This window comes from Barbus barbus, assembly GCF_936440315.1.
Source record: "Barbus barbus genome assembly, chromosome: 10".
In the NCBI taxonomy this organism is placed as follows: domain Eukaryota; kingdom Metazoa; phylum Chordata; class Actinopteri; order Cypriniformes; family Cyprinidae; genus Barbus; species Barbus barbus.
In genome coordinates, this window is record NC_136738.1 from 9,192,263 (window position 1) to 9,413,934 (window position 221,672).

Here is a 221,672-nt window from a genome sequence, read left to right on the forward strand (position 1 = left end):
TTGCAGCCATTTGCTAAAATCATTTAAGTTCATTTTTTTCCTCATTGATGTACACACAGCACCCCATATTGACAGAAAAACACAGAATTGTTGACATTTTTGCAGATTTATTAAAAAAGAAAAACTGAAATATCACATGGTCCTAAGTATTCAGACCCTTTGCTGTGACACTCATATATTTAACTCAGGTGCTGTCCATTTCTTCGGATCATCCTTGAGATGGTTCTACACCTTCATTTGAGTCCAGCTGTGTTTGATTATACTGACTGGACTTGATTAGGAAAGCCACACACCTGTCTATATAAGACCTTACAGCTCACAGTGCATGTCAGAGCAATTGAGAATCATGAGGTCTAAGGAACTGCCTGAAGAGCTCAGAGACAGAATTGTGGCAAGGCACAGATCTGGTCATGGTTACAAAAACATTTCTGCTGCACTTAAGGTTCCTAAGAGCACAGTGGCATCCATAATCCTTAAATGGATGACGTTTGGGACGACCAGAACCCTTCCTGGAGCTGGCCGTCTGGCCAAACCGAGCTATCGGGGGAGAAGAGCCTTGGTGAGAGAGGTAAAGAAGAACCCAAAGATCACTGTGGCTGAGCTCCAGAGATGCAGTCGGGAGATGAGAGAAAGTTGTAGAAAATCAACCATCACTGCAGCCCTCCACCAGTTGGGGGTTTATTGCAGAGTGGCCCGACGGAGGCCTCTCCTCAGTGCAAGACACATGAAAGCCCGCATGGAGTTTGCTAAAAAACACCTGAAGATTCTCTGGTCTGATGAAACCAAGATAGAACTTTTTGGCCTTAATTCTAAGTGGTATGTGTGGAGAAAACCAGGCACTGCTCATCACCTGTCCAATACAGTCCCAACAGTGAAGCATGGTGGTGGCAGCATCATGCTGTGGGGGTGTTTTTCAGCTGCAGGGACAGGACGACTGATTGCAATCGAAGGAAAGATGAATGCGGCCAAGTACAGGGATATCCTGGACGAAAACCTTCTCCAGAGTGCTCAGGACCTCAGACTGGGCCGAAGGTTTACCTTCCAACAAGACAATGACCCTAAGCACACAGCTAAAATAACGAAGGAGTGGCTTCACAACAACTCCGTGACTGTTCTTGAATGGCCCAGCCAGAGACCTGACTTAACCCCAATTGAGCATCTCTGGAGAGACCTAAAAATGGCTGTCCACCAACGTTTACCATCCAACCTGACAGAACTGGAGAGGATCTGCAAGGAGGAATGGCAGAGGATCCCCAAATACAGGTGTGAAAAACTTGTTGCATCTTTCCCAAAAAGACTCGTGGCTGTATTAGATCAAAAGGGTGCTTCTACTAAATACTGAGCAAAGGGTCTGAATACTTAGGACCATGTGATTATTTCAGTTTTTCTTTTTCAATAAATCTGCAAAAATGTCAACAATTCTGTGTTTTTCTGTCAATATGGGGTGCTGTGTGTACATTGAGGAAAAAAAACAAAAGATTTTAGCAAATGGCTGCAATATAACAGAGTGAAAAATTTAAGGGGGTCTGAATACTTTCCGTACCCTCTGTATATTATATATTAAATTATAGTAATATAAATATGTACATTTAAGGTTTTTTTAAAGACGTTTGTTATGCACATCAAGGCTGCATTTTTATTTAATCAAACATACAGAAAGAACATTAATCTTGTAAAATATTACAATTTAAAATAGTTGTTTTTTTCTTTTTTATATATACTGTAAAATATAATTTATTCATGTGATGCAAAGTTAAATTTTCTTCATCCATTACTCCAGTCTTCAGTGTCACGAATATTTTCAAAATATATACTGTATTTGTATTTATATATACATAATAAATATACACCGTACACACAGCACTACTATATATACATTATATATATATAATATATAGGCCTATTAAACATGAAGTAATACACACACAAACAATCTTTGGTTTAACATTGATCCTCCCTTCTCCTATCGCCCCGTTTGATGTAATACTTTTTATTTTGATAACTACGTATCAACAAAATAACACTATATACCACAGGACTGTCATTTAAGGATTTGTCATAAAGTTAGCTAATAAAGTTACTTCATGTTTGATAGTCGCTGCATTTCCGCCTAGGCTTTAAGCGGACAGAAGAGGACATTAGCAAAACGCCCCGTTCGGGGGGGGGGGATGTCCAATATGAAAAACCAGAGTTTACACAACAGTAAACACAACAATACAATAAAACCTCTGCATGTTTTGTACATATTTACTTAATCATCCAACCATTCTTTTGGCGTTCTAAATTAGGAACACAACAATTGTTTTATTGTATGAAGTTACCCTAACATTACCATTTCATAAGAAAAAAAATCCACAAATATGCTAAAATACTTAATGATTTTGAGCATTTCATACAAAAATCATCCGTCAAATGAAATAATTTTGGTAATATAAAATACAAGACAAATCTTGGTTTTGATATGTTCCAACACATACAAAATGTTATAAGTTTTACTTGTTTTTATTTCCCCAATAGCATATTGCTATCATAACAAAAATGAAAACATTTCAAATACAATCTTGTATTTACAATGAACAAACTGATTAATTAGGAGTAATATAAACACTTTATGACTGTAATAATGCAGTATAATATAACTGAACTTACAGTGTTAAATGTTGTAATAGTGCAAATACTTTAAAATATATATATATTTTAAAAAAACAGCAAGGAGGGACGGTACACACATCTATATGTCCTTAATGACAGCAGAGATAATGCAGCGCAAATACAGCGGTCAGTTTAAAATGCCCTTCAAAGACTTCCATGACAGCAGAAATTTCAGCATTGACATACCTAAGCAATACCTAGTGTGAAGTTATTCTGAATAACTTTCAAAATAAACAAATAGTTTGGAATGATGCTTCTGTTTTCTTTGAGATGAAATGAACTAAAATTCATAAACTTGTTTCAAAACTCTTTGTTTATCCAGATTCTTCTGCTTTTCCGTTGCGTCTGCGTGTCTCGAGGCTGGATTCTTGGTCGGTTCTTGAGGTCATGGCAGTGCCCACTTTCATGCCCTCTGGGCTTGAGCTGTTATTGCTCATGGTTTGTGCGATTTCTTCTTTTGGCCTCTTCCAAGAGGGGCGAGTAGCAATCCAGAGAACAAGACCACCAAATGCAACAATGAGCAACCCAAGAACATTTACCAACACAGCTTCCGGTGGAGAGTCTTTATAAGCAGGGCTCTTACTGTAAGACATTAGAAACAACATTAAGAATCTCCTCTACTAAGTGCAAATCTGCTTTGACTTTCAAAGCGCACATGACAGAAACTGATTACATGTCCAGGACTCTGTGCATTTGTATGGTTTGTGTTGTCTGAAGCTGTACTTACAGACTAAATATGAGTTTCTCTGTGATGCCCATGAGAGCTGCGGCTATTCCACTGGTGAAGATGAACAGGCCACTGTAGACGTGTACAGGCATAAGAGCAGCACGCACATACACTGGAGTTGCAGGAATCAGATAGACGGCAATGCCCATAACTATCTAATAAATAATGAGAGAGAACAACACATCACACCTGAAGGGCTCTAACATAAATGTAACAAATTTTAATAATAAAAAAAAAGTATATATATATATATATATATATATGTTTTTAAAGAAGTTTCTTATGCTCAAAGTTAATTGATTAATAATACAGAAAAAAAATGTAATATTATGAAATATTATTGCAATTTAAAATAATGGTTTACTATTTTAATATACTTTAAAACAAAATTTATTCCTAGCTGATTCAGCATCATTACTCCAGTCACATGATCTTTCAGAAATCATTATAATATGCTGATTTACCAGTATATTCAATTTTGGAAACAATTTTTGCTGCTTTATATTTTGTTTGGAACTTGAGATACTTTTTTCAGGATTCTTTGATGAATAAATGAAAAAAAAAGAACAGCATTTATTTAAAAAAACAAAAAAAAAACGTTTGTAATAATATACATACCGTTCAAATAATTCAAAGTCAGTATTTTTTTTCTTTTGTAAAGAAATTATTATAATTTTTTTCAGCAAGGATGTGTTAAATTAATAAAAATGTGATGGTAAATACTTATATTATTAGATAAGATTTATATTTTGAATAAATGTGGTGGATTTTACAGTATATATAAAAAAAAAAAAAAAAAACATTTTAAATTGTAATAATATTTTCACAAGATTACGGTTCTTTCTGTATTTTTGATTAAATAATAATGCAGCATTGATGAGCATAACAAACGCCTTTAATAAACCTTACCGATCCCAAACGTTTGAACAGCAGTTTATATGCATACATGCAATATGGATGGATATATTTAAAAACTGAAATCTCAAAGACACTGTAACAAAAACAGCATGTATTACCTTTTGCTAGTCAGAAAGAGAGTGGAAAATGGTCTAGACTTATTGTGATGCAAGTGTGCTGAATATGGCAAAAGAGTAGGATAATGGCTCCCTTTGGAGGAAGTGGCAGATGTAGTGTGTCTGTGCAGGGGCGGATCTAGAAAATTATTTTTAGGGTGGCATGGGATCTATGAGGGGTGGCAACACCAAAGCAAGCCACAGTTTTTGGGGATGTATTGTCTGACATGCACAGTTGTGTTCACAAATACTTCCCATTAAGTAATCATCTATACCGTTTAAAATTAAAAATACATAACATTTCAATATCCATCATCATGGCACCAAGTCAATACACAATATAAAAAACTTCAACAGGTTATAAATGTTTCTGAGCTCGTTTCATAAAAAAATACATGCGTTCTGTTAATATTACATAGGCTACGTAGATGGTATAAATCAAGTTTTAGCGCAAGTTTAAGAACAAGTTTAAGAATAACACTTTTGAATTTCCTAACATTAGAAAGAAATACAATAATATTAAACACTGAAACTGGATCAGGTTTGAAAACAATGTTTGATTTGCTGTTATTGCCAGAGGTGGGAATATCCGTAATCACCCAGAAAACACTATCAATAGTCGTGCAACACCCCAGCAACTGCATAGCAAGAGCCTAGCAACCACCCAGAATATCCTAGCAACCAACTCTTGGTCTGAGCTGTCAACGCGACAGATCTCGTCACAGCTGCTGCTGATGTGTCCTACAATGAGAATAGAGGCCAATCCTCGAGGCACATATATTCGGCCACAGGTGTCACACATAAACTGAATAGATATTGTCAGGTTTGGGAGGTTTAACATCTAACTGACCAAACTATCTGTGTTTCTTAAACAAGACTTTAAGACAAGCCAGCATAGAAAAGTTTGAAAGACAAATTTATCTAGTTATTACAGGTATTCTTAAATGCTTACACACAATTCAAATCCACAGATGCCCTTCCTGCCCAGGAAACACTCATGAGATCAATAACACTTAACAAAAAACTCTTATTAGGATTCAGGAATTATTTTTGCAGCTCAATGTCTATTACAGTATGCAACAAATTAAATTACAGATATTAAAAAAAAATTATAATTCAGCAATGAACTTTTGGGAACAGATCGTTTTCATTTTACTACTGTAACGTAATCTCGCAGTGGATGAAAAACACTAGAAAAGTTCAAATACCAAAGAATTGTATATGAACTTAGTATGCACCACAATAGAGTACAGTAAAAAATAAAGTAAATTCAGCATCCTCTGCACATTTGCTCAAATTTCATTACAGTATACAGTACTAGCCTATAGCAGTTTCTTGGTCTCCTGACACAAGACTATCTCTAGGCAGTCATTTCTCAGTTCTGCAAACATGTAGTACACATAAAAAATGGTTACAAATAAAATTTGACAGTCACACATTTGAACAGTTTAGAATAGTGAATTTTCCATCATCTAATGTTCTGGTACTGTACTGTAATTATACTGAATGTGTAAGTAGGGTATAAAACCCATGTATATTATTCATTCAGTTCTTTCCTCTCTGTTGTTAGGATGCAGAGATTCTGATTGGTGTCATCAGTTTTGCTACCTAATGTTTAACTTACTCATTGTTAAATGTTTTGAGAAATGTGTCTTTGTTTTGAGAACAGATGGTTTGGGAAAATAAACTAAAATCAGTTATATTATGTTTACAATCAAGAAAACTGCAATACAAGATTCTTGCCTAACTCTGCTATTAGTTTTCGTGATTGGCTTCTTCTTATTGATTTCATGTTATGGTTTCATCCGATATGGCAGAAAGGCCTATATCCATGATTAAAGTGGAGCGAGCGGTTGGAGAATCGGATCACCAAACAATTACGGGATGAATCTCAGACATATCCGGAAGGGATTAGATTTCTCAGAGGACTTCTGAATAAACCGAGAAACAGTATCTGATTCACGAACAAATGTAAAAACTATTTGTTAGTTACTTTATTGAAAAGTAACACATGAAACACTGCTTGCATTTATATTTTATTCTGTGATAATTCTGAGGTGGCAGTTGCCAACCCGTGCCACCCCGGTAGATCCACCTGTGTCTCTGAAAGCTTACCTGTGCTGGGTAGAGTATGACAGCAGCCAGGCCAATCCAGCTGTGCAGACTGTACATATTGGGAATGTTCTTTGCATTGTGGAAATCAAACACAGCCACCACAGAAATGACAGCCAAGATGAAGGCCAGAAGATTCAGCCCTGCGTGGATAAGCTTCATCATCTGCTTGCTGCACCTCCAGGTCCATGGCAGCCTGTACACTACAATTGCTGAAGAAAAAAATATTAAATAAAATAAAAAACACATGGGCTTCACAATCTAGATTAATTATTTAATAATAATTAAATAAAACCTGAGACCGATGGCCAAAATAAATACACGTGTTGGTTAAAAACCAACGGGTGGTAAAAGATCTTTTTAAATGTATTAAAATCAAAGGCTATAATTATTGTTATGTCACTGCTGTCTAGGTAGGCAGCTCAGCAGGTTTGATACACAGCCACCATCTTTAACTCAAACGGTGTCCGAAAAGTCTGAGTTTCGGTAAGTTAGTCCCGTGAGCTGTTAGTGATTAAAGACTCAGGAATGCGAAACGTCTGGTTGCTGAATGAAATGTGAACATTCAAGATCCTCACCGATTCCCTGAAGAAAAATAAACCCGATCACCATTAACAGCGGGTGCCAGTTAAACTCAGCGGATCCTCCGTCCCAGCCGAGCCCCTCTCTGTAACGCAAAACCCAAGTTAATGCGAACGCGATCGACACAATCCCGAGCGCCAACGCCAGAATGAAGAAAATGAGAAACTGCTTGTAGTTCTCCATCCTCGCAGTCTGCTGTAAACTCCTCTGACAACAGCAGAACAACTACACAAGACACGTCGGAAGGGGGCTGGGTCACTTTTGCACTTTCTCACCCAAACAAGAGGCGCTGTCTTAAACCCTAGTATTCAGCCTATCTGGGCAGCTGGGAGTAAAAATGCACCCAAAAATGCAATCTAGGTAGGAGGCACTCTAGATTTTGACCTTAGGTATAGATGATGGCCAGCAATACTGTCCAGGTTTTGAACTTCGTTATAAATTTATGATGTCCACAAATTCTGTCTAGATAGGCAGCTCACTAACCTCAAGTATGATCGATACCCAAAATGCTATGTGAAGCTTATAATGCTTAGTAACACTTAATATTTTGTGGACACAGTCCCCCGGTTTCGCAGACAAGGCTTAAACCTAGTCCTAGACTAAAATGTAAGTCTGAGCTATTTCAACTGAAATAAACTTGCACTGACTGATCTTAAAATATATCAGTGCCTTTGTTTTGTCTCAAGATGTACCCCAGTAATGTTTTTTTCTAAGCATGTTTATAAAAGTTACTTAAATGTCCTAATTAAACTATGGCCTAATCCTGGCTTAGTCTAAGCCCTGTTTGTGAAACCGGGCCAGTGTTTTTTAAGTTTACACTTATGATGCCCCATAATGCTGTCTAGGTAGGCAGCTCACTAGGTTTTGGGACAGAGACTTCTTTCTTTTCCTTTTTTTTATTCCAACACAATTTTGTAACCAACCACATTAAACTTATGCAACATCACTAGTTTCACAACTATGACAAGAGAGTATTTGTCACAAACTAGTCTTTATTAGTAAAGTTATGAGTAAATAAAATAAAATGACTAAATAGAAAATTCTTTCAAGTTAAATTCCATCAACATATGTGTTTGTCCAGGCTCGTTATTTTTCAATCCAAATGACAGTGTGAAAGATCCATCTATTTACAAACAAATATCTCAAAAATTCACATTGAAAAATCGAATGATATGTTTTGTTTTGTTTTTGAGAAACGCACTATAGTTCATTGGCAATCATCACATACAGGAATATGAAATGTGCTCATGGTTCATCTGAAGCTCGTCTCTTCATTTTATAAACATGGCAGCAGAATGAGTTATTTTTCTCCTGGACAGTGTGAATAATCGTGTCTCTATCAAAGTAAATCTCGTGACTGTAGGTCTGGAAAACAAAGCACAGTTGGTGTTGGGTTATGACAGATAGAGAGAATGATATCTAAAAACAGAGGCATTCGTTTAAATGTCATACCACATCCCATGGCTCTTTTAGAGGAACTCTCTTCATTAAAACCCCCGTCTTATTGTCATGTAGCTGTAGATGGGCCTGTCCTTCATCTTCAGCGTGAGTGATGTCTACCACAGCCAACAGATCAAGTTCATCTTCATACTTCACCATTCTGAATGTCTAGATAAGACCGTCAAGTTACTACATGTAAACGTCACAGTATAAAACATAACAGACTCAATCAGCCACCTCTGTGTTTGATTCTATGCATTATTCCACTACATTATTTAAAAATTAAAGAGTTTGCCACATAAGAACAGTGATAGTTCAGGTAAAAATTAACATTTTGTCATCATTTACTCACCATCATGTTCCTATATTGTATGCATGCAGGTAACGTTGGACATACTACATATCAAGCTTCATATAAAGAGCTGGGAGATAATATAGCGAGGCAGTTGAAATTTGCTAAATAGTATTTCACTTTATGTAAGTGCACTGTATGCATAAGAATAAAGTTGAATATAATATACACCCAACTTTATATATAAAGCTGCCTAATAGTTTAGATTTCTGCAACTATATAACCAAAAAAATTATCAAAACCTTCTAACCTGTGGAACAAAAGACATGTTCATATAGTGAAAGCATAGGATACACTGATCAAGAAGGATTAAAGGTGCCATAGAATGCATTGATACGATATTTTAAATTGTTCTCTGATATCTACAAAAATTCTCCAGAAAGGGTTTTACATGTCCATCTACAACCCTAGGATTTGTGCCTAGAATGAAATGGTATGTTATTACCTTATTTGGAAGGGTCATGAATAATAACGTTGAGCTCTGCTCTGATTGGCTGTTTCACAGTGTGGCTCAATGTTAAGCTCTGATTGGCTGTTTCACAGTGTGGCTCAATGTTAAGCTCTGATTGGCTGTTTCACAGTGCTGCTCATTTCAGTAGCTCACACAGCAGGAAGGAAAAACAGGGAAATTATATATTTCAATACTTTCTCTCGCAGTTATATCATTAGGTAATTATACTATATATAAAATGCGGGCATCAGGGAGCCACTATTAATATGCGGGTTCATTGAAACTGCAAGATCGCTTTTTACTTTCACTTTCGAGATTTGCGATCGCACATGCTCTGTGTAAACTACAGCGGCACTACTTACCACACATTTTACAAGATCAAATGCTAGTCAGTGGTGCTCGGGATCTGTAAATCATTCGCCATCATCCTCAGTCATCTCTCCTTACTCTGTTTATATGGTAAGTGAAATCTTATACTGTAATGTAACAAGCAACCCCTAACAAGAAGCTAACCATGTCCCTTAAATGGCTCGCGTTATTTCATTAGAACGCGTTATTTGTTTTCCATGCCTTTCTGAATACAGACACCAACCCATCCCTGCACATCACATCCCCTGCACAGAGTGGAACATAACATTTATTTCCATGATCTGCCATTTTCGCTGTTGTTTCCTCATAACACCTCATCAGAACTTCTGATGATTCGGCTGTGCAGGTTCGGCTGGCGGCTGGCCTAGAACATGGGCGGGTATATGCAAATGTTAGGGGCGTAACTATTAGTGATCCCGACTGTAACGTCACAGTCGGTGTTATGTTCGGATTCGCCTATTTTTCAGTGGTCTTTTGCTTGCAAGAGATTTACATAAGGAGGAGGAAACAATGGTGTTTGAGGCTCACGGTAGGGCTGCACTATATATTGCATGCGATTGTCATGCGTATCTCATCAGTAAAGCCGGTTCTGTGATTAATAATAAATCTTCATCACGTGCATTCAGTAATACACAGCGGCATTTAATACACAGAGGGTAGTTCTCTGACAAGCTACGCATTTCGCGCTCATAATCGCAGATGAATCGCCTGTGATAATGAACGTGATATTGAGTAAGTAGCTTGTCTGAGATGTGGGGTAAAAGGCCCCTCATGCCACCTCATACATTTATAAGATTTTAAACAAAATAAACAACTTGAATGATTTATTTTCACACAAAATCTGTTTCTCCATTAATGTTCAATACAACATATATTTTTTTCTGCAATTATACATTTTAGGCGCAGCGAATAGCACATTTTTTCTTAAGGTGGGCCTTTAGCCTATCAGTTTGGAACGATATTAGGGTGAGTAAATGTTTTCATTTTTGGGTGAACTATTCCTTTGAGTGCCACAAAAAACTCATTAAGTTCTTTAGAATTCCAAATATGCTCTGGTGCTTTAAAAAAAGATCAGCAGTTCCTGATAAGAATAGGGATCTTGTTTGCACCAACTTTCTAACAAAGAACTATTGAAGAACCGTGATTTGCTGTACCTCCTGCGCAGGGTCATCGTCTAACAACTGGAATCTCCTTTTCACTGCCCGGCCAGAAGACGTCACAATCACCTGAGGGGCCTGTAGGAAAGAAGAACAACTGCTTACAAACCACCCTCCTATGCAATAATGTTCTTGTAGTAATACATCTCAGCTGGTATTTCTGCTGAGTTTAAAAATGAAAAAGTTGTAGTATTGATATTTCTATAATATCCCATTGTTATTACAGCTGATAATGAACCCATAGACAACGTTTACTCTATTGTCACGAGCAGCGGTGATGGAGAAGTCCGTGAATATCTCATACTTCCAGTCACATCCTGTTTCAGCCATAATCTTCAGAACACTGTAAAAGAGAAAATTGAAAAATTGGTCGTTTATCTACATGGTTTCTATGGTACATAACTAAAAACAATACTGGTCATGGTTTCTCATGCACTTATTTATCCTTGTTCAAGGACATTGTTTATAATAAGTCTCCAGTTATATAAAACTATTCAATGTGCCGCTTTGTCTTTAGCCATATATAATAAGTATTATGCTCACTTTATTGTGCTGGGCCCAGCATGTACAATTCGACCCGAATCATCTGGGTGAAAAAAAATCCAGTCTGCTTCCAGAGAGTCACATTTCATGTCCTGGACGCCGTTCTTAGCCTGATGTACAGATGACAGATTACTTGATTAGACATACTTGCATATCCAACTTCATATATAGAGCTGGGTGATAATATAGTCACATTTTGCAATAAAAAAATAAAAATAAAATAAAAAAATCGGGCAGCTGATATTTGCTATATAGTATATATCTCTTTATGTGAGTGTACTGTATGTACACATATAAAGTTGAATATAATTCACACCCAAGTTTATATACAGAGCTGCGTGATAATGGTTTTCTGCAATGATATAACCAAGAAAAACTTTAATTAAATGCCACTTATGTCAATTATTGAAGATAAGTATAGCACCAATGGTTATTTTAGTACCAAAGTCTCAAAACATTCATCGATTTACTGTGTAATAATTTTATAAGCAACATAAGAGATAAACCTAATATCATTTGTCTAGCCTCGCCTCGAGAGTTTAATATTATATCTACCACAATAGATAAGAATTTTAACTAAAATGCAACAGGCAGGTAACAGACACAAATTAATTCTCACTGCATGTCAACACTCTAAATATATTGCAGCTTGGCTTTTTTTGTAGGACTGATTTTCCAAAGAATATCTGCAGGAATGAGAGTATTCACCAGTGCCCCGTCTGTTATAGAGCAGATATGATGGGTTCCAATGTGTCTCTTGTGGTTGGGGGTGTAGATGTAGTGCCAGGGATGACCTCCGATCTGAACCCCGTTCTCAAAGTATGACATCTCAAACAATACGGGAGGACACTCTGTAGAGAGAAGTATTGACAACTGACATGAAAACATTACGTTTTTTTCTGTAACTGTCACACCATCTACACAACACCGAAACATAAATTCAGAAGCACTCTACAAAATCTTCTCATACTTGAAGGTAATGTGTAATTGTTTTTTATTTTTTTCTTAACTTACTCATAAAGAGTCAATTACAAGTAAGCCATTCTTCAACTGATTCCCTTTAGAAAGTGTAAATATTAGGAAGCACATCATGCACATATATTTTGACATTGTTCAAAGATGAATAGTTTTTGGGAAGTTAATTTGTCTTACACAAGTGTGTATGGATAAAATGTATTGCAAATTGTATGTGTTTTTCTTCGTAATCTTCTCTATTGCTCTTAACAAGAGTAACAAAATAGAAAGTGGAAACAATATAGCACTGTTGCACTAACCATTGTCAGTTTTTCACCATCAATTACACATTTCATCTCTACACCTGCCTGCAGCTTTCTTCAGCAAGGGTTCATAGTACACACTGAGGTGACTAATGAAAAAAGTAGGGAAATAATTGGATATTCAAGCAGAATTTAGAAGTCACTGGAATAGCCAAAAATAGTAACCTGTAACTTGACCTACAATTATATTCCATAGATAAAGGTCACCTAAAGTGATGTTTTTACAGGCTCGGTTTTGTACAAAGATTTTAAGATGTATCATATAGTGTTTGTAATCATGAACTACAGGAAAACTAAGGTAGGAAAATGAGTTTTTAGGCTCATGTTATGACCTTGGACTGCCGCTTACGCTGAAGTCACAGTGCATTGTTCTTGATCAAAATTGACCCGATTAACATTAAAAATAACAAATTTCACCATAAAATCATGTAGCTTAAGTGATGTGTTTCGTGTTTCACAGTCACCATATGAAAAAATAAAATGCACAAAAACACATCACTTCCACGAGTTATTGCCCAAACTTCAAAGGTCTGTTAAACTAATAAAATTAGAGGCATTTGTTAGCTTTAATATTACTTTTTCAATTCAATTATTCAATCCAATTACACTTTATTGTTGGAATTCTTTCAAAAATTTCTTGGATCTCACAGCGTGTGTCTCATATCAATTCACATCGATAATTACTAAACAAACAATACTATAGACGCACCTTAATACAAAAAACAACCGTATATACATAAACACACGGCTACAGTGCATTTGAATAGTGAGTCCTTTCTATTCTTTTCCTTCCTAGGTCTATTTGAACCCCAATTCTGATTTATTAATTTTACAGACTGATATACCAAAGATTTATATAACATAGCCTACTCTAATCCAACTCTAAGCCTTCTGTTAGATGGCAAAAATTAATATTCCTCATACAAAATGTGCGAAGGGTCAGACATATTTTTTCCTGACAGGGTCGGCAATTTTTTCGTATACATCTTGAAAACTTGGCTCAAGTTTATCGTGTAAACTACCTATATATATATATATGTTATTTACATATTTGTTTGGGACAGAGGGGGGGACACGGTTGCATCACAGAGTATGCTGGCCATATCATGCATCAACGCACATGGAACACAGTGTTCGGAGGAGAACGCTGGAAAATATTACAGAATGACGATACTCGTCTGTATTGCAGTAAACGCCGCGGTTCTGGTTCGCGGGACAAACGCTGCCAGTATGCGCTGCTCACTTTAGTTGCAACTCACGCTTGCGGTATGAAACGGACGTTACAAACAGATTGTGATTTTAAATGTCACATTTTTAAACATTTGGGTGAATCTCACAAACCTGTCAAGAATATTTCACTTTAAATTCTAAAGAAAGAGATACGAAATTATATTTTGCATTAACAGAAATCACCCATTTAAGGTTTGATACTTGATATGTTCAGCTTTATTTTACAAAGAGTGGAGGTTACTACAGTTTTAGTGTTTTCTTTCTTTTTTAACTGTGTATAAGATACCAGACACCCACCATGAATGTGAATGTTGACCGGAATACCATATGGAGCTTCTCCCACAATTCCTTTCAGCTCCTGCTGCTGTCCCAAAGCCAACTCCTCATTTCTAAACTGAAGTGAAAAGAACACATATGATATAATTACCGAACAACATACCAATAAATCAAATAATCATAAAAAACAATAACGCTTCCATTACCTTATTAACAATGTACTCCAAACTGTAAAGTTTGACGTGTTTTGAGCTGTGTGATACGGCTAACACTCCCTGTGACAGCAGCACATCCACAGCAGTCTTACCAAACACCTGAACATAACACAGGCCACTTAGACGGATTCATTCAACTAACAATGCTCAACCTTTCAATAAAAAAACAGATGTATTTGAATGTGGTAATACAGATATTACTTTTTTATTTATCTCCAGCATTCCTACAAGCTCCAGTGGAAAGACTTGGAAAACGGCCACACGCATGAGGATGTTATTATCAACACCAGCCTGAGAGAGAAAGAGAGAGAGATTTGTTTTTCTTATTATTTTCAAGCATCTTTATTTAACAAAAAAGTGACTCACATAAAATCAATTTTTCACAAATTTTAAAACCTTTTATAAAAAGAGTGAAAAATGGAGTTCATTTTCAATAACAGAACTAGGGCCGGGACTCGATTAAAAAAAAAATCTAATTAATTAGAGGCTTTGTAATTAATTAATCGAAATTAATCACATATAAATATTTGACCTGAGAACAGTGAGAAGTAAGTTTTTTCATATGGATTTTTAAATTTCCCATCCACAGGGCCAACCAAAGCGGTCTCATCAGCTTCTTTGTCCATGTTCACTGTGGTTTGTTTTTGTCTGAACGCTAGTTGGTGCTCCAGTATAATCGGTCCGCCGAAACTCATCCAGTGAGAAACGTTCTGCGGTATTCTTTCAAAAATATTTAAAGAGTCCATAGCTTTGTAAAAACGAAAATCAATTAAAAGCCTTGATTTGATCATCAGTGAGAGAGACCCAACTGCATATTTACATTTAGTCATTTTGCAGATGCTTTTATCCGAAGCATATGGTGCAAGTAGAATGCAGATATTAAAGCTGCAAGCAGCGATGAAAGGGCCCTCACACCCGGGCTCACCATCACCTGGTGGCTTTAGTAAAACAGCAAATGGTGATCAATATGCATTTAAAGTGGTAAATATATAAGGAATATGTCAAATTCATTTATATGTGCCAAACTTCCTGCTCCCAGCTGGTGGTGCTATGACTATAACTGGATATTGGCATGTAGATGTCTTCAGGAAAGCATTTTTATCAAACATATGAAGTTTGGTGCAGATTGAGCATAGTATGTTTGAGTTAGTATAAAGCATGACGTATCCTATTGCCAACAGGTGGCGCTATAATTATAACTGAATATTGGCCTTTAGATGTCTTTAGGCCAGTACTTTTACTAAACATATGAAGTTTGGTGCAGATTGGACATTGCATGTTTAAGTTAGTGTAAAACAAGATATTTCCTGTTGAGGCCAGTGAGAGTGTGTCCCAGTACTGGGGTTGCAAGAGTTAGTGCACTCTCAGGGCTGGGTTGCGGCTGGAAGGGCATCTGGCGTAAAACGTGCCAAATCAGTTGTGCGGATCACTCCGCTGTGGCGACCCCTGATAAAGGGAGCACGCCGAAGGAAGAGAGAGAGATGTGTTCAGGCCAGGACTCTTATCAAACGTGAAGTTTGGGGCAGATTGGATATTGTATGTCTGAGTTATAGCAACTTCCTTTTTCATGGTGAAACATCGAAATTTGTCAGGCCGCCACAGATGTATTGGAATGAGAATTTAAAAAATTTATTTAACATCGCAAAGGCCTTTAGATTACACTGACCAACGTTGGTGTTTATCTGAATAAATCTCTAGGAGGAGTTTGTTAAATTACAACCACTGAAAATGGCAAAAATGACACAAATTTTGCCATAAGCCCCAGGCCCCAGTAAACTCTGACCTGTCGTTCCAGAGTCGTCTGTTTGCTCTGGACGGATTTGACATAAAATGTCTCCTGTGAGGAGTCCCAACCTAAAGATCTGTTAACAAACTCATATTAGTATGACAAAAACTCATCCCAGCATACAATTTGTCAAAAGTCAGTTCAGATACGTTGATGAGATTACTGCTTTTGTCGAAAATATAACATGACACAAAATGCTGCTTGTTATCATTAAAGTTATTACCACTACTTCATTTTGTTACTACAGTTAAATCTAGACAGACAGACAGATAGACAGATAGATAACCTGAATTTGAAATGCGAGGAGAGGTAGACCCGCTCTAGTGTTTTTCCTGTGTCAGCTGAGAGTCGATATAACCAGTTATGAGCTGTCAGGACCAGCAGACATGATTTCTGGTCTGAAGCATTTGGCAGAACTTTGTCCTGCAAAAATATCAGATACATATGAAGTTAAAAGGGAAATTTATTTTCCATATGCAAATGTGAATGATGTGCAGCAGCTGATCAAACTCACTAGAGGACACTGGCATAATAAAGCATCTTCAATCTTCTCCGTTTTGGGAGCTTTGGGAAGCTCATACAGCTGCTCTGGCTCAGGCAAAAGGCTGTGATTTTTAAGAAATGTGAACCACATTAATAGATGTCATACTGTAGCATCACCCAAAATGATCATTAACACTTTACAATAAGGTGTAATTTGATAACGTTATTTAATGTATTAACTAACATGAACAAACAATGAACAGTATACTTTTCCAGAATTTAATAACCTTTGTTAATGTTCAGTTCACAGCGCATTAACTGATGTTAAAAGACAACTTTTGAACTTAAAATATTTATTAGTAAATGCAAACATTGACCAAGATTAATAAATGCTGTAGAAGTATTGCACATATTTAGTTCATGTTAACTAATGAAATCTTATTGTAAAGTGTTACCAATTTCTAAAAATATCTACCAGTCTTAATGTAATATCAGATTATATAGTTTACCTGCTGTAACAACACCTGTAATTATCAAAGTATATCCGTCCACTTTCATAGGCGATGAGGGACTTGGAAGTCTTGCTCCAAACCTTTGTGAATTCTGCACCATCCTATAAAGTCATGACATAAATGTGACTCTGGACCACAAAACCAGTCATAAGTAGCACGGGTATATTTGTAGCAATAGCCAACAGCATGGGTCAAAATGATTGATTATTGATTAAAATTATTATTGCAATACTTACTTGGAGAATGATGTTTCTCAGGATTTTAAGATTTGCTCCCAATAATCTGCCAGTGTCATTGGCGCAGGATCCACTCGATCTTGAAGCCAGGAGATCACAGCTGTTTTTACTGGTGCGCGTGCACGCACATGGAGACGGGAGCGCGCACATAGGGGAAGAAACTTCTCGCGCCATTCACATAAAACATACAGACTAACACAAAACTAAGCGGAATAATCTTCGGAAATAACACCCAAGTAAGTGCTGGGTGAAGTCAACTCTATGCAGACTGTGCAATCATTTTAGCGTCGCTCAAGTTCATATTAACGTTAGTGTTATCCAAACCACAACAGTTAACATTAACGAATATACTGGATATAACATCTGCGTTATGACTTACATAAGTAAAATATAAGCAGATACATTAATTCATCTGGCTCTTATTATAATTAAACGTGTGTTTAATTATAATAAGAGTAAAACTGCAAATATTTGCTATTAAGCTAACTGCTAACATTTCCATTGTTTACATAAAACATCATATCAAGCATTTTCAAAACGTGTTAAAACCATAAAATATATTCGCATGATAATCTTACAATTGTCTCCCTCTAGTAGTAATTTTTATGCTTGCTTTGATATACTTTGCTGCTCACATGTTTACAAAAACTTCCGGGTGTGCGTCATCTGAAGGCGCGCGGTCGCTGTTTCCGGCTGGGATATGTAGTTCAATACATAGACATAGATATATCTATGGTTCAGTACCTCACAGTAGTATGTAGTGTTGTGTTAACTGTTTTTGTAATGATCATAATGACTAACTGACGTTCTCAGATGAGTGTGGAGAGATGAGGGGCTTCTTGAGGCTGATTGTCTGTGCTGTGAGCTGCATTCCCCGCAGGCTGTGCAGTGGAGGAGGAAGATCACCTGTGCAGTGGAGGAAGAATCCTCTCCAACCCTGATCACATCTTCCAGCATAACATGTGGTACAGATCATTGATTCGTTGGAAAACGTGAAATATATTGTATAATTATATATTATATTGCAGGCTATTTTAAGCGGACAGGGGGAAAAAATAGAAACGAAAAGTTGATTAGCAAGAAATTATATACAGTCAAACCAAAATTTATTCAGACACCTTCAACATTTCTCACATTATCACAGTTTATTTGCTATAGTTTAGAAAATGAAAATAAAATATGACAAGAATTATGTCAGAACAAATTCATCTTGATAATATCAGATAACTTTGATAGAAAGGTATGCAATGAATTCGGTTGAATAGCTGTCAGCTGTTAAATTTAAATACACAATTAGATAATACCAATTTAGGTCAACCAATTACCAAGCAATGCTTAATTTTGTTCAGTCTGTTGAGTAAAAAGGTCACATTAGCAGTTAAAGAAAACACACTTAAGCAAAACATGGTCAGGTCAAAGTGTCTGAATATTTTTTAGTCCCAAATTTGCATTCATTTTACTGGTAATACTCTGTATGAAGAATTTTTGGGTATAATATTTCACAGTTAACTTTATTTTGCTATCCTCACTTACATAAATGAACTATAGTGTCCTGCACCCACTAATAAAAAATAAATATATTAAAATTAATAATAATATCTTGTGTCTGAATATTTTTTTATTTGTCTGTATAAATCTACAATACATACAATTTACTGTAAAATAATGATGTTGAAAAATGTGCATTATTATAAGAAACATTATTAGGTTATTTAAAGTTGTTTGTCAACTACAATAAAATAAAAATAGATTTAAGCTCATGTCAATTGCTTGGTAAAAATAAACAAGCCTTTTGCCGTAGACAATTAAAATTTATATGCATGGCAAATAAAATGTTTTATTAATAGATTTATTAATGCATGTTGCTTTTTACAATAGACATTGTTCCAACAGCTTTACAGAAATAAAAAAAACAAACAACAACAAAAAATCTTTTAGATTTTTATTGCATTTTACAAAATGTCCAAAATGTTTTTTTGAAATTGGGATTGTAAAGAAAGAAGAAGAAGAAAAAAGACGAAATCAGCTCTCAGACAGGAAACAACTCCCATTGTTCACTTAAAGGAGCCGGCTCATAGAGACGCATCACTAACAGTGAGTAAAAATAAAATAAAATAAACCTGTGCTGTGCTCCAGGGATCATGTGCAGTGGACAGAGGAGGAGACTGAGAAAGCCCGGCAAAAAGCAGAGGAGAACTCTAAAGAGACGATTCCTGTAGAAGAGCAATGTAAGGATTCAAAACCCTACTCTCAGTTATGTGTCAAAACATGCCACCTTTGCCAGCTTTTTTTCTAGTTTTGATGCCTTGTTGTTTTCTCTCCCATCAGCTAAATATGACAGAGAAGGCCATAAGTATTGGGACCGATTTTATGAGATGCACCAGAGGAAGTTCTTCAAAAACCTTGATTGAATTCCCAGAGCTTCTCCCTCCAGACGCAGCAGGGATGTGCAGCCCGGAACAGGAGCAGGGCAGTGGGGTGGACTCATGCTCAGAGCAGCAGCCCTGCGCTTCCAGTACATTAACCAGTCTGAACGCATTCCCTGGACAGCATGCTGCTTTCAGGATTCTAGAGGTATTACAGCCTCCATTCAGTCACTCACAAACAATTTATTTATTGCCACAATCATTTGTGCTGTGTTAAATAATTTAGGTTTGGGATTCTATTTTGCACTGATTTTTTTTGCAGGTGGGCTGTGGTGGATGTACCAGTGTGTTTCCCATCATCAGCACCATCAGGTAAGAGCGTCGTCTTCATAGTGTTGTTTCCTCAGAAGACAAATCTCATTTTTATTACTAAAAGAAGGCATGTAGAAGTTTGTCTATCAATTACCCTAGCAAATGACTAAAAGCAGCATAAAGTACACTGTTCAAATTGTGTGGGGTCAGTACAATTTGAGAAAAATGTTTTGAAAGAAATCCCTGCTTGCCAAGGGATCAAAAATACAGTAAAAACAGTAATATTGTCTTCTATTTGAATGTACTTTCAGCAACATTACTCCAGTCGTCAGTGTTACATGATCCAAATAGAAACTTCTTTAAATGCAAGGATGCTTTAAATTGATCAAACGTGATAGTACAGACATTTATAATGTTACACAATATTTCTATTTCAGATAGAAGCTGTTCCTCTGAACTTTCTATTCATCAAAGGAACCTGAAAAAATTATACTCTTTTCAACATAATAATAATAATAAAGATTTTTGAGCAGCAAATCAGAATATTAGAATGATTTCATGTGACAGGAATAATGATGCTAAAAATTCAGCTTTGAAATCACAGGACTAAATTACATTTTAAAATATATTCAAATAGAAAACAGTTATTTTAAATAGTAAAAATATTTCAGAATTTTACTGTTTTTGTTGTACATTGCATCAAATCAATGCAGTCTTGCTGAGCAGAAGAGGCTTACTGTTCAAAAACTTTTGACTGGTGGTGTATTGGGTAAATATTTGTATAATAAACAGGATATTGTACAGTCAGTAATGTTCAGGTCATTATCATTCGCAAAACAGACTGTAACAGAATGATCAGGACACAAAGCGGAGGCTGATTGTATATTACCCCATACATATTAAATTCTGAGATAAGGAAATGAAAATCAGAAAGTTGTAATAGAAACTCCTATTGGGAGTAACAAGTAAGCAGGTGTATTTGTGTATTTCTAGGGGCAGTAAGGCGTTTCTATACTGCTGTGACTTCTCATCTCGAGCTATTGAGCTCATCCAGGTAAATGACAGTCACGTGTCTCTGCTCCTCAGTGCATAATTATACCTGCCACCTTTGCATCAAACAGAGCCCACACACATCCCAGATTTACATTAGTGAAAGCCTTTGAGAATGGATAAAGATTGGGAGGGCAACATATCCTCTTCATTCATATTAATGACGGCTGATCAGTCGTGTGGGAGTTTGGCTCTGTCTCCTGGTGCTTGATGCTTTTTGGTATGCAGAGACCTTCATCAAATGCCAACAGCAGAACATATTGAATAGTGGGGGAAGTGACATCCACAGCATGCCAATGGCAGCATTTCTATTCCATCAATATACAGTATGCTTGATTTTGAGAAAAAATTAATTCTGCTTTAAAAACTGTACTCATGTACTAATATTTTAACATTTAGTGAAGAAGTCCAAGTCAAAAGAGCCCACCCAGGGTCTCTGTGATATCCAGGACCATATGATTTGCATGCCTCCTTTAATATAGACTACCATTCCAAAGTTTAGGCATTTTAGATAAGAAATAAAAAATTAATTGAGCAAGGACAGCTTCAATTTGTCAAATTTATCAAAGTAAAGTGAAGACTTAGAATTTAAAAAATTAAATCATTTTCTCTTTAATTTCACAGTATCTCAAAAATAATAAGCAGTACAACTTTTTTCAATATTAATAATAATAATACAAATAGTGTCTTGGAGTTTTTTAAAATATGTTCAAAAGAAAACAGTTGTAATAATATTTCACAATATTACAGTTGTACTGTATTTTTAATCAGTTATATGAAGCCATGTAAGCTTAAAAGACCTGAGATGACTGAGTGGCCTGTTATAGTTTTGATTATGTTGCTGATGTGCTAAATCAAGAGTAATTTATGGAAATTAAATTGAATCTAAATTTTTTTTGTTTTTTTTGGGTAAAACAAGCATTTCATTTATTTAACACCATTTCTCGTTGCTAAAAATATCTAGTTGAATGAATATTTAACATAGAAATATAACATATTTTTCTTAAATATATACACAATACATAACAAATATACACAGTACACACACATATATTATGTAAACAAAAACTTTTATTTTGGATGCGATTTGACAGCACTAATATATATATATATATATATATATATATATATATATAATTTGAAGTACTGTTGTATATTTTATGCTAGTACTGAATTTAATTCATACTAGTTTTAATTTGAATAACATTTTTTCCATAGGCTTAATTTTGATTTGTTTATTTATTTATTCATACATTCATTCATTTATTTATTTTTATTCTGGGCTGAAATATGACATGGGCATTTCATTGTGGGTTTCGCCCTAAACGTAATTTTATTTAGTGTATTCAAAATGTAACTAAAGCAACTCGCATGTCATTATCATTCCCAAGTGTCCTCTGCTTTCATATTAAAATGAATGGAACTCCTAACATTTGTTAATTGTATTCGCATGATAAAATGTCCACAGTATAATTCCATGAAGGCAAAATCTAACATGCTTCACTAAAACTAGTCATATGAGGACAGTTGTGCATGTTTTCCCCTTGCAGGAGCATCTAGACTATGACCCTGCAGTGTGTCATGCATTTGTGCAGGACATTTGTGACACAACGTCCCCGTTTCCCTTCCCCCCTGAGAGTCTGGACATTATTCTAGTGGTCTTTGTGCTCTCTGCCATCCACCCAGCACGGTAATAAAGGTCATATACTCTCACACACACATTAATTATGTTAACACTGTAACACACTTGCCCTGTCTGTTTATTTGACCAGTATCCGCAGCGTCCATTACTGCTGTCTCGCTTCCAGCTTAACTTTATGTTATGTCCTTCACTCAAATCTACCTATTGCAACATGTATTTAATAGCTTTAAATGAATGAATATGCTTTTATTTGATCATTCAAACCACTTATTTTTTTAATATTATTATTTTTTATATTTACATCAATCCAGTCCAAAAATGTTGAACATGATGAAGTTCATATAACACAAAGTTAATTCTTGGACTCATTTCTCTCAGACTCAGTGGCTGAAGTATGGCCAGCATTGTAGCTCCAGAAGTTATCTAAGATATCCTCAAACATAAACATGATCTTAATGGCTCTTTAGCAGTGTTATGGAAAATTGTGTGTTTGAGATGGTCAGTTTACATACGTTACCACCGCTCTGGAGTATTTATGATATTGTTTTTCCAGGTGAAACAAGTACAAACATGAACCCTTTGAATAAGCTCAAATTGCCTGCACTTGTACTCATAGTTAACAATGTCTCTAGCCTCTCTTCTGTTTGTTGAACTAATGTTTCCACTGACGTTTCCTCATCAGATTCACAGATAAATCATAGAGTTTTATACATCAAATGTTCAGTATTGAATCTGGAGGCCTTGTTTAAGTTATTTGTACAGTGTACTTTTTTACAGGTTCAGTCCCCCGATAGTAACCATGGGCTGAAGTGCCTTCAACAAGATTTCATGGGGAACATGTCTGGCATTATTGAAAAAATCTGGACACAGTACACATAATTGCCAGGGAACTGCCAGGTTTTTCGCATGAACATCTGCATCAGTGTTAAAACTAAAAACTAGAACCATTAAAAAGGTGGTAATTGAATAAAATAAACTTTAACTGAAATTAAATAACATATAAAAATGACCTTAAAAAAGTACCGTCATTTAGTTGATGTATTAAAATAACTAAAGCTAAAACTGAAATAAAATTAATAAAAATATAAAAAAAATGATAAAAACACAACAAAATGATTAAAACTGTGACTAAAACTAAAATCAAATAAAATATACGAATTAAAACTAATTCAAAAATGTATAATTGTATCTCAGTTGTGTTAAATATCATAAAAATGTGTCCATACAAATTATATGAATAAATTGTTGTTATATTCAAACTCATCTGACATCACATGATAGCTTTATAACCTCTCTGTTATTAATAAAAGATTAACCTGCTTAAAACACTTCTAACCCTTCTGGTTTCCTCCGGCATAGCTCAAGGTGTGGTGAAGGGTTAGGCTGGATTCCTGAAGCAGGGTGGAATCATGCTGTTCAAAGACTACGGCAGATACGATCTGTCACAACTAAGATTTAAAAAAGGTGATTGTCTCTGGATTCTTTAAGCTCTGGGGCAGTCTTTTCATTTAGTTTGTATGTCAGCTGTGAAAACCTAGATACAGAGATCCTTCTTTGTGTATTCTATTTAAAATGCACCTTCAACAAATGACATTGTATAAAGGTGTACAGTACATACACACTCAGAATTGCTACATTAGCATTTTGACTTGTCTCATGTACCTCTTCAGCTACAGCATGGTGTTTAATTAAGTCGTGACGTATTGTCAAGTATGGTGACCCATACTCGAAATTGGTGCTCTGCGTTTAACCCATCCAAGTGCACACACACAGCAGTGAGTAGTGAACAAATGCACACACACACACACACACACACACCGTGAACACACACCCGGAGCAGTGGGCAGCCATGCTGCAGCGCCCGGGGAGCAGTTGGGGGTTCGGTGCCTTGCTCAAGGGCACCTCAGTCGTGGTATTGAGGGTGGAGAGAGCGCTGGACATTCCCTCCCCCCACCTACAATTCCTGCCGGCCGGGGACTCGAACTCGCAACCTTTCGATTACGAGTCCGACTCTCTAACCATTAGGCCACGACTTCCCACGACTTCCCAAATGATACCCAGTGTGAATTAACTCACACTGGGTATCATTTAGCATTATAATTAATATTTTTTACAAAGTTCATTATTACAGGGATTCAGTTTTAACTGATGTCCAAATCATCAATACCATCAATATACAGTATGACACATTATTTTTGTTTTCTTTCCGCAAATATTAACTGAAGCCTCTCATTACAGAAAACTATATATATATATATATATATTATTTTTATTATTCGAATCCTTTAGTCCATTCCTATACCTAATATTCTATTCTTTTAATACTGAAACTAGATTGATCGATTCATATCGATTGTATAACCATGCATGACCACTTTCTGCAGGTCAGTGTTTGTCTGAAAACTTCTATACGCGCCAGGATGGAACCTGTGTGTATTTCTTCACAAAAGATAGAACCTTTTCAGACGATTTTTAGATATTGTTAAACTCCTTGCATATTATTTTTGGATTCCATCCAGTTTTTGGCTTGTATATACACCTATTCATGCTGAATGTCCCGATATCTATACAGATGAGGTTCATCATTTGTTTTCTAATGCTGGTTTGGAGGAGCTTCAGAATCTGGAAGACAGAAGACTGCCGGTAAACAGAGGAAAGAAGGTGGTAATGCACAGAGCAAAGCAAATACAGGAAGCCTTATCTGATTTCAGCAGCAGAATGAGATCTGAAAGAACTGGGCCAAGGGCCTTGAACACAAAGACCTATCCAAATTTCAAAGGACATTTCCTTTGTGATAGACTTCAAGTATAGCAAATGATGGCGATATAACATTACAAAAACATCAATAAAGCAATCAATTTTTATGTTTCTTTTAACTTCCCATGTGCCACTATTTGCCTTTGTTAGATTTCAATAAACTGTAATGAATGCATTGTCTTGTAGGACATTATTAGTTAATCAAGTGAATTAACATTACTGGAGTCTTGAAAGTTAACAGTAGTTCTTCTAAAGGTCACTTTAATTAAATACATAATAATTCATCACTAAACGATGTTTGATTTTTTTTTCATAAGATTATTTTGTGTACTGCTGTACTATTTTTGTATTTATTAAAACACTATATGCAAAGTATCCCTTCTCATGGAAATGCCAGTTCACTCCTTGAAACTTGACAGTGTCTAGTGTCTTTGTTCTTCAAACATGTATTTGCTCTGGCTTTTATTGAATGGTTTGTAATATGGCATATTTATGTTTTTATTTGTAATGTTTTACATGTTTGCAATGGCAAATTGATTTTCAAAGAAATAAATTTGTTTAAAAAATTAATTTGACATTTATTTCACAAACATACTTCAGAGTCATAATAATTATTAGATGTGTATCTTATATTCACAATATGCAGTGTTGGGAAGCTTTGCAAATGTAATAGGTTACAGATTACAAGTTACCCTATTTAAAATGTAATAAGTAGTGTAACTATTACAATTACTTTATTAAAGTAATGTACCTGATTACTTTTCTAAATTTCTAATGATGTTTTTTTTCAACTGTTAATCATTTTGAAACATTTAAAGCAGGGTTAACCTTACAAGTAGTGCTCAACAGTGATTACTGTCAGACTTTCAAAATCCTTCATCACTTGAATTAATATTACAAACATTTAATTTTAGAGGCCAGCCAAAATCAGACTTTAGCACCTCTTTTTACTTTGAGATCGTTTTGAAGTAAAATACAAATTTACAAATCATAAGATATAATTTCGATACTGTTTTGGAAATCAAATCTTTGCATAGCTACGACAGGAAAACCCGGCATCTAACAATACTTTAGAAAAAAACTGTTAAAGGTGGGGTTAAAACAGTTAAACGCTTTAGAAAACTGAGTCAGGGCCGAGTACCAAAACAAACTTGTAGCCAATCAGCAGTAAGGGGCGTGTCTACTCATGATATGGCGGAGAGAGCGTTCAGTGAACAGCCGAGCCGAGCGACAGAAAGATAGAGATGGCGGATAAAAAACAAAAGAGGAAAACATCTCAGGAGCGATAAGGCAAGAAGTAGGACCCGTGTAAATATCGGATCAGACTTCCAGCACTGATGAGAACTCAAGGAGCAGAAGGCCTGCGATCGGATGCCGAGGTTGCTTTGTTTCTTCCGGATAAGTGAGTAACACCGTGTCTACACCGGAGGCAGCGAGCCACAACAGCTAAAGTCTGCCTACACTGGACGCGATAAAGCGACTGTTGAAAATCATTTGAAATTTGTGTCAGCACGTAATAAATATAATGCAGCAGCAGTTTTCTGTCTGAGATTTGTCTCGCTGCGCAGCATCCAGTGTAGACAGCATCACTGATTATAATGACTTCTACAGCCTATTTTGACGCCGCTCGCGTCCAGTGTAGACAAGGTGTAACATTGGTTTTGCTTTGTTTCACAGAACTAATCGTTGCCTGGTTGCGTTGGCGACGTATGTGTGGGGTGGAGCTATCAAAATAGGGGCGTGTTTGTTTTGGTGATTTCAAATATCAACATTGGCTTCCAGAAATTGCTTACCCCACCTTTAAGCTTAAAAAAACTAAAATAAAGCATACAAACAGAAAATGTGATACCTGGCGACTTGATATCACATTTAAAGATTAAGTTACATTGGGAACTTTGGTGTCTCATAGTGCAGTCAATGCAATTTGGGAAAGATATGAATTAAATCTGTGTGAAAATATTCAGATGTAACCCCCTTTGTAATATGTAACATTTTCATAAGTAACTGTAATGTAATTACACATTTTTTTCTGTAACAGATTACAGTTACGTTTGTTTTGGGTGACACTTTTAAGGTGTCCTTGTTACACGTTACATGTACTTCCTTTTATAATAACAATAAATTATGCATAATTACATGCAAGTAACCCTAAATCAAACCCTAATTCTAACCCTAACCATATGGTACGTACATGTAGTTAATTAATATTACTCAGTACATGTATAATTACACTGTAACAAGGACACCTTAAAATAAAGTGTAACCTTATTATTTTGTAATTAAATTCCGTAACTAGTTACTCCCCAACACGGAGTATATGTTATTGTCTGCAGGGTTGGGGAAAGTTTTAAAAGTAATGCAATACAATATTGCATTACCCCCTAAAAAGTAACTAATTATGTTACATAGTTACTTTTTATGGAAAGTAATGTGTTACGTTACTTTTGAGTTACTTCTTAAATCTGGGCAGGGCTTGTTTATTTGTTTTTAATATAAAAAAGTTTATAGCCCTTTCACAACAAAAGTGAAATGAATACGCCTCAGTCTGAAGGAAATGCAAATTCACGTCTGTACAGTAGAGGGCGCAGCTCAAATTAAATTGCATGAAGAATATGACCATTTTGAAGAAAGTTTAATACTATTCAGCAATTACAAAAATGAAACACAAATGTCATTTTTTGCTTCTGATTGAATTGGATCATCGAAGGTCAGTAGCAAAGACATTGGTTAATAAAATGGGATTAAATACATAAATTATATTTGTCTTATTTCACATATATAGGCTAACATTCTGAGTTTGCATTTGACTCTTTTTATTCATTTTGAGGAATACTGAATCTGTTTTTTGTGCAGGTGAGATTAGTAAATACATGTTCACATTTGTAACCCTGGAGCACAAAACCAGTCATAAGTAGCTTGAGTGTATTTGTAGCAAAAGCCAACAATACATTGTATGGGTCAAAATTATTGATTTTTCTTTTATGCCAAAAATCATTAGGATATTAAGTAAAGATCATGTTCCATGAAGATATTTTGTCAATATCCTACCGTAAATATATAAATATTTAATTTTTCATTAGTAATATGCATTGCTAAGAACTTCATTTGGACAACTTTAAAGGTGTTTTTCTCAGTATTTAGATTTTTTTTGCACCCTCAGATTCCAGATTTTAAAGTAGCTGTATCTCAGCCAAATATTGTCCTATCCTAACAAACCACACATCAACGGGAAGCTTATTTATTTATTCAGCTTTCAGATGATGTATAAATCTCAATTTCAAAAAATTGACCATTATGACTGTGGTCCATGGTCACATTTAGTCTACAACTCCAACATCATGTTCACACAACTCACACAATGGGCTCTGCACTCACTTCCGATCTCTCTCAACATGGCAACACGAGAACTGTCAGTCAAGACATGGAAAACAAAGGAACTAGCGTTACTTAGTATTTGAAAAGGAACTCAGATATTTCCTTCTAAATTAAAAGTAATGCATTAATTTACTAATTATTTTAAAAAAGTTATCTGATTAAGTAACTTGCGTTACTTGTAATGTGTTACCCCAACACTGATTGTATAAATTACATAGCTTAACAAGATTGTATGGGATTTAATTTTTTACCTTGATACTGATCCAAATCTGTCTGTCGATTTATAGCCATACAGTGGTGGCCAGAATTATTAGAACACTAGTATTTTCACCAGCTAAAAATGGTTTTAAGTCAGTTATTTCTTTTGCTGTAGTGTGTCAGTAGGAAATATCAGTTTACATTTCCAAACATTCAGTTTGCCATCAATTGTAATAATCAAGTGAGATTTTTTTAAGTTTGGTAGGTTTTTTTAAGCATCTTGGAGACGTTGCCACAGTTCTTCTGGATTTAGTCTTTCTCAGTTTCTTCATGTCATTCCAGACAGACTGGATGATGATCAGATCAGATCTCTGTGTGGGGCACTGGCTGTTGTCAGACAAAAACCTCACTTGATTATTACAATTAATGGCTAAATTAATGTTACGAAATGTAAACTGATATTTCCTACTGACACACTACAGCAAACGATAGAAATAACTGACTTAAAACCATTTTTTTACCTGGTGAAAATACTAGTGTTATAATAATTTTAGCCAACACTGTATGTTCACCATATAGGCATAACCAACCGACTGGGACAGTAATGTCTGAGTGGCTCCCGATGTCTCTCCCACCATCTCATTTTCATGGGATGAGTGTCAAGTATCGCGATAGATAGTGTTTTAAGAGAGCAGCTTCATGTCTTCATTTCATCTGTATCCTCCTCAGTAGCAGTAGCAGGCGCTTCTAGACGCACTGCAGAGGGCGATGAAGGTTTGTGTGTCTGTCCCAAGTGTTGACAGCCCCTCCTCTCCCGATGAAAAAAAACATCATTCACTTAACCTCCCACATTTTGTCTGATGTCGTTTGCGTGGACAGCTGATTGATGTTTTGTTCTATGCTTCTCTAAAGTGGCTGGATGAGTGAGCAAAGTAGCAGTGGAAGTTTGGAGGGGGCGCCATCTTAGCTCCAGCAGCAGCAGCAGCAGCGGCGCCGTATTCTCAAACACCGCGCGCCGCTCGCACCAGCCAAAGAAGGTGAAGTGTGCTTCTTTTATTCCCTTAAGTTTCTAGTTTTGGATAGTGGAAGAGTTTTAGTGGAAGGTCCCTCCAGTTGAGTTAAAATGACTCGACCGACTTGGGTTGCGAGTTACAGTATGAGGTTAGCAGTCGGTCGGGTTAGCTTTTTAGCTATACTAGCTAATCTGCTAGCTTTGTATTGGCTGACAAGCATGTTAGCATTTTAGCATGGTAGCGTGTTGGTTTTCCTGGCTAGTTAGCCGCCTAGCTTGCGCTGTCAAAACTAATGGTAAAAGTAGCGTCTAACTGGCTAATGTGCTAGCATTTTAGCTTCGCAGCTGGTTAGCATGGAAACCTCATTCCGTTGGAGACTATCGTTATAGCATTTTAGCCTTTGGCTAATTAGCATCATAAGCTCATACTGTACTACAGTGCAACTGCTCAGTATGTATCTTATTCAGTAATAAGAAATAAAGAAAGCGTCAACTGGTTATTTACTGTTTGAAAACATGCATTGGCTTCTTGATATCGCATTTTACGATTAACGCTGGAAACTGGTTATTTTGACGTAAGATTTGAGGTTTTAGTGAGCAGGAGTGGGACTTGGACACTCTGGTTCATGGTGGCAAACAGGGTCGCTCAAGGAGCAAAATGGATTTTTGTTTTTCGTCGCGCGTTTTATTAACTTTTCTTGTGAACCCACTTGTTAATTGTTGTTGGACGTTGGATTTTATTGCAGTGCGCGTTTCCATGCACGTGTGTATTAAAGCACACTGAATCTATCAAACACACATACAGTCACACCGAGGTGTTATTCTCAGTTTGGGCTTGGTCTTGCTGTAATGGGTGTAAATTTGGCATTGTGCCCGTGTTAAGGTGTCGTCCACTTCCACACATATGGCATTTAGGATATTATTGGAGTTGTTGGCCAGTTGTCAACTTGTGTCAGTCCGCACAACTGACCTTTCATCCTGTCACCGAGCATTACATCCTAATACTAATGTGTGTGTCTGTCAACATGCCTAAAAAGGAGATAATTTTGCTGGACTCTTTCCGTGCTTTTGCTTCTGCATTTGTTGTTTTCATTGCAAAGAGATTAAGGATAAGTGATATCCCCCCAGGGAGATGTTTAGGTGAGAACCTCTAAAGAGCTGTTTAACTGCAAGAATAGAGATTGCAAACAAGCACTGTGCTGTAGCACTGAGAACATGCAGAGTTGATTTTTGAATTATTAGAGTAAATATAATTACATATAATATATATATCATTATTTTTATTGATTTATATTTATTTAATTGTATCTATAATAAGGCAAATAAGAACATAAATAATTATGAATGAATAATACATTTTTCACATACACACAGCATAGTGAAAGTTATGGCATAAAACCCAAAGTGGGTGCTTTTGATTGACAGCGTAAGTATGTGTCAGAAACAGGTGGACACTGTGCCTGTGAGGAGCAGAGAGCTAAAATGACATCCCTGCATTGTAAGGGTTCACCCGGGTGCATGTGCAGGGGCCTGAGAGCAGGAGACCCATGCAGAATGTCAAAAAAAAAAAGATGCCTCTTCACCAGAGAGTGTATAAAGGACAATGAGCAAGAGGGAGAATGGAGTATTAAATATCCTAGTCCTGTCCTTTACACAGTGTTTGAATTATGATTTCTTTATTTTCAGTCTTAGATGTGGAAATGTAATTTATCAAGCCTGGGTGATGCTATTAAGCCGCATCTGTTTACTCAAGCTGTATCTCCCAGATGTGTTGTTTTTGAAGTATAAATGGATTATTTAGCACTCTTGAAACACATCCACTGAGTCTGAGGCTGCTCAAAATAGCCTCACCTTCTCTCGTTGGCCTCCATTACGAACTCTAATGATAAAGCTCCCCTGTAGTCCTGTCTGTGTCCTGGCCTGATAACACCACTGATCTTTGCACTGCCATTTTGTGTCAGTGGGAATGTGCTGGGCATCCATGTTGGCTCTTGGTCCTCCAGAGAGAGAGGGATAAGCCTGGTTAAAAGGCTGCAGCCAGACACTACGCTGCCAGCGAGAGTTTCATACAGCAGTGTCTGGTACAGAGAGCTGCTCGCTTCTTTTATGATGTTGTTTCAGTTCCGATCACAGCATAACATTACACAATGTGTTTTACAGTAACATGCAATTCACAGCTGAAAAGCTGATCTGATAGTGGGAAAGTCACTTTTGTTTAGGGCTGCCACTAACGACTATTTTCATTTAGATTAATCTATCGACTAATTTTTCGATTAATCTAAACGATTAATTTCCCACACACAAAAAATCTACAATTTTACTTAAGAATATTTTTTTAAACCAAATGAAATCCTTTTTTAAAGCAAAAGTAAAGTGCAACATAGTGCAAGAAGCAAGTGTCCATCTCATAGTCCAAATCACTGAAATCAAACTTCAGTATTATAGTGTGAGAATGACAACATATCCGTGTTCTAGTCTACTAATAATACAATTATAATAATTAAAAAAAACACTTTTTAAAAGAGTATTTACCAGAAATATTATTTACCAGAATTTATTTAGGTGAAAAAATGTAAATGTGCAGTATTTCTAAAAAAAGTCATTTTTTTTAATATAAAATCAAGTAATTGGAGATGCTTTTTATTATTAAAATTTAATGGAACCATTAAAATGGAAGCCAGAAAATAATGGAAAACAGAATTTGGTACAGATAAAACGGTAAAACTCAATTAATTCGACTTTTTGATTAATAAAATTTAAAAAACTGAATTTGGAAATAAAACGGATTTTATAGGGCCCTATAATTATTATTATTATTTTTTTTTTGTGGTAATAAAAATAGATTTAAGTGAACAATAGCTTTTAAAATGACTTAAAATACATATATAATAGCAATGATGCAATAATAATTAGTACAAATAAAGTATCAAAAGCAAGAAATCATATGGTTTTATTGAACAAAACTGTTAAAATACATAATGTATTATAAACAATAGAGCTAATGTAGATTACGCATTACAACAAAGGCCTGCAGGGGACACCGACAGCCTGATGATTATTTTTACACATTACTGTGTAATATTGACCAAGCACCATTTAATTCAAACGTACACTTAATCTTTAATATTTCTTTAGGGCAGAAATGCTATAGCCGCTGTAATTAAATTAATAGGTGGACATCAAACCGTGTAAACTCAGAGTGAGGGTTTGAGCTTTTATTTTGAAATTCGCGATGTATTCTCCTGTGTTTGTGTAGATTTATAAATTATTTACCCATAGACTGTAAAAAAAGATGGACGACGCGTCTCCGCTTCCTTCCATTATAGAAAAGTGAAGCGAATGCATCTCAGTATGGCCGCTGCCATTGTCAGTAAATGATGTCATTTGGAGCCAGAGTCTGCGCCGTAGAGTCGTGAGGTCGCGGAACCAAACTCCCGCCCAAACTCCTGCAGACCCAATCAACCATAACGACACGCCCCATTTTTATAGCATCAAATTACTAGCTAAAATCAAACTTGCCACAAAAACGAACAATTGAACATATATAAGCGTGATAACAATTATCTTAAATGACTAAAATCATATTTTGGAAAATTGTATTGGAAATGTAATTACATTTTTTTGTTGTGACTCAAGTCCCATTCGTTTACATGGAGAGGGCGGGGCTTATGACCTGTACTGCAGGGGACGATCAAAGAGCCCGCAGCTTCACATTCCAGTATGAGTGTGAGACACCCGGATTTATTTTACAAATCTGATGAAATGGCGCACGTTGCGTTCCCAGATGAACGCTGCTATAAACACAAACTCACAACATCATGCAGAGATGGAGTTCACATGTAAATAAGTTTCTGTGGAGCTACTGTGAACGGAGCCGCTGTGAGACGCACACACTTAACCTACACACATGTAAAATAATTAAACCGCATATACTGTTAGAACTGCATCGCATATAATTAATTAATATAATTAAATCATAGGGTTTGTGAATTCACAATAATGCTTAATTATGATTTTTAAATGGGTTTAATATATCATGCAGCCTTGGAAAGCCATTTACAGTAGTGAACACTAAAAACTGCATCCATGTTGCAAAATTCTTCCGTTAGGAATCAATAAATTCAGCTTGAATTACAACTTCAGTTTCAACTAAAACAGCTCTGTGGAAGATATAGTAGCGTCTTTATTCATTACAATTCAGTTATTCTGTGTTCTTATTCAATAGTTTCCAGTATAGTTAAATTAGCCACTATACTTAGACAAGTCTTACTCAAAATGTCTGAATATCATTGCAACAGACACAAAATTGATCCTAATTATGTTGTCAGTGTGAACGTTGACTCCTATTGACATTTTGTTAATAAAAATAATAGTAAAATTTGCTAGAAAAGTCTACTTATTCTGCTGCTGTTTTTTTGGTAACAAATGTCCACTTCCCATCATTCTAATTTGCTCTAAACAATGATTACGCTTAAGCATTTAATAATATAAAAATAAAATGATTGAAAAAAGTAAATATTCAATTATCCAACACTTATTTTATTCTAACTAAAATCATTTGAATGAACATCACACCAATTTTGTAAGTCCAATAGAATCCATCATAACTGGGCATTCAGAAAGTTTAATTGTACCTTAAACTTTGCAAGACAATTTCTAGTGTTTACCATATGCATTACATCTGTTTCGAGCAAAACTTTTAATGCATACGCTGTGCGTCAATCACCTTGTTCAGAAACAGCAAAATATTTGGTATTTTGGCCCTGATGACGAAAAAAGCTTTTCTGGCTTTTTTATTATACATTTAATAGATTAAGATATACACCAGCTTTTTCATTTACATTAAAATTTCATTCATATCATGCTCACTCAGATCAGTTAAGGTGTATATTTGAAAGGAGTAAAGTTCTGATTCATACTATTCATGCTATTCGATACCAGTGTTTCCCCTATAAATCTTTCCAGCAGCGGTGCTGTTACGTGCCGGAGGTTGTTACCAAGCCGCTCGCGGGGGGTCCGAGGGCATGCACCCCCGGAAGATTTTTTTTTTAATAATAACCCCTTAAACCATGACTTCTGGCAAGTTTTGTGGATAGAAATGCACATTTTGAGACATACAAACTTGACATACCATCAACAGAAGGCATGATTATTGCAGCACGTACCTTGAACTGGTCACAAACAAGATTAGGACAGGATTATTCATGTTTTTCTTTTGTGTTAATTTTCAGCTGTAAGGTAGAAATAGATAGTGGAAAAATGAAACGGCACAACCCAGAAAAAGATTATTTACAATTTATTGAAAATGTTATCCTAATGGCAAGGGCCACACCCAATCTGTGAGCACTTAATTTTTCTGGGCTTTTCATAGAAGATTCATGTCATGTAGGGTGTCATATCAGGTGAGTTTTTATTGATCGGATGTTGGGTTATTTTTTTGTGAAAAAAGGTATGTACCAGGTATCTGCATGAAGAGATTTCAGTGTGCCTGGAGCTGTAGGTATACAGAAATCACGGCAATATGTCTTAATGAATGAATAATGGATCTGATTAAAATCACCCTATTCAGTGTGGAAAAGTTCACAGTTCACACTGGAGATTGGTATGCCACAGGATTTCACCCATCTGAAAAATGAATGGTATTTTCAATACAAGTGAAAATTCACGGTTTTCGGTACCAATTTCGCAGTTCGCTTTCTCCTTTCCACAAGCGCTTGCTCGCTCTCCCGTGGCGTCTGTCGTTGCTATGCAACCATGAACAGTGGTTTCGCTTTCCGCGCGCCCACATTTGAAATATTTGCATATGAACGTGAATGTGAACGGCCCCTAATGGCAACGTGACATTAGCCTAATCAAAAATAATTTCCATTTGTGGCTCTTTTCTCCTTTCTTGTCAACAAGTGGATTCAGAGCCATCGCATTAGCAGCGCCGCCGGTCGCCATGTTTGTGTTTTTAGGTATGTAAGTGAATGTCGTGATATTACTGATCATGTGAAGATTTTTCAGCGGCGCTTAAAATCCAGCGGCGGCGCTGCGCTGCTGCTTAATACATTGTAGGGGAAACACTGGATACATTACATTAAAGGGGTCATATGATACAATTTCAAGTTTTCCTTTCTCTTTGGAGTGTTACAAGCTGTTTGTGCATAGATGAGATCCCTAAAGTTGCAAAGACTCAAACTAGGGCTGTAGTTATCAAATATTTTAATAATTGAGTATTCTTCTGAAAATTCCATCGATTAATCGGTTAAGAAGTACTTTTTCTTTACTAAAGAGCAATACTAAATATACAAGAGAAAATAAGACGGGTCTCTTTAAATGAACAAGTGGTTTCCTTTTTAGAAAAATTTACGTTTTTATTGCTGAAATTGCATATATTAATATCTGTGAAAACTAAACCCATTTAGTGCATTTAATTGTCATGTTACATTCAAAATACAAATATATAAAAATCTATTTCAAATTACTTTAAAAAAGATAAACAGTACAACCTAAAATTCGACATAAATCAAAATAATAGTAATACAAAAATTATAATAAAACCTAAACAATGTGCAACTTAACTTTCAAGTTTCAGCCTAACTACAGCTCAGGCATGACATAAGCCTTTACTGTATTCTTAGAAGGCCTTGTGGCTTTTGTAAGAGGCAAAAATTAGTTGACAGGAAGCTAACGTGGAACAAAAACAAGAATCCATACACATAAAATTTCTTGCCACATTTTTAAGCAACATGAATTTAAAGTTAAATGTCTCTCTGCATACTGGTGTGTGTGTGTGTGTAATCCTTTAAAGGAGCATGTAGTTGCAAACACAGTGCTCTGTATGCAGTTACAGTAAATGGTAGGGATGCACCGAAATGAAAATTCTGGGCCAAAACTGAGAATTCTGGATGTGCTTGGTCGAAAAACGAAACCGAAAATGCTTTGTAATAATTATTTATTTTATTAAATAATATAAAGTAATTTTGTAAGACTTTTTAATTTAAAACAGTTTTAATGACACAAAATTTAAAAAACACAAGCCAATAAAATAACCACACCTTTATTTAAAGAAAATTGGACGGAAAATATATTAATATTAAATATCAATGTAGTATTTTTATTCGGTTCTACAGAATGACATAACTTTTGTTGTTTTTGACTAATTATCCAAATAATGTATAGTCCTGCAAACGGTTTTTCCTTTCTCAAAATTCGGCGGAGGTGGTACCATCCTGATCATGAGCACACAATGTACCTACCCATCAACTGGCTGAAACACACACTTTTTAAACGCAACATATTTTAATATTTATAGCTATGATTAAAGAAAATGACAATTATAAAGTTATGTTTTATTTTCTCTCACCTAATGTTATTTATTCTTAAAGTAGCCTTATGAAATGTTTTCTTTTTCCTCAGAAATTCTGTGTTGTGTATCTGGTTCTCAAATGAAGGCGTAAAACATTAATTTAATTATCTTTATTGAAAATTAAACTTTTTGGCAAACAACGGGGATTTACTATTAAAATTAAAACATGGAAGAAATGTTGTGTGATCATTCCTTAAAAAATTAAGTTTTCATAATTTTAGTAGTGGTAGTATGTACATTCTGCTGAACAAATATATTTCTGCTGCAATGTCTTCAAATTAAACCGGACGTTTATTTTGAGGGATTGCCATGAATGCCTTTTAAATTTCTGTGTATATGATATATAACGCTAGTTTTACTCAAATGAAACGGTAAAACACTCATGAAGTGACTCCTTCAGAGCAGTTCTGGAGATGTTGTTCGTGTGTTTATGTCCTCATTGAGACGGCAGACACTGAAATCACCGCGAGCGTCACGTGCACTTGAGTATATGTGTGTGTGTGTGGTAAAGGAAAATGCGCGTCTCTGCCATTCATTCATATAGAGATATGATTGCGTTTAATGAGTTAATGCTCATCAGATCGCGAAAATCAGTGGGAAATGAATAGAAATGATGATTCTGTGTAAAGAAATATCAAGTAAACATGTATAAAAATATAAAAACCCTGGCAAAGCTATTATTATTAGCGCGTGTGAGCAGAGCGTAGCAGAAGAAGCGGATCAGTGAAAGAGATTTAATCAGCGTTGCCCAGTACAGCTGTACTACAGCATGCCACAGCACATTACTGTGTGCTTGCGCTACTGCTCTACAGTAGTGCAAGCAGGAACAAGTATCCTACATAGAAATTTCTTGTCTGCGCGTTATTTGAGCGGACTTAGCTTTTGAGCATGTGCGTTAAATGAGCAGAATGCACATTCATAGAGCGGACTATTGAATGGAGCGTCACACGGCGCAGTGATGACGGCTGGAGGAGAGTGAAACCTGAACACTGATTTACGCCAAGTAGAACAACGGTGCAGTGCGGCATATATTTTCGGCAGCCGAGAATTCAGTGCATCCCTAGTAAATGGACTAAACGATTCTTCGAAGCACATAATTTGCCTCTGATTTTTTGTATTCGAATTACTCGGGTTACTCGAATCGTTTCAGCCCTATCTCAAACCCAAAGAGATATTCTTTATAAAGGTTAAGACTTGTCCACGCCCCCCTAAAAACGCGCCCCCACATGTCTACATCACAATGTGGAAATATTTGCGTAATCCCATTCAAATGTTTACGCAAAGAAACAAGTTCACGCGTGGTTTCAGTAACCGCGGTTGTGTTGATGCAGCTATGTCAGGGAGATGTGTGTTTCTATGCGAACGTGAAAGCACTTTATTTGGCCTTTAGAAAGTAGATGCAATTAAATCATTGGTTAAGATTTGTTTGCAACACAACCCAAATGTTCAAATTTGTGAAACGCATTTTATGGGTGATCGTTTTGTGAAAATAGTAGAGTACAAAGCTGGCTATGCACGAAGGCTATTTCTAAAAAAAAAAAAAAAAAAATTAAATTCCGACTTTGCTATGACAATCTGGCGCTTCTGAATCAGCGACTGTAAGTATGTTTTGTTATTAGTTCAAGTATTTACTATTGACTGTTCAAATGCAGAGTTTTGCGCATAACGCGTCGTGTGTGTGTGTGAGGGGAACAGGGTCACATCACAGCGGAGTCTACAGCCTGTCAGAAATCGTCTTAACCGCGGCTTGTTTACTGCAAATGCATACGAGCATCATCACTGTGTCTGTCACGCGATCTGTTCCCCTTTCGGCTTGAACTGATAAAACTAATGTGAAAGCTGAAGCTCGCGATTATGGTAAGGGGCGTTACATTACTGATGCGTGCTTGTGGTGTTCGGCCAATCACAATTCACTGGGTCAGTTGGCCAATCAGAGCAGACTGCAGTTGTTGGAAGGAGGGGCTTTGTAGGAAATTATGCATTTGAGAGAGGCGGGGCATAGAGGAACTACAATAATGTACAGTATTTGAAAAATGTGTTTTTGAACATTAAAACATGTCAACATATTCTGTTACACCAAATACACAAAATAATGATCTTTAAAATAACATCATATGAACCCTTTAAAAGCCTTACGTGGCTTTTTGTTTTGCCGGTTGGTCACGAATTTAATGATATTTATTGTTTTTTTTCCCCCAAATGCTCACAATCTCACCCTCTGATTTTGCTGGTTTATTGTCATTCACTTTTAATCGCTGATTTTGCGTCTCTTACTGTGGTAAACATGCACAGGGAAACGAAACTTGTGGCCATGAATTAAGAATTCATTCCTATGACTTAATTTGTTCCCTCATTTTAGTAAAATCATGGGTTTTCTAGGGAAGAAATTCATGAAATATGGATAGTGGGCACAAAATAAGTTTTAGGACTGAATTATCTGTCCTGCAGAGCCCAATATGAAAATCATCTGGGCTAATTATTATTAAACGTGACTTAATTGTTACCTTTCAATACAAAATAACTTTGTATTGTTTCTGTTTTAATGTACTTTTAAAGTTTGGATCACATTAAAAGCGTAATTTGTACGTTAGTAAATCATTTTTGCCAAAGATCCAGCGCCAGTCACTCACAGCTAGGGATGCACGATATTATCGGACTGATATCGAAATCGGCCGATAATGACTTTAAATGTAAATATCGGCATCGGCCTCACATGCAAAATTATGCCGATATGTCTTGCCGATAAGGGGAAGGGGTTAACTCGCATGTGCTCAGGGTGTGCTAGCGATTAGATCACGTCAGCAATGTGGCTCATTCTTGAAGCAAAGTTTTGTCTGAATGATGAATAGATTGACTGTTTTGGATCGCTGCATTTAATGTGTGAAGGCATGTACAGAATGACGCGTTCGGTGTGGGATAGAGTAAACAGTTATAGCACAAGCAGGGGCAGCAGTGACAGCCTCCCCCAGGTCCTAATGCCCGTTCGGTAAGTAGTTTTAATAGTAGGGGCGCAGTTGGCCTACTTCTAATTAAATTAAAAGTAAAATAGCCTACACAAATAACATTTAGACTGTGTTTCTGATTAAATAAAGCAGTAATTGATGTAGTAATATAAGTATGTTTTGATTTAATGGTCAGAAGCTATAGCTTACATGAAAAAAAAAAAAATCACAAACATGACACTTGTAAATTAAATAATTTTATATATACTGATTTATTCATTAATGTGTAACGTTTTATTTTTTAAACAAATCATGAGCTCTAAAAGATTTTCAGAATTTTTACAACTCTTTTGTTTTAGACCATCTACAAATGTTAAATCTTAAAATAAAATATTAGGGTTAACACTGCATCTTTCTGGGGGAAAAAATGCAGCGATTGATATAGTTGATTTATATTTACCTTCAAAGCTTCAATGTACTGTTAAAAAACCTTTATTTTTATTTAATTCAAATAAATAAGTTCTTGTTAAAAACTAACCAAAATTAATAATATTTTGCTTATAATTTCTGCACAGGAGAGACTTGGTGTTGTTTCCAAACAAAAGGAAATATATCGGTATCGGCATCGATATCGGCCAAAATGAGTTGAAAAATATCGGCATATCGAATATCGGCAGAATTCCAATATCGTGCATCCCTACTCACAGCCGCTTGCACGTGTTTTGCGCATAAGCCACACACAGCTCAAAATTCAATTGCTTAATCGACCATCGATAGCTTTAATCGATTGCATCTCTTATCAACAATTAATTGATTGCCGATTAATCGTTGACATCCCTAATCTGATTATTACCTCATTATTAGGTTGCATGTACACACAGCCATTATAGTACTGAACATCTTTATAATAAAACCTCATTATAATACTGAAGCTCTCAGGAATAGGCAGCAGTTTTCCTTAGATTCACAGAGGTGTTCTTCTAGCAGACTCTCACAGTTTGACTAACACGGTGTTACTTTTTTCTTAATTTTGAGCAGAATGTTTATTTAACATTACTGAGGAACTGCATTGTGAAATGTTACTTAAAGCATCTTACTACCTGCCTTTGCTTTGGTGTTTCATATCTAATGCAGTAACATTCAGACATTTTTCAAAATTACTTCACTGCCCAAATTCTTTTTGCAGCCACTGTGTTTAGAAGAAATGCGATGGTCTGAAACTTTGTGGTAGGACTATTAGGATTAAGATGTTCTTTGTATTGTATTGTGACATGGTGCTACAGTATCACAAAGTTGTTTTCTCTCTGTCAAAGGGACACTGATTAAATAATCTCTCATATTTATGAAGCAAGTAATACTAACAGTCTGCGTCTGCTCTCATTTAATTTAGTGCCTGAGTGGGTGGGAGTCTCTCCAGAACAGTTATCATTTACACAGTTGCAATAAATGTTTTATTGTGGCTGTTTAAACATAAACTCTATGAACAAGCATCATAAAACACATTTGTACTGTGGGCGACATTAGTCCTTGGAGACATTACTTTTAGAGCTGTATGTAAACTTCTGCTTGATGGTCTGAGCCTCAGGCAGCGCAGCCATGGACCGTTCATGGAATATCTGATGCATATTCTACCAAAAAACTATAAATAAATAAATTACAAGAGCTTCCTCAAAATCACAAGTTCCAATCTGATTGGCTGGCTTTATGCAATTTCATGGTGCACAGTCAGCGTTTCTGGAGAAGTATGTGTTTTATTTGACAGATTATGAGCTTCATGGGTTTGAATCTTGGAAAGACATTCTCATATTTATTTGGGATTTGTATATTTGCTTGATGTTTTGTTTACTATTAGCAAGTAAACACAATGGGCCTCATTCATGAAACATGATTTGTTTTTGGGTTTTTTTTAGTTGTTTGTAAAGCCAATCGGATGGATTTTGAAAATGTTAGTTGGAATAAAATAGTGAATAAACTATTCAAATGTTTTGTATTCTTTTAAGTGCAACTACTATAGGAGTTAACCAATTAGTCAAATGTGAAAAACGTCATAAAAAAAAAATTGACTGAAAACAACCACATAGTCCATTGTCCTTTTTATTATAGGTTACTAATATAGTAGCTATAGCATTTGTCTGCAAACTTAACACTTTAATTGAATAATTTTTGTTATAACGTTAGAATAATTTTAGTCTATTTTGCATTTATTCAGTGTAATGTACCCAAAACTGGAAAGGAGTCCAGGAATTCTCACAGCATGTAATTTATGTAGTTATAATTCATGGGTGGGCATTATGCTCATTGTCAATGAGCATGCATGTGGGCCCTATCTGAAGTTTATGAAGCATTTCTGAATTCGGATGAGTTTTCAGGAAAGTCCGTTTTACACACACATTACTTTTATGCAATAGGATATTTAGAAGAATGTTGTTAACCAAACAGTTGATGGTAGCCATCTCCAATATATATATATATGCATATTGTTTTTTGTTTTTTTGTGTGTGTTCAACAGAAGAAAGAAATGCATACACCTTTTGAACAACATGAGAATGTTAATGATGACATAATTTTTCATTTTGGGGTGCAGTGTATGGATATTGGGCTTCATTTAGCGCTGCACGATTAATCAAATTAATTTACTCAGGAAAAAGGTCTGTATGTTCTGTAAAAAAAAAGAAGCTCATATCGGTGGCATATTCGCCAATACCGATATATCTGCAACAGGCTCATATCGGCAAAATTATATATTGGTCGGGCTCTATTATATACTTTAATATAATAAGACAAACTCTTAGATAAACCATATATTGTGGTAGTCGTGTGTTTATTAGTCATGTTGAATCAATCAAAGCAGTTAAATCATCTGTTTATTCAGCTTCAACGATTGGCATTTGCTGGGTTTCTCCTGTGGGGCGTATTTGGAGTTTCCACGTGAGATTGCCCTCTGGCCTTCAGATGAGATTTACTTCTGATTACAGTACTGTGCTTCACCGAAACATACGAAAGACGATCACAGCTTCTGCCTAATCACGATTTATCGCCTTTGTGATTTAATTTTGATTAATCGTGCAGCCCTAGCTTCATTCATGAAAATTGTGTATACAAATAAATCCAGAGTAATTTGTATACAAATTAGGGCTGCACAATATATTGCATGTGATAGTCATGCGCATCTCATCAGTAAAGCCGGTTCTGTGATTAGCAGTAAATCTCCATCACCTGTTTTCAAATGGAGCAGCATTTAATACACAGAGCCATAGTTCACAGACAAGCTAAACCGTCTTTACTGATGAGATGCACATGACTATCACATGCAAAATATCGTGCAGCCCTAATACAAATGATAACAGTATTTTCATTTTTGTGGGAACTGACTGTCTTTCAAACAGTTTTGATGGACTTTTATTTTTGTCCTACCTACCTAATACCTGTTTATAAGCGCAGTGCTGCTTTGTTCCCAGAGGTCAGCGGGGTAGGGGATCATTCACACTGAATGCATTTTTCCATTTCACTGTGCTAGTTTTCCTTAGGTTCCTTAGGTTTAGGTTGTAAACTGCCCTCGATGGACATCTGTGACCATTGCTTGTTTTTCAGAGCATTAAAGTGTTCTTTGTGAATGGCCTCTGACTCTATTTCTGTTTTTCCATATGTGCCACCTACTGTCAGAGAGCGAATTTGCATTTTCACTCTGTTTGTTTTTTTGTTGTTGTTTTTTAACAATTAATCAACGATGACTATACTTGACTCTTTCTTTAGGGATGTAAGGATGAAAAAAAAAGTCAAAACATGAATTATTTGAACTGTAAAGTTGTTTAGATCACACTTTTTATGTTCATTTTACAGGTTTTTCACTGGTCTGTAGTTTGCGGCTGTGAATGTTGTGTTCTTAGACCCATCGTGTGAAGTGACATTTCTCAGGTTTCTCAGCGTATCTAAACGGCTCTCTGTGCCACTGCAGACCAGATCCGCATTAGTAGTAGAGTGATGCTAGTACAGGAGATTTTATGTTACCATGTGTTGAGATGTTAAAAAGCCATTGTTGTTCTACACCATACTGTTATTGTCATTAACACACAGGAAATTAATCTGTGTTTGTTTTAGTTTGTATTAATTTGACACCGTATCCATTTCTCTCTTATATTTCTGTCTCCGAATGTCCCCTGATGTAATCCTGTATGTCTCAGGGGTGTTGTGTTTTTCTGTCCTCCTTATATTTGTGTGCTCTGGTTTTGTTCTTTCCAGAGAAGGAGAGAAAAGCCAAATGTGTGTGTGTGTGTGTGGTCACCCACCGGTGGAGGAGTGTGGCATCAGATTCTCTCCTGTCTGTATGTGGTTTGGTCCAGCAGCTTTATTCCATAAGAGAGTCATTGAATGTGAATATATGTCTGTTTCCACAGTGCCGTCAGTCACCTCATGCTTAATTTGACGTTGCACTCTCTGAATTAGCTGGTCGTTGTTTTTCAGAGCAATTCTGTCATATAAAGCAAATTATTGGAAGTGAATTCTGTAACGTTGAGTATATGGTATCGTGCTTTGGGCATCTCTGTTGGTGTGCAAGACAGACTCTTGGGTTTAGATTAGTCCCAGTGGAGGGGATGAAACGCTGTTTATTCTAGTTTGTGGTTGATGTGGGGACAAATTATGTTATCTAAAACTGGTAATGTCAAGTGATATGATATGATGTTAAGAAAATCTCATATTGTTTGCACCACTAATATCAATACCGTCAATAGTGGTTTCTGGTTAATTGCTAGTTTAGTAATTGTTATGGGCAGTGTTATAAGACACAATTTCAAATGAACAAATAGCAAATAATGTGTGATCTTTAAAAATTACTTACTGAATGTTTCTGTCTTTGTTAGTTTTTACCGTATCTGCATTTTAGTCTTATGTTACTTAAAGAAAACAGACGTACAGAAGGATTTGTCTAATTTTAGTCATATTAACAGTTTAGTCACTGAAAACTGTAGACATTTTAAGCCATAAGATCATTGATGATTATCATTTCAGTAATTATAGTCTTGTAGATAAAAGACTATAGACTTGTATGATCAAATGTATGTAATTTTAAAGTATAAAAAATGATATAAAAATATAAAGCAGACAAGTGATATGTCTTTACTGCTTTAATAGACATTTCACCACATCAATATTTCACATGTAGTTTTACATGTTAAATACTGGTTGTTCAAGTTAATTAATTAAAATAAATAAATGCATTCAGCTGTAATGCTTAGCATAATGCTTAAACTCTCCCAGTGTTAAATGAACTGCATACAACACACAGTGGTCTGTTTTGCTTAGTACTGCTTTTTAAATGCAGTTGCCCTCTAAATCAGCCTTCCAAGCCACCATGGAACGTCAAAACTCATTTTCAACACTATATAGGTAGGGCATTATGTCCTTCTCAATCTACATGAAGGATGTAGTGTTGCCTTAGAATTTGGCTTCATAATGAAGATGCCTTCATATCAGAAGCACACCTGTGATGCCTTAAATTATTTCAATTATATTTTGGAACGGTGCGATTATGTGTAGGTATATAATATTCCAGTCTCAGCAATATATAAGTTTCACCTCATAATTAAGTGTTATGGAGTTTTTCTTTTGGGGGGGGGACTATTCTCAGCAGTATATGAGTATTTCCCTGTGGTAGAGCTCCTCTGTGATTCCTGCACTGAGCTGCGGTAACTGTGCTCGGAGTAGAGCCGTAATGGCGGCTCATTAGAGAGAGATAATGAGGAGCCCACCCGGACGAGAACGCCTAGAGAAACCTCACAGCGTCATTCACTCCATCACGCCTCGGGCAGAACGCAGGGGAGAAGAGGATGGAGGACGGGGAGAAAAGCAGGAGGAAGTGGGCGATTTGAAGGAAAAACAGAGCGAGAGGTGGTAAAGAGGGATGGGGTGGCTGTGCAGAGACAGTAATCATGTGAACAATGGTATTTTTGTTCAAATGTCATTTTTAATGTACTTGTGTTGGGTGTACTGCAACGTTTCACTATAGTCTTCCTCACTGCATGTTAACATGCATGCTCTCACAGATCCGAATGACTGCTCCTGTATGGACTGACAATGAGGCTTTTTCATGAAACACTGGAAGAATGTATTTGTCTAATTTATATGTAAAACCATTCGCATATGCACTACCTCTCAAAAGTTTTGACTCACCTGGTTAAATTTGTTTCTCATTATCATAAGCCACGTTTCCATCTACTTTTTTTTTTTTTTTTTGCTATTCTGTTATCAACAAAGCATGTTTTCTTTCAGTTAGACTTTTTTAACTTTAAAATGCTGTGCATAATGATGGCATCCTCCTAGCATTGATCTTTAACGTACCCTTTAGCATACAGTCAAGACAGCTGCAGTTTGACGTGGCTGAGAAAAGCTGCCCAAATCGACTTGGCTCATGTAACCGTAATATGCTATGTTAAGTTAATGGGATCATAAAAATATTGATGCAATGAAAAATGTTTTGTTAGGCCATTTCACTGTGATTTAAGTGTGAATATATTTAGCACCCACTTCAACATTACAGAGAAACAACGCTTTGATGGGAACAACATTCAGATAAGGACACGCTTAAAGGGATACTCCACCCCAAAATGAAAATTTTCTCCTCGCTTCATAACGTTACGGTTGAACCACTGATGCCAGATGGACTATTCTGACAAAGTTTTTCATACTTTTCTGGACCTTGACAGTATAATTTACTTAGCAGTCAATGGGACAGTCACAAGCCTTCCGGTTTTCGTCTAAAATATCTTAAATTGTGTTCCGAAGACGAACGAAGCTTTTACGGGTTAGTGATTGACACAATTTTCATTTTGGGGTGGAGTATTCCTTTAATTTTGTCACGTCACCACATTTATTTGCGTTAAATCCTTCTTTTTTTTTCACGACATTTGAAGCATTTTCATAGAATTTATTATTTTACTTAATTTTTTTTTTTATTATTAAATTACTTTTTTTTTTTTTTATACATTTATACAATAAGAGCTTTATTTATTTTTTGTCAGTATTCCCATAATTTTGTGTCGTTTCTTAGGTTTAATGACTCCATTTATTATATGTAGATTTGATGTCTTCAGAATTTTGATTTCATATAGTGTAACTCGTCCCATTGAATAAACTGCAACAATTTATGTATGAATGCATTTATGAACGCATTCCTTTTGCTCATGTTTCATGAATACAGCCCAGTTTTTGGGCTAAGCATAAAAGATCTGAGGTGTGGAAGTACTGATGTTTAAAATGCTTGGAAAAAGGAACATCTAGGAATGAACACTGGAAAAGTTAAAAACAACAAAGATCAATCTCTTGAAATAGCAGGATAACATGGATAACTGAAGGATAACATGGATAACTGAAGGATAACACTGGATGTTTTCGTGTCTGATTGTAAGACACGGGTCCTGATGTTTCACCTGTTTATGATCTAGTTTTGAGTACTATGCAAGCTCTGGGGAGTGCTGTACCTGTCTTTGTGAGCACATGACCCAGGAGACTGTTAGAAATAACACTGTGTGATTTTTGTCTGCCTATATGAAGTGAGTACAAGCAAAGCTTTTTCCAAGGCTGAAACGCATGTAGAGTGACCTATATGTGCATGTGTATGTGTGTTATCACTCAGGTGCTATGGAGGAGCTGCACAGTTTGGACCCGCGCCGGCAGGAGTTGCTGGAGGCCAGATTTCTGGGCGGAGTCAGTGGCAACACAGCGGGCAGCACTGGCAGCGCTAGTGGAGGAACCAAAGTTAGTGGCTGAGTTTATCACCGAACTGTTATTGCAAACACACAAGCTTGCAAACAGTAGTAGTAATGGCTGTGTCTGAAACAGAAGGTAGCGTTTTTGTGGCTTTCAAGACACCATTACGCCTCGCTTATGATGTAGAACTATTTCAAGCAAGGTTTATAGCTAACCGAGCACATATTTATTCACTCTAATGCTTATTTCTAGGTAAGAATAGTCATAAGAAGAAAGGTTACCTTTATAAATTGCCTTTTTTTCTGATTGTTCAGGCACCAATTATATTCACCAAACTGATGATTGTGGGATGTTATAGGTGATAAAGTATACGTACATGCAGGCTGCTTTCATTTTTATTATTATTACTAAATAAAAATATAAATATTACTAAATAAAAACAATACTTCTGTAATATTTCACTGTAAAACAAAACAATTATAGATATTGAAATAATTATATTGTATAGAATTAATATTATTACATTTTTGCATTCAGCTATACAATTACAATAGTAATATTTCTGGCTGTCTTAATTTCTTGATTTTCATATGTTAACTATCAAACTTTTAATCTGGCCAAAAACAGAGAGCCCTTAAAGCAACACAGTGCCATGCTTCACTCCGAAACACACTGACCATACATTTATTCAGTTAAATTGCATATTTTTGTGCAGCCCTAACAGGATGTTACACAAACTTTGGGTTCAGACGTGGCTTTTTGCCTCTGGATGCTGCTTGATTTGATGTTGTTTCAGACACAGCCAGTTTCGTGGCAGGGGCTCAAAGTCTTCCTACTTACAAATTTCTTCAAAAGCTCATCATGAGTTTTCTGAAAGGGAGGACATTGTGAGGTTCATGTCAGGTTACAGTGGACCTCACACTGAAACATGCTATTCTCTTTTGCTGTGTCATGTTGTCTTGCTTATACAACTGTCCTCTCCTTGAAGTTGTCAAATAATGAATTCATAACACCTGCTGCTCCTCATCTTCATCTGCCTGGCTCATCTGCATTGACTCATGTAAATGTGTTTCTCCTGTGCAGACCTTGACAAACAACGAATGTTCCAATCACAGTTTTGGTAGCTTGGGCTCCTCCAGTGATAAAGAGTCAGAGGTGAGTTTAGTCTGTATGATTGTACAAACACCTTTAAACCACATACCTGTTACATACTGTGATGTTTTTCCAAACAGAATATTCAGTGGGAAATAATTATTTATTTATTTGCTGTTAGCGGCTGATTGATATTATCGCTCGGATTATTCAGTTGATATTTGATAACCTGAAGATTAACACCATCTTAATTTATTGGCCAATAAATGTGTTCGCTGATCCAAATCAAATGTCATCAACCCTTATGTCGTTCCTAACCCATAAGCCTTTCATTCATCTTTAAAACACAAATGAAGATATTTTATTGAAACAGATTTATTTCCCTCCATTAAAAGGCCTTTTTAGGTATTCACATAAAGCTTGATAAACCCCTTGATCTTGTGACATGAGGTCATTGTACAATAAAATCATCCTGTAAGTTTCTGAACTCAAAACTTTGTCGTTAGTCTAGAAAAAGCTTACAAGCTAACTATAAAGTTTTGAGTATTGAAGGCAGTCTGCCAAAACAACAGCTTTTAGAATGTATGACTCTCTGATGTAATAGTGTGGATAAGCACCGCCTCTGCAGAAGATCAACGACTGCTTAGCCCCGCCTACCGATTCTACATCACTGCCTGTTTAGCCATGGCCACCGATTCCACATCACTGTCTGTTAATCCCCGCCCACCGATTCTACATCACTGCCTGTTTAGCCCCGCCTACCGATTCTACATCACTGCCTGTTAATCCCCACCCACCGATTCTACATCACTGCCTGTTTAGCCCCGCCCACCGATTCTACATCACTGCCTGTTAATCCCCACCCACCGATTCTACATCACTGCCTCTTTAGCCATGGCCACCGATTCTACATGACTGCCTGTTAATCCCCACCCACCGATTCTGCAGCACTGCCTGTTAATCCCCGCCCACCGATTCTGCAGCACTGCCTGTTAATCCCCACCCACCGATTCTGCAGCACTGCCTGTTAATCCCCGCCCACCGATTCTGCAGCACTGCCTGTTTAGCCATGGCCACCGATTCCGCATCACTGTCTGTTAATCCCCGCCCACCGATTCTACATCACTGCCTGTTTAGCCATGGCCTCCGAATCACTGTCTGTTAATCCCCGCCCACCGATTCTACATCACTGCCTGTTTAGCCATGGCCACCGATTCTGCAGCACTGCCTGTTTAGCCCCGCCCACCGATTCTACATCACGGTCTGTTTATTTTTAATGAAGATCCAGACCCCATCAGTAACAACTCGGGCCTTTGTTCACTTCATTTTACCACGGATTAATTTACAAACAAGGCACAATTCCTACAAGGGTAAATAAAACTTTTTTTTTTTTTTTTTTTTTCAATAAGTTTTGTATAGTATTTTCTTTACTCTTTACTTCAAAAACTTTGTCTAAAAAGGGTAATATTGTATTTGAGGTCTGAGATGTGGGAACAGTGAAGAGAGTGAGCAAACATTTTGCATTTTAGGTCAGCATTGTCGTCTAATCAGCCAATATTGTTTTAAATAGCTTGCATAGTACTTCATCTTTTAGAACATGGGTTTTGACCAATTATGTGACCCAGGACCACAAAACCAGTCATAAGGGTAAATTTTTTGAAATTGAGATTTATACATCAACTGAAACTGAATAAATAAGCTTTCCATTGATGTATAGTTTGTTAGGATAAGACAATATTTGGCAGAGATATAACTATTTGAAAATCTGGAATCTGAGAGTGCAAAAAAAAAAAAAATATATAAATGTTGAGAATCATCTTTGAAGTTGTCCAAATGAAGTTCTTAGTTACTAATCTTATGTTCTAACATCTTATGTTACTAATCAGAAATTCATGGATCATGATCTTTACTTAATATCCTAATGATTTTTGGCATAAAAGAAAAATGGATAATTTTGACCCATACAATGTATTGTGGGCTGTTGCTACAAATATACCTGTGCTACTTATGACTGGTTTTGTGCTCCAGGGTCACATATATTCAGTCTTGATTTTTGTAAAATGTTGCAGCAAGATGTTAAAAAAGCATGTTTGTTTTGTTTGTTTCGCACAGCATTGTATTTCAACCCACCATATATTTGCATAATCTTTTTAAATATTACTGTTATTGTGTCGTGAAATGTAGTTTTAAAAGTATTTCAGGCAATAATGTAGTTGTTTAAAACTCAAATCTGTGGTTTATTTATAAAGACGACGCCTATTGAAAATGTGCTTTGCTGATTTTAGAGACGCGAGCTCCACGCGTTCAGCGGGTACTCGTGCTCATGTATCCCTACGAGAGCAGCTTCAACTCGGCTAGTCCTTCTGACATTTGCCGCAGGCACTGATGTCTCTGTAGTGGTTAAACATAAGAAATTCATTTTGGGTAAATCTAACAGGTAATCTGTGGTCTTCATTATATTAATCTATTAATATGTTAGAATGAAAAGGGGCAATACTGTTTGATACAATATTTAGTTTCATTGTAATGTCCCTGAATTACATTTCTGCAGCTATTAATGTTTAAATGAAAACAAAAAGAGGCAGTGGTGTTTCACATCATATTTCGTCTTATTGTAAATACAATGAGGAAAATTGCAGTAGCCAAGGCGAAGCTGACTGATGTTATCAAGTACCAAACAGGACAGAAAATAGTAGGGATGGACCAGACTATTCAGTTATTTGAATATTCGTTCGGTGGGTTGGCATTTATTTATTTTTTTTCTGAACACCCGGCATCCCCCGCGAAGTAGTTCACTGACAAGCTAGGCAATATCGCTTTCATTAACGAAGGCAAAATATCTGCGATAATGAAAGCGATATTGCGTAGCTTGTCAGTGATCTACGGCTCCGTGTATTAAATGGCGCTCCATCTGAAAGCAGGTGAAGGGGATTTACCGCTAATCAAGGAACCGGCTTTACTGGCTAGATGCGCATGCATATCGCGTTCGGTATATCACCCAGCCCTACTCCATGTAGGCATTTGTGCTGTAGGTGTCTTCTAACCATGCGAGAAGTGTTTGAATCACAGTTTGTGTTTTTATCTGTGAGTTTTAGCCATAAGGACTGTGAATGACAAGGAAATGAATAGATCAGTAAAATGGTTAATTGTACACTGAAGCGTTTGCTCCAAACTGAGATCTGTAATGGATGCTCCGTTTCTAACTGCGCACAGTTGAGTCCTGATGAAAGCTGTTGTTAATAACTCAGTTCATAGTTCAGCAGATGGTGCGGAGACATTCTGCTGTGTTTTCTTTGAATCAAAGCGTTTCAGAGAAATAGATGCTGGTGTGTGAGTGTGACTCAGGCCGATGGGAAATGTTCCCTGTAATGAAGCTCTAGTTCTGTGTGTGCTGAGGGCTGTGCTTCTGCCTCACACTGTAGAGAATGCTGTGTCACTATGTGTGTGTGTTTAGGTTTTGTAGCAGACTCAAGCTGGGTTGGCATCTGTCATAACCCCCGATAGTTAAACCATCAGCAGGCAAAGTACTACACGTGTGTGTGCGCGCACGCACACACACACACACACACACACACAAAATCATAGTAAGGAGAATTGTCCTCCCCTCCCCCTGCACAACACACCTGCTGTGACATAAATCAGAGCAAGAGAGGAGGAGGAAGCCAATGGAGCGAGTTATGAAGGGAGAGAGAAAGTGAACTGGGAGGTTGAGAACAAACTCCTCTCATGTGGCTGTGAGCTGCTTATTATGCCAGATGTCAGACACCTAGATAGTGTAGGCACACACACACACGTCAGACTTCCCGTAAAACCTCCATTACAGCCCCACCTCAGACTACATACACTAGATTACCCATAATCCCCTGAACGCTAATCACAGCCTCCGACACCTGCAGCCTGAAGCACATGACTAATTTAATGCAGGATGATTTGCATATTCACGATGGATTTGAGTATGCGTGTATATATCTAGGATTTCCATTTTCAGTGACAGGAATGAAGATTATGTAATCTTTTTATTTCCAGAGGCTTCCTGCGCTGAAGTGTCCTCCTCTGTAGCTTCTATCAAATGGCGACTGACAGATGAAGCAGCACGGATTGTTCTCTTTTTGATGCATTGAATTCTATTTGCCTTTGTATCGCGTCAGCATCTTATACTGGAACTTTAGTAATTGTAGATTTTCTCTGATGGCGAGCGTGTTTCTTTGTGTTGCTTGTTCTGGGCTTGTGGCCGTTGTGACCCAAAAGTGCCAGTTTGGAGCGTGCAGAACATCAATATCAGGCTGTGCCGGCTCGTTAGGGCCACCGTGACATTCTGTCATTGTCACTGAGGGCTAATTATAAACACCAGCTTCAGTCCTGTAATCTGCAGCTCCTGACCCACTCGCATCTAAAAACACTTCCCTGTTCCTCCTCTCCTCTACCTTTTGCTTTATCCTTTTCCTTTCATTTTTGTTCCTTCTCATTTCCTATTGTTTTCCCTTTTCTTTCATTCTCTCTTTTTCTTCCCTTCCCCTTTTTTATTCTATCCTTTTTCTTTTTCCTTTCATTAATTTGACCTTTTTGCATCGTTTTTATATCTGTCCTCTCATTTTCTTTCATTTTCTCATTCCCATTCCTTCCCTTTTTCTTATCCTTTTTTACCTTCATTTTCTCCCTTTCTTTGTCCCCTTCCTATATTTTACATTCACATTTAGTTATTTAGCAGATGCTTTTATCCAAAGTGACTTACAAATGAGGACAATGGAAGCAATCAAAAGAGCAATGATATGCAAGTGCTATAAGTCAGTTAGCTTAACGCACTACACGTAGCAAGGTTATTTTATTATAGAATCAATAAAAAAAAAACGGATAGAATAGAAAAAGAATAGAGCAAGCTAGTGTTAGAGGCCTTTTAAGCTTTTGTTAATTGTATAATAAATAAAAAGAAAACGAATAGAATACAAAAAGATTAAAGAAACTAGAGTTAGTTTTTTTTTTTGAAGAAGAAAACAAGCAGTTTGTAAATGAATAGAGTGCAAGTCTAAAAGGGGCAAGTTTAAAAAAAAAAAAGAATAGAATTAGAATAGAGAGTGTGCTAAGTATAGTGCTAAACTATACCTTTTTGTATCCTTCCTGTATTCCTTTATTTTCCTCTTGTTTTTGTTTCCTTTCATTCTCATTTCCATTTACTTCCTTTTTCTTTTTCCGTATCCTATCATTTCCCCTTCCTTCTCTTGTCTTTCTCCTCCTGTCCTTTAATTTTCAAATTTTTTCTTCTTTTCATTTCCTCTTTTGCTTCTTTTCCTGTCATTCGCTCATTTCTTTTCCTCTTGCCTTTGTCTTCCTTGTCTCCCCCCCCCCCCCCATTTATTTCCTCATCATTTCCTCCTTTGTTTTCCTTTTCTTTGTTTTCTCGTTTCCTTTTCCTTTTTCCTTGAATGTTTGTCTTTTTATTTTCCTTACCTGTTCTTCCTTTGTTTTCTTTCTTTTCCTCACTTCTTTTTCCCCTTATCTTTCATTGTCTCATTTCATTTGTTTTCCCGTTCCCTTTTCCTCTTCTCTCATTCTTTCTTCCTCTTTCTCTGTTGCAGGGATCAGATGGGAAAAGAGGAAGTTCTCCTGCGTATTCAGTAAGTCTCTCTGTCCCAGTCATGTGAGAATTGAAAAGAGACACAAATGATGCTCTTTTGAGGCTCTTGGTTCAGTCACATCGACAGTCCTCTCTTTGGAGGGACGTGATGTGGTTTCTAGAAAAGCACTGGCCTAGCCCACACTAGACTTCATCATTTTCTATGATAACCAGAAATTAAGCGAAGAAATTAATATGAAGTAGCTAGGGTTGTAACGGTATGAAATTTTCACGGTATGATAATCGTCTCAGAAACTGTCACGGTTTCACGGTATATATTAAACAAATTCTTATCAGTAACAATGACTCTTAAAGGATTTGTTCACTCAAATAACTTGTTCTTATTCTTTTATTGCAACAAACTTGAAATCATTTTAATGAAAGTAAGCCTCCCTTCTGAGGAAAAAAAAACAATTACAAAATAAAGCCATAAGCCTTATGTATATTTATATCACACTTTAACATTTTAATTAATGTTTTGAAATGTTATCAAATGAAAATTTAACAACACTTATTTTTGGCAAAGTGCTGCACAACAGAGGTATTCGAAGTTAAAACATGGACAAACATGATATTCCTTAAAAATAATGTTTAAATTAATTATAAAGAATATTATTATTGTTGTCATAACTTTTAAGTACATTGTACAATGCTAATTTATTTCTGTCAGGACTTCAAGTTAAATTGAACTTTTATTTTGACGGGTTATAGCAGACCTTTGAGTTTAGTGTATTTGACAATGGTTTTTCTCAAATAAAACTGTTTTTCTCTCAGATCAGCTCTGCTGATGTTCATGTTTATGTAGACACTGAAAACATTAGTGTCATTCATGCATACTTCAGTATGTAGTAGATAAAACGGCGCCACTCATATCTACTTTTGATTTATCCATCCATCAAATTTCACGTTTTAAGTGACAACCTCGTTAACGTTATACTGTAAATCCCATGTTCACGACTGCACCGGGATTCCCTCTGCATCACGTAAAAATTATACGGCCTTATAACTTGTTATAAATGCGACATACCTTTATCTGCACGGAGGGATGATGTCCGCGAACATGTTGGATGTACTGCCTGCTTTTGCAATCACTTTGCGTCGACATTTTTAGCAAATTGGATTCGTCCTCAAGGACACCTGTTTGTGTTTTTTTTTTTTTTTTTTTTTTTTTTTTATATGCAAAGTATTCCCATACTGCAAATTTAAACTTTTTTTTCGGCGGGGGATGGAGATTAGATACAATCTCTGTCATTTCAGCAGAGTGAAGCAGCCAAAATAAATAGCATATTCGCGGGTGAGATTATATATATTTTTTTTCATTCATTCTTTTTTAAACCGTAGATATGCAAATGTTTACGGTATGATAACCGTGTACGTTCAAACCGCGATAGACCGTCATACCAGTATACCGTTACAACCCTAGAAGTAGCAATGCATAATATACAGGGTGGAGTTTAACCACGTTTTGAAAACACTCTTTCTGCTTCACAGCTGTAAAAAGATGAGCATTTTAATCAACATATAGATGAGGCATTATTTATTTTTTGTGTGTGTAGGACACAGTTTATCTCTTAATAGCGTTGGTGTGTGGGTATCAAAATCTGTGCCGGAGTTTGGTGGCAGACGTGGAGGTTTCAGTCCAAGCCAGTGAGCAAGAACTCCTCTCTGATCAGAATGCAAAGATGCCCTTGGCAGCACACCCCTCTTTGTCTGTGCTGAAAAGAGCAGGATATTTCTGCATCCTTTCCCCAGTGAGAGAGAAAATAGACTGTGATTATTGGTCTAGGCCCCGGATTATGCACTCTCACATTAGGGATATTCTTAGAGTCATTTAGACTCAAGAGTCATTAAATACTGTTTGAAGACACACAGTATGTCTCGTTATACTTTCAGCTGATATTCAGAGATTGTACGATTTGTTCTCAGGAGACTATGAATTTAAATGTGGTGCTCAGTGCTTGCTGAGGCCAGCGTTATTGTGCATCGGGTGCAAAATAAGACCTGAATAAATTCATAACAAATGGTGTATGAATGTAACGTCTCTCATTTATAGACTCCTGAAAAGAAGCACTCTGAATCATCACGGGGCAGGAAGAGGAAAGCTGACAACCAATCAGAGAGCAGTCAGGGTAAAGGATTGACTTTTTTTCTCTCTCTCTCTCTCTCTCTCGCTCTCTTTCTCTCTCTCTCTCTCTCTCTCTCTCTCTCTCTGTGTTTTCTAGTATGTTCTTTACGTTTAGTTAAATATGCTTAATCATACATGTTTTTTTTTTTTTCTCTCATAGGGAAGTCTGTCATTCGGGGACCCAAAATTAGTGATTATTTTGATGTGAGTACCTGTCAGTAATTTGTGGGTAAGCTAATGAAAGCACATGATAAATCGTTGGCATTGGTTCAACAAGCGCGTAACTGATATAGTGATTGCAGCTTAGATGATGCTGTTTTAAAAACATGAAACCTTATTTGCAGCATAGTTAACAATATTTTCAAGCAAAACAGAAAATTTGCAAGGAATTAAAGTAAGGTGGACTTCATTTTTTAGTGATGTGATTGGATGGTGAAGTGTAGTATTTTTAATAAATATTAAATATAAATATAATTAATGTTATATTCCCTCTCAGGCAGTACTGGTTACATCAACAGTCATTTCAGAAGTGGTGAAATTTTTCATTTTCATTGATGAAAGATTTTTCTGATGAACACAGAGTCAGACACAATAAGGATTTTTTTAATTCACAAAATTACAATTATTAAAAATGGGTTGGTCTGGTTCAAATCTGAACCAGTTTTACTATATCAGGAGGATGCTCAAACTGAATGTTTTAAGTGGTGTTTTTATCATTCTCTCCACATTAAGCTGGGAAAGCAGAAAGTGTTTTAACATTGAAAATATTACGCCATCACCTTTAAAAAAAAAATAGTTTAACCATAATGATATTTCTGTCATCTAGTCACCCTCATGTCATTCCAAGCGCAAATGGGTTTTCTTCAGTCGGAATGAAAAAAAGTTGCTGTTCCATGCAATGAAAGCATATGATAATCAGTGGCTATCAAACTCCAAAAAGGACAGTCTGTGTGGTGTTCAGTGGAGTGGTGTCTAGAACTGCTTACGTAGATGATCATTTAAAACCATATGATTTATTTCCCTCTATCTTTAGTTTCAGGGTGGTAATGGGTCCAGTCCAGTAAGAGGTCTACCACCAGTCATCCGTTCACCCCAGAACTCACATTCCCACTCTGCACCAGGATCCAGTGTACGTCACACACACTCTTTCATACATTGTTTACACCTGGTGTTAAGAGCTGCCTCAGGTGATCTGATCAAAATTGGACAGACCACCAGTTGTACCTGGTATACCTTGTGATCGGATTTCAAAAGGAGGGTCTCTGATTTCATCACTCCACAAATCGCTATGTTCTATTTTGAGCAGATTCTTTTGGAAATTCTTTAGGATTTTGTTTTAGGAGTATCTGTATTAACTGAACTTTGGATGCGTGTTGCTTCATGTTGATGTCAGGATGCTCTTTACACTAATTAGGGGCATAATGGTACATGTATTTGTACGGGAAATGTTAGATACAGGTCTTTCAATTCAGCACGCATGTGTACTGAATGAATGCAGCAGTGTTTTAACCACTGCATGTGTGGAACTTCTGTCTGTGCAAACCCTAGGATGATATTGTGAACACATCTGAAAAATAAAAAAGGGAAAATGAAAGGATGCTAGTCTCTGTTAAACTTCACAGACCAAGCACCTATGTGCACATGAGTGTCTAAAAGACAGAATGCGACAGAATAGGAGCATAATAATTCTGAATAAAATGTATATTTTGCTAAAATATTTAGCATCCAAAAGTGAAAGCATTTAAAATGTCTTCCCCCAACAGCACTGTAAACTGCAATACAGTGTTGCAGCAGTATTGACAGACTTCATTTATTTACAGAGAGAGCCATACTCTGTAAACTACTGTTTAATAAAAAGAAAAAAGAAGCAATTTTGTTTTCTTTCACCCGCTGTACTGAAAACATACTGAACCTCGACTTTAAAAGCAAGTTGCACGTTGAATATTTTTGTATACCATTACACCACTAGTACATGTTTCCAACTTGTGATTGGGTCATCCAACACTGATGCTAATGCTCTGGTTTATTTCAGTCTAATAATTGCATATCATGATCAAACATGTCTTAAACGCACACTCCATAAACAAGTGACATCCTCACCCAGGAACACACACGTCACAACACTGCCTATGTGTGTGCCTCTCATTACTACAGTTACTCTGACATTTCTATACAGTCTAATGTTGTACAATGTTGTGTTTCAGACCCGGCAGAGTAGCTCATCTCCCACTAGTTTGTGTTTTGTGGACTCTATGATTTCTTCTAGACAGATGGCTGTCAAGAGTGTTCAGGTGGGACTCTGCATAAGTGCACTTACTCTCAAATAACAAGAACCTTATTGGAAGTTGTTTTAGAACAATTAATCAATTAAGTAAATTGACACTCTTCTTGGTAAACAAGTCTGCTAACTTTTGAAAAGTGAAAAAAAAAGAATAAATCTCAAAAATAGGGCAAATAATGTTTTAAAATTTTATTTAGCCTTTTTTTGGCTGTCATAAATGTTTTTATATTTATTTAAAAAAAATGAGTCTGGGATAATGATAAAACAATACAATGTACAAATTAAAGGCATTTGGAAAGTAGCACAAATAAATGATTAATGCATGGTAAACGGTTTCATGACCGTTATTTAATTTTCATATAACAAAATAGAAAAAAGTGAAATTGGTTTTGATCACAAATGAAGCCCTGTAACATAAAAGAATATCTATCACGAATAAGTTGTAGAATTGTTTGTATTTGTGTATTTTGTTCATCCTGTAGACTGACCTGACTGTAGTAAAACTGGCCACTATAGAGAGCAATAAGAACCTGGACCTGGAGAAGAAAGAGGGCAGGATAGACGATCTTCTGCGGGTGAGAGGAGATTATTCATTTAATAAGAATGATTCCAAAACAAACTTGTTGTAAATGGTTTTGATGTGAAATCACTTGTCTTGCAAATTTTAGTTGCATCAGACTTGGTGTTTTTTTTTTTTTTTTTAAGAATTTAACAACAAATGTTTTTATTTTTACAATGTGTTTTAAATTTTTTCTTCCTCTTCTATGCAGGCAAACTGTGATCTTAGGAGACAAATTGATGAGCAGCAAAAGCTTCTAGAAAAGTACAAAGAACGTTTAAACAAGTGCATCACCATGAGCAAAAAACTTCTGATTGAGAAGGTGAAGCATCCTGGTGAAATTTCAGAAATCTTTTGAATATAAAAATACCCAGTGCTCATGTGTTAATGTTCAGGGTTGCTGTCTAATGGCATCATTTAACAACAAGCTTTAAAGTTTAATAGTTTCAGCGGTAAAATGAATACGATTTTTCTGAATCTGTGTGTATTTGTCCAGAGCACACAGGAGAAGCAAGCATGTCGGGAGAAGAGCATGCAGGATCGACTGCGTTTGGGTCATTTCACCACTGTGAGACACGGAGCCTCGTTTACAGAGCAGTGGACAGACGGCTACGCCTTCCAGAACCTCGTCAAGTAAGACGCTTGATGACACCGCACAAGTCCAATGTATACTTCTGTATTTGCATGTGGTCCTCTCTAGCCTTATAAAAATAAACACTACTATGCATGTGTGAACACTTTACAATTACTTGACAACACCTTGGACTAAAGTCCCTCAACAATTGTCTGTTTTCACTCTAATTTTCACTCATCTATAAGTCTCTTGTAGATCCATAAGTGAGTGCATTACAGGTTACAGATTTGCCTATATGAACTGTCTTTCACTGACTGTTTTTTTATGCAGACAGCAGGAATGGATCATTCAACAACGTGAAGAAATCGAGAGACAGAGGAAACTGTTAGCTAAGAGAAAACCACCATCCGCCAGCAGCTCACAGTCGCCTAGTACCAACTCTGAGCCTAAACAACGCAAGACCAAGGCTGTGAATGGCTCTGAGAACGACCCTTTCCTCAAACCCAGCCTTCCTCAGCTGTGAGTGCTGCAAAACACTGCAGTAACATTTAGAATTCAGCATCACTAACATTCACAAATAACTGATTTAATTTGCCAGAAAATCTTATAGACTATCTTTAAGCTAGAAGTCAACATTTTAGACTCACTTGAATGACATGTTTCTGATGAATTACCAGACATGATTTATCAGGAAGCCAAATTTCTACTATATAGAAAAATAACTTTTTATCTGCTACAACACAAGTCTCTAAGGAAGCAGTGTGGAGAAATTGCATCAGCTCCTTCAGAATTGTGATTGTTTCTCGCTCTTTGCTTGTCAGATCTTTCTTTTTTTTTATCTTGTTCCTCTGATGTTCCTGCAGGCTAACTTTAGCTGAGTACCATGAGCAGGAGGAGATCTTCAAACTGAGACTCGGCCATCTCAAAAAGGTCAGTGCACAAGCTCAGTGGCTTCTGTATGATTTAGATCTTCATGCATATCAGAACGTGTAAAAACAATTAAAAAATAGAAAATAATGTCTGTCTTTGTTTCTGCAGAAGTACTCCAAAGAACAGCATAAGCTTTTGTAACACTGAATGTCTTTACTGTTACTTTTGATTAATTGAATGTCTTTGCTTAATAAAATCAAAAGTATTCATTTCTTTCAAAAAAAAAAAAAATTATCTTAAAACAACGGCATCCTTACCCATTACTTTCTGTCCACTTTCTAGTTTCCCTGTGGCAGAAGTGGCAGAATACACTACGATATGATTTTATAAATGTATGTTTGTGTTTTTGTTTTCTTCATGCGTTTGTGTATTTGTAGGAGGAGGCAGAGATTCAGGCAGAGCTGGAGAGGTTGGAGAGGGTGCGAAATCTTCACATCCGAGAGTTGAAAAGAATAAACAATGAAGACAGTTCACAGTATGTACCCATATTACGATGACATCAGCCCCTGATATTTTTCTGTTTCATTTTATTTTGTCATTTGTACTGGACATTGACTCCTCATTAGTGTTGGATGATATGCTCAATTTTCATATCGTCCTATCTTCAGCCTGTGAAATCAAAGATATACGATGTTACTGTGCTAATTTAATTATTTATTTACTTAGTTTCATTGCCAGAAAGTGAACCAACTCACATCTTAAGTTACTAATTATAATGCTTACATTTCCTCAGTTATTCAAAAAGCAGCTAACAGTCACAGAAAATGAGCAAAGAACATTACATTACCAAAGGACATCATCTCACAAGCTCTGTCTAGTGCGAGTTTATGCACTTTAAAAACACTACCGTTATAATCAGTGAATCTACACTGTATGATAAATAAATATCTTATACTTACATCACACATACATCTGCACTTTTTGTATGATGTCAGAATTCAGTCAGTGCGTGCTGAACAACAGAACTCCGCTGTTTCAGCGATGACTCATCTGAATGCCTCTGATTGGCCATTAAAGGGATACTCCACCCCAAAATGAAAATTTTGTCAATCACTTACCCCCATGTTGTTCCAAACTTGTTAAAGCTTCGTTCGCCTTCAAAACACAATTTAAGATATTTTGGATGAAAACCGGGAGGCTTATGACCGTCCCATTGTAGTAAATTGGTCCATAAAAGTATGAAAAGCATCATCAGAATAGTCCATCTGCCATCAGTGGTTCGATCTGAATTTAATGAAGTGACGAACACTTTTTCTGTGCAAAGAAAACAAAAAAAACGACTATTCAACAATTCATCTCCTCTGTGTCAGCATAGCACCATTTTGGAGAATATCCGCGGGACGCGTGTCAGCCGCGCTACACGGATGCGCAGTTTTCTTTCAATTCAAAGTGTAAACAAGCGTAGAAGACGTATCCTTGTGGCGCGGCTAACACAGAACAGCGTACGTTGCTTGCGTCCAGTGGAGACAAATTGTTGAATAAAAGAACAAAAAAAGAAATATAATGCAACAAATAAGCCCTAATATTAATTAGTATTACTAGCTTGATGATGATGATAATAGTAATAATCATAGTAATAACAATAAAAATCGTCTTGCTATCATCAAAGGCAACAGCCAAAGGCGATATCTCTAAATATCGTCGATACACAATACTATCGTCTATCGGCACAGCCCTACTCCTCAAATTAACAGTGCTTTCATGAGGTTTCTGACTGTAAAGGGTCCATGTTCTACACATTTGTGACCCAGGACCACAAAACCAGATATAAGTAGCATGGGTATATTTGTAGCTTTAGCCAACAGTACAGAAAAATTATCAATTTTTCTTTTATGCAAAAAATCATTAGGATTTTAAGTAAAGATCATGTTCCATGAAGATATTTTGTACATTTCCTACTGTAAATATATTAAAACTTAATTTTTGATTATTAATATACATTGCTAAGAACTTCATTTGGACAACTTGAAAGGCGATTTTCTCAATTTTTATTTTTTTTGCACCCTCAGATTGCAGACTTTCAAATGGTTTTATATCCAAATATTGTCCTATCCTAAAAAAAAAAAAAAAAAAACATCAATGAAAAACTTATGTATAAATCTCAATTAAAAAACAACAACAAATTGACCCTTCTGACTGATTTTGTGGTCCAGGGTCATATTTATATGTAGTCTATATATGTTGTCTGAAAAAATTCATTTTTGTTTGTTTTACCAAAACATGATTTAGTTTTACATGATTATTTTCAACTCCCCCTCCCTTTCTCTCCTCTTTCTCTTTTTGTTGTTTTGTATTGTAATCTTTCTCAGATTCAAGGACCATCCCACCCTGAATGAGCGCTACCTGCTGTTACATCTGCTGGGCAGGGGTGGCTTCAGTGAGGTCTACAAGGTATCTTTACTCCTCATTTATAACAGAGCCTGATATATGCTGACCTTTGAGAAAGAAACACGTAATTTGATTCATCATTCTGCTCTTTAGGCGTTTGACTTAATTGAGCAACGCTACGCTGCTGTGAAGATTCATCAGCTGAACAAAAACTGGAGAGAGGAGAAGAAAGAAAATTACCACAAGTATGTTCCTCCTTTTAATGCTATTCAAGGAAATCTTCTTGTTAAATACATCAGTATAGGTGCCCTATGATTTCCGAGATATGGAAAACGAGGACTGAATCGCTGAATCCAAACAAATAAAATTTACTGTATAATGTGGAATGTCAAATTTGCCAAATTTTGGATGAATAAATAAAAGTGGGTCAGTACACTTAAAACACGATATGGACTAGTGTCTGTGAATATTAAACCATAAAAAGACTATTTAAATACTAATCCTACATGTTCTGCGTGTCTTTGTGTGAAGGAATGGCGCAAACAGGTCTTCACAGCAACCCGTCAAAATAAAAGTTTGGTTTAACTTGAAGAAACTGTGACAGAAATATATTACTTGGCCTAATATGATGACAGTACTACTACAAATAATACAATTATTATTAAAATTTTATTTTTAAGGAATATATTTACCAGAATTTATTTACCAGAATTTTTATTTTATTTTATAAAATTATTTTATTTCTGAGAAAAAATTAAATAAAATATTTTGATCGCATCAAGTATTTAGAGGCTTTTGATTTTTAAAATTTAATGAAACCATTAAAACGGAATCCAGCAAATTAATGGAAAACACATAATTTGGTATAAATAAAACTGAATTTAAGAAAAAATTAAAACGTTATTTCATAGGGCATAAAAAGTGTCATTTTTGTTGAACTTGTAATAAGCTGCTGTTTAATTGTGTACATTTCATGAATTATTTCATTTCATTTCATTTTCATTTTGATTAATAAACTTTAATTTAACAATTAAAACAGTCTAGAAAAAAAAAACAGGATTCAGAAAAATAAAACGGAAAAAAATAAACGTAATTTGGGAAAAATTAAAACTGATTTCATAGGGCCTTACATCTGTGGCATGCTGCCCATCACCATAAGTAATGAATTACATTTTAGATTGCATAAACAGGAAAAAAAGAAAGGGAATTATCCACTTTAACTTTATAGACAGGGTAGACATCATGTGTAACTTGACGGAAAGGGAAAAAAGACGTACAATCCGTTCAGTATGTTGTTGTTGAAGATGATCACGATCATTCAGCCAAAAAACATTCAAATATATCTTTTCAAAAAATTCTAAGTAGACCAAACTTGCCAGGAAAAACATCTGTTGTAAAACGATATTAACAATGCAGTTCATTTAAAGGACGGTCGTAGCCTCGTTTGGATTCAAATATGCCAATTACCCTGACAGCAGCTTTACACAGATGCTGCTGACGGAGCTGTATTTAACCCTGAAAATCTCTTTAAGATTAAATAACCTCCGCCATTTCTTTTTTTTACTGATATGTAGCAGGCTTATATTGTGGTGTGGAGACATTGTTATGTAAGGCTGTATTTCCATGCCGATTGGTATTCGGTACAGAACTTGAAATGTCTGGAAATCTAGTCCGTCTGTCTCTCATGACGCTGGCCGCCTGGGTCTCACCTCTGTTGCCCATGGTAACCTGTGCCTCTCTTCTCTGCAGACACGCCTGTCGGGAATACCGAATACATAAACAGTTGAATCATCCCAGAATAGTTAAACTGTACGATTACTTTTCACTGGACACAGACACGTGAGTTCCAGCCCTGCAGATTTCTCTTACCAACCATCAGAATACATCAGCGAGACGGACACAAGTGACATGAGTTTCTGTTTCCTGCAGGTTTTGTACGGTTTTGGAATACTGTGAAGGAAATGATCTGGATTTCTACTTGAAACAGCACAAGCTGATGTCTGAGAAAGAAGCTCGCTCTATCGTCATGCAGATTGTTAATGCTTTACGATACCTGAACGAGATCAAGCCACCCATAATACACTATGACCTCAAACCCGGTGAACACATTCTCTGCGTTTTACTTTTCATAACCTCAGATATGCAAAGTTTGCTTGTTGCTTATTGTTTATACACAGGTTGTTTTTTAACCTGTATATGCAGTTTAGACCATTTTGAACGGTTTAGAAGTTTGGGGGTTGTACAATTTATAGTACTTTTTTTTTTCTTTACTAAAAATATAGTAAAAAAAGTCATATTATACTTCAGAAATAATTTTAATATGCTGATTTTCTGCTTGGGGAACAAAAAATAATTGTCCAATGTTGAAAACAGTTGCGCTGCTTTATAGCTTTATATTTTTGTGGAAACTGTAATGATACTTTTTTCAGGATTATTTGATAAGTAGAAAGCTTAAAAGAACAGCTTTTATTCAAAACAGATTTTTTCGGTCAGTGTAAATATCTTCACTGTCACTTTTGATCAGTGTAATACAGCCTTGCTGAATAAAAGTATCAATTTCTTAATTTTTTTACTGACCTCAGTCGTTTGAATGGTAGGATATGTATTATTTTTCCACTCACCCCATTATGCTTATGTGAAAGATATAACAAAGATAATCCAGTATAGGGAATGAGCTTGTGTATTTATTTGTGTTGTGTGGTTGTGTACAGGGAATATTTTACTGGTAGATGGAACTGCATGCGGAGAGATAAAGATCACAGATTTTGGACTGTCTAAAATCATGGACGATGACAACTATGGAGTAGATGGAATGGACTTGACATCACAAGGGGCAGGCACTTACTGGTAACACACTCACAGATACTCTAACAATTAGGCTTTTTCCTTTTAAAGCATGTAACTTAATCGTGTCTTGTTTCGGCTGTAAGGTACTTGCCCCCTGAGTGTTTTGTGGTGGGTAAAGAGCCTCCAAAGATCTCCAATAAGGTGGACGTCTGGTCTGTTGGTGTCATATTTTTCCAGTGCCTCTATGGAAGAAAGGTGAGGAGCAATTATCTGAATAAATGAGAATATTATCAGTAGCCTTTACAGGTTAAAGTGCAAAATGGAAGTAGCTGTCATTTTCCTGATTTTAGTTACACTGTAGTTATGTTTAACCATGCAAATTGGATTTGTTTTTCTAGCCATTTGGCCATAACCAGTCCCAGCAGGACATCCTTCAGGAAAACACCATCCTGAAAGCCACAGAGGTTCAATTCCCTTCCAAACCCGTTGCCAGCAATGAGGCCAAGGTCATTTCAGATTTTCTTTTGAAAAATAGTCGGTATAAAATGTTGGAATTACGGAATGGAATTATAAAAACTTATGGACAAATATTTAAAATGAACTACAAAAAATTGCAAGGATATCCACTTTCCCAATTCCAGTCTGCATATTTTGTGTCTCTTTGTAACATACCTGATTCAGATCATCAGCTGAACTCAAGTGTTCACTGCTCCCTATTCCCTGAGCCCTATTCACTTTCAGAACACCCTGCATTGTCACACAGACAAAACTTGAGTAGAGCATTTTAGAGAAGTCTGAGGTATGGTGACATGTATTTCTATGAAACTTTAGTCAATGTATGTGCATGTCATACATGCAGGTGCATTTACATCAAAGAATATATTAATAGTTTAATAATTATCGATTAAACTATAAACTAAAGTCCTATTTGAAAGTGCTAAACTGCATGATCAATGTCTGTTGGAAAACGTGATATGAAAATACGTTTTTTTTATAGTACATTGGTATTTTATATGATAAAGGGTCGGAATTGGGAGCCGCTATTAAATATGTAAATGTAAGCCTAAAATATTAATGAAGAAATTTCCCTGTCTGTTACTTATCAGTTATCCACATTCAATAGCAGTAGGTTGGTAAAGCCCTGCCAGTCTAGGCAAATCTTTATAAAATGTGATCACAGATTATATATAATGATGATAGTAAAACTAAGACATAATTTTATTAGATGTCATCAGTTCGTTTTTAACTAGTATTAGTTTTGTTAACAAAAACTGACGAAAAATGTTCGTTGATGAGCTTTTGTCCCCGAGATGATGACGAGACGACAATAAGGTCAATAAACGATAACTGAGACTAAAATGTGTTCAAAAAAATAACTTTACCAAAAACCTCCTTTTTTTCGGGAAAAAATATAATTGTGGACTGCCCTACAAGCCTCTACTACGCAAGCATTCTGCCTGGTGTTTTGCTTATTTTTTGCAGTCTGTGGCAACCAAGCGCACGTGCTCGCTCTTCATTGGGGAAGCGCTGTCGACAAACAATCTGGAGATTTGCGATTTTGGTTGAATTACTATTAGGAATTTCACTGTTATAATATTTTTCGTGTTTTGTTTTTCTTGTTTTTTAACCGTTTTTAGAATGTAGACAGAGAGAGTTCATAAGTCTTTGTTATTAATTGATATAATAATAAGCCCTAGATGCTTAAGGGGAACGTAATGTCTAGGGTTTGGAGAAAAGGTGCAACAACAACAACAAAAAAAGGTTTTTGGAGGTCATCACTCCTGTCCCAGCCAGCTATCACCACATGAATTTGAAATACTTTGGTTTAGGAAAAAATAATAATAATGTATTTCAAATTTTATGTGGTGATTGCTTGCTGAGACAGGAGTGATGACCTCCAAAAACCTTTTTTTGTTGTTGTTGTTGCACCTTTTCTCCAGCCCCTAGATGGGAAAAGAATGTAACACTAGAATAAACGGATACACTAGATGAGGTAACCTTTTTTAACCATGTGTATTAGTCGGCATTCTGTTGATTTGTGCTTACTGGTGAAAGGGAAATACCTGAAATGCAAAAGAAAATTTCTCAAATGACAACAATACTTATGATTATTCAAGTTGCTTGAGTTGGCTCACAAACTCACTTGAGTTTAACCACAAAGATTTAATTGAGAACATCACAAGTAATTGCTGAAAACTCTAACATACTGGTATGTTATATAAAGCATCTGCTGTTGAGGAAAAATCTCACATTTTTATCTTTTTATACCTAGTAAACGGCATCAATACTAATGTATCGTATTTTTATTCTAAAGACGTGTTTTTGCATGCAAGTTTTATACGTCACCCACATGTCTCATGACAAAATAAAAAAATCATGCCAATCAAGCACCACTGTATATATACAGTTGTGCTCATAAATTCATATGCCCCTTGCAGAAAATGCAAAATGTTAATAATTTTAACAAAATAAGAGGGATCGTGTTATTGTTTAATACTGTCCTGAATAAGCGATTTCACATAATAGATGTTTATATATACTACACAGGACAAAATAATTGAATTTATAAAAATGACCCCGTTCAAAAGTTTGCATACCCTTGAATCTTAATACTGTGTCATTCCCTGGATGATCCACAACGGTCTTTGTGTTATTATAGTTGTTCATGAGTCCCTCGTTGGTCCTGAGCACTTCGTGCTGTTCTTCAGAAAAATCCTCCAGCTCCTGCACATTCTTTGGTTTTCCAACATCTTTTGCATATTTGAACCCTTTCCAACAGTGACTGTATGATTTTGAGATCCATCTTTTCACATGGAAGACAATAGGGGGACTCATACATGACTATTATTATTAAGGTGAAAACACTTAGTATTTATGTAGCTTCTTAAAGGAACACTCCACTTTTTTTGGAAATGGGCTCATTTTACAACTCCCCAAGAGTTAAACAGTTGAGTTTCACCGTTTTTGAATCCATTCAGCCGATCTCCGGGTCTGGCGGTAGCACTTTTAGCTTAGTTTAGCATAGTTCATTGAATCAGATTAGACCATTAGCATCTCGCTCAAAAATGACCAAAGAGTTTTGATAATTTTCCTATTTAAAACTCGACTCTTCTGTACTTACATCGTGTACTAAGACCGATGAAAAATTAAAAAATGCAATATTCTAGGCCGATATGGCTAGGAACTATACTCTTAATCTAGTACCGTGGGTGCAGCAGGCGCAATGATTTTATGCAGCACCTGAAAGTAGTCCCCAGCCATATCATAACTAGTTACCTAGCTGGGGACTACTTTCAGGTGCTGTGTAATATCATTGCGCCTGCTGCACCCATGGTACGGCAGCAAAGTTCCTTGATTATTACACTGGAATGAGAGTTATTATTTAGTGCAAAACCATTTTTGCTTTTGTAATAAATGGCATGTTACTGTTTCCTGTAGGCATTCATCCGCCGGTGTCTAGCCTACAGGAAGGAGGACCGGTTTGATGTGCACCAGCTGGGCAGTGACTCCTACCTGCTGCCTCACATCAGACGGCCCAGTTCGTCAGGAGCCCTGGCACCAAACTCCACCTCCTATTGACAGCTTGCACTGAACACTGACTGACAGCCCGGCTGGCCAGCGTCTGATCTCCTTCCCTAGAGCAGGGCGGGACCACAAGGAAAAGAAGCTGGCTTCTTCAGCTTGAGGAAGTTTGTGTTGAATTATTGTGCTTTTGCAGCATTGAGATTTGGGTTTACTGAGAAAAGTGTTTGGAAAGAGAATGAAGAAAAATAAAGCATGAATATTTAGACACCCAGAGATAAAGTCATTGAAGAAAAATAATGCCTTCTGAAGACTCGATAGGGCACTGCTACTGTTAAGTACTTTGAAATGCGACTGTTGTCATTTGGTGTTTCACATGGTTGCCTCCACGTTCAAAGAGGAGAGAGACCTGGCAAACCACTATCAATTCCCACGGTCTCGGCTGGGTTTCCATAAATTAAGGATTTCTTTGAAGAGCCTCTGTTCAGAGTTACTGTAACAGGCCTGCAAAGGTTTCATTCTTCACTCTGTAGTAATGTAATGTGGTACAGACAACAGTGTTAGCTTTCCTTGCTTTGTTCAGCTAGCTACGAGAATGTAATTCTAGCATACAGAGTGGCTACTGGCACACTAGGCCCAGGCAGCATAGTAATGTTAAATGCACAAAATAACCAAATGTAGATGAATGGCAATGTACAGAATGCTATGCAGGACAAAATAAAAGTATCCCCTCTGGAGAATTCATGTATATTTGTTGTACAGGACCTTAATTTCAGATATTAACTTTCAGCAGATTCATTCTGTACAGAGGTTTAACATTTTGCCCCTTTTTTTTTCTTGTAAATTTGGTTTCCTGGTGTGCGCTTTTTGATTTTTGCTGCTTTGATGTTGCTCTTTTTTCAAACCGCTGTATAATGTACTTTGGGTATAAATTGTACAGTCCTGTTAAAAGAATAATTGCAAATAAATGCCAGGAAGCTCCATTTAGTGTGTTGAATATGGTTGATGCAGTTGCTGTTCTGTCAAGCAGTCTGTAGCGCCACCCATTGGCCTTCCAAAGTAACACTATGCATGTTTTAAGCCAGAGTTTATCAAATGCACACAGTATGCGGTAAAATTGAATACATTCCTGTGAAATATATATTCATACATTGCTATGGGGTAAGATGAGCCACCTAGTAAACGGCATACATTTTAACGTATATAAATGTAGTGGAAGGGTATTTTTGCGCTAAAGACGCATTTTGCATGCAAGTTTCATGCATGGCAAGTATGTTTGTGATGTCAATATTTGCCAGACATGTTGGTGACATGACAACATAAGGCAACACTGTGTGTGTGCGGGTGTGTGTATTTATTATATATAAGGCAAAATTCTGCAATTCATAGTCATGGTCATTGTGGAACATGACACTAAACAGCCAATATGATGAATACTACAAATAATTATCCAAAGCAAAAAGAAAACGTTTTTTTATGGAAAGAAATGTCATTGACAGTCTTAAAAAATAATTATGGCTAAAAATTAAACTAATGATTGGCTGGATTATGGTTAAAAATACAGATATGGTTATAGTCAAAAACATTACATACAATAAAAAAATCATCTCATGCCTCAAGGTCTAGAAACAAAAAGATAGTTACTATTCCACAACAAACTATTCTATAACCTTGAAGCATCAATAGAAAAGGTGTGCTCACCTTACCCCTTTTAAGTTATAAGGTGTAAAAAGTGTAATGTTAACTGCAGAGATCACACAACAACCTCAGTGTCTTCTGGTGATTGGCACCAGTTTTCTGTTGATCCCAACCAGGCTTCTACATGTGCATTCTGTGTGTGCATGTTTGTAGATGGACAATATGCATACATATATGAACAGCATATGAACCTGATTTCTGTGAGTGGCAGCTGTTGGACACTCTTCATTAGTCCAGTCTCCTCCTTCCTTAGACACACAAATACATTTCTAAGCTTTTTCAGTCTCTCACACTAAATGATTATCTGTTATCATTTTGACTCTTACACTAATGTTACTCAAGGTCTACACACTAAAAATCTCATTATTTTAGCAGGAGATCAAAACAAATGACAAACGTTTCGGCCTGTTGCCAATGTGACTATTTCAGTAGCGCAATGATTATATTAAGACCAATAAAGACTAACAGGTGGTAGTAATTAGTTTTCTGAGTTCACAGACTCAGATCCATCTATAACAGCAGAAAATTCAACAAATTTCAAGAGGAAAAATAATACATCAGGCAAAACCAGCCATTCACACATATTGCACACAAGTTATCAGATTAAATCTATTGTCAATAAATATTGGTAAATTTTAGCTTCAGACCCTTCTTTAAAAGACTTTTCAAACAAACTCTGATGTTTACTTATAATAGATCTCAAAATTTGGCAAATATGCTAGTTAGATCAGATGTAGTGCATGATGACAAGAAAACATAGGGTACAACGGGGCTAAAGGCCCACCTTAAGAAAAAATGTGCTATTCACTTTGCCTAAAATGTATAATTGCAGAAAAAATATATATGTTGTATTGAACATTAATGGAGCAATAGATTTTGTGTTAAAATAAATCATTCAAGTTGTTTATTTTGTTTAAAAATCTTATAAATATATGAGGTGGCATGAAGGGCCTTTTACCCCACACACGGGGAAGGCCCACGCTATTGATACAAATACTTCTGCTAAAATAATGTCTAAGTTAATACTTGTTCAAAACAATCACTTCAGCAAAGTTTGTACTATTTTGAAAAATAAAATAATTTATTAATTATATAAATATATACAGTGGTGTGAAAAAGAGTTGGCCCCCTTCCTGATTTTTTTTTATTTTATTGCATGTTTGTCACACTTTGATGTTTCAGATCATCAAACAAATTTAAATATTAATCAAAGATAACACAAGTAAACACAACATACAGTTTTTAAATGAAGGGTTTTTTTTTATGAAGGGAAAACAAAATAGAGCCCTGCATGGGCCTAGAGTTTATACTACTGTTTCGGCTATTAAAATAGTTCAGTTTTGTGTGTAATGGCAAAATTATTATATTTCGTTTAGTTTTTTTATTAAGTTAATTTAGAAAAATGTTTGGAGCATTTTTGTTCATTAAATAGCCTATAAGTTTTTGTTTTTTAAAGTAACGACCAAGCGGTCAGCTGCATGAGCTGATCATAGCCTATGTTTGATAAATTTAGCCTTTAATAATGTGCACAGCGCGCTCTGCAGGACATGGAGGCACCAGCGCAAACACTTGCATTGTTTTCAGTGGAAACAAATTAAAATAGCCTACTCCGTCTCCGTCTTTTTTTTGATAAAGGTAAGAGTAATACATCATTTGGACCTGTAAAGGGTCTACTTGTATTTGTGTGCACTCACAATACCAACAAAAGGTAGTTCTTTTATAAAACAAAGAAAACAAACATGATGCTCTTTCTGCCGTCTCGTCTTGAACAGGAGAGCTTCACAAAAATGAACCGAAGCTGAGCGAATACATGCCTCACAGACATGATAAATATATCTATAGAAAGCTTTAAATTATCACTTAACGAAATAAAAAAAATTAAAACAAACTCTTTTATTATAATTTTAATCATAATCAATAAAGATGCATTTCTCTCTAAAGGCTTGTCTAATGAGGAGACGGCAAGTCAGGATCAGCAACGTCATCCTTGCGACAGACTCAGAAAACATTAGTTTATTAGTAAATAATTCAAATATCTCCTTACTATTTCCTGCAGACACATTCATGGTTATGTTTGCTGGGGTTTTGCAGCAAGCTTTAGCCTACTGCGTGCATTTGAACGCAGAACTAGTCAGCTGCGCTGAAGTCACTTGCACTCGCTGCTGCTGCGGGACTCTAAACACCATCGAGCTGCTCTCAGTCGCGGCACGGTCTTGTGTTGTTTCCACCAGCGCGGCAATTTTTTTCATCGCTAATCAATAGATGTCTACAATATAAAATAAGGAGAACCCCAAAACAGACCCCATGCCCGGCCCGCGTCTGAACTATGACATGGAAATTGGCCCGAAGCCCGGCCCTAGAGGCGTAAAAAAGTCGAAATGCAGGGCTCTAAAACAAAATCCAAACCCACATGGCCCTGTGTGAAAAAGTGTTTGCTCCCCGTTAAAACATAACTGTGGTTTATCACACCTGAGTTCCAGCCACACCCAGGCCTGATTACTGCCACACCTGTTCGCAATCAAGAAATCACTTAAATAGGACCTGCCTGACAAAGTGAAGTAGACCAAAAGATCCTCAAAAGCTACACATCATGTTGAGATCCAAAGAAATTGAGGAACAAATGAGAAAGAAAGTAACTGTCAGTCTGGAAAAGGTTATAAAGCCATTTCTAAAGCTTTGGGACTCGAGCGAACCACAGTGAGAGACATTATCCACAAATGGCGAAAACATGGAACAGTGGTGAACCTTCCCAGGAGTGGCCGGCCGACCAAAATTACCCCAAGAGCGCAACGACGACTCATTCAAGAGGTCACAAAAGACCCCACAACAACATCTAAAGAACTGCAGGCCTCACTTGCCTCAGTTAAGGTCAGTGTTCATGACTCCACCATAAGAAAGAGACTGGGCAAAAATGGCCTGCATGGAGGAGTTCCAAGACGAAAACCACTGCTGAGTAAAAAGAACATAAAGGCTCGTCTCAGTTTTGCCAGAAAACATCTTGATGATCCCCAAGACTTTTGGGAAAATACTCTGTGGACTTTTTGAACTTTTTGGAAGGTGTGTGCCCCATCACATCTGGCGTAAAAGTAACACAGCATTTCAGAAAAAGAACATCATACCAGCAGTAAAATATGGTGGTGGTAGTGTGATGGTCTGGGGCTGTTTTGCTGCTTCAGGACCTGGAAGACTTGCTGTGATAAATGGAACCATGAATTCAGCTGTCTACCAAAAAATCCTGAAGGACAATGTCCGGCCATCTGTTCGTGACCTCAAGCTGAAGCAAACTTGGGTTCTGCAGCAGGACAATGATCCAAAACACACCAGCAAATCCACCTCTGAATGGCTGAAGAAAAACAAAATGAAGACTTTGGAGTGGCCTAGTCAAAGTCCTGACCTGAATCCTATTGAGATGCTGTGGCATGACCTTAAAAAGGAGGTTCATGCTCGAAAACCCTCCAATGTGGCTGAATTACAACAATTCTGCCAAGATGATTGGGCCAAAATTCATCCACAGCGCTGTAACAGACTCATTGCAAGTTATCGCAAACGCTTGATTGCAGTTGTTGCAGCTAAGGGTGGCCCAACCAGTTATTAGATTTAGGGGGCAAGCACTTTTTCACACAGGGCCATGTGGGTTTTTATTTTGTTTTCCCTTCATAATAAAAAACTTCATTCAAAAACTGCATGTTGTGGTTACTTGTGTTATCTTTGATTAATATTTAAATTAGTTTGATCTGAAACATTAAAGTGTGACAAACATGCAAAAAAAATCAGGACAGGGCAACACTTTTTCACACCACTGTATATATAATAATATTTTTGTTCAATAAATATACTGTTAACATAAAAAATATATTTTAAAATACAGAAACAATATTTTAATAAGAAAAGTTTCTAAAAGCATTAAGGGGATCCAATAATAATTGAATATATATTTACAGTAGTAACAAATTATATTTTATTATATGATAGATATAATGATTAACGATCTTAGAATGTTAGATATAATGAATATAATTAATATCATGTTTTTAAACATGATGGTTTTATTCTAAACATAGTGATTATATATAATATGGACACCCAACATAATATATGATATTTACCATCTGAATCTAACTATGTCATGTCAACAAATAGAAAAGTCAGCGATCTTTTATGTTAATTACTGTGCCTTTATCCCCAACCTCGGGGGCGCTTTTTACCCCAAATACCATACATTTACATATTTCGTTATTTAAAAACTGTTGCTTTATCTTAAACAAAATATATGCATTCATTTTAGTGATTCTTATTTGCTACATAAATCTACAAAATTTTGAAAAACATAAAATATTAGATCAAGTGAGCACAGAATCAACTTTGCGCTGCTGCGCGCGATCGCGTCAAAGAGCAGATAAATATACTCGTGCATCTTGAAAAGCGAATGTTTTGGAAAGTGCTATGCCATGTTTTTGTGCCATCTAGTGGTTTAGATGAAAATAATATCAAAGGCGCCTTTAGCCCCGTTGTACCCACAAGGTTGTTTTCCATGTCGAAATTTTCTTCAATACTACAATGCAAATAGTTTAGGGCTACATATTTATTGGCGAATAAAACATACCATATCAAATCTTGTATCACATGTTCTACTTATAATATAATATAGGCTACTTCAATGTCCATGTCATTGATGTATGTTGGAAAAACCGTGGAGGCCACTGAGAATTAAAATAGTGAACATCAGCCATTCGTAGACGTGATGTTATTTCTCCAGTTGCCATACACTTTACTGAATATCAAGAAAGCTACAGACAGTAGAGCCCTGCATTTCGGCATTTCGACTTTTTTAAGTCCCTAGGGCCGGGCTTTGGGCCAATTTTCACGTCATAGTTCAGACGCGGGGTGGGCCTATAATCATGCTGTCTAATCAGCATCTTGATATGCCACACCTGTGAGGTGGATGGATTATCTCGGCAAAGGAGAAGTGCTCACTAACACAGATTTAGACAGATTTGTGAACAATATTTGAGAGAAATAGGCCTTTTGTGTACATAGAATAAGTCTCAGGTCTTTGAGTTCAGCTCATGAAAAATGGGGGCAAAAACAAAAGTGTTGCGTTTATAATTTTGTTCAGTATATTTTTCAGATTTTGTTTTAATAGCAATACCTGGCTCTCCTCCGCCGACTGTGCCATTCTCGCCACTAGAGGCGTCTCGAGGAGCGCGATCCGGCACTTAAACTGACAGTAATAAAAAAAACCATGGACAGTTTTTGCTGACAGGATAGCACATTTGGTAAGGGAAACGCAAAAAAAAAAAAAATCATGATAGTATCTGTCAGAAACGTTATCAACGTTGTCAAAATCAGTAGCATTTAAGTACACAGATCTGTAGAACAAGTAGGTTACATAATGAAATGAAAAAGCCTATGCAAACACTATGAAGAAGTCTATGCTATGTCATTCAGTATAGTAGTTCAATTTTCACAAAGTCATGCTAAAAACATTTATATGAGTACTAGATAAAGTTATCATCTATACAGCAATTATTATTAATGAAAACTATAACAATAATATGTATTGTTGCATGAATAATAAGCAACTGATAAAATTATCCATTCCATAGTAAAGTATTAATAAATTTTAATGCAATAAATATGATTTAAAAATGATCATCCCTGCAAAATAGAGACAATGTCTTTCACAAACATCTACATGCCTCTCTCTTTTAAAGTGTTTATAGTGTATATGAGTTGTATTTGTAGGGGTTTTTATAGAACAATTCTTTAACACTGATTAAAAATGATATAAATACTATTCAGTTTCTTGCACAGACCGATCAATGTATCGAACCGCAGGGTTTAATTTGGTATTGTCTGTGTATGTTTTTTTGACTCTCAAAGCCGTGGAGCCCATTGACTGCCATTATATGACTGACAGACTGCAATGGTTTGAGTTAAAACTCTTTGTTTGTGTTCTGCTGAAGAAACAAAGTCACCCATATCTTGGATCTTGGTTGCCCTGGGAGAAAGCAGATAAACATCAAATTTTCAAGGGTGAACTATCCCTTTAAGAGTGTGATTCTAATTCTGTGATATTATTTTTGTTTCCATTCTGTCATATTCCTTGTTAACTTGACTCACGCCTGATTCACTACGATTGTGAATTGTTGGCTGTTAACTTGTAGTATCTTCTGTAAATATTTTCTAAATAATGTTTGGTAAGCTAAGGGATATAGGGGGTAAGATGTCATTTTATTTTGAAACATATTTTCACATTGTTTTTGATTTAGGGAGTCAGATAAGTTGAAACTGTATTTTTGTTTTCTTTAATTTTGATTTAGGAAGTGTAGAGTGTTACAAAAAGACAATTTTTGTTTGTTATTTTGGCTTTGTCTGTCCCTGAAGCTAAATCCTTATTTGTAAATAAATTCTTGTAATTCAACATCTCTCTGTTATTGAGACTCTTCCTTTTTCCTGTTAAGGCTGACCCCTAGCGCTCGTAACACAAGATGTAAGTGACGTGTTTCTTCAGTAGAGCAGTAAAGAAGATTTTTATCTGAATTTTTGGCAATTCATATGTCTGTGGCTGCCGGTTTTTGATTGTTTAGTCAAGTCAAGTCAAGTCACTTTTATTTATATAGTGCTTTTAACAATACAGATTGTGTCAAAGCACTTAACAGTATCACATTGGAGGATAGAGTGTCAGTAATGTATAAAAATAAGATTAAACACTCAATTTTCAGTTAAAGGCACTTCATTATTTAATTCAGAGATGTCATTGTCTAGCTCAGTTTAGTTTAAATAGTATCTGTGAAATCAAATTGACGATAATCGCTAGAAACTAAGTGTGTGGGTAAGTTTAGCTTCATAAGAACTCAATGTGGTAATTTGGTCTTGTCTGTATATGTTTATTTGGCTCTCAATAGGCGGCAGCCAGAGACATGCAGTTTATGAATTGCCAAAGACAATGTTTTCACCTAAAAATCGTTATTGTTCAATTGAAGAAAAACAGTTTACTACATCTTGGATGACCTGAGGGTGAGTCAATTAACAGCAAATTTTCATTTTTGGGGTGAACTATCCCTTTAATCCTGCATGTTTAGTCTGTATGACATATAAGTGCTATTATGTGTTGTAATGTGTGTGTTTTAGTGATTGATAGACACCAGTTAATAATTTTCTAAAACTCAGTATAAAATATAATAACTAGTTACACAGCAATTTCGTATGATATATCTTAGTTGAGGTAACATATAAAACACATGGAGTAAATGGTTAACTTTTAACTGACACAATTTGCTGTGGAACTAGTTACTAAATAGTTAGTTGAAACAGCTTGAATTTTTTTACAGTGATGCTTGTCCACAAAACCCTGGTCTTATCTGTCTGCTCCGTCTCAGGATGATCAGTGGCACACCAAACAGAGCCCAAACAATAGGTTTCCACCTGTACGAGGGAAACGCTCAGGAGAAAAAAATAGGGAAGGTTCAGTGGGAATTGTACTGCATGAATGAGATAAAACATTACATGTACCTGCTAAAATAAATAAATAAATACAACTGCTAAAAGCCTAAGCTGGTCTGAGATGGAAGTAGATGGTTTTAGCTGGTCTCCCACCTGACCAGCTAAAGAAGTGGTCAAAACCCCTCTAAAACCAGTCTTCAAACCAGCTTTGACCAAACTGGAAGACCAGCTAAAACCAGCCAACCAGCATGGTTTCAGCTGTTATTTTCAGCGGGGTTACAATAGTTTATAATGTAAAAAAAAAACTACAATGTAGACCCAAGTGCTGTATACATTGGGTTTTCAAAAAAAATTATAAAACACAATAAACCAAGTTGGTGTAAATTATTCAACCAATTTACAGGGAGTTGTTTGTTACAATACTTGACAAAGAAAACAAGACAAGTATGTTGATGAATTAAGATTTTCATTAAAAATTAAGTAGTTGTGAATTGTAACTAATGTTCTATGCATTTGTTGCATACACTGATACAACTCCAATCGCTACTGTTTTTCTGGATTGGCGTTTCTTCAGTTGCAGAGTCAAAAAGTCTAAAATCAAGTGTCAAAACCAGAAGGGCTTCTAAAGCCAAGAGTCAAAAACAGAAAAACGAAAATCAATAGCCTAGAAATGCTTTAGGCTACCGTAAAGCATTTGAATATTAATTATGTAAAAATATTTCTGTATGTATTAACTGGCCTATGACAATCTTTGGGTATCAGGGTAAGATAATAAATGTCTAGGCTATAAAACATTCCATACTATTCATATACATAGGCTACATCAGTTATTTTATTTCTTTTCAAGGCCTGTGTTTTTACTGTAGCCTACGTAATACTTTGATGGACATTCATGCTTTTTCATTACTCACCAGCAGACAGTCAACCTTAACAACAGCCCAATTACAGACTCACACACTGTGGACCAAACAAATACTTCTGAAGGTGAGGAATAGCCCAAGCATCACACTCCAGAACCAGTAGGCCTAACAATTGCTTGTGGAAATGATGATGATTTTCAAGGAGCTCCTATTTCAATAATAGCCTAAATCTTATTTTACATAACTGATTAGGCATGATAATGATGCAGTAATCATTATGAATGATTGCTGAATGAATAATCAGTTAAGTATGGTTAACACAGTATAATTTAGTAAGGACTGCACAAGACACCCGTATATGCAGAGGTTAATGTATTAACGCTGCACTGATTACACTGCATTCTAGCACGTGATTTAGGAAGGAACAAATAAAGGAGAGAATGGCCAGGACACAAACTAGCAGCACATTTGTTGTCAATATCATCGGTGTTTGCAGCTGATGCAGGCAGTGCTAGAGAGAGCAGTTGCAGATCAGAACGCTGGAGGGCGCTGGAGCGCTGCCTTCTGGAGCCTTCAGAGCCTTCTGGAGCCTTTCCTCTGTGTCTCAAATACTAGCTCACGGCTTGCTGCATACTTCGCAGTACACACTGCTGCATGCTGCTGTTTTTTATTTTTCGTAGCAGTATGTGCCATTATTCCTCTACAAACATTGTAAACAGTATAGCAGTCTTGTCACATAACTTCATATCACCTGTAATCCAGGCAGTGGTGTTTAATTCCCATAGACTAGATTCATACTGGCTATTATTGTAAGCCAAAACATCAAGTCAAACAGCAAAAGGAGCAAGTCTCTTTATGCATAAATCATTATTGATTATAGATGATAGTTAAGGCAAGACATCACAGGTGAGGGTAAAATTAACAGAGATCACCATACTTCCACCAGCTGATTAATCACAGTACATTAAGACAATTGTTTTGTATTACACGTTTTCTAAAACATTATGTTTCAATTATGCACTATGTAATTAAATAGGCACTAATTTGCATTGGCCTGCATGTCCACAGAACATTGGATAAAGACATACAGGTTCAAATTTCTACATTTCTTGTTTTTTTTTTGTTTTTTTTTATTATTATTATTATTTATTAATTTATTTTCAACAGGGATATTTTGGATATATCCGTTTATTGCGCCATAAGTTCGAAAAATGTGTAAATAGTGGATATTTTGTCTGAAAAAAAGACAAAATATCCCAAACTCTTAAAATTGATCACTGCATGGAAAAAAGCTTTTGCATATATTGTCTTGACTTTGAGGTTTATCTCAAGTATAAAATTCAATAAACTAAAAGTGGGCCCATTTAGTTTCAAAGAAGTATTCATTTTAATTAAAATAAGTATCTTATTTTTTGGAGTGCACTTGAAAGTCCCAAGGAATCTGTACATTTAAAAAAACACCAAGAACCCAGCCTGAGACTTACTAACCCAGTTAACACCACTAACATAAACCAGTTTTAGATGGGCACTGCTTTTCACCCATACATCAAAATCAACCAAACATATCTATTAATCAAACTGGATTCTAAAAGCAGACTATGATTACCATATTCATGCACCATTGTAATTACACAGTACTCAAAAGCACTTCAAAGAATATTGTGCTAACAGACATTAAGTGTAAAGAGGTTTCACAGCAATCTGTTTTGGTATGGATGTTTGTCTTATGCAATGGCAAAAGTGTGTGAGTGTGAACTGCCTTGTACTGTATATATATATATATATATATATATATATATATATGGGGTAAGGCAGAGCAGACGGCTGGTTTTCTCAGTCTACTGCCCACAGTCTACACAGCACACCTGAGACGTGTGTGTGAGGGAAGAGAGCCAAGCTTATTCTTTCCAATGCAGCTCTAAGTTTAATAATGCTTGTAATTGGAATGGATGGGTGCAGAAGAGCTCTGCTAGGACTGTGAAGCTAATGTGAGTAAGTGAGAGCACTATTGGCTGTTTTCCACAAGGCTTTTCCATTTGGAATCTCAAACAGAAAGAGTAGTAGATAAAAAGTTTTAACAATAGAGGATTAATAAAGAGTTCCTTGACGTTACATACCCATACCATTAATCTACATGTAATTCCATAATTGATGTCCATATATCATTATGGCATCACTGTGACACCCTTCTTTTGGAACCTTTACATTTACATCCATACATTTAGCAGATGCTTTTATCCAAAGGAACAAAGAGGAACAAAGCAATTTGTCAAAGAGCTAACAATATCTAATAGGTCTACACAATGCCTGGTTTATTAAACAACTACAATAAGAGGCTTTATATTTAAAAGTGTAACGCTGTTGGTGTGATTTCTGGCATTGCAGAAGACATGGAAAACAACGTCTCAGGATGCAGTAGGATGAAACCCAGCTTAAAAAAAACAACAACAACAAAAAAACTGAAATATACCTTTTTCCTGCATTAACCCAACCCAGATAAAAGAATGCTGAAATTGGCTCCCCACAGGCCGCCTTTGGTTATGAAAGAGAACAAGGTCTGATGACTTTTATGATAAATATCTTTACAGAGGTAAATAATGAGCAAACCTGCTCCCACAGACTGGAAACACTTCACTGCTGTGATCACTGAGTAAAACTACTGCTCAAGGATATTAATGAGAGAAACGAGGAGTGACAGAGGAGACTGAGGAAAGAGAGGCTGGATATAAGATGAGATCTGAAGTCTCTTTTGCCTGTCCTTAGGCAAATCACTTTCATTTACTGCAAAGGGCTTTTTAGAAAGACTGACTGAAATCTGCCACAAGAAGCTTTTTGGGTAATGGTGCGTTTTGTAGTGATTGCATTTCGATTATGCATTTCGAGTTCATTTAATGCTGCAGCTGTGTCTCAACATTATATCCAATGGCTGTGAAATTCTCAGATAATCCATGTGAAATGAGCTGGAACATGCAAATTCAGCAGCTTATGGAGTCTAATGAGTGGTGTGGCCTCTTTGTCTATTACAATGAATGATGACCTCGGCACAGTGCTTTGATTTTCTTCCTCTTGTTTGATGCACCGAAGACACCCATATTTTTCCTCAAAGAAAACCAATATAAGGTAGAACAGCATTTAGTTTTGATCTGAGATATTCAAGGAGTAGTTCACCCAAAAATGAAAATTTGCTGAAAATGTACTCATCTTCAGACCATCCATGATGTAAATGAGTTTATTTCTTCATGGGAACAGATTTGGAGAAATGTAGCATAACATCACTTGCTATGTATAGAGCACACACCTCTGCAGTGAATGGGTGCCGTCAGAATGAGAGTCTAAACAGATGATAAAAACATCACAATAATCCACAAGTTATCCACACCACTCCAGTCCATCAGATAACATCTTGTGCAGGAGAAAGCTACATGTTTGTAAGAAACAAATTCATCACGACACAGCTAAAACAAGAGTCCTCTGTCCATAATACTTTCTCCAGTGAAAAAGTCATTTCATCTGAATCAGGAGAGAAATATGCACAGATCAAGTAAAATCAGTCCAAAACAGTTCTAAACTTGGTGATTCTGTTGTGAGAGACAAAAGGGAATTGACTTTTTCACTGGAAAATTATGGACTTATATTTTGGCCAGAAGTGACAGTTTAAAGTTAAAACATGCACTTTCACTTCACAAGACATTAACTGATCTACTGGAGTGGTGTGGATTTTAGTGATGTTTTATCAGCTGTTTGGGCCCATTCACGGCAGAGGATGCATTTCTCCAAATTTGTTCCCATGAAAAAACAAACTCTACATCTTGGATGGTCTCGGGGTGTGTCATTTGTTTTAGTTTTTTTTAGCAAATTGTCATTTTTGGGTGAACTGTTCCTTTCGTTTGCTTTTATATAAATAGAAGAGGAGCAAATCATTTCTAAGCAGCGCTCTATTCTCAGTCTATTTGGCAACTCTTGGTCTAGCACACTGTTCAGTGATATATGACAACCATCATTCCTTTCTTTTATGAATACACACAAAATAAACCAAGATTTTTCAAGCTGAGTGTTTATTTCTACTGGTAACAGTGAACAGTAATATTGCACATACTGGAAGCCAGTTAAAATGCACATTTTTTTTTTTTGTTAGTAAACACTCAGGCACTTCAAGCTAGAGATCATTAGTTTTACATCTACTGTGCAGACTGAAGTAAGCAAAGCGTGCACAAAATATTAGCATAGTTTGTTGATTTAGGAATGTGAAATTCTGTTTGGTCTATATTGAAGAAATTAAACTCAATTACTAATACCACAAACATAGCTGCTAATAAAATACATTTCCCTTTCCCGAGGATCATCGCTGTGACGCCGCTGTGCTTTTCTCTTAACAAAAGTTGAGAGATTTTATTTTATATTTTTTTCTTCCCTTTTTAAAGTTCTTTTTTATATTAATTCATGAATACCATTGACTAAATCTGAGCTACAGCATTCATTGCACTATGGTTAGAAAATGTTCTGCTATATTGATATCTTAAGATAGACAATCATTTCTTAAACTAAGTTAGGTACACTATACACTACACACTATATGGCCAAAGGCACTGATGTTGGATGAGGGTGTCTGGAAAAGTTGCTTTTAGTGGGGTTCATGTCTGGGCTTTGTGCAGGACTGTCAAAGTCTTCCTCACCAGACTTAGTAAACCATATATGTACCCTGTTTTGGGCACCACTGCTTCTCTAGACCGGCATTATGGTGTAGCATTGAAATGTGTCTTTACTGGAGTTACTGGAATAGCTAAATCCATTAATTAGAATGAGATGTTCACATACTTCTGGCCATATAATGTAGCAGAGTTTTACAAGTATGTAGACTGACAATGAAATTTAATTTTTGTTCTATGTCTTTGGTTAATAAATGAATTAAAATCTCTAATGCACTGGTTTAAACAATATAGATAAATATTGTCTCTCAAAATACAAATTAAAATACTTGGAGGGTACAAATAGAGGAATAATATCTTTACCACTATTCAAACATTTCTTACTGTAAAACTATGTGATATATGTTTGTCACAAACAATCACAATTTACACGAAGAGTCATAAATTCTAAAAACACAGCATGTCAATACAGTACTTGGTAAAATGGTACACACTTCAGTTAATCTTCGTGACATAACAGCTAAGAAGTTATGCATTTGTGCAATCACATGGACGTCCAGATGGCTCTTAGATGGTGGTATATTACAGTATATTCTTAAACTTTTTTATTGAGAATTTAGACCAGTTCTGGATTTTAAAGGAAATGTTCACAGTTGAAAAGTTATGCTCTATGTCCCTCAGTCTGTACACAAATATTGTGTTTAAATTAATGCATTTACAGTGGATGTCCATGGGGCAAAACAAAAAAGTCAATCTCTTGTTTTTTTTTTTAAATAAAGTGCTTATCTTATGATATTTGACCTGCAGGTTTCTCTATCGTAATTGTGACAGTGACGAGGTATTGCTACTCCAATGCCTTGCCTGTTACATTTCCACTGAGAGAGCAATACTGTAAGCACAATTTCTGTTTCTAGAAAGGGACAAATTGTTTTTATCACAGACACTGTCATAAAGCTTAACTTGAACTGAACCATGAACATTTCTTAAATGTACAGTTGTGCTGTACAGTATGATATTTCCTGTTAAAATAAAGGGTAACACTCTACAACAAGGTTCCATTACTTAACATGAGTTGAATATTGAATAATTGAAAATGGACAGTTGAATTATCAGAAAATAATGCACACCCAAGGTGGTGATGTAAGGACTGTAAGTTTAACTGCTTCAAGAACAGCAACGCTACCATCTCACTACTGAAAAATGCCATGTACCTTTTCAGTTTTCAGCGTAGGAGAAACATGTAAATAGTTTGTCATTTTTATCTTACTGTTTAATATATTTATTTGTTTGGTCAGTGTTGTTGTGTGATTTTATTCTTTTGCTGTTGTAGGCTGTAAGGTCTTTTTAAATAACTGAAATCATTTGGCGAAGTGATATGGACATGAAATACCGTCAAGACCTGCTTAGAACTATTTTAGCTGTGCGTTTCAATGAAATAAAGTGCACACTCTAAAACATTCTTCAGCCAATCAGGATCAAATATTTGACATTAATGATCAATGAGCAAAATGTTTGTAGTATTTATTAATATAATATACTGTTATAATATCACAGTATTTATTAACCTTTGTTAATGTTAGTTCACAATAATTCAGTTGAATTGAATTTATTTCTAATTCAAGTTAGCTCAGGTCCATTAAACAATTTTAGATGTATTGGTAAATATTAAAAACAACAAAGCAATATTAAAATATGCAGTAAGTATTTATCAATGTCAGTTCATGTTAACAAATGTAGTTAACCAGAAATAGAACCTTATTGTAAAGTGTTACAATAGAAAGAACACAATAGACAGGAGACAAGAGAACAGGGGGGAGGGAAGAAGAGAGGACATATAATGTCATATGAGGAAATCTGATCCTTCATTATGAAATTATAGCTTTAAGAGCTCACCACCTCTGCATTCTGGAATGTCCAGTTTCCTAGTGGAACGTTCTAGAAATCCGAGAGGTTCATTATTCTAGAGCACCTCATTGGTCTAATAATTGGTCCAGCTTATACAATACTTCAAAACGTCTTCTCCATTTCCTATATTTCTACAGAATTTACTAACATATACTGAATTTCCAGCCCTGTGCACTCTATAAATCCTGTCCCAGTCTTTCTATCTCATCGATCAGGAAGTCAATGTCAGACCTGGTTACAGCCGGATTAGAAACAACCATTCTGAAGAAGTTGACCTTATCGCCTTGAGGCTGATAGCCCACCATCGTTGTTCCACACTCCATCATCATTGCCTTGATCTTGGGGGCAACCTAGATATAATTCACAGGACAGAAGCTTAAGGTAACTGGCTAAATAAAATGAGTGGCATAAAATATGTGGCATATACACGTGTATTTGATCAGTTACATAAGAGCAACTTATGTAGACCGAGAGGGAGTGAGTGTGAGTATCTTCTCACCTTATGAAGTCGTTGTCTTTTCTCCTCTCCATCTGGCAGAAGCCTCAGGCTTGGAGGAATGTACCAGAAACACACATTAGTGTGTTGGGGCTAAGAAACAGACAGAAGGGCAGCATTAAAAAGTTATGAAAGAAACCTTGACTCTGAATAGTACTAGTATGTGAAGGTCAGTGATAAACTCTATTGTGACTGTTTTCACTCACCTCCCCTTGAAACACCATCTCATATCCTTCTCGGTTTTTTATCTTGTGATAGAGATACTCAGACAGCTCCAGACATCTGTCAATGTGCTTCTCAAAGCCTATAGTGCCCTGTTAAAGACGACAGATCCATAACATCACAACTGATATTCTACACAAACATCTTTGAGCTGGATTGACATTGATTCTATGTTAAAATACAGTAAACATACATCCACCATTCATCCACACAAATGTTCATCCACCCATCCATCTCGCTATCCATCCACCCATTCTTCTCTCCATTCATCCATTATCTAATCAACCATTCATCCATCATCCACCCCTCCATCCATCCATCCATCCATCCATCCATCCATCCATCCATTCATCATTAATTCCAACTGTTAATCCATTCATCCACCCCTTCATACATACAATCATTCAGCTTCCACCCATTTATCTATCATCCATTCAACTATTTAACAATCCATCATCCATCAAATTGTTCATCCCTCCATCTATTCAACCAGTCATCAATTAATCCGTCATCCATCCAACTTTTTGTCCATCTATTCGTCCATCCATCAATTCTTCCTTCCGTTCATGCATCCATCCACCCAATGCATCCATCACTCATCCATCCACCCATCCATCCATCCATCCATCCGTCCATCCATCAATAATTCCAACTGTTCATCCATCCATCCATCTATCCACCCAAAATGTTGATCTTCCACCCATTTATCCTTAATCCATTCAAACATTCAACCATCCATCCATATAACCATTAATTTATCGATCAATTGATCAATCCATCCATCCATCCTTCCTTCCTTCCATTCATTCTTCCATCTAAACGTTCATGCATCTGTCTACCCAATGCATTCATCCATCTATCCACGCATGCATGCATGCATTCATCCATCCATCCACTTTGTTTTTCTTCACTGCATTAAAACCATGATTTCTGCATCCTGCATTTGATTAATTAATGAGTAGCACATTATCAAGCACTGAGGTTCTGATCTCATGGATGTGTACACACACCTTTGACTTCCACATGAGCCAGAATTTGAAGATATCTACATGGCGGCCACACTGTATGGCCTTGTCCCCTGTGTCATAGGTGACATCATACTGCTTATCCGGCTGAAAGAGATATCCTGCACACATGGAGTTACAGCCCTGAAGAAGACCCTGAAAAACACACACACATACACACACACACACACACAGTGAGAGGAACACTGAGCGGAGATGATCATAATAAAATATCAGCTAGCAGCTATCTCTCTTTTGATTCTTTGTCTCTCTGCCTCTCTTGTCCTCTTGTTCTCACCCAGCTTTCTTTGCATTCTATCACTGAATTTTACTCCGTTCCATTGCTATTCAGACTCTATTCAGACTGTTTTGAAACCCCCATTTCTCCTTTTTTCTCTTACCTTCTCTCGCACCAGAATGGCGGAGCACTGTAGTGGAACACCCATCATCTTGTGTGGGTTCCATGTGACAGAGTTTGCTCTGCAGAAACAACACTGATCAGAACATGCTGTTCACACATGTGTAGTTGGTTATAGAGATAAGAACATAGTAGAGTATGTGCTTAGCATGTGCATAGCAACCATTATAACATTTGAAACTTGAAGTTTCCCACACTTCCCCCACTTTTCCCCTATTTTTAGTTTTATGTTGTGTGTCAGCAGTGCAAAGATAAAATTTGTAGTCAGCTGCATGAACTAAATGTTTTTGAACAAAACAAATTGCATGTTAACTGCAATTAACTTTAGAAAACACATTAAAAACATAAAATATTTAATTTGGCATTATTTCAAAAGTGCAGTCTTTAAAAGAGCCTTAAGTGGGTTAAGAAACAGCCATGTAAGTGTACTCTCTTAAGTACACTTTAAGTGTCTGTTTATTTCATTTATATTATCTGCATGTACAGATTTTTTTAAATATAATTTTAAGAGTTGAAGTACATTACAAGTTCAATACAATTAAGATCACTTAAACAAAGTGTTAAACACTAATGCACACATAGCTTCTTTTTATCAAATTACGACTACAATGTGAAAGTTATGTCACCCAAATACTACTCATGAAGCAAGTTGATAAGTTTTATAATATGTCTCTCCTCTTTCCAGACCAACCCTTTGCCCCTGGAGCGTAATTTATTTACCATACCTCTCTACGCCATTCAGCTTGTGTCTGTGTGTTCTAGACATCAGCAAACCTCCACCCCATGCTCCCTTAAAACACACATTCACACCATCAGTTTAAATGCACCTTATTCACAGTGTTTCACCATAATCAGTCTGTTAAAATGAATGATGAAATAAACACAAACGTACATCCACATGAAGCCAAATGTTGTATTTCTCACAGATGTCAGCGATCTCACTGATTGGATCAAAGGCTCCATACACTGTAGATCCAGCTGTAGCGTTCACAAACATTGGCACAAACCCCTGGACAGCAGAGACAAACACAACCATATCACCAGATTCCATACACAATGGAAATCAGAGTCGTTCAAAACTAAATCTTTCAAACTAAACTCATGAAATGCTTCTGAAACAAATCTGGGCTTAAAGGAACCCCATTTATTTAAATGAAACCCATTTCTAAGTTTTAATGGGCCAGTACTGAGATACAGTGTTCTGATGTCTTTTAGATACGTCATTCACGTTTTATAAACTGCACTATGTTTTTTAATAGTGATATTAAAGGGGACCTATTATGCAAAAATCATATAAGGTTATAAGGTGTTTGAACACAGTGTGTGAAAACATCCAGCCTATAATGGTAAAAATCCACCCACTCATTTATTTATAATCTAAAAAAGTCATAAACAGTCTCTCAGAACAAACTGTTTCAGCTTTCTCCCTCTGTTCACGTCACTGAGGGGAAAAAGTCCCACCCATTAGTGACGCTACCCTATAAGCATAGACACAGCCCTGAGTGAGAAGCTACCTCTGCCTCCGCCATTAACGTTACTGATTACTGTAGCTGCTGGAGATATAATGTCAGCGCCAAAGAGGCTTTTCAAGTGTTGTGTTTTGGGATGCACTAACGAACATAGAAGTCTCCATAGACTCCCTCCATCTGAGCCGCTGAGGACACTGTGGTCAAGTTTCATTGTCTAAGGAAATGTCCTGGAAAAAATCGGTAAAGTCCCCAATACGTGTAGGGATCAATACCAACACATTGTGCGCAAATGTCTGCTCCAGACGAAGTAAGTATCACGCATTTGTTTTCCAAAATGCCCTTCTGAAAGACCTTCTTTGCACTCTGTAAGGCTAATGATGCTAAAGCTACCATTGTCTCTGTCTATTTTCATGAATGATCGGAATAGGAATGTGGTAGTTAAAATTTGCATATGAAAGCAATGTGAGTCGATCGCTTCAGTTTGTTGAGCTCATAATCACGAGTGGGACTTATAAAGTTTGTGATAGCATGCCATGCACCATGAGACTTGTTGTTATTTTGTTGTTATTTTTTATCATGTTGTTATTTTTTATCGCGCTGTGCTCCCTGTCTGTGCAGTTGATAAACGTAAATTTATTATGCACAGTACAATCAGACGACTGACTTCAAAACGGAGTACGTTTCTGTAAAGATAACTTACAATCTGCTTACAATCAAAGTCTGCAGTGCAAAGAATTAAAGGTGTGAAGGCAGGAATGTGCAGGTTTGTATTTTGCTCAAGCACTATTAATTCTTCCTTACAAAACCTGTGTTATCGGAGCTGTAAATTCTATAAAAATAGATGAAAACAGACAAATGTGATTATGCATTATTGTCTAAATGACTGTGTTTGAAGGTTTGCATGGTTGTGACAGAAATTTCAAGACTGGATTACAGCTTGATACAAGGATGCAATTTAAACACAATAGTCTCATATAATGTTGAAGTCTTTTGGTTAGAGTAGAAGAGTTTATTCTTGTGCACTGGAGACTCACCTTCTGTTTGGCATCAATGACTTTGGCCTCCAGATCAGCCGGAATCACTCTACCTCTAACAAAAACATGCAAATATTACAGACTTTCGTTGATGAGACAGTCCAAAAACACACAGCACAGACACAGAGAGCCTCCACTTACCGCTCATCTGTCTTCAGCAAGATCAGATTCTCTGTGCCGAAACCCAGCACTGCACTCGCCTTCTTTATAGAGTAGTGACTCTGGGAACAACATTGTAACGGACTGGTAAGTGGTGGGGTTTATACATTTATAATTACATTCGAAGCTTCAAAACTGACAGACAAGACCCATAAAGCAGTACCAGCCAGCATAACTCACATCTCATTTGCATTTGTCTACATTCAAATATGGTGCATCAAGACCCATCACAACAGGTTTGACATCACTGATCTGTCATGGAACCAAGATTGTTTGATGTCATTGATGTCCAGTGAGACACATCTTAATGCATGCCAATGTGATGTGAGAGATGCAGCAAAAAGAAAAGGTTTACTGTGAATTGGTCTCACAAAAAGCTAGCATATGGTTTCAGAAAACTTACAATATAATGCACAATTATGGTGCTTGTTTTGTCAGTTTTGGAGTTCACTGCATGAGACTGCATGAGAAGAAACACCAAGATATTCAGCAAAACATTTTCTTATGAGTTTCAGGAAGAAAGAAAATCATATGGATGAGTAAATTATATACTTTGTCCCATTTCTATTATGGGTTGACTTCAGAAACAGTTGATAGTAACAATGCACACTGATTGATAACTTTCAGGCTCAGCATCTAATAGCATACTGAAGGAGAGTAAAGAGACAGAGAGCGAGTAAATGACCTACATGTTCAGAGGTGAACAGCACCAGTCTGGGAGCCGCTGCCATGCCTTTGATTTTAACCTCAGGGTAGTGTTTATACCGTGCCACCATCACGCTGTACATGTTTGAGATTGCTCCTCCTGCAAGAACACACGTTACCAAATCAAACAGGTCTGTAAGTAACCCTATAAAGCTTACTATATCATATCTGATGCACATATTTCACATATTTCTTTATCAACATAATCAAAAGTTTGCTGTTGTACACAATCTACTACACATCTTTTTATTTACATAAATGTCCATATAAATATCAGCAGCTGCACCAAAGTTGTATATTTTTGCTCAGTTTGGGCCTTTGAAGGTGTTTTTTCTTCTTGAGTGTGAGCTCCATATTTTCCTATATCATACTGTAGGAGACACAAAAGCCTGATGTATCTAGTATAATGCTCAACATAAAAAACATATGCAAACTTTTTTTTAAATATTTCTTTAATTTAATTTTATTTCTTTATTATTATTATTATTATTGTTTTGTTTAGCTCAATATACTGTTTCAGTAAAAAAAAATTTTGGACTATTATTATATATATATCAGGCTTTCAGTCTTGATATTGTGAAGTCATTATCTTAAAAACAACAACAACAACAACAAAAAAACATTCACATTGTCCTTAAATTAAGCGAATAACAACAAAATAGTGAACAGTTCTAAAATATTCTGTTGATGGATTATAGTGGGCCAAACTAATATTTGTGCATGCATTTATAATTGTCAGCAAAAATGTATTAACATGGCAGCCAGATGCAGATGGGCTCCCCTATCTCATAAAGTTTCTTCCTTTTCCTGTCTGAAACACAGTAAGGATTTTTTTCCCCTTGCAGTATTCATTGTCAAAAAAAAAAAAAAACAACAAAAAAAAACCATTGGAACAATTTGTATTACTACATCATAAAAAAACGGGAACATCAAGAAAGAGCCACAGAATATTTTTTTGTTTGTGAATCTGATCACCCACCAGTTCTTGAGAGGAAAACATTAGCCATTGATGTTTTATATTAACCATTGTTCCAATTGTTAATTATTCTGTTGTTTACATGGCCACACCTGGTGAGAAAATGCCATCGCCCTCTCCATTTGGCCAGCCAATGATCTCTCGCATTTTCTTCAGGGTGAGCTGTTCCATCAGTACAAACACCGGTGCAATCTCATATGTGAACCTGTAAACACACACACCTCATTCCTACTTGTCCCACATTAATGAGTGTCCTGACAGCAGGAGGTAATTCACTAACTATCTGTATTCATGTCAGTCTGTTCAATCCATCACTGAATCACTGTGATGGGAGGAACCCCACTGGAGGCATCTTCAACCTATTAGCGCAAGTCAATAATCATCCACGGTGATTAGTAATGATGAGCAGCTCATTAGTACATGCAAATGTCAAGTGCTCATGCAGTTCTGTCTAATCAATATAAACAGTACTGACATATAATTTAGAGACAGCATGAACGTGCAAACATGAGAAGGTGAAATCATATAGACCGGGGCTAGTTGTCACAGGTTTTCTAGTCCAATTATAGTTGTGATTTCTCTAGCAGTAGTTTTATATTTTAGTTTCAAACATTGTTCAAAACTGATTTTTTTTTTTTTTGTGCATTCTGTCTTCCAAATTTCATTTTTGTAATAGCTGTTGGGTAAATACAATAAAAACACACAGTCATACACAGTGCATTCAGACAAGAAGGTAGTTTTAAAAGCAGATTTGAATGTTACTTATTTATTTATTTAAAAAATAAGAAATTAATTACAACAGTTTGAATACCTTTCTTGATTTCTGTCATTTTTTGAGTTGTATTTTGCTTCATAATTATTTTTTTTCACTTCCAGTTTTGCTCAAATAAACAATTTTTTTACATTTTCAAAATCTTTTCAGACTAAATTTTAAGGACAGACAAATATTTACTGAAACAAAAAGTCAGACTATCCCTGGTATATAATTCCTTACAGTCAAACTTCTGTATATGATCACTCTAAAGTACTTCATGAGGAGAACAAGACATTTTACAAGAGTTCTTGATCAGATTTCATGTCAAGTGTTAATTTGCTGCTTTTATGACACCATCAGTTCTGTCATAAAACTGACTGTTGGTCATTATAGGCATTAAGCAGCAGTGTCACACAACACAGCCCCTAAAATCCAAAGGTGCAGTCATTTGGGAATGAAGGAAGTAAATATGAGGACATGGCATAAATCTTTTATTGATCAAAGGAGAATTTGGGCATGGACTGTAAAAGATATCATAAAATCTCTGACCCTCAGAGGTCAAACAGGACCAGGGGACTCACTGCTGTTGTCCTTATATACATGAAGATCCCAACGGACCCACTTCCTTTTAGTTTTATAATCTGACATCAGAGTCATTAGAGCAGACCATGCAGCCATATAGTTTTTAAAGGACTGGCATGGTTAGTTTTAGTATTCCTTATAACTTTAAGGTGAACAAACCCTATTATATCATACATGATACACACATGATTAAAAACTTTGCTGGAAAACATCCTTCTGAGTGAAAGTTTATTTTTAGCAAGTAAAATGTATTATACAGATCTCATTGATTTATATTACAAGCTGACAGTTTACTTTTTGACCATATAAATATCAGCAACTGCAGCAAATTGCATATGTTTTGCTTAGCTTTTCCTCCTCAAATATGAGCTCCATATTCTCAATATCATACTAACCATAAAAGCCAAATGTGTCAAATATAATACTCAACAAAAAACACATATGCTGATTTTTTTTGTAATTTGTCCAATGATTCAATCAACAATTTATTTAAAAAACAAACAAACAATAAAATTAAATACATTTTTAAAAAATACTGTTCTGACAATAAAAGCATAGCAGTGTTTACTAAGACAAGCATCACTATTACTATTTCTCATGATTCAGAAAACTCTATATAAAAAATGTGTGTGTGTTGCCCCTCCCTCATCATTTGTGCTACAGGTATGTATAATACCTCAAATTTTGTTAAGAGGGGTGATATTAATATTAAAAGCAAACTAATCCATTTTCACCTGCCATACAATTAAATGAAGCACTCACTTGGGCGTAAATGGAATATCTAGAGGTCAGAACTGGGATGGGCTTTTTTGAGTGGGCCTGTAAGCAACCACAACAACCTAGAAACTGCATAGCAACACATTAAAACACCCAGAACACCTTAGCAACTGCTAAGCAATGCCCTATAATGGTATATTTTGATCTTATAAAACCACTTTTGTTTTTGCCATTTTTGAACACTAGATGTCAAATATTACTCACAGATACCAGATGAACAGATTAATTGATGGATGGTTAGATGGACAGATGAATGGATGGCTGGGGAGATGGGGTGGAGGTGTGGATCGTGTCAGGGTCTCAGCTGGCACTGTGTCTCGTGTGTAGCTGTAAATTAGTCTTGACCAATGAGCTGTTACTCGTCATTCTGGCCGTGTCCATCCGCAGGCTGTCACATATCACTGGAGCTTTTCTGATGAGAGCTAATGCGTGTTATTCTGAGCTGCCAGTCATGGCACATTTTATCCCAGTCTCAAGTTAACAGAGCAACATTACTCTTCATTTGCTTTTCCAGAATTTAATTTGTATTCTTCGTTTACATTTATGTTTTTGTTTCTTTTTAAATTTGATATTCATTTGATTCCGTATAAATGAAATGCTGCATCAGCACAATTATGTTTTATGATGTCTGTGCATGAGTCTTTGAAATGTAAAAATGACTTTATGGTCAAAAAGATTAACTAGCAAAAATGCTGTTATTGCTGTCGCAATGAAAAAATTAATAAAATAAATGGTTTTATTCAAGTGAACGGTATTATTTAACATCACTGAGATAACCTACATACAGTAAAACCAAAAATTATTCAGACACCAGATATAATTTTTGAGGGTTTTTTTTACTAGTGGGTGCAGGACACTATAGTTCATTTATATAAGTGAAGATAGCAAAATAAAGTTAACTGTCACATATTATACCCAAAAATTCTTCATACAGTGGATTATCAGTAAAACTTCAAATATACTATCAGTAAAAAAAAAAATTTGACCTGACCATGTTTTGCTTAAGTGTTTTATTCTTTAACTGCTAATGCAACCTTTTTACTCAACAGACTGAACAAAATTAAGCATTGCTTGGTAATTGGTTGACCTAAATTGGTATTATCTAATTGTGTACTTAAATATAACAGCTGAATAATTTTTGGTTGATTGTAATCTGTATGTTACCAGTTAAATCAGGCAAAAATAAAATTTAAATTCAAATCAAATTCAAATTCAATACATATATGTTTACTGTACTTTTTCTATTTGTATTTTTGTAAACTTGAGGTTTTTCTTAATTTTGTTGGACAGTCGTACAATACATTTCACTACATGTCGTACTATGTATGTATATGTATGTGACAAATAAAATGTGAATTTGAATTTGATTTGAATTTAAATTTTATTTATATATAAATTTATAAATTTTATTTATTTATATATATATATATATATATATATATATATATATATATATATATATATATATAACATATACATATATATATAAATAGCTCTTTAAGGTAATACTTGCAGGTCAGCACTTTTTACATTGTGGTTATAAATCGAATGTTCAACAGCAAGTCAGTTTTTTTTAAACTAAGATCCTTATAAATGATAGCAGATGTAAAGCTAAAATGATCTGACAAGGCTTGAATTGAGGCTATACATTAAGCAGTTTGGACTAAATTAATAGCAGATGTTTAATACTTAACATTAGGGGTTTATAACTTGCCCTGTGTTGAAATTTTGGCAAGTTCTGCCTTGCAAGTACCATAAAACTTTATAATATAAAGTTTTATTGCAAATTGCTGAATTGTCTTATTTGGTCAAATTGATTTACTCATTCAACACAACAAATGAACAACAAAGCTGAATAAAGGAAAGGGGGACTCACATGTTAGTGTTGGCAGTAGAGGTCAGCCACTCTCCAGCTAAACCAATGATGTCTAGACCTGAAGACAGCTGGTTAAAAAACCTTGGGTGACCTGCAGAGAAAGAGAAAGAGACGCTAACACCGTTGTATATGCATGTGTTACTAGCTATAACATTTTGAAACATTCATTAAATTGGACAAGACAGGACGAGCAGGTGAGGGTCACCTGTGCGGATGCCGTATTTGAGCGTGTCCCTGCAGTCCACCAGAATCTGCTCCAGACTCTCTGGCTGATCACACAGCTCTAAGTTGAAGCCCTCCATTCCCTCCAGCAGCTGGTGCGGATGATGGAAGTCCAGCACTTTTGTGGACCTGTCGAAGGTCTTGCACACATAGTTAGTGAGGATGTCCACCACCTCCAACAGGAACTGCATTGTATACTCCTCACCATTTTTAGCAGGAAGTAGATCTGTGATCGAAGTTGTTACACAGATTTATCAGTAAATCAAATTGCTGTTTGTTCCTACAGTTTCTTTCATTCATATAAAAAAATGTAATTTACGCATACTGGTGAAAATTTAGATTTTTTTCTCTCTTTTTAATGTTTTTGAAAGAAGTCTCTTATGCTAACCAAGGTTCCGTTTATTTGACCAGGATATAGTAAAAACCTTCATATTAAATATTATTACAATTTAAAGTAACTGTTTTATATTTGAATATTTTTAAATGAAATTTTTCCCACAGTGTCAAAGATGATACACTACCATTCAAAAATAAAAAAATAAATAATAATAATACAACTGTTTTGAACACTGATAACAATAAGAAACAATTCTTGATCACCAAATCAGCATATTAGATTTCTGAAGGATCATGTGACACTGAAGACTGGAGTAATGATGCTGAAAATTCTGCTTTACCATCACAGGAATAAATTACATTTCAAAATATATTCTAATACAAAACTGTTATTTTAAATTGTAATAATATTTCATAATTTTTTTTCATTGTTTCATAAGAGGCTTCCTTCAAAATTCAAAAACATTTAAAAATCCTAATAATTTGAACAGTTTTTTGTATGAGCGGAAACAAATATTTAAAATAATGTTACATAAATGTCATAAATCATTTACATAAATGTAAAAATGCTTTTTTTTGTTTGACAACACTGACAAACTATTTATGTAGACATAGACCAACACCGATCTGCTTTCTATTCAAAGTTGGAATTTAATTTTTGAGCCTTTTTATTCATTCTAAAACATAATTAACTGCATATCAGAAGGAATAATATGAAATAAAAAGAATCCCATTGCAAATGGTATTATAAATTAAATATATTTTTATAATAATTTTTATAATAGCCTATAACGTTTCATAAAATAACAGGTATTTTTGTAAAAAAAACAAACACACACACAAAACAGACACAACCTTAGAGTATGAGGGTGATGATAAGGGTGATTATCACTCACCTCTTGCATATAGATTGGAGAAGTCTGTCTCTGTGCGTCTGAAGCAAGGGTCTCGCTCGTTGTCCCGTGTTAAAATGCTCTTGGGCTGCTGATCATTAAAAAACCCGACAATTCGGCTCTTGTCGTCAACATTATTGTTCTTCTGCAAAAATCCTGCATTATTACACAGAGAAGAAGACTGAAATGAGCGGCCTCCATTTCCAAACATTGCAGCAAATACTTTAAACACAGATGAAATGTCTAAACTCTTCTTCGGAGCAGTGTCCGGCTCGTGTGTATTTATGGCACAGGTGATCTGGGGGAGGTCACCACTGATGACATCAGTGTAACGATGATTTAGAGGGACTGTAAATGAAACCCCAACACCACAGAGCAGACACAAGCACCGCTGATGCTGATCCGATGCCGAGCTGATCATGTTAGCAGTTTATAAATGCTACATGTAAAATAATTAATAATAAAAATAAGTAAACAAACAACAACCTGAGTGCAGAATTTACATCCCACTGCATTTAGAGGAATTAAGAACAAAACTGCATCAAGACAGCAGCTGGTGCTTTCCATCTGCATATAAACGCCACTGCAGATTATTTCATTTTGTCTTCTGTCGCTTCATCATTGTCCTCATCCTCATCTTCCTCAGCTGATATGGGATCATTCAAGCGGTGCATGGCTCTTCGACCACTGCAGCGCCACATTTCAAGTAGGCCTATGCCAAATGAACCTATTGTAAATGAAGTAATATTTCATTTAAATATTTTTTTCGGAGAGGATATGCATTTTTTTTTACTCCGTGAAAACATTGCCATTTTATAGGCATCTTATTTATATTCGAACATTTATATTTATATTCTCATTCGTCTGTATCTAATGAAACCCAACCATAAACCGATTTAGCACGACTAATTTATGAAAGACCATTTCTTTTGAAATCACCTCTTATCAGTAAGCATTATGTAAAGGGTTTGTGTTATCGTGGCAAAACAGATCGTGGTTTAATAGATCTCCACTGAGCATAAATTCTCTCGGGACACTTATAGATTTATCTGCTCACCTCTTAACTAGATTGTAATATATGCCGGACAAAAAACAATCGACAAGCTTTATCTTTAATAACCGCACCGTTTAAATTACGTGGTTAAGCAAAGCAACATATAGGCTAGCAAATTCTGTAGGCTGTTCTGTTTTTCTTTTTTCTTTTTTTCTGTAGTCTAGCCTATTTACTGCAGTGCGTCTTTCAGAGAAGTCCAATAGGCTACTCACCCCTTGAATTTTTTCTTTTAAAAAAGAAACGCATTTTCAGTCTAGTCCATTCATAGGTAGGCTATATAATCGAAGTAATTGCTGTTGCTGTTGACTGATAAACAGGTGACCAGCAGAAACCACCAAAAGGGGGCGCTATGAGACACATCTGCTCTTTAGAAAGCAATTAATAGCTACAGACATATTATGCATCACAGTGCCAGGTGGTTTTTCAAAATAGTTGGCATAACTAGTCGCTATTTCAGGCCTGCAAACCCTGAAACACGTCTGTCTTATTCACAGAATTGTTTATGTTTAGTTTATTATTTCAGCTTACCGCATATCTTCATTCCAAGTTTCCTCGTACATCCATGAGCGACTCCACTCCAGTCATAGTCTACAGAGAGAAAACGGCGACATCTCTAAGTAATCTGGCAAATAAAGCGATAATTACATGGTTCCCGCCTATCCACAAAATACAATTGAAGCCCTCTTTCTAAATGCACCCAAGCGGTAAATGCGCCATCCTTTATGCTCCTAATATGAAATGAATGTGGCAGGCAGCCGAACAGAATTCAGCATTAATGCAGGCCAAATCAGGACAAGAGGTGGATGTGGAGCTCCCTGCGGCCCAAATCCTCAGCAGCGCTATTACCAGTTCAGCACCATTTACCAGCAGCTCATTATCTCTCCCAGCAATCTCGTCCCATTCTTCTCCAAGTGCCTTCTCCTCTATTCATCTCAGGTGCATTAAATCGTTTTCTATTTCAACTGCAATTCTGATTGACTTTTATTAGACTGTGATGTAAATAATTGCCATGCTTGGCAGATAAATGTGGCACGAAAACAGAAAATGAATTTTGAAATCTGGGCCTAGATGACGAATTTATTGACATCTTGTTTTGAAAAGACTGCATATAGGACACTTCAAGAATAGAATAATGGAATTTAATAAATAGCGATGATTTTATGCTTTTGAGCAAAATAATAATAGGCTATAAAAATAGAAACGTGAGAAATGAAACAATTGCTAATCTAAAACAATAAAGGAAACAGAGCCCATGAATGAATGTGAGCAAATTTACCCCGCAGCTAACAGACAGACACAAAGTCACAATATGCCGTGGCTAATTTTTGAAGAGCATGTTTCTGTTCCGGTCATAAGGAAGCGAGCAGCGAGCCATTAGTGCCTATAATTATATCTACACACTTCATATAATTACACAATTCTACAGACAGACTCGTTCCCGTTTTTACCTTTTAGACCGAGATGACAAAAATATAAAGAAGTAGGCAATAAAACTGTCCTGCAATATAATAATAATAATAGCTTAATAATAAATGTTAATATTAGCTAATGTTAATAATAACGATAGCTAATTTAAAATTACAAAAATTATACATAGCCTAATTTTAGCCTTCATTTTAAACAAAAGTGGGTTGCAGATTACTTCATCTAGCAAGGCAAAAATGTATTTATATAATGAATAATGACGGCTCGTCTGTCTTCACTAATTGCCGGTGTGCATGTGTGTTTAAAGGCCATCACCTATACTGACAGCGACATTGGTCTGGCTGGCGCGGGAGGTCCGCCGCGCGCTCAATGCTGCGGTGATTTGTTGCTCCTGACGCGTTGAGAATAGCGCCGTTTTCCCGCCTCACCGACAAGATTAATGGCGTTGGCCACAAAGCAAATAGCCGGAGTGAAATAGCGGTTTATCGGTGATGGACCTACTTGAGGAGGGTGGCCGTAAATTTGTCGAGTTGGGATCCGGATCGCCGCCAGAGGAGGAGGAGGAAGAGGAGGAAGCCGCCATCAGCCCCAGTGTTTAAGTCCTCAATCTAAAGAGCGCTGTCACTCTCAGAGAAACTGCTCCTGTTTTAGCAGACAAAAAAAAAAAAAAAAAAAAGTCAAGCTGACTGGAGGGGAAGATAGACAACTGCATAATTTAAGTCCATATCTATCTTTTTTAAATTGAAACAGATTTTTCTAAAACAATAATTATGTCGAATATGTTAATGAACTATCTGTGCCACTCTTTTCTTTAAAAAATCCAAAACTTTAGGTTCTTTGGGTTACAAGTTCCTCTGGAATCAGAACCTTTTTTTTCTTTTCTTTTTCTAAAGAACAGCAGGAGAACAGAACCTTAACAAAGAACCATTTCAACATAAAGGATTATTTTAAGTGGATGCGGTTTAAAATCAAACTATTGTTATAATTAAAGAACCTTTTACGCACACAGGTTGCCGAGCCTTAAAATGATTTATTGTAGGCTTACTTCATCAAATAAACCGAGAATATATTAAACATTCCATGACAAAGACGATTTAGCTTTTTTTGTCACTGAAAATGCTGCTGGATCAAAATGTCAAATGATTTTAAGACCTCTGCATTAAAATAAAACTAAAACTAGATCTGAAACGGTGCTCTAAAAGTTTCTTTCACAGAAATTGATTTGATGCTCATCATCATGCCAATAGGAATCACATATTGTCTTGATTGATATAGCCTACACATGTTAACATTGATTAAGAAATGGTGCATATTGATTTCTCAATTCAGATGACATATGGATGAAGGAAACCGATGGCTGTTGAAAGGTTAATAGAAACCTGATAAGCTATATCAGTATGCAATATAGACTGGCATTGTTAGATTTAAATAGGCATTTTTTTTCAGATGAAATCCACAGTTTTACCTAATAAACATAGCCGACAGCGCAAAAGCGCAGACTGCACTGAACGCCTGACTGTTGTGAAGCACCTGTTAGATTAATAATTACAGTTTTACTTTAGACGATCAACAAAAACATTTTTTTTAAAGTGCAGGAAGCCGCTTACCTTGTAAAAGAAACGAGAGTATGCAACAGTATCCAAAATCTCCACGAAACTAAATTTCTTCGACGTCAGATGCGCCCTCACTCCTCCAAAATCAGCTCACATATAAACACACACACACACACACACACACATATATATAAGAAATCTCATTGACGGATCACGATGACCTTTCCGGACGCGATGTTTTATTTGCTGCTACTCAAAGCGTAAATCGCCTATTTATTCGACACTGCATGTGCGTGACGCGCGGTTAGTAATCCTCGGACCTCTTCCCAACATCAGATTGGCTTTGAAACACATCTCATTTCTACAGAAGCATCAGCACGAGCGTTACGACAGCTCTGGCACCTTCCCGCAGGACTTTGTGCCTTAAATGAGAACGCAAGTCACGAACAAACACTTTCCAAGTTTGACACGACAGCAACGCACAGCACAACACATTACATGCTGCTCCGGAGAGGAGTCTGGGTCATTCTGACCTTCAAACATCAAGGACAACACTGCGTGTAGAGCACCAATTGCCAGGGTGCTCGTGGATTTTAGCACCTGTTCTTGAACAGGTTATTCATTATAAATATCTATAAGCGAGAGACTCTTCGAGCTTTGAAGGGTTAGCCTTTATGTTTATGTGCAAGAGATCTTCTTAACCTTGAGAAGAGAAGCTCTGAGAAGTTTTAGTCCTGGAAGTTGGACATGGATGAGAATGCTGTTCAGATTGGTGTTGTAGGAGAGCTCCACGTGGTGGCAGCAAACGTTCAATTAATGCAATAAACTCAAGCGAATTCACACGCATATTCTTAGTTGATGCATGCAGTGCTTCTATGTTTTCATTTTTTTTTTTCATCAAGGTAATAAGATTTCCTTATGCATTATTTTACCTAAACACTTCAGGTTAAGAAGGAATGCATCGACCGTCTAGGAGTAATAGGCTACTGATCGCTAGGTTCTGTCATATTGAATGTACGTTTCAGCACCTGGACAGCTCCCTCTGTGACTCAAATCTGCAGAAGGACTGCAAAAAAAAAAAAAAACACCGGCACCAAACATTTATTAAGCTTCAGTTAAACTGAAAACTCATCATACCCGCTGTTTATTGTTTACAAAGAGGTTCTTCATGGTTTTTCCAACTCAAAGAACCCTCTTCAACGGAGAATCATTTTCTGTTGAGTAGAGTCTTGAAATGGCAGTCATGCCTCAGGTTCTAAATTAATTTGTTTGTTGAACAAAGAAACGCTTATTGAGTAATTCAGAGCTATACATTTATTTTCTATCAGTATTTCGACATTATAGACATTGGTGGTCATTACAAAATAAAACAAATTTGATTGTAAGTTTTTTTGGTCTTGCAGTAGGTGTATGGATGCGATTAAGCGTTCATTTTGAAAAACAACGCTGTTCTTGATTCACGCCATAGGAATTTCAGCGAGAAGCACTAGAACAGAAGCAGAATGTGATCATTTTTCACAACTTCAGAACCTCAAATCGACGCAAGATGGCGCTGGTATATTAGTAGCGGTCCACAAAGCCCTGTCCACACGCACACCTGCTTCATAGATGCATATTGTGTCACTAAGCAACAACATAAAATAAATGTATAATGTTTGTATTGCATTAAAACATTGTCCTTAGACATTATAGATATTTGACTTTTTGGAATGTGTTCAAAAGTTCATAGGCTACATGTAAGTAGTGATAATAATAATCCCAGTGATGGTAATCAGAATGATTTCATAGCCTAAAAATAAAGTTCAGAATGCAACTCAACTTGCAATCAATCAATCAATAGCGGATTTAAATGAATAAAGGAATAGTTTGGGCCCTGATTGGTAAATAAAACATTTTAGTCACAGATTTGACTTGTTTATTATAGTACTGCACACTGTCTGTAGGTCATAGGGACAATATATTTTAGTGGAAGTATTTCACTTAGTAAATTAGCTTAATAAAATTGTGTTTGAATAAAAAATGTGTATGTAATATTTTTATATGTAGTAATAATTTTAGAAAAGCAATAAGCAGTCAGGTCACAATATAGCAAATTATCTTTCATAATTGCTTAACAAAATTAATTGGTTGTTTAGAGAAAAAAAAAAAGGAAAGGAAAAGTAGCATGGGACACTGAGGTGAGAAATGGATCAATCTTTCAATGCAAAGCGTCGCTTCATTCTCCAGCCAGAAGTGATGCTCTTAAACACACCCCAAACAACCTTTGATGCTCAGCTAGGCCTGGGATTATTATTTTTTTCACATTTAATACTCTAAAATAAACAAGCACATGTAAGATTGCAAGTATGCATGCTTAAGTATGTGTGTCTAAATGCCTGATTCTGCCAGACTTTCAACAGACTGACATCAAAGGAAGATCAGAGTGTGGCATTCAGATCAGGTCACGGTGAGGCTTAAACAAACTCCCTCCAGCAGTCCCTCCATGCAAAGCCACATGTGCTGTTGTGATAGCCTGACCATATCTCACTCTCTGAAGGAGAGGAACAGCCTTTTCTGCCCTATGGGAAGAATTCACTGCTTGCTGCGGCAGAGGCACATTGAGACATGTTACTCAGTATAGCTGAAAAAGGCACATGCGCAGATCCTTCAGTAATTGGTTTTTAACTTCATTATGGGACATTTTGAGACATGTGAGTTACGCATTCTATAGCATGACTCCAGTCAAAACAAAACTGACACATATACTAAAGCACTTGGTATGTTATCTTGTAAATCAAGATTATGTTAGTAAATACTCTGCTTTCTTTTGTCTTGTATTTTGGTATTCCTCTTGGCAATGTGTGAGTTTAGTTACAACATGATTCATTGACTATTATAAGCAAATACCAATACGCTCTTATCGCAATTTGTATCTATTTTATGCTTTAGCGAATGACTGCCCTAATTTGTATAAGCTTCTCATGATGTTTAAGGCCTAACTTTCTCATCATGTATTTTTATATCACTCTAGCAAAAAGTACTTGCTAAAGACATGAATGAATGTGAAGAGATGACAGTGAATGTCTGAATAATTAGTTTTTTTGTTTTAAACGTACAACAAATACTACGTACAACAGCTTCATCACTATTCATTATGATACAAGATCTGTTTTAATAATAAAGTTTAAATGTTCAATCAACATATTTACAATTGAGGATTAATTTTCATTTCTAATTAAAAATAAAAACAGTGATTAGAAATTCTCCTTTACATAATTCAGAATGTGGTTGTAAAAATATTAAGCTCACTGGTGTTGATGGATAAAGATCCAGTATGTGATTGGATGATTGGTATTAGGAGTTTGGAAACTAGAATTATAGATTTCCTGAATTGGTGTTAAACGGGGGAAAATAATGGATAATAAAGAAACAATAATGAATAAATATTTTTCTCTAAGACTTTAAACGATACAGAGGTACGATGTTAGTAACATCCGAGGAACACATTACAAACACCCAACTGTTAGAAACTTTAACTATGATTTAATTTACATTTCAGTAGTTTTACAGCCTGTCAGTGCATGTCCTCAGTGAGAAAGAGGTTTTATGAATCTGAATCAAATTTTATTGTGTAGTATGTCTAAGTAACAGGAATAAATAAATAACTGTTTTAGTAGAATATTGATACATTTTACAGTTTATGATAAAACTGTTACCATTATAAATGTAATTCAAATGATCAAAGAAATATGGCACTAGTTAAAGTGTTGCTGTATTTGCCCTTCTGTAGAGACTTAAGAGACTAACCCTAACAGTACAGCTTGAATAAGTAGATCTTCTAAACACAGGTAAGTGGGCAAACATTAGAGAATGGTTTAGTGATGTGTGCCAGGATTTTACTAATGGAGGCGCTATTGCAGGAGAAACTGCACCATAGAGTTCAAAGAATGAACATCTTTCTAGGTGCTAAAAATTCCCCTTCAAATATCAATAATACACACATCCTTAGTATATTCTAAACTGATACAGAAATGCTAGAAACTTTATATATATATATATATATATATATATATATAAACGTTTTAAATGTGTTCTGTCTTTCACTGTGCAAAACATGCAAACTGGTCAATATAACTCAGACAGATAATTAATTATTACTACAATACTCCTATTTAGAGTGAATTGCCAGAAACCACTTAGTAAAAATGTAAATACACAGACTGAGGTTAAAACTGACTCAATTTGATTTCAGTTCAGCAAAAACATCAGGATCAGAATGTGAGCACATCAAAAATCTGCGTAGAAATTAGGTTTTTCTATTACTCACAGTGCATCTGAATATGTTGTTTCAAGATGGAGCAGATTTGAACGCCACAGTACTGATATCCTGTTCTAATTGTTTCAACTTAGGAATCTGACATGATAGTAACACATTTGTCATACAGTTAGTCACGTTATTTCATTAATGTGATTCTAGGATTTCGATGCAGTGCAAAAAAACTCCAAAATGATTTCTTACAGATATGTTTTGTAGAATAGCTTGGGGATGTGTTCATATATTTTACATATCAAATACTGACAGCATCTACAAAATGCTCATGAGTGACATTACGAAAAACAAAAAACTACAGCTGATGTCAATGTTTGCTTTATTGTCATTTTTGTCGTCTTTGTTCTTAAACTCATATAATGCTGTATAAAAGCTGTCCTTTGAACCGAACGCCAGAGCTCTACGTATCCTAATAACTGATACCAAACTGATAAATCTCAGTGCTTCATTCTTGGCTTATTCTAGACATTTTTAACAGAGTTTCACTGTTTCTCTGTTAAGTGTTTGATACACATTCACACACTATAAAACGTAATTAAATTCAAACTTTGACATCTGTTTAACTTGCATTTTTCCTCTTGAAAAAATAAATCTATCCACTGTTAATAACTCCACTTCACCGCCTTATGTTTCAATGGCATGTATACTGTACAAGTCATATTCTTTATTTTCACACAATAATTTCGAAAGTTTAACAATGGTTTTCAATAGCATGCTAAAACACCCCACAAGGAGCGAGAACTGACACTTTCATTCAACAAAAGCTATCAATATATTTACAGAATAAAGAAATCTTCCACCGAAGACAGAGATCTGAACACAAGTCAAAACTTGTTTATGTTTTAAGTAGCTCAGGGACAGGAAACATTTTCCAGGGTTCCTTGAGGAACTGAGAATGACTTGAAAATTATATTTACAAGTCCACAAAAAAAAAAGACTCCCAGTCTTATAAGTCTCATCAACCTTTTTAATGAAAAAAAAAATAAACAAAAACAAAACATATTTTTGCTTCATGAGGATCCTGAAGATGGTATCTATTGCACTAGTCTATGGTCATCTGAGTCTACTACTACACAGGTCTCAGGTCTTCTCTTTTGACATAATCAGAGGTCTTTTCGTGACTTTTGCTCTTCTTGTTCTGGTGCGTCTTCACATGTTTGGCCAAATGGTCGCTCCTCATGAACCTCTTGCAGCAGTCCGGACACACAAAGCGTTTTTCCCCGGTATGAGTTCTCAGGTGCCTCTGTAACTCATCTGATCTGGTGAAGCTCTTCCCACAGAAGAGCCAGTTACACACGAAGGGTCTCTCTCCCGAATGCCAGCGCAGGTGCGCCTTTAGGTGGGAGGTTTTGCCGTATACTTTCCCGCATCCGGGGATGTGACAGATGTGCTGTTTCTTTTTACCGGGCTCGTCGCTGGAGCTGGACGACTGGCAGTTAGGACACCGGCATCTCCGACAGCGCCTGGCAGTGGCCAGGGGGGATTTGGTGTGGAGGAGTGCTGCGATTTGAGTCTGATACTGTGCAAAGTCTGTGTGTCCCAACACCAAGCCCCTCTGGATGGGGAAGCGGTGCGGGCCGAGGGTCGACGGGTGGCTGACGTGGTTTCCTTGCTGAAGGCTCCACCACGGTATATCCTCCCCCGGGTTTGGAGACAGCTGTCTCTGCTGCTGATGGACCAGGCCTGAGTGTCCTGGGACAAAACCGGGCGGGATTGGGGGCGGCGCTGCGTAGGTGACTGCGGGCACGTAGGTCGGCGGGCAGCTTGATTGTAACGACTGCATGGAGCATGGCAACATCTTGACCGGAGAGAAGTCATAAGCATAGGTGGGGTCGGCCGGAGGGGTTAAGGGAAGCTCATGGTGGGTGGTGTAGGAGCCCTGCAGGTGAGATTTTGAGGATAGTCCAAAGGAAGAATTGTTGGAAAGCGAGGACTGGGGATTGGCCTCGTTACTCCAAGGGTGGAAAATCCGTGACGGAGACCCGAGGGTCGTGTCGTAGGGAACTTGAATAAAGTCCGTGGGTGTGGATCCGTGATGATGACCGATCCGGTTACACGTCGCCGCTAGAAGTGCCAGAGGAGAGTGTTTGCTGTTTTCCGGCGAGGAGTTGGGAGTGCGATCCTGGATCGTAGGAAAGAGCCGTGTTAAAACATTTAGCTACACATGCTTGAAAACACTTTTTAAAGATCAGATTTAACTTTTGGTGGCAAGTTTTCCACGTTGTGTTCAATGATACATACAAAATTGTGCACAAAAGCAAATTTACCTTAGTGTTTATGAAGGATATGATTTTAAAATGAGCCAATGAAACTATATGACCACATTTAATTTATGTTCAAGTTGGACAAAACGACATAATTTGGTTATTTGAATATCCACAACTTTAGCTGCATTAGTGAAATACATATACAGTAATTTTTAATAAAAAATTACGTTTCATCTGAGATATTTGCCATTGTAATTAACTACACTGTAAAAAAAGGAACCAGCTGAATTTTAATTGCTGCATTACAAATTTAAAATGAAGTGCAAAGCAAGTTTATTGCACTAAATTGAATTACTGATGATGAAATTCGAACTGAAACTCTCAAAAACTCTGTAATTACTAACTACATGGATGGAAACATCGTTTTAACGACGAAGGAAGTCCTACAGTTCCTACAGTCTTATGTTTTTTGTTGTTAAATATGAAATCGTTCGAATAATCGCTCGCTAAATGAAGTACAACTGTCTCGTTATCAGCAGGAGTTTGCGCAGTTCTGCGTTATGCGCGTTAAGAAGGACATTTTCAACAATATCTCAAACTTTTCACGAACCTGAAGAAATGCATGTAGTGTTTCGTTCCTCAGCACAGCCACAGCTGCCATGGCAACACTTCCTCGAGTTCCTCAAGCTTCCCTGTTTAAAGCAGCCAAATTCACTTCTTCAGAAATACTTAAATATGTCTTCTCACGGAAAGTGCGGTCTCGTCGCTTCCTCTCCTCCAGCTATCCCTGGACTATCTGAGGGAGTGAAGGATCACTTCTTTGGATTTGATAAGGACTTTGGTGGGCCGCCAGCCAGTCAGGAGTGAGATTTATGACTTTGAAGTTCGCCGCTGCCCAATCATCAAAGAAGAGCGGCTCTTTGAGAGGGGGAAGCAAATCCTCTGAATCCACACAAAGCTCCTATGGTGTGTTTGTTGGTCTGGATAAAAGGGCTGATTATTAGGGGGGGATGGGACGGGTGGGATAAAGGCGGGACAATTAATGAAGTAATCACTATGTGGGAAATGTATATACACAAATAATTGGATTTTCTTGATCAAAGACCCCCTCGCCGCCTGGAGACCCCGCTATTGGATGCCGGAGTCACCCGATCCCCCTTTCTGTAATTAAGGATTTGTTGTGGGACAATAGGACTGTGTGTTATCTCCAGAGAGCTGGTACAGACTTACGAGATAACTTCAAGAGGAAGGAATCATTTGACTCAGTAGAAAGTTCACACGTAGTTTTTCTGTCCCGCAATTTACTCTTATTGGATACATCACTTACAAGGAGATTTGACTTGTTGGCTCTTTCCAAAAATCACAGCGAACACGCCATATTAGCAGTTATTCATGATATAACATGTCATAAAATATACTGATATTGTATACCGAATAAATACAATAGAAGGAATCTGTCCTGTGCAACAATGCCATTTTAATTTAGTTGCAACAGTAATAATGAACCATGAAATATGTCTGAAACACAGACAACAGTTTTCCCCACAGACAATTTTTAACAAATCATAAAAATAGGATGCGGTTGTTTCTGGCACAAGTCAAAACTCAAATCACTTTTTCTTTAGTTGCACTAATTACTTGTGATTAAAGACCAAAAAGAACAAGCAACTGCTTATTATTTTCATAGTTGAGAAAGACAAATCGTTTAGGAAAGAACAATCCCACAACACCAACGTCGAGCCATCAAGGTGTGGAGGGGACATGATGGTGATGATGATGATGTCTTAGTTGTGTGATTTGCAGGCTGGCAAGAGGAGGAGATCCAATCTTTGAGAACATTTTCCCGTTCTCCTCCCTCTGCTCCACCCTGAACCGGTCAAGCCTTCAGTCTCCAGCGCATGTGACACCTCCACAAATATCACAGGAATCAAGGACTAAGCATCGTAAAAGAGTGCTAAAAACCAAAAGTGCTTCAAAGTAGGATGTGTTTAGGAGTTTCAAAGTTTTGCAGGCTGTCATATCAGTGCAGCTTCAAATGTGAGCAGTAGACTAACTAAAAAACAAGACAAGTAAACACCCACAGAGAGATGTGTCTAATCTATGACTTTTTAAACTGTCTCTTTCGAGCAGTTTGGAATAGTTGATGATGAAGCAGATCAGCTCTTTTGATGGGATTAAGGTTTCTCCCATAGTAATGGGGGAGGAGGGGGATTCCCACTGGGAGGAGATCTCAGTTTTCCTGCAGTCCGTAGAGAATTGCAAGAGGGCACAATTCTGTTTGTTCTTCGTAACGGTCACCTCCAATTATATGGTGTTCAACTATATGTATTTATAACCTATAGAATATATTTCTGGGTGACACGGGCTCATAAGTTTTTACATTTTTGGCAACCTTAATTTAGGTTATGCAGTTCATGCAAAGAGTTTTAAAAGTAGTCGGCACAAAACTTAACTTGAATAAATAAAAACAAAACTTGATATTATTAATGTTTTTTTTTTTAGATAGATTAGGATACAAAACAGCTGGCAAGATTGGATTGAGAGAACACCAACACTGTACAAGTGAAACTCACAACCACACCATTCAAAACTATGCAGTGTGTTACTTTCCAGATGTTATATATATATATATATATATATATATATATATATATATAAATATATATATATATATAATCCTTATATAATTAACCACAGTATGCATTTTTCCTTTTTTTTTTTTTTACAAGAAAACAGATACATTTGTCTTTCATAATAAATACATGAATCCAAATACTGAGAAAATAATGCATACATAAATAATTACCCCTCATTATTTTATATTTACAGCACATTTCGTAGCAAAAGGCTGGAGAAGGCAATCTGTAAAAGAAAAAAGAGGGTGGGTAGTTTTCAGCGGTTACAAAACATAAATGCACAAATTTAACTTTGCAAGTGTAATTTTGATAGCTAGCTTGTAATGTAAATCAATGCTCTTAATAAAAATAAAGCAGACGTAGATGTAATGCAATGCAATACAATGATTTTTGAGAGGTGAACAAATAATGTTCATATAATATTCAAATAATGTATCATATTTCATACATTTGAACAAGACTTTAAGATTTGAACAAGAATGCATGGATAATCAAATAATAAACCTAAGCAACTTCAGTCCAGTAAGTGTTCATCTTGAAATATTACTAACAATTAAAAGTTATTCTTTCATTACCTTTCTAAAAATCAGTGAAGATTTCACAGTAAAAAGATATGCGAACCATGAGCTGAAGGGGGGTTACAATCACATTAAATGGCCTTTTACTTGCTGAAAAAGTTTGAAAAATCAATCAGATGACTGAAGATTGTGTAAACAGGTTTTTCAGCAAAGTTTTGATCATGCTAATAATTTAGACGCCAAGAAACAGTAGGTTTTAAAGGGTTATATATCAATCTAATCTACAAGAGTTTGGTGGTGATGCGCAACTTTAATGGATTTCTTTTGACAGGATCACAGAATTGTCTGTGAGTTTTTGATGAAAGCATCAACAGTGAGTTTCTAGATTTTTTAAGGCTTCTTTCGGACAGGTCAGAGCTGAACTTTTCATGTTCTCTGGACAGACAGCAGAAGAAAATAAAGCAAAAAGTCTGAAAAAAGAAAAAAGGGGTTCCACATCTGTCTCACACACAAGAGCAGGAGAGATGGAAAGGCAGAGAAATGCTCGGGGCTACTGGTTACGAGAGCCTCAGTAATGGTGTCTCGTATGAGAAAACATCTGTGAATTTCCTCAGTGATCTACAACAAAGTCCAATTCAGAGTAGTCACTCAGCGGCCCTTTGAAGTCTTTCCCTGACAGAAAGCTGCCATTGTGTTCTGCCCTCGACGCTGTGTAGCCTGACTCTGCTCTTGCTAATTTCCAACATTTTCCCCTGAAATCTGATCCTGTTGCCTGTGCTCAGGCTGGAGCGGTGTGCTGATGGGCCTCGGGTCAGCAGATGAGGGAGAGGTCGCCCCTTAAACACCCGCTCGCCGCTGTGTGTGGCATCGCAGCTCTGACCCGCTCTGTTCCTGCTGGCCCGGGGTAATTGTTGGGGTCACGTCTGGCTTCCTCGAGCATGATCAGAGGTTTAGGATTATATGGAGGGGCCAGAACATCTAGTTTATGGATTTTTGCTAATTTTACATTCAGTTGGATGGGGTTTGAAGCCTTGTGCAGATGTTTGTCCTTGGGACAACTGAGGCTTTCTTCATCGCTGAATTAATCAAACGTTTCAGAGCACAGAAAGTGAGATAATTACCATTTAGATTTCACTAGAAACTCATATCAACAGACTGTTTTGTGCGCAAATTAATATTAAACAATAGCAGTCCAACTGGAATTTGAGACGAAAAATAGAGCTGCAAAACCATTCAGCTTTTAAGAAACTTCAGAATGTTCTCAGCTGTACTTAAGTGTCAACTTCATCTCAAATGTTTCTCCTGTGTGCTCCTATATGCAAATCTGTGAAATGCATATAGACTCGATGAGTCAATAGTGACTTAAATACAATTATAGAGATAAAGTACCTGTAGATAGCAGCTCAGATTATTAGGCTTTGGAAGAATTTGATGAGTTTACATTGAGTACATTTGTACATTGATTACATTGTTTACATTGATACATTCATTTGCAAACAAAGAATCTGGCCAAATCTGATTACAATTTGAGAAATAATTGAGATCTCTTCCGAAACTTTAAAGTAGACCTGAGAGAATCCTGGGGTATTTTTCTCAGAATAAAAATAGGCGAATCACTTTATTTCATTTAATCTGTGTTTGAATCACAGCCAGAACTGAGATATTAAAGATTTAGTTTGGCATTTTAGTGATTATATTATATCCCATATGTCATTCAACTCAGGGTTAATAATTAAAACTAAAACCATGAAAAGTTTAATTACTTGAAATAAATGTTAACTGAAATAAAATATAACGAAAAAAATTTATTTGATGTACTAAAACGACAAAAAAAGAAAAAATATATAGACAAAAAACTGACATAAACACAGCATAATTCATAAAACACAACAAAATTATTAAAGTAACCACAACTAAAAATATTAATAAAACTATAATAGTATCAATGATACTAAAATTAAACTGATTCAACCACTTTCATTTATTTTTTGTTATGGCAGAACTCTGACTGTATTCTGTAATGCTTAGTGTAGAGAAGCTAATGTTTCAAGCTGAATTAGGTAAATTACTTTCCATAATCGTTATGTGTTTATGATTATGTTGAGCGGTAAGAAACCGTCTGAACTGAGACAGTCTCTTTCCATGGCTTGTCCCAACTGTAAGGGACAGATTTTTTGCTTTGCCTCCTGAATGTATACAGGTCCTGGCCACTTCTCTCAGCGCTCGCCCTGCTTGTGTTTACTCAGTGGCAGCTGCGAGCACCATCTGGGAGGGCTTGAGCAAGGCCAAACAAAACAGGTTACACCTTCGGCCATGCCAAGTCCTGTAGCCTATTCCTGGTCTGCACAAACAACAGGGGCTAATCGCAATTTCATGCTCTGATTTTCCCCAGACCTCTATCCAAGCCCCTCAGGAAAAGAAACTTTAGCTCATTTTCAGGAGATATGGGTTACATGTGCTTCCATATGGCCGTGCTCATGCTGGATAGTCCTCAGCTCATACCTCATGATCACAGGATCCAGCATTTTCATGTTGTTTCTTCAACTACAGGCACTTTTGGAAAGATAAACTCCCGTAAATCACACTTTTCACAGTCTATTTAATTTTTGTGTTTCAGTGTTTAGCGGGAGATTTTCATACATCAAAGGACAAATTTGTCATTCTCTCTCATTGTGTGTCAAATAGCATGTACTGTGTTTAATAGCGTTCTGTGGTTGGAAAGACATTTTTAACATTTTCTTTTGTTTGCTAACACTAATTTTACAGGTAGGATTTTATTAACCCTACATACACTCTTAAAAATAAAGGTGCTTCACAATGCCCTAGAAGAACCATAGAGAGATCAGGTTTCATATTTCATCTCATGCTCTTCACTTACACTGTTGTCTGCTTGGTGAACAAGTAAGTCTAGTGACTTATTGCTGGTCTGATTGCCAAAGTGTGTAAAATTATAATATATAAATATATATAAATATAAGTAAATGTTACATACCCTTCAAAAAGATACAGTTAATTGATCAAAGACACAGTAAAGATTGTTAAATTGTTACAACAAAATAAATAAATTGCTATTTTAAAATATATATAGCACTATAAAAAATTATGTTATGTTATATTGCAATAATATTTCACAATATTACTGTTTTACTGTATTTTTGATCAAATACATGATTTTTGCTCAAATTAATGCTTGGTGAGCATAAAAATCCCCTTAATAAATAAAAGTTTTCAAAAACAACAAAAAACCTTACCGACTGGTAGTGGAACAAATCATGCAATTTTGTAAATATAGTTTTAACAATATCATTTTTTTTAATGATTTTTATATTTTAGGAGCAAAAATCTGGGCACAATAATGAAATGTACACATAAAGTCATTTTGAAATGTAACAAAAATAAATTATTACGCAGCGGTGAAAAGTTTCCAAAACGTTTTTTGAAAAATTTTAGAGATCCTGGAACATAAAAGAGCCCGTAGTTGAGGAAACACACTTAAGTTCATGCGAATCAACCGGCAAATTAAGACTATTTTGGTAAATCTTTTAGACACAAGACTAGTTTGCCAAATCTTTTAGACCCAGTTGGCTAATAGCTCAGTTACTCCTGAGACAGATGCTGAACATTGGCGAGTTTTGGCCACAGCCCACATTCAAGTCCAAATGCAGCGGGGCAAAATCTCCCACTTTTATCCCTCTGGTATTCACTCAGCGCTCATGCAAATGTGGGTAATTCAGCGGGGCATAGAAAGCCCTCAACAAATTGCAGGTGTTAGGAAGCCGAAACAAAGGCCACTACAAGCCCTAATGGCATCCAGCATCATTAGCAAGTCTTTGATGTGCATACTCCACTCACTCTTTTATCTCCTTCTCCCCCTCTCAGCCCTTCTCTTTCTACATCTTACGCTACCCCGCTCTCTCCTTCTGTCTTTCTCCTCTAACCCGCTCTCTTTCCGCGGTTCTTCATTAAATCAGTCTTTAGGGAGGGCGCCCACTCCTGTACCCGACATCTGTTTGGCTCTTATGCCTGTCTGTCTGTCACACATCAGTCAGCGTAAAAGCGGCGCACCGCTAATCTGCAAATATCTTAAAGTACCTGTTTATTCTGAGAGGCGGCGAGCAAAGACAGCAAAATAAAGTGTTTACTTTCATTCCCAGCTTTATTATCCCACCATGATTACTAGATGCGGCTCACAGGAAGCGTTTACTAGCAAACGAACATATACGCGGGAGTGCGGGAGTGTGTGCGTTCTTGTGTATCAATGGCAGGTTACCTGCTTTACATCCCAGCAGGTTTGAAAGAGAGGCTTTGGAAACACTGCTATTCAAAACTCTTCCTTTGAACTCTAGAGGATATAGAGACAGGACAATGCCAGTCTATTTGTGTTCCCCCTTTGAAGTCCACCCTGTCTATTAGTATGAGTGAGTGTGCTGTCTGACAATAAATACTGCTCTATCTGAAGATTACGGTTGCAAAATATCTGAAAGGTGCCACATTGCTCCGCATACTTGGAAAAGAAAACACACGCTCTAGAACAAACAGTTAAAACTGAGGGGGAAAACTCTTTGGCGTTGTGTGCCGACCACATTAAAAGAGATCGTCGGGCGCTCCAGATGCGGAGGGCGCTTTAATGAGCGCAAAGAATAGGCCGTCCTGGTTTTATGGAGAGTTATTGAGACATTAAAGAGCACAGGTGCAGGGCCAACATTGTTTACTGGAGCAGACACAAGTTCAGGGATCATCGGTAGCTTTAGCTTGACAATAAAAGCATTGTGTTTGACAGTTCTAGAGCTCTGTTTAATTCTCAACCTGCCTCTGATTATTAAACGTCACGTCACATGGAGTTTCTTCGGTCTGATATTGTCTCGGTTAACCAAGGATGCCTGATGAAGAACAGCCTCCAGCGTGAAGGCGAACTTCAGAGGCAAGCACAAAAACTAGAGAGCTTGTCCAAAATTGATTTCCATGGCAAAACAGGGCCAAAATAATCTAGGGAACAAGATCTCTCTTAATGGATTCGATGTTCTTTAAAGAGGCACTCGCGGGTGTTAGAGTGACCTATTTCAGCCGGCGCTTTTCAGAGGAACTAAATATTCTCCGACGGGGAATAATGCTTGCAGAATATTCTCATTACTGCCTCATCCAAGCGCAAGAAAACTGGACACGGCCAACTATGATTAGAACTAGAGCTAGTCTGCATGCACACACTGACACACACACGCTAGCCAAACGTGTTATTAAAAGAACTTTGTGATGATCATTTATCTACCCTGTAGATAAGTAATTCAATATTTTGAATTACTGTCATTTGTAATTATGCTTTAATTCATTTTGTTAATCGTACATTTTAAGTCACATATCCTTTGTAACAAACAAGAATTAAATCTACACTATCAGTTGAACATAAAAATTAATTCTAAAACCCAAATCCGGCTAATGTTTGTATATTATAAGTAGTATTGGGCAGTAACTAGTTACTAGTAACTAGTTACAGTAACAATATTACTTTCTGCAGTAATTAGTAAGTAATAATAATAATAAGATTTCAGTAATAATATTACAGTTACCGTCCATAAAACAGCTAGTTACTTTTTCAACCCCTACTGTTTTGAAGTCCAACAATCCAATAATTCCTAGATTTATTTTCATAATTTTCATGACTCATGAACACATGAAGTCACCAGAGCAGCAGGCAAGCTTGAAATATGGAAAAAAGTACATTCAGTGGATGGAAATATTGCCATTACATTGATTTTGTGAGAAGAAAAGATGACCTGAACACTGATGTATAAGTTGTGGCATTACTTTACTCTGGCATTACATGGCTTGCCCACCCACATCCTTTTGATCCTTATATAAATTACATTACTATAATAAAAAATCTTGAAACATCATCGAAACATGTTCTTATGAAGTTATGCTATTTCCTTTGATAAAATACACCATGAAATATAATTGTAAATGGGTAACAGAGAAAGCTAATTAGCTTCAAGCTAAACATGACAATTAATGAGGTTAATCCAACCCTTAAAGGTGCCATAGAATGGAAAACTGTATTTACCTTGGCATAGTTGAATAATAACAGTTCTTTACATGGAAATGACATACTGTGAGCCTCAAACACCATTGATTCCTCCTTCTTATGTAAATCTTGTAAATGCAAAAGACCACTGAAAAATAGGAGAATCAGAACATAACACCGACTGTGACGTTACACGGATACGCTGTTTTCGTTCAAATCAAAGAGTAAAGAACGTAGAAGACGTATCCTTGTAGTGCGGCTGACACAGAACAGCATACGCTATTTGCGTCCAGCAGATATTCTCCAAAATGGTGCTACGCTGACGCAGAGGAGACAAATTGTTGAATAAAATTATTTTTATTTTCTTTGCGTACAAAAAGTATTCTCTTCGCTTCATAACAGTCATATTAAACCACTGATGGCAGATGGAATATTTTGATGATGCTTTTCTTACTTTTCTGGGCCTTAAGTGTTATTTACTTGGCAATCAATGGAACTGTCATTGGAATCCGGTCTGTGGCCTTCCGCCCGATAGCCACCAGAGGTCGCCTCTCCATCATATTGACTCTCATACCACACAGCACACTGGACTGCATTTCCCATCATCCATTGCATGGACGACACACACACAGCTGATTACACTAATCATGCTCACACCTGAGAACTATCACACAATCACACACCCTACTTAAACATGGACTTCCTCTTCCTCTCTGCCGAGTATTGTTTAGCATATATCCTAGTGATAGCTACTCTACAGAGCGCACTCAGTTGTTCTAGCCTTGCCTTGCCTGTTTCCTTGTGTTTTGATATTTGCCCGTGTTTCCTGGATTAACCCTTTGCCTTACCGTTCGGACTCTGTTTGCACCTCGTTTGGATTATTGCTTGTGTACCTGGATTATCTCTCTGCCTTGCCCTATTGGATATTGTTCGCCGATCGTCGACCCATGCTTGCCCTAGGATCACTCTTGTGTCTTGCCCGTGCCATATCTGTTTGCTGTTGTTTGACCCTGCCTGTGTATTGACTATGTTTATAAATAAAAGCTTGCACTTGGATCCGCACGCCTCACGTCTTGTTCGCCCTGTTACAGGAACAGTCACAAGTCTCCCGGTTTTCATCCAAAATATCTTAAATTGTGTTTCGAAGACAAAAAAAGTTTTTACGGGATTGGAACGACATGGGGGTAAGTGATTAATGACACAATTTTCATTTTGGGGTGGAGTAACCTTTTAAAAGTCACTAATCACCACAATCACAGTGTTCGTAATAACTTCTGACTGTGATCCAATGCAGATTTTGGTCAAATGATGAGGCAGAAATATACTGTAGGTAACATTTCAGAAGAATTATCTGGGTAAGATATGCAATATACAACTTCTATGGGGCAAAGTAATGTAACTAGTAGTATAATTATTGTTTCCAGAAAGAAACAAGTAATAATATTTATTTTGAAAGGAGTAACTATTAATGAGTAATAAATTAAATATTTTGAGTAACGAGCCCAACACTGGTTATAAGCCACATGGAAGCTGAGTAAGTATAGGCCTTTCATTAACAAAGAGTTTGTTTATTCAATGCAATAAATGAGAACGCACTCACGTCTGTAAGTGTGCATGATGTGTCTGCTTAAAAAACACTCGCAGTAGCCTAATATTTGTCTTTAAATGATGTGCTTTTCAAATATGTTTCAAACTTGGCATAAATTTAAAGAAGATTCAAATATCTGAAACGTGCTAGTTCAGTGAGAAACCTGTCGAATCTTTATGATGCATGTAAGAGGAAAGAGATGAGAACCCCAGAAACACAGAGGAATTGTCCTCACCTCGCTCTGAGGAAGGAAAACAGAAATCATCTAGATCCAAAAGAGGACAGTAATTGCAAAAATGAACAGGGAAAAGCGGACCACTCTAAACAAACATCATCATGAACATTAAGATAAGCAGAAAACCAATATTATCTTCATTAACAACAAAAAATGTACATCACAATGAATCCCCACACCGCTAAAAAATAAATCTGCACTGATCATGAAAAATGTTGTTTCATTACCCCAAAGTGTTGACTATAATAATATGGAATGATAGTCAACAAAGTCATGTTGAAAACACTAGAGAAAATTGATCCACTGCTTTAGTGACAGATATATACTGAACAAATGCCAGATTGGCTTCTCACCAACATGTCACACATCATTTCAACTGAAATATAGCCGAAATCTTCCACTTCTTCATCATTTTCAAAGAAAAAAAACCTTCATAACGTTTTTGGCATCTCTAAATCAAACTGACTGACAACAGTATTGGAGGAAAACCATCATCAAATCAAATTAAAATGCTGATGCAATTGGCAACAAACACACAGATGTGCATCAATGGCGAGAACCCAACCAAGTACACACTCAACAAACACAACGTGCCATAAAACGGACAAACAAGGGCCACCAAAAGAAGACAGACTGCAATTTTAAATCACCAAAATCACTTTCGAATCAAATCTACATCCCACAATTGCAATGTAAAAGTGTAGCGACAAGAAATGTGAATTCTTACTAATAAAGGATGAAAGTGACCTGTATTTACTGTATTTGCACGCATTTACATTTGCGTTCAAAAACACACTCATGTACATCGCTTGATAGACACATTTTGTATTGTAAATACCTCTATATTGTGTGTTCGAATTAGGGGTGTGCGATATTGACAAAAAAATAATATCTTGATATTTTCTGGGATTTTATTGATAACAATAATTAGACAATATTTTGCTGAGTGTGTTATTGTGCTGGTATCTTAAGGACGGCTGTGGACAGCTCACTCCTAAAGTTTTTGATTTTCTTCATATTCTGTGTGGTGGTCAGTTCACACTGATAGAAATGAATCTTTTAGAATAAGTTTAAATTGATTTTTACCTTTTATGGGCATTTTTACCTTTACAAAGCCATTTTTCTAAAACTATCTTTTAAGTCAAATTCTTACATTTAATCAGTGAATTAGAATAATAAGACATTTGGGCTGTTACCAAGCAAATGAAATCAGTATCAACAAAATTCATCTTTGCAATGCAGAGGAAACACAGAAGCTGCATCTGAAGTAGCATTTAGATGTATTTACACACTACTGTTTAGTGCAGAACATGAATGCATTTAATCTGCAATTACAAATGCATAAATACTGTTTTGATATATTAAACATAAAACGTTGAATACAGTTTTTATTTATTATTTAAATAATAAAAATGAACTTTAAAGGTGAAATTAAAACCACCAGCAGGTGGCAGCAAGTCACTGTTAATAAGTGAGTCATTGCGATTGAACCGAATTATTTAAACGGTTGATTCATTCAGGAACGAAACACCGTCATGTTGTTCAAAGACGCAAAACAGCATTGTGGCTTTGTTTGGAATTATTTTTGCTGTCAGAATAGAGCAAAAACAGGCAATATGGTGTCTAAAACATAAGTGTCTTAATTAACTTTTTTGAACTGTTGTAAAAATCAATATTACGTTTGTGATCATGGTAATTTTTGGAGAAAGAAACGCCATTCTTTGATTCACTGATTCATTCACTGATTAACTATATGAAATGATTTAAATATATACATTTTCTGTCTCCATATATTGAATTTTGTGATCATTCTAAATGCATTTTATTAGACTGAATCATGCAGTGGAAGAACACACTCTCGTGCTAGTCTAGACTTCATCACGTAATGTATGTGTGCGCTCTGTAGCGGTGTTTTGAATGGTTTTGGCAAAATACTCGATAATGTCAAATCATCGTTAAAACAACAATTACAATATTATCGCAGTTCGAATATGTGTGCAATATTTATTCATTCTTTGAAAATATTGAAAATTTAACCTTGCCCAATGTCAATAAGGCAATAAGACAATGTTAATAATGCTAATAAGGCTTTTTTTGACCTGAAAAGAATTGAAAAAGAAAGACAGAAAGACATGGAGGGTGTCTGAGAGAATAAGATCTGTCTACATCTTCACTAAAGATCAGAATTTCTTTCGGGCCCTGGGGGGTCAACAACTGCAGATATGCAAATTTAAAAAAACAGCGCCACAAATTGGCTTGTGTGCGCGGTGCGGCCCTTATCATATCAGAGAGTTTTGTCCAAAATTTCTCATCTATACCAACATCACGGCAGGTCCACAAATGGAGGTGTTGAATAAAAGATTTAGAGAAAAAGTAATACAAAAAAAATAAAAATATGTTAAAAGAACAAAGTTGAAAACAATTTGAAATGCGAGGCATTCATAACAGTCTTATCTTGCTCTCTTCATGTCTTTTTGTCTCTGTTTCTGTGAGAGGGGATCAAACGCAAAGAATCACTTTTCATGTGCTAATGTTATCTGCCTCCTTGAGGAGAATTCAAATTAATGATTGTATCATTATTGGTTTGATAAACTGTGTTTAATGAAAGAATTATATCAAGGATGTGAATCAAAAATAAGAAAGACATTGTAGGGTATTCCTCAAACTTTCCATAACCATGAGAGGCTTTGAAATGCAGATAATGCCTGACGCTATAAGATAAGGTCAAATCCATCTCTGAGAGTGCAGGGCTGTCATAAACATCACAAAAAGGGGCAGTTAAATAGTTGGTTCATAGGGCCCTAAAAAGCAGTTTTACACAATAAGGACAATTTCCTTTAAAATACTTTTAAACAAATATTAATTAAATGTTTAGTTAATTTATTCTCTGATTTTCAGCTGTGAATTGCGGTGAATTACCTTCATAACTTTATATACAAAGAACATTAATTGGACACTGAAATCACACTTAAAAATGTCTGAATGTCACGGCAATAGATATAAAATATCCCAGCAAGTGTTGCAACAAATGTTTTTCTCCTCACTACTTTCATTTTTCTTCCTAATTTGTGCTCAGTGCCTTTTATTCAGCTGGAGTTTTGGTGATTTTTACTGGATGTATGAAGTAATTTCTACTCAAGTTATATTAGCAGAGGAACCACAGGTGTAGACAATCACACTAACAATCAACATGATGCACTACAATGTCACAAAACTAACAGCAATGATTTCATTTAATCAGTTATCTATGGAGGCCCATTTCTGCTTTGCAATAAAAAAAAAAAAATTATTATTTGCACAATTTGGTCTTTTTCTTGCAAATCTGTGGGGAAAAGTGTGAATTATGAATTTGTTTCTTTCAGGCAAATCTGAGTCTCCCAATTCATTTTTTGTTCTGTCATGGAATAAAAAATAAGGTATTTGCGACTTTTTATCTCACTTTTCTTATCTGATTTTGTTCTTGCAAATTTTGCAAGTTTGTATCTCACAATTTGACAAACATAGTTATCTATTTTATCAGTTCAAAAAGTGTTTTCCTTAAAAGTGTTGTTGCTATCTTTAAAATAAATGCCACTTTTTTTAAGTGTCTTAAGTGTCTAAGTATTTTTTTTGGGCCGCTGGATATATGTAGAAAGTCAACAGAAAGTCAGTTTCTGCAGAATAACTGCTGTTGTGTCCTGAATGACAAAAATGACACCACAGGACGTCAACGTCTCCAAACTCAGTGAGCTCTATCATTAAATTCTTCATTCATTCATGCCGTGACATCTGCACTGTCTGTCAGGTGTATTAGGGTGAAACGTGTATGATCTGACAGTCTGCCACAGCAAACAAAACTACAATCACAGAAAGAGGTGGAAAAAATAGTTCAGAAATAAAGGGACAAACAAAGCAGCCCATGAGTGATTTGTTCATATTGTTGGGATTGTAATGCTGTACTTTAAGTCACTGAAGACTGACACACGTTTCTCTGAAGAACAGAGAGAGATGCTGCCACTGCCAGTCCTGTGCCGAGGATACATCTTCAAAAAATACAGATGGTTGAGTTTCTAAAATCTGCCTGGATGAGCCATGTCTGAGGTCAATTTAATTAAGTAATAATTGCTATTATATTCATGACTGGAATGCTGGCTTGACCAATCAAGCATTATGGAAAGGCACTGTTCATTTTATAACACACAAGTCTATGCGGGACCACATATAAACTTGTGTATTATTCTATAGTTATTAATTCTATATGTGACCCTTGGAACACAAAACCAGTCATAAGGGTCAATTTTCCGAAATTGATATTTAAACATCATCTGAAAGCTGAATAAATAAGCTTCTCATTGATGTATGGTTTGTAAGGATAGGACAATGTTTGGCTGAGATACAACTATTTGAAGATCTGGAATCTGAGGATGCAAAACAATCTAAATATTGAGAAAATCACCTTTAAAATTGTCCATATGAAGTTCTTAGCAATGCATATTACTAATCAAAAATTAAGTTTAGATATATTTACGGTAGGAAATTTACAGAATATCTTCATGGAACATGGTCTTTACTTAATGTCCAAATGATTTTTGGCATAAAAGAAAAATCAATCATTTTGACCCATACAATTTATTTTTGGCTAGCAGATAATATTATGAAATAAAACTAGCAGATAATATTATGAAATAAAAGGGCATTTAGGTGTACCTAAAGAAAGCACACTTCCATGATTATGTTTCTTATACTTAAATCCCTTTTTAAAAGTGCACTTTTTAATAACATCAAATGAAAAGCATTTAAAGTGCATTAAAAAATATTTTAATAATGATTTAAATAAGTTTATTATAGGACTTGATTATCATTTAAACTGTAGTGTGTTATTTGATATTACATCTATAGTAAATAATTTTAAATGTTCAAGTGTTTATCATTATTTCTACGGTAAGTACTAAAAGCGATGCTTTCATGTCTTTATCCATGGTAAAATCACTGTAAGGCTTTATTGTTATTGCTTATAAAGGATAGTTCACTCGAAAATGAAAATTCTGTCATCATTTACTCACCCTCATGGCATTCCTAACCTGTATGAATTTCTATATTTTGGTAATCTTTGTCGATTATTGATTAAGGACAAACAAACAAATTAATTAATTTATAAACCTACATTTATTAAAATATCTTTTATATGTTTCAGAGAACAAAGTATGTCACACAGGTTTGTAACAAAATTAGGGAGACTAAATGATGACAGTACTTAAATTTTTGGATGAACTGTCCCTTTAAATACTTATAACCATGATGTATTATGCATCTAAGCCAATAAATTGGTCACCCTGTACCGGTGCTGGCTGGTAGTGTGTGTTTAACTGTGGACAGGCGCAGTGGTTTCTCACCAACTGTCAGCACGTGTCAAAGTGGTGGGTGGAGCTCAGCTCATCTGGATGAGATAATGGGAGGGGCAGTCTTCGGGTTTGGGGAGGAGCCAGATAAAACCTCCTCCTCAGGGACGTCCTCTATAGTGGACAGTAACTGATAATATTCATCCTCTCCATCCAGAAGCTTGATTTGCCTGAGAAATGAGAGAGAAATATAAGAGGGTCACTGATACATTAAGGCAATAGGGCATAAACTATAAAAATACTGTATAGGTTTGGTAACCTAAAAATATGCTTCATGTAATACAGTATCTAAATTAACTCAAAAATCAATGAAATAAAAAAAAATAATGAATGCAACTGAATTAACTTGAATATATTATGGGGTTTTAAAATGGTTTTTCAAGTAGTTTCTTGAAGTAAGCATAATGTGGACTTTTTTTTTATGCCAATATTTTATATTAAAGCTTGTTTGACATTACATTAAAACTTGCATCCTATAACATCAGGAAGAGGGCTTATTGTAGGTGCCGTGTCTCATAATTTCTTTCAAGCCTTTCCATGTTTTAAACACACATCAGAGGCTGTGCTTCTATGCAGATTGTTTGATAGGATTGATAAGAAAATTGTGTTAAAAATTGTTTGGTCAGGAAGCATTTTTAGTTATGGTATAACTGTGTTTTGGAAATCTTAGTGAGAAGTTGATGCACTGGGTACAAACAAAAGAGCACCATAATCTTTAGTTTTTATATGAGCACTGCATACTTTGCCAGATGTAGAAAATTCAGTGATACATCTCATTATATGTACTAACAGTAACTGCTTCCTTCGGAGATACAGAGCTCCATGTTATAAATGAAACAAGTATAAGAATTAATTTGTGCCTGTATCAGTACAGATTTTTAAAAATACTTCAACTTAAATGAGTAGTTTTTTTATGTTTTTTTTCACAAATGTATTTATTATTATTATTATTTTCATAAATGTCCCCTTGATGAAAAATAAAGTATACTTTGAGTTTTGTCTTCAGTAGTTGAATGAAATTGTCCTATGGTGTGGCAAATTAATTCTGTAAATTAATTAAATACAAACATTTAAACATAATCTCTCAACTAATATGAGCTCATAAAAACTGCATGCATAATAATGATAGAAAAATGAGCAAAATACTGTTAAAAATATTCTTTAAAGTACTTGAAAAATAGCAGAACATGCAAATTTCTCTAATTACATTCTAAATTTAATTGGCTGCACGTCTCTTCTCGTTTCCATTACAAGATACTTTAATGACCTTTCCACTATCTCAACTAGTTACTTCAGCCTCACATATATTCTCTGAGCCCCTCAGAGTCAAAACATCCAGACTTTCCTCTGTGGAAGATCATTTAGTATCATCACTGAAATACTGAAACTCACTCCCATTGAGTCCCTGCAGCATCTTCTCCGTCCACTCTACTTTTTACACAATACTATTTCCCTGCCTCTGCTTCTTAATGTGTGTGTTTCTCATGTCAGTCAGTTGCATTTGTTTCTGAAACATCTCTGTGGTGAAGCAACCTCAGTGCTACAAATACAGGCACAGTGTTAAAAAAGCAAAACAAATAACCCTAAGAGGTTAAAATGACAAACTAAACAGGCAAGAAAGCTACCTTACTTTTCGCAGGGGTTAAACATAATAAATAAATAAAAGAATAAGCAAGAAACGGTTAATCCTTTCATAAAGAGCGCTGATATACAGCCTGCTCGAGGTATTAGAGGAACCAGGCTTAACTTCACAGACTGTGAGGTCACATATCTCACAATTAATACATGCATTCTTATATCACGTCTTCTCTCCTCCCAAAAATAATAGGGGCAAAAAGGCGCTTCTTAAATAGCTCGTATTTTCAGCTGCGCATTTGCATGAGAAGCAAACAGAGCCGTGATCTTCTCTGCTCCCCTCCTGAGCTGGTGGGGTGTTTAGATACGAAGAAGGAAAGCTGTTATTTACCCCAGTTTTCTGGGTTTCCTCTTGCTCCCCTGATAATCCAGACTTCTCTGCAGAGAGGACACAGAACCAGTGCACGCAAACACACACAGACAAACACACACGCACAGAGTTAGAAAAGCTTCAGAAAAGACAAGCGCGAAGCAACGAACATGCGCGAGAGAATCATTAATTTTTAATTCAAAGTGATTTTGTGTTGAATGTGTGCAGATGCTGATAATATCAGAAGTCACAGCATAATTTTTCTTGATCAAAGCGTGAGGGGCTGAGGCTGATGAGGCAGGCATCTTGCTCGGCTTTGATAAACCACATCAATTATTCACCGTGAAGGGAGACATCCTCACATGAAAGCAACAGATAAAGCGCCAAAGCACATGGCGGAGACAACAGAACGGCAGAGCGGCGTGGGGGTGGGGGCTCGGGGGTCTGGCACAGGTAGCTTTAATTGTATTATCATCTGGAAACAAAGTTAGACAAAGGCTTCCATGAAAGGCTTTGAACTCACGTTGAGATGGTTGTAATAAAGACTGTCTTCCGGGCTGTTCAGGAGCTTGGGCTGCTGTCCTCTTCGCCGAGGGGAACGGTGATGTAGCTTCACTGTTGGACCTGCGGGACACACACACACACACACACACACATGTGTGGGACGGATCAGTGACACGTCTTCCATTGTGTTGCCCCACAGGAATTGTATAAGCAGAGCAGCACAAATAAAGCTGACATAAAATACATCATGCTGAACAATAGTGCACTGTGATATTTTAAAAATTTTTGAAGAAAATGTGAGAGCTGTTTGCCCTTGAAAAATGTTGCTATGTGGTGGCTGAGTGCTGTGAGTGGAAATTAGGTGGTTTCTTACTGGTCCAAGTCAACAGAGTGCAAGTCTATGGGATTTTTCATTCATTTTATTGTCCACCATGCAGGCTAAAAAACAGTTGGATTTTATTTTATGGTATGTGCACTTACAGTTTACTTATCTAAGAAAGTACTGGGTAATGTAAGGTAACTCCATAGGTTAAGGTTAGGTTTAGGTGTAGATTTGGGGTTCCCTATCTGTCGGTCACTACGAGTTATGTCGTGACGACATTAGGGGATTTACTTGAGAGCCCCGACTGCCTCTGATAAGAGAAAACGCCAATGAAATTTGGCTAGTGGATTTTGCATACCTGAGCCACTCCCCGTGCATACGGGTATAAAAGGGCGACAGGTGCATCCACTCATCAGATTTTTGCTTCGGAGCCGAGTGGATGAGAAATCTTCAAAACAGATCAGATCTCCACAAAGCCGTCTGCCTCGAAGTTTGTTCCTGGGTGGCGTTACGGTGCAGACAGCGGTGTCCCTGCAGCAGCGATTCCCCTGGGCACTTCACCTGAAAGAGCAAATTTCTAAAACACTGGGCGGTTCGCGTCTTTTTAAAGATGCCGTTCCGTCCGTGTTCTCTTGGTTGCGGTCGCTTCCTGTCCTCGGATGACGGTCACGAGCGTTGTCTTCAGTGTCTGGGCATCCAGCACGCTGAAGATGCGTTTGTGGATGAGTCATGCGCCTGTTGTGGGCGTATGAACATGGCAACGCTGCGTTCTCGCCTTTCCTTTCTGAAAGGATTGGCACCCTCTGCCGCCACCCGTCCCGGTCTCTCTGGCTCGAGCAGAGGACCGCCGGCTGGCGCTCTGGGAGATCTGAGGGTGACGGTAAGAGCTTCTCCGCCGGGCACGTCCCCGCGGACCTCTTACTCCTCCCGCAGCGCTTGTTCCGTCCGGTTCCCGAGTGATTTCGCTGGTTCGCCTCACGGGGCCGCCAGCATTTCATTCGGTGCGCCGCCCGAGGATCAGATGTCGATCGCGGCATCGGGGGATGGGCTTTCGTCCTCTGAGGATGAACGATCGGCGGGGCTGCCCCCCTCGGGTGTTGTCGCCACTGCCGATCCGGACCCAGAGCTGACGGCCATGCTTGCCCGGGCAGCCGTGAGTATCGGGCTGGAGGTCAACAGACCGCCCAGTCCCGAGCCCTCGCGGCTGGATGATTGGTTCATCGGCGCAAAACGCGACCAGCGGCCGCACTTTGCCCCGGTGCCTTTCTTCCCGGAGGTGCATGAGGAGCTGACGAAGTCGTGGACGGCCCCTTTCTCGGCCAGAAGCCGCTCGTCTCCCTCCTCCGTCCTCACTACCCTCGATGGCGGGGCGGCCAGGGGGTACGTGGATATTCCCCAGGTGGAGAGAGCGGTTGCGGTGCACCTGTGCCCGCAAAACGCCGCCACCTGGAGGAATCGTCCGCGTCTCCCGTCCAAAGCCTGTAAGCTGACGGCCGCACTCGCCGCCAAGGCCTACAGCGCTGCGGGCCAGGCCGCCTCTGCCCTGCATGCCATGGCCATCCTGCAAGTTCACCAGGCCAAGGCACTAAAACAAATGCACGAGGGTAGTCCCGACCCGGGGTTGATGCAGGAGCTGCGCACGGCGACTGACTTCGCTCTCCGGGCGACGAAAGTCACGGCGCGGTCCCTCGGGAAGGCGATGTCCACGTTAGTGGTCCAAGAGCGCCATCTCTGGCTCAATCTGGCCGAGATGAAGGACGTCGACAAAGTACGCTTTCTCGACGCCTCCATCTCCCAGACAGGGCTATTTGGCGACACTGTCGAGGGTTTTGCCCAGCAATTCTCGGCAGTACAAAAGCAGACGGAGGCAATTCAGCACATCCTCCCTAAACGGCGGGATGCTCCAGCTGCCACCGCTGGCCCAAGGGCCAGGCCCCAGTCTGCTGGTCGCCGTGGGCGCCCTCCTGCGTCCTCCAGAGCTGCTCCGCCCCGTGCTGAGTCGTCACCTAGGCCGGTGCGTCGAGCCTCTCGCAGGAGTGCGGCGCCCCCTGCGCCTCAGCCGGCCGCCAAGTCCTCCAGGAAGACGACAAAGCGGCCCTGACGCGCACAACCCGGAGATGGAGGAATTTGCTCTTTCCCAGGAGACGACGAGGCTAGCGTCGCTCCTTCCCCCAGAGGAGGGCCGGGTGGAGAATCCTGTGTTTTCTTTTCTTTCTGTTCCGCCACTGGCTCAAGGGCCAGTGGTACCCACATTGTCAAAGAAAGAGCAATTTCCCTTCCCTCCGGGTTCCCAGGTCTGCGGGCTGACAGTGTGCGACGCAATGCCTCCTCACTCTCACCCGAGACCCATATTGCCAGTGGCCAAGAGAGTGCGGTCTGGGGACGCGATGCCTCCCCGCGCACCTCTAGCCAGTCCCCCCGGGGACTTAGGGAGTTTTGTGGGGATGAGTCAGAACGCACTGCCTTCTGTTCCATCCAACCTTACTCCCCCTCGCTGCACCACTGCGGGCACGTCGATTGGGCCTTTGGTGCCGCTTGCACGGTATCTGGGGGCGTGGCTTGCGCTACCCAGCCCGTCTCGCTGGCTCATTCGCACAGTTCGACTCGGCTATGCGATTCAGTTCGCCAGGCGGCCGCCCAGGTTCAGCGGCATCCTCGAGACTTCGGTGGCAGTCCGAGATGCACCTGTCCTGCGCGAGGAGATTGCTGTCCTTCTGGCAAAGGGTGCAATCGAGCCGGTCCCTCCAGCCGAGATGAGGCAGGGGTTTTACAGCCCCTACTTCATCGTGCTCAAGAAAGGCGGTGGCCTTCGGCCAATCCTGGACCTGCGAGTCTTGAATCGGGCCCTACACAAGCTCCCGTTCAAGATGTTGACGCAGATGAGTTCACTCCGTGGATTGGTTTGCAGCGATCGACCTGAAGGACGCTTACTCTCATGTCTCGATTCGCCCTCGACACAGGCCGTTCCTACGGTTTGCGTTCGAGGGGCGGGCATGGCAGTACAGGGTCCTCCCCTTCGGGCTCTCCCTGTCTCCCCGTGCCTTCACGAAGGTGGCGGAGGGCGCCCTTGCCCCGTTACGGGAAGTGGGCGTCAGGATCCTCAACTATCTCGATGATTGGCTCATCCTGGCCCGATCACGAGAACAGTTGGGTGGTCACAGGGACCTGGTGCTCCGGCACCTCAGCCAGTTGGGGCTTCGGGTCAACTGGGAAAAGAGCAAGCTCTCCCCTGTGCAGAGAATCTCTTTTCTCGGTGTGGAGTTAGACTCTGTGAGTATGATGGCACGTCTCTCGGACGAGCGTGCCCAATCAGTGCTGAACTGCCTGAGTTCCTTCAGAGGCAGGACAGTGGTTCCGCTGAAACAGTTTCAGCAGCTCCTGGGGCATATGGCATCCGTAGCTGCAGTCACGCCGCTCGGGTTGCTTCATATGAGACCACTTCAGCACTGGTTACACTCACGGGTCCCGAGATGGGCATGGCGCCGCGGGACACGTCGTGTCACCATCACGCTATCGTGTCGCCGCTCTTTCAGCCCCTGGTCGGACCTTGCCTTCCTACGGGCCGGGGTGCCCTTAGGACAAGTGTCCCGGCATGTTGTTGTCACAACAGATGCCTCCAGCATGGGCTGGGGCGCTATATGCAACGGGCAGGCAGCCTCGGGGCTCTGGATGGGGCCTCGACTGCTTTGGCACTTCAACTGCCTAGAGCTGTTGGCAGTGCATCTGGCCTTAAAGCAGTTCCGGCCACTGCTCCTAGGCCAGCACGTGTTGGTCCGCACGGACAACACTGCGGCTGTTTCGTACATCAACCGGCAGGGAGGTCTACGATCACGCCGCATGTCACAGCTCGCCCGCCATCTCCTCCTCTGGAGTCAGTCACAGCTCAAATCGCTGCGCGCCGTCCACATTCCGGGGGAGCTCAATCGTGCAGCCGACGCGCTCTCACGACAGCTCACTTCCCCGGAGAATGGCGACTCCATCCCGAGACGATCCGGCTGATTTGGAGTCGATTCGGGGAAGCTCAGGTAGACCTGTTTGCTTCCCGCAAGTCCTCCCACTGCCAGCTGTATTCCCCCTGGCCGAGGCCCCCCCCCGGCACGGACGCACTGGCACACAGCTGGCCTCGGGCTCTGCGCAAGTATGCGTTTCCCCCAGTGAGCCTGATCGCACAGACACTGTGCAAGGTCAGGGAGGACGAGGAGCAGGTCTTGTTGGTTGCGCCATATTGGCCCACCCGGACCTGATTTCCGGAACTCACCCTCCTCGCGACAGCCCCTCCCTGGCGCATCCCTCTGAGGAAGGACCTTCTTTCTCAGGGGCTCGGCACCATACGGCACCCGCGTCCGGCTCTGTGGAACCGCCATGTGCGGCTCCTGGATGGGACGCGGCAGACTTGAGTGGCCTGCCACAGGCTGAAGTGGAGTCTGTTCGCGGACTGGTGTTCTTCTCGGCGGGAGGACCCCCGAAGATGCACGATTGGAGTGGTGCTTTCTTTCCTGCAAGAGAGGTTGGAGCGCGGGCTGTCGCCCTCCACCTTGAAAGTGTACGTGGCTGCTATTGCGGCCCATCACGATGCAGTGGACGGCCGGTCCCTGGGGAAGCACGATCTCATCGTGAGGTTCCTGAGGGGTGCCAGAAGGTTAAATCCTCCTAGGCCACCCCTGATGCCCTCCTGGGATCTCTCTATTGTCCTGGTTGGACTTCAGAGAGGTCCCTTTGAGCCGCTGGACTCAGTCGAGCTGAAATTCCTGTCGGCCAAGACAGCGCTCCTGACCGCGCTCACTTCCATCAAGAGGGTCGGGGACCTTCAAGCATTTTTCGGTAAGCGAAGAGTGCCTTGTGTTTGGGCCGGCCTACTCTCACGTTGTCCTGAGACCCCGGCCTGGATACGTGCCTAAGGTTCCCACCACGCCTTTCCGCGATCAGGTGGTGAACCTGCAAGCACTGCCCTCGGAGGAGGCAGACCCAGCCTTGGCGTTGCTGTGTCCCGTAAGAGCGCTGCGCATATACGTGGACCGCACCCGGAGCTTCAGAAGCTCTGAGCAGCTCTTTGTCTGCCACGGAGGTCAGCAGAAAGGGAAGGCTGTCTCCAAGCAGAGGTTGGCCCACTGGATAGTGGATGCCATCGCCTTGACGTACCAATCCCAAGGCGAGCCGTGCCCCCTCGGGGTGAGGGCTCACTCCACACGGAGTGTTGCCTCCTCCTATGCGTTGGCGCACGGCGCCTCTTTGGCAGACATCTGTAGAGCTGCGGGCTGGGCGACACCGAACACCTTCGCGAGATTTTACAGTCTCCGCGTTGAGCCAGTCTCTTCCCGTGTGTTGGGTAACAGGTAAGTGGCGGGAAGAGTTGGCCGGTGTCACGCTTGCTGCGCCATTCCCCCTTACCCGGGGATACGAGCGCCTATTCTCTCCTCCAGTTAGTTCCCCGGACGGCGAACCCTGGCGGAGTTCCTCCAGCACCCCCGGCAGTCAGGCTGGGCGGAGCAGTCTGACGCCAGGCCCAGTACCGGTGTTAGCTTGCCCGGGTCTCCGGTCAGCCCCTGTACTCGGCTAGGTGCCCGTGTGGCCTGATTCCCTTCGGGTGATCCCACATGTGTATTCATCCACGGTACGGTTTCCCTCACGGTAAACCCGTGTCTTCCCTTTGACAGAGCTCTGTCAGACCCTGCTGGCAGCCTTCCTCCCTTCTCCTAGGTAGGATCTGCCCCAGGGTCCAGGCGTATGTAGCACTGCCCCAGGCTTGGGCCAGTCCATACCAGTGTCTCCACACGTTACCTCCCTTCGGGCAGGGTGTGGCCTCCGTAGCGCCCTTCTCCGGAAGGCTCGCTTCCCCGTCGTTACTGCCGGGCTGTAGCAACAAACAGGAAAGACTTGAAGCAGTCTTTCATAGAAGGTCGAAATCCCTTCCGATTTCTGGGGAAAGGAACAGCGGCTTGGCTATCTCCAGCAGCAATGTACTCAGTGGTCCCTGCGGGCACCAAGGTTAGCGAATTTGCGCTGGGGCGACGGGAAGGTTGCGACCTTCGCATCGCATTTGTCTGTCACGCGCTAGCTTGTCAACATCTGCATGCCACAAGGTCGTGACGGGGTTCAGGTTGTGGCGCTTTCCATAGACCCCTAATGTCGTCACGACATAACTCGTAGTGACCGACAGATAGGGAACGTCTCGGTTACGTACGTAACCCTCGTTCCCTGATGGAGGGAACGGAGACGTTATGTCCCCATGCCACAATCTTGAACCATCGCTGGTTGCCAGGGACACGTTCTCGGCTCCTCAGCGGAAAACCTGATGAGTGGATGCACCTGTCGCCCTTTTATACCCGTATGCACGGGGAGTGGCTCAGGTATGCAAAATCCACTAGCCAAATTTCATTGGCGTTTTCTCTTATCAGAGGCAGTCGGGGCTCTCAAGTAAATCCCCTAATGTCGTCACGACATAACGTCTCCGTTCCCTCCATCAGGGAACGAGGGTTACGTACGTAACCGAGACGTTAGTAGCCTACCTAGTTCTTATCCAGTTATTGTAATTACTATAAAAAGTACATAGTATGTACAAGCAGAACAAGGCGTTAGTTCATATTGCAGACATCAAACATCACATTACATGTACTTACTTAGTAATAACAGTTAGTACAAGTAATTACAAGCAACCAATCCTAAACCAAACCCTATAGTTGTATAGTAAGTACATGTAGTTAATTAATATTACAGAGTATTTATTTAACTACACCGTAATAACAACAACAACAACAACAAAAAAAAACACTTAAAATAAACTGTAACCCAATGGATTTTGTTCAAAACAGTGTATATCATTCAGTAACATATTTCTAAAAAAAAGACCTCATTATGTTCACCAAGCCTGCATTTATTTGATCAAAAATACAGTAAAAACATAAGTATTACTAAATGTGATTTCAATTTAAAATAACTGTTTTCTATGTGAATATATTTTAAAATGCAATTTCGTGCAGTGATCAAAGCTGAATTTTCAGCATCATTACTCCAGTCTTCAGTATGATCTTTCAGAAATCATTCTAATTTGCTGCTCAAGAAACATTTCTTATTATCAATGTTGAAAACGGTCGTGCAACTTTTTTTAACTGTGAAACGGTTTTCGAATAATTCCTGCTATCGCATATAAAAGCAGTTTAAATATGCAGTGTGTACTTTTCACAATCATACATGAGTCCCGACCATCTGATCCACCAAAATTCTGTCAGTTCACAATTATCGTAGATCAAACAGCATGCCAGGAAGAGGAGAAAGAGAGAGAGTCTTGCTTCCTCATGTTCAGTCGTAACCTTTCAGATCTACAAACACGACAAAATGAGCAGAAATCCAGGACACCTTTCTACGCCGCCATGTATATTTAATATCTGGGCCTGTTTCATCTCGCCTTAATTTCAGACGAATCAGAGCTTCTCCACTCATCATCTTTCCAGATCCTCTGTAAATCTTCTCTAAAACAGAGTTCAGTGATGTAGTCGTTCTGCAGAATGCTCCGGAACAGAATGGCGTGATGGCTTTGAACAGACGGCAGAACATCTCTATCCTTCTCACACTTCAAAGTCTTGAGGGTCAGTTTTTCTCAGGCTGGGTGTAATTCTACTTTGCATAGATTTGACTTTCTGCTGCTTCAAAAGCGTTTAAAGAGTGGGTGATGTGCTCTACTGCTGTATATTGATGCACTTGTAATGGCTGCACAGTTCTGGTGCACAAGTTCTCCAAATGGGTCAAGAGCACCCAGTGTCACACGTTGCAACCGCTTTCAACTTTAAAGTCAATTTTTCTTTGCGCAAAATTTGACTTTTCCCATCTCCTATGCTTAAGGACTACAAGTTTCCTCCATAACAGAATTGCTCTGCAAGTCATTTCACGATTGTAAATCAAAACTGGTTTGGACAGAAACTCAATATTTACCCAATGAGAAGAGATCAAAAAGAGAGCATAACTGTTTAAGACAAAATAAGAGATGAAACATCTGAAAAGCACATTTACGAACAAATTTGTTCTGACAGCAAACCAGTAATTTCATCTAGATAATAAGCATACAGAAGAATATTCCCTCACAGCACAATAATAATACTGGGAAAATCAATCAATGAAAAAAATTTATATTTATACTGAATAATTTAATAGTTATTTATTCAAATAATTAGTTCACTAAAAGTTCACTAACAAATCAAAACTGAATTTTTGTCCTGTATTAATACATGTGCCAGGTGTATTTTTTAACAATGCAAATGTGCAAATTTGCATGAACTAATACAAATATAAACCTAATAAAAATGTCACTAGATAAAAGCATCTGCTAAATGCATAAAAAGTTATTATTGTAAAGACAAAAAAGCTTTTAATCATTGATTATAATGTAATAAATTGCTCCTACTCTAAAATTACGTTTGTTGCTTATTCCCCTTCAACTGCCCACTTTTCACCATCCAATCAATTCTCATTGAATAAAATTAAATCCCACTTTACACTTTTTCCTTGTTGAACATCAGCTTATATCACACCTAATTTAGTTGCTTAATAAGATCTGAAATGCGAGAAAGTGCAACTGAACTTGTAACTTTATGTAAAGTGAATGCTGTTTAAACACCTGAGAGAGAGCGAGAGAGAGAGAGAGAGCGCAATACCTTTCAGTTACTCTTCTAACACAGAGTTTATATAGTCTGACCTTGAGCCATTAGTGATATGTAAGTTCTACTACCACACACATGCACACACACAAACACATGTGGGTTAGTGGCTGATCCGCCCCCTTTGTCTGGGAAATCAGCAGCATTTGATCCCAAGCTCTCCCTCAGGGCTGCCGCTCTTGCTTTGATAGACCAGCAGCACACGGGTAGCCAAAAGCCATCTAAACGCTGTTCATCCCACCTAGGGCCTGTGCACCACACCGCTGGAGCAGAGAATCCGACCCTAGACAAAACCAACGGCTTAGCCCTCTACAGAGTGGAACCCACTCCATAATCACAATAAACTGTAAGCTTTTTTTCCTCGAAAACTGTTAGACAAATGTTTATTGAACTGGCCAGATAATTAAAATGTATGAATTTATTAGAACTTTCATTACAGTTTTTTGTTTTCAACTGCTTACACACATTATCAAAACCTTGCCTCTTTTTTTCAAATCTTTACACACAAATCCAAGAATTGCACACACAAAATGCAAAATGCCACACATCTTGCAAAATGAAGAACTGCATTCAAAATATCACAAACACATCTCAAAAGCAAACATTTGCGAGTCAAAGGCCGAGAATTAGAGTATGGTTTTGCAGATTTGGTGTGTGGTTCTGGTGTTTGAGTGTCAGCTTTCAGAAATTGTGTAACAAGTAAAGATTTTGTGTATAAGCAGTTGAAAAAAACTAATCAGGCTGTTACATTATTCAAGCATAGAACCAGATGTCTATGCTTACGTAAATAAATTGCATGCATTCTGATTTAAGAGAGAGACTCAGAATGTACACATAATGTAAATGTTTCAGTCTCTCATACAGTTTGCATGCAGAGGTAGATTTGACAGCACTGAGAAATGCCAATTTCAGGGTATTGATGCAATATCACAAGACAAGAAATTGTGATATATTGATATATGACTACATCAACAAAGTTCTATTGTGCAGTATATTAGGTGGTCAGTCATTTGTCCATCACAGAGGACAAGAAAAAATAAAGAGCCAGAAAATCATAGGGAGCTGGACAAGCAAGGAAACTCTAGACTTTAAGTAAGTCAAGTCACCTTTATTTATATAGCGCTTTTTACAATGCAAATTGTGTCAAAGCAACTGCACAATATCAAAAAAGGAAAATAATGTGTCAATAAGTTTAAATAGTGTCTTTGCAATCAGGTCGACGATATCGCTGGAAATGAAGCGTCCCCAACTAAGCAAGCCAGAGGTGACAGCGGCAAGGAACCAAAACTCCATCGGTGACAGAATGGAGAAAAAACCTTGGGAGAAACCAGGCTCAGTCGGGGGGCCAATTCTTCTCTGGCCAAACAAACCAGCAGTTCAATTCCAAACTGCAACAAGTCAGATTGTAAGGGTTCAGCTGGTTCCAGTGGTCTTTCCCAATGGCTGTCTAAGTGGCAGGTCCTCAATGGGGATCTGTCTCTGGCACTCATCCAGGTGTCTGGCCTCCGCCTACGATCAGGGCCACATACGTCATCTCCCGGCGCTGATCCTCTATCTCAGGTGTTCGGTCATCTCAGATCATGTAATGGTTGGATCCAAGTAAGGTTTCATAATGAAAGTTCAAACTAAAATAGCTTTTACACACAAAAGATCAGGATGATCATTGAATGATTTAAACATGTTTATTTTTTTAACTTTTTGTTTAACTCTTTTAACTTCTTAACTCTGTGATTTCTGAAAACAGTTGGAACATTCAAAACAAAATATTTGCAAGAGCAGCAGAACAGTCTTCAACACTACATTTTGTACACAGCTAGTCACATCAGTGAAATCAGCTAACCACCGGTGTACCTCAGGTTTCGGTATTGGGACCTTTTTTCTTCTCAATAAACATTACATTATTGTGAATAGTCAGGCACAAAAGCCTACTGGAATGATACTGTACCTCCATACTCCATACTCCACCTAAGCAATAATACTCCTGTAGCACAAACATTAGAGCATGGCGCTAACAACACCAAGGTTTTGGGTTTGATTCCCAGGTAATAGAACAGATAACATGCATACCTTGAATGCAAAGTTTCTTTCGATCAAAGCATCTGCCAAATGCATTCGTGTTTAAAAATGAGAGCCATAATCAGAAAATATTGATATATATATATATATATATTTTTGTTTTTTCCCCTGAAGTATTGAATATTTAATGCCACTGGGTGGCAATAAACAATGACAGGGTCACACAAATCCATTAATGGCATAACAAACCATTGTATGTTTCTCATTGTGTGTGTTTGTGCTGGAAGGGGCAGCAATCTCTGAAGTAATCTCGGAAGGTTTTCACAAATAAAATCCTTTATTCAGGATTTATTGATTTGTCTTATAGACTGCTGGGTGGAAGAAAAGAAGAAAAAAGCAATAAAGTAAACCACTAAGGGGTTTTATGTTGTACCATTTGCCTTGCATATCGTAAATGTTTGTATTTGATAGATAAAAAGGCTGAGAATTCTTCTCAGAGAGCGGTTTTAATTTGACAAGACTCAGGCCGGCTCTTAAAAAGCACCTCTAAATCCCTTGAAAATCAGAACGCGCTTCAGAAACTACATAAAAGAGATGCTAAAAGGGTTTTTAGCCGTATAAACGTGGGAGGCGTATTGATTCCCGTCGCTCACGTGCGTGATCACCTGACACGTCTCGGGCTGGGCCGAGTTGTCGGGGTTTGTTTGTACAGATGGAGGAGAGGGGGAATTGTAAGGCAAAATCATCAGCAGTGCTCTTTGATGTCTAAATGAAGCATGTGCAGGCCAGACCATACACACACTGCTGAACAGAGATGCTGAGAAACAACACACACACACACACGCACACTCAGATAAAAGCACAACACTACCCCACATACCTACATACATGCACACAAAAATGCAAAGAGAAACCCCATATACACATTAACCTGTCCTGTAAAAGTGCATGCAGACTGCATTCTTGAAACCCTCCCAAACAAAGCTACCGAACAAAACTAAAGCAGGACGATTTCCAGGCCAATCTGGAACTGTTCTGACATCAGACACTCAGTAACGTCTGATGATTGGAATTAAAACAGGCTTGTTAAAATCTAATCCCAATGTGCTTGAAGTTACACACACAGCAGGGAATTTACAAAGAACACACACATGCATGCACGCGCACTAAACTAAACTAAAATAAAATGAATACATTTTGCATACAGAAAAAAACTACTATTTTATAGGTTTAAGATTAAGTATTACTGCACTATTTTATCAGTTAAGAACATTTTCCCTCAAATTATCATTAGTAACGCATATAATCTTATTCCTATTACTGTCGTTTGAAAAAATTATCATTCTTATAACTGTAATATTCTTCATTATTTTCTTCATTATCACACTGTAATTCAGTAGTGAAAATAGACAGTAATATTTTTCAAATTTATTAAAAAAAACAAATTAAATTTAGCAAAATAAATACTACTGTGATGTTTTTTTCAGAATTGTATTTATACAATCATTGAGAAGTTTAGGGTAGGTCAAACAAGGCTGCATTAATAAACAAATGTAAAAACAGCAATACTATCCAGTCTTTAATGTCACATGATCTTTCAGAAATCATTCTAATATGCTGATTTACTGCTCAAAAACACTTCTGATTGTAATCAATGATGTTGAAAACAGTTATTACTTATTTTTCTGAAACCACAATACTTTATTTCAAGTATCCATTGATGAATTGACAAAAGAACGTTGTTTATTTGAAATAATCTCCACATGTAAAACACATCTATCCGTGATGTCTGACATAAGACGAGTTTTTAACTCAAAACAGTCGCACCTCAGGAGGATGAAGGGAATTCTACCCAACTCATCACCAAGACTTAAACCATAATACCACTGATGCTAATATTCTAATAGATGGGACAGTATAAGTATCATTTTAAAGACTCAGTCTGTTACTGTCCCGTGTGAAAGTACATCCTGTTAAACTCTGTTAAGTTACTCTGTTTCTCACTGACATTAAGAGGATTGCAAAAGTTGGCACCAAGTTAACTAGACTTTCCCACGATACAGCGCTCACTCAGCCAAATCTCACCTACTGAAAACAGGTGGAAAATGAAGAGCATGTTTAGCCAGAGCTGGAAATCATCTAATCAAAGTCAAGCTACTCTTTAAAAAAAGTAGCAAGCTCTTAACAAAAAAGTAGCTCACTACTAAGGAGGCAATATGTCATGTGTTTGTAACATTGTAACAATTCGTAACAAAATAATGTGACAAAAACAGCGATTAATATTTTGTCATGCTGCAACGCTACTGTAAAAATGCTTGTTTATACTGAAAAAGCTAGACTCTTATGAAAAAAGGCAGACTTTTCACTGCTGAAAAAGTAGTTGATTTAGTAGGTTTGTTCCAGGTGGACTGTTGTCCACAACACTCTAAGAAAAGTCTGTAGAAATAAGGCACAAAGTACTGGGTATTAAAGGTATGTAATATTGACAGCTAGCAGTTGAAATGGGTGCTACAGTCCAAATTCGAAATTCTGGACAGCATTGTTTATCCTGCCCCTTGCTTTTCAGACTCGATGCTCACACGGGTTCCCAGATTGAGAACGCGCCACAGGAACGAATGCAATTGACAATGGAAGGCGGTGAGCCTTATAAGCTAATGAGTTGATTTACCCATGTTTTAATAAGCCTCTGGTCATAGAGCTTTTTAGACATGGCCGCGGGAACTAACGGTGCTACGGGTGCTGCAGCAACCACCGTCGCTGGGCCAGGTCTGAGATTTTCCTTGCGACCCCAATCATCCCCAAGTTACTTAATTTTTGTGATTAATTAATTATATTTTTGTGATTAATAATGTTTTTTGATTAATTATTTATTAAACTGACCAGAAATACATAGCCTAGACTCGCAGCGCGCGTCCCTATATCTCCTCTTCACGCTGACAGAATTTCATTTGAAATATTCACGCGATATTACCTAATTTTACATTCCGACTTGTAAAAACCATTCACGTCCTCGTGCTTTTTAGGAGCTGTTTTTTGAAGCTTCCTCGCTTCTCAAGACGGCCACTGAAATTCGCATAAGCACAGCTCTTTAATTGCGCTCTAGTCTCTGTTCAAACGCGCTCAAACCACTGTAACTTAATGTAATCTATTAACTACGCACATCATAATGTTTTCAGCAAGTAGGCTATCCATATGACAAAATATTTTAATACGACTGAATTTGTATTTAACCTGATCACGTTTAATAAAAATATATTTAAAGTTTAATTATAACGCTGCATTCCACTCTTATTTAAACAACGGACAAGTTATACAGTGAGCAAAGAACATTTACATTATCAAAGAATATAACTGAATTCAGTCTAGCGTGAGTATAAGCACTCTAAAAAAAAAGCTATAAGCTAATCAGTGATGTGGGCAGTGTATGATGAATTGATCTCTTACATCGCATGTACTGCACTTTGTTGTTTCTGGTGAGAGAATTCGAGAGTGCACTGACCAAAACATGTATCAGAGATGTTAATATTTAGTAAAATCCCCTTAAATAATAGAAATATTAAAGAAAAAAAAATCACAAAAGAACAAATATATATTGGTTTGCATATAACTCTGTATTCATTTGTATGTTAATCTATAAGAGTTTGGGCTGTTTAATATTAGGATTTTGTCAAAAATCCCCCACCATAGCCCCGCCCCCCAGCACCCCCCAGATAAAATATGTTCCCGCGGCTATGTTTTTTAGATGCAGACACAGAACAAACATTTCAAAATAGAATAAATGTATAGTTCAGTCATGAAACTTAAGATGGTGCAGGCTGTTGGGTTGTTAACGTAACTGATGATATTCAGAGAGTTAAACGACTTGGCACAAGCTGATTGGTTCATGTTGCTCGGGCTGGGCGGTACATTGAGTTTGTACGATATATCCATATCATTTTTATAAGCGATACGGTATGAGGCAATACCGTTTATATCAATTTACAGTAGGCTAGTTTGAAACGAGCACATCTGAAAAAAATATCTAGCGGAGGACTGAACTGCTACAGAGAAAGTGCTTAATATATTTTTATTAAAGAGCTTTTAAAAAAAACTTGTAAGATATAGTAGCCTATAGTTTATAGTTTCAGTTTAAAGCGGCTCGTGCTCGCCCCGTCAGATGCTCTGACAGAAAGGTTGCGTGTGCCGCTGACAGAGATGCTTCTTGCACTGTTTAATGTGCTTCAGATGTGCTGTTTTCCTTAATGAATAACCTACATTTCACAGGTATATTCTCCATCTGTAAATGTTAGAAATCCATGGAAATATTTCCATTTTGCTGTCAGAAGTGCATGAGCCTTTTGCTTTGCGATTCTCTGCTAAACTTCACAGACTTCATTTAGAACGAGCGCCGCCGGGCGCATTCGCACCAAACAGACAGAGCGCAATGAAATAGGAGCGCAAAAACTCTGACTAAAATTTACATTTTGCTTAAATATTTGTAGTTGGACAATGAATGTGACATATGTAGAATTTTAAACCTAAGTGTATTTGTATGATAACACTAACTGTAATGGGGTAATCAAAACAGTCTTTTTACTCAGTCTGTGCTTTTTTATTGTTTTAATATTTAGTTTAGTAAATTTAACTTCTGCTTTAAAAGCATTATTTTTGTTTTTAGATTGCAATGTTACAATGTTAAAATGTAATGTGATTTTAACCCTTTTTTGCACATAATATATGTCTAAATGGTTACATTCACTTTATTTGTTTAATCCAAATACAAAAGCGTAGAATATACCGAGATATGAATATACTGCAAATCAGCCAAAAAATACAGATATGAATTTTTGCTCATATCGCTCAGCCCTACATGTTGCATATGCAGCCGATGAGCTTACTGCCTTGCATTTATATGGTTGGCTAACATTCACTTCAGATTTTCTCTGAAACCCTCCACCTTCCCCAGCTCCACCTGTATACAGTAGATCTGCTACGGGTTATTTTATATGCTATTTGTGTAGCAGCAGTATGTCTTAAATACTCACAGCACCGCATTGCCATATGCATTGGCAGAAGCAAGTTCCTGTACTTGCTTGCAGCAGCAGCAGCAGCAATAATCTACAACTAAAGCAATAACCAACCGCAGCAGTAATTCAACAGGAGCAGCAGCGTAGCATATCTATTCCGCTAAGACCAAATACATTAACACTGTCATATCCATCACCATGCTAAAATCTTCCAAGAGTTGTCATGATTGAACTGGCTGTAGCATTGTTTTTCAGAGAAATAAGTGTGTGAGCTTAGCATGTGTCCGAAACATCTGCAAACATATAATCTTGTTTTTATGCTATGTAGCCTAAATTTAATATATTTAGTGGTGATGCACTTAAAAAGAGAACCAACTCTCAAATAGTTCATAGACAAGTTCTCAGAGAGTGTGCACAATGTACTAGTGCAATCAACACAGTAAAACCTTCTCTGAGCAGTTTATATTTATAATACTTTATACACAGCCACTACACTGATTAAAGTTTATGTGCAAATTCACTTAAACAACAATTTTCAGGGCAATCATTATCAGACTTCAAATCCCCTGCTGCGAGCAATGTTCCTATTATTATGCAGAATCCACAGGTTTGTTTGTGAGATTAAAGGACAGTGTTTTTCTAGAGTCTGTTGCTTTACTCATTTCGGTGTGCTGCTCATTCCTGTGCGTCTGTCAGAACACTGCAGTCTGACAGATGGCTGCTTTAACAAATAGCTGCAATAGAAAAAGACAACTGTTGGATCCCACAAACTAGATGTTACACAGCCACGATATTTCTGATCTAACAATATTGGATTTTTGAACGTGTAACATAGATCACTTAGTGAATAGGTGCTCAAAAGTGTACTTTGTTATAAGCACTAATAAACAGTCAATGTTAATAATAAGCATACTAATAAGCAACTAGTTACTAGTGAGAATTGGTCCCTATACTAAAGTTTTACCAAATGTCCAAATTTCTCCAATAACTAAATGGTACAAAACCTCCTGGAGGCACAATGATGCACTTAAGTAAAAAGGTAAAAGGTAAAACTTTAGTATAGGGACCAATTCTCACTAGTAACTAGTTGCTTATTAGCATGCTTATTATTAACATTACTGACTGTTTATTAGTGCTTATAAAGCACATGACCATATTCTACATCCCTAATCCTACCCAATACTCAAACTCAACAACTACCTTACTAGCTATTAATAAGCAGCAAATTAGGAGTTTATTGAGGCAAAAGTCGTAGTTAATGGTTTGTTAATTGTGGGAATTGGACCTTAAAATAAAGTGTGACTGGACTTTTTTTTTTTGCAATAAAATCTAATATTATCTGTTTTACTAGTCAGATATCTGCTTGTTACCTTATTGAAGGGCTGCACTGAGTGATTGTATATCCTTTAGAAATGTGTTTGAACAAGGGCACTGACAAATTATATCTAATTATATCGTAAGACTGGAAACCATTCAGACAACTCACCAGCTGGTTGATTATAAGCCTTTCTAGTTGTACCTAGTTGGTAGTTTACTAGCATTTGCCACTTTTGAGGAAAACCCGGGAGTGATGTTGTATGAATGAGCCAGAGAGAGAGAGGGAGAGAGAGAGAGAGAGAGAGAGAGAGAGAGAGAGAGAAATTGTCTGGATAGGCTCCAGATGGTTGGTGTGACAGATATGATGACTATGCTGGTGACAATAAAGGACCCAAAAAATAAATCCCAGATCTGTGTTCATCTTGCATGACATGACATGTTCCCTGCGGCCGACACAGTCAGCAGAGCAGCCAATTAGACACAGTCAATGACTTTAGCTCTGCACAGGCAGCCTGAATCTATCAACTGATCTGAACAACAGTTAAAACGTCACAAGACGTTCAAAGATTGCTCTGCACTCTCATTGTAAGCAAAACAATTTTCTAATGCATACTGGCTAACAAAAGTATTTGGACACTTAACATGTCTGAATGTCTTTGAATTCGATTTTAAATCAGAGTAAGTGAACGACTGATTCTCTCTTCACTAACTTCACAACACTTTTCTTATTTTTGCTTGATGTCTTTTAATTGGCTGGTGTTTTGGTGATTTTGGTGAACTCAATATATACATTTCTCTTTCCACATTATGATTTAAATATGACAAAACCTGATATTTATGAAGTTCCTATTCAACAGTGGACTTTCAATAATTATATCATGCTTCATTAATTAATGAGGATAAACAAAACAGGTAGCACTATTTTACAGTCCTGTCCCACATACATACTGCATAATTACCAAGTACATAGTACTTAAGTAATTAAAGTAAGTAGTAATAAGTAGCTGTACTTAACCCTAAATGGTTAACCTTAACCTTTTTTTTTTTTGCTTTGTCCAGTTGACATTTGCTTTAATCCTGGGCTTTGACATTGCAATGCTCTTTCCTTATTAATTGATTTTTGCTGTATAATTGTTTTCTATTACTTGTAAAGGTAACCTTGGGGTCTTAAAGATGCTTTATTAAGAAAAATTGGTAACACCTTATTTTAAGGTGTCCTTTTTACACATATTACATGTACTTACTATTATAATAACAATAAATGATGCATAATTACATGCAAGTAACCCTAAACCAAACCCAAATCCTAACCCTTACAATATAGTAAATACATGTAGGTAATTAACATTACTCAGTACTTAAATGTATGACTACACTGTAACAAGAACACCTTAACATTAAAGTGTAACCAAAAAATTAATAACTAAAATTAATTATTATGTAAGTTCCATTAAGATGTGTATGTGCGACTATGTATGTTTATTGGCCTATGATCTATTAAGCATGAATACAGGATAATAATGTTTGCAAATGACCATAATTATTAAGTTTATTTTAAAGTGCTATCATAACATCTTATTATTTTGATATGACAGCATTGTTTCCTGTAGATCATAGTTCCTTATGTAACAGTTTGAGAACAAATCAAAGAGAATATTTGGCTTTAGCGCAAACCAAGATTAAATTCATTTGGGCACAAACTACCTAGAAGAAATGTGCACTTCCTGAACTTAATCCACCAAAGTGAGTGAAGGCACACTAACTAGGGATGACACTATCTGTTCGTGTGCACACATTAATTTGTTTTGTTACTCATTTGTGCTAATCCTGTAAAACTTTTGATCTTGTACTCGATGATGCATTCAGATGACATGTTCAGAGGTGTTTTTCACAGCCAACACACTGAGTAAAGCCTAGATCAGACTATTCTAACACTCCCACTCCCCAGAACCCTTCAGGCCAATGTGCAGGCCTGCCATCCGCACACAAATAAATAAGAGAAGGCAGCATAAAGTGTTTCTTTCTAGAATTTTCTTTATGCCTTTCAAGGACACTTATGTATATGGAATAACGCATCATTGTCTTTATACGTCCATACTTCATAAGTGCAAGTTAGTTCTCTTCTCTTGCTCTCTCTGCTAAAAAGGATCAGACTTCATGGTTTATGAAAGCTGAGCTCCTTATGTTAACCCGCTTTATAAAGATTATGCTTTTGGTAAACATACAAGTCAGCAGTGAGAAAACAAGAAAGGTAAATTATGATGCTGAGGCACTGAAAGAGAGAGACTCTTAACTCCCGATCTCTACTTTAAAGGAATATTCGGTTATTTCCAAACTAAATGGCTGTGCTTCAGATGCTGTCGAATACCACATAAAATAATTTCAACTTGGTCCTCAGTAGAAACAAACAGAAAATGTTTACAGAAATACTCATACCACTGTGAAAAAGAAGTACACTTTAGCATATTTTAGCATACTAAAAGATTGATAACGTAAATAATATACTTCAAAAGAATATAAGTGGGAAGTGAATATATTGTTTTCAGACACTTATGATAATTGCAACTAAATGAAAAAGTAGTATAGTTTAAATTTATATTAAATGCAATTAGTGCTTTTCTGACCGACTTAAGTACAACTTTACTAGTGATAATATTTCATACAACTTTACAAAAAGATAATATTATTTAATGACATTTCTATTGAAACTTGTACATCATGTTCAGTTTTATCCGAAACAGATGAATGTGTGTAAAAGTTAAAAGTTTTTTTTTTTCCCAGTAGTTGTTGTGCATATTGTGTCAGTCATTCTTTAAAAAAATCTTTATGGTTTGTAATATTTGGCTAATAGAATGGATTTTAGCATCTAAGCTACAGAGAAAACTGAAGTCCATTTGTATAAACTAAGGGACAAATCAATTTTTTTTGGACTGTGGCAATGAATAAAGATGCTTTCTATTAACATTAAAGTGCTAATTCACTAATGTCATTCCAAACCAATAAGACATTTGTTCATCTTCAAAACAAACTATATTTTAATGAAACCTGAGACAATGTAATCTGTTTACCGTATTTGATGTTCTCTATGTGCATTGATCAATGTTTATATGCAAATAAAAGACTAAATTAAGTCTGTTCAACATATAAAGTGATTGTGTCACCACAAGATTTGTGTTAAACCATTCATAAGATTACAATGTCTTTATTAACTTTTTGAAACATCAAAGTTTGGTGGAATAGACTTTCAATGTAAGTACAGAAAGCTCTCAAGAATTAAGCTAAAAATCTTTGGAATGACATGATGTTGAGTAACTGATGACAAACTTTTATTTTTTTTGGGTGAACTATTCCTTTAAGATGTGAATAATCAAGAATATTTGGTAATACTTTAGATTAGGGAAAGCATATTCACTGTTAATTATGACTTTTGCACAAACAAACTCCTAATTTGCTGCTTATTAATAGTTTGTAAGGTAGTTGTTAAGTTTAGGTATGTGGTAGGATTAAGGAATCTAAAATACAGATAATAAGGCATTAATATGTGCTGTAAGTACTAATAAACAGCCAATATGACAGTGATATGCATGCTAAGCAACTAATTAATAGGGAGAATTGGCCCCTGAACTAAAGTGTTACTGAATATTCCACTAAGGCTCTAGAGTTTGTACTGATTGTACAGCATCAGTGTAGAGTTAAAATCACAGGCTATGAGGAATGGTGATGGACTTTCTGTTCAGTCACAAACACACACCACATTCTGTCACAGCTGGGATCAGATCAGAGACTCAGCAGTGCACTTAACGTCCAATAAAGACAGGAGAAGTGTGTTTGGGTCTCAGTGTAACACACTGGCCATGACCTCCCAAACATTTGATATGGAGAGGTTAGACAGGGATAATGTGTGTGTGTGTGTGCTTGTGTGTGTCTCTAGGGTGACAGCAGCAGGATGAGAGGCAGGAAGTGAGCAGAACTCCAGACATCTGGCACTGCTGTCTCCCCTGACACACACACACACTCACACACACACACACACTCTGATCTCCTCCGATCAAAGTCTGCCCTGCTTACTCTTCCACAACACACACATCCAAATAACATCCACACACACTTACAAGTGTTCTCCTCACACACAGAATCAAGCCTTTAGTTTAGCCAGCAGCTCCTCTGATGAAGGCATCAAACTGTGATCTAAAACCAGTCTGTATGTGTATGTGTGTGTGTGTGTGTGTGTGTGTGTGTGTGTGTGTGTGTGTGTGTGTGTGTGTGTGTGTCTGTTGGCTCTCAGGGCAGTCCAGTCAGCAGTTCTGGCCTTTGCATATTCAAGGTGAGGTAATTTGACTTAAACAGCTTTAAACAGCGAGTGAGAGTCATGCTGAGAGATCTTTATCCTCCAGCACTGCATGAGTGTAAATACAGTGAGCAACAGACGGAACTGTGTGAAAAGTACAGCTAGAGCCGGACAGCAGCATTAGTGAACAATATTATGCATAATATTACATATTATTGACACTACTAGCTTTTAATGATAATGAGAACCACTGAACAATATTCAGAAACAGTGGCAAGGCCAGAACTCTCCAAGTTGGTAGATCTTTGTGAATAAGGGTAGACCTCTGTTCTGTGCCAATGTGTGTTTTTAAATGAATGAACAATTCTGGTTAGGGTTACAACATCAAATTTGAAAATATATATTTATACTAAATATATATAATACTATATAAATATATAAATAAATAAATATATATATATATATATATACACACACAGTGGGGGAAACACTTAATTGATCCCCTGCTGATTTTGTACGTTTGCCCACTGACAAAGCAATAATCAGTCTATAATTTGAATGGTAGGTTTATCTTAACAGTGAGAGACAGAATAACAACAACAACAACAACAAAACAATAATAATAATCCAGAAAAACGCATGTCAAAAAAGTTATAAATTGATTTGCACTTTAATCAGTCAAATAAGTATTTGATCCCCTATCAATCAGCAAGACTTCTGGCTCCCAGGTGTCTTTTATACAGGTAAGGAGCTGAGATTAGGAGCACTCTCTTAAAGGGAGAGCCTCAATTTCTAATCTCAGTTTGTTACCTGTTTAAAAGACACCTGTCCACAGAAGCAATCAATCAATCAGATTCCACATTCTCCACCATGGCCAAGACCAACAAGCTGTCCAAGGATGTCAGGGACAAGATTGTAGACCTACACAAGGCTGAAATGGTCTACAAGACCATCACCAAGCAGCTTGGTGAGAAGGTGACAACAGTTGATGCGATAATTCGCAAATGGAAGAAACACAAAATAACTGTCAATCTCCCTCGGCCTGGGGCTCCAGGCAAGATCTCATCTCGTGGAGTTTCAATGATCATGAGAACGGTCAGGAATCAGCCCAGAACTACACGGGAGGATATTGTCAATGATCTCAAGGCAGCTGGGACCATAGTCACCAAGAAAACAATTGGTAACACACTACTCTGTGAAAGGACTGAAAAACCCTGCAGCGCTCGCATGGTCACCCTGCTCAAGAAAGCACATGTACAGGCTCGTCTGAAGTTTGCCAATGATTCAGAGGAGAACTGGGTGAAAGTGTTGTGGTCAGATGAGACCAAAATCGAGCTCTTTGGCATCAACTCAACTCGCTGTGTTTGGAGGAGGAGGAATGCTGCCTATGATCCCAAGAACACTATCCCCACCGTTAAACATGGAGGTGGAAACATTATTCTTTGGGGGTGTCTTTCTGCTAAGAAGACAGTACAACTGCACCGCATCAAAGGGACGATTGACTGGGCCATGTAAATGGGTAGTGGATGGGCATTCCAGCATGACAATGACCCAAAACACACGGCCAAGGAAACAAAGGAGTGGCTCAAGAAGAAGCACATTAAGGTCCTGCAGTGTCCTAGCCAGTATCCAGACCTTAAAGCCATAGCAAATCTGTGGAGGGCGCTGAAGGTTTGAGTTGCCAAACGTCAACCTCGAAACCTTAATGACTTGGAAAGGATCTGCAAAGAAGGGTGGGACAAAATCCCTCCTGAGATGTGTGCAAACCTGGTGGCCAACTACAAGAAACGTCTCACCTCTGTGATTGCCTTTTTTGATTGCCATTTCAACTTTTTTGAAATGTGTTTTTTGTTGTTATTCTGTCTCTCACTGTTCAAATAAACCTACCATTAAAATTATAGACTGATCATTTCGTTGTCAGCGGGCAAACGTATAAAATCAGCAGGGGATTAAAATATTTTTCCCCCACTGTGTGTATATATATATATATATAGACAGACAGCTTGGCAAGGTTGTTCTGGAATCTAACTCCCCGGATGAATACTGCAGAGAGACGCTCTTTCTTCCCTCCCCCTTCAACAAACACCTTGTGATTGTCGAGCGTTTGGGTTCCGGCCAAGGTCGTTTCCATGGCAATACAATCTGCGGACTGAGACAACTTGTCTGGAGTGCCAGCGTGGCGGATCTCTAGGCACACGAACTTACACATACACACATACAGATATTCACCTCCCTACCCCCATCCCCACGCCTTCGTCGCTTCATCCCGTCAGTTGATAACGGGTCTGTGTTCGCGCTGTAATGGCTGCAGGCCGGATGGCTGTTTTCGTCTGAATTGGATTACTATGCAAGTTATGTTCCTGTGTTGACTGTGCTCTATGCTGAGGTTTTTGTCTGTTCTCACACTGCACTCTCGTTCAGGAGCGTAGTGTGAGGACTATTTTTTTCTCCTCTCTTTCCTCATGTTGTGCTGTATTCTCTTCTTTATTGCATTTCGTTGCCTTGTACCTACATGTGCAATGACAATAAATTGAATCCAATCCAATCCAATATATATATATATATATATATATATATATATATATATATATATATATAACTAGAAGACTCCCTCATTTATAGAACTCAATCAAACAAGAATGAAAGATTTTCTAAAGCTACATTGGAGACAGAGGTCCCTTTTGGGATTCACTAGAATCCTTGTCACTACACAATTTTTTATAAATTAAACAAAACCCCAAGATTTCATAATCCTCAATATTACTGCACAATAAATATTGCTACACAACAAATAAAAAGTAGTACATACCGCAACAAAAAGCAATACATAAAGCGCATTTTAAAGTACACATAAGCAATACATAAAGTACACATTTCAAATCTTGGCTATACAGGACATGTGACCATAAGGCCTGAAGATACTATTATAAAATATTATATTATTCAAATATATTTGACTTGAATTGGCTAGAATAAATGAGATGTTCCAACACTAGTAACGACACAGAGATACGCTTAGGATGAAATGATTCACTAGAATGAATCAAACTTTCCAAAATTACCTATGAGAGGACCGTTTAAGACAAACCAATTTACTCGAATGAATCTGACAATAGTGTAGCATTTTTGGGCATGGGACATAGAATGTAAATACAGTATGCTTGATTTTGGCAGATGAAATCTGCTATACTTATGCTGCACAAAAACAAGGATTTGATCAACGTAGATTCATTGCAGATCTCTACAGGTAGAGCTGGGGAGGAGGAGGGTAAAACAAGTGTTTTCTTATAACACTGCAGAATGATCTCTGACTAGGGAGTGTTACGTGAATTAGGATGTACATCTGATTGGCTACTGCAATGATGCCAGAAAAACCAACAATCTGGGGTGCGTTTCCCCAAAGCAATTATGGTCACAAGTTCCGTTGTTACAATAGAGTTCAATGGAACTTATGACCATAGTTAGCTAATGATGAGTTTCGTGACTGAACTTTTGATTAATCCTTGCTACAAAACTGCTAATTATTCCGCACTCTGCATTCATAGAAATAGCATTTGCGACCATCAATAGCCAAGTAGATAGATTATATGAATTTGTAGATATACTCTACAAATAATATATACACAGCATACAGTATGTGGCTATTCTACAGTTTTGTTTTATATACATACCAACAGCGGGTCTATTGTTTGGCAGTTTCGATTTTATGATGATAAATTGCACAAAGGTGGAGCTAGATTGGAGGACAGATGCTGGAAGTTACAAGCATTGTGAGAAGTAAATTGTGCTTATATTCTTGCTTAATTGATCAAATTAATAGGCTCTTTGCCTCCTTCCTAATTTTCAATTGTAGTTCCATTTTTTTTCTTTGCACTCAAGTAATCTTAGACAATAATCAAACACAATCTTCCCTCTCTCAAGTAGCTTTTGGATTCATTGTGGCATTTCGTAAACTGGTTTACTTCAAAAATGAAACTGATACAAATCTTCATCATTCAAAAGAACTTCCCAGAAGTCCCTACATGGCATTTTTCCTGTGTTAAGATTGTATTCAAATAAATCCTTAAATATCGATTTATTTTAAATCATTGTTCTTGTTTCTGTTGATTCAGTAGTTCAAGTTTAATGCTGAATTTCCATAATTGAAATCTTATGTATACCAGGTGCACACTACCTCCAGAAAACCAATAATTGACACAAAATTGTATAAATAATAATCATAAAATGAATCATTAAGAGTAACATTGTACCAGAAGAGACTCTGAGTGTGTTTTTCTGCGTTAGTGTCATCTCCAGTGTACTGTGTGTGTGTGTGTGTGTTTCAGACAGACAGGATGAGCGGGGTCACCTGTTCTCAGTCTCACAGAGTTAGCGCGGCTGTCTAACCCAGGCATGCTGTGGTGATCTGACAGTAATCCGGAGCCACTGCAGAGCCGAGTGTGTGTTACATTATCTGTCTTAATCCGGTAATCCGCGGACACACGGCTAATCTCAATCCCACCCCCACACACACCTTCCTCACTAATCACTCTAATGATGGACCCCCGGCAACTGATCCCAGTAGCACCGCCTCTCCCGCCCCTGATTGACACACCTTCCCTCTCTCTCCACACACACACACACACACACACTCCTCCTAGGCAGCTCTCATTAATGGAATTCACAGCCCAGGGCAAAACACAAAGCAAACATTTGTTCAGCAAACGTGTGTTTTGGTCTCTGTGTCACTGTAACTGTGAGCGTTTAAAAGAGTCACTGGCGTGTGTGAGTCTTTGATGTGATTGGTGTGATTTTTAAAAAGCCTCAACACACACCTCTCATCCACTGTCTGGCCTGAAACTAAAAGCTCAGCCAAACCATAAGCTGATATGACAGGACACAAGAATGAGAGAGAGGAAAAAGCAGGTACTTCTGGTATTAAAGGAATAGTTTAGCCAGAAAATGAAGATTCTGTCATAATTTATTCACCTTTATGTACTTACAAACCTGCATGACTTTCGTTCTTGCGTGGAACATAAAAAAAGAGATTTAGCAGAATGCTTGTGCTGCTCATTCATGTCAAACTTCAAAACTTCACCATAAAGTAGTTCATATGACTTGTGATCCATACTAAAGCTTTGTTTAAGGAAGTAGTTGTTGATTTTCTGTATTTCTGGAAAATAATATTAAGGGAAAAAAGGCAAATTAAGTATAATTTAAAAGTGTTCATTCATTTTTCTTAACACACTTAAGTACACTTTTAAAAGTGCATTTTGTAATAATGCCTAATTAAAAGTTTTACTTTAAAGCACATTTAAAAAAAAAAAAACATTTTCTTTGTCACACTTTTAAAGTTCACCTATTTTTGATGTTTTAACATACTAAAGCACATGTAAAGTGTATTGTATTGTTACTCAATATTATATTTAAAATGAATATATTTCAATGTACTAAACTACACCTTTATTATTACAAATGTGAAATGGCAAATATATTTAAATACATCATAATAGAAATTAAATTCAACTATATTTTAGTTTATCACAAAGGCTTCAGCAGCACACTTTAAACATTTTTCAAAGACAATATAAATAATTACGAAATTGTGTGATACAAGTACATACAAGTGGGTGAAAATAGAACTCTTAAACTATTTTAAAAAACAGTTTAAATTAGAAATGTTAAACTATAAGACATTTTCATTTAATTCATTCAGTTCACACTTAGCACTCTTAGTATATTTGGTTAAACTTTATTTTAAGGTGTCCTTGTTACAGTGTAATTATACATTTAAGTACTGAGTAATATTAATTAACTACTTACTCTATGGATAGGGTCTGGCTTAGGGATACTTGCACACAATTATGCATAATTTATTGTTATTATAACAGTAAGCACATGTAAAGTGTGTGACAAGGACACCTTAAAATAGTGTTACCATAAATTATTTTAAAGTATGTTAATTCCATAATAAATACAGTTTTTAAAACTATACTAGAGTCTGCTTCTTTTTCACAAGGGACTTCAAACTTGGCATTAAGACGTGTTGTGCAGGATTGGATTTCATTGATGCCTTATCTCATGTGTCATGTCACAGATCCAATTTTGAAAGTACATTTATAGTATTTTTGTCCTTGACAACTGGTCACACTTTCATTTTATGGAAAAAGAAGCAGTTTAATTGTTCCAAAAGTAAATCTGGAAGAACAACAGGGAGAGTAAATGTTGGGTAATTTGTGTGTCTTTGTTTTTGTTCATTATATATGTCCTCATGTGTTTGTGCATACAGACTATGGGAATGTTGCAGCAACAGACGTACACACACGTGTGTATATATGTGTGTGTGTGGACTCACCCAGCTTGCTCAGTGCCGGTCGCTGCTGCAGCCCATCTTTCTCTTTGCTGTCACTCCATTTGTCTGTTTTCAGCACAGACGCGTCACCGGAGCTGTCCTCTCTGCTGCCCACGTCGGCTCTGACAGACACATCCTGAGAAGAAACGTGCACACGCACACACACACACATACACCCACGTCAACAGAAAACACATCAGGAAACAAAGCGAACAAATACAAACAAGCACATCATAATGAATTAAACAGCAGCGGGTCTTTTGTGTGAATTAATTGAAGTGATTTATTAAGAGCAAGCTGGTTTGGAGCATCCATTAACACACTGTGTTTGGCAACAGTAAGTGCTAATGCATTGGTACCAGAGCGCTCCCTCTCTTTCTCTCTCGTCACGCTCGCTTCATTGTAATGCAGGAAATAACGGAGGCCGTCCTCGCAGACTTCCACACACACATTTAATTTTATCTTTGAATAAAAGAGCTATAGGAAAGAATTAATCTGCTTAACATTTCTAAGTACACCCTCCAAAGGAGCGGACCGTTTTAATCTTACATATGCTCAGCAGAGTTACTGGCAAAAACTGTACGTTTTCTTCATCTCATCCTTTCAACATCAAATGGCGAGCAGCAAAAATTGGATCAGACTTCAAAGCTCAGCGATGTGCTCCAAGTCACAGAGTGGCTCTACTATTTCACATATTGAATTCGAGTAGGATATCAAAGTCCTAGCAAAGAACCTCAGGTCTTTACTGGAAAAAAGGGGCTCCAACATCTGTAGAGAGAGCAGCAAAAAGACAAATCACCTCAGGGAGAAGTCAGCGTTTACTCTCTACCACGCTTTTCCAGCCTTTTGATTCACTCCTTCTCTCTCTACCTCCCTGGGTTCCTCGCTTTCTCTCTCTCTCTCAGCGGAGAAGTGAATTCTCTGTGAGGGAACTGTCTCTTTTGTTTCAAGGACTGTGCTGTTTGATCTGAGGGTTGCTCCGTGTAATATTCACTGCAGTTAGGTGACAGCAGAGTTCACATTAACATGAGCCGTATCAGATGTGCAATTAAAGGACTAGCTCGTTTGAAAATGAAAATTCTGTCAATGTTTACTTAATGTTGTTTCAAACCTGTGTATTTGGAGGATGATCGTGCTGCATTATTCTATAGTATAAAAGCATAAAGTGACCAAGGGCAAAAGGACAGGAAGCACCATAAAAGCAGGGGAAACATTTATGGTGCAGTTCTGCAAACTGTCTCTTTTGTGTTTAAAATTATACAAATACTTTAAGGAATGATGATATCTGACCTTTTCATCTGAGCGGTGACTGGTGGAGGATCTTCTTTCAGGTGTGGGTTGTCTGAGGAGAAAAGTAATCATAAAAAAATCATTATTCCTCACAAACTGCAAGTTTAAGATTTCCGTAATTCTGAGAAAACAATTTTGTTTAATATGAGATGAAGTCACTGATATCAGATGACTGCATTACTGCAACACTTATATTGTGAGTATTCTGGTTTACATCACTCCATTGTAAACATCTGCTCTAAAATCAATATGAGGCATTGAGTGGCCTATGAAATCTAGTCTGATTCTATGAACCAGAATTGAATGGACCAGAAGAAAGTTCCAGAACAGCTCATGTTTTCCAGCACCAGGTCCAGCTGCTTCCTCTCATTAAGCTCTATAGGTCCTTGTGTATTTATTCTGTTATTCCATCCCATTATTCTTAGTTCACATGTTGTAGGTTTTCATTATATATTGTGCTGTTCGTAACAATGCTGTGTATAACAGTTTCTTGGGAAAATTTTTTTTTCTCATATTTCAGAAGCCATCTCAATAATGCTTTACACTGTGCACAGATTTGCCAAGACATTTGACAAAGATTTCAATGCAAACTCAATTATTTAAAATGAACCAAAAATGAAAAACTTTCTTTCTTTCTTTATTTCTTTCTTTCTTTCTTTCTTTCTTTCTTTCTTTCTTTCTCTTTCTTTTCTGTTGTTTGGACCCTAACGCACTTAAAAATATATTTTTTTTGTTCCACAGATGGAAGAAAGTCATACATGTTTGAAAGAACATGACGATGAGTAAATGATAATTACAGAATTTTTAGTTCACACCAAGTAAGATTTCTATAATGATAAAGACACCGCTACTATAACGATAATGGCACATAGGAACAATATTGCTGGAATCACCTCAGAATTTTTTTTTCCAGTTGATAAACAATACAAACACTGGCAGCCTGCTTTGAAGAGCTTTAGCACTTAAAATGACAAAACTGCAGCACATGGTTATAACAAACAATGCTGTGGACGATTATATAGTTATTGTAATAGTTATCATTCTTGGTGTGAACAGGCCTTTATATTTTTACACATTGTATGTCAAAATTAAGTCAATTATTTGTTTAAAAAAATAGCTATGTATAATAGCTTCACAGCAAATATTTGTCAGGCCATAAGCCTCCTGAGCTATGAAAAAGCGACTGAAAATATCAATGTCAATATTAATGACATCATCATCCAGTTTGTCACAGTCACCAACCATGACATAACTGTTTAGTGCAGTAACTTTGATGAACATGTATTGATTAAAGGCACACACACACACACACACACACACACACACACACACCTGCTCCTGTCAGCTAATGAGCATGTAGGTAAGTTTATGAACTTTACAAGGGAAAATTGGGCCAGTTGATGTCAAAATAAATCTATAACGCTTCTCTCCAGCCCTGATGAAACAGAATAGCAAAGTGTGAGGTTTGAAGTTTCACCACTGAGACTTCTGATATAAACAAGCATTGAGAATCCCCGTCTGATAACACACACACACACACACACACATAAACACTCACCCATAACACTCTCAGATGTGGGAGGGCGGATGAAAATTTTGGATTTTATGAAATTTATTAAAATGAGTTATGATATGATTGTCAGGATTCTCTCTGCTGCATAGGTCTAAAAAATAATATGTCTCTGTACTATAAATCACTAAACCTAGGGCATAGCTCATTGGCTCGTTTTAATTAATTAGGAATGAAAATTAGGATTTGCATTCTTTTAAAAAGGCAAAATTTTAAATTATGTTTCAAAAAGTGTCTAGTGCACATCCTTTTACACCTTGAGCTGTGGAGGGCAGTGGATTATTGAGTGCAGTTTATGTCATTTCTAAAAAAAACAAACCAAACCCAAACAAGACCAGGCAAGACAAAAGAAGACAAAAAAAAAAAAACCAAAAAAAAAAAAAACCAAGACAAGACAAGACAAAACAAATACAAGTTTCATTTTGTGCATGTTTCTTCTTAACTTTTTTTGCACTCAACTTTTCTTGGATTGCTTTTTTTTAAATAATGAGCTGATAGTTAGTTGAGTTGATAGTTAGCATTTTAGCATTTTGTTGTAGACTGACTTGCATTCAGCACTGCAACATTATCTGTCAGAAACAGAACCTGTAGTCAAAGGTCAAAGACGATCATCTACTAGTGTTTATTCACAGAGAGCATGTGTGTGCGAGTGGATTGTCACTCAAGAGTTGTGACTTAACGAAGGTGAATTCAATGATTGCACACACTAACACAACATCACTGGGATGGTCTGTAGGGGACCTACTGTATAGAACAAACAGATACCTAAACACACAATCAGGCAAAAATACACTATGATAACATACAAAGGAAACAAACACAATGAACACACCCTCACTCACCCAGTCCATTGTTGACTCTGTTTGTAGTCTTTCCTGACTCTATAGCCTCTGTATGCTGTAAAACATATTCACACGATCAAACAATGAATAAAATAACATGAATCTGATTATAAATCGGATTGCTTAGAAATGTAATAGCACGCCAATTGAGGGCTCTGTAGTATGAAAGGTGCTCTAGCAAAGTTTAATATAGGGTGGGTTTGTCCAAATCACTAAAACTAAGTTTGAGGAATGATAATGTTTGAAAACTCCATTAATAAAAAATGCCACAAATTAGTATGACTAATAGCATATTTTGCTTTTTGGTTGTATCAAATGTAATGTAAAAGTGTCCTACTTGTATACACTGATTCAGATAAATCATTTTCTTTGATCAGACACACTAAGTGAATATTCAGGATAAAAACACAATGAGCTCTGAGTGAGCAATTAGTACTTTATCACTCATACAAATGAGTGTAAACCTCATAACACATGAGATCAGCAGCAAAGCAGCAATTTATTCCACTTTCAATGAGACGCCCAATTAAAACTCACAAAACTTTAGCTTTAATCAGAGCAGACCAGGGTGTGAACACAGGCCTGTAAACTCAAACACACAAACCACTAGAAACAGTGTGGGAGTGGGTAGTTTGTCATGTGTTATGGTGGGAGTTCAGATGTAAATTCATTAAGGAGTGTGTTTCCTGTACACAACATAACTTGCTGCTTAACCACGGCAGTACTATGCATCGTAGTAGAAACTAACTAGCTATGTGTCACCTGAGGAGTACCTCACTATTTTTGTTCCACGTCGTTTAGTTTTATTTGATTTTGATGTATCTCGGGTTTCCTCATGTCACAGTCCAGGACTCCCTTACACATTTACACACCTGCATACACCTCAAAAACACTGCTGACTGTTGACACACTTATATATAAATGAGATGAAAGACACAGAATGTGCTGCATGATGGCTTGCTTACTGTGCCCTAGAACATGATCTATGTAGGTCCATATCATACTAATAACAAAGTATGCTCCCAACCACTTGGGATGCTGTGTGTGAATGTTTGTCGGATTTATGGTTTTGGGAAACAACAAATTGTTAAACTATGTTGGTAATAACAGAGCATTCATACAGCTAACAATACTTTTGGGAAATACAACCCAGGATGCAAGTTATTGAGAACACTGCTTGAACACTTTGCATCACATATCATAATTATATTGTATGCATAAAAACCTTATGTTTTGAACATGAGTAATTTTAACAACAATTATAATACATTATAATATTTGTGACTAGAACTTGTAAGAATATGGTGGTTAATAACACGAGGAACACCATGTCACATCCACTCAAGTTATAATGGATTATAGTTCTCCTAGCTATAAATCTCATATCTCAAACTTTTTAGGATCTGCACAGTATCTTATTACATTTTATTAGTGTTCTTTTAGCGTGAAGTGAGAAATGCAAAGTCTTCTTGTAATAATCCAAATGGCTTTATACTAATTTTATTTTTAAATGGTCTTTGTCTACTTTAAGTAAAGTAACATTAGATAAGTATCAAGTGTATGAACAATCACTCCTAGCAATCACTGAGAATCGGACCCTATACTAAAGTGTTACCTATCTTTCCTATAATTCAATATAATTCTAAACAATCTTTCAGCTTTGGTTGTGCAAGAACCTCAAAACAGAATGTTCACCAATAATTTCCTATAGATATCCTATGGATATAGATCTCCAATCCATACTCCTACAGATATTCTATGGATATAGAAAACATTTCCTCTTCTCTCGTTGTTTAATTTGCATACTGTGCTCAGCATATTCTCAGCCTATGGATCTCAACTGTTTGAAAGAGGAGTGTTTGTTTTAGAAATGCTAATGCGGCCCACCTCAAAGTGGATACACACACCTCTACATGGCTCTGAACATGTGGCCGAGCACCGCGCCACCTGCACCAGCAGACACATTGCGAGTACAGAGCCAGAGAGAGACGTCTGCCAAAAAGGGGAATTTAAGTACTCCAGAAGAGGAGAGGAGAACAATAGCACCACTCCTCCGTCTCCTTCCTCCCCCTGGACCCCTGCCTCCGCCCCTCCCCCCTCACGCCCTCAGAAGACGCGCCCCGAGAAGGTTAATATGCGCGCTTTGATCTCCGTCAGGCCACACAGAGTAAGAATTCATTTACATTTCAGATGAGAAGGGTGACAGTATAAAAAGCCATCTTGTTTCTGGTATGTGAGAGTCTTTAATGGGCCGGGAATGTGAGAGAGGAAGTGGCAGGGAACCCCCAGCACCCCCCATCCCTCTCTCTATCGCTCTCTCTCTCTTCTCCTCTGCTTCCTGCACTGGGAAACAGATGAAAGCAAAGAGAGAAGCTCAAAATGCAGCATTCTACTGAAACATGGGGACCAAATGCTGTGACCCAAACTTGCAGAAGAGACGCTGGCTTCACACATTATTAATTTAGCAGCACTGGTTCATGGGATTGTTTGTTGAGATAAAAAAAAGGTACTTTGAGAAAATGCTAAAGTTTATGATTGGAAGAAAAAAAATGCAAGTTTGGAAATATTTGGAAAGACAGAAAGAAAAGCTTTTTCTTTCTTATTTTTCCAAATGCTTCAGTCAGCTTTATAATTATATTTATTTTGTTTAATTACACTAATTTTCAAATGTTTGGGGTCAGTATGATTTTTTAATGTTTCCAAATTAATATTTTATATTTATTATTATCATTGTGCCGTTTAATCTTTTATATGGAAACTGTGATATATTTTTTTGGTTCATTAGTAGAAAGTTCAAAAGAACAGAATTTATTTGAAAAATATTTGAAATATTTTGTAACATTATAAATGGTCACTGTCACTTTTGATCAATTGAATGCACTCTTGCTAAATAAACATTAATTTCTTAAAAATTAATAAATAAAAAAAAATCTTACAAACCCAAACCTTTGAATGTTGTCTAATGTATAATATTAAATATTAATAATATAAATATTTAAATATTCAGTGTCTTTTGAGTCAAAAACATTTATTTCATTTTGCAGTGTTGTTCTTGTTTGATTTTCATAATTTCTATTATACTTTATTTTGCACTTTTTCCTTGTTTGCAGTTCAGATGCAATAGCATTACAAATGAGTGTTGTTTGTCATGCCAATCAATCACACTACACTGAAACTGAGAGACACAGAGAGAAAAAATAAAGAAAATGAAAGTAAAGAGTAGAATTTCTCCAGGGAATATTTCCACATTATTGTGATATTAGTTTGATTTGAGTTGCACAGAGCATTCAGAGATGTGTACCTGACTGGATCCGTACCGCAGCCTGCTCACGCCCTCTCTTTATCTGCTTCAGATTCTGACGGGCCACATAACCCCTCCAGGCTACACAGAGACACAAAGAAAGCCATGAGGGGATTAAAACACAACATACTTGTTTATAGTAGCAAACAATTTCTAGTATTCATCACAGCAGTGTAATACAAACGGAAATCAACAATAAGGATTTTGTTTTACTAGTATTACAGATTTATACTTACAGCATTCTCACTGGATAAACAGTCACACATATAAACTGTGTTTATTTTTGAGGTCAGTAAAATTCTAAATTAAAAGAAATGAATACTTTTATTCAGCATTAAACTGATCAAGAGTGACATTTTTTAAAATATTTATTTTTCAAATAAATGATGTTCTGTTTCCCTGAACAGAACCCTGTTTCCACAAAAATATTAAGCAACACAACTCATTTCAACATTAGAATTTTCTAGAGCATCAAATCAGCATATTAGATTGATTTCTGAAGGATGATGTGACATTGAAGACTGGAGTTATGATGCTGAAAATGCAGGTAAGCATCACAAGAATCAATTGCATTTTAAAATATATTACAATAGAAGACAGTTCATTGATTTTTTAACCAAATAAATGCAGCTTTTGTGAGCAAAAACATAAGTTTTACCAACCCCAAAATTTGGAACAATAGTCTATTTAAAGCAAGTTATTAAATTATAAACACTAGTTTGCTGTAAAATGACATACAGTATAGTGCAGCCTATTTTTGTTTAGAATTTTCCATTCATTCATTCATTCATTCCATTCATTTTGTCCTTGAAATTTCAACAAATTTCCTCTTTTATATTAGACAGATATATAACATTATTTTGGTTGCAGAAATAAATCATCACACATGATCAACAAACGTGAAATGCAGTGATCCTCTTAAACTAGCCTCAGACCATCCTCACTTTTGAGCCCTGCACATGCATCTATCAGTCATTTGGTAATGAATCTGGGTTGCAAGAACCTGACTGTATGATAATCGCTCCATTGTTGCGTTTTTCTCTCTCTTTTCGGTACCGCCGAGCTCCCAGCCAGCCTTTGGTGTAGGCCTGCATCAACACCACCCGCGCGATCACCTCCCGCAACATCAGATTGAGCTGCTCCACGTGATAGTACTTCAGAAACACCTGCAAGACACAAACACACATCTATGCAGATACAGGGAAGCATGCTCATACCTCACAATAAAAACAGCAACTTTATGTGTCTCAAAATCATCAAGGGGTTCAGGTTGAAAAAGGACACTTTGAACTTTTTCTTTTTTTTTCAAAGTTGCAGATGCCAACCATCTGGTGAATTAGATTCACAGATAACTACCTTATCTTCTCAGACAGACAGACGTGAGAGTGAGCGATTGTGAAAGAATGTGAGGAAAGGAACCATGACCTTGCTGTATAAACACTTTTTCTGGAAGCATTGGTCTGACAGAAATGCACTAAAGGAGAAAGCTTTTCTGTGCTATTAAAGGTAAATTAATAAATTACATATATCTATAGTAGACATCCTACTTAACCATCTCTGGGGCACAAAGTCAGACATATATAGCGCTTGTTTAGTAAGTTTGGTCAATGTCCAGAGCTCTTCCTGCCTGATCCACAGCTCTATGCATTTTCTAGTGGACATTTTAACGGCTGTTATGAGCAGCACAATAATAAAAGCCTATGATAAATGTGGAATGTTAGTCACAGTAATATGGATGCAATATGGAGCACGATTTTAAACTAATACATTTTGACGTTTACATCACATAACCAGATCCATATGTATGGATTTTCTGATGTAGTAAACTTGCTCAGCAGCACACCTGGTACAACACGATGCAGCGTGCCTTGTAGAAGCAAGAAAGCATATTTATTTCACACTATCGGTTAGGTTTAACGGCAGGGTTTGGTGTACGTGGTTTAGTGTAGGTGGCTATTTTCAATTTTAGCACCAGACAGTAAACTCTTCATCTCTGTGATATGTACAACAACAAACAAAATTAAATGTTGACAGATTTATGTTAATCATAAATCAGTTTCGGAGAAAACTTGCACCAATGACTGAACATTTCACTTTGAAAATGTCATGAAAATGTGCAAGAAGCAACGTAATATCATTTTGCAGAAATGTCATCAGACACATTTTTTTTTCCCATTTAGCCACGGGTTGCTGTTATTGCTGCCAAATGTGCTTTAAGTAATGATAATTCAGTTTTTCTTCAGCAAAGTTAACACAAATCTGGCTTTGGGGTTTGAATACTTTTTTTTTACTCACTGTATATCTGGTTTCGACAGCCCACCAGGAAATCCTATTGCATCCTATGGCTAGTCAATCCCAACTGCTACTAATACTAATGTTCCTATGCATTGGTTGTTTTATATATTCTTGTGTGATTTATTAACATGTATGACCTGCCTGAACCTTAGTTTTTTTAGTATATTCACTAATGTTTTTAGTTGTCTTCCTACAATAGGCCTGTGTCTGTATTCAATGAATGTCTTGGCAATATTGTATGAAAAATGGTGGTACTAAAGTGGTACTAAACGATCACTATAGCTGCGTCCCATATGACGTACTATAGACTATGCACTTACAGAATATACTTATGCACGTACTCCATGGTCTAGTGAATGAATTATAATGTTATATTGTTATTCATAATCAGAGTCTAATAACCCCTCCCCCTCAACTACATAATTTGAGCTGCGACAGTTGAGTGCATGAAGTGTTCAACATTAAACACTTTGTTTTTTGGGGGGGGTTTTTCTTGGTTATTTAAGTGCATCATTTGGTTATTTAAGGGGCACTTTTTCTTTTTGGAATTTTCAGTGTGAACACTCTACTGACACTATTTATACTACAAAACAGCAAATAAGTATGCAATAAGTATGCAAAGTGAGACGCACCTTATGTTCATGAACTGAGGATAAAATTTACTGGTAGTACCATAGTACTTTTGGTACTTTTTGTTGTTTTGCAAAACAACACACAAAATTTAAGAACACTGATGAAAAAATTATGAACAGAAAATGAACAACATTTTTCAAGAGGATGATGATAACTGTACCTTGGTCTTGCCCAGGACCCAGTTGTCCAGTTTGGCTCTCTGCAGTATGATGGTGGCGTTCTCTCTACTGCCCTCCGGCATTTGATGGGCACGAAAGGCCAGATAGTAATACCTACAGGAAATCAAAATGATCAGACTCTCATTACACAAGTCAAAAGGATAAATGTACAGTGCTAAGCACACTTACAGAGGTTTCTTTTTAAGTTCAAACATTCATCTTTTCATATTTTCATCTTTCACATTTATCTATCTTTCATTTATCTTTTGATGCTTAAAATACCATTGACAGAAGTAAAAAACTAAATGAACTATGCCACAGTCTTCAACATCAAAACAACAAAAAAAAGTCACTCCTACAGCCTTTTTTTTCAACTTGACACCATTCACAAAATTTAGTACTATATACTAAACATAACCATTCCTTATTTTTGCAGTTCCGTCTGGTGCCACTAGTGCAGCAAAAAATTACACACTTCAACTTTAAGACTGTTTTGCACAGAACAAGATAAAAGACTATGGCGAGACTATCTGTCCAGATTGCTCTAGATATTCGAATTATAACATCTTTCCGCTGCAAAAAACCTCTGACGGTCAGGACTGAAAGGTAAAGCGTCACCTGATTCTCTGATAAATCACTAGATATGGAGCCATTGTTGCCTTGTTGTTATTGTCTGGGGGCCATCAGTTATACTTCTGAATATACCTGCCTAAATAAAGTGGCCTGAATCTCATAAATGAGTCTCATAGAAACATCTGAAGCTTGCGGTTGATCCTGGGTATATTTACTCACTCTGAAGAGGAAGATATCAGCCTTTGTGTTTAAGAAAGAATACTGCCTTTGATTCCACTTGAAACATGGCCTTTCATAATTATGCTCCTGATAGCTGTTATAGTTGAAAATACAAAGAGCTCTCCTTCACAAGGTTTTCCAAAAAGATCTGTTTGAATCCATTTCTTCATACAGAAACTGGTTTTACGGAGCTGGTGTCAGTGCAGATCAGGAGCAGCACCAGACGTTGTCTGACTAAGGAAACGCAAACAGAACGGTCACAGAGTATTTCTTTTTTTTAATGCGAACTGGTCGGGGGAAGTCTGTGGAAAATACGGATAATCAGGACACTTCTGTGATCAAAAGGATGATGGGAAAAAAAGCCGGCGAGAGTCTTGGGTTTGAGCGGCCCCTCTGAGCGCAGAGAAATTGTCTGGGATGTTTATGTAAAAGAGATGACCTACATGTCCACCGTCTCACGGCCCACGAGAGAAAGAGATGGATGGGTTGAAAGAAAACGCAAGAAAGAGAAAAGTTTATGGAGAATGAAGTGCGATTCCCAAAGCCTCGGAAAAGTAAATTTGGACCATGAATTTCCACGGCGCTGAGAAACTTTCAGTGGATTCACTCCGCCCCTTCAAAATACCACTTCAGCACTAATTACTCAACCAGAGTCTAATTTAGCATCACTTGTATTCTCAGAGGCTTAATGACCTATTATTGATGAAATTATGGTCTTCGTTCAGAGCTGTCAAAACATATAGATAATAAACCTGCAACATGAGTTTCCCAGGAGCTTTAGGGAGCACTAGAGGAGGTGGGTCTATTCAATATGCGCTCATGGAGCGCTCTCTAAGCTTTGATCTCTCTAACTGTCTGTCTGTCTGTCTTTTTTCCTTCTTTTCATGAAGCCCAAGAGCTTCAGCTAATTAAATCTAATAACATTCCTGTGGTCCAACAGGAACGGCCGGAATAATGTCATTTGACTGCATAACTGATGAAGTCTGGACTTGGAGTCCGAATCTTTTTTTTCCCTTCTTCTTTACTGATAACATAATAATTATGACCACCTATAGTAACACAACCTTTGTAAAATGGAGCAGGAATTCCAGTCAATAAAGAAGCTAAATCTACATTTATATGTTTCCTGATAATAATGCTGCCATAATGCTTTGGTGTTATGGGTGGTTGCTTGATGGTTTCTTACTGACAGAATCTCAAGTCTACAATATTATGATCTAAATACAGCTTGAGTCTCTCCATCAACATAAGTCCATATGTCTAATCACTTGACAGCACACAAGAATTACATGTCATATTTCAGGGTTTAATGGTTAGTTCACGCAAAATGAATATTCTGTGATAATTTACTCACTCTCATGTCGTTCCAAACCTATAAGACTAATGTTCATCTTCGAAACACAAAGGAAACTATTTTAATATTCTCTCATCACTGTGCATCCTTTAAATCAACCAAAAATGTTAAGCTTTAAATAGATCATAAAAACTACTCCAAATTAATCAAGCGGTTTAATCCAAGTTTTCACTTCATATGATGAACAGATTTAATTTATGTTTTTATTCACATAGAAACATTAAAGCTGCAGTCCGTAACTTTTTTTGTGTTCAAAATTTACATAATAAGCGAGTATGCCATGAATCCATTTTCCAAACCGTGTTTTTGGCTTGTCCTGAATCACTACGGTACACCTATAATAAGTGTTTATATTCTGACTATTTTAGACTGGTTCAGGTAGATACCGCTGCAGAGTAGCCGAGTACCTGCGTGATTCATCATAGACAGAAAAACAGAGAGAAGTAGCAATGTTCTTCCGCAAGATGCAAGCAGCTCTGTTTATTAACCGCTAGAGCGCCAAAAGTGATGGGCTGCAGCTTTAATCAATGCACACACTGTAAATAGAGCTCATCAAATATGGTAAACCATGCTTTCATGACACACGAGAACCAAATTAGAGAATATTAAAATGATATTCATTTGTGCTCCAAAGATGAATTGGTTCTAATTGGTTTGGAATGACATTTTTGGGTGAACTAACCCTTTAAGGGTTTATTTGGATAAACCATAAATATGAGCAATAGCAATCAACAAACACCATTAATTGAATGGTAAAACTTTATTTTACGGACCAGCTCTCACTATTAACTAGTTGCTTATTAGCAGGCATATTAATAGCATATTGGCTGTTTATTAGTACTTATACAGCACATATTAATGCTTTATTTTGCGTGAGCATATTCTAGACCCCTTATCTCTACCCAATACCTAAACTTAACAACTACCTAATAAGCAGCAAATTAAGAGTTTATTGAGGTAAAAGTCATAGTTAATAGTTAGTTAATAGTAAGAATTGGTCCCCAGGCTAAAGTGTGATCAAACTGTGTGAACTAACACTTTAAGAGTTTATTTGGTTTTCTAACCCTACATGTGGGCAATAGTAATCAGCAAGAACCACTAATTAAATGAACTTAATGAACCACAAAATGAAAACATTTTCCGTTTTAACTAGATGTTGCAACTTCAGGAATCAGATTTTGTGCATCAAATATTTAACTCAACAATATTCTCTCTGACTTGCTGTGAATCATCAGTCTTCTCTCAGGATGTCGTGTTCATTGAGTCATTCCTAATCTCTCTCCTCCTGCTCTCATTAGCAGCTTGTGTTTTGTGTGATCTTCGTTGTTTCTCAGGCCCTGCGGGACAAGCACAACACTCATTCTGCCAGCGTTATGTTACACTGTGGCTGTTTTCTACCTGTTAACAAACTCCTCGATGAGTATGCGGTGAGAATAACCCTGTCGGCGGATGTTGACGGTCTCTAGGATGCCGGTGTATCGCAGCTGAACCATCACACGCTCCTTATTGAAGCGCAAAGCCTGACGGTCATCATTGGGTTTGATACAGCGGACGAAATGAGGCGTTCCCACCACCATCTTAGACAGCAGGTCCATGAGAGAGTACTACAATAGAAGACACAGTACGTGTCTACAATAGAAGGTAATTGGTAGGATTAAGGATGTAGAAAATGGTCATGCAGAATATGTGCTTTATAAGTACTAATAAACAGCCAATATTTTACTAACAGGTATGCTAATAAGCAACTAGTTAATAGTGAGAATTGGTCCCTATATTAAAGTGTTGCCTACAAAACTAATGATGTGAGGAGCTGAGGACTCACCCTGAAATATGAAGCCACTGTCTGTCTCCTCATGTTAGTGGTTTCCTCTGGGTGACGCATCATTTCCATGGTGTCCACCTAAACACACACATAAACACATTTACTGTAGCTTATCCTACATGCAGAAAATGTGCACATTACCAAGACACCCATATTTACACACACATACAATGAACACTAGTATTCTGGTTTAGACTAAATGAACATGTAACCTTCCTGTTCATGTATGACAAATGTTAACACAGTCACACACAATTTCCTCAACTAGATTATTAAAAAACAACATTAAACACTAAAGAGAGGTTTTGTAATGACAAAACAAGAACTATGGACTATGGGTACAGTATTAGTCAAGGTAAACAACTAAAAGTAAACGTCTTAAAAAAAAGCCTCTCTAACACACTCTAATGGCAATTTGGTCGCTAATTTGTATACATTTTGTATTGGGTGGAACTTTTTTATTTGTATTTATTTATTTATTTTTCTAAAAACAGCATGTATCTGTACAAACTGCATCATACAAATTCATTCCAAAGTAACACTTTATAAAATAGTTATGTTTTGAGATCGGGTTGGTTTCAGTTTTATCAATTATCACACTAGTAAAATCATAGCTTATGAGGCTATTATTACAGAAATCTATAAGCATATTTGTTTGTAGACAGTGGGAGTGTGTGTGTTACCTTTAGCTATGAATGTTGCAAAATTATTTTGTTTATTTTTGTAAAGCTGCTCTGAAAAAAAAATCTGTTTTGTATAAAGCGCTATACAAATAAATGTGAACCGACTTCATAACATATTCAATAACACTTCCCAATACAGTCCCATCAGTTAAAATTACTTCATGCATCATCAACTAACATAAACTAACAATAAGCAATACTGTTACATATTTTTTTTATCTTTTCTAATGATAGTTAATGCAATATAACGTACTCTGTTACTAACGTAACCTCGGTTCCCTGAGATACGGGAATGAGTACTGCATCGCTAGACGCTATGGGGAAAAACTCCTTTTTCTCCGAGGACTGAACATTTTTTCAATCACGCAATGTGACTGCACGGCCAATGGTTCGTGCAATGATATAAAAACAAACCAATGGCTCGTCACCGGTGCTGCACGAGCCTATGGCGGCAAAGCCCGGGGACCATCTGGCTATTATATAAGCGGGCGCTTCCCCATAGGAAATCAGGCCAATTCGACTGAAGCGACGACCTGAGTCGTGCAGCTGAATGGCATGGCACGGTACGCAGTACTCGTTCCCGTATCTCAGGGAACCGAGGTTACGTTAGTAACCGAGTACGTTCCCTATCGGTACTTCACTCATACTGCGTTGCTAGACACTATGGGGAACAAATACAATCCCGCCATGCCATGAAGAGGAACGACTGATATAAACTGGCCTTGAGCAATAAAGGCTCAGAGGGACCAATTATGAGCAGGAAGAATCCTGTAGGAGGCAAGAGGACTGAACTCCTAGCGGTCAACCCAGCCAAGATATTCATTCCAACGGTCATAAGTACAGCCTCAGCACTAGCAATAGGGCCAAGAGCGTTCTTGAAGAATCAGGCAATGCCTGAAAATAGACCGCTTAAACAGGCGTGTGCCACTTAAGCAGACAGAACGTCAAAGGCGTATTGAGGTGAGCCCGCCCTGGCGATTTATGTATGACACCACTGTCATGTTGTCTGAACGGACTAGCACGTGGTGTCCCTTCAGGACTGGCAGGAAGATCTGAAGAGCTCGACATCCTGCCGTCATTTCGAGGCAGTTGATGTGCAGCTGGCCTTCTGCGTTCATCCAGGAGCCGAAGGTCGGTCTGCCATCGTACAGAGGCCGCCAACCTATGTTGGAGGCATCTGTCGTGACAACCTTTCTTCTGTGAACCAAACCCATTGTCAGGCCCTGCTCGAACCACCGTAGGTCCTTCCAAGGGGCCAGGGCTGACACGCAGGCCCGGTCCACCCTGATGCGGATGCGTCCATGACGCCACGCATGGGGCGGAATTAGAGGTTTCAGCCAGTACTGAAGGGGTCTCATTCTGAGAAGGCCCAACCGAAGTACTGTCGATGCGGAGGCCATGAGGCCCAACATCCTTTGAAACGCTTTGAGTGGGTAGGAGGCTCCAATTCTGAAGGAAGCCGCGAGCTGTCGTATAGCCAGAGCACGATCTGGCGCGACTTTCGCCCTCATGCGGGCTGAGTGGCCCATGTGGCAAGGGGTTGGATTAGTTCGGGTGGTGAGTCGCTTTAAGGGGACTCGACACACTTGGTAAATGGAAGAGGAAATTTACTCTCATTTTGAAAATGTTTGTTTTTAATTTTTCTCGCTATAACAGTGGCTGTGTGTGAGGGTGCTTTTGGAAAGGGCCCGTGATTCACAACAGATTTTGTGACAAACAAATTGCCATTGGCACCCAGAACCGAACAGGGTGCTTGAAGGACCAACAGAGGGCGTTTCGGGGTTGGTCTGGCATTTGCGAGACTTTGCCCCCTCCTCTTCCTTTCCAGCGGATCAGGACGACACCGGGGGCACAGGGTCCAAGGTCAGCTTGGCCCGGGGTCCTTGACGCTTCGGAAACGGGTAGCGCTTGGCAGAGCGGGAGCGCTGTCGAGGCTCAGGCTTTTGAGCAGGCTGAGCGGGCGAGGGAGCAGGTTTAGCTGGCTGCTGCGCTGGCGCAAGCTTGGGGCGACTAGCTGGACCGCTTTGGCAGGAAGTGTCGCATGGACTGGGACGACTTCTGAGCCATGGTGAATCACTCCGCAAATCCCTCGACGGCAGGTCCAAAGAGCCCCGTAGGGGAGACCGGGGAGTCGAGGAAAGGAACCTTGTCAGCCTCCTTGATTTCGGTGGGGTTTAGCCATAAGTGGCGCTCCAATACCACTAGGTTGGCCATTGACCTCCCTATGGCCTGTGCTGTGGCCTTGGTGACCCTCAGAGCCAGGTCAGTAGCACTGCGCAGCTCCTTGAAAGCTGCGGCATCAGGTCCGGACTTATCCATGGTCTGGAGGAGTTTGGCCTAAAAGACCTGGAGCACAGCCATGGAATGAAGCGCTGAGGCGGCCTGCCCGGTGGAGGAGTACGCTAGTCCAGCGAGTGCAGAAGTCAATCCCTGCAGGGCTTGGAGGGGTGAGCGACCTTCACTTTCCATCCAATAGCGGAGGGCGGGTAAAGGTGCGCAGCCACTGCCTCATAGAGGGGGGCATCTTGTCGTAGCCCTTTTCTTCGGCGCCGTCCACTGAGGAGAGAGCAGAGGAAGAATTAAAGCAGAGGCGAGTCGAGTAGGGAGTGCGTCACGACTTTGTGTGTTTGTCATGGACCTCCGGGAAAAACAGAGAGGCTCGCTGACGAGGGGCCGTACGGCGCCCTGGCAGGAAACATTCGTCCAGACAAGCAGGAAGTGGCCTGCTTGTCTGGACGACAAGCCAGTGAGTGGCCGTTGCCATCATGCCGATAGATTCTGCACGACGCGCAATGGCGGAGCGGCATTTGCTACAATGCCGTGGGCTCTTTTAGAGAAATTTGCTCTTTTAGGCTCGCCGGATGGCAGCAGGGAACGAGCTGGCGTCTGCGTCGACTCACTGGAGCGGCTCAGAGAGCGGGCTGGAACAGCGAAGAGGCGCAGAAGAAAAGGCGGCTTCAATCCGCAGCGAGGCATGTCAACGGCGAGCGTCTGGAGTCCTGAGATCAGCGAAGAGAAGAAGCCAGAGAAGAAGCCGTCGCTGAAGGAGAATTGATCTGATTTCCTATGGCGAAGCGCCCGCTTATATAGCCAGATGGCCACGCCCCTTCTGGTGGGGCCAGAAGGTTTGTTTTTATATCACTGCACGAACCAATGGCCGTGCAGTCACACTGCGTGATTGAAAAAGTCTTCAGTCCTTGGAGAAAAAGGAGTTTTTCCTCATAGCATCTAGCGACGCAGTACGAATGAAGTCTCGATAGGGAACTGTTTATTGTCAGTTCAAGTTATCCCAGTTCCAGTAAATAATAAAAAGAGATATAATTATTGATTTTAATAATGGATTATTAAATGTTGAAATTATATTTAACTAAGATATACTTAGTTTTGGTATACTGTATTTTGTTATATATACTTTCAATAAATTATGCATAATTACATGCAAGTAACCCTAAAAGCCAAAGCCTAATCCTAACCTTATAGTAAGTACACGTAATTAATTAATATTGCTCAGCACTTAAATGTATATAGTTACACTGTAACAAGAACACCTTAAAATAAAGTGTAACCATATGTTTTATTGTTAGTTCATGTTAACTAATGTAGTTAACTAATGTTAACAAATTGAACCTTATTGTAAAGTGTTTTTGTTTGAATCTACTATACAACTATACAATGCTATACTACTATACTACTATCTACTATACAATGCTATTAATGACAATGATCAATTCATATTTATGTAAAGATTCAAAACAAGCACTTAAAACATCATGATCCAAGTATGTTGGGTTGAATACTGCAGGGACGTGTTTTCATAATGAACTTCAGGCTTCCAACTGTTCTTAACAAGGACAAGGTATGATGTGTATAACAGCCATCGCTACAACAGACCTCATGAATTTATCAAGGTGATATATAATTTAGAGCAGGTCTATACCAGTAAAGCGTGTCTTCATATTCTATTTCATCTGTGTGTGCAGAGGCAGGTGTATGTGATCTTTATGAGAAACTGAAGGGTTGGACATGAACCCTGACTGAGAGACAATCGAACTAACCCAGTGTTTTAGTAAGACATCTGTCCCACTTCTGCTTACAAGCAGAAATTTGTAAAGCGTCTCATCTGTGACTGAAGCAGTTTAAAAATATCTGCAATATTAACTGCAACCAATTAACTGGGTTCTGTGCTCCGGTGTTTAATTATATTTCTCTGATACAGCAGGTAGTCTGCAGGACTGTTTTAATCTTCACAGAACAGAGGAAAAGGGAAAAATAATTATCCAGGGTTTTCCCTCATAACAAGAGCAACTCAGCACTGTAGCCAGTATGCATTACCACAGCAAATCCAGCTTTATGAAGTCCTCAATCTGTGCTAGACCTAAAGAAATGTAAACCTCACCTGGGGCTTCGCTGTTACTAAAGGGCTTTTATAGTGGAAAAATCGAATTCTTACACTTTTGAAACACTTTTCAAAAATATTTACAATGAAACGCCAAGTAACACACTGAATTAAACATGAAATTTTGAAGTACTAAGACTGAAATGGTACACTGTAAAAATAATTTTTCATTCATTTGCAATTATTTGTGAAATGTTCTAGAAATTTCTGAGTGAAAATTGTATCAAGGACATTTTTATAGTGTATTTTCTTGTAAAAACATCATTGTTTTACTTAAAACTTAGATTTGTTTTTTTACAGTATATGTACAGTACAACATTTCTATTGCTAGGCAATGGCAGGTGAAATTAGGGAAGGGACAATCTCAATTTAGAGATTTGTATGGACAAAAAAAAGTTGTATTGAAAGTAAGAACAATTGGGTAACACTTTATTTTAGTGTTTCATTTTACTAAGACCATTTCAGTCTTAGTACTTCAAAATTTCATGTTTAATTCAGCCCTTTAGTAACAGCGGCACCAGGACGCATGACTTTGGGGGGCTTTTATATTTCATGGGGGGGGGGGGGGGGGGGGGGGGTGGAGGCACTTTACAATAATTCACTAAAACTTAAATTACACAGAAAAGCAAGCAGATGCATGATTTGGCATGCCAGCCAATCCATTATTAATAACCGTTTCCTTACCTAAATCCTGTGTTTGGACCGGGATCGGTTGCAGAATCGCATCACTCTGTGCTTCTGAAATTATTATTCTAATTATAAACTATAGTGTAGTTAGCTATCTCTGTGTCGCTTGTCAAGCATGAAAAACAAGTTTTATTTAAATTCTGAATATATTATCATATACAGCATGCAAAGAGCACTCCCTTTAAATTTATTAAAAACTGTCACTCATCACGATCTTACAAAGTTCCGTTTTAACCAATGAATGTGACCACACAATGAAACTTTTTTTTTTAATGAAGTTACGAGCATGATAGAACTCGGCGCTGGACAAAAAACGGTGAGTGCGTGGATTCCAACCTAAACTTCTCTGATTGGCCATTGCATTGTAGAAATCAACAAACATGTCTGTGATTGGCTACTTTGCTCCCCTCTGCGAAAATGCATTGTAAAATTATTTGACGCTTTTCAAAGCAGAAAATATACTGGATTGTTTGCCAAATCTATTTCGTTATCCTATTATTACGAAGAAAACAGATCCTAGACCAGGAGTTATGGGCAGTTTTTCCATCTAAAAGCAATCAGTTAGACTATTTTACACTATGAGTTAGACTATTATACACACTAAACTAAAGTCCGGCCGTCCCCCTCGATCCGGAGGGGGGGGCACAGGGATGTCTGGAGCCGGGCCTGTTTTAGGGTCTCTTAACTAGATGCTTATTAGCATGCATATTACTAGAATATTAGTCATTTATTAGTACTAATTAAGTACGTTAATGCCTTATTCTACATGACCTTATTCTACATCCCTAATCCTACCCATTATCTAAACTTAACAACTACCTTACTATTAATAAGCAGAAAATTAGGAATTTATTGAGGGAAAAGTCATAGTTAATAGTAAATAAGTGTTCCCTATTCTAAAGTGTTACCAACAAGGAATATTTTTGTTCCACTTTCCTATAAAAGAGATACTGTAAATTTCAAAAGCCTACAGTATATCCACTAAAAGTACATTCTGTAATTTTTTTGTAATACATTAACCATCTTAGATGATTTAAATCTAAAAGACATGAACAAAAATATATAAAATTCCAGTTTTAAAGCTGTTTCTTAAATTAAATTGATTCATAATCTACCGATTATTAAAAAATAGGATATTCTAGGTTTTGTTCCATTAGCTCACAGACTAAATCAAACCAGAAAGAGAAAATAAAGTAGTGAAAATTGCGTTAGAATGAATAAGTGAATATGAAGACAAGTTATGAAGAGATTCTTACCTTTAGCGGGTATTTAGGAGACTGAGAGGAGAGGGTAGTTGAGACAGTCAGATAATAGATCAAAAGTCCAGAAGAGTGAAGAACAGAGGTATTTTACAATGAAAATCATGCAAGCGGGAGTTCAGAGGTTCTGGAGTAAATACACTGGCAAAATAATAACATAATGAGCTTCATCAGTTGTAATATATTTAGTCAGAATTTGGAGCTGATGCAAAAGTATTTTTCATGTGACTGATGAAGTAACTGGTGGAAGCCCATACAGTAACACCTGACTCTTTAACACAGAGAAAAATATATACAAAGTTAATATCTAACCTAATATCTAGTTTACATCAAATCCGCACCTTTACTGAACAGATAAAACTGTACAAAAATCAGAAAAGAAACTGAATTATGTGATAATTAATGTTCATTTTCATCTGAAACAAACATAAAAATGAATAAGATATTTTGTGATGACTGTCTGAATGTAAAGAAGACAGCACAGACCTTATTTCTCCCGCTGCTGAGCTGTGGAGGCAGAGATCTGGATGCTGCTGTCACTCTTGCCCTGGATGTGGCCAGGTTACCTGCTCAGCGAAAGAAGAAACACAGATCAGTGACACATCAATCTTCCCTCTCTGAGGCACAAATGAATAAAACAACATGGTAATGTAGTGCTCTGAGCTTGCAACCCAAAGAATGCATGTTTGAACCCTGGAGGAGATCAGCCAAAAGACTAGTCTAGACTATAAAAACAAAGACCACAATCTTGATCCTTAATGCCAGATTGTTCTACTCTTAGAAACAGTGTCTGCAAAAATACCAGATATAACCAGTTATCAAACTCTTATTGCTTTCAAAATCAATGCAACATTTTGAATTTCTTTCTTTCTTTATCTTTTTTTTTCTTTTCTTTTTTTGATGGCACTTGTAGTGTACTTCAAATAATAAAATACTATTTAAAATAGTATATTTTTTACAGTTGGTTAAACTTTCTTTATTATAATGGTTATTATAAACTATAGCCCTTGAAACGGGAAAACCCAACACAAGAGTCTCTGCTTTTCTGGGCTAGTAGACTGCAACCATATGGCAGACAATGACCTTCATTTACCCTCTAATTGAACTACATCAGTGTTTTGTGATGTAATATGGGGAATAAGAGTACAACTCTTATTTAAGGCCAAAACCCTTTAACAGACAGCCTCAATGAAGCCCGTGTTGTGACCTTGTGACCTATGCACGGTCTCGTATCCAGTGCTGAGAGCATTCAGGATCAGAGTGAGCCGTCACTGACTCTCATCTCTCTTTCTCTCTGTCATTAATACACACTCTCTCTTTCTGCTTCCTCTTCTCTCTCTTCCTTAAACACACACACACACACACACACACGTCTTCGGGATATGAAACCCCACTGTTGCATATGCAGCACCGTCTGAGCTTTTCAAAAGTTTCTGCACAAGATGTCCAAATGTTTTCTCTGGCTGGATCTTCAGAGACTAAACTCTGATTAATGGTACTGAAGGAGCCTTTGAAGCCGGATTGGTGACATCAAAGTGCTAATCCATGGGTGGCAGGAGTTTTATAATGAGTAGGAAGCATTTTAGCACGTTTCAAAGGCTCCGGCGCATGAATAAACAATGGCAGCACAGATGTGCCACACACCTTTAGAAAAATACCCACCACAGAAACGCTAAGCAGAGTGCAACTGTAGCTGTAGCACTTCAGTGTGTGTGTGTGGAAGTCTGAAGGAATCTAGGGAAATGAAACATCTGCTGTTCTTGTAGTCTGCGCCCCAGTAATACACCAGATGACAGATTAGAATGGGTCACAGACTCAAACAAACAAACAAGAAGTCAAGAAAACAATTATCGTTTTTCTTCCCATCACCACGCTGGTTTTGTAATGACCGTCTCGTGTGAACGAACATGCGTGGTTCCCAGCATTCAGAGCAGATCATGTTTAATTGCTCTATTTGTCAGGGATTAATTGAGTTGTTTCAGATATAACTATAGCTCAGGAATCCCACGCTCCTGCCAATGGGATTACATGTGTAGGCTGCTGCTGCTAAATGTTGTCTCTGCTGTAGTCTAAACCCTGACACAGCACTGCTAGAGGGGCCATGTGTAGCTCTTTTCCACTGACGGGTGCTGGAGCTGGAGCCGGTGCTCAGTCTCATCCTGTGCATTTACAAAACGGCCAAACCAGTTTCCACTGGTCTTAAACCAGCAACCAAAAATCTGTCTACAATACAATAAATTCATGCAATTAGTTTTTTTTTTTAAATGATGCACAGCTATTCCAGCTGGATTATTTTTCCTGTTCAGTTAAAATAAAATAATTTTTTATGAACACCATAAACTGGCATTGATTGGTATAAATGTGATGAACCATATATTTACTTAAATTAATTGTAAGTTACATCAAAAGATTAGATGATTAGAAAATTAGATTTAGACTTGCACCCTGCTTGTTTTCTTAACACTAGCTTGCTCTATTCTTTTTCTATTCTATCTGTTTTCTTTTTATTTATTATATAATAAAAAAAAAAACTTACTACGTGTAGTGCGTTAAGCTAACTGAGACTTGTTATTGCACTTGCATATCATTGCTCTTTTGTTGATTTTAATTGCTTCCATTGTCCTCATTTGTAAATCGCTTTGGATAAAAGCATCTGCTAAATGACTAAATGTAAATGTAAAAGCAGCTTGTGATGGCATAAAGACACCGAATCGATTTATTTGGATGTTAAAATATATTCATTCTGCGATACAGAATGTTTGTTTGCTTACAGTAAATTTATCCTGTAAATCGTAAACATTAAATTATATTTTAGTTTACTATAAATGCTTGTCAGTAAATTTGACAGTACACTTTAAACAAAGTAATTATGAAATGACATATAAAGATAAACTAAAGTCCTACTTAAAAGGGTAAAAAAAAGGACATTATAATAAATTTTTTATTTAGTTGTAAATAACATGTCAGTGTCCAAAAACATTGCATTCAGTTTGCACTTAAGTATTATTTCTGCATAAGTAAGTTTTTTTTTTTAAGTGAAATGTTGAAAAGTCTTGACACTATTTAAATAACATTAATAAAATTGACAAACAACAAATTTAAACTTTCATTATTATAATTGCTCATTGTAATAAAACTGTAGCACTTGAAACTGGTAAAACCAACAGGAGTCTTTACTTTTCTGGACTAGTAGACTGCAACCATATAGTAGACTATGGTGGAACTACACCAGTGTTTTGTAATGTAATATGGGGAATTAGAGTACAACTGTTATTTAAGGCAAAAACCCTTTAACAGATAGCCTCAAAGGAGCCTGTGTTGTGACCTTGTGACCTATGTGCGGTCTAATATCCAGTGCTGAGAGCGTTCAGGGTCAGAGTGAGCCAGTAAATTGTAAACTTGCTGGAGCGCACAGGCAAATGTTCACACAAGCAGTGACTTATTGTCTTTTGATGGTTAAAGAGATACTCAACCAAAAATTAAAATTAGCATGTCATCTAAGATGTATATGACTTGTTTCTTCGGATGAGCATTTTTAGAAAAAGAATTTATCTCTGTAAGTCCATATAATGCAAGTGGATAGTAAGTCAAAAGTCGATGCTTCAGAAACCATGATGGTAATCCATGTGATTCCAGCTGATAATCAACTTCTGAAGGAAACAATAAGTGTGTATGTTTGAGAAAAATACTATTTTCAACTTTTTAAATTATAAACCTCTAACATCAAACATTGTGAAGAATGCTGTACAGTATATGCGTTGTGAAACTCGCATGAAAAGGGATGGAATTCTGTGCTTTTGTGTCATTTATCGCATGAGCTTACGTAATGCTTCACAACATGCTGACGTAGCGCTTTACAACACTGTTATTAATGCACATATGGCTGGTAGCGATGGTGTTTCAAATATTCATATTTTTCTCATCAACGTGGGTTATACGGGTTACTCTCTTACGTTTGCTTTGTGTGGTTTTTGATGTGTCAACTTTTGGTCACCCATTTATTTGCATATTATGTGGACTCACAGAGATGGACCATTTTTCTAAAAACCTTTATTTGTGTTCATCTGAGGAAAGAGTCATATACATGTGTGGGAATTTAATTTTTGGGTGGAGTATCGCTTTAAGATGCCATACATACATCAGCACCAATATACTAGTAAACTCTGTGATATCAATTATTGTAAATTATCTTTAAAGTTGCAATGTAATGGAAGTAGCGACAGATTTTTTCTTCCACATTGTGATGTACACCTAAGTAAAACAGATTATTGATTAAGAAAGTATGTAGGGCAGGACTTGGTTCTATCCATCGGTTGTTGATAGGATGGAGGCAGATCTGAATGAGAGCTTGCTGTAGATTGTAAGAAAGAGGTGGAGTTTTTGCAGACTAAATGACTGGATAAGTATTGCATACATCACCAGAGGAAGTAAGGTGAGTAATAACATGCATTTAGAAAGTAGATGATTTTTTGTCCAAAAATGTTTTTCCTCCATGATGAAGAGAAGTGTGTTAGTTTCACTGTCCAATTTGACAACATTTTTTGACTTCTGAGACACGTGTTACTGTAAATAGTGTGAACTAACGTCAAAACAGTTGTTCACACATCTCTAAATTGTAAAATAATAGTTATTAAGATCATTGCAGATATAGTTGAGTCTTGGGTACTGCTGGTCTAATTGTGGCGATATTGTGTTTGTCAGGTCACATGACAACCTGCTAAATTACTGTAGAAGAACTTCTGTTTCTCTCTGCCCGTCATTTTTTACTTTACAGCTCTCTTTCTCTTTCTGCTCCTGTCTGTCTGTCTGAGACTCTCCCCTCCTCTCTCTCTCATCTCTGAGTGCAGATTATTAAAGGACATTTGTCAAAATGAATTAGTGCGAGTGGAACAAGCATGCAATGCATAAGTGCATTTTCACGCTTTTCACACAGACATCATGGTCTGATGAAGGGGATCTACCCTGAAGTCAGCTTATAACGCACCTACGCATACTGACACACACATACAGTATCTCTGTCTTACACACACACACACACACACACACACACACACACTTGCAAACACAGTGGAGAAGTGCCACTATATGCATGTATTTATTCACATAATGACTTCTTGATGTTTTGACACCCACATACCAGTTCATGATACGTCCATAATGAATTGTGAATCTGCAAACCCCCCAATATTGAGTGTTCGACAAATATGGGGTTTTCAATGGTTGATTTCTAGACTACAACCCCCAACTCCAATTAAATCTATAAGCTTAACCCTGAAGCACAACATTATTTCTAACCCATCACAGTAAGTTTTCTGTTCGTATAATTTGAAAGTAGAGTCACTCAGTTTGTGTGCCTTGTAATAAATCACACATTCTGAATGAAAAATTAATAACCCAGGACATATCTCTTTCATGTTTAACACAAACTCGTCACATTACAAATGTTGGTTGCATTTTGTACCTATACCTCAGAGAGTACTGGGTAGCATAAGGTAACTCAATGGGTTCAGGTTAGGTCTGGAAGTAGGTTTAGGGTTCGCACCTAGTTATTTTCCAGTTACAGTTTAGTACATAGTATGTATATGCGAAACAGGACTGTAAAATAAAGTGCTACCAAAATGTTTTAGGCTTTTTTATGTTTCTTTATTACACGGCTCCCTGGAATACTCGATACTTTCCGTCAGGGTCCTGATTACCCTGTCAGGCTTTATTCTGCGATAACAAGCAGCTGGATGTACATTATTTCTTACTTACATTATCCATTTTTTATCTTGAATTAAATAACAATTAATAGTTTGTTTAAAAAAATTATACAATGCTACATAGTCAAAGCTACCAAATAACTTGACTGCTGTCAGTGCTTGTCACACTGCCAGAGCTTCTCTGTATTCACACACATTTCTGATGCATTTAATTTACTCCTTGTAAAGCAGGGTTTTTGGGACAACAGTGGAAGTGTTTAAGTTCAACATTTTAATGAAAATGTGTGCGATCAGAACTCATCAATGCTCTTGTGAAAAATAAGTAGACTTTAGTAGACTGTAGGTTACAGTTTAGTTTACAACGTATGCTGTTATTTAAAATTAAATTAAAACATATTCTAGTTTAAATGCATATTAAATGCAAATAGTTGAATTTAAGTGCATTTTTGTCCCACTTAAGTAGGTTTAAAGTACATAATTAGTTCATAATTATTCTACTGTCTTTGAAATATTGTTAAAGTGCACTGCTGAATGCTCTGACAATGATTGATGGTAAATTAAAATATACTTTAAGTTGTTTCTATTGAAACTTTTATGTCATGTATATTAACATTAAACGTATTATCGAATGACTCACCACAGTTCAAATCAATCAAGTCCTTTACAAGTATGTCAGTCAACACATCAAAATAATTGATTTTTTTTAAAAAACACAACAAAATATTATCAAAACATATTGATTTAAAATGATTTGTAATGATTTGTACTTTAAATTAAACATTTTCATTTAACATTTTTTAAAGTTTACTTAAGTGTGTTAAAGAAAGTCATGAAAGGTGGGTTTTATTTCATTAATATTATATTATCTGTAAGTAGTTTTTTTTTTTTTTTAAATGCACTTTTATGATTTGAAGTACACCACAAGTGCACGTTCAAAAAGTGCACATCTGTATTACAATTAGTGCAAAGAGTGTTGGAATGGAATATCATTCTTTGCTCATACTGTACAACAAATTTTTTTTATAATTTCTTTCTGGCATGTTCACACAATGAGAGCAAAAATGAGAGAAAAGAAGGTAAGGATAGAGCACAGCGACGCCATCAGATTCTGAGGACTACAACTTACTGTCTGTGGCTTAGAGATACAGAGACTTGAGGGAGGGAAGTGGTGTGTGGCCAAGTATGGTGACATACTTAGAATTTGTGCTCTGCATTTAACCCATCCAAGTGCACACATAGTAGTGAACATACACCCAGAGCAGTGGGCAGCCAATGCTGCGGCGCCCAGGGAGCAGTTGGGGGTTTGCTCAAGTTGGGGGCCTTGCTCAAGGGTCTCAGTCGTGGTATTCAGGGTGTTGGTCCACCTACAATCCCTGCCTGACCTGAGACTCGAACCCACGACCTTCGTGTTACAAGTCCAACTCTCTATCCATTAGGCCACGACTGCCCCTATCTGTATTGACACGATACAGAGACCTCAAGGGGCTGTGCTGAATACCACAGTCAAATAGTCACATGACAACGACATCATCACTATGACACATACACACCTTCAAAGTATTAGCTTTGCCTTTGTTCACAAAGACACATTCAGGCATTGATTCTGGTAATCAATTGGATTTTTTTAGCATTCTGGCTACATTCACGCACAAGGCTCACACACAAAATTTCTGAAATGAAAGTCTGACGAGAACGCAGCTATGGTCACAAATGGAGTATGAATGCAGCATTTCCAGAGAATGACCGACTGTATGCATTATTTGGTTTACCACTGTTGCATTCACTTAATTAATAGACTTTTATACTGTAAATGAATAAATACATTTAGAAAAATAATGTTTTATGTATATTCACAAATTACTTCTAATATCAGCTTTGGGGGAGCCAAGTTTTGTGATTTTATTTATTTATTTTTTAAATTACTTCATTTAAAATGTAAAAAAAACAAACAAAAGCATTTCTGAACAGCAGTACATTTCTACTGAAAGGACGCAGAATCCAAGAGAGAGGTCAGGACACAATGAAAGGAAATCGTGTGTATGTGTGTGTGTGTTTGCGTGCGCACACACTTCCCATCAGGTCAATCTGTCTGTTAAGTCACAGGCCTGTGAAAAAGGATGACACACAGCATCTCTCCTCACATGTGCTTCTGACACAAGCTGCCGAATGGGAGACAGGAAAAAAAAAGAAAGAAAGCCCTGTGCATTCACTTTGAAAATTAAGCCCAGCAAGATTCTCCCAGAGAACAGCGGCCCAAGCTGCCACTTGTGTTGTGCCTTTCTATTGACCAGAATAGTCAATGTGCCCTGGATTATAAAGCAATCCCTGCTTCAGTATGACACCTTTCATCCCAGCGTATGCGTGTGAAGCCCAGGAACGAGCTGTCGGCACAGAGGACAATCAAAGTTGTCAGACAGCAGTCTACACAAGCTAACTTCTGCTGAGGAAAGCGCCTTCGTATCTCCTGGCTTTTCCTTATACTTCATCTCTTATTCAGACACTCTCTGCTCTTTTAAATAAATATGAAATATTCTCGAAACACACACCACTTCCCTTTCCCCGTTCCCCTAATCTATAGGATCTTTTACACTCCACAGTGAATAATACCACAAAGTGAGTACTGAAAATAAGAACCCTTATATACTATTTTCTTCTTCATTTAGGGGTAAAAAGGATATCATAATGTCAAATTTATAGCCAGTCTGACTCGACTCATACAGTCCATATGTACAAACTGCTCAACAATCCATTCTGCACTCTGCAATTTCCTATACAGCAAAAACACAATCAGTTCCTCTCCAGAGACCTCGAGAGCGACCATCTCTATAACTGACAATAACCAGAACAGCATCTGAAGCAGGTTCTGTTCTAGTGCACAGATGTTCTATGCAAATCCGCTGGAAGGCCGCACAGAGGAGCATATACATGCAGTGTGGCCACAGGCCTGCAGTAAAAGCCCCATGGAGTTTTCTAGAACAGGGCCAAACCAAACACCTCCCACCCCCAAATCCACACAAGAGCTATGGCTTTAGGGGAATTTGTTCATGCAAATATAATCCATTTCCTCTGACAAAACAGCACCACATGGACTGCAGGCCGACCCCAGACCCAAACCAGAGGTCTGAACTCAGAGCACAGCCTTCTAATGGGCGCCGGTGTTTATTCTGCCGTTTCAAAGGTTTGAAGAGACATCTAACCTCTGTGCAACTTCTTACAATGCTAAACCCTAATATAACATTACTGTGACATTTCTTATAATAACACTGGGCAGTTCATGTCCCTCAGTCAGAGATTTTCCTGAAACTTTAATCATCTTAAAAATCTGAATAAACTGGAGTTCATCAGGGTAACTATTAGGCTTTTCACACTATGTTTCACCTTGGGATAAGGCCAATTTTAACTACGTTTTACACATGAAAGGGTGTTAGGATGTTTTTTAAAATTGTCTTTTAATGTCTTTAAAACTACAATTGAATGTTTCTGAGGTGCTAACCCTGAATTGCTATGCCAAATGTATAAAGTGTAAAGAAAAAAAACAATGTAGTGCTAGAACGGCTTAGTGGTACGGCAAGTTGTTTAGCAGCAGACAACCAATCATAAACTAAACAATGTTTTTCTTTCATTTTTTGTATAGAAACCACACTGCTGTTAGTTTCAGCACCTGATGGCAGTGTGTAAAAATATATATATCTCTTTAGACAACAACTTTAGACAAACAGTTTATGTGGGGCTATTTTCACAGATGAACAAGTAGTTATTAAAACAGACTGCATACTGTACTTGTCTAATCAATGAAAGCAGATTGGAGGATGTTGCCAGTGCTATGCTCAGTCTAAAACTATTCCTATTCCTTTTTCCTGGCATTTAAGTGCATGCCATTTTTAAATGAAAATGTATTATACTTGAAATGTATACTCAATGCAATTAGTTGAACTTATTTTTTGTCCCAATTAAGCAGGACTTAAGTACACTTTATGTGTAATTTTATAATTACTTATTGTCTTTGAAATATCGTTAAAATGCATTTATTGAACTAAACTACTGTTTACTATGACTACATGCAAATTGAAACTGGTATGTCATGTATTTAAATATATATGTAATTTAGTAGATTTAAAATATATTCACTTTAAATGTAATATCAAATAACATACTACAGTTAAAATTATGATAATGTACGTTATATGTGCTTTATTATGTTAATCAACACATTAAATATGTAAGTTTACTTATTTAAAGCACAAAAATAGATTAATAAAACAATGATTTAAAATGTACTAAAAAGTACAACTTTTAATTTGACATTACAATGCACAATTTGAAAGTGTACTTAAGTATTTTAAGAAACATTGTCATTAAAGTGTACACTTAAGTGGCCATTTACTTAATTCATATTATATTATCTGCAAGCATTTTAAATTTTTAATATTCTTTCAAGATTTAAAGTACACAACAACTGCACATTCAGTACAATTAAGCATCCTTTTTTTCTCAAGGGTTTTTGCTAATCTTTCATGGTGATTATGCATGTATCTTTATGAGCTCATATTAATTGAGAGACTGTGGAAAAATGGAATATCAAACTTTTCTCTGCAGGAATATTTAAAAGGAATTAGCGATGCCAAAATGTGATTTAGAAGAGTGAAAAAAGAAAATGGTGACCAAGATGTACATTTTTACTTATACATTCATATAAACCTAAATTGGTCTATATATAAAAAAACACAATGCATCAACTAAGCATGAATATGTAAATACGTTAACCTTGAGTTTACAATTGCACAATGTAAAAGGTGAAACCTGCAACTCAGGATTTATTAGCAAACCAGAGTACAACAAAACAGCCTAGCAATATAAACTGACCGTTATTGAAACAATATGCTGTGTTGTATTTTTAATCTTATTTTCAACATCTTATTCCTAAATAAACCTCCATAGCACTTAAACAAACATCATATATTCGGCACATGACTTATGATCAAGCTATCATTTTACAGCATGTACACATGCTACAAACATCACTGACTTCTGAACAGCATCACACAAAGAAGTTCTGTGACTGAGATGTGGTTGAATCATCAAGCCTGACCTCTACTGGTCTGAACTCACCCTGCACAATGAGGAGGAAAACCAGCTTCACAAAGTCACCAAGGACAAACAGATTAAATCAGGTTCTTCCAGAATTTTTAAAGATAACAGCAAAAATAACAATGAAAATATGCAAATTAAAGCCACCAGGTATTTTGCCCTGCAGATTAAAATGATCAGGTGATTGAGGATTATGGCTACACACTTAAAAATAAAGGCTTAGTGATTCTTTGTAGCATATTAGATACATCGAAGACTCTTTTCTTATCAAAAACCATTTGTTTTTGCATAGAGTTCTTTAGTTTGCTAAAAGTTATTGAGGATCCATTATAGGTTCTTCAAATTAGGTTACTGTGAATGAATTTTTATATTTAATTATATACCAGATTTATATTAAAAGGGAGTGTACATTCCATGCAAGATTTTTCTTTGCTTTTGGTAAGATTTGTAAAAAAAATTATAATAATTCCTTTTTTTAATGTCTTATGCTCACCACTAATTCTGTGATTTCCTGTGATGGCAAATCTGAATGTAAAGTTGAATATAATATTCCACTTTTTACCTTCAAAAACTCCTGGGTTGCTTTTGCTGTATGTTTTGGGTCATCGTCCATTTGTTCTATGAAGCGCCGCCCAATCAACATTACTGCATTTGACTGAATCTGGGCAGAGAGTATATCCCTATACACTTCAGAATTCATCCGGGTGCTTTTGTCCTCTGTCAAGTCATCAATAAACACCCAGTGCCACTGGATGCCATGCATGCTCATGCCATCACACTGCTCCACCATGTTTCACAGATGATGTTGTATGCTTTGGATCATAAGCTGTTCCAAGCCTTCTCCATACTTTTTTCTTCCCGTCATTCTGTTTCAGAATCATCTTAATTTCAGCCATCCAAAGAATGCTTTTCCAGAAGTGGTCTGGCTTTTTTAGATGTCTTAGGTCTGTTTTTTTTTTTGTTTTTTTTTTGGCAAAGTCTAATCTGGCCTTGTTTGCACCTTGTGGTGAACCCTCTGTATTTGCTCTGGTGAAGTCTTCTCTTGATTGTAGACTTTGACAGTGACACACACTCCTGGAGAGTGTTCTTCTCTTGGCTGGATGTTGTGAAAGGGTTTTTCTTTACCATGGAGAGGATTGTTCTCCGTGGAAGTCCATTGCATTCTTTTTTTTCTCAGAATGTAACAAAATGTTGATTTGACCACTAATGTTTTTGAAGCCTAACAATTGTCTGTTTCACTTGTATGGAGAGATCCTTTGACCGCATGATGTGGGTTCACAGCAACAGCTTCCAAATGCAAATGGCACACTTAAAATCAACTGCAAACCTTTTATCTGCTTAATAGATGTATAAATAATGAAGGAATAGCCCATATCTGTCCATGAAATGGCTTTTGAGTAAACTGTCAGGTTACTTATGGTCCCTTGAAAAAGGGGGGAGGTACATATTAAAGAGTTGTAATTCCTTAACCTTTACTCCAATTGTGATGAGAAAAACCTCAAATTAAACCTCAGAGTGTGCACTTTCAGCCCATATTAGTTATATAACTGCAACTTGAATATGTTTTGGTCAACAGCTAAAATAATAAAAATTGTGCCTGTGTCCAAATATATATGGACCTAACTGTATATATATATATATATAGCATTTTTTATCAGGGTCCTATGTTTAGGTTCAGAAATTTCACTTTAATGGCACTGAATATGTTCTTTTTATTGCCATTAAAGTGAAATAACAGAACGTAAACATAGGAGCCTAAGAAAAATGCTCATTTTAGAAGAAAATTTCAAATGGCACTTTATACTTAATACAATAAAACCCTGGTGTGGTACTGTATGCTTTGGAAAAAAAAATCCCTGTTAACAATATGTATGTACATATTTAAGCAAGCAATGATAACATTTTTAATTGCTTATTATGAATGTTTATTTTAACTTTCGTTTAGAATATATCTACTTCAAATTTCACTGAAAAAATAAACCATCATACCCTATATTCATACCATTTTTAAAATCCTATGATTTGGAACTAAAGGGAAGCAACATCTCTCTCGCTCGCTCTGTACACACACACACACACACACACCTCAAAATTGACCAATAAAAATGCTCCTGCTCCATTTAGCAAAGTCCAGCACTTTATTATAAGCTCAGCACATTCATTTGAAAACACGGTTCTTCAAATCTTTTTCAATGGGTTCTGATTAAACACACTCATTAACAGGTAGCCAAAGGCAGCGGCCAGCCACAAAATGGCTTAACTAAAGAGACGAATGAAAATACACATCTTATAATTACCCAGCATGCTCCTATTCACACCTCACTAAGTCGAGTGACCGTCTAGCAACTCTTGGCTTTACTAAGCACCTGGCTGGCAGAACGATAGCAGAGGAAAAGCAGTTTACTGGGCTAAATATCTGCTTTTCTTCCTCAGGGTATTTGAGAATCTTATCACTGGAATATCCCAAACTCCAATAGATAGCAGAGAAGCAGCGGGAGCCTAGCGGACAGCTTAGAGGAAATGAAAACACATCCATCCACAGCTCAATCCTTCCTTTCTATTCCACTATTCTTCTGCCTGGAGATCAGCCACTCCAGAGATAATGGAGGGAGAGATTTGTATTTATAAAGAAAGAGAGAGAAAGAGAGAGAGAGAGAGAGAGAGAGAGACAAAGACTGTGGCCACAGTATCTGAATTCAGCTCATTTATTTGAGTCTGAACGTCCACACAGCATGTTCACGCAATCATACTGTAACATAACTGAGTCAGACCACATATTTTCAATGGGCTGCTGAATTTCCTGAAACTCAAAACTCACACAAACACAATATTGGAAATGCTTTCACAAACAGGGTAAATCGGTGTTCCATTATATTTTAAAGCAATGCATTTAGAGAGAGAATTTATATATATATATATATATATATATATATATATCCCACAATGCTCTGTGTTTAAAGCATTTCTGTTATGAGTATACTACTGTACAATTCAAACATTTGGAGTCACTAATATTTTTTCATGCTTTTATTCTTTTTCATTTCTATTTTTAAAGCCTCATATCATGGCTGCATTTAATTTCATCAAGGCTGCATTTATAAAATACAGTAAAACAGTAATATTATGAAATATTACCACAATAAAAATATTATACTGTATATTTTTCTACTTGAATATATTTTAAAATGTAATTTATTCCTGTGAGGCAAAGCTGAATTTCCAGCATCAATACTCCAGTCTTCAGTGTCACATGATCCTTCAGAAATCATTCTAATATACTGATTTAATGTTTAAGAAACAGTTGTGCTGCTTAACATTTTTATGTAAACTGTGATTTTTGTTATTATTATGTGTGTTATTATTAGTATGTGTGTTATTTGTTATTATTATGTATTGTTATTATTATTTTATAGTGGTTTTATTGGGTAATTTTTACGATTTTTTTAGATTATTGAAGAATAATTTAAAGGAACAGAATTTATTTGCAATATAATTATTTTACAATATTTTATAAATATTTATTTGCAATTTAATGCGTTCTTGTTGAATGAAAGCATTAATTTAAAAAATAAAATAAAAATCTTATTGACCTCACAGCTAGCTTTATTTGGGCTAAATCTAAAATCCTGCTACTTTAAACCCATTTATCCATTCTTAATGTTTTCGTATATTTTAATACTAATTAATTTCATACTAATACCTCATATATATTTAAGACCATTTGTATTTATATTTTGTATGCTATATTTATGGAAATATTCTCTCAGTAATGTGATCTCTCAGCAGTTTTGTGGATATGAGATTGACCTTTAACATTGGAGCAAAATGACACACTGACAAAAAGAATCATTCTTTACTACAACAGGTGTCTAGGCTGAGGTGTGATCATCACTTTCAAATGATTGCTTTATCATTTAACAACAAACATTTACACCACCAGCTCTTAACATTTTACAATCCACTGTCATGAATTTTAACGTAGCTCTCACTCATTGGCCCTGACTTGACCCAGTGACCTCTGGAGAGTGAAAATGGGGTGTGAAGCATCTCAAGCAATTGGGACAATTGTAACACCATTACTGCATTTCCATTAATCTGGCACTCTGTTCCAGCCTCCTAGATGCTCTGTGGCACTGCACTATTTGTCAAGAGAACTCTGGGATACAGTTGGCCTGACAATCAGTTCTGATTGGCTAGAGAGGTGACAGAAGCGACACCACAGATGTGAAATAAACAGCTCACGTGATAATGCTGAATGATTCTGGTACCTGTTTTAGTCAGAGGGCTGGAAAACAGCTGCTGCAGAAGTTTGTTCTCTGACGTCCTCAAAACCACCACAATATCTGCAGGAAGAGTGTCTCGGTTCTTCTCCAGAAAACCACTGACATTATACAACACCTGACAGAGAGACACAAGACATTTCATTATTACACACTTTTACTTGTGCAAATGCAGGAAATCGTTATACTCTGATACAACAGGGATTGATGTGTTAATGAATTACTGCAATAGTACAATGTTGATTATATATACACTACAGTTAAAAGTCTAGGGTCAGTAACATTTTTAACATTTTATTTTTTAAGAAAATATATTCAGCAATGATGCATTAAATTGATCAAAAGAAACAGTAAAGATAATCAATCTGGTTACCAAAGATTTCTAGTTCAAACTAATTTTGTCATAAAAACCTAACCTAAGAACCTTCAAAAGAACCTATCACAGTTTCTAATAAATAAAAATAGTGAAAATAGTTATACATTTTTAAAATAGTTCATAATATTATTAATATATTATTTTGATCAAATAAATGCAGTCTTGGTGAACATGAGACGTTTCCCCCCAAAAATGTAAAAAAAACAACAACTTATGTTCTTGTGGTTTACTTAAGGTACATTAATTTTTTTAAGTGAATTCAGCTGTTTGCACTCATTTAATAATAGAGTGTGAGTTTTCTATTCATATGAAGCCATATGTCCTGCAAATAAAACGCTCTTTACCTTGCCAGCATAATGCTGAATCCCAAAGCAAAGTTCCACACGCTTGGGTGTCCAGAAGTACTTGTTTCTCAGGTTATCCTGAAACTTATCTATATAACAAACACTCAAGGTGAGTGAAGAATCTTGTCAAACTGACCTCTCATCTCAAGATTAAATAAATATTTAAATGCTATTCAGTTAATACTGATTTGCTATTAGCATTATTCTTTAAAACGAATGCATGCTGAACATCATGTAAATGATTTTACATGAAGCAGTTGAGTATTACCAACGAGCGTTTGGTCGGTGGCCTGTGGGAAACGGCTCTCCTCATCCAGCAGAGATAGTAAACCCATGGGCTTCTGAAGAAACATGTCCAGTATGGGCCTGTTGTCCTCATATTCCACCAGACTCGCATCAACACCCTCACTCTGATACTCGATCTGAACAAGCACACACAGACACATTTGTTAAAAAAATGAAATTACATTTAAAAATGTACTTAAGTCCTACTTAAGCAGGTCAAAAACAACACCAACTGTGTTTGAGTACTGGTACAGTCCCTGACTGCCTAAAACATGCTTCAGTCACTCCTCTTTTGAACAAACCAAATCTTGATGTGTCTGATTTAGGTAATTTCAGACCAATTTCTAATCTCCGTTTCATTTCAAAACTTTTGGAAAAGATTATTTTCTGGAATCTAATTCACTATGTTACTTTTAAACTTCATAGTAACGAATCTGCTCTACTGAAAGTTTCTAATGACATTATGCTTTCTACAGATAATAGGAGTGCTATTGCTCTGTCCATTTTAGATATCAGCTCAGCTTTCAATATGTTTGATCATACAATTCTTATTTCCTGACTGGAAAATCTTGTAGTCATTCAGGGCACCGTTATAAATTGGTTTCAGTCCTTTTTAACTAACAGGAAATTCTCTGTATGCATTGGAAAACACACTTCCTCAGCAGCACATCTCTCCTGTGGTGTTCTGCAGGGATCTATTCTTGCTCCAACATTGTTCTCTTTATACCTGCTTCCATTGGGTCCTATCTTTTTAAAATATGGAGTATCTTTCCATTTATATGCTGATTACACCAAATTGTACCTGCCATTTAAGCATAACGATTGAAGCTTCATAGAGGTCCTGCTAGCGTGTTTACAGGAAGTGAAATTATGACTTACAATAATTAACTTACGTAATGAGAATAAAACCGAAGTATTACTGTTTGGTCCAAGTGATTTTTATGACTTAGGTGATCTTGACCTTAAGTTCTTATGTCTCCCCACCTGTGAAAAATCTAGGTGTGTTGTTTGATTCAGGTCTCAAGTTCGATAAACAGATTAATTCTGTTGTTTAAGTCATGTTTTTATCATTTACGATGTCTCGCAAAAGTTAAATCTTTTCTTTCTCTAAAGAACTTTGAAATAGTCACCCATGCATTTATTACTTCACACCTTGACTACTGCAGTTCACTCTATTATGGAGCAAACCAATCATCGATTGGACGCCTTTAAATGGTTTAAAATGCTACAGCCAGGCTGCTGACTGGTAGTCGTAAATTCGATTGCATTTCTCCCATTTTAACTTCTCTGCACTTGCTACCAGTCAAACTGGGAATAGAATTTAAAATTTTATTTTTTGCTTTTAAAGCATTACACCTCCTAGCTCCAACTTATTTATCTGATCTTTTACGTTGTCATAATCCGTCCAGGTCACTTAGATCCGGCAACCTTTGAGCCCTCTGTTCGTAGATCAAGGTTAAAACATAGTGGAGACGTGCTTTCGCAATAGCAGGCCTTAAACTCTGGAATAGCCTACCGGTATCGATCCGAATGGTGTCATCATTCTCCTCTTAACTTAAAACACTTCTTCTAAGGCTGATGATACACGGGGCAACTTTTTCATTAATGTTGCCGTCAACGGGCAACCAGGTGAGACACAGGGCCCAAATCCGATCTAAAGTATCCAGATTTGTTACACATTCTCAGTGAGAAAGTGCCCAAGCAACATTGCCCAAAAAAAAGTTGCCCAGTAAATTGCTCAAAAAGATGCCCCGTGTATGATCAGCCTTAGTGTGGGTCTTTAATGAACTATTCTAATTTTATGTATGTTGTTTTATAGATTGTTATAGATTTTGTTTTTAATTTGAGCTTCCCGATCTGTACAGCACTTTGGTCAACTTTGGGTTGTTTTTAAATGTACTTTATAAGTAAATAATGAAATTAAATTAAGTGAAATGAGAAAATATCAATATCACAGATTCTTTCTTTGCCATTTAAACTGATGCAGATGTATTCAAGGATAAAAAGTGGTGGGTTTAAGATAAACTCAGAGAAAGTAAACATATAAGTCTCACCTGTTCCAGGGCAAAGATGTGTTGATTGAAGTAGAACTGGATCTGTTCATTGGCAATGTTGATACACAGCTGCTCAAATGAGTTCTTCTTGAAGTTTTCGAAACCAAAGATGTCCAAAATCCCCACGTTCATTCCACTCTCAGTCGCACTTCAAAGACACGAAGAGCCAAACATTATCCGACCGCCACAACACATTTAGGCCTTAAGCACTCTAATGACCCAAACAACTAAATATTTTACGACCTGTCAACCAAGAAAACACAAAAACAAAGAGCTTTAAAAACACAGGTCTGCGTGAGCGTGTCATTTCAGTTAACCAATAACTTGGACGCTCATCTCAGTCAGTCAGTCGTGATCTCCTCCAAACTCCTCAGACAGCGACCAGGGGTCACCTTCTGCTCCCGCTAACAGGTTATTAGTGGCAATAACGCTGAACGCGCTGCTGATTGGAGTGGAAATGGCAGAATTTGGATGGTGTGTATGGAGGTGGAAGACGTGAGTTTCTCTGACAAGCCCATGGCTGATGTCTGACAGGATTCGCTCGGATCAATGAACGGCTTTTCCACTCTCTCTGAAGTCTTTTTAATGATCTGCATATTATTTTTTCAATGTAACTCTGTATCAAAAATTTATAAAAACCTCTTTTTTTGTAGCTCTATTCTTCTTTTGCTGTGGATATTAATATTCTGAGCTTTGTGGTGGTTAGACTGGAGGTCATCTCTGGAGATGATGCTCGCGCATGTAAACGCATCCGTAACGGAAAGATTCAAGGAGCGAAATTGGGATGAAAGCTTAGAATTTACCTTGAAGTTATCGTTAAATTAATTTGAGGTAAAAGTCGATCAACAAAGATGAGCTCAACGGTACATAAGCTGAAAAAAACAGGCTAGGAGAACAGCAAATATATGTGAAAATGAAGTGTGCTTAATTGTATTGAATGTCCACTTTAGTGTACATTAAATTCTAATAGTAGCTATATGTTAAAAATGGTTCGTGCAGATAGTAATAAATAAATAAATAAATAAAAGGCCATGTGATAGTTCACCCTAAAATCACACATTTATCAAACCTATATGAGTTTCTTTCCTCTGTTGAAAACAAAAGAAAATATTTTGAAGAATGTTGGTAACCAAACAGTTGCTGGTAGCCATTGACTTCCATAGTATTTTTCTTCCTGTTACGGAATCCAATGGCTACCAGCAACTGTTTGGTTAACAATATTTGGTTACACTTTATTTCAAGGTGTCCTTGTTACACATTATATGTACTTACTATTATAATAACAATAAATTATGCATATGCAAGTAACCCTAAACCAAACACTAATCCTAACCCTAACCATATAGTAAGTACATGTAGTTAATTAATATTACTCAGCACTTAAATGTATGTAACGAGGACACCTCAAAATAAAGTGTAACCCAATATTCTTCAAAATATCTTCTTTTGTTTGGAACAACTTGAGGGTGAGAAAATGATGACAAAATGTTCATTTTGGGGTGAACTATCACTTTTATGACAGTTATTTAAAAATATACTTTCAAGATTCGACATAGCAAGTGCACATTAAATGCATTTTTCATGGGGTGATGACAGTATTTTCATTTGTGAGTAAACTATTTCTTTAAGACCACTGTGAAATTTAAGTAGTCTTGGGTGTATTTTAACATGAAACTGAAGGATGCATTCCTGAAAATGACGGTAATATTTTATCATACCAGATGTTGGTGTCAGGCTGCAGCAGTGCATTAATGCGGTTCACTATCCAGCTGAAGAGGCGTCCATACAGGGCTTTAGACATGGCATCTCTCACATCAGTGGCCTTGTCCACGGTGTTGGTGCGAATGATGGTTTCTCCTCGAGTTACCACGCAGTGGGAGGTCAAAGCTTCCTGAAGCTCGTCAGACCCGATACTGAGCAGAGCGGCCGCTGAACACAGCAGATACAGACAGAAGAACATCAGGAATGGACCTGGCTATGCCTCTCATCTTTTGTCTTTCAATATTCAATTTATTTCTAACACATCCATGAGATTTATTTCATTAGGAGAATGTGAGTTCTGTTGATGCAAACCCAGAAACTAACATTCATGAAATATAACATATCTGAAAGGTTTAAAATACTAAATACAAAGGCATCAATAAAGAATCCATCTTTAAGGCTAATTCACACTGAACATATCAACACTGACCAACGGCAACAGACACGCTTTGGCCAATCACTGTATTACCCCCATCAATGTCTGCTGTCATTGGTCAGTACTTGTTTTCGCCAGTTGAACATGTTTTGGTGTTCATCAGGCCATTGGATGTATGGGAAGTGATATACTGGAATGTGGTGATTGTCAACGTTGTTCTGTGTTTGTCAGTGCAGTGTGAATAAGCCTTTAAAGAAGCAAATGAGCAAATTTCTCAACTGCTGAATCTGTAATCTAATGTAGGATATCAGAGACTGAATCAGACAAAATTAAGATTCGATCAGAACATCGAAACATGAGGAGCCGAAATTCCAAAGAGGCCCAAGAAAACAGGACAACATCATAAATCTGTCCAGATACTAGCACCAGCCCGTCTGAAGAAAGCCTAACCAGCAAGCCTCTTTCACAAAACAGCTTGCAACATTAAGACAAAATAATACTTATTGATATGTCCAACGCAGTAAGGAGACTGTCAAATTTGGGGCAAGTAATCAAGAGTGATGGTCAAAGAGATGGCCGTCACATGTAAATCTGTGATAGAAATCACAAGCTATAGACTCTCTTGTGCTGGTGTCATGGCGCTTCAGCGGCGGTGGTTCCTTCCTTTCGAGTGGATTGAACACATCGGATTGCACTACCGCCTGATTGTGTTGCAAGCGGCCATCTCCCCTGTGCGCTTCAGCACACTAAAAGAGTAATTTCTCTGAAAGTGCATTCACGGGTGGAACATCTTTTTAAAGTTAAATGAACATGAATATAGGCTACATAATTTGTTTGCCTTTGATGGGTACATCACCTGACAGCTGTCCCCCCACTTTTAAAAAGGCTGCTACGCGCCTGCTAGTGCCTAATAAATTGCATAATAATTATTACTGCTTATTATTTCTTTTCTTTTTTTGCAATGATCTTGCAATATGTGCCTTTGTAAAAAAGAAGTAGACTAGCAAAATAGAGTATTTTACAGAGACATTATTAATTTTAAAAGAATTTACTTGAATTTGAACTTAATGTAATGTTTTCTGACACTTGTGTATTAATTGCTTTCATTGTATTATAGTTTAAATTTATATTAAATGCAATTAGCTGAATGAGTGCTTTTTGACCTACTTAAGTAGGAAGTACTTTCATAATTACTTCTAACAAACATTTAAGATGAGCTAAAATATACTTGTCAAGTCTAAACTTTTCATATATTTAAATATATTTGCAATTACACATTTGTAATGAAGTTGTAATTTAGGACTTTTAAAACATATCAATATTAAATGTGATGTTGAATAACAAACTACTGAAAAATGATAATCAAGTAGTTTGCAAAATGATTTAAAAATGTACTTAAGTAAAACTTTGAATTTGACATTATTACAAAATGCACATTTTATTTGTGCTTAAGTGTGTTAAGAAACATAGTAATGAAATTGTACTCACTTTAAGTACACTTAAGTGGCCTTTTATTTCATTATTTGGATTAATTTTTATTTCTTTATTTCAATATTATATTATCTACAAGTCAAATTCAAATCAAATCAAATTCAAATTCAAATTTTATTTGTCACATACATATACATACGTAGTACGACATGTAGTGAAATGTATTGTACGACTGTCCAACAAATTGTCCAACAAAATTAGAAAAACCTCAAGTTTACAAAAATACAAATAGAAAAAGTACAGTAACCATATATACAGAATAAACTAGCAATAAAATAAAATAACAAATAGATATGAGAATAAAAAATAGAATATGATTCTATATAGATTCTATAAAAAGTAAAGTGTATGTCAGTGATAAAGTGTCCGTGTGCTGTGCTGTGCAGTGCAGTAAAGTGTATAAGTGAGTAAAAGGATACTAAAGACAAAGACAAATGGTATGTAAGTCCCACTCATTTATCCTTCCGTAACCTTCTACAAATTAGTGCAGATTGTACTTGAAAAATGTGCAAAGTGGAAGTGTGGGGTGATGTGATTAGAGTGGAGAGTGGTTTAGACTCCGAATGGCCTGCGGGAAGAAGCTCCTCCTCATTCTCTCTGTGTTCGCCTTCATGGAGCGGAAGCGTCTCCCTGAACGCAGCAGAGAAAAGAGTCCATTGTTGGGATGGCTGAGGTCCTTCACTATCTTCCTGGCCCTGGTCAGGCACCGCTTGCTGTAGATGTCCTGCAGGTTAGGGAGCTCGGTGTGAATGGTACGTTCCGCTGAACGCACCACCCTCTGGAGGGCTCGTCTGTCCTGCATAGTGCAGTTCCCGAACCAGGAAGTGATGCTGCCCGTCAGGACGCTCTCGATGGTGCAGGTGTAAAAAGTCTTAAGCACCCGAGAGGGAAGTCTAAAGTCCTTTAAGCGTCTCAGATGGTACAGACGCTGCCTGGCCTTCTTCACCAGGGTGCTGGTATGACAGGACCAAGTCAAGTCCTGCGTGATGTGAACACCCAGGTATCTGAAGCTGTCCACTCTCTCCACTGGAGTCCCGCTGATCGTGATCGGCTGGTACGACCGCTCCTGCTTCGTACTGAAGTCCACTATCAGCTCCTTAGTTTTGCTGATGTTCAGGTGTAGACTATTCACCTGGCACCAACTCTCCAGGTTCTTAATCTCCTGTATGTAGGCCGTCTCGTCGTTGTCTGAGATCAGGCCCAACACAACAGTGTCATCAGCAAACTTAATGATGGTGGTGGAGTTGGAAGTGGCCACACAGTACAGTACAGTTCTTTTAAAAAGTACACTATAAGTGTACATTAAATGCAGTTAAGCACACCCCTATAGTAAAAAATAAATATACTAAAATCTATTTGAAAAATATTTTTTCCCTGCTAAGTATACTACAGATATATTTACATATTTATGTATTTAATAAAAATACCCTGCAATTATACTAAACTGGTATACTTGAAGTTTGCTAAATTGGTTAGTTTTTGCTAAACTAATTTTGTACTTTATGCATTTTAACTGTGGGGAAGTAGTGCTGAAGTAAAGATATAGTGTATAAACAGTTCACTTACCCCACACAGAAAGGGGCTAATCAAGGGAATTATTGTTTTGCTGCTTCAATTTGCCGGCTCCAAGTTCTGCAGTGATTGGGGAGAAAATGTGCTATTGTTCTCCGCGTTAATGCTTGAACTTTAAGAAAAAAATGAGTCGTTCCTGGATGGCCAGAAATATATAAAAATATATCTGCTCATTTAAGCACCATTGTATTTTTTATATTTAATTTCTCAAGGGAATCTCTCTTTTGATATTTTGTTTATCATTTCACACAGGGACTCCTTCAAAATGTATTATTCACAATCAGTCGCAGACTGGCTATCTGGAGCACCAGGAGTTTTCCTGGTGGGCCGCTGTACAATGTGGGTCAGCCCTTTGCGTAATATATAAAAAACAATTATAGTAAATGTACGAATATCCTTCCATCGGCCCAGACGAAAGGCCACAGCTGGCCGCGGGTCTTTTGCAAGTATGCGTTCCCCCCAGTGAGGCTTCTCGCACAGACACTGTGCAAGATCAGGGAGGACGAGGAGCAGGTCCTGCCCGTGGCACCGCACTGGCCCACTCGGACTTGGTTCCCAGAACTGATGCTCCTCGTGACAGCCCCTCCTTGGCAGATTCCTCTGAGGAAGGATCTACTGACTCAGAGACGGGGCACCTTATGGCACCCGCATCCAGACCTCTGGAAACTTCACGTCTGGTCCCTGGACGGGACACGGAGGTTCTAGGTGACCTACCCCAAGAGGTAGTTGACACCATCACTTCGGCGAGAGCGCCATCTACGAGACATGCTTACACCTTGAAGTGGAACCTGTTCATCGAGTGGTGTTCTTCTCACCAAGAAGATCCCCGGAAGTACCCGATCAGAGTCATGCTGTCCTTTTTGCAGTAGGGGTTGGAGCGAAGGCTGTCTCCCTCCACCCTTAAAGTCTATGTGGCTGCGATTGCTGCCAACCATGACCCCGTGGAAGGGAAGTCGGTGGGTAAGCATGACTTGGTCATCAGGTTCCTTAGGGGGGCAAGAAGGTTAAATCCTCCACGGCCCCCCTCTATACCCTCTTGGGACCTGTCTCTAGTGCTCAGAGCACTACAACAGGGCCCATTTGAGCCTTTGCAGACAGTTGAGCTGAAGTTTATTTCAATGAAGACTCTGCTCCTGCTTGCATTGGCCTCCATCAAGAGGGTAGGGGAACTGCACGCATTTTCGGTCGACAATTCGTGCCTAGAGTTTGGGCCGGCTGACTCCCAGGTAATCCTGAGGCCCCGGCCTGGCTATGTGCCAAAGGTTCCCACTACTCCCTTCAGGGACCAGGTGGCGAGCCTGCAAGCGCTGCCCTCAGAGGAGGCAGACCCAGCCCTAGCTTTGCTTTGTCCCGTCCGAGCATTGAGATGCTACGTTGACAGGACGCAAAGCTTCAGGACCTCAGACCAGCTCTTTGTCTGTCACGGAGGCCGGCAGAAGGGGAATCATCACCCTGACTTATCAGGCACAAGGTGTGCCCTGCCCGTTCAGGTTGAGAGTCCACTCTACTAGAAGTGTTGCATCTTCCTGGGCGATGGCTCGTGGCAGATATTTGTAGAGCCGCGGGCTGGGCAACCCTTAACACATTCGCTAGGTTCTATAGCCTTCGCGTGGAACCGGTTTCCTCCTGTGTTCTCACCTCAAACGGGTAGAAGCACTGAGAGGCTCTGGTTTTGGGTCAGCTTGCTAAAACTGCTCCAGAGAGTCTGTACTGTAGACCCTGTCGAGCTCCTCCATTCCCTCGGCAGTCAGACGTGGCGGAGAGTCTGACGTCAGGCCCTCACTCGATGAATCTGTGAGAACCGATAGAGGGCTGGGTTCCATATGTGAGACCTAATTGGATCCCATGTGTGTGAAGTCCACGGTATAGCCTTAGAGCCCGTGTTTCCCTGGCAGATGTTCTGCCATTGTCCAAGAGGCTACAATCACCTCTATTCTTCCATATGCACCTAAACGGTTGTTCATATGCATAAGTGCTTCTGAACCTCCTTTGGGAAGGGTGGGCTTCCGCAGCGTCTGGTTCCAAGTGGAACGGGTACGTTTCCCAGTGTTATCCAGTCTTACTGAGTGGGTAGTGCCATAGCAACAGTAACTGGTCTTCTGTGGTAAGCCCTGACCTGCGCCAAAAAATAGGGGCGCAGGAGGCTTCCACAGGACACTGGAAGGGGCAGTATCCATGGCCCTTTGGTAGGGATCCCAATTCGTCGGTCATCGGCTCGGCTCCTCAGCTAAAACCTGAATATGCGCTGCACCTGCTGCCTACTTATACTCACACTGTGATCAGCGGCAGCTGGATGTAATAATTGCATGCCAATGTGCATTGGCTCGTTTAGATACACTCGTAGTGGATTGGACTCTCTAAGCGAGATCCCAATTCCAATTCGTCGGTCACTGACGTGATGTCTCCGTTCCCAAGGGTTACATACGTAACCGAGACGTTCTCCATAGAACTACACAGAGACTCTCTTTTTCATATGCACCTAAAATAATTTTTTAAAGGACTTATGAGCAGCTAATCATTTCTATGCATAACTCCATATCATGAATGTAACCCACACAATTGACTATCATGTTAATCACATATTGACTATCATGTTAATCACATATTAATCATTATTGAACAGCTGAAGGATTCATATACGTGTTTGGTATGTATGAGTTTGAAAAATCATGCTTTAAATGTTTCTTCCAATCAGTTCTTTGTCATAGTCTTGTTATAGAAATCATGTCCAAAATTATACTTTACAAAAAATTCGGACCATGTGACTGATACAGGATTTATGATGGGGAAGAAACAGAGCAACACCCCTAGCTAAGATCATTTCTAATTGGTCAAGACATCCATTGGGATGGGTCTGAAAGCCAAGTTTAAAAACTCAGGACACCATCAAACTCTCCTCTTCTCTTCTGCTTCTACCTCTTTTTGCCACCACATTTTGACGCTGTTTTAGCTCTCTTTGAGCGTGCTCTGGCCTACATGCCAGCGGCTACTTAACTCCGCGATGAGAAGAAAAACCACCTAGTATCGTTACAGGTTACAATAAAATCTTATTTATATTGAAAAGAGAAGTATCTTGTGTTTTGTGCTTACAAGTTAATGTCTTAATCTACCGATCTTGTTACTGTGCTGTTTAATAGTGTTTTCACTATATTTTGGATTTTAATATCCAGTGCAGAGTTGATGTTATAAGGCTTGTTCAGTGAATTGCTGCCGCCTCAGTGATCAGCCATAAAACAGTGAGTCTGTTCAAATTCCCTATAAAATCATAAATGATTCCCTTTGAGCTAAATTAAACTTCTTCCCTTTAAATTACATGTTACCCTTACACTAACATTTGAAATACAGTATTTCAAAATATTATATTCCAGGTTTAGCTACACTAGAAAATATGAATATATTTAAAATACATTTATTTCACACTAAGTATAGTTCAAATCTATTAGCATATTTACTAACATATCGCTTGAGACTTACCGATATAAAAATTATAATTAACCTTTATTAGAAGTACTACTTGTGCACAATGCACATTTCTTAATATTAAGCCTAAAATTTGTTTTAATGTCACTGTTGATGAGGATTATATGATCTTTTAATAATATCAGTCTCTACATGCAAGGTATTTAAAGTGTACCTGAAGTATCCTTGCAATAGAATATACTTCAGCATATCTTTAGTTGGACTTCAGCACTACTTCTGCACAATTAAAATTCATTAAGCACAAAATTTGTTGTTTCAATTCAGCAGACTTTAAGTATACCAGTTTATTATACTAAAAGTATTGCAAGGTATTTTTATTGAGCACATAAATTTGTAGTATACTTATATATAGCCTATTTCAAATACATTTTAGTGTGTTTATTTTTCACTAGGGTAGTCATGGGTTTAAGGCCACGTCAGACAATATAGACGTGTGACCTGTAGGTCTCGGATCTTTGCATTCATAGAAGATTCAGAGTGTTTCTAATATTCTCTGTATTCAGGTTAATTATACCGGCAATTGACAAGCGGCAACAAACTAACTAACTTCCATCCTAGCTAACTAACTAGTCAATAAATAAATAAATACATAAATAAAACATGGATGAGTGATTATACAGCAGAGAGCTAAATTTGTTTTACTGTATGTAGTTAAGGGTTAATCATCTTATTAAGGCTCTTACCATTATCTAAGGCCTCAGAGTTGGGCACCTCACTCTTGTCACTCTGATGTTGGGAGCTGGTGGATGTAAACTCAATATTTCCTGTGTTTAAAATGGCTGATAGAATTCTGTACACAGAATTCACTTCCTGTATATAAAATATAAATTGGGGGTGAACTATCCCTTTAATAAGTGTATAGGATTAAGAAATATAAATCAGAATTCCAGCTGTACCTCTTCAGTAAATCCTATGATACGGAAACAGTCCTGAATGGCATCAAACTGCTCCTTGTAGAGTTTGCTAGAGATGATGTCCTGCATTACTTTACCATTAACACAGTCAATGTATCTGAAAGAACAGAAGTAACGTGAATCTCTGATCTCTGTCAGTGACATTGTAGATACATGACCTGGATTCAGAATTACACATCTTTATAAGAGTCTCTTTCACTCCAAATAAACACACAAACCTGGGGGCAGTTTTGTTGGGTAGCCTGTATTTCTTGAGGTTGTCTTGGTGATAAAGACCAGCATAGATGTAGTAAAATATGTGAAAGTTTTTCTCGCCCCTGCAAATTAAAAATACAAGCTGTGAATAGTAATCAATGTTAAAAAATGGCCACAGATCTAGGCACAGTGGTTCCTCACGTAGCCTGTTTGATGACTCTTGATTTCTCTAGAAGATACTCAGATATCTTAGCACCCATCACGGCCCCTGTAGGTGTGAACTTCATCTCCAGGTACTTTCCGAAGCGGCTGGAGTTATCGTTAATGGCCGTGCACGCGTTACCAAACGCCTCCACCAGGGGATTAACCTGAAGAATCTTCTCACAAAGTGTACGATTATTAGCCTTGAAATACAAACAACAGATGATGTTTAAAGAGTGTGGCCCAGATTTTTGATCTACAAATCTTACAGTCAAAGATGATTACATCACTAGAGGCAAAATGATCAGGAATCTCATTATAAAACACATCGTTATGTTACTGAAGCATTTCTTATAGCACATGCAGCAGTGTTTGTATGAAGTGTGTTAGCTAAATTATAAAAGAGGTGAGTACTCAACCTTGCCCAGAAATGTGAGATGTTGGACAATGAGGTGGGCGCTCTCAGTTTTACCCGCTCCACTTTCTCCACTAATAATTATACACTACACAGAAAAACAATAAATATATATAAACACTCATTCCACATAAATTAACATACAAAGAAGCACCAGTAGTACAATGTTTATTTTTTTATTTATTTATATATTGATGTCTATTTTTATTTAATTTTTCATTTTTTTTATTTTGCTAGACATGAAATTGGAAGAAAATATATGAATAGGTCAACCATTGTATATTCAAAAAATAAATAAAATTTAAACGACACCACAGAATATTATTACACAAAATGCAAAACAATATAATGTGAGATCTGATAGAAATCTGGAAAATTGGTAGACATCTGGTTCATAAAAATAAAATAAAAAAGACAATACTCCTATGATGCATCTACTCTACAATTCAAAAGTTTGGGGTCGGTAAGATTTTTTTTCTTCTTCAATGTTTTAGAAAGAAAAACAGTAAAATTGCAATTAAAAACTTTTCTAATTAATATATATTAAAATGCAGCCATTACTCCAGTCTTTTTGGGTCACATGATCCAACAGAAACATGCTGATATGCAGCTCAAGAAAATGTTCTCATTATTATCATTATTGAAAACAGTGTGATTAATATTTTTCTGGAAATCTTGCTTTTCCCCCCAAGAGTTTTTCATTAATATATAATATTCAAACAGCATTAATAGATTTTTTAAACGTTGTAAAAGTCTTTAATTTCACTTTTTAATTATTTTTATGTGTCCTTGCTGAAAAAAAAAAGAATTTTGTCTCTCTCTCAAATAAACTACATAAATATTTAAAACCATATTTAAAGTCAGTCTACTATGTCTCTGAACCGTATATATCTTATAGATATACTCTATATTGTTTTAGGAATGAGAGCGCAGACACAGAAAGTGGTACCTGGTCTTTGGAGAGGGTGACCATGCTCTGATAGGCTGCATCAGCAGTGGCAAAGATGTGCGGGGGGTTAGTAGAGCGTTTCATCCCATGATAGAGCTTTGAGAACTGAGAACAGAGGCGCTTTTAGACGCGAAACTACATCTTAGTTCTGTCTCTACATGGAAGCTTTGATTCAGAAAGCCAACTTGAAGTGGCTCCCCACAACACCAAGCGTGAATTACACATTGTGCACAAGATAGTTTAAACAAAGATGGTCTACTTTAGACATAAATTATGCTTTAGTGCACAGCCTGATGTTGCTCCTCTCACCTGTGGAGAGTAGATGTTGAGGCTCTGGAAAGGGTTAAGCGCTATGAGGATATCACCCACATATGTGTAGATCTGCAGCTCCTGAAATCGCCTCTGAAGATGTGTAATGATTATTTCCTAGAAAAGAGGAATGCTGGAGATGGAAATGTTTCTTTGTTGTTTATACTACAAGATTCACTGAATTCACATAATTTGAGCAGACAGTTTAGTAATTGATTAATTAATTTAGTTTGTAATTGAATTCCATTACATTTTAAAGTCAACATAAAATGCAAACTGCAACTCATTTTACTTTCATAATGTTATGTTATGTTTTCATAATGCATTTTAATGTTATGCAATTATTTGGAAAAAATTATCAAAAACACGTCCAGGAACACATAAAGTAAATAAGGTCCATTTTGATTTTACATCAAAATAAAAATATTTCTGTATGATAAAGAAATTAAACGCATTTGTTTAGATTTCAGCTAAATTAAATACCTCATCTAAAACTTCCAGGTTCACCAGATCATCATCAGGACAGCTCTCAATGATCAGGGTTTTGCGAGTATTGATCCGCTCATGCCTGTAGAAGACAATACAGCAATGTTACAGCTTCAATAAAAATGAAATACTAAAAAATCAATTCAATCATAAACATGTAATTTATTGAGCTGAAGTGTCATTAACCAGGTTTCCATCCAAGGATTTTTTTGCGAAAAAATATTTAGCGCTTTAAAATATTTACGATTTAGCTGATGGAAATGCCAATTATGGATTAAATTTCTCATGTGTCGACAAAATATTTTTTCCGTTTAACTTTAGCGCATAAATTCCATATCGATACTTCAAATGTCACAAAAAATAGTTTGGAAACACTTTTTGTCAAGAAAAGGGGATTTAACGCAAATAAATGTGGTGTCATGACAGAATTAACCTATAGGCAGCATCCGTGTTCATGTGTTGCTCACGTTAAAGCACCATTTCCCAGTAGTTCAAAAGCGCATTAAATCATATTCATATTATTAAATTGTATCTAAAATTATTTTGCACATGGTAAGAAAAAGACGAGTTACCTCTCAAACATGCTTATCTTAATTTGGTGTTAGTAGGCTAGCCTATGTTTACATGATTATTATTTTTATTATTTTTACAGTGCACTGTTCAGTTTAAATAGCCTGTAGTCCGTGCCTTTCAGCTTGACCACCATAACCCCGTGATATTATGCTAAGCATATTTTGTTTTAAATATTGGAACGTGAAGTCCTAAAGTTTACATTAATTCGTTTTGGCTTGTTAGCTTCATTTGTATTCTTGCTTTGTTCTGAGTTCTTTCTACCATTAAATTTAAATGATTTGTTGTGGAGTGAGGGGAAATAAAATATTTTTTTCATGTTTCTTCAATATTTTTGGCTGACTGTATTTTATTAGGCTATGACATGAACAGGCTATGCTTAACTGCGCGTGAGGCGCCGGCACAATCACTTGTGTTTTTTGTTTTTTTCCTTGTAAAAGTGGAAACAACTTGCACTAACCTACTACTTCATTTGTGGTCATATAAGAGTAAGACATTATTCAAAACTATTCAAAATATTTATTTTATTTGTGTACATCCACAATAAAAAACAAAACATACTTTTGTGAAATAAAGGAAAACTGCCGCTTTCTCAAGAGTGCATCACAAAGATGAACCGAAATTCTGCATATAGGCTGCTAATTGTTGCAGTTTTTTTTTTCGTTTTGTTAATTCATTAATGATTTAGACAAATATATTTTGCATATGGGCCTGTTTCTTTTATATATAAAATATATGCTGCATATATATATGCTGCTTTTTGTTTGTATAAAATAAATCCCTGGAAAACAAATTTAGGTATTTGTAATGGGTCAAGCTACCTATCAACTTAAATTTAATTTAATTGTAATTTAACATAATCTTGTTGGTTAACGGTTAATATGACGGTCGGTTAGGAGAAATAAAATAATTGGAATGAACATTCATATTTTCTATAAACGTTAATCAGAAAAATTATAATAATACAACTGCAACTGTTTATGATCATTGCTTGATTATCAACAGTGGCCTATCTATCTAGTCTATAACAAAATACAAAAAAACATGACACTTAATAAAAATTATTTTATGTAGGCCTATACAATTTAATAGGCTTTGTTTGTTTCAAATTGATTTAGAACAGCTAGCCTAGCCTATAATTTAGCAAAAGGATAAATTATGTAAGGAAACAGCTCAAGGGCAACATTTTTTATGCATACACCAAAACTTATGCCACAATTAGTTTTTTTAGGGATGACGTCATGACGCACACCATTTTATCGGTTATTAGGATAAAGATCATGTTCCATGAATATATTTTGTCAATTTCTTACCGTAAATATATCAAAACTTAATTTTTGATTAGTAAAATGCATTGCTAAGAACTTAATTTAGACAACTTTAAAGGCGATTTTCTAAATATTTAGATTTTTTTTTTTTTGCACCCTCAATTTTCAAATAGTTGTATCTCGGCTAAATATTGCTCTGTCCTAACAAACCATACATCAACGGAAAGCTTATTTATTCAGCTTTCAGATGACGTATAAATCTCAATTTCGAAAAATTGACACTTAAGACTGGTTTTGTGGTCCAGGGTCACACATAGTAAGAACATGTAGTTAATCAATATTACTCAGTACTTAAATGTATAGTTACACTGCAACAAGAACACCAACCCTTTAACGCGTACGCTCACACCGGTGTGATTAGAACCTTCAGTGAGTCACGTCATCAACTGCTGAATTCAAATCTGCTTTCGCGCGTTGGCTGATGAGCGCTTGTCATATTATCACAAATATTCAGTGTTTTCAACCATATAATGCTTATTTTAGGTTTCAGACATTTAAATACACATAAATACTAGCAAAACCATACATTTATAGTTTGTAAAATACACGCTGATGTCTATGGAAGCAGCAATAATGATCCTTACAAATATAATCTGACAACATGTTTTATTGATATCATATACAGATTGTGTAGATAACTTTAAAGTTTACTCTGCTCTTCTCCCAGTTTAACCGGAGACTTACTTTAACGTTTTTCGGGAAGAGAGGATGAATTTACATGGTCTTATTCCCAGTCCCACAGCTCGGATTCAGCGCGAACAAACATGGCGGCGCCCATCACCCAGTATGATCAACTAACACGGTCATTATAAAAGTATTTAAACTACCAAATAAATTTATTTGCACATATTTGAGAATCGGAATATCAGATATTTCATAATATTGTGAGTATGTTTGTGAATATTAATAATAAAAAAAAGGAAAAAACGAAGTAAAAGCGATCCATGTGTCATACAGCGCTATTGTTGCTGCGGTGTGTCACATGACAAGCACGACGCGTCGCCATGGAAACAATAAGGCAATTTGGTAGTTTGAATACATTCTCAAATAAAGGTCGCCTGAAAAAACTCACGCAGGGGGCTCAGCTAGAATATTTTAAACTCACGTGTGAAAAGGTTAAAATAAAATGTAACCCAAAATCTAAACATCCATCCAAATCATGCCATTCCTGTATACGGCATCAGGGTGTGATGCAGGTCTATCCTCTGGGTTAAAAGGCTATTATAGCGTGTAGTGAAAGCACTTCATCAGGGTTTGACCCTCTATTGTATTTTTGACCTTTAGATCATGAGGAAGCAGCTGCTCTATTCACAGCTCTTAAAACCCATCGGCCCCGGGGACATGACAGCGTACAAACACGTTACACTGTGCTTTGTGTGTGTGTGGCAGTGTTTCTGTGTGTGCATCAGTGTTCCCTCACTCTGTAATCACTTCACTGATATTTGCCATCAGTGACTAAACAGAGAGAGCACAGCCAAGCTCATAATCTCATTACGGCTGCCAGCAGATTATATGTGGCCTGGGGAATAAGTGGCTACAATCTGGCAACCCTCTGACTGTTTATTTACAATTACAGAGGTACCAGCCCCCACTTTCTCAGAACAAGTTAAAATTGTCTTCAGAAACACCCAAGAACAAGAGTTAACATTCTGCCCTGATCGGTGTGTCTCAGTCAAGTGGAAACGAAGATAAGATGTAAAATTCCCTCTGTTGCATTGAACTCATCAGGGACTGTGAATCCTCAAGTAACCCTGAATCAGAGAGGTGGTGACAGGGTTAAGAGTACTAATGCTTCAGTGGTAGAATTCAGACGTATCTTAGTACAGAAATAACTCGCCCAAGCAACATAAGCATTACATAACCCCAAATATATAATTAAAGTGAAAAAGTGGTTTATTTACCATTTATATTATTATTACCATTTATTTAAATGGCATTTTTATGTTGGTCTAATCAAAATCAGGGTGTAAACCAGTTTTGTTCAGTTTGTCTAAAAGTAAATAACATTCACTTTATATGATACACAGGGCTTGACGTTAACTTTTTTGTGACTAGTGGTTTTCCAAATTTACTAGCCACTCAGCATTTTATTGATGGGAAATTGTGTTTTATATGACTTAATACTGCATACAAAAATTTATTTCAATTGATTTCTATGTCATTTTTGACCTATTTAAAGGGCATTTGTTCCCTAAACATATTAAATGTTTCAACTCTTGTATAAAATGTCAAATTTGCAATCGTGGTTTTCAGGGAACTTCCCTTTCTTGGTTGTGTCATGTTGCTTAACTAGGCTGTATGTTATAAATATAAAAACTAAGTTACATTTTTATGTTTCTTCTGTGTGCAGTTCATATGTTTTGATTTGTCTGCGAGATTCTCTCACAGACGGGCTGCGTGAGCTTCAACAGGCGTGACCTTGTTGTTACTGATCATCGCCGTTTACACCGAACCAGAACCATTCTCGCAGAAATTTCTGTGCAATTAGATGTTTTAACCAAAATAGTTGTCCGGTTGGGCAAGTAAAATTCTCTTCTTTCACTTGCCCCTTCAAAAAATCTACTTGTCCCGGACAAGCATTAACGTCGAGCTCTGTTACTGTATATAAAATTCAACCCACCAGAGTGGCTAATGGGTGTGACCACCACAGCTGAAATCCACCCGCATTTGGCAGGTTGGCGGGTGTTAATGTCAAGCCCTGATGATACATATTTTAAATAACCGTCACAATAAACATTAGGCTTTTTAAAGTTGTCTTTGTAGTAGTAAATAAACTAAATTAAACACTGACTAACAAAATGTTTTTAGTTTTATCTCAAGTAAAAAAAAAAAAAACTCATATTAAGCTAATTTAGCTTTTGTTTATGATGAAATTAAGTTGTAAAAAGCAAAAAAAATTAATGCCACCCTCTCCAATATTTTGGGAAATTTGGGGAAACTTTGTATTGCAAACAAATACTATTGTTTAGAACTTTTAATCAAAGAATCCTGAAAAAATGTATATATGTAAACAAAAATATTTTACATTGTTCAATACTTTTATATTTGATATTCAGCAACTGTTAGATGAATTTAAAGGCCAATTTGAGTTAATTTTATAACTCAACTATTGAGAATACTATAGGCAGGGTGGTCTTTTAATTCACAAGGCCTGCAAATTTTGTAGGCCCCCTGTCCTCTCCTCAAAGTGCCCAAACAATAGGTAATACAAGATCTGCAGGATTTTAAGGGTCTAAATTAAAATTTTCAAGGAGAATCCAGTGGAAACTCTTTCTTTCATTATGTGTAGCATCTATAACAGCATCAGAGATATCCATTTGACTTGTACGCCGCTGAAGTGATGCCATCCGACATCCAAATCTAATGCTCCTCAACGCCAGCCTCTCAGAATAACCTGAGGAGCTTCATTCCTCCACAGATAACACTGCCATCTGCTGGAAAGAGGAAACCCTCAAGTGATAGATGACAGTAATATAAAAAACTCATAACCCACATGCTGTGATTCGTATTTCTAGACTGTCACAACAGAAAGTCTCACTGTTTCACATTTAGATGTGATAAATCCACCTCGACAGCTCTGTATCTATAGAAGACAGTGATAAATGCAAGTCAAGCGCCTCACAATGACCGCTGTCATGGTCAAGGCTGCCAGATCTTGGGCTGACCCTGAGACGAATCAGAAAGCACTTCAAAATGACAATCTATGATTGGCAGGCTATTATAAACCTAAAAAATAATACTCCTGTTTAACCCACCTGTGATGTTTAACGGTCAGCCTTTTTAAGCACATGACACAATGTATTTTTCTCTACCTCATGAGCATCTCGATGTGATTTCAGAAAAGTCAGAGTGTTGTTCTGGCCTGCGGTTTGTGTTGTGGGCAGGATATACCTGGTCTTGGTCCTGCTGCCCACGTCCTGTTGCTCGCGGATGAGGACTGACAGCTGCTGTCTGAGCGACGTGTCTTTCCCATGAGCCTGTTTAATGAACGGATGCTCCAGTAGATGCGTCACTGATGGACGCGTCTCAAAATCCTTTATCAAACACCTGCAGACAGGAGAAGGGATGAAGGGGGAAAATATAAGAGAAGACAAACAGAAGGCAGAGAAGCATGCAAAGTCACAAACAACACACATAACAGTGGCAGTTTTCTATATAATGACAAGGAAATTAATGTGAAAACTGATTAATAAATGAAAAGTGAACAACTAAAAAGTCCTGCATAATCATGTAAAGGCCTTCAGCAAGGTTAAGCATGTCACCTGTACATCGTCATATGGCTCCAGTCTCTGACACGATGACCAAGAAGCTCTGTGAGGTCTGAACTGAACATCTGACCAGCTGTCTCTCTCTCTCTCTCTCTCTCTCTCTCTGTCTCTCTCATCACCATAGTATCCAGTGTAAACAGTCTTATCATGTGTCTACAGGCCTGTCTCTGTTGTTCTGGACCACACGCTCAGAGACTGTGGTTACCTGTTGATCATGTCTCATAACACCTTTTGCATATTTCTTTATGATCTGTATATGATATTTAATGATGGGCACTTTTAGTGTACTTTTACAAGTATATTTAATTTCATGACTATTTCTTAACACACTTATACACTTTTGGTAACACTTTATTTTAAGGTGTCCTTGTTACATGTTACATGCACTTACTATTATAATAACAATGAATTATGCATAACTACATGCAAGTAACACTAAGCCAAACCCTAATCCTAACTCTAACCATATAGTAAGTACATGTAGTTAATTAATATTACTCAGTACTTATATATATAATTACACCGTAACAAGGACACCTTAAAATAAAGTGTAAGCACACTTAAATAGTGCACTTTGTAATAATGTCAAATTAAGTTTGACTTGAAAGTACATTTTGAAGTATGATTTAATAATCGTTTGTTGTGCTATGAAGAAGTACACATTCTTGTGTGTTATTTAATATTATATTTAAAGTTAATATATTTTAAATGACTACTAAACTGCAAGGCGACTTCATTACAAATGTGTAATTACAAATATTATTTAAATACAAGACAAACGGATGCTTGTTAGTATTAAGCAGTACATTGTATCATATTTTACTACCTTTAATTGTGAAATTACTAAAGATGTACTTTAGTCCTACTTAAGTGGGTCAAAAACACTTTAAAGTTTAGGGAATTGCATTTAAAATAAATGTAAACAATAATGCATTTCATTTAATTGTGATTAACATGCAATCAAGTGACTCAAAACAAAGTATATTATTTCCAAAGCAAGTACTCCTTTTCTAGTGTGCTAAACTGTACTTCTTTTTCACAAAGGTAGTCACTAGCTGGACTGAATTTGGCTAAATGTCTTGACTTTCCTCATTCCTCCTCATCTGTCCAGTTAGGATTTCTTTTCTTGTTTCCCATTTTTTTCCGGAAAGTAAAGCACTAAGCACAGTGTCCGTCTAAATCTCAGTGGCCTGCTTTACTCTCGACTGAAACTGGGGCTGTGCTGAAACCAGACCCTCTAGAGTCTAGACCCCATTAAACAGTAGATTAGGCCCAGGGGTCTGTCATTAGTGCTCGGCATGGCTGAGGCTCTGAGCAGCAGGCGGCTCTGATAGCAGAGCATAGGTCATTCAGCTGCACAATTACACACACATTCATAACACAGCAACAACAGCGTGCTGTTATAGTACACACACAGGCAGAGAACAAACAGCCGGCACCTTGCGATAACATTGTGTCCCTGTACACCACACACACACACACACATTGACAGGATTTACTCAGCAGAATTATTTCTGATCTAATGGCTCTCAAAACACATTTTTTTAGTATGATGTTTATAAAATCCTAGGCTGAAGCAGATTTATTGTGCCACACACAAACGCTGAGCGATGCATCTTTTTTTTCTGCGAGTATATGTGTTTTTTTCCTCAGCTTTATTTAATTAATGATCATGTAGAATATCAGAGACTGAATCAGACAAATTTAAGATGCATCAGAACATTGAAACCTGAGGAGCTGGAATTCAGAGAGGCCCCAAGGAAACAGGACAATTTAATAAAGATTGTGATTCTGGCACAACTAGTCTGAAGCAAGCAAACTAACCAACTTTTTCACAGAACAGCTTACAACCTTGACACAAAAGAACACTTACTGATAATTCCAATTCAGGAAGGAAACCGTCAAATTTGGGGCAAATAATTAAGACTGATGGTCAAAGAGATGGCCATCACGTGTTCCACGATTAAATTCACGAGCTTCCTTAGACTGATTTCTCCCCAACATAGAAGACAGACCAAACCAAAATTCCTTTGTCTAAAGAACATGCCTTCGTTCTCCATAGAACTATACAAAGACTTTCTTTTTCATATGCACATAAAATCGTCCTAAAAGGACATTTCTATGCAGAACCCCATATATTATGTTTGTAACCCACATATTAGACTATCATGTTTTAATCAAATATTATGTATGTCTTTTTAATCATTATTGAATAGCTGAAGGATTCCTATGCGTGTTTGGTATGTATGAGTTTGAAAATCATGAAAAAAAATGAAAACTCATGCTTTAAATGTTTCTTCCAATCAATTCTTTGTCAAATGTATCATAGTCTTGTTATAGAAACCATGTTCAAAAGTATACTTTGCAAGGGCCTGTAAAGTTCGGACCTCTGACTGAACAGATAACATGTGGATTTATTGATGGGGTGGAGAAACCAAGCAATACCCCGAGCATGGACAGTACCTAATTGGTCAAGACGTCCAGATGGGATGGTCTGAAAGCCGAGTTTAAAAACTCAGGACACCATCAAACTCTCTCTTCTTCTTAAAAATGCTCTCTTACAACCTCTTAGTCACTCTCTCTCCTCTTTTCTCTTTTGCCACCGTGTTTTGACGCTGCTCTTTGAGCGTGCTCTGGCCCACGTGCCAGCTGCTACCACAATGAGAAGAAAACCACCTAGTCTCATTACCTCCTTTTATTTTTATTCTTTTACTTTAGTTTATTTTCTTTCCGTGGAGTTTTGTGTTCTAATGTAAGTTTGCTGCAAAGTTCAGCTCCGACTGCACTCGCTTCAAACTTCAACCAGACCAACTCCGCATTTTCAGCCAACACCCAAGACCTCACTTCAATCATATCATAATTAGACAAGATTTATGCAGACAAATTCCGATTTTCTGAATAGTGACACTGGAGCATATAGGTTGTGGACAGCAAAGCATCTTCAGCTCAGTAAATACTCCTTGTAACAGAAGCACACACACACACACACACACACAAATTGGTTCTTCAGCAGTTCTTTGCCGTAGTTGAGGTGCTATAAAGCATTCTATTCTAGAAACTAAAAGCTAGATAACTGCTCTTCAAAAATTAATTACACATCCATCAAATTTATAAACTGAGAAAATGTCAGAAAAATGGTATAAGCTTCCACAGTCATACTACAGTATACAGAGTCTGCTGGAATAACCCGCGGTTAAGTGTCTTTCTCAAGGGCACAATGGTGCTAGTTAATGGCTCAACCAGTTTGAGACTTGAAACAACCAACCTTGAATTTTAACCACAACACCAACCAGCCATGTGTGTGGCAGACTGTACAGACAGACACTCAGGAGCACTTAAAGAGCTCTCAGGATAAAATCCCACCAGCACACAGAAACACACACAAACACGTTTAATGAATATGACTGCGTCTGTGCTTTTAATTCATCACGAGGGGCCAGCAGACCTGCCACACTGACAAATGAACAACTAACACAAATAAATGAGTCAATTAGTATTCACAGCCCTCCTGCCGTGCACACAACATCCCTCTCTCTGATGCTTTCATTCTCAATAATGAAATAATAATCTGGGCTTTTCATTGCTTTTATATGTACAGACACACACACACACACACACACAGCGAGAGAGCTGGGCCTCTTTTATTTACAGCCTGTCTGACAGGAATTAAACCATACATCTGAGAGGCGTTTGTGGAAATGTCTCACTGCATGTTTTGCTCATACAGAAACAACCAGAATTGGTCTTGTCAAGTGACATTACAGCTGAACCTACTGACAGGATGGCGGTACAACAACACAAAAAGGATCTGGACACTTAAGCCACACTTAAAATATCTGAATATCATTGCATTACAAATATCACGAGATGTTCATTTTAAAGAAAGATGCAAAAGTTCACTTAAGCCCTAAATACACTGCACGATTTTCGGCTGTCCCAGAAACACTTACTTAGACCCCAAACTTTGGAATGGCAGCGTTCATACAATAACTGTTCAAAATTATAAAAAAAAAAAATTCGGAACCACTGAGAAATTCGAACACATTTCTTGTCTAATGTAAATACTCAGTATTTCTAGAGATCAGTATTTCTCAGTACTTCACACAGATTCAGGAGTAAAAACGTGAAAAACTGGCAAGTAGCTTGAAGTAAAAAAAAATAAAACACAATGCTAGTAACAGCACACATCAAAAGCTGAGTTTGGTCTTTACAGAAGAGAGAGATGAAGCTGCTGTACTCACTGAGCAATGAAGTGACAGAAACTCCTGCACCAGTGCTCCGGGTGGCGGAGGGTAGGAGACGGGTTCCTGCATATGAAACACAAAGACACAACACACGTGAATGAGACACAAGCAAACGGATCGGATTGACCTCATTCAGGGAGGGTAAATAAATTACAAAGCTAAAGGGACAACTGTGTTTGTTCAGAACAAATGTCTGTTCGCATTCATCTCCCTACACAAAGAAAAGCAGAAAACACAAATGCCTCATTCAGGTACAGACCTGTACCCAAGAACAGCTATTCAGAACAGCTTGTCTAGAAATCAAATGCTGCAGTCCTACTCTAAAATCAATATGTTCTCTTACCTTCTCTTTATACTGTCACCATCAAAATCTCCCAAAACTTTCTTACATTAATTGTGGACTTCAGGTGATAAATAGCAATGATGTCTGGGAGAGTTGTTGTAGTATCACTGATAAAAATCTTTTTGTTAATATTTTGCATTAGATCATATTTTTCCATATTTAAATTTTAGTTTGTTTAGTTTAAGTTTTTTTTATCTTTTTTTGTTTTTATTGATTTATTTCTATTACGTTTTAGTTTTAGTTAATTTACTTTCAATTTTTAATTTCAGTGCTTCAACTTAAACTAAATGAAAATGAGCATTATTAAATTTAATTTTATTTCAGATAATATTTTTTTTTTTTTTTTTTTTTTCAGTGCAATCAAAATTGTTTTTTTTTTCATATTGCTCTTTGTTTCATACACAACTAGTGCCATCTGGTGCTTCAGAGGACTTTGTTACTTCAGTATATATGATAATATATTATACTATTATAGCTTTTATTAATAATTTGATTTAGTTTTATTTGTATATTTTCCATTAAATTTGAATTTTAGCTTTTTTGTTATTTATAGTTGTCATTTTCATGACTTTACGTCTAATACTTCATGTTTATGTATAATTCTTCAGATAATGTGTTCTTAAATTAATACGCGTGGAAAAATCCTCTCCCTTCTACCACGCGCTCTCTGTTCTCTGTGGTGCCTCTCCTAGCAACAAATTGCATCCATTTCAAGCGCAAAATAGTTAAAGACATGCTTTTTTTGGCCGTTAAATAATGGCGCAAATACCAGTAATTTGGCCAGCGCAAATGATTGTAAATCTCGTTATGTGATTCATGTGAATACTCTCCTCCCATAAATTTTGCATCTGAAAGGGAAACTCCTACAAATGTATATTCAATAAGGTCAGGTGCAAAAATAACTGAATTTGTTTTCGTGACAGAAGCTTCCACAGTGCAACAGAATGACAGTGACAGAAAAAAACAGATAATAAAAAGAAGAATAAAAAAATAGAACAAGTAAATAAGGCATAAAAATATACAAATTTACAATTGTATGTACAGGTATATAACAATAGACAGTTGTATGTACAGGTATATTATGTGCAAATTGAAATGTAGACTAAGTATGTGTGTTAGATAAATAAGTGTACAAGCGAATAAATAGTGTGTGTTCCACAATTATTGCCAGGTGTTCATGAGATGGATTGCCTGAGGGAAGAAACTGTTTCTGTGCCTGACTGTTCTGGTGCTCAGAGCTCTGTAGCGTCGACCAGACGGCAACAGTTCAAAGAGGGAGTGTGCTGGATGTGAGGGGTCCAGAGTGATTTTGCCAGCCTTTTTGCCCACTCTGGATGAGTACAGTTCTTGGAGAGTGGGGAGGGGTGTACCAATGATTCGCCAATGAAGTCCGCAGTCTGGACTACCCTCTGTAGTCTTCTGAGGTCAGATTTGGTAGCTGAGCTGAACCAGACAGTTATAGAAATGCAGAGGACAGATTCAATGATGGCGGAGTAGAACTGACTCAGCAGGTCCTGTGGCAGGTTGAACTTCCTATGAGAACCCAACCTTTTTGTTTTAACTTTACCATTTCCATTTTTACATGTGTGTTTGAGTGACAGTAATGACTGAAGTACATCAAACTCCACAAGCCCATAGCACTTGAGTTGAGAGTTTTTGCTGCAGAGGGGCAGACTTAAGCGAGTCTTGAGCTCTTCAGTAGAGCAGGTCGTATCTCAGATGAGCAGCTGTATATCTCAGTGAGGTGGAGTTGTAAGTATTTAAGTCTTTAAGGCGCAGACTGTGGGCCAGGGACGCGTCGGTCCGCTGCAGGATGACAAACGAGTCGTCCTGCACGGCAGGCAACATCTGTCCGCAGAGCTGCCGAGTTATGAGAGCGAATAATCCCTCTGTCAGCTACACTCAGACAGAGCCATCTATTAACTCACTCACACACTTTCACAGGCTCATTTATTAACACACAAGCAGCTCTCAGTGACTGTGATGCTGCGAGGCCTCAACCTCTGGGACAGTTTTAGGCCATCAAAGAAAACATAATTTTTAAGAGCAACATGCTGGAAAATGGCTTCCTGAACAACATACAGTGCATTCCAGCTTCAGGATGTTCATTGGAGACATTTGTACTCTAAAAAGTGTGTTTGTTTACATTTATTCATTCAAACGCTTGTGAAATAGAAGTGCTAGAGGGTCTAAAAGACTCTAATATAAATGTAAATTATAATACATTTTATTTATTTGCATTTAAGATGCAATTAACTTTCTGAAAGCATTACATTCAGTTCATACTTACGTTAGGGTATTATTTCTGTAATATTCTACAGTGTACTCCTTTTTCGCAAGGTAACACTGGTACTTTCCATACAAATGTAAATCTCTAAAAGTCTGTATAAAATAATTAGTAAAAAATGTTATTCAAAGTTAAAAAAGACTCCAAAGATCAGGGAAAAGTCATTAAAAGACATAACAGAACCCTAAAAGAAGCTCATCAAAACAAAATTATTTTGGACTCGATGACTTGATTTTGGCAACAATGAAGAAGCTTCTAAAGTCTAAAGTATACTACCAGTTTATACTTGTAAGGCATTACAAGTAATGTGAGTTATGTAATCAGATAATTTTTTTCATTAGTGAAGTAATGCATTGCTTTTAAATTCACAAGAAAATATCAGAGTTACTTTTTCAATGCACACTAATTTGTTTTCACTTTTGGTGTGTAAAGCCCGGTACACACCAAGCCGACGCCAACGAACTAGTGGCGACGAAAGCAGACTGCGGGGTCGGCCGATGTCGGCAGCGTCTTGGTCCAAAGTTGCCCTGACACACCAAGCCGACGCTTGACAACCGACGGCCAAGTAGGATTTTTTTCTCGCTCACTGGTTCACCAGCTGAATAGCCAATCAGAATGATCAGATGGCCCGACTGACCGACGACCTCCGACGCCGATTCAACATGTCGAATTGGCCGAAAACAAGCCGACGAGGACCAACTTCAGCCGGCGGCGCAGAACACACTGAGAAAACTTCGTCAGCCGACGAACAAAAGCTGCCTGATGGCCGACCATCGGCTTGGTGTGTGCCGGGCTTAAGGGCCTTTACAGCTGCCAAAAAATACAACTTTTGGTTTTTTTGTTATTAAAAATAAATAAGCTAGTCCAGCCCAGGTGACCAAAAGTAATGCAAAAGCAACAAAACACATTACTTTCCATTAAGAAGAAACTAAGTAATGCAAAAAGGTACTTTTTTTGTGGAGTAGTGCAATAAAGTAATGCATTACTTTTAAAAGTAACTTTCCCCAACCCTACTGTAATGCCAAGTTTTTTGAGTCTAAAATACAATAATAAAATGTTGTAAGAATTTACCTAAATGACAAAAGAATAGATGTGCTCAATGCTCATGTGCCAGTAAAAGCTCTGTGACGAGGACAGGAAGAGAAACAGCAATATGATTATATTCACAATTCATCCCTGCCTGCAGCGACTTATGGGCTGTTGTTAGGCAAATATGAACGTGGAGCTCTCATCTTTTTATTTATATTCCCTCTACTTCTGCTTCAAGATCTCCTTATTTTTTTTCCTCAATGACTCTTAATCTAGTTTTGGCTTGATTGAAGTCCCAAACAGACATAAAGAGATGTAAAGAGCAGTGCAGGTCAAAGGACAGGCATACTACTTAAAAACACATATTCTCTGTCTTTCATCAGAAACTATCACCAAGAACAAAGCATCAGGCATATAAACCAACCCCTGTTAAACACAGTTTTCTTTTTTCCACGGTAATCTGACATTCTGCACTGCTCTAAGTCACTGGGTGCTTTGATAGATATTCAGACAGGCCATCCTTTCTGAAGAACAC

The 221,672-nt window shown here is 37.3% G+C and overlaps 6 protein-coding genes and 1 pseudogene across 10 annotated transcripts; 2 read left to right on the forward strand and 5 right to left on the reverse strand.

Annotated features, from left to right (window-relative positions):
• Nucleotides 1-1,944: 1,944 nt before the first annotated feature.
• Nucleotides 1,945-7,335, reverse strand: LOC306875905 (plasma membrane ascorbate-dependent reductase CYBRD1). Its single transcript, XM_079426706.1, has 4 exons — nt 7,083-7,335; nt 6,508-6,716; nt 3,380-3,534; nt 1,945-3,234 (listed from the first exon to the last, which is right to left on the reverse strand). The coding sequence occupies exons 1-4, from the start codon at nt 7,267-7,269 to the stop codon at nt 2,967-2,969; spliced, it is 819 nt and encodes a 272-aa protein (XP_079282832.1). The 5' UTR covers nt 7,270-7,335; the 3' UTR covers nt 1,945-2,966.
• Nucleotides 7,336-7,987: 652 nt separating this feature from the next.
• On the reverse strand, nt 7,988-18,087 carry LOC306876248 (DDB1- and CUL4-associated factor 17). The gene is made up of 14 exons (XM_079427264.1): nt 17,414-18,087; nt 17,175-17,278; nt 16,697-16,787; nt 16,469-16,605; nt 16,180-16,258; nt 14,598-14,687; nt 14,388-14,495; nt 14,203-14,299; nt 12,107-12,249; nt 11,399-11,508; nt 11,111-11,198; nt 10,853-10,933; nt 8,539-8,694; nt 7,988-8,451 (listed from the first exon to the last, which is right to left on the reverse strand). The coding sequence occupies exons 1-14, from the start codon at nt 17,585-17,587 to the stop codon at nt 8,332-8,334; spliced, it is 1,578 nt and encodes a 525-aa protein (XP_079283390.1). The 5' UTR covers nt 17,588-18,087; the 3' UTR covers nt 7,988-8,331.
• Nucleotides 17,563-25,505, forward strand: LOC306876386 (tRNA N(3)-cytidine methyltransferase METTL2-like; annotated as a pseudogene). Its single transcript has 10 exons — nt 17,563-17,649; nt 18,227-18,378; nt 19,550-19,641; nt 19,742-19,987; nt 20,102-20,151; nt 21,085-21,145; nt 22,692-22,831; nt 24,143-24,247; nt 25,168-25,233; nt 25,356-25,505. The product of its transcript is annotated as a tRNA N(3)-cytidine methyltransferase METTL2-like (transcript).
• A 4,335-nt stretch (nt 25,506-29,840) lies between these two features.
• Nucleotides 29,841-70,925, forward strand: tlk1a (tousled-like kinase 1a). Of its 4 annotated transcripts, XM_079427260.1 has the most exons (23): nt 29,842-29,887; nt 30,026-30,150; nt 48,049-48,170; nt 49,206-49,277; nt 54,788-54,826; nt 56,879-56,954; nt 57,111-57,154; nt 57,984-58,079; nt 59,155-59,241; nt 59,714-59,806; nt 60,002-60,112; nt 60,287-60,423; nt 60,695-60,883; nt 61,228-61,294; nt 61,672-61,769; nt 63,604-63,685; nt 63,776-63,867; nt 65,372-65,461; nt 65,552-65,721; nt 66,334-66,469; nt 66,553-66,664; nt 66,808-66,915; nt 69,848-70,925. In XM_079427260.1, the coding sequence occupies exons 3-23, from the start codon at nt 48,054-48,056 to the stop codon at nt 69,986-69,988; spliced, it is 2,157 nt and encodes a 718-aa protein (XP_079283386.1). In that variant the 5' UTR covers nt 29,842-29,887; nt 30,026-30,150; nt 48,049-48,053; the 3' UTR covers nt 69,989-70,925. The 4 variants fall into 4 exon arrangements, with proteins under 4 accessions (XP_079283388.1, XP_079283386.1, XP_079283387.1 ...); XM_079427262.1 differs by lacking the exon at nt 54,788-54,826 and having other exon boundaries at nt 29,841-29,887; nt 69,848-70,918; XM_079427261.1 differs by lacking the exon at nt 29,842-29,887 and having other exon boundaries at nt 29,930-30,150; nt 69,848-70,918.
• A 15,737-nt stretch (nt 70,926-86,662) lies between these two features.
• On the reverse strand, nt 86,663-101,471 carry LOC306876002 (glutamate decarboxylase 1-like; the record flags this gene model as incomplete). The annotated part of the gene is made up of 16 exons (XM_079426887.1): nt 86,663-86,836; nt 86,986-87,075; nt 87,189-87,296; nt 88,215-88,364; nt 88,610-88,688; nt 89,352-89,416; nt 89,519-89,635; nt 91,130-91,184; nt 91,271-91,350; nt 91,978-92,093; nt 93,062-93,174; nt 96,959-97,049; nt 97,164-97,406; nt 98,413-98,565; nt 99,992-100,051; nt 101,390-101,471. 16 exons carry the CDS (start codon nt 101,469-101,471, stop codon nt 86,663-86,665), a joined length of 1,776 nt encoding a protein of 591 aa, XP_079283013.1.
• A 5,582-nt stretch (nt 101,472-107,053) lies between these two features.
• LOC306875822 (transcription factor Sp5-like) lies at nt 107,054-109,756 on the reverse strand. The gene is made up of 2 exons (XM_079426568.1): nt 109,568-109,756; nt 107,054-108,872 (listed from the first exon to the last, which is right to left on the reverse strand). Exons 1-2 carry the CDS (start codon nt 109,616-109,618, stop codon nt 107,820-107,822), a joined length of 1,104 nt encoding a protein of 367 aa, XP_079282694.1. The 5' UTR covers nt 109,619-109,756; the 3' UTR covers nt 107,054-107,819.
• A 1,924-nt stretch (nt 109,757-111,680) lies between these two features.
• LOC306875696 (myosin-IIIb-like) lies at nt 111,681-209,945 on the reverse strand. Its single transcript, XM_079426379.1, has 25 exons — nt 209,651-209,945; nt 207,066-207,150; nt 206,583-206,699; nt 206,274-206,378; nt 204,910-205,412; nt 204,732-204,830; nt 204,496-204,610; nt 204,283-204,409; nt 196,638-196,848; nt 194,920-195,067; nt 192,849-193,002; nt 191,849-191,978; nt 177,277-177,356; nt 169,766-169,843; nt 169,342-169,547; nt 165,800-165,911; nt 163,715-163,877; nt 162,712-162,792; nt 159,411-159,465; nt 156,999-157,050; nt 155,712-155,844; nt 127,800-127,900; nt 127,298-127,344; nt 125,326-125,501; nt 111,681-111,819 (listed from the first exon to the last, which is right to left on the reverse strand). Exons 10-24 carry the CDS (start codon nt 194,967-194,969, stop codon nt 125,366-125,368), a joined length of 1,578 nt encoding a protein of 525 aa, XP_079282505.1. The 5' UTR covers nt 194,970-195,067; nt 196,638-196,848; nt 204,283-204,409; nt 204,496-204,610; nt 204,732-204,830; nt 204,910-205,412; nt 206,274-206,378; nt 206,583-206,699; nt 207,066-207,150; nt 209,651-209,945; the 3' UTR covers nt 111,681-111,819; nt 125,326-125,365.
• Between the last annotated feature and the right edge of the window lie 11,727 nt (nt 209,946-221,672).

Coding starts and splice junctions, on each gene's coding strand:
- LOC306875905 (XM_079426706.1), bottom strand. CDS start 7,269: ATGGAGAACTACAAGCAGTTTCTCATTTTCTTCATTCTGGCGTTGGCG. Junction 6,717..7,082: donor TATTTTTCTTCAGGGAATCG/GTGAGGATCTTG, acceptor TTTTTTCTTCAG/CAATTGTAGTGTACAGGCTG. Junction 3,235..3,379: donor GAGAAACTCATATTTAGTCT/GTAAGTACAGCT, acceptor AATGTCTTACAG/TAAGAGCCCTGCTTATAAAG.
- LOC306876248 (XM_079427264.1), bottom strand. CDS start 17,587: ATGGCGCGAGAAGTTTCTTCCCCTATGTGCGCGCTCCCGTCTCCATGT. Junction 11,199..11,398: donor GCTGGGCCCAGCACAATAAA/GTGAGCATAATA, acceptor TCTCTTTTACAG/TGTTCTGAAGATTATGGCTG. Junction 10,934..11,110: donor CCGCTGCTCGTGACAATAGA/GTAAACGTTGTC, acceptor TCTTTCCTACAG/GCCCCTCAGGTGATTGTGAC.
- tlk1a (XM_079427260.1), top strand. CDS start 48,054: ATGGAGGAGCTGCACAGTTTGGACCCGCGCCGGCAGGAGTTGCTGGAG. Junction 61,770..63,603: donor AACAATGAAGACAGTTCACA/GTATGTACCCAT, acceptor AATCTTTCTCAG/ATTCAAGGACCATCCCACCC. Junction 65,722..66,333: donor ACACTATGACCTCAAACCCG/GTGAACACATTC, acceptor GGTTGTGTACAG/GGAATATTTTACTGGTAGAT.
- LOC306875822 (XM_079426568.1), bottom strand. CDS start 109,618: ATGGCAGCTGTGGCTGTGCTGAGGAACGAAACACTACATGCATTTCTT. Junction 108,873..109,567: donor CACTACATGCATTTCTTCAG/GTTCGTGAAAAG, acceptor CCTACGATCCAG/GATCGCACTCCCAACTCCTC.
- LOC306875696 (XM_079426379.1), bottom strand. CDS start 194,969: ATGAACAGATCCAGTTCTACTTCAATCAACACATCTTTGCCCTGGAAC. Junction 169,844..177,276: donor TCAGCAGCGGGAGAAATAAG/GTCTGTGCTGTC, acceptor GTGTGTGTTTAG/GTGGACACCATGGAAATGAT. Junction 155,845..156,998: donor GTCACCGCTCAGATGAAAAG/GTCAGATATCAT, acceptor GTTTCTTCTCAG/GATGTGTCTGTCAGAGCCGA.